The sequence below is a fragment of the Sorex fumeus genome, unplaced genomic scaffold (genome assembly GCF_029834395.1).
Source record: "Sorex fumeus unplaced genomic scaffold, SorFum_2.1 ptg000026l, whole genome shotgun sequence".
Lineage (NCBI taxonomy): Eukaryota > Metazoa > Chordata > Mammalia > Eulipotyphla > Soricidae > Sorex > Sorex fumeus.
In genome coordinates this window covers 4,477,558-4,765,915 of record NW_026606083.1, presented here as the reverse complement: position 1 = coordinate 4,765,915, position 288,358 = coordinate 4,477,558, and the positions used below count along the sequence as shown (strand labels likewise).

Below are 288,358 nucleotides of genomic sequence, written 5' to 3'. Positions count from 1 at the left end.
GACACAGATCCAAAAAAACAAAGATCCCCAAATCACTTGAGAATTTCCTAGGGATTTTGAAACTTGTGCCAGGCAACACACCGTGACCAGATACGGTCTTACTGATATCACAAGAAGAGGCAGGGCAACTGGGTAGGGTATCATAAGAATTTGAAGTTAAAAACCAAAAGGGAGGTGGCCCTGTTTTAGAGGGGAGTCAGCAGAAAAGAAGGTATGGCTGAAATAGGAGTAAAAAACATCAAAAGCCAGAAACAGTTCCAACTAAAAAGGAAAGCAGGATAAATAAGCGCCACTTTCAGGAAAGCAAGGATTACAATGAACTCTGACATGAGCCTGGGAAAGAAACTCCAAAAAAATAAATTAATAAATAAACAGGTGGGTCTGTATCTTGTCTTAGGTAACTCCATGGTTGTTTTCATCTATTTTTATTTAAATGATATTCATTTTAAAAGTTGTGAAGAGACTACTGTTGGTACTGAATAGTCTTCACAAGGAAGGAAATTTATTTCACTCTTCAGAAATAACAGGAACTGACTCTTTTAGACCTTGTGCTACAACTTACTTTTTTAAAATTTTTAAAAAGTTTTTTATTAGTGAAACACCATGAGGTACAGTTAAAGACTTAGAAATTTTTGTGCTTGGGTTTCAGTTATACAATGATCAAGAACCCATCCCTCCACCAGTGCCCATCCTCCACCACCACAGGTCCCAGCATTCCTCCCACCCCAACCCCCCCTCCCACCCTGCCTCTGTGGCAGGGCATTCCCCCTTGTTCTCCCTCTCTTTTTTGGGGTACTGTGTTTTGCAAGAGAGGCATTGAGTGGCAATCATGTTTGGTCTATAGACTACTTTTAGCATGTCTCTCCCACCCTGGGAGGGTCTTCACAACACCCTTTATTTGGTGCTCTCTTCTCTATCTGAGCTTCCTTTTCACCTAGCATATGTGGCTGGCCTTCAAGTCATGGAGCAAAATTCCTGGTACTAATCTCAGCCATTCCTGGGTGTTGTCTCCCTTTTAACAGTCTAGAGAACATTCCTTTCAGTCCTTCAGGAAAGTTACACTGTTAACTCACAATTCCAAGGGCAAATTCCACTTATTAGTTCAATATTCTCAAAAAAAATGCTTAGTGTCTAAAAATTACTTTTTTAAGAGCACAAAGATAAGATATAAACAAGGTGGTTTAATTAATTATTCCTAAATTGAAAGAGCACAGGATTCAGGCTAAACAGTGCCACAGCCATTAGGAATTACGCAAGCCTCTGGTTTATGTAACCGCAGAGCCTGGGAGGAGGCGGAAGCTCATTAGGAAACCACCCAAGTACGAAGTTCTAAACAATGCAGAACTTCGGAGCCAGTAGGTCTGTAGCTAACTTTCCCCTTAATTACCTGCTTTCACAGGGCCATGCCCAGGAAAGGTTTGTGATTTGAGTTTTTGCTTTGTCTGTAGATTAGGAAAGAGCTTTGTGCTGAGAGGTTGTGTTTTACCTGGAACAGGAATAGAATCTGATTTTTGACACTAAAGGCCCTAAAAAATGGAAAATTTGAAATTTAACGGAACAGAACGCATGACTGTCGACTACATTGAGGGAATTCTTCAACCCACACCTACCTGTGACACCTGGGATCAAATTTGGAACTTCCAAGCCAAGCCTGATGATCTACTTATTTCTACTTACCCTAAAGCAGGTATGTGGAGGGAGACAGTGGGAAGTGAAGGAGATGGGAGTGTGGGGAATATGCACTAATAATGAAACAACCAATATGAATTTGAGTGGAAATTTTTTACTAGGAAGATAGATTTGTAACAAACCACTTATAGAAACTAAAACTACAAGAAAGTTTAAATGATGCACAAATTTTGAGGATTTAGTTCTTCCTTTGTTGTAGAGCATACTTCTGTAAAAGTAAGTCACTAAAGAATAAAAGGGGTACTCAATCATTGTATAACTGAAACCCAAGCACAAAAAATTGTAAGTCTACAACTGTACCACATGGTGTTTCACTAATAAAAATAAATATAAATAAATAAATAAAATGATTCTCTTTAAAAAATAATAAAGCTAGCCCAGAAGAATCTCTGCCACCTCCCTCCAATTGTTGCTTTTGGCTTTATTTTTAACAAGAGGGAAATAACAAAAAAAATTGCCTCGAAAAAAAAAGAATTAAAAAAATAATAAAAGGGCTGACCCCACTGATTTATTTGATCCCAACTGAAGATCTTGAAGAAAAAGCTATTTGTTTGTGTGAAGTAGAAAGGTGATACAAAGGCTGACCTGAGAAGAACTGGAAGAGTTTGATTTCTATATGACTGATTTCACTAGGGAAGCTCTTGGAAGTCCCCAAATGTCTTCCAGCTCAGTGTCTTGTTGGGGAATAGTTTTCCCCATAACGATGCCCAGACATGTTGTGCACTGGGTCCGGGCAGATGTAGGGCGAAGGATAATGGGCACTAGGAGAAACACCCTCTGGGAGTAGTTGATGGCTGTTCACTTTATTGTCAAATACACACATATTTTATAGGGGGTCTCAGCTTTAAAGGATGGTCCAATCACAGAAAGCTTAACATTATTGGCCTGTCACCTGTCCAACTCTGCTTTGCCCTGGTCGAATCCCAATCAAGGTTAGGTGCTGCAGTTAGGATGGCTTGCTAAGCAAACGTAACAGTTTCTGTGTCTTGGGTTCATGTGACTAGGAGGTCAAGTGAGGCTCAAGGCAGAGCACCCGGTGCTGGCTGACACCCTGTTCTTGCCAACTTTGCCCAGATACTCCCTCTTGCGAGGTTTTGTTTCTGGGCTGCTTTGCAAGGTCAGGTCTTGTCTGCACCAGTGTCTGTAACCATGCTCCACAGTGTCTGAGAACTGCTCTTCTGATTTCTACCTTTGCACAATTGTATGATGTGAATATACATGCTTGTTTTAATAATTGTCTTATAAATAAGACTAACTTGAGTCCAAATACTAGATCATAAAAAATTGGGATGGTCAAAATAAATATGAATTTCTTTTTGAAATATGGAATTACATGAATTCTGGACCTATAGACCTTACAATTGCTTATATATGTTCTTTGAAAAATCAAGTACTAGATATACTTTTTGTTGTTAAGCCTGAAGACCACAAGATGTTAAACTGAGACAGGCAGGATACTCAAGATGACCATAATTTTTAGCATTTACTAGGTCATTTATCAGGTCTGGCCCACACAATATTTCATTTACCCTTATTCTCAGGGTAAAAAAAAACCCTTGCATCGGCCTATTTACCCTGTCTCCAATTATTCCTATCGCATCGTCATTGGTAAGGATCAGATACCACTGCTTGTATACCACCCTCATCTCTCAGTATGTCTAATGTTTTTGTTTTCTACCTGCAATAAATGAACATTAAAATTTAGTTCATTGGTCAAAAAAAAAATAGTTCAAACATGTGTCTAGCCTGAGGGAGCTTTCAGTTAGTTCCAGCATTACAGAGTCCCTGTACACAGAAGTAACCCCCTAGACCACTTGGTGTGCCCCTCTTAGCCTCCAAAAAATTATTTGATTAATTTACACTTTTCCTAGTTCTAGGGTTAATGGAGCTTCAGTAATTAAAAAGCGTACTCAAAATACTTGTCACTAACTAATATTTAGCCATCATCAAAACCTTATACATTGGGGCTGGAAAGATAGCACAGCGGGTAGGGCATTTGCCTTGCATGCGGCTGACCCGGGTTCAATTCCCAGCATCCCATATGGTCCCCTAAGCACCGCCAGGATTAACTCCTGAGTGCATAGCCAGGAGTAACCCCTGTGCATCGCCGGGTGAGACCCAAAAAAGCAAAAAAAAAAAAAAAACCTTATACATTAGGATCACTGTATTTTACTAGATGCAAACAGGAATGAGAACACCAGAACCTGACTGCTGATCCAACATTCCTACGCTAGGCTGGTTTACTCCGGGCAGGTTTGGGCGCTGCTGGAATTGGCACCAAGCAAGAAAAGGGCCTCATCTATTGCAGTCTCATTCATGACTCTGAATGAACAAAGAAAAAATCATCACAAAATCACTGACTCCTCTAGCGGTCATTCTACTCATCTTCCACCTTCTGGCGATGCTTCAATAAACACCAGTATTAGAACAAGGCTTTAAATTCAGAATAAACATCTAAAATGAGCACAAATAGCGCTACCATTATTTGGACGGAAAGCTAAAAAATATTTTTAATGAGTTTGTTCCAGAAAATGTAAACTAATCTAGGCTACAGATGCAGTCTTGGCACGGGGACTTCTGAGGGCCAGTCCCTGGCCGGGCAAGGTTCTTGCCACTCCTTGGTCCCTTCTATAAATAACTATTTATTTGCAAACAAGTAAAATAATTTTTTAATGAAAAATGCAATCTTTTCATTAAATCGCTGGAGCGATAGCACAGCGGGTAGGGCGTTCGCCTTACAAGCGGCCAACATGGCCGACCCGAGTTCGATTCCTCCGCCCCTCTCGGAGAGCCCGGCAAGCTACCGAGAGTATTCGATATGCCAGACACAGTAACAACAAAGTCTCCAATGGAGACGTTACTGGGCCCGCTCGAGCAAATCTTTTACTAAAGAAGGTAAATTATTGCATTGGTCGAATAATAAAAAAGATAAAACAAAATTTGATTTTGAAAATCACTTAATCACTTAATCACTTAACTTCCCGTTAGTCGTCGATTTGCTCGACTGGGCACCAGTAACGTCTCCATTTGTCCCTATCGCGTGCTAGTGTAGCCCAATGGCATCTGTTCGCTCTGGGAACATGAAGAGCCTCAAACCGATCGTTCATGATCTTGACGAAGAAGTCTGACCATCTGGTAGGTGGGCGGCCATGCGGTCTTTTGACATCCTGTGGAATCCAGTCAGTAATAGCTCTAGTCCAGCGGTCGTCTTTAAATTTCATTACGTGACCAGCCCATCTCTTGAACATTCGCACTTGTACCATCAGGTCCTCAATGGATGCATCTGATGCTAGCATACGTGCATTGAAAGTACAGACGATCATTTTTGTCTTTCTTTGTTGTGTAGCCTAGTTCGGCCTTGAGATTTTGTCGGCCTCTCCTTTCTCATCCTTCTCAGTGCTGCCATGTCGGTGAAGCCTTCAGGGTCAGGTGAATGAGAACAGTTGTAGTTACTGGTTTTGGCATATCGAATACACAACGGATAGCTTGCCAGGCTCTTCCGTGCGGGCGAAATACTCTCGGTAGCTTGCCAGTCTTTCCGAGAGGGATAGAGGCTTTTGGGGCAACCTCTAATCACCCTTGTAGGTGTTACCATATTTGAACCCTATCAAATATGGTATGACAATTTTGAAAATAAAAATAAAATATTTTTGATAGCTTTCTAATATATGCCCCCCCATAGTTGTAAAAACACTGACTTGAGAGTATAAAAAAAGGGAGTCTATAATGAAAAGTTATGTCAGAGAATGTAGATCAGCCAGATTTGGGATTTAGAAAAACATTCTTCAATTACTAAACATCCTTCCAACATGGATTGTATCACAATGTCTGATGCCAAAGGTCTTTATCAAGAGATAAAAGTCAATAACTATCAACAAGGATCAGCAGTATACAGAAACCACAGAAGCTGGGAGATAGTGACACAATAAGGATTCAATTTCTTGGTTTCAAACGACAAATAGGGGATACCTCTATAATATTTTATCTGTTGGGTTCACCAGCAGCTGCCATTATTTAGGAAGGATGAATTATACCTCTCTTCTGCCTTCCAAATATCATGTCAATGCATTTTATTGGCAAAATCTGAATGGTGTTCAGAATCTTGGTGCAAATGAGTTTAAGGAATACACTTTTTACCGACTGAACCCTGAGAAGGGTAAAATAGAGAAAGATGTAAATGTGGAAACTAAGTGCTAAGATTACTATCAAGTCCAGTCTCCAACTATTTACTCACTCTGTCAACTCAGTATATTTAGTGTCTTCCATTCAGGCAGCATGCTTGGGAAACAGAGGGATCCAGAAACTTACTGCAGATCAAAATCTGATGAGAAAGGTCCTTTAAAGAACAGTGTAACTCTGTCACTGTCACTGTCCTCCCATTGTTCATTGATTTGCTCGAGTGGGCCCAGTAACGTCTTCATTGGAGACTTTGTTGTTACTGTGTTTGGCATATTGAATGCATCACGGGTAGCTTGCCAGGCTCTGCCGTGCGGGCAAAATACTCTCGGTAGCTTGCTGGGCTCTCCGAGAGGGGCGGAGGAATCGAACTCGGGTCGGTCATGTTTGCTGTGTGCAAGGCAAATGCCCTACCGCTGTGCTATCGCTCCAGCCCAAGAATAGTGTAACTAAATCAATAAAATAATATGAATTCTAGATTCTGGCTATTGTAAAGAGTGCTGCAATAAACAGACAATTGCAGATGTCACTTCAGCTATACTTTTTTGCCTCTCTGGGATATATTCCCAGGAGTGGTACTGCTGGGTCAAATGGGAGCTCAATTTCTAATTTTTTTTTTGAGAATCATCCATACTGTTTTCCAAAAGGGCTGAACCAGTCGGCATTCCCACCAACAGTGAAGGAGTGTCCCTTTCTCACCACATCCGCGCCAGCACCGGTTGCTTTTGTTCTTGTGGATATGGGCCAGTCTCTGCCACAGCACTTAAAAGGAGAGAGAGGGAAATGCCCTGCCACAGAGGCAGGGTGGGATGGGGGCTGGGGGGTGGGAGGGATACTGGGATCCGTGGTGGTGGGAAATGCGCACTGGTGGAGGGATGGGTGTTTGATCATTGTATAATTGAAACCCAAGCACAAAAATGTGTAAGTCTGCAACTGTACCTCATGATGTCTCACTATTAAAAATAAATAAATAAATAAATAAAAACCTTTAAAAATATGAATTAATGGTCACAACAGAAAAAAGTTCATTATCAACCCAATATTCCCTTCAAACAGCAGTCTCTGTATAACAATTCTTATAATAAAATATAAATCAATAACAATGGTGCTTTCTGAACTGCATTATAAACCTAGCTCTAAAATTTATATAGATCTTTTTCTAACACCTATCATATCTTAAGAACTACAGTTTAATAAATCTCTATGCATCTTCATCTTACATGTGAAATAAGGAACAACATGGACTCAAGAGATAGTGGACTTAATACAAAACGGAGGTGATGTTGACCAGAGCCAACGAGCTCCTACTCACAAACGATTTCCTTTCATCGAGTGGATAGTCCCATCCTTAGGCTCTGGTGAGTATAAATAGCCACAATTGACTGTAGTATTAAATAAACACTTAAGATTTTACATAAAATTAGTTCTCACATTCATGTTATCTAAAAAATGTCACAGAGTTTCAATGGTACAGAGCCCGAGTTACAGACCTTAGGCCACTGATACGCATTAGGTGGGCTTTGACCTAAAGCCCCTTCCCATCTGCTGAGTACAATCCTGGAAACACTGTAATTTGTGATCACCAGTACACAAAAACAAATGGCATCTCAGCACACCAAAACCAGGCATGTATGAACACTGCAATAAAAAATTGAGCACCACAACTAAGTGTGAAACCTTCAGCAAGCACCACACTCAAGTGTGTGAGTGGAACAGTCAAGCATTTGGTAATTTATAGTCATCACAGCAAAGGAAAGTGAAGAGAAAATTTTTTTTAATATCAAAAAGCAAAGAATACCCCACTTTGAAAAAATTCTTTTTAACTCTAGGCAAATAACTATTGATGGATTTTGTAACTTTTATTTTTTTAATTATACCTGGTCATCACTCTATTCTGAACATTTTCTAATGGGATTTCTATTTTTTTTTTTTGCAGTTTGATTCTACATTTAGAACTTAATTTTCTCCATATGGTTGAGCTTAAAAAAGATGATCTTAGTGCAAATATCTGAATTTTAAAATTCTTGTTCATTTAATTATAAACAATAGATTCATTTATTGTTTTACAATTTAGTAATGTTCTTGCCCAAACTTTCATTCACAGACATATTAAGATCTATAGACCATTACAGTGCTCTTACAGTTGACTTGAAATATTCCTTAGTGGTAATAATGGAAGCAGCAATATTATTAATAGATAAAAATTGCGGGAAATGATCAAAAATCAATTTTACAGGTTTGGAACAGGCTAATAAAATGCCCTCACCACGGACCCTGAAAACACATCTTCCTATTCACTTGCTGCCACCATCCATTCTGGAGAAAAATTGTAAGGTAAAGGACAAAAGTTATCCATTAGAATGATTCTGTGTTATTAAGTCAATATCCTCTGAACACACCTCATTGTTATTAAAGAAAGGAAGGGTTCCCATCTTCACAATAGTGAATATGCACATTGACATGATTTCTTTCTAACTCCCACAAAAAGCCAAGATCAAAGGATAAATACAAGATAATCTCACTTACTGTAGTATATTATTCTATAATGGGACAAGAGAATGCAAGATATCAAACAGAGGATACCTAGATTACCCTTAACTCTAGAGTACAGAAATTAAAATAGGAAAGGAAAGGAACTGAGAGAAGTAAGAAGAGGTGAAAATAAGGTAATAGGGGCAAGGGCAGAGGCACCTAGGTGGTGCAGAGGTGAGGTATCTATATAAACCATGACGACAACAATACTGCAAGCATGATCCCCAAACTCACAAAAACCAAAAATTAAAATATACCTGTAAAGGAGTCAGTCCAGAGGGTGGGAAAGAAAGATGCCCTTCCTGAGGGCATCGGTGGATGGAATCACACCCATGGTGGGATTGGTATGGAACATTGTATGCCTCAAACACCACTATCAACAAACTTTGTAAATCACAGTGACTTTTTAAAATAGTTTACATTTAAACTTAAAAATGTAAAGCCAAGATCAAAAGAAAGCAGCTATGGAATAAATGCGTATGTAATGCATAGCCATACATAGGTCTAATACTGTTTTTGTCTCTCCATTCTTCTCATTCCAACCCCACCTAAACCCTATCAGATAATCTATGTAGCTAGAAATCCCAAGGACAATATGGTGTCTTATTACCATTTCCAAAGGATGAATAGAGCACTTCCTGATCCAGGAACCTGGGAAGAGTATTTTGAGAGCTTTCTGACTGGAAAAGGTAAGAGAATTCAGTATTGTTTTCTTTCTTTCTTAGAATCCTCAAATGCTCTATGATGAATAATTTATTTATAGAAGCAAGGGTTCTACCTTCTTAAATATGACAGAAACATCAGTATAACAGTCTCCCCCTCTTCAGGAATTCTGCTTTCAGTGAATATTTGCTGGTGGACTTCTATGACTTGTTGACTTTTCGTCTAATTTTGCAGTGTGCTGGGGTTCTTGGCATGACCATGTGAAAGGATGGTGGAAAGCCAAAGATGCACACCGCATTCTCTACCTCTTCTATGAAGATATGAAGAAGGTAGTATATTGATAGTATATCTCACATGTTTGTATTTCACCATACAGCATTTAAGTCATAATTATGGACTCCAGTGGGGACTCATACATTAAAATAAGGAACAGTAAACTGTTGTATTTAATTTTATATTATTTGTCCACGCATCATTGTATAAAGGTGATACATTACATTCTTATTCTACAACTTCCTGTAACCTGGAGTACAACAATGCATAATTTTCTTTTTTTTTTTTTTTTTTTTTTGCTTTTTGGGTCACACGTGGCAATGCACAGGGGTTACTCCTGGCTCTGCACTCAGGAGTTACTCCTGGCGGTGCTCAGGGGACCATATGGGATGCTGGGAATTGAACCCGGGTCGGCCTCGTGCAAGGCAAACGCCCTACCCGCTATGCTATCTCTCCAGCCCCAATGCATAATTTTCTGATAGGCAAATATAGCAAAATAAGTTTTTTTTTTCCTTAAAAACATTTTTTCTTAATTCTGTGTAGGAGGAAATATTTTTTATAATTTTAAATGTAAAAATTTTTTAGGGTACACTGTTTTTTCATCAGTAATTATTATATAGTACTCCTATAATGAACACCATAGTTTTAACAAAACAGCTTAATAAATTATGTTGTAATGGAAGGTACTAGTAAACCAAGACTCACAAATATTAAAGTATTATTTTTATTAATGGCGATTATTCATGATGAAGAGACTTCTTAGAGACTTACTAGACTTACATAAGTAAAGAGATAGTAATATATATTACCCTAGGAACTTATCTGGATAACTACTAGTTATCATTAGTTATAATTTCTGTAGATAGTAAATGACAACTATTCATTGACCTGATATGACTCTACTAAAGACAGAAATACATAAAGAATTATGGTTTCTGCTTCTGAATTTATCATTGAAAACCTTGGGGTCCCAAAGATGCTTCTCAGGCTAGGACTATCTCATAGTCCACACCAGATCTGCTAAATCAGTGTGCTTTAGTGAGATTCCCAAAAGGCTTGGATAGATGCATAGATGTATTACTGAAGATTCAGTCACTGATGGCAGTTATTAATGACTTGTGAATTCTCAGCTATTTTTATAAAGCACAGCACTGTCCTCCCATTGTTCATCGATTTACTCCAGTGGGCCCAGTAACGTCTCCATTTTGAGACTTGTTGTTACTGAGTTTGGCATATTGAATTCGTCACGGGTAGCTTGCCAGACTTTGCCATGCGGGCGAGATACTCTTGGTAGCTTGCCGGGCACTCCCAGAGGGGCGGAGGAATCGAACCAGGCTCAGCCGGGCTAGCTGCACACAAGGAAAATGCCCTACCGCTGTGCTAAACTGATTTTTATAAAATAGAGTAAAAATCATTTTTCTAGTTTTTATTGAGATGTAATAGACATATACTGTGTTTTAGTTTCAAATGTACCACATAATTATTTGACATTAGTATATATTATTAAATGCTCCCACAACTGATCGACCAAACAATCATAATTACAAAATTCTACTTATGATGAGAACTTTATTTTATTTTTATTTTTTCTTATTTAGCATGATTTTTAAAAAAATTATATTGAATCACTATGAGATAGACACTTACAAAGCTGCTCATGATTAGGTTTCAGTCATAAACATCCATCCTATCCCTCCACCAGCGTACTTTTCCCAGCATTAGTGTCCCCAGTTTCTCTCCTGCCACCCCCTATATCCCATCCCCTAGCCTGCCTCTGTGTAGGTGCTTTTCTTCTCTCTCTCTCTCTCTCTCTCTCTCTCTCTCTCTCTCTTTCTCATGAGAACTTTTAAAACAAACTCTCTTACCAACTTTCAAATATGTAATTTGGTGTCACTGATGATCTTAACCATGCTGCACACTGCCTTTCCGTGACTTGTTTAATTCATGAGTTTTTTGGTCATCTTTGCCAATTTTCCCTTCCCTCCCCCATTCCCATATCTGACAGCCACCATTCTGATATCATTATGAGATAGCACAGTGGATAGGGCATTTGCCTTGCACCCGGCTAACCCAGGTTCGATTCCCAGAATCCCATATGATCCCCTGAGCACCGCCAGGAGTGACTCCTGAGTGCAGAGCCAGGAATAACCCTTGTGCATCTCCTGGTGTGACCCAAAAAAGCAAAAAAAAAATGTCATTATGAAATTTCCTTCTTCTGTATTTGATCCAAAAATGTTAAGAGACTCTAAATGATGGAAAAGTGTACAAAAGGAGACTCTGTGGCCAGAGATGCCGTGCAGTAACCACTTGCACACTCTTAACCAGGGATCAATTCTCAGATCAACCCCCGAGCACCACCAGAAGTAATTCCTGAGTTTAGAGCCAAGAGTAACCCCTGAAACATTTCCAGGTATGACTCAAAAACTATCTTTTTTAAAGGATAATTTAATTATTCATACCATGAAGAATACCCTTCAGATATATGTACTATTTTAGTTGAGAGAGTAATCAAATCACAGGATTAGCTAATCACAGAAAGTTAGTTAATGACAGAATCCCAGATATAGACATTTCATTAAGAAATATTATGGCAGAGAGTTGTATAAAGGAATAGTTTGCTCTTTATGCATAGATATGGCAAACTAGGTAAAGGTAAAGGCCCTCCCGTTGATCGTCGATTTGCTCGAGCGGGCCCAGTAACGTCTCCATTGGAGACTTTGTTGTTACTGTGTCTGGCATATCGAATACTAAGGAGACAGTATAAGAAAGTATGTTTTCAAACTCGGAGTAGCAAAACTTTATGTAAGTGATGTTCAGCTACAATAACTATCAGAGCAATACTCAGAGGATATGGCCTTAGAAATGGTGTTCCCATGTCTGACTTGCAAGATATTAGGAAACAACTCTTGTCTCAGTCAACTACGTATTATTATGTGTTAAATGTTTCACCAACACTACTCTGTTGATGCATTAATGTTGTCACTGTCACTGTCCTCCTGTTGTTCATCGATTTGCTCGAGCGGGCCCAGTAACGTCTCCATTGGAGACTTTGTTGTTACTGTGTTTGGCATGTCGAATACATCACGGGTAGCTTGCCAGGCTCTGCCGTGTGGGCGAGATACTCTCGGTAGCTTGCCAGGCTCTCAGAGAGGGGCGGAGGAATCGAACTTGGGTCGGCCATGTTGGCTGTGTGCAAGGCAAATGCCCTACCACTGTGCTATTGCTCCAGCCCTCCCATTTAGTAATAAATATATATGAGTTATTATACTAAAATGAATCATTTCTGAAAAGTTGATCACATGTAAGATTTTAAAATTGTTTAACTCATATTATGCCACTGATTACTATCAGTTGATTTCATTTTTTTCACATATATTTTTGGTCTTATTTTGAGGCATCATGGTTTACAAGATTGTGAATTGATAGGGCTTCATGCATACAACATCAACACCACATCCTCCACCAGAGTGTTTGCTTCCCTTTCTCATTTTCTCAGTTTCATGCCCATCCCCTCCCTCCTCCTTCACCACCAGTAAACTCAGTTTTATAGACCACCTTTAATGTTCTGTTGTCTTTGGGTACTTGTTATTTTTAACTGATTAATTTACATTCATATTTGATTTTTTCTTAATCTGATTATAGAACCCAAAGCATGAAATTCAGAAGCTGGCAAAATTTATTGGAAAGGACTTGGATGATAAAACTATAGATAAAATTGTCCATCACACTGCATTTGACGTTATGAAGCTGAATCCAATGGCAAACTACTCATCAATTCCTACTGAGATCATGAATCACCGTATTTCTCCCTTCATGAGAAAAGGTTTTTACATTTTCTTTTGGCTGTGATTATCTTTGTCTGGTATTGGGGTCTAAGAGATAAGATAGAACTTAAGGTATACAACCAACTCCAGAGCAATCCTTCGCACCTCAAGCACCACCCATCATAGAGAGAAGAGCCAGAAATAATCTCCGAGCATAGGCAGGTGTGGGAGAAAGATAGGAAGGGAAGGGAAGAATAAGGGAAGGAAAAAAGAGTTGAGAAGGAAAGAAGGAAAGGAAAAAACAAAATTTAAAAAGAAAAAATGGTAAAATGAAAAGATTCAATATTTTGAATTTTGTGAATATTTAGCTTATATAGTTAAGAAAAATAACACCTAAAGATAATGGAAGAAATACTTAAGTAAACATAGATAACTGTTTTAGTTACAAATGTATTATGAATTTGGTGTCTTTACTCCTTCAGTTCATCCCCATATTCCATCCAAAATTCTGGCAAATAAGGTGAAAACACATAGAATAAAGTCAGATGGAATAAAGAACTCATTTGCTGAATCCCTATTAGTTAGATTTATTCACTCAGAAATGCTTATTGATTGGGTACTATGTAACAGGTACAAAGGTGATTTTCAGAGAAGTGAATAAGAATCACAGAAATTCTATCCATTAGGAAAATTCTATTCTAGGCATAAATAATAATTAATACACAAAATAAAAGCAAGCAATTTGAAGTAAAAGAAATCTGGAAAAATAATGGGATTATAACAGGAGAATATAGACATTTCCTTTTTTTCTCCTTAAAAGCGTACCTGAGTCCTCCTTAAGAGGAGATGGATTCTCCCTGGATGAGAGATGCATGCTGACAGTAGACTATAGCCCGAACATGATTGCCACCCAATGCCTCTTTTGCAAACCACAGCACCCAAAAGGAGAGAGAAAACAAAAGGGAATGTCCTGCCACAGGGGTGGGGTGGGATGGGGGGGATTGAGTGGAGGGATATTGGGAGCATTGGAGGTTGGAGAATGGGCACTGGTGGACGGATGGGTGCTCAATCATTGTATAACTGAAACCCAAACACAAAAATTTGTAAGTCTACAACAGTACCTTATAGTGTTTCACTAATACAATTTTTTTTAAAAAAACGAGATTTTCTTTTGTCTGTCTACAGCTTGGAAGATACTGGCATAGAAACTATCATGATTTTTGATGTGTGAGAAGTCAAGGGAAAGATGGAAAAAAAACTTCAGGATAGATATTTTCATGTTATTTTCTCATTTTCCCCATTAAGATGGCTCAAGCTGTCCACGATTCACAATTAGAACTAAGAAATTCTTTCCTTCAGGATGAGAAAATGGTTGGATAATGAGGGTAATAATTTTTGTTCTGCCAGTAGCTTTTCCTGGAAGGTGGAATAGAAACGAAGAAACCGGAGATTAGAAAAGCACAAAATTTTCCAATGATTACTCACCCTCCTATATGACTATTTCAGGGGCAGTTGGAGACTGGAAGAATCATTTCACTGTGGCTCAGAATGAGGTATTTGATGAGGACTACAAGAAGAAAATGGCTGACACAAGGCTAACTTTCCAGTTCCAACTCAAGTAAGAAGAAGAATGAAATTTTTTTCGTTCATTATTCAATATATAGGGTAATAAAGAATCAGAATCAGAACGCATATTGTATTCAGGTAGAGGGAGTTTCAATAAATTAGTAGATATAATCAACATATCATTGTTATCTTCCTTTTACTTGGTATTCAATAGATCAATAATAACTTGTCAGAATATTAAAAATAGATATGTATATATGACATATATATCATCTTTGGGGCCGTATCTGATAGTGCTTAAGGATTACTCCTGGCTCTACACTCAGAAATCACTCCTGGTGGTGCTCAGGGGACCATATGGGGTGCTGAGATCAAACCCAGTCAACCACATATAAGTGCCCTAACCTACTGTACTAACACTCCATTATTGAATGGGCACTATGAGTACTAAAATATTTAAAAGTGTCTAGTTTTTTTTCTGGTTAGACAAGAACTTTTATTGAAACATATTTGGAAAGATGTGAGGAGAAAGAGAGAGGTAGGAGTGCTTGTTGGAAAGAGCACAGGCTTTTCCAGAGTGGAAACAAGCAAAGAAATGTAAAGGTAAGCAAGTGAGACACTTGTTCAAGAGAGAAGAGGAGCTTCAGAGAAAGCCTCTTACAGCAATTTCTTGGTATCAAAATAACCATAGAGTAACTTAAAAATGGATGGACATGGAGAGTATCATGCTGAGCAAAATGAGTCAGAAGGAGAGGGAGGGACAGACATGAAATGACAGCACTCATTTGTGGGACCTAAAAAATATATAGGATGAGGCTAACACTCAAGGACAGTAAAACCGGGACCAAGAAGACTAGCCCACGATTAGAAGCTTGTCACAGTGTGCATGTGGAGGGAAGGGTATGAGGGGTGGGGGAGGATGGCTAGGATAGAGAAGGGACTACTATGACAATAATAGTTAGAAATGGTCACTGGATAAGAACTGAATCCTGAAAGGAGGGAAAGGGATATACATGGTAACTTATCAGTACCTGTATTGCAAATCATAATACCCAAAATGAGAGAGAGATAGCAAACTAGAGAAAGAGTGAGAGAGAGAGAGAGAAAGAGAGAGAGAGAGAGAGAGAGAGAGAGAGAGAGAGAAGACAAGTGCCTGCCGCAGAGGCAGGCTTCAGGGGGGTTGTGGGGGTGAAGGAAACTGGGAAATGTACACTGGTGAAGGGACGGGTGTTGGAACATTGTATGACTGAAACCCAATCATGAACAACTTTGTAACTGCACATCTCATGGTGAGTCAATTAAAATAACAAAATGAATAAAACAATTAAATGTTTTTAAATATAAAATTTTAAAAAGAGAAAAAAATCCAGGGTTCTCAGAGGGAAAGTGGTGTAAAAGGAGCCCTCAAACACCGTTGTTGGGACTGTAGCCTGGCTCTGCTTCTATTGAACAGGATGGAATGATATTTAAAGCAGGAACAGAGCTTCCATTTGATCTAGCAGCTTCACTTACTGGCTTCTAGCCCCCGAATGTCAACGCATTGATTTAAACAGATATGCACACTCCTCTGTTTACTGTAGTGCTTACTACAAGAGGCATGGTATGGAAACACTTCAAATGTCCAGTGACAAATAAACAAAGAAGTTTTGGAATATATGCACAATAGGATACTTCACAACTGTAAGAAGAGATGGAATCTTGCAGTTTGATGAAAGTTGGTTAGAACTGGAGGGCATCATATTACGTGAAATAAGTCTGAGGGAGAAGAACAAACACAGGATAATCTCACTCATTTGTGTCATACAAAACAAAACAAGGGAACAAACAGTATTGAACAACATTCCCTTTCTTGGCCTTAAATTATAAAACTGAGATTGCCTACAAGTGGAGGAACTGGGGGAGGGGTAAATAAAGAAATGATCTAGAAATAAGATAAGGTGGAGGTTGTCGGTCACTTTGGTGGTGGTGGGGAAGTGTAATAAATACACAAATACCATAAATGTTAATGATATTGCAATCATATTATCGAACTAAAAGAGAATTCTGTTCTCTCATTAAACAATAAATAAAAATCAAAAACCTGGAAACGAAAGTTTTTTGGAACTACAAGTCAAATGAGCAGATTCGATACTCAACCCCTCAATGTTGAGGAAATCTGTCTCCTTTCCCATGAAAGCGGAGGCCAGAGCCTGCTGGCTTTTTAATAACAGGGATTATACATTAGTATGTTAGTTGTTTATATTGGCTAGGCCATAAATTCATATCATTTGAGTGTGATGCAAAAAAAATGACTTCACTGATAACTATTATGTAAGTTCTAACATTCTTGCAACTTTGGAATAACATTCTTGCTTGCTGGTCTGACTACTTTGCTACATGTGACTTTGAGACAAAGTCTCAACTGTCCAGTTATTATATTAAGGAGTTTCTTCCAGATGGTGGGGGTGGGCACTCTCCTCCAGAAATACTTCTGAGCATTTGGACTCAGTACCTCCATATCAAGGTTACAAAGCATACCTGTTCTGCAAAGCTCTTATAAGCTTGTCAGAGAACTACTATCAAATTGAAAGACTGGGATGTTGAGATATAATTCAAGTGGTAACGCATGTACCTAGCATGTAGAAAGCCTTAGTTCAATCCTTTTCAAGATATGGTCTCCTCAGCACCACCAAGTTTGTCCCTGATACCCCACCCCAGCACTTCCTGTGTGCCCCTGAGTATCACTGAAGTACCCACAACCAGGTCCAGGCACCTGCAAAGCCTGCATTTCAGGGCAGAGAACCTCAAGAAGCACAGATACCCCCACCCCATTGCCCTGGATATGACCTGTCTATAAAACTCAATTGTTGGGGGCTGGAGAGAACGTTATATAGCAAACAGTGAATTCGTCTTGCAAATGGAAGACCTAGGTTTCATCCCTGGCAATGCATATGCTCTCCTGAGCATTGCCAGAAGTGACCCCTGACACAAAGACAAGAATAACCCTGAGCATAGCTGGATATAACCCCAAAACAAACAAAATATTGATTGATTCCTGTAAGTCTTGTGAATCTCTGGTTTGATTGGTATTCTCATTTTAGGGTGACTCAACTGAAATTTTCTGACATTAAAAAAAGGCAGCTATCTCACTGGAAAAGTTTTTGCTCCCCATTACATTCTGATACCATTTTACTGGCTCGTTAGTATCCTTAATTGATTGACTCCTCTGAGTTCTGAACTAGTTTGACAAAACTAAGTCTCTTGGTTTCTGTTGGACTGCAGCACCTTCTCAGTACCTAATCTGCGCCACTGAAAATGGAAATGGATCTGCCCAAAGGCTGGGACTCAAGCTCTTTTACGAGCTCTGGCCAGTACCTATTGGGGAACAGTTTTTTCCCAACATGCCCAGATAAATTGCACACCAGATTCTGGCAGATGTGGGGCGAACTTCTGTTGGGTTCTGGGCAGGAGCCAGGCGAGTTCATATGAACTGTAGAGAGTAAACTGGGGCAAATAGCAGTTAAAATAAAAAACAGGCTTTTACCGAGAAGGGTGGCACAGTGTCATGTAGAGGAGAGTCACACCAGTAAAAGAGACTTTCCAAGGGGGTTTCACTTATGACAACTGGAATCAGGTCTGTCACACTCCCCCAGAGAGGAATGCCTTGTACTGGACTATGTTTCCTATTCTGTAATAAGGCCATATTCTGGAATCAGGTCTTATTGGCAGGGTAACCTCCTTACAGGCAGTGCCACAAATAGTGGCCAAGAGAGGGAGGCACATACGAAACAATCTCTGTCATCTGTAGAATTTATGTCCCTCAGGAGATCAAGTACATATTGTAGATACTGGGGCCAGGAGGGAGCTAGGTGGTCCCTCTTGACGGCTTCTTTCAGGGAATACTCAGACACCAGGATAGTCTGTGGCACTAGAGCAGACGCCAGGACAGGGACCAGTGTTTGGAGATCTGCAGCCTGTGTGCTGGTTTACTTGCCCAACTGAAGATATACAGAAACCCGTATCTCCCACCTGCCAGCATTGGTGCCAGGGATTCTGTACCTGTAACCCAGTTTTCTTTTGTTTGCTTTTTGTATGAGAGATAGACTCTATTACAGAGAGGAAAGATTTTCTATCTCGATTTATGCAAATCATCATAGTGCCATGAAGCATCAAAAACATAAAGAAGGTACAAAGAAGAGAAAAGCAAACACTCCACTTTACTCACAATGAGATGCAACATACCTGTTTGTTATGGGTCCTAGTCAAAAGAAGCATTAATTTCTATAGAAACAGAACATACAATTTAACAACATAATGTCTAATTCATTAGTTCCATGTTGAAAACCTTGATTTCCAATTGTTTAAGAGCACTGTAAGAGGAATCTGGACACTAGAACAATTCTACAGATATTATTTAAAGAGTTTCTTATAACAAAATAGTTTGATCACAAACAATATAGTTTTTTCCCTTAAAGAACAATCCCAAACATACATGTTTCTTTACATTCTCAAGTCTTCTACACATTCCTTTACAATGCTCACAATTAAAGATATTATAGGATACTAAATTCTAGGCAAATATGGATAAAAGAGAGTTAAAATACTCACAGAATTCATATAGGATGGGAACAAAATTTTAGATTGTCTATGAATGCCTTAGTATGAAGGTCAACTATTCCTTCTAGTTTTCTGTTTATCTCCTTTTTTCCTTTCATTTTTATTGAGATAAAAACTCTTCTGCCAGAATGTTTTAAACTTTAAATCCCCTTTTACCACAAGCACATATTTTGTTTTCTGGATATTCTCTATTCAAAAGACATTCAAAACTTTTGACATTTAGGTGTCAACTTCTTAACTTCAAAATTGGAATCAGCGTAAGGCTGTGATTTATCACCATTCTCAGCTCTCACTTGCCTCGCTGAGAAGGGAAAAGGGGTGGGGGCAGCTGCCTCTGTTCAGTTGCAAGACCACTAAAGAAAAAGTGGTGGTTTTTAACCACAAAGATTTTAAAGTGACTCACTTTTTTCCTTCAGCAAAAGGGCCTGAAGCTGGTCTGAAATTTCAGCCAAAAAGCCTGATATCTTTAAACTCTGATGGGACAAAAGTTTTGCAACCAATTTTATAACTCTAGAAAGCAGACAAATTTTTCTTTAAAATTGGCTGAGGCTTGTAAGATAAAGCCTTGCATTTTCTGAGCTCTTATTACACTTCAGTTTCAGACTCTAATTCTGCAGCTGTTTCTAGATTGTACAGATTCTGAAGCTCGAAAGAATTTCAGCTTTAATAACCATTAATGTTTTCCCAATATGAAATTTAGATTAAGAATTTAAATTTCTCTGTTCAAAAATACCCGAACCTTTTAAATTGCTGGGTTGCATATCACTCGAACCTCTTGTGATAATATTGCTTGCCCAGGTCTAAGAATATCTACTTCTGATTTCAACCTGGCTCTAACATTCATGTGTTCCACACAGACAGACAGACAGACAGACAGACAATGAACTGACTACAAAACCACAAGCCCATGCACATAATTACAGTTGATCGTTTGATCTGACCCTTCAAGAATGGCACGGAGAAAACTGTCAGACTAATAAGGAAGGGGTAGTCCCCCACCAGCTTGGAAGTCTCCACTGTGAGACTTGTTACTGTTTTTGGCATATCGAATATGCTTGCCAGGCTCTCCCATGTGGGTGTGATACTCTCAGTAGCTTGCCGGGCTTTCCGAGAGGGACGGAGAAATTGAATCCAGGTCAGCCGCATGCAAGGCAAACGCCCTACCTGCTATGCTATCACTCCAGCCCTCTCATGTCCCCAGAAAGCGTCACCGTAAGATCCACTGAGTTTCATGCCCTGAGAGTGTAAGATCTCTCACAGCTTGTTTAGAATAAGAGAGTCCATGAGATGGTAGTGTTAGTCCTGGGAAGGGAGTTTCATTTGTACAATGACTAGACCAGACGTGAGGATGCAAAAGCAAGGCACTCTCTATTGCTAGCTTGAGCTAGGGTCCGAGTCTCTTCATATGCAGTGGATCTCGACAAGGACCCCTACCCAAGTTCCAAGGAACATTATATGGCATATTGTTAGATGTTGGCAGTTGTCCCAATAATTTTAAGGAAGCAGTCACAAGTCTGTGAGCTAATTAGTCATGCTCCCCTGCTGTGCCCAGAGATATCCTACTTATCATAGGACTGACTGGCTAGAGGCATCTAGGAGATTTCCAGCTTTGGCCAAGGACAGCCCCAGGGAATTCTTTGGGAAGGGGGAAACAGAAACCTAGGCCTACGCTTGTTTCAGCCTTAAAGTGAAGCCTGTTATATAGTCTCACTCTGACTTCACAGTAGCTCCCATGGTTGCAGGGAGGAAAATGAACAAGAAAGCTTGTTGAGGGGCTGCAGAAGCCCAGTATTCCCCCAGATTAGGTCAGGGGAAGTCAGCCGTCCAAAATGTCACTAATTACCTTCATAGGTGCCCCACATTTGGGTGCCAGATATTGGGGAACAGTTTTTCCCAAGGTGCCCAGCCACGTTACGCACTGGGTCCGGGCAGATGTGGGATAAAGGATGATGGGCGTGCAGAGAAACACCCTCCAGGAGCAGCCGATGGCTGTTCACGTTATTGCCAAATACATACATATTTTATAGAGGGTCTCAGCTTTACAGCAAGTCCAATCACATAAAGTTAAGCATGACTGGCCTATCACCTTTCCAACTCTGCTTTGCCCGGTCCAATCCCAATCAAGGCTAGATGCTGCAGTTAGGATGACTTGCTAAGCATACGTGACAGTTTCTGTGTCTTGGGCTCATGTGACGAGGAGGTAGAGTGAGTCTCAGGGTCGGACACCTGATGGTGACATCCTGTTCTTGCCAATTTTGCCCAGATACTCCCTTCTGTGGAGCCTTCCTTCTGGGCCGCTTTGCAAGGTCGGGTCTAATTTGCCCCAGTGCCATTAACTACACTCCACAAATACCTACCTCGAACCTTTGCTCCATTTGGGCTTTTGTCAGTGGTCTAACTATCTGTTCAGCCATCTTGAAAACTGTAGATTAGCACATTTAAAGTAGCCCTTGTGAGGCTAAAGAGACAGATAGTACAGGGATATACCAGGGCATACTGCTTTGCATGTAGCAGACTCTAGTTTAATCTCCAGTACCCAACATAGCATCCCTGGGTACGTGCTGTAGCTCTGGAGGTCCTTGAGCTCTGCTAGGGTTGTACAGATGATCCCTGGAACTACAAGGCCCTCACAGTACTTCATCTTTCAGTCTTTGAATTGAACCACCAGCTGGTTGGTCAAAAATCGTGAGGAGGAGCTACCAAGCCTCTGAGCACTGCAGACAAAACACCCCTGTTTGGGTCCAGAGAGGTCGCTCAAAGTGGGAGAGCACTTTGACTTTTCCCTGACATGTGTGAGGCCCTGAGTTTGAGCCTCAAAACTGCCTGTCACACCCAAGTACCTCCGGGTGTAACCCCAAGCACCAGTAGAAGCATTAAGAATGAAATGAAAAAGAATCCTTAACAATTAACTTGGGCTCTAAGTTTTTTAATGAGACAGACTCAAATCAAGCTCCCAGGAAGGGAGTGCCTTGCCTACCTGTGCAGAACCATCATCACAGCATCCCGAGCAATGTCCCCCACCAGGGAACAGGCACATCCAGCTTAGGAGGTTCTTGAAGTTAATTATATAGAATCTAACAAATTATCCCAGAAATAAAAAACTGACAGTCACACAAACCTGTAGTCTTAAACCAGCTGTATGCATTATTACCCCAAACTGGAAGCAAACTGAAATGTCCTGCAACTCGTAAATGAATTAAAAATAAATGATGGTACAGCCATATAGTATTACTTAGGAACATGAGAACAACTTATGTAATTCAGATGACTCCCAAAGGCATTTTCCTGAGGCAAAGAAGTCACTCTCTAGATTAAAGAGATAGCTCAGTAGATTGGAGAGAGAGAGAGAGAGAGAGAGAGAGAGAGAGAGAGAGAGAGGCCAGAACTTGATCCTGAGCCTGCATGGTCCCCCAAACACCTTCAGGAGTGACCTCTGAGCACCAAGTCATTAGTAGTTCACAGCACCACAAAGTGTGGCCCCCAATTTTAAAAAATTATGAAAGAAAAGAAACATGTCTCAAAAGATTGACATAATGTGTTTCTGCTTATATGATAGTCATAAAAAATGATGACCTATCCTGGAAAAAGAATAGATGATGGTTGCCAGCAATTGTGATTGGGTAGGAGCATATGACTACAAGAGGAGAATTTTGAGGGATAATAAATTAGTCTGTAGTCTATCCTAGTGGTTGCAAACCAGAGAATTTAACAACAATGAAAAAACAAATTTTACTGAATGCTGTAGCACTGCACTGTAGCATTGTCCTCCCATTGTTCATCGATTTTTCATCGAGTGGGCCCAGTAACGTCTCCATTATGAGACTTGTTACTGGGTTTGGCATATCGAATACATCACGGTAGCTTGCCAGGCTTTGTCATGCAGGCGAGATACTTTCACCGAGAGGGGCGGAGGAATCGAACCCCGGTTGGCCGGGTCAGCTGCTGCAAGGCAAATGCCCTACCCGCTGTGCTATCGCTCCAGCCCCGAATGCTAATTTTAAAAATTTAGTAAAACTTGGGGATTGTAGTCTTCCAAATTTGTAATTTTTAAATAAAAATATAATTGCTATATCACTGTATCACTGTCATTCCGTTGTTCGTGGTGGGGCAGCAGGGACGGGCTCAGGGTCGGGTAACGCTCTGGGGGGGCGGGGACGGGCTCAGGGTAGGGTCACGCTCTCTGCAGCGAGGGTCGGGGACGGGATCGGCATCGGGCCACGCTCTCGCTGCAGCCGGAGGGGGGGCAGGTAAGGGGTCAGGGTCGGGTCACGCTCTCTCAGCAGCGCGGGCAGCCGGGCCCACACGCAGAGGAAGCGGCGCGGGCGTGGGAGGCGCCGTCCGCGGGCCGGCCCTTCCGGGGCTTCAGGACCACCTCAAGCGCACTCTTCGGGTGGGGCCCGAGCCGGCCGGACGCGGACGTGCGGCACAGACGCGCGAGTGACGCGAAGGCACGCGCTTCCGGCCGCCGAAGCGGAAGCGGAACCTCGCGGAGCTGTAGCTAGGGATACGCTGTGGGCGGGCGCCGTGACCTTTGACCTCGGCCAGCCGGCGCCGCGCAGGCGGAAGTGCCGGGTCCGGTCCGCGTAGCGCCGGACAGCAGGCTCCCGGTCATCGAGCTCCGGATCGGCGGGCCCCGAGTCGGCGCGGTCAGCGGACTCCCGGTCAGCGCGGCGGCCATGGAGGTAAACGGCAGGGGAAGCGGGGGTCGCGGTGGGACAGAAGGGAGCCCCCGTTTCCCTCGGGCCGCGCCGGCAGAGCCTGACCGGCCTCTGTGTTGCAGGAGCCTCCGGACGGGGCCGCCGCGCCCGCCGCCCCCGGGACCGCGAGATCCAAGGTAGGGCCGGGGCCCGCGTCCCCCCGTTGGTCACTCCCGCGTCCCGCCGTCGGTCGCCGGCTGGGCCGCGGCGCCGAGGGGGTGGCCGGGGCGTCGGTGTGGGTAGCCGCGGCAGCGGGACACTTGCGCCCGCCCCACTGCCCGGCGGGGCGGGCTGTTCCCGGGTGTGCGTGCCTCTCTCTGTGCTGGAGAATCGCGAGCTAGTGAGCCCCATCCTCGCATCTTTCAGCTGGACACTCTGCCCAAGGAAGAGCTTATCAAGTTTGCCAAGAAGCAGATGCTGCTGCTACAGAAAACTAAATCAAGATGTACAGGTAGCGGGTTGAAAATACTCATCTTCTCTAGCCTCATCATGATTTAAAACCTGTGTCTTTTTGTTTGTCTCATTTAGAATTGATACGCCTCTAAACATTCTGATGATTTCCCTATGTTAATTTGTATTATTAAACTTAAGTAAGGGGATTTTCCCTGTTGTGGACAGGGCAGGGCACGGCTCGGGCACATCCCTTAGGCAGTGTTTCTGGCTCCCCTTGATCTCCTGATCATGACTGTGCAGCCTCGGAACCCAGCAGAGCCGGGGTGGCAGGTAACCTGCAGCACCAGTCTCTTCTCAGCCTTCACACTTGCCTGTTGGACCACTGCCTGGTTTACCAGGAACTGCTACAGGCCCAGCTCTTCCCCCACCTTCCCCACCCCTCCAAATCTTACCAAGTATTTTCCCCCTTTGGTTCTTCTCATTATAGTGGAGGTTTTTTCCCCCTTGAGTAAGTAGAAATGTTAGCAATACAAGGTCATTAGCCTAAAGAAATGAAGAGGCCTAAAATAAAACATTTCTACACTTGGGGCCTGAGCAGGTAGGGTTTTTACCTTGCACGCAGCCGACCTGTCATCCCATATGGTCCCCCAAGCACCATCAGGAATAATTCCTGAGTGCAGAGCCAGGAGTAACCCCTGAGCATCGCTGGTTGTGACCCAAAGAGCCAAAAAAAAAAAAAGAAAGAAAATTTTTTTTTCTACTCTTGGAATTTTAAGTATATTTATTTGCTAAAGTTGATTTTGTTATTCAGCTTTAAGTTTATTTATCTTAAACACAAAGATTTAAGTATGCTTCTCTTGTGTATATGGATGATCTTTTTATTTCCAATGACTTAACTTGGTATTGTTATTGTTAGTTATTAACTAACTAGCCTACAGATCAAGACTTACTTTTTACCAGAAAAGTATCATAATTGTGTTTTGGGAGTTTGGATCATTCTGTAATAATTTGTTTAGAGTTCTAAGATCTAGATTTAGACATAAATTGGACACAAAGATTGGCACTTATCTTTACTGTGAGTTAGGTTGTTGCTTTATAAAGTAAAAAGTTACTTATAACTGAAACTGTAGTGTTTGAGGTTTATTTAAAAAATAAAAAACAGCATCGGCAAGAAAAGGAGGAGGAAGTTAATATTTAAGTTTGGTGGTTCAGGCAGAGCCTGACAAGCTCCCCATGGCATATTTGATATGCCAAATACAGTAACAACAGTAGGTCTCATTCCCCTGACCTTGAAAGAGCCTCCAATCATTGGGAAAAGACATGTAAGAAGAGGCTGCTAAAATCTCAGGGCTGGGAGGAATAGAGACATTACTGGCGCCCGGTCGAGTAATTCGACGATCAATGGGATGACAGTGATACAGTGATGGTTCAACATTAGCTATAATAGTAGTTGCTATGATGAGTAGATATACTCATACTGTTCTCTCTACGTTTTATTTATTGATGTTTTCCATAGTAAAAGAGAAATTAAAAAGTAATAATGCCGGGTACAGGAGATAGTGTAGTGGTTAGGAGAAGTACTTGGGGTACTGTTAGGATCTCTGAATATTTCCAGCATGGCAGGGCTGAGCTGCTTTGCATCCTTGGCCTGGTTACTGAACCCCTGGCCCATTTGGCTAAAAGTCACTGATGAGGTCCCTGTTCGGGAGACCCTCCCAAAATTAATAAGTAAACAACAGGTAATTCTGGGTAAAACTACTTTCTCAAGCACTGGAGTGATAGTTCAACTGGTTAAAGCACATGATTCATTTGCAAGAGTTCCAGATTTGGTCCTCTGAGGAAATAGTCTTAATGCACTACCTGATGTAGTACAAAAACAAAAGTAATAACCTTTCTCAGAATATGTGCTTATTAAGTATATTTTATAATGAGAATTTTTTTAAAAAGAGGATTATCATTTAGAAATTTCTTCTTTTCTGAACTGATTTGTGTGTGTGTGTTTTAGAATTAGAGAAAGAAATTGAAGAATTCAAGTCAAAGCCTGTTGTTGGAGGTACTGATGATATTATTAAGGTAACGGAACAATTGTTATTACTGCTTTTTAATTTTTATGTGCTTAATGGAAAAATCTAATGATAAGCCACATTTCCTGAGTGCTGTCACCCTGCCAGAGTACCATAAGTCTTTCTTTCCCTATTTACCCATTTCTTCCTGCCCTTGGTTAAAAATTTTTACCTTCTGTTTAACATAAAAAGAGGGTTAAACAACAGTAGACTTGGTAATGGCATGGGTATTCTCTTCTTTTCATCGCACATACTGGATCATTACAGTTTTTCCCTCATTTTGTTTCCTCTTCTTAGAAAACCCAGTTAGTACTCTGGACTTAGATAATTAACAGGTTACCTTTTGATATATAGCCCTGGGCATTAGTACTGACCAAATCTCATAGATGTCAGGGGAGGCAGAAGGACTCTTCATACAGTTCTCTCCCTCTGTTCATACCCAACACGACCAAATCTTCTGTAGACTTCACTGGTAGTGCTAATTTTTAGGATTTTGGATTTTTGAGACACCTCAACTCTAGTTTCATGCATCCTACTATACTCTCCTGTTTCCATAATTTTTATGTTGAATGCCTCATATTTCACGCCGTAACTGGATTCTCATTAACACTGTATGCTACTCCCAGATAATAGAACAATCGTTGTAATGTTTCCTTTTTAAGAACCTGAGTTGCTTATTTCTTATATGCCCTTATTGCTAACAGTACTTTTTCCTTTCTCACTCGGCCCGACTCTCTTTTCCTTTTTATTTTGTTTCTTTGGTTGGAGGAGGGCCTCCAAAGTGGTGCTAGGTGCCACTCCAGGCAGTTCTCCAAGGACCCATGAATGTGGCACTGCCTGGACCAATCAGGGCCAGAGATTAGCAGTGCTTGATCATCTCCAGGACCACATCCAGCAATGCTAGGGGTAGAGTGGAGTGTAGGAACCATCTACTAGGGATCAGATCTAGTCAGCTGCAGCAAAGAATACCAAATTGCTCAACTCTCCAGCCTTGGTCGGACCTTGAAGCTTTCCTTTGTTTCTCAAAGCTGTGCAGTCATGTTTTTCTTTTCCGTATTTATAATTTAAATCTTACCATATATTCTTCGATTATATTATTTCTCTATCTCCTTAAGTGGTTCAGTGTGTGAATTGTTGTACTATTAGGGAGTACGACAAAGTGTTTTTGACTCCTTTGCATATAATGACACTACCACTTCATGTTTCAGCTAAAACAGTGTTCAAGGAGGGAAGAGGACAGACCTGCCTGTGCTCAGGGATCACTCATGGCGGTACTCAGGGGACTCTGTATGTGACAGGGATCAATCCTCGGTTGGCTGGGTACAGGACAAACACCTTACCTGTTGTTCTATCTCTCCAGGCCAAACAGTATATATTTTATATCAAAACATGAAAGGTCTGCCCAAATACTTTTGGATTCAAAATAAACTGATTCATTTAAGTATTACTGAATATATAGTGATTTTCTTTTTGTTTTCTTGGCTAATGTATGTTTATTTAATTAGTGACAGTCAAAGTATATGGTAGTTAACAGTACTGAGTCTGGAGTCAGGCCGTCATATACAAATCTACATAGTCTTATTCAGTCACTCACTAGCATGTAATGGCCATAATGTGTTACTTAAGTTTATTGATTTTGGGCAACACCTAGTCATGCTCAGGACTTACTCCTGGGTCTGTGCTCCTAACTGGCTCAGGGAACCATATGGCATGCTAGGAATTGGACGCAGGTCAGCTGCATGCAAGACAAATGCTCTGACCACTTTTCTGGCCCACTGTTTCTTAACATTTTTCTTCATCTGTTGACTTGAGTTTCTTTATCTGATAACAGAGATAATATGCTTATCAGGGTAATTGTGATTATCATTTTGGTTGAGGGGGTAGTTATGAGTCAAAGTGTTACATTATAGGTTAATAAATTGTATAGCACTTAGTACTGGACCTGTCACATAAGTGCTCAGTCTTTATTATTAGTAGCACCATATGCTGTAGGAGGTATTTTATGTGTGTAACCACACTAAATGGAAGTTTTATGTTTAAAAAAAAATTTATTAGGGCTGGAGTGATAGTACAGCTGGGAGGGTGCTTGCCTCACATGCAGCCCACCCGGGTTCGATCCCAAGCATCTTATATTGTCCCCCAAGCATTGCCAGGAGTAATTTCTGAGTGGAGAGCCAGGAGTAAGCCCTGAGCATTGCCAGTGTGACTCAAAAAGCCATAAATAAATAAATAAATAAATAAATAGTAAGTAAAGTAAAGTAAAGGCCCTCCCGTTGATCATCGATTTGCTCGAGCGGGCCCAGTAACGTCTCCATTGGAGACTTTGTTGTTACTGTGTTTGGCATATCGAATACGTCACGGGGAGCTTGCCAGGCTCTGCCGTGCGGGTGAGATACTCTCGGTAGCTTGCCGGGCTCTCCGAGAGGGGCGGAGGAATCGAACTCGGGTCGACCATGTTGGCTGCGTGCAAAGCAAACGCCCTACCGCTGTGCTATCGAAACAAAGGTAAATAAATAAATAAATAGGAATTCTCTTTTTAAAAAGGTATTTAGACGATTTATAGTATTATTTAGAATTTTAGACAGACAGTATTTTAACACTGAAGTTCCCCCCACCAATAGTGTTAGCATTCCTCTTCAGTGACCCAAAATTTCCACCTATATACCCACTCTCCCACTCCTCCTTTTTTTTTTTTTTTTTTTTTTTTTTTTGAGTCACACCCAGCAATGCACAGGGGTTAACTCCTGGCTCTGCACTCAGGAATCACTCCTGGAGGTGCTCAGGAGACCATATGGGATGCTGGGAATCGAACCCAGGTTGGCCGCGTGCAAGGCAAACGCCCTACCCGCTGTGCTATCACTCCAGCCCCTCCTTATATACCTTTCTAAAAATTATTATCATTAAGACACATGTAGATAATAGCTTTGTTTTTATGATTTAGATCATCATATTTACCACCGAATCTATGCTACCAAAGTGCCTGATACAGACATGTCTTCTCTTTCTCCCTTCTCCCTCTTTCTCCCCTTTTTAGATATTTTCATCTTGTAAATCTAGGAACAAGAGTTTGTCCACACTGATACGTTCCATTCTCTTGTCCTGCTATTCTCTACACCACATATAAGTGAAAACATCTCACATGTCCGTTTCCTGATTTACTTCACTTAATATGTTAAACTCCAGTTCCATCCAAGTTGCAGCAAACCACATGATTTCATCTTTCCTTTTAAATGCCTAGTATTTCATTTTGTATACAGCTGCTGTATTGATTCATCTGTCAGACATTTGAGTTATTTTTTGTGTCCTGGCTGTTGTGCTAGTTGCTGTAATGAACATTGATGTGCCTATATCTTCTTGATCCATTTTGACTTAACTTTCGTGTATCCTAGGAGATATGGATTTAATTTTTTTCTTTTTGTTTTTTTTTTTTGTTTTGCATTTGTTTAACCTGTTTCCCCAGGACTGTTGAATAGCTCCTTTGTTAATCAATACATTAACACAGTTCCTTTCTTAATCATAGATTGCCAAGTTTTCCTCTGGGTTCTCAGTTCTAATACACTGGTCTATCTGTAGTCTATCCTAAGCCTGGTTATTGCCCATAGTTCAGACAGCCCATCCTTAATGGAGCCCATGCTGTTTTGATTAATATAGCTTTAAATTATAGCCTCAAGCCAGGAAATGGGATTCACCACAAATTCTTTGCTCTTAGAATGGTTTTGACTATTTGGGGTATTTTGTGATTCCATACAAATTTTATTAGTGATTGTTGTAAGTCCTTAAATAATGTTATTTGAATTTTGATAGGGATTGTATTGGATCTATATACTGTTCTCAGTAGGATGGTCATTTTGACAGTGTGGATTCTTCTTATCCAAGAACATCAATATTTTTCCATTCCAAATGATCTTTTTTTCTATCTTTCATGATTTATAGCTTCATCTTCTGTTAATACCAAGGTACTTGATGTGTTTGAAGACCTACATGTTGATGGTGTCACTGGCATGTACTGCGAGTAGCTTACACTTGGATGTGGCTTAACACAAATTTCATTGGCAACATCAGTACATTTGAAGGAGTGGTCTTTTTCTCTTTCTCTTCTAGCCCATTGTTTACACATAGGAATGTAGTCACGATTTTTGTATATTGATTTTATAGTGTGCAACTTTGTTTTACTGGTTTAATGTTTCTTGGAGTTTGTTTTTAAATAAACTAGGATCTATGTGTATTATCATGCCTTCTGCAAATAGTAATAATTTAACTTTTCCTATTTGGATATGTTTAGTTCCTTTTTCTTGCCTAATTGCTGTGGTTACAACTGCCAGTACTATATTGATTCTTAGTGAAAACAGTGGACAACCTTACTTTGCATGCTTTGTGGTTTTTACCATTGAGAATAACATTGGTTGTGAGTTTGTTTTAGAGAACTGTTAGTAGCTTCAGGAAGGTTTCTTCTATAGCATCTTCTAAAAGTCATGAGTGATGAATCTGTCAAAACCATTCTCTGTGTCTATCAATGTTATGAAATAATTTTTATCTTTTTGTGTGTTGATATGCTGTATTTAATTGACTTGAGCACATTGAATCGTCCTTGCATTTATGAAATGAATTTAAGTTGATTGTGGTGCATGATTCTTTGGATGCACTTTTTTTTACTTTCTTTTTTTTTTTTTTTTTTTGCTTTTTGGGTCACACCCAGCAATGCTCAAGGTTACTCCTGGCTCTGTGCTCAGGAATTACTCCAAGCGGTGCCTGGGGGATCATAAGGGATGCCGGGGATCAAACCGAGGTTGGCCACTTGCAAGGCAAATCCCTACCTACTATACTTTAGCTCTGACCCTTGATATGTTTTTAAACTCTGTTCACCCGGATTTTGTCTAGGATTTTTTGTTTGTTTATTGTTTTTGGTGAGTGGTACTTGGGCCACACCTGGCAGTGCTTCTGGCTTACTTCTAACTCTGCATTCAGGCATCATTCTTGGTGATAGTTGGGGGAATCATATGCAGTACCAAAGATCAAACAAAGAGTCAGCTGCCTGCAAAGAAAACACTGTATCACCTATACTCTCTCTAAAGCCCCTGTTGAGAATTTTTGCATTGCTGTTCAGACCAAGGATATTGATCTGAAATATTCTTTTTATCTCTGTCTTCTCTTGTAAGTAGTGTGATGTTGGCTTCATTGAAGCTGTTAGGAAGGATTCATACAGAATTCATGCCAAGTATCCTCTCAGACCAGAACACTGAGAGGTAAAAATTTTAAAGGTAAAATTAACCATAAAAGAGATAAGGAAAAGTTCCGGCAGTTGGAATCTGAACAAAATGCTTCAAAATGCTTCAAGTTAATGACTGGATCAAATGAAATAATAATGAGAAATTATCAGAACCTATGGAATACAGCAGAAAGTAATACGAAGATGGAAACTCACAGTAGTACAGGCCTACTCAGGAAAGGAAAAACTCAAATCAATAAATACATCTTCAAGATAAAGACAAGTAATAACAAATTATGTATGTTTCAATTACGCCCTAGTATGTGGTCTGTCCTGGAGAACATTCCTTGTACATGAGAGAAGAATCTGTGACAGTTCACATACTTTGGGAAGATCAAATCTCTATATGTGTCAAATAATTTGAGTTCTACTAACTCATTTAGGGCTTCTGTGTTTTTTTTTCTTTTTTTAAAAAAAGTAAATTTTTCTAAGGCTTTTTTTTTGGGGGGGGAGTGTTTTGGGGGCACACCTGATGATACTCAGGGGTTACTCCCAGCTCTGCACTCAGGAATCATTCCTGGCTATACTGGTGCAGTGGGGGGAGACTGTATGGGATTCTGGGGATCATATCTAGGTTGTCCATATCCAAGGAAAGTGCTCTGCCCACTGTACTATCTCTCTGGCCCCAAGGGCTTTTGTATATTTACTGATACTCTGTTCAGTTGATTCTGTCTAATGACAGAGGTAGTGGGAGAAGCTTCCCTCATTCTCTGTCTATCTCAGTTACATGGGGAAGTGTCTGGGGAAGTTTTGAAATGACAGTTTGCTATGAGCACCTCCACAATACAAACCTTATATCTTAACAGCTCCATCCAGCAGCCATCAAAATGCACCTGTATCACACTCTTTCTGCATGGTGTGGGGAATTATCCTTGCTCGGAGAGCTGTGAAACTCAGGGTAGAGTGAGGAACTGTTCTTTATAGGAAAGGAAGGTTAGTCCTAAATCCTGCCCAGGCTTTCCAGGTCCATTTCCTTCCCTCGCAGAAAAGAATTTCAGTAGGAGACAAACAGTGAGTAAGGTTAAGTTTATTTGGGAAATGAGAGGAGGGTGAGAAATGCATGTTCAAGAGAGAATGCAGGCTTTTCCAGAGTGGAAAAAAAAAGTATGCATTCAAGCTGTGCTATGCCTCAGATCTTAGTTCCAGGTTTGGAGCCTCTCCTAAGATGTGCAGTCGGGCTCTGTGCCTGGATACAACAAAAAGCAGTACTCAGGAAGAACTTTATAGTAGTGCAGGCCTACTCTAGGAAAGGAGAAACTCGGGAGCAGGCAGTTTGCGTCTCAGTGCCTTTTGGGGGATTGGAGGAGGAGTCTTGTATCTCAGAGGCTTTTATGCGTTTGGACTTGTTTAGGTTCCAGATAGTTTTTCCCCAGGGCTCCTTTTTCTCTCTACCTGCAGCAATATATAAGGTAAAGGTAAAGGCCCTCCCGTTGATCCTCGATTTGCTCGAGCGGGCCCAGTAACATCTCCATTGGAGACTTTGTTGTTACTGTGTTTGGCATATCGAATACTCTCGGTAGTTTGCCGGGCTGCAATATATAATATATAAAAAAGGGATTTTTTTAAATCAAGTTACTCATATTAGCCAAAGTATTAGGTATATCTAATGGTAGAAGGTATGGTGGTGGAAAATTGTATGTATGAAGCCCTGTCATTAATAGTCCATCAAGGGAATTAAAATTAAAAGAAACTGTTGGTGGGAGGTGGGCAAGAAAAGAACAAAGGCCCAGTTTTCCTATAAAAAAACCTACAAAATTAGCCATGCATGTTTACTCTTATACTAGTAGTTTTCCTTTCCCTTTTGCATTCCAATAAACCTTTCTATTTCCCCACCCAAAAAAGAAACTAGTTTCACTTACGTAAGAATCTCAGGGTAAGGGTTAAAGCACTATTTTAATTCAAAGCAGTAGCTTTGTCTTGAGAACCCAACCTTTTTTTGGTTATACTTGGCAGTGCTCAGTAATCACTCCTGGTGTGGTGCTGGGGATTGAGTGCAGGTTGGCAGTGTGCGAGGCAGGTGCTCTGCCGACTGTACTATCTCTCCAGTGTCAAAGAACCCAACTTCTATGAAAATGAAGAGAGAACTGCCATAGGGACTAAAACTGGGCTAGAGATTAGTGTTACCCTGTCCTTGCCCCAGAGACTAAAGGTAGTCTTGGCTTTGCTTTCCCTCCCCTGACTTTCAGCTTGGGTTTGTGAGCAGATGGGAGTAGTGCACTCTGAGAACCAGCCCAGGAGGGGATTTTATTTTCCATCTGTTGTGTCCTTATCTGTAGTTCACTCTTTTTTCCCTGTTCTTTCCCTGTAACAAATCCTTGCAGACAAGATGGCTATTTTTAGGACATGAGTTTGCCATCTTCCAACTTCCAGTGTATTACCAATGAAGCTCTTTCTGAGCCAGCTTTAAAAAAAAAAGTACTAGGGGCCAGAGAGAGAGTACAATGGGTAGGGTACTTGGCCTTGCACACAGCCTACCCAGATGCCATCCTCCCCATTCTATACAGACTCTCAGGCACCGCCAAGAATAATTTGAGTGCAGAGCCAGGAGTAACCCCTAAGCATAATCAGGTGATGCCCAAAAACTTTAAAAAAAGTACCAAATAGTTTATGAAAATATTAAATAACATGGAAATTACTCCTGCATTTCTGTATAATGTGCTTATTTCTCTATTATTAGATTTATTTTAGACATTTAGCTCTTAAATTCCTGTTACAGTAAATGAAAGTTTAGCCATCTTTCACAATGAGCCCTACTTTTAAAAACTGAAATAATCTTGTATATTTTCCCCTGAACACTTGTACTTAGTCTAATTGTTTTTGAGAGCGACAGTTTTCAAGGAATTGGTCTTTTGCTTTGATCCTGTGAATGTCTATGCTTCCTGTATAGACAGGATTTCCTGTATTAGCCCCTGTATGTCATTTACTCTTCTTAATTATTCTAACTTTGGGAGAGCTTTCTTAGCTCAATATCTTCCAAAGCTCATATCCTTCTGTAGTTTCCTAGGAATGAATAATATTTCAGGAAATTTTTCATTGTGTTGTCTTTAAAAACATAGTTTTTGAAAATGTTATAGGACTCTAAAAGCTATGTGTTTAATCTGTATGTGTAACAAACAACTTTAAAACTGTAGTTTGACTTTTAAATAGTTTTAAATTTTTTCTTGAATTATTGAAACTTTTTCTGTTGAAATCCATTGCATTAATTTTTATATGTTGTCAAATAAAACATTTTCTGTAATTTATGACATAGTAGATGCTTATTTGTGCAGTCTAGCTAATGTTTATTTGTTTGTTACCTTTTTTATTTCTGAAAACATACTCTGAGTTTGTTCTTATACCATCTTAATAATTTCCTTACTTATTTAATTTCTTCAGAGTAAACTTGTCTTTCAAGGAACAGGGGCATGACTGACTTCTTGTGTACTCTAACCAGTTCTTCAGTCTTTCTTCAGATAGTCCATTAATCAATCTCCAATTTTTGAACCCCGACACATTAAGGGTGCTAATCCCAGACATATTGTAGCCTCCAGTTCCAGAGCATTTATTTCCTATAGTTTCTAATCTTTTGGTTTTACTTTAGCATGGTTTGAAACAAATGAGATAATTATGCCTATAGTCATTCCATAATTAACTCATGCAAACAAATACTCAATACACCAAAACAGGCCCTGACTGAACGTCTGGATGCTATTCTTCTGGAAAAAGCAGAGACTGAGCAGCAATGTCTTTCTCTGAGGAAGGAAAATACTATAATGAAGAAAGAGGCTGAGGTGAGACCATACTTTCCTTAATTTTTTATTAACTTAGTAGTGTGAATTTTGGCAAACACCAAAAATTTTGATTTTTACATTTTATAAATAAGAGCCGGCAGAGCCTGGCAAGCTACCCATGGCATATTTGATATGCCAAAACCATTAACAATAATGGGTCTCATTCCCCTGATCCTGAAAGAGCCTCTAGTACGGCAGCATTAGGAAAGACGAGTAAGGAGAGGCTGCTAAAAATCTCAGCACTGGGACGAATGGAGACATTACTGGAGCCTGCTCGAGTAAATCGATGAACAATGGTATGACAGTGATACAGTGATAAATAAGAGCATATTCAAAAAGAAAAATAACCAATTATACTTGTAAAATTAATACTTTATTATTTTATCTTCTATAAACTAATGTATCACTGTAGCACTGTCCTCTCGTTGTTTATCGATTTGCTCGAGTGGGCCCAGTAACATCTCCATTGTAGACTTGTTGTTACTGTGTTTGGCATATCAAATGCTCCACGGGTCGTTTGCCAGGCTTTGCCGTGCAGGCGAGATACACTTGGTAGCTTGCCAAGCTCTCTGAGAGGAACGGAGGAACCGAACGCGGCTCGGACAGGCCGGCCATGTGCAAGGCAAATGCCCTACCACTGTGCTATCACTCCAGCCTCTATAAACTAATGTAATTCTTTATAACTGAAAGGAATACTTATTTTATAGAAAAGCATTTACATAAGTTGGTTCTAACCCATTCTCTGAATGCCATTATCTGTTCAGGTCTACTATATTCAGTTGCCTGTTGGTTAGGGGCTGAATTTTTCCAAAAACTCTTATTTAGACTGTGTTGGAGTTATCCATAACAGTTTTATGACAACACAGCTTACATGATTTATTACAAAAGAAAGTAAAATTCAGAGATTTCTTAAGCTTTTAGTTATTACTTTGAATAATGTTTTTATTTCTTCTATTTTTACTGTCTTACAGAAACCAGAGCTTAAAAAATTCTTGGAATATCAATATTATATATTATTTCTCTATGTTAATTTCTGTTTATTTCCTTTTCTGTTCAGTGAGCCTAAGGCAAACATTTTTCCTAAGGAGTGAAGTTTCTTTTGTTTAAAATTTCTGTATGTGTGTGTGTTTTTTTTTTAAATAGGATTCTGTAATTAAGATGGAAGATTTGCACAAGGAATTTGAACAGTCAAAAAAATACTATGTGAAAGAAGTGGAGAATCTGAAAAATGAATTAATGGTGGAATACACTAGATACGGTGAAGATAAAGCTAGCTTGCAAAAGGAACTGGAAGAAGCAACAAAGAAACAACTAGAGCTTTCAGAACAACTAAAATTTCAGAATGACTCTGAAGATAATGTTAAAAGACTACAAGAAGAGATTGAGAAAATTAGACCAATGTTTGAGGAGCAAATTTTAAATCTGCAAAAGCAATTAGAAGCTGCCACAGATGAAAAGGACCAAGAAATTACTCATCTCCAAGAAGTCATTGAAGCTAATTCTCAGCATTACCAAAAAGATATTAATATTTTGCAAGAAGAACTTTTACAGTTACAGGCTACACACCAAGAAGAACTGAAAAAATTGATGTTCCAGAACAAAGTATCTGCTAAAGAACACAAAGCAGAAGTAGATAATGTAGACCACATGGTCAAACAACATGAGGAAAGTGAGAAGAACATTCAGTGTCAAAATGAATGTGAATTAGAAAACTTAAGGAAAGCTTCAAATGCAGACCAAGAAAATCAAGCGTGTTACTTACTCTTACAGGATGATGAACAAGACGTAAATAAAAAGATCAAACTCTTAGAAGACACTTTACGAGAACTGGAGTCTCAACATAGTATCTTAAAAGATGAGTTAACTTACATGAATAATCTTAAATTAAAATTTGAAATTGATGCCCAACAAATAAAGGATGAATTTTTTCATGAACGGGAAGATTTAGAATTTAAAATTAATGAATTATTACTAGCCAAAGAAGAATATGGCTGCGTAATTGAACGGTTAAAATCTCAGCTGGAAGATTCAAATAAGCAACTTTGCCATATTGTAGAGCAACATAACAAAGAAGTACAGCATCTTAAGGAAGAACATAAAAAAGAAATGTCAGAACTAAATGAGACATTTGTATCTGATTCAGAAAAAGAAAAGTTAGCATTAATGTTTGAAATACGAGGTCTTAAGGAACAAAATGAAAATCTACAGCAAGAGAAGCAAGAAGCAATTTTAAATTATGAGAGTTTGCGAGAGATTATGGAAATTTTACAAACAGAACTGGGGGAATCTGCTGGAAAAATAAGTCAAGAGTTTGAATCCATGAAGCAGCAGCAAGCATCTGATGTTAGTGAACTTCAACAAAAACTCAGAACTGCTTTTAATGAGAAAGATGCTCTTCTTGAAACTGTGAACCGTCTCCAGAGAGAAAATGAAAAGTTATCACAGCAGGAAGTTGTGCCAGAATTTGAAAGTATCATAAAGAACCTTCAGGAAAAGAATGAAGTATATTTAGTTAGTCTCAGTCAAAGAGATGCCATATTAAAAGAATTTGAAGCAAAGATAAGTTCTCTTGCTGAGGAAAAAGATGATTTCATAAGTAAAATGGAAAGTTCTCTTGAAGAAATAGATGACCTCCATAAAAAATGTGAAAGGGAAGAAAGATTGAATATAGAACTTAGGGAAAAGATGGAACAAAGTACTAAATACAACAGTGAACTAGAAAAAAAAGTAAATGAGTTAATGGAAAGGCAAGAAGAAACTTCAAAAGATAAGGATCAAAGTGACAAAAAAGTAGAAGAGCTTATGATTCAGTTAAAAATTCTCTCTGAAGACCAGGCAGCGCTGTCATCTGAAATGAAATCTCTTTATGAGGAAAATAGTAGATTGACTTTAGAAAAAAAACAACTGAGTAAGGATTTGGAAGCCCTCCTCTCTCAAAAAGAAGGTGATACTATGCTTAAGGAACAAATTTCTGAATTAGAAAAGAAACTTATGTTAACAATTGAAGAACGAGATAATTTAAATAAATGTTTTGAAAATGAGCAAGTTCAGAAGTTATTTATCAAAACCCAGTTGGATGAATTTTTAAAACAAATGGAATTAAAGGTTTCAGAAGACAAGGAGCAAGATGTTGCAAGTGTCCTGAAAGCTATAGGTGAATCCTTCACTAAAATAAGTGAGGAAAAACATAATTTGGCTTCTCGATATGATGAAAGAATAATAGAATTAGAGAAAAAGATTAAGTGTCTTCAAGAAGAAAACAGAGTTCAGTGTGAGGAACTTAGGTCTTCATTGAGAGACTCTGAGCAAGAGAATGTACTCTTAAGAAAAGAATCGAAAGAAACCCTGTCAGAAAAAGAGGTCCTACAGTTTAATCTGTTAGAAATGAAGAACGCTCATGAAAAAACAAGGCTTGAAAATCAAGATCTTTTACTTCAAATTGAAGATGCATCTCAAAAATTTTATAGGACAAATGAAGTTAATGAAAAAGAAAAATCTTTAATGAAGGAATTTGAAAACCTAAAGCCATTACTAGAACAGAAAGAGAATGAATTGCAGGATGTGAGAGCAGAGTTGAAACTATTACAGGTACTATTTATTTGAAATTTATTGGTTTAAGTGAATTCTTCGTTCCACTCATAGACTTGAAAATAAACACGTTAACATTTTTACACTTTGAAGTCGTTGGTAAGTTCTTGACATTTAAGATCAAATGCCAAGTTTCTGAGAAAGGCATTATATATTTTCGTAATCACTGAGCTTTAGAAAATATAAGTTTTGATTAACTGGGGCTAAATTTTGGTTAAAGTTATAAAACTACTAGAAAAACTAGATAAACATGAAAAGTTTATATTCTGTTGTGTAATATATGTATTACATTATTTAATGTTGAGCAAAAATGGAGGCTATTGACGGTATTTACATTTAGCCAAAATTTTAGGGTTTTCTATAAAATTTAGCAAAGGATGACAAATTATAGTCATTTATTCTTACATGTTTGATGTGTCAGGTTGTTCATCTTGATCTTGAATACTTCTAATCTTTGTAGTAAATAATATATATTTATATATATTAAAAATAAGTATTACCTTGACCAAGTAAGAAAAAGACCACCAAATTACTTTTTGTATGCTCTCTGATAATTTTTTTCATGTTTCATATAATGACAAGTACATCGTGGGAGTGAAGTGATGTTTTGTTTTTCCTGTAAAATCTAGGATTCCATACAGAAATCACCTGTAGAAAATGATCAGCCTTCTTCACTAAAAGAACTGGAAGAAAGAATAGGTAATCAATGGTTTTTGTGTACATTGTTAGAATAAGATACACAAATGTACACAGATGTACCCTAATGCAAATTGGTAGGAAGCCTGGAGAGGTAGATCAACAGCAAGAAGCACACATTCAGTCCCTCATATCACAGGCACCCTGAGCACCACTGGATATGACAAAAATACATACATTTTGTTTGGAAAATAGAGTAATGAAGTAATGACTTGTTTAAAACATAGTAGCTGTCTCTTCTTGCATTTCCACCATCTATTTTCTTTTCCTTTTAGAACTCACTTTCTGGTCACCCCGAGGGATAGTACATGGAATAAGGTTCTTGCCTTTGTGACTCATCTTGTTTTGATATCTGCACGACATGTAGTCCCAACAAGTACCTTTAAAAGTGATCCATAAAGAAAGTGAACACAAAACCAAGGATAAGTCCTACTGGGTGTGTCAACAAAGAAAAAGACAGCAGAGACCCATAAACCACTGTTTAGTGCCACCCCTCCCAAATATCATTTCGTTTCTGAATGGTGCGGACTGCGGGTTTTTCATTGATTTAGCAGGTTTTCAATGCTTATATATTTCGGCATTTATAATAGGTGAATAAAATACTGCATCTCTTAAAGATGATGCCACAGGAGCTGTTGGAACTTTACTGGTTTTGAGATATGGAGGCAGTGTAAAAAAGCATGAATTGCTTGTTTTAAATTAGGGTACGCATGAAATATGCTATCTATTCTCTTGTGTCTTTAAGAATGATAATTTTGTCACATGTAGAAAATGGTATTTTAACAAGATCGAACAGCAGGTACTTAGGTTGACATGTAAATCAAGGAGAATGCTATACAGTTCTGGGGAGGCAAGGACGTAATATTAGGCACTTAATTCCTCAGACAGATTGGTGATACTGAGGGAAAGGTAAAAGAATTTAGAACAACTCCCACTTTTCTGCAGTAGACTGAGAAATAAGGAGGCCAGTGCTGGAGCAACATCACAGCAGGTATGGTGCTTGCCTTGAGCACAGCCAATCTGGATTCATTCCTGAGAACCCTGTAAGATCCCCCAAGCCCTGCTAGGAGTGATTCCTGAGGGCAGAGCAAGGAGTAAGCCGTGGTCACACTGGGTGTGGCCAAAAAATAATAAATAAAAAAATAAAGCGATAGCAGAGCGGTAGGGCGTTTGCCTTGCACGCAACCAACATGGCCGACCCGAGTTCGATTCCTCCGCCCCTCTCGGAGAGCCCGGCAAGCTACCGAGAGTATTCGATATGCCAGACACAGTAACAACAAAGTCTCCAGTGGAGACGTTACTGGGCCCGCTCGGGCCAAAAAATAAATAAGAAAAAAGAAATGAGGTCAGGTACTCAATTTTATTCTTTAAAATGTTTAAGGTTTGCAAAGCTGTTCATAATAAGAGTTTCAGTATACAATATGACACCACCAATCTTATCACCAGTATCAACTTCCGCCAACATCCCCAGGTTCTTTGACAGGCGTTTTTTAATTTGGTTATTGTAATTGGAGTCTCATGCTTAGAGTTTCATTGGCTAGTTATGTTCATATTCCGCAGCTCTACACTGCCAAAGCACCTGTTGCTGTTGGCTCCGGCCCCTATACCTTCTTACTACTACTTGATTTCTTTCCTTCCCTATCCTCATTTCTGTAATCTAGGGTGAGGGATGATTTTAGTGCCCCCACATTTGAGACTTTGCATTCCTACTGTTCTATTTTTTTTTTTTTTTTTTTGGCTTTTTAGGTCACACCTGACAATGCACAGGGGTTACTCCTGGCTCTGCACTCAGGAATCACCCCTGGCGGTGCTCAGGGAATCATATGGGATGCTGGAAATTGAACCCAGGTTGCCCGAGTGCAAGGCAAACGCCCTACCCACTGTGCTATTGCTCCAGCCCCGCCTACTGTTTTTTATACTACAAATTAGAGACCATCCATTGTTTTTCCTTCTTTTGACTTAATACCTTCCAGTTTAATACACGTTGCAGCAAAGAGCAGGATTTCATAATTCCTTATAAATGCATAGTATTCCATTGTGTGTATGTGCCAACCTTCATTATTCACTCATTTGTCTTTGGATATCTAAGTTAATTCCATAGTCTAGCTATTGTACTAAGTGCTACAATGAGTTTGGATAAGTGTTTTTGTATTTAGGTGGTAGATACCAAGAAATGGAATCTCTGAGTCATATGGCAGCTTTATTTTCTGAGAAATGTCCATACAGTTTTCCATAGGGATAGAACCAGACAACATCCCAGTAGCAGTGAACAAGAGTTCCTGTTTACTACACCCCTGTCAATAGTTTGTTCCCAGTTTGTGTGTGTGTGTGTATGCGCGTATGCGCACGCGTGTGTATGCATGTGTGTGCACGCACACTCATATGCCATTCACACTTGTGTGAGACATTTCATTGTCATTTTTGAGTTTCCCTAACAAGAGACAATAGCACTTTTTCATGTATCTATTGGCCATTTGTCTATCTTCAGAGAAGTCTATTTCCTATTTCCAGTTTTCGATAATGTCTTTATTTTGTTGTTTTTGATCATTGTGAGTGCTCTCTGTATCTTCACTATTAACCTTTTATTTGGTGTTAAAGGCAATTATGTTTTCCCATTCTATTTGGTGTGTTTTACTTTTAGTCTGTGTTTCTTTTCCTATACAGAAAAAAATTTCCCCACTTTATTTAACACCATGGTTTGCAAAGTTAGTCGTAATTTGTTACAGGCATTTAATATTCCAACACCAATGCCACCACCACTGTCACCTTCCCTCCATCATTGTCTCTTTATTCCCTACCACCCCTCAAGCCTGTCTCTATAGCAGGCCCAAATAATTCCATATTGCTTGTTACCAATAAATGGCTAATGTAATGATCAAAAATATTTCCATAGACGATTGATTCTGTAGAAAATAATTGTATCTCAGTATGGGGACATTAATCCTTATCTGAGAGTTTAGTAATCTGTTGTTGCAAGTTAAGCCTTCAGTGTTAATTTTTTGGATAGCCAAGATTGGTTGACTTCCACGTTATATCCGATCCCATCTGGTATGCTACTACTGGGATGGCAGTGTTTTGTACAGTTTGGAGATGTCATGGCCATGCGCTCCAGAAAACAGAGAATATTTAACTGGGCAGAATTTAACGGGAATGGTAGTGTTTTTTATGGCTGCCAGGGCTTCTAGAAGAATGAGGAGGTACGATGAGGCTGCCCCTCCAAACCCTGAGAAGGCCTGGAATTTTCTGCCAAAATCCCCCACATTTCTGAAGTTTTGACAGGTTAGGTTCTCTGTGGGGCTCAGTTCTGAGGCAGTGGAGTCTGTCGAGAGCATCAGTGGATTTGGGCTTTGGTGCAGCTGTCTGGGCTTTGGTTGGATGAGAGCTGCCCCCACCAAGATTGTCCCAGAGGTCTCCGCCAGGAATGGGTGTCTGAGAAATTTTTACCATGCAGAAACTTTTATATTGATGCAGTCCCATTTAGGAACTCAATTTCAGACAACTAGATATCAGTTTAAGTAGACATGACAAGTAGACAAACATGCAAGTCTGGAATTAAAGGGAGAAAGCTAGGGATAGAGTTCATAATTTGGGGCTGAGGAAATGGGAGTTTGGGCACCTGCCTTGCAGGTGGCCAACCTCAGTTCAATTCCTGGTATCCTGTAGTTCCCTGTGCACTGCCAGGTGTGTCCCAGAAAGCAAAATAAAATAAAAACTATAATAAATATTATAGTTGATATTAAAAGCTGTGAGATTGAGAACCAGAGAAATAATTCTGAGGGTTGGACCCTGGAACACATGCTTTGCATGTGGGAGGCCTGAGTTTAGTCCCTGCAGATGCTTCCAGGAGCCCTGAATCAGGAGGAGCCTTCAGGCAGCAAAACCATTTTTTTAAAAATAAAAACCATAACATTGAGGCCACCAAGAAAATAAAGGCCCTCCCGTTGATCATCGATTTGCTCAAGCGGGCCCAGTAACGTCTCCACTGGAGACTTTGTTGTTACTGTGTTTGGCATATCGAATACGTCATGGGGAGCTTGCCAGGCTCTGCCATGTGGGCGAGATACTCTCAGTAGCTTGCTGGGCTCTCCGAGAGGGGCGGAGGAATCGAACTCGGGTCGACCATGTTGGCTGCGTGCAAGGCAAACGCCCTACCGCTGTGCTATCGCTCCAGCCCTACCAAGAAAATGTGTAGAAAAAAAAAAAGATGATGGGGCCAGAGAGATCGCTTAAAGGGCAGAGCACATGCTCAAGGCACGGGTTTGGTCCTTGGTACCTCATGGATCCAAGGACCTTCTAGGAGTGGATGCCAAGTTGGGAGTAGCTCCTGAATGCCACTGGGTTTGCCCCCAAACTAAAATGACAATTAATGATATTAATTAGGGGAGGCACGTTTAGTAGTTCTCAGTGCCTACTCCAGGATTACTTTCCAGGGAGTATTTAAAGAGCTATCTGGTGCAGAAGATAGTCAGGGCCTTTCGCATGAGCTTCGTCCCTTTGAGCCAGCTCCCCAGCCCCTACAAAGAAATATAGGATTGTTTTGCTGCATGTTTTCTTTTAATTTCAAATTGCAGGTTTTGTGTTCCAGATAAAGAATCAGTTTCTGTTACTAAAATAATTTGATTTTTTTCCTTCTGAATTCATATTTAATCATGTGTAATTCTTTTATGCTTTCAGGATGTCTAGAAAAAGAAGCCAGAGAGAAAGAGGAGAAAATAAGTAAGATTAAACTGGTAGCTGTGAAGGCAAAGAAAGAACTAGATTCTAGCAGAAAAGAGGTAAAGTTAATTTTTAAATACAAGATTCAAGGTCCTTATAGTTTAGAAAATCAAATTATTTTCTGTTTATTAATTCTTTATTGTATTATATTGTATTTTTATAGGCCCAGGTGCTACGGGAAGAGCTTGAATCTGTTAGATCAGAAAAGGATCAGTTGTCTTCATCCATGAGAGAACTCATTCAAGGAGCAGAAAGCTATAAGGTAAAAAAACCTTATTTTCAACTTCTGTAATACTGTATCACGGTCATCCCGTTGTTCGTAGAATTACTCAAGCGGATGCCAGTAACGTCTATTCATTCCAGCCCTGAGATTTTAGCCGCCTCTCCTTACTTGTCTTTCCCAGCGATTGGAGGCTCTTTCAGGGTCAGGGGAGTGAGACCTGTTATAGTTACTGATTTTGGCATATCGAATACGCCATGGGGAGCTTGCCAGGCTCTGCCCATGTGGGCAGGATACTCTGTCTCTCAGTAGCTTGCCGGGTTCTCCAAGATATATATATATATTTGTATGATTTCTGTCTATTATTCTATATATTTCTCTCTATGATTTATGCCTACTGTTTGAACTCCATCAAACATGATGTGGTAATTATGGAAAATGGGTAAGAAGTGTCTTATGGTGTGCATAGTCTGGAAAGCAGCCTGGAGCGTGTTAGTGGTTGGGTAGTGCAGGTCAGCTGCTAGGGCTGGGTCTCTTGGGGCCCCCTCCAGGCGCTCCGAATGAAAACAGCCTGGCACGGAGTCCAGTGGCATGGTTATGGAGTCCTCATTTTATACTCCCGTCTGGGAGGAGCAGCCATGAGTTCTGGAGGGTGGTCAGTGAGGAGAGTATCTGGTGCCGGCAGGGTGTTGCTTATGGGTATGACCCATGGGTCGCTGGAGACTGAGGGAAGCAGGCAGAGGATCTCTGCTCCCGGTCCATTGAGTCCAGAGTCCAGGGTCACAAAGTTCCGCATTACATGGGTTCCGTGGGACTTCACTCCTTCATGAGGCTTGGCTCGAGTGTCCGGAAGCAGCCTGGAGTGTGGCAGTGGTTGGGTAGTGGAGGTCAGCTTCATCTCAGAAAATATTTTAATAGACAGTACTGGAGAGATGGTGTTCAACCCAGCTGACTAAGTTCTTACCTTCTTAGGACTTTAAGAAGTGGCATAATAGGATGGCTAAAATATTGGGAGTACTTAGTTGGTTTACAGCTTGAAAGTAGATTCACTAAAATTCTAAAATTTTGTCTTTTTTGGCTGGGAAAGTGTGACAGTTCCAAGTTTCAAATGGAAAATAAACTAGGAAGAATGTTATTTTAGGGGCCAGAGTGATAGTACAGCAGGTAGGGCATTTGCCTTGTGGATGACTCAGGTTCAATACCCTCCATCCCATATGGTCCCCTGAGCACCGCCAGGAATAATTCCTGAGTGCAGAGCCAGGAGTAACCCCTCAGCATCGCCAGGTGTGAGCCAGAAAAGACCAAAAATAAATAAAATTAATAGACTATTTATAAAAAATCCATTTAAAAAATAAATATTTTATAGTGTGGTGTGCATGTGTGAGGCCCTGTGTTCAGTTCCTGGTACTATTCCGGAAAAGAGATAGGGAGAGAAAGAAATAGAAAAGGAACATCTTGGTCTAGTAGGCATTAAAATGTATTATATAAATACAATAATAAGGTATAGTTTTAATGCAAAAATAAAACTTCATTTGACTACACATATATAAATGCTTCTATGTAATAGCACTCAGTCACAGGCCAGGCTGTCTTAACACTTACTTCACTTAATTTTCAAAATAATCCCAAGAAATACATTGTCACCATTATCAACGTACTGATAAATTTGAGGAAAAGTAGGTGAAGCGACTTGGGGCAGGCATGGGGCATGCCTGGCAGTGTACAGGCTCCTTCCTGAGAAGCCACACAGTGCAGGCATCAAGCTCAGGCCTCAGGCATGCGAATCATATGCTCAGCCAAGGGATCTCTTTAGTACCAAGGGCTAGTCTTTACCAACCAAGCTGTACAATTCCAATAAAACAATGGAGATGGAATGGAAAAACTATTTCAGAAAAATCTAGTTAGATTTTGCGTTTGAGGGTCATTCCTGGTAGTCCCAGGTGCCCCTCCTGTGCTCACTGGTTCTGTGTTAAGGGGTTACTTGGGGACCATGTGCCAGAGATTGAACCCATAGCTCCCTTATGCAAAACGTGCTCAGCTAGTTTAGCAATCTTTCCATCCCTTTAGTAGATTATCACTTCATTCACAAACCAAAATAAATTCTTGATAGATTGAAGTTTTGTTAAGACTGAAAGTTTTTTTAATCCTAGAATGAAATATTTGGACATAAAAAAAAACTTTTCTAAATTTAAAAGTTTAAGAAAGAAAAGGGCCAAGGAGAGATAGAACAGGGGTTAAGGCACTTGCCACTTGCCTTGCACACTGACCCCAGTTCAGATCCCTAATACCAAATAGGGTCTCCTGAGTAACTTCAAGTACAATCCCAAACAAAATTAAAAAGGAAAAGAGAAGTTGACATATATACACATATATATAATAAACATGGAGATATGACTAAGGATTCATACATATCCTTTTTGTAAAGATTTAAATCTTTTTTTTTTAATCCTGGGAATGTATCCCAGAGAAGCAAAAAAGTGTAGTCAAAATGACATCTGCACTTGTATGTTCATTGCTGCACTGTTCACAATGGCCAAAATCTGGAAAAAACCCAAGTGCCCGAGAACAGATGACTGGTTAAAGAAACTTTGGTTCGTCTACACAGTGGAATACTATGCAGCAGTTAGAAAGGATGAAGTCATGAAATTTGCAAACAAGTGGTTTTAAATGGAAAGTATCATGTGAAGTGAAATGAGTCAGAAAGAGAGGGACAGACATAGAAAGACTGCGCTCATCTGGGGAATATAAAGTAACAGAATGGGAGACAAACACCCAAGAATAGTTGAAATAAGTACCAGGAGGTCAGCTTCATGGCTTGGAAGCGGCAGCACATGCTGGGGGAAAATGTAGCTCAGATAGAGAAGGGAACACCGAGTAAGGGGTGTTTGGAGGACTCGCTCGGGATGCGAGACGCATGCTGAAAGTAGACTATAGATCAAATACGATGATCACTAAAACCTCTGTTGCAAACCACAACACCCTAAAAGAAAGAGAGCAAAAGGGAATGCCCTGCCATAGATGTGTATGTGGGGGAGGGGGGGGAAGCTACTGGGTTCACTGGTGGTGGAGAATGGGCACTGGTGGAGGGATGGATCCTTGATCATTGTATAACTGAAACCCAAACACAAAAATATGTATGTCTACAGCTGCACCTCGTGGTATTTCACTAATAATAAATAAATAAATCTCTCAAAAAATTTTTTTTAATTTTAATGAATCACTGTGAGATACAGTTACAGATATACAATTTTTTTTATTTAAAGCTTTTTATTTTATTGAATCACCATGAGATATTACAAGCTTTCATGTTTGGGTAGCAATCACACAGTTATCAAACACCCATCCCTCTACCAGTGCACATTCCCCAGCACCAATATCCCTGTATACTCCCCATTCCCTGCTCTCTCCCTGCCTCCTTGGCAGACAATGTTCCCTATACTCTGTCTCTACTTTTGAGCATTATGGTTTGCACTACAGACCCTGAGAGGTTATCATGTTTGGTCCTTTATCTACTTTCTGCACACATCTCCCATCCCAACCGATTCCTCCAGCTATCATTTTCTTAGTGATCCCTTCTCTATTCCAGCTGCCTTCTTCCCTTTGCTCATGAGGCAGGCTTCCAGCTATGGAGCAATCTACCTGTCCCATATATCCACTATCCTTAGGTGTCAGCCTCGTGTTATGTTGTTTTATACTCCACAAATGAGTGCAGTCCTTCTATGTCTGTCCCTCTCTTTCTGACTCAGTTCACTTAGCATGATACTTCCCATCAGACTTACAAACTTTCATGATTACATTTCAGTCATACATGAAGGATTATACCCTATCATGCTAAAGCAATTAAAAATGGTTTTGGTGAGGTCAGAGAGATAGTTTGATTCACCAGAATCACATCTATCCCCTGAGTGCTGCCAGGAGTGACCCCAAGCATAGAGCTGTAAGTAACCCTCAAGTTCTGCAAGTATTCCCCTCATCACGCCACCCCACCCTACCCCTCCAAAACACTCAAGACTGGTGAAAGAGAAGGTAAAAATATCAGTGCATCAAAATAGACTGGAAACCCATCCACATTTAGCCAACTGATCACTGATAATGGGTCAAAGTATTATTTAACAGTTGGTGGTGCTGGAACAATTAGACAATCTCTTACAGATAAGTGAGTCCTAGACACAACTCATCTTTCACAAAAATTAGCCTTAAAAGGTTCATTTTTTTTTAATTTTATTGAATCACCATGATATAGTTTTAAGCTTTCGTGTTTGGGTTACAACCACACAATGCTCAAACACCCATCCCTCCACCAGTGCACATTCCTGACCACCAATATCCCCGGTATACCCCCCCCCCCTTCCCTCTCACCCTCTGCCTCCATGGCAGACAATATTCCCCATACTCTCTCTCTACTTTTGGGCATTATGGTTTGCAATACAGACACTGAGAGGTTATCATGTTTGGTCCTTTATCTAAAAATGTTGATATTCTTAAATGTTTTACATTTAAAACTGAAATTCCTGAAAGACATAAGGAGAAAACATCAAAGATGTCCTTGATTTGGTAGTAACATTTTGGTGGATAGGGGTTAGGCTACCACTAGCACTTCGCAGAGGCTAATCCCGGCTTGATGCTTCAGGGTCACTCCTGGGGATGCTGAACCCCAGGTCTATTACATGCACAGCATGTGCTTTAGCTCTTGGAGTTATCTCCCCAGCCCAGCAATAATTTGTTTATATCAACACCAAAAAATGTTATGGTCTATGAAAAAAAGTGATCTATACTTACGAAAATGAAGATTTTTTTTCCTGAAAGATGTCAAGATATGACTAGAAAATATTTTGGAAGAACCATTATCCCAAGACATACAAAGTATTAACACTAAAAACAAGTAAATCAAAACAGAACCTAGTTTTAAAAAGGGCCAAAGACCTGTCAAAGAAAGTAAACATATGAAAAGATATTCCATATATTGGGCTGGAGTGATAGCACAGCTGGTAGGATGTTTGCCTTGCATGCAGCCGACCCAGGTTCGATTCTTCCGCCCCTCTCAGAGAGCCCAGCAAGCTACCAAGAGTATCTCATCCACACGACAAAGCCTGGCAAGCTACCCGTGACGTATTCGTTATGCCAAAAACAGTAACAAGTCTCACAATTTGTTGTGAGACGGTACTGGTGTCCGCTTGAGCAAATCGATGAACAACAGGAAGACAGTGCTACTCCATATGTTATCAGGGAAATGAAAACTAAGGTGACAGTGAGAATAGCACTGTATACCTCTTGGTTTCTCCAAAAAAAAAAAAAATGCTGTTTTCCAAATGGCACAGCCACTGAGAGAAATTTGGCAGTTTCTTTAAAAAAACTAAACAATACTTACCATATGGTCCAACAGCTATGCTCCTGTTATTTATGCAGTGAAGTTCAAAACTTTATATTAGCACAAAAACCTGTACATAGATGTTTACAAGCAACTTTATTTGTAGGTGCCAAAACTTGGAAGCAACCAAGTGGTCTTCAGTAGTAAAATAAAGTGTTGTGGATCTAGACAATAAAATACTGTTTGGCACTTAAAAAAAGAAATTAGCTAACAGATAAACGATATGGAAAATCTTAGGTAAAAGCTACTATTAAGTAAAATAAGTAAATCTGAAAAGTCTACCATGACACTCTGGAAAACACGTAACTGAATACTCTTTATGTAAAAGCCAGTGGTTCCTGTGACTATGAGAAGAAAAAGGTTACAAGGTAGAAGTACAGGGATTTTTAGGACCTATGGGATAAATTATTTATTCAAATGCATGAACTGTACAATACTAAGTTACCCTTGAACAGGAAAAATTGCACACATGTCAAGGCATGGCCTCACACATGCCGTCTCTGGTGCAGTCCCCAGCACTGCATGTGTTTATCCAGGAATGATCCCTGAGCACAACCATGTATGGCCTAAAAACAGAAAAGGGGGAAAAAGTGACCCCTAATGTAAACTATGAACTTCCTGGCAAATATATATCAGTGTAACATGCAGCTACTCTTGTGAGGATGGATGTTCTAATGCACAGTATGCGTGAAATTACGGAGAGGGGAGTAATGAGAAATTTCTTAACTTCTTGCCTATACTAAAAGTCCCCAGAGTTACTTAAATTATATTACATAATGTCAGGTATTCTATCAAATGTTAACTTGAGCAAATATTATATATAACTCAAGATAGATATCAAGGGTTGACAGAGCGATAGTACAGAGGGGAGGGTGTTTTGCCTTGCACATGGCCGACCTGGGTTCAATCCCCATCATCCCATATGGTCCCCCAAGCACCGCCAGGAGTAATTCCTGAGTGCAGAGCCAGGAGTAACCTCTGAGCATCACTGGGCATGACCTAAGAAGGAAAAAAAAAATGTAGATTTATGGTGGCTTGATAGTACAATCTGACTTGTTAGCATATAATAATATAGAGTTAAATCTTTTTGTTTTCTTTTGAAGAATCTCCTATTAGAATATGACAAACAATCTGAACAGTTGGATGTGGAAAAAGAACGCGCTAATAATTTTGAATGCCATATAGGAGACCTTACTCGACAGTTAAAGAATTTGACTTTTCAGGTAACTTTCACTTTAATATAGGGGCCATGATAGCACAGTGATTAGGGTGCAGATCCAACATGCTGCCATGCAGCCTGGTGTGCTCAAGCCCTTGCTCTCAACAGGTCTGTTGGCACATGAGAGCCTCCCCTCTTCCCTCCCCCAAAGGAAAGAAAGCTAACAAGTTCTTTCAGCTTTGTTTTTTGGCATGATAATTGGCGCAGGGGTCATAGCACAGCTGGTAGGGTGTTTGCCTTGAATGCGACCAACCTGGGTTCTATCCCCAGCGTCCCATATGGTCCCCAGGTACTACCAGGAGTAATTTCTGAGTGCAAAGCCAGGAGTAACCCTGAGCATTGCCTTGTGTGGTCCCAAAACCAAAAATTAAAAAAAAAAAAAAGTAATATCAAACTAAACTTTTTTCTGCTACTATTGCTAACAACTAGAAACTCTCCTATTTTATTTTAGATTAATTTCCCCCTGAGGAATTTGGCTTTTGTTTTGCAGTGTCAGGGTTCTAACCCAGGGCCTTGTACACATATTACTCTACCATAAATCCCTGGCCTGAGTTTTGTTTTTTCATTTCTGTCTCTTCCTCTGCCAGTGTTTCTGTCATACATTGTTTTTTAAATTAAAATCCACAGTAATAATGCTGTTAACTTACTCTTTATTTATTTTGGGGCTGGGAGCCACACCTTTTGTTACCCAAGAGCTATTTCTGATTTCTGTTGAGGCAGTTACTCCGTGTTGTACTCAGGGGCCATGTTAAGTGCCACCAGGGCTCTAACTAGGGTCAGCCCCCAGCAAGGTATGCGCCTTATCCCAGTATTCTCTCTCCAGCCCTACTGACTTTACGTTGATATTCTGTGGAATAAATTTTTGTTGGGGTGGAAAGAAAGATTGAGTAACCCAGTAGTGCTCAGGGGATACTTCTGACTTAGTGCCCACCTCTCTCTCCAGTGGTTCTCTAGACCGTGCAGTACTAGGGATTAAACCTAGGACTGTGTGAGCTGTCTTCCCAGACCCTGGGATCAATTTTTCAATCTCTTTTCTTTTAATTGTTGAAATGTATTCTGGTAATGTACATTTAAAAGACATTGCTCATATTTTCTTTTTTTGTTAATTTTTGATTTAGTGATAAGCACAATTACAAAATTGTTTATTATTGGATCTCAGTCCTATAATGTTCCAATATGTATGATCCAACACCCACTACCAGTGGTCCCAGTTTCCCTCCCATCCTCTGCCTCCCCCAGTCCCCCCTCACCCCCCCCGCCACTGTGGCAGGCAGTCCCCCCACTTCTCTCTGTCTCCTCTCCCCCATCCCCCTTTGGGTTTTATGGTTTACAGTACAGAAAATGAAAGGTTATCAGGTATATCCCTTTATCTACTTTCAACACTCAGTTCCTATCCAAAATGATCGTTTCCAACTCTGTCTTTTCATACTATGAACCTTTTATACTTATTCTCCTGCATATATTTTCCGCCTATTCAGTAATTAAATATTTGTCATTCTAGTGTGAAAAATTAAATTCTGATAATGAAGATCTCCTAGCTCGTATTGAGACTTTACAGTCTAATTCCAAGTTACTAGAAGTACAGATTTTAGAAGTTCAAAGAGCCAAAGCAATGGTGGACAAAGAGTTAGAAGCTGAAAAACTTCAGAAAGAGCAGAAAATAAAGGTAAAAACAGTCCCCTGGAATTAATTCATGTTGTATAGTGTTATTTTTTTCCCACATATTATTTAAATGAAAAGACTAACAAGTAGCATTAATTAGTAAATTGGTGTTGAATTATTGAATCTGTGTCATCTATAATTTGAGAATGTAAGGTATGATTTGAGAGTATATATGTAAATTATGTAGATTTTGGAAATTATTTATATTTTAGTATTTCAATGTTTTTCAACCATTTACACCTGTCCTGCATGCTGGTTCCAGACTATAATTGCGTAGATCAGTGGTTTTTCAACCTTCCTGCCTATGGACTGAGGTTGAAAAATGCTGATTGATTTTATAGTAATGTTCATTGGTTGTGGGGGGTTATTTTTAATTTTAGGAGCATGCCATTTCTGTAAGTGAACTTGGAGAACTTCAGCTCCAGCTTCAAAATGAAAAGAAACAGTTTCAGAAAACCATGCAAGAATTAGAGCTTGTTAGAAAGGTGAGAGAGAAGTATTTCAAAATGATTATTTGTGAAAACATAATATTAATAAATCAATTGTTCAGGCTGGTGAGATAGTACAGCAGGCAGAACACTGGCTTTGTATGAGGCCAACCAGCTTCAATCCCCGGCATCCCATATGGTTCCCTGAGTACCACCAGGAGTTTCTGAGTGCAGAGGTGCAGAGTCAGGAGTAACCCCTGAGGTGTGCTCCAAACCCCCACACAACCCCCCAGTTTTTTAAATTGCTTTCCTCAAAATTGAAGGCCCTCCCGTTGATCGTCGATTTGCTCGAGCGGGCCCAGTAACGTCTCCATTGGAGACTTTGTTGTTACTGTGTCTGGCATATCGAATACTCTCGGTAGCTTGCCGGGCTCTCCGAGAGGGGCGGAGGAATCGAACTCGGGTCGGCCATGTTGGCCGCTTGTAAGGCGAACGCCCTACCTCCTCAAAATTGAAATTTTAAATTATTTCTCTGAGTTCTTTCTCCAGAAGATTCTAGGTTCAGAAATTATAAAATTTTGATAACAATCATATCAATCCTTATTTAAGGTATATATGATATGTGCAGGGCAAGTGCCCTACCCACTGTGCTATCTCTCCAAACCTTAAATAAGGGTTGATATATAATAACAATAAGGTTTGATACATGACTTATTCCTGGCAGTACTTGGAGGACTGTATATAGTTCAACTATTGAGAAATACTTTATTTTTGAAGACTAACTCCTGGTAGTATTCAGAGGACTATGTGTGGTTCAACTATTGTGAAATATGTTATCTTACAAAATTATATTTTTTATATATATATATATGTGCATTTTGGGTCACACCCAGCAATGCTCAGGGGTTACTCTTGGTTTTGCATTCAGGAATTACTCCTGAAGGGATCGAACCCAGGTTGGCCACATGCAAGGCAAACGCCCTACCCACTGTGCTATTGCTCTGACCCCCTCTTACAAAATTATAACTAAAAAGCATCAACTTCTAATTTCTTCTTTTCTTTTTGGGTCACACCCGGCGATGCACAGGGAATACTCCTGGCTCTGTACTCAAGAATCAGAAATTACTCCTGGCGATGCTCGGAGGAATCATGTGGGATGTCTGGTTGGCCGCATATGCAAGGCAAATGCCCTAACTGCTATGCTATCGATCCAGCCCCTAATTTTTTCTTTAACACATGAAGTTTCTATTACTAAAAAGATTAAAAATCACATTTAAAAAGCAAAGTGAAAGCTTTACTCCTGTGGCATCATTTTTGATCTTTTACCAAAGAAATTTTACTGGGTCTGGCTAGATCATCCATGGCCTTTATGCAAATGACCCATGTTCCACAGGAATCCCCCTGGGTATGTCCACTCCACACCCCCACACCCCCACACCCCCCTCACCCCAAGCACTTCTAGTACGGCTCAACCCAGCCTCAGTGTGTTCCTGTTGACCCAGAATTACAGGGAGGGCCCTCCAGGCCCTCTGAGTACTGCTCAGAGTTCCCTCGATTCTTGCCTCAAGCCCTCCTCTTCCTCCCCTCCATCCCCCCCCGCCCCCCCAAAAAAAGACTGATCTGGTATTTTGTGAATTTTTGTTTGTTTGGTTTTGATTTTTTACGCTCCTTACAGTGTTCAGAGTTACTTCAGTTCAGTGTTTGGGAACACCAGAATACGTGTGCACTGGCTCTTTGAGCGCCTCCTCAGCTTGTATGTAGATTTTTATCTATTACATGTGCAGGATGCCCAGCAAACTACGTTGATGAACATGGAAATAGCTGATTATGAACGTTTGGTGAAAGAACTAAATCAAAAGCTAATTAATAAAAACAGCAAGATAGAAGATTTGGAACAAGAAATAAAAATTCAAAAACAAAAACAAGAAACCCTGCAAGAAGAAATGAGTAAGTAAAATAATTCCCTTTAATTTACAATAATTCCAGAATATAAGGAAGAAGCATTGGTTGCTTGTTTTACCAGTTTTTGCCAATTAAATCTCTGAGGAAGTGCTAAACATTGCTAAGGAGCAGAGGGGTGTAGAATCATTGGTTATTTGGAATCTTTATGGTCCAAGTTTGTACTTAATGCATTCATTCACTGAAGCATTATTTTTTCAGAGACTGATTTTAAAATTTATTAAGAAGGTGGTAACAACTGCAGACACACAGATAAAGCGAAACTGAAATTCCAAAATTTACAAAATTGTAAATCAATAATAGGTTGATTAAAACTACATTTTTTAAAAACTATCTTTATGGATATGTAAATTTTATAAAATTAGTAAGATGGCTAGTTTGCTATGCTGATGAATTTTAAAATGTATATGAAATAGGTTAACCCTCTCTATATATACAATTTAATAAGAGTAAGAAGAGAATAAATCTTAAGGAAATACCTAAATAGGCCTATAAACGTGTTTTATTCTTTAAAAGGACATTGGTTTAGGATGGGAGATGCATGCTGAACATGATTGCCACTCAATGCCTCTTTTGCAAACCACAACACCCAAAAGGAGAGAGAGAACAAAAGGGAATGCCCTGCCACAGAAGCGGGTGGGATGCGAGGGGTTGGGGGGTGGGAGGGATACTGGGATCATTGGTGGTGGAGAATGGGCATTGGTGGAGGGATGGTACTGTATAACTGAAACCCAAGCACAAAAATTTGTAAGTGTACAGTTGTACCTCATGGTGTTTCGCTAATAAAAAAGGTAAAAGGTAAGTAAATAAAAAAATTAAAAATAAATAAATAACATTGGTTTAATGTTAGAAAATACTATAGATAAAGCTTAGGTATCCACATTAGTAAATAAAAGTTCTTCATAAACTTCCCTGTAAGATGTGAAAAAGTCACCTGGATAGAGCATGCAGTGTAAATGAAACATCAATTCATTTGAAAAGTATAAATCCTTCAGCAAGCTAGGAATAAACAGATCTTTCTTAATCTAGTAGAGGGCAACCATAAATGCCATGAGTAAATGCAGTACTCAGTGGTCAAGTCACATAAGCATTTAAAAAAATTACTTCACCAGAGTGTATTTTCTGCTGCCAGAGTACCCAGTTTCCCTCACACACCCCCACCACAAATTGCTACTATGACTGACATATTTATTCTCACTCTTTTATATTTCTATTATATTTCTTTATATTCCACAGATGACATTCTATGTCAGTCCTTCTTCCTCTGATTCATTTCATGCAGCATGGTACTCTCCATGTCCATCTATTTATAAGCAAATTTCATGACTTCATTTTTCCTAATGACTGTGTAGAACTCCATTGTGTAGATGTGCCATAGTTTCTTTATCCAGTCATCTGTTCTCAGACATTGGGTTGTTTCCAGATTCTGGCTACCATGAAGAGTGCTGCAGGCAGCTTTACTATAAGGTGATAATAATTTAAACAGTGTAGTATTGGAATAAAGATAAATCCTCAGATTAATGGAGTAGAGTTGAGTATCCTGAGACAGAAATTGTGAAAAGCAGTGCAGACAGCTTTCCCTTACTGTATTTTTGGGCTCCTGGGGTGTATTCCCAGGAGTGGTATTGCTTAGTCACATGGGAGCTCAATTTCTACTTTTTTGAGAAATGTTCATATTTTCCAAATGTTGGACCAGTCTGTGTTCCAACATCTACAGTGAATGAGAGTCTCTTTCTTCCCACGTCCACCCAGCCTAGTTGTTCTTGTTCTTTTGATGTTTGCCAGTCTCTTTGCTGTGAGATGATATTACATTATTGTTTTGATTTGCATCCCTGTGATGATCAGTGATATAGAGCATTTGTTTCATGTGCCTTTGGCCATTTGTATTTCTTTGAGGCAGGGGTTACTCCTGGCGGTGCTCAGGGAACCATATGGGATGCTGGTAATTGAACCCAGGTCAGCCACGTGCAAGGCAAACACCCAACCCGCTGTGCTATCTCTCCAGATCCAGCCCCAAGGTGCAGAAGATTCTTAGTTTAATACATTCCTATTTCTTTATCTATGCTTCCACTTGCATGGTCAGTGGTGCCTAATCGACGAAGATGCCTTTCAATGTTAGGGGGATTTCTGCCTACGTTTTCCTCTGTATACCTTATGGATTCATTTTGATTTGAGTCTTCTGAATGGCTTAGAAAGAGGTCTGAGTTTTTTTGCATGTAGCTGACCAATTTTCCCAGCACCACTTGTTGAAGTGGCTTTCTTTGCTCCTCATTTCAAATATTTTGCTCTTTTACCAAACATTAACTGATTATATACCTGAGTGTCTGTCTCAGGATATTCAACTCTATTCCATTAATTTGAGGGTTCATCTTTATTCCAATACCACACTGTTTAAATTACTAATCACTATATAAAGTAAAGTTTGAAGTTGGGGAAAGTGATTCTTCAGTTATTCAGGGGGTATTGTTCCATATGAACTTCAGGGATGTTTGATTTATTTCTTTGAAAAATGTCAAGGGTATCTTTATTGAGACTGCATTAATCTGTACAGTGCTTTGGGGGGTGTTGTCATTCATTTTCATGTTGTTAATACTCCCAATCCATGCACAAGGCCCGTGTTTCTTCTTTATGTCCTTTTTCTTTCTTTTTTTTGGGGGGGTGGGTGGTCATACCCGGTGATACACAGGGGTTACTTCCTGGCTTTGCACTCAGGAATTACTCCTGGTGGTGCTCAGGGGACCATATGGGATGCTGGGAATCGAACCCGGGTCAGCCATGTGCAAGGCAAATGCCCTACCTGAAGTACTATCGCTCCAGCCCCTGTTCTCTTTTATTTCTTGAAGTGTTTGTACTTCTCTTTGTATAGGTCTTTCACCAATTTAAGCTGATTCCAAGGCCCTTAATTTTCTGAAGCACAATTATGAATGGGATTGTTTAGTATCTCTTTCTTCTCTTTCATTATTTGTGTATAGGAAAGCATGGACTTTTACACATTTCTTAAAATTTTTTAAATAATTGTTTTTAAATTTTTATTAGTGAGACACCATGAGGTACAGTTGTACACTTGCAAATTTTGTGCTTGGGTTTCAATTATACAATGATCAAATACCCATCCCTCCACTAGTGCCCATTTCCCACCACCACGGATCCCAGCATCTCTCCCACCCCTCATCCCCCACCCCCATCCCACCCTGCCTCTGTGGCAGGGCATTCCCCTTTGTTCTCGCTCTCCTTTTGGGTGTTGTGGTTTGTAGCCTGCCACTTTACTATACAAATCTATTGTTTCTAAGGAGGTATTTTGTAGTCTTTAGGATTTTTAGGTATAGTATCATATTGTACACAAATAATAAGAGCTTGACTTCTTCCTTTCCTACATGGATGCCCCTCATATCTTTTTCTTGCCTAATTGCCATGGCAAATACTTCCAGTACCACATTGAATAGAAGTGGCAAAAGTGGGTAATCTTGTCTTGTGCCTGATCTTAGGCGGAATATTTTCAATTTTTCCTCATTGAGTATAAAGTTTGCTGTGCTCTTTAGGTAAATGGCTTTGAATACATTAAGGGAAGCTCCTTCAATTCCCATTTTGTTGGACAGTTTTTATCATGAATGCGTGCTGATACACATTCTTCTTTGTATCACTGCTTTTGCTGTTTTCAAAACATTGTCGAATGTTTTTTCTGCATCTCTTGATATGGTCATATAATTTTTTTCTTTCATTTATCTGGTGAATATGTTGATTGACTTGTGTATATGTAAAACCATCCTTGTATTCCTAAGATGAATCCTACTTGGTCATGGTGTATGATCTTTTTTGATGAGTCGTTGGATTCATTCTTGCCAGTATTTTGTTGAGGATCTTTGTATCTGTACTCCTCAGCCTGTAGTTTTTTCTTTTTCTATTATTGTTTTGTATTTCTATTATTGTTTTGTAGCATAAAGATTTTCAAAGTAATCTCTGATGGTTTTTTGAATTTCTGTGTTACCTGTTGTGATATCCCCCTTTCATATCTGACTTGGTTTATTAGAGTTCTCTTCCTCCCGCCACCCTCCGTCCCCCTAACTCCCCTCTTTCTCTCCCTACTCCCCTCTCTCTCTCCATGAATCTTGCTAGTGGCTTATCAGTATTGTTTATTTTTTCAGAGAACCAGCTCTTGGTTCCATTGATCTTCTGAATTGTGTTTTGGGATTCCAGTTCATTCATTTCTGCTCTAAATTTTATGATTTCGTTGCTCTTATTTTGATTGGGCTTCTTTTGTTGGTCATTTTTTAATTTCTTAAGCTGTGTCAGGTTATTTTTGTGGAACCTTCTTTTTATCACTGCTTTTGCTGTTTTCTAAGTTCTAGTAACTCATGTCCTCTTTCTCATTTGTTTCAAGGGTCTTTTGAGTTACTCTTTGATTTTCTCTGGCCCACTGGTTATTCAGTAGTAAGCTGTTTATTTTTCGGGCGTTTTATTTAATTTTCTGTTTCTGTTTGTGATTAACTTCTATTTTCAGTGCATCATGATCTGAGAAGATAGTTGACACAATTTCTATCCTCTTGATTTTATGGAGGTATGTTTTGTGGCCCAACATTTGGCTTATCTTAGAGAATGTCCCATCTTAGAGAATGTCCCATGTGCATTGGAGAAGAATATATATTTGGCTTTTGGGGGGAGAAAAAAACTATATATCTACTAACTGCATGTCTTCTGTTTCTTCTTTCCAAAGCCAGTATTTCCTTGCTGTGCTTTAATCTGGTTGATCTATCAAGAGGTGACAGAGGAGTGTTGAATCTCCAAGTACTCTTACATTGCTGTCAGTGTCTTTCTCTATCTGTTAGCAGTTGTCTTCAAGCCCAAATAGTCTCATTTGATAGGTCTTCTGTAAATCTTAGGGACGCTCCTTTGTATATAATTTCCTTCTTTGGTCCTGCTGCTTTCAGTACTGTATCTCTGGTTTTCATCATTCTAGTTAGGATATATCTTAGAGTCTTTATTTGGGTCTCCTTTTGCTGGTACCCTTGGACTTCATGGATCTGGATGCCTGCTCTCTCTAGCTCTGCAACTTTTCATCAGTGATGGATTTGGCTTCTACTTCTTCATTGCCTTCCCGTCCCTCTGGAACTTCAATATTTTTCTGTTGTTTCTCCTTTATTCTGTAGCACTGTCCTGTTGTTCATCGATTTGCTCAAACAGGCCCAGTAACATCTCCACCGTGAGACTTGTTGTTACTGTGTTTGGCATATTGAATATGTCACGGGTAGCTTGCCAGGCTTTGCCGTGAGGGCGAGATACTCTCCATAGGTTGCCGGGCTCTCCCAGAGGGGCGGAGGAATCGAACTCTGGTCAGCCACATGGGCCACATGCAAGGCAGATGCCCTACCCGCTGTGCTATCAGTCCTCTTCTCTATTTATTTATTTTGAGGTGTTCTTTTTTCAGTCTTCTCCTATTGCCTGGAGGTTTTCTGCATTTAATCTTGGAGCTCACTGATTTTGTCTTTAGCTGCTGTTACTCTACTATTGTGACCTTCCATTAAGTTTTTCATCTCACCTCCCAAAATTTTCAATTCTCATATTTCTGTTTATAGCTTTCTCATTTCTGCTCTTGTATCTTCCTGCATTTTGTTGGCTGTCTGTTCCATTGTTTCTTTAAGCTTATTGAAATTCCTCAGTTTTCCTTGATGAGTTCTTTTTCAGAGAGATTACATAGGCGGACGTTCCTGGTTGAGACTTAAGGGCTGTTATCTTCACTTCCATGGTGGGGTTCTGTACTGATTCCCCACAATGCATTTGGTAATCTGGGGGTGATTCTTTCCAGTACATTATCTACCAGGGAGAAATTCCAGGGTAATTTGATGGGTGGTGGTCTCTTCTTTCCCTGTCAAAGACAGTCCCTTCCAATTTGGTGTTCCTGTGTAATGGTGTGGTGTCTCTTGTGATTCCGGCGACTCAAGGAATGCATTCTTTGGCCTGACCTTACTGCTACTCTGTGATTAGGGCTCTGCTGTTTCTTGCTCCCACCACTACTTTGGGGGGTTTTCGAGGCAATGTTGATTGGAATAAAGGCTAATACACTATTGGCCTCAGTATGCTTGAGGTAGGCAGACTGCCCCGGTGAAAGTTCGAAAGTCCAACATGTGGACCTGGGGGAGGAGCCAAGACCTTTAGTTAGGGTCTGGCTGGGTCACTTTCAGCTTTAGGGGTCTCTCCAGGTCCCACTGTGTTGCTTGCAAAGTATTTGGGGCCTGCCAATAGTGCCAGCTACTTGTCTATTTTAAGCTGATTTTTATTAACTCCATCAAAAATGGGGATAGAGCTTCCTTGAAGAAGATATAAAAATATTTTAAATCATATTTTAGCTGTATTTTTAATTTTTAAAAACAATAATTTGAATTTTTAAAAATTTTAACTCTAATTTTTTTAATTTCCTTTGTATTTTTTTTATGTTCTTTGTATTTGTATTCAGAATCCACAGGTTATTTTGAGTTGCGGTGTTTCATTTCTAAGTAAAGGAAATTTTAGATTTCTTTCATTTAGTTTCTAACTTACTTCCTTTATATTTAAAGAGCATACTCTGTACGAATTAAGTCCTTTTACATTTATATTTGTTTTATGGCTCATAAAATGATTCTTTTGGTAAATATTCTTATGCAGATGAGAAAAGTGTTAATTTTATATTAGTTGATGGGTAGTGTTTTATGTAATGTCAGTTAGATCATGTCATTTGACAGAGTTTGCTTTAAACTTAGAAGAGATAGTACAGGAAGGAAGACGCTTACCTTACTAGTGGTGGCAATGGTGCTTAGAATCTCTGGCAGCACATCTGGTTCCCCATCGCAGAACATACCCCCCAACACACAACTAGTAACAGCCCTTGAGCATTGAGCACCACGGCTGTGTCTCAAAAAAAAAAAAAAGACAAAAAAGACTGCCTTGGTTATGTCAGAAATCAAAATCAAAACACAGTAACAAGTCTCAAATGGAGACGTTACTGGGCTTGCTTGAGCAAATCAATGAACAACGGGAGGACAGTGACAGTGATCTTAGATCATTTAAAAGAAGATTTAAGTTTATTTTATTTTTATCAGAGGTATTTATAAGAAGTGGTCCAAGTTAATTTGTTTTGAAGACTCAAAGTAATTAAATTTTGTTGATGTGATGAATTGTTTACTCAAGGAATTTTCAAGATCAATCTCCAGTTTTTAAATGTATTTATATAATTTTAACAGGGATCATTAATAATTTGGACTGATAGTCTTAGTAGAATATCCGGAATATAAAATAGCAAATCTGCCATGACTGTTTCATAATGCATACTTATTATCAGGCTTTTACCATATCACAGCTTAATAAAGTTTACCCTGTTAATGTACAAAGCAATAAATTATTATTTTTTTTAATTTCTTTTTGTTTATTTTTTGGACCATACTTATTTTTTGGCAATGCTCAGGGCTTGCTCCTAACTCCACACTCAGGAATTCCTCCTGGAAGTGCTCAAGGACCAGATGGGTTGCAGGGGATTGAACTTGGGTTAGCTGCATGCTAGGCAAGTGCCCTACCCACTATACAATCGCCCTGGCCCACCAAAAGCAATAAATCTTTAATAATCAGTTGTATTTTGTAGTTCCCAGACAATTTATTATGCCTTTACTATTCACCATACATTCACTATCACAGATCACAGATCATCCTGTTATTCGTCGATTGCCTCGAGCAGGCCCCAGTAACGTCTCCTTCATCCTAGCCCTGAGATTATATTCAAGCCTCTTTAGGAGAATGAGACCCATCATTGTTACTGGTATTTGGCATATTGGGTACGACACAGGGAGTTTGCCAGACTCTGCCGTGTGGGCAGGTTACATTCGGGAGCCTGCCAGTTTGTCAAAGTAGGAATGAGATGTCATAATAAAATGTTGCGCGGCCGCAAATGCGCATTTGCGGCCACACGGTTCCGGGATCTGGTTTTTATAGTCTCTGAGTCTTGGCCGCTGATGGGATTACACGGCGCCAGGGGACCAGTTGGTGGGTGTGACCCCCGCCTACTGGAATTTGGAGGATCTGGGTGGAGGATGCTCGACTCCAATCCGGGTAGGCTTGGAGATCTCGGCCCCGGAACCCACGTGGCTTTGTCCCTCTGCCGGTACCTTCAAGTATGCGGAGAGTGGTCTCAGCATGGTGGTGTCTGGTCCTGGAGGTCGTCGGCTGCCAGAGACCTGGTCGGGGCGGGGAGGAAAGCTCAACCCGCTCCCTCCAAGGGGCCACGGCGAGGAACAGCCAGGCGCGGGGGCAGGAGACTGCACTGTTCTCCCTCCGGGATCTGGTTTTTATAGTCTCTGAGTATTGGCCGCTGATGGGGTTACACGGCGCCAGGGGGCCAGTTGGTGGGTGTGACCCCCGCCTACTGGAATTTGGAGGAGCTGGGTGGAGGATGCTCGACTCCAATCCGAGTAGGCTTGGAGATCTCGGCCCCGGAACCCATGTGGCTTTGTCCCTCTGCTGGTACCTTCAGGTGTGCGGAGAGTGGTCTCAGCATGGTGGTGTTGGTCCTGGAGGTCGTCGGCTGCCGGAGACCTGGTCGGGGCGGGGAGGAAAGCTCAACCCGCTCCCTCCAAGGGGCCACGGCGAGGAACAGCCAGGCGCGGGGACAGGAGACTGCACTGTTCTCTTAGTGAGCTAAAAACAGAAGGGAATCTTTCTCCATTGCAAATCTATGCAACTAATATCAAACATTCACTATATTTCCACCTAAATTCCTGATACAAATTAAATAGCAAAGATCTAGGTTATATTCTTACAGTGCTTTCTTACAAAAGTATCTTTGCTTTTATTAATTGTATTTTTTTTTATCATCTATCTGAAAGAAGGCTTGATACCTTGGAAAAATTGGAAGAGGTTCTCACTCAAGAATGCCACTCACTTATTACTGACAAATAATTAACAGAAATAGTGCTAAGGAGTTCAAAAGACAGATTACGTTACACAAATTATTAGTAATTGTGACTTGAAGAAGCTCAAAAGGGTGGAGTGCGTATCTTGCATCATCAAGGGCCTAAATTAGATCTCTAGTATTTTATGGCTCACCAGCACCATGGGCGTCACTCTGGAGGCCCCTTAGCACCATTGGGGTGGCCTCCACTGATCTCTAGGACCTAACATGGAACTGTCCAGCTTTGCTGGCCAAGTATCACTTGAAGTGACCTCCGGGCTGCCTCTAACACTCCATGAGCTTTATTTGGAGGCCCCCATGCCCTCTCCCCCCGAAAAAATAAAATTGTGACTGCAGTTGAGCCCAATTTAAATTTAAGTTGGGCATACGTGGTGAACTGGTGGAGTCCCAAAATCTCTGTGAGAGATTCTGGCACAAAGATGCTCCTAGGAGTACACGCCCAATACACATTAAAACAAAACAAAAAACCCTCTTTTTAAAGATATGATAAGTATGTATCTTCATGTTAGAGATATATACTAAGACTATTCACAGACAACCAGGTTTCCTTTAAAAATTCTGATGAAGAACTATATGGTTAGAAAGATAAGCCAGAGAACCAAAGCACATGCTTTGCATGCAGTGGTCCCCGATCCAGTACCTGTGCAGGCGTCATGTGATTCCCTGAGCACTGCCAGCATCAACCCCTGGAACCCTGAGCATTGCTGGGGATGACCCCCACAAAAGCTGTATATTACATACTACAGTGGGCAAAAGGAATAGGTAACGGGTGGGATTTTCTTCTATAAAAGACCAGACAGTGAAACTAGATTTTTTTGAATCATAAATTTTTCTGTCACATTAGTCACGCTTACTTTTACTTTTGTACAAAAACAGCTATATATAATTTGTCAGTAGATGCGCCTGTTTTATAATAAAACTACTTATAAAACACAGCAGTTAGATTTGACCTGTGACTCTTAACTCCTGGGTGAAATAAAATTGGCCATGTATGTGTTGGTTATTAAAGACTGATACAGTGAAAGTGAGGCTTATTGTGTTGTTGTTACTACTCTCAAAAATGTTTGAAATGTTCTGTAACAAAAAAGAAAAAACAAAAAAATTACTTTTAAAAAGTTTAGTACAATTAAAACACTCATTTGTTTATTTAAGTTCATTCTTAAACACTTTTATCTTCTAAATTATTTCTTAAACTAGCTTCACTACAGTCTTCCATGCAACAATCTGAAGAAAAAAATGCAAAAATCAAGCAGTTGCTTGTGAAAATCAAAAAAGAACTGGCAGATTCAAAGCAAGCTGTATGTACATTTCTCAGTTTCACATTTTAATAATTACTTACAGTGCATACTAACAGCTTCTAAAATTTAAGACCGTTATTCTTTAGGAAACTGATCACTTGATACTTCAAGCATCTCTAAAGAGTGAACTGGAGGCAAGCCAGCAGCAAGTAGAAGTCTATAAAGTAAGATTCCATTTAAGACTTAAAAAATAACTTTGCATATACAAGTACAGTTAATATATTTATGTGTGTATAAACAAATGCTTTCCCTTTAACATCCTTTATAGTTTTGAAGAAATAAAAGGAGAAAGCCAACTATGGTATATAACTGGCATTTATCATTTAGCTCAAGTTAGATTCTTTTTGGGTATAAAAAAATTAATAATACCCTAACGGGCTGGAGCTATAGTACAGCAGGTAGGTCGTTTGCCTTGCACGTGGCCAACCCAGGTTCGATTCCTCTGCCCCTCTCAGAGAGCCCAGCAAGCTACCCATGAAGTATTCAATATCCCAAAAACAGTAACAAATCTCACAATGGAGTCAGTACTGGTGCCCATTCGAGCAAATCGATGAACAATGGGAGGACAGTGCTGCAGTGCTACAATATACTAACATAGTGTAACACAAAGTAATTGGGGCAAAAATATAAATCTGTTTTGAAAATGGTAGTGCAGCCATAGAAGTTATCTTACAAAATAATTTTTATATTTGTGTTATTTGTATATATTTACATTATTACACTTTGATGTCTGCTATGCTTTCATGTATTATTTTGAGATAATCATTGAATTTTATAAGACAACAGTATGGAATTTTCTCATGATTGATTTTTTAAAATTGATTTTTATTTAAGGAAATTCTGTTTAGGTTTATGTTTTAAGTAAAGTCTATTTGGCCAGTGATTATTTGATTTACTAGAAGTTAACTGAAAGATTCTGCCACCAGATTCAACTGGCTGAAATAACATCAGAGAAACATAAAATTCACGAGCATCTCAAGACTTCTGCAGATCAGCACCAACGGACACTGAGTACATACCAGCAGAAAGTGACAAGTCTTCAGGAAGAGTGCCGTGCAGCCAAGGTATGTCCTCCACTGGGAAGGTGCATACCACTGGTGTTGTTATAAAGTAGTTCGAAGCTTACATTTAGTGTTTCTTGTTCTTTAAGAGTATTCAATAGATGATGACTTGGTTCTGCTCATCTGACTCTTAACCCAAATCTATCCCAGTCCTGTCATTTGAAAAACTTTTCCCGCTAAAAGGAAAAACATTAGTACATATTTCAACTTTGTTTTGTAATTCCTGTGTGTAAGAAAGAAAATACTTTAGCAAACTCTAAGAGAGGACCAGGGAGGTACCCGAGGGCTGGATGACACCTGCTGAGCACAGGGCCCGGGCCCAGCTCTGACACTGCCTGCTGGTCCCTCCCTGGCACCTCCTGTAGAGCCCAGGTGTCCCCCAGCACCACAAACTAAAGCATTTGAGTGTTACATTTCTTTGTGAGTGCTGAGTGTGAGATGATGTCTAATGGAATTACTGTGGAGGCCTGTTTTCTTTTCTTCAACATGCAGAAGAAACAAAACAAATACCCTTAAAACAACCCTCTGGTGTAAAGTCTAGCTTCTTAAATTGTGGTTCATGACCCCATAAGGGATAGCAGAACTGAATATGGTGACAATAGTTTAAGATTTCTGAATGTGCAATGACCAACAATCAGTCCAAAATTAAGTGCATCATAAATCTGAGCTGTTTCTGGCAGGACTTGCCTGTGCAGCCTTTCTCAGGGAAAAAGGGGCTCCAGATGGAAACGTTTAAAAAGCCCTCTCTAAAGACCCTAGCATCCTAAGAGTGCGTATGCAAAATAATGAGAAACTCTCAAAGACTCTACTTATGTGTAGTTAGAATACATACTGCTGTAGAATAATTAGAATAATTTCTTTCTAGAGATGCTGCTCTTGTGTAAAGTGATCTTGGCAAAATGGCCTTAGAAGTTGACAGATCATTTCAGGAAAGCAGACCAAGAATTTGAGTTTTCCCTTTCTTGAAAATTACAATTCCAGATACTTGATGTATTTGAATTATTTTTCTGGTTATATTAGGAGGAAATATAAGTAAATCTTTTTAATTTTTAAATTTTATTATTTTTTATGTAATGAATCACCGTGAATTACAAAGTTATTCATGATTGATTTCAGGCAGTGTTCCAACACAAGTCCCTTCAGCAGTATCCACTACCCTCCACCTGTGTCCCCAGTTTCCCTCCTGCCCCCGGCCTTCCTCCATCTATAGCAGTCACTTTTTTTTTTCTTTTTTCTTGTAGGAACCTTGGTTTACAATACCATTACTGAGAGGGTGTCATGTATGTCATTTTACCTCCTTTCAGCATAGTGTCCATCTACAGAGTGACCAGTCACCTCCCCCATTATCTGAAGGGTTCCTTTCCCCGCCTATTCAGCTGTTCTCACCATTTCCCCACCACCCCCCACCCCCAGTGGAAAGCTGCCTACTGAATACCATTTCTCATGCCCTGTTTCTATTGCCTTGGGACATTTGTTATTCTACTACTACGGTATTCCCCCGATATGTCACAGATGAGAGAGCATTCTGTGTCTCCTCTTCTGACTAATTGTTCTCAGCATGATACTCTCCAGATCCGTCCACATATCAACAAATTTCATGACTTATTCTTTTCTTACAGACAGGTAATATTCCGTTGTGTATATGTTCCCTAATTTCATTATCCAGTCATCTGTTTTAGAGCACTTTGGCCGTTGTGAATAGTGCCACAATAAACATAGAAGTGCAAATGAGTTTTGTAAATTTGGGCCGTTGGGATATATTTCATGGGGTGGAATTGCCAGATCATGTGGAAAGTACATACCTAGTCTTTTCTTCCCCCTTACTAAGTATGGTAGTTTTTAATTGAAACTTCCTTAGAAGGATGTGAGAAGAGAGAAAAAGGGAAAAGTATTGAAGAGAGAAAATGGGCAAAAACCCCATAGAGACAAGCAAGTGAAATATGTGTGAAAGGAAGAACAAGAACTTGAAGAACGAGCTAATTCCTAGTCTTTTAAGAAATGTTCATATTATTTTCCAAAACTGTTGAAACAGCCAGCAATCCCGCAGTAGTGAATGGGGTCTTTTTTCCTTCACATCCTTGCCTGCTGGTTGATACTCTTTTAGTGCCTGCCAATCTCTCCTGTGACATCTCATTGTTCTTTTGATTTGCATCTCCCTGATGATTAATGTTGTAGCATTTTTTTCATATGCCTTCTGGCCATTTGTATTTCTTCTTTAAGGAAATTCCTATTCGTTTCTTCTCCCATATTTTGATGGGGTTGGATGTCTTTGGATTTGTCTTTGTTTTTCCTGTGGAGTTCCCCCAGTGCTTTATATATCTTGGATGAGTGCTGGTCAAACAATTTCTCCCAGTCTGTGAGGTGTCTTTGCATCCTGGTCACCATTTCCTGTGAGGTGCAAAGGCTTCTTGATTTAATATAATACCATTTGTTTATCTTTGCTTCAGTTTGCTTGGTCAGTGGCAACTAGCTTCAGTACCATGGTGAGTGCTGCCTGTGTGTTCCTCAGTGTGATGTTGCAGTCTGAATCCATTTTGGGTATTTTTAAAATATGTAAATACCTTCATTTTAATTCATTTTGATTTGGCTTTTGTATATGGTGCTAAATTCTTTTTTTTTTTTTTTTTTTGCACGTGCTGACCAGTTTCCACCACTACTTGTTGAAGGGACTTTTCTTGCTCTACTTCATATTTCTTGTTCCTTTATCAAAGATAGTGATATCTTTGGAGTGATAGCACAGCGGTAGGGCGTTTGCCTTGCACGCAGCCAGCCCGGCCAAGCAGGGTTCGATTCCTCCACCCCTCTCGGAGAGCCTGGCAAGCTACCGAGAGTATTCAATATGCCAAACACAGTAACAAGAAGTCTCACAATGGAGACGTTACTGGGCCCGCTTGAGCAAATCGATGAACAATGGGAAGACAGACAGTGACTTATCAAAGATTAGCTTATCATATACGTGAAGGTCTGTCTCAGGATATTCAACTGTATTCCACTTATCTGAGCATCTGTCATTATTCCAATACCATGCTATTTTAATTACTACCACTTTGTGATACAGTTTGAAGTTTGGGAAAGTGAATGCCTCCCATCCTCTTTTTCCAAGGGTTGCTTTAGCTGTTGGGAGGGGTGGAGCATGGGAGTGTTATTTATATGAATTTCAGTAGTGTTCTATATCTTTGAAAACTGTCATGGTATCTTTATAAGGACTGCATTGAATCTATATAATGCTTCGAGGGATATTTTCTTTCTTTTTTTTTTTTTTTTTTTTTGCTTTTGGGTCACACCCAGCAATGCTCAGGGGTTACCCTGACTCTGCACTCAGGAATTACTGCTGGGAGATCATATGGGATGCCAGGGATCCGCCTGGGTTAGCCACATGTAAGGTAAATGCCCTACCAACTGTACTATCTCTCACCCCCAGAATATTACCATTTTGACAATGTTAATCATCGTAATCTATGAACAGGCAATGTGTACCTATTTTCTTGTATCTTGTTTTCTTTAAGTAATATTTTATAGTTTTCTCTGTGTAGGTTTTCACCTCTTGTTAAGTTGATTCCTAGGTGCTTGATTTTCTGAAGCACAATTATGAATGGGATTATTTTAAATTTCTTTCCCTTTTAATTCATTATTTGCATATAGAAAAGTCATGAATTTTTGCTTGTTGATTTTGTAGCCTGCCACTTTACTATACGGATCTGTTGTTTCTAGGAGCTTCTTTGTGGAGTCTTCAGATTTTCTAAGTATATGCTATGTGATGACAAATAGTGAGACCTTGATTTCTTCTTTTCCCTGTCTGGATGCCCTTTAACACCTGTTTGTTGCCTTATTGCTATGGCAAGTATTTTTAATATTATATTGAATAGAAGTGGTGAGAGTGGGCAACCTTGTCTTGTACCTGATATTAAAGGAAATACTTTCCATTTTTCTTCATTGCATATAATGTTCTCTGTGGGCTTATGATGAATGGCTTTGACTATGTTGAGGAAAGTTCCTTCAGTTCCCATTTATTGAGAATTTTTATCATGAATGGATATTGGATATTGTCCATTGCTTTCTCTGCATCTTTCTCTGATCATACGATTTTTATTTTTTCTCATTTTGGTATGGTGGAGCCAGATGGTCCTGTCTACCCGTCCCTGGAGAAGAAGACTGTCCCCCAGGTTGAGCATGAGGCAGCTGAACATGCAGCTGGGTCGCACAGCAGCAGACTGTGTGTGCTTATCACAGTTTCATAAAAATCTGTCTAAAATCCCAAAGATAGATAGTTTCATTATAAAAATGTGTGGTGGTAAATTAATTTACAATGGGAGAAGCATGCTGAGAACATCTCTTGTCAGACAAAACGATACCATTCAGTCTTTTTTTCAGGATGCTGGAGAAGAAGCCTAGCGTCAGGTGTACTGCATGCACTGAGGTGGGGTTATATTTCAGGTCTGAGCCCTGCACCCCTCCTTCCAGGGAGGGGTGAGCAGGGAAACAGAATGGCTGGTAAAGTGCTCTTTAGCATTGTTTATCTTTTTCATTTTCAGAAACAGGTTTTTATCTTAATTCAGTGAATAATCTGAAATAACTCTAGGATAATGTTCCAATAGGAAAAAAAAATATTTCTTCTCTTTTAAATGTTATAGGCAGAACAAGTTGCTATAACCTCTGAGTTTGAGAGCTACAAAGTCCGAGTTCATAACGTTCTAAAACAACAGAAAATTAAATCTGTGTCTCAGGGTGAGACTGAGGAAGCCAAACAAGAAAGGTAAAGTATTAGAAGAAATCTACAGGACTTTTCCCTTGGGGCAGATTCTCTGTTTAAGTATGCTGAAAATTCTACCTTTATTACATGGACTGTAGATTGTACATGTAATTTACCAACAAAAACAGTTTCTTTTTTTTTTTTTTTTTTTTTTTTTTTTGGCCTTTTTGGGTCACACTCAGAGATCCACAGAGGTTACTCCTGGCTCTGCACTCAGGAATTACTCCTGGTGGTGCTCGGGGGACCGTATGGGATGCCGGGATCAAACCAGAGTTGATCATGTGCAAGGCATATGCCCTCCCCACTGTACTGTCACTCCGGCCTCTAAGAGCAGTTTATTTTAGCTTCACTGTGTCTCCAGATAGCAATAAGAAAGTATCACTCCACGGGCACTACTGTGGAAACTTCATAAAGTTTGAAGTAAGCAGGAGACTTTGACTTACATCTAAATTGTTTCATCTTGTATTAGTACAATAATAATAGAAATTAAAAACATTAAATGTCTCTTAAAAATAAAAGACAAGTTACATTCTGCATTCCAATTGTTTTTTCCAAATTTGAAAATTTGGGAATAGAATAAAGCCTTGATGAGCTTTAATATAGAATTTGCTTAAAAACATTTTACTTGTTTTGTAAAAGTTTTAAATTAATGCTATTTAATTTTGAGCTAAATTTTTTAATTTTATGTTCATCTCTATATTACCTCAGATGCATCCAAAAAATTTTTAAAGTAACTTAATAGCCATCTCAGTTACTCTTTCAGTGACATATTATTTGATGTTTCTTAGCAAAGAGTGTATTGTTTACTGTATAGAATGGAGAGGTAGCTATGCAGGGCGGTGGTGCTTGACCTTACTGCTGCCAACCCCAACTTCTTTAATGAATAGTATATTGTGTAATGTATAGGGCCAAAGAGATAATACATGGTTTAAGTTGTTTTTGCATGCTTAAACCCAGTTTGAGGAAACTAGAGTGATAGCACAGCGGGTAGGGCATTTGCCTTGCATGTGGCCGCCGACCCGGGTTCCATTTCCAGCATTCCATATGGTCCTTCGAACACGGCCAGGAGTAATTCCTGAGTGCATGAACCAGGAGTAACCCCTGTGCATCACTGGGTGTGACCCAAAAAGCAAAAAAAAAAAAAAAGTTTGACCCTGATACTGTATAAGGTTTGCTGAGAACTGCCAAGAGTAAGCCCTGCACACCAAAGGGTGCCCCCCCCCCCCCCAAAAAATAAACGTAAAGGTAAAAGGTAAAGGCCCTCCCGTTGATCGTCGATTTGCTCGAGCGGGCCCAGTAACGTCTCCATTGGAGACTTTGTTGTTACTGTGGGCTGGAGCGATAGCACAGCAGGTAGGGCATTCGCCTTACAAGCAGCCAACATGGCCGACCCGAGTTCGATTCCTCCGCCCCTCTCGGAGAGCCCGGCAAGCTACCGAGAGTATTCGATATGCCAGACACAGTAACAGCAAAGTCTCCAATGGAGACGTTACTGGGCCCACTCGAGCAAAAAAAATAAAAAGTCTGCATAAAACTAGTGTACAGGTCACTTTTGTAAATTATCAAAATTAAACACAGAATAAGAGGTAGAACAATCTACAGCAAAGGTATGATGTTCATATTCTTAAGAGCTTCTCTGTTGAGGGGCTGATTACACAGCAGTTATTACACAGCAGTTAGGGCGTTTGCTTTGCATGTGACCAACCTGAGTTCTATCCCCGGCATCCTGTATGGTCCCCCAAGCACTGCCAAGAGTAATTCCTGAGTGCAGAGCTAGGAGTAACCCCTGTGCATCGCCGAGTAGTACCCAAATTTTTTTTAAAAGGTGGGAGGGGGAGCAAGGAGTCTCTATTTACAGTAATAATACATATGAGTCTTAGTAAATCTTTGAATACCTCTCAATGTTTGTATGTTTGTGTCTGTTACAGCGGGTAGGGCGTTCGCCTTACAAGCGGCCAACATGGCCAACCCGAGTTCGATTCCTCCGCCCCTCTCGGAGAGCCCGGCAAGCTACCGAGAGTATTCGATATGCCAGACACAGTAACAACAAAGTCTCCAATGGAGACGTTACTGGGCCCGCTCGAGCAAATCGACGATCAACGGGAGGGCCTTTACCTTTACCTTTTACTTTAAATATTAAATTTTGTAACTGAAATTTTTTCTTCAAGTTAGATGAAGTTAAATATTGAAAGATTTAAATAAATGTAGGGTTCATATTTTATGCAGAATTTTGATTTTAAACTATTATAGCATATATCTGACATTTCTTTTACTCTTAAACACTAACTGCATTTTAAATGAAACTAATAGTTTATTATATGTGTTATGACAAAATTAACATTTGTAGCTTTGTTTCTTCATGGACTCCTCTCATTACTTGATCTGATGTACCATTCCTTTTAATGGCTAACATCAAACTGTGAGACTTTTTTTAAATTCTAATAACATATTCTGTAATATAAAATATGTTACTTTGATACCATTTGAATATAAAATTTAGAAATTGTGACCTTTATAATTATAAATATATTTATACATATAATAGCCTGGCAAGCTTCCCGTGGCACATTGGATATGCCAAAAACAGGAACAACAAATCTCACAGTGGAGACATTGCTGGTGCCCACTTGAGCAAATTGATGAGCAACAGGAGGACAGTGCTACAGTGCGGTACTACGTATGATAGGCAGTATATGAAATTATATATAATTACAGTTCATAGTTATGTCTTTATAATTGTAGAATGCTTAAAATCAAGTGTGCATATAATTTTTGTGTATTTAATCTTAGACTCTGAATTCTTATGTTATTTCCTTAATACATCAATAGTAATAGCAAGGGAATAGCATTGAAAGATTGAATGATGAAGTAAAGTGTATTTGGAATCACAAATAACCTCTTTCAAATTATATTTCTGTTTTAGAGAACACTTGGAAATGATGATTGACCAACTAAAAATCAAATTACAAGACACCCAAAATAACTTACAGGTTAGCTTATCTGAACTTCAAACTTTACAGTCGGAACATGATACTCTGCTTGAAAGACATAACAAGATGCTACAAGAAACTGTGTCCAAAGAGGCAGAACTTCGGGAAAAGTAAGAGCAGATCTGACAATATGCTATTTCTTTAGAATATTGTGTTGCTCCTTGAAAATAAGGAAGAGATATTTCTGAAGGTTTTGTGAATTTTTTTTTTTTTTTTTTTTTTTGGTTTTTTGGGTCACACCTGGTGAAACTTGGGCTGGAGCAATAACACAGCAGTTAGGGCATTTCCCTTGAACACAGCCAACTTGGGTTCGATTCCTCCGCCACTCTGGGAGAGCCCAGCAAGCTACCAAGAGTATCCCGCCAGCATGGCAAAGCCTGGCAAGCTACCCATGACGTATTCAATATGCCAAAAACAGTAATGACGAGTCTCATAATGGAGACATTACTGGTGCCCGCTTGAGCAAATCGATGAACAACGGGAGAAGAGCACTGCAGTGCTACTTGGCAATGCTCAGGGGTTACGCCTGAGTTTGCACCCAGGAATTACACCTGGCAGTGCTTGGGGAACCATTTGGGATGCTGGGAATCAACCCCGGGTTGGCCGCATGCAAGGCAAACACCCTACCCGCTATGCTATCCCTCCAGCCCATGAATTCACCTTTTCTACCCTAAAGCTCTCCCCTTTTGATCTTGTTCTTAGTAGGTTTTGTTTGTTTTGTTTTCTTTTTCCTTTTGGGTCACACCCAGCTACGCACAGAGGTTACTCCTGGCTCTGCAGTTAGGAAACACCCCTGGCGGTGATCAGGGAACCATACAGGATGCTGGGAATCGAACCCTGGTTGGCCACATGCAAGACAAATGCCCTACCCGCTGTTTATTGCTCCAGCCCCAAGGATTTTTTTTTTTTCAGTAACAATTATCTGCTCATGAATATATGCCTCTCTTACAGCCTTTTAATTTATTTTTTATTCTAGAAGTTATTACAGACCATATTGCTTAAATAATGCAAGGTTTACCTTCAAAGTAATTCAGTTTTTCAGAAATACATTTGAAAAACTTAGAGTGTGCCAGTATTCTAAGTGCTAAAAACTATTGATAGCATTTTGAAATATCTTTCAGGGTCTTTTAACTCATCTAGAAATACAAAGACCATGGTTATCAGTGCCCCAATATTTTTCTTTAAATACTTCCTTTTTAAAGTATTTTAAAAAACCAAAAAAAAATTATATTCATAATTTTTCTATTAAATTGTAAAAGTGACTTCACAAAAATAATTACTCTAGCTCCTTTTTTTAAAAAAAAAGTAGAAGTACTGCTATTTATTCAGCCACTGATTAGCTAATTGAATTGGGCACGAACTCCACCTTACTTTTTCTTATTACATTTTTATTATTAAATCACCGTGAGACAGTTACAAAGCTTTTGGGTTTAAGTCTCTGTCATACAGTGAAACTCCCATACCTTCAACAGTGCCCATTCTCCACCACCAAAAACCCCAGTTCATTTGAAGAAAATCTCTCATACCCTTCAGGTTGTGTTCAATACAGTCAGAGAATATGGTTTTGAAGTCTGATCATGCACAGATTGTGAGCCAGCTGACGTCCCAAAATGAGGTCCTTCGCAGCAACTTCCGAGAGCAAGTACGACGATTGCAGGAAGAACACAGGAAGACAATGGAAACTTTACAGCAGCAACTCACCAAGGTGGAAGCTCAGCTTTTCCAGTTGAAGAGTGAGCCAAGTATTAGAAGTATGTTTGTATGTATGGAAGTGTTAAATGCTTGTGGTTTTGTGTTTTATTTCCCTTCATTTAATTACATTCTTCACAATTTTTAAGAAAAGAGAAGGTAAAGGTAAAGGCCCTCCCGTTGATCATCGATTTGCTCGAGCAGGCCCAGTAACGTCTCCATTGGAGACTTTGTTGTTACTGTGTCTGGCATATCGAATACTCTCGGTAGCTTGCTGGGCTCTCCGAGAGGGGCGGAGGAATCGAACTCGAGTCGGCCATGTTGGCCGCTTGTAAGGCGAACGCCCTGCCCGCTGTATTTTGAGAAATTCTCTCAAAGAGCTGGAAGGATAGCTCAACTGGCTGAGCTCATGTTTTGCATGCTGGAGACAAAGCACAGCTGGAGTGATCCCAACCACAGAATTAGGAGCAAGTTTCAAGCACCACCAGGAGTAGCCCAAAAGCAAATATAGAAATTTCACTTGGTGACAACCAGTATAAATTCTGTGGTTAATGAATTTGGGATTTATTTACTAAGAAGATGTTTGAACCCTTTTGATTATACTTGATTATAACCTCTTGGGATTACCGTTTTTCATGTATCAGTTAGTCTTTATATAATGTAGAGTATTTCCTTTTCTCTAATTCAGACTTACTCAGCCATTTTCATCTCCAAATTCCAGTTTTCACTGGATCTTCATTCATTATTGTTCTCCCATTGCAAGTTGCCAAATAGATTTCTTCTTGATTAGTTTCTCGGCAAGAGGATTAAAAACACTAATGTAGCAATTAACTTGGAAGATTGGCCAATACAACTTCTTCCCTTAAAAATTTCTAATTAGTTGGAGTTTTAGTTCAGTGACACCCATTATCTTCTGTTCTACTTCTACAAGAGATAGAAACATGTCAGCAAAGATAAGGCTCCATTTCATGTTAAATGTAACTTTGTACTTAATGGTGTTCCTTATGAAATGTCACCAGGGAGGTTGTAGTTATGGGCCACTCCTCAGGGCCAGAAATCAACTTCATGAAAACCTAATATATGCCAAGAGTCAACAAGAAGTAGCCAGCAAACGCTGTACAAGAATTTTTAAGCTAGGAATTAACATTAAAATAATAGAACATCTTGTTCTTAACTTTTGAACACAAAGTGAAGGGTTAGAGGGACTTACTTCATATGAGATCTTTGATCTTTAGATGCTCTCTCAGACCTTTTCGACTGGGTTTTGCAGGAAAATCTGCCCTGAGACATCTGCTGAATATATGTGTAAACTTCTCTGTATGCATCTCCGCTCGTGTTAATTATGTTATAATCCAGGGAGAAAAGGCACTTGCTGTTAACTAATTCAAATGTTTTTTGTATTCAATAATTCAGATGAAGAATATTAGATGAAAATTATATTTATGATTCAAATGAGAAATGTCCTTCACACTTTATATAAAATGCCACTATAGAGCATTAAGTAATTTTACATTTTAAGTAAAATAGTATATATTTTTATATTAGCTCATTTCTTTGGATTATCTTATGCGGTATCTCATAAATTACCATGTCAGTAAAAACAGAGGGCTAATGTTTAACAGAAAAGGAGAGGCAATTTAATGGAAAATAAAATTTGAACTTCAAAGATGATTCAGGTTAGCTGAGACTGGAAACAGTAGAATTGGTCATCAAAGGGAAGGTGGAGGAGGTCAGTTGCTTGCTAGTAGGTGGGAATTAGACATTGTTTATGGTCGATCCAGTTAGGAATATAAAGTTTTTGAAGTGTGATGCTAAGTATTTAAGATGCACAGTGTTAAATCAGTATACCTAAATTTTATTTTTATTACCTGGCATAAAGTTCTGTTCCCTAACCCAACCCTGGGACCCTGAAATAAGTCATTCTGATTTCTGTTTAATTTAGGTTTCTTAGATTTAATAAAGTGATATAGTTAGCTGTCTGACTTTATAGCTTTTTGAAATTTTTTTTATCAACAAACTGGAAACTTGACAAACCTGGATAATTGGCTGGTAACTTGTCCTGAATTCTACCTCATCATTAAAGATGTCAGAAGGCCTGATGGGGAGCCAGCAGACCTGTGAACAATAGCAGTCAATAAGAATGCCTTCTGAGCACTTCAGCAACTATGTTATATGAGGAAATAGATAGTACCAGAAGTACCTAATCAGAAATTCTCAAAACAATCCTCAAAAAAAAAACACTATTGTGTTTTTTTAGCTTTAGAAGTTATACCAGTTTTTCAGCAACAAGAGAACTCTATTACCGTGAACTTTGTGTTATCTAATATTTTATCTTACAGCTTCTCTCAAATAAAATTTTAGGAACTTTTCAAAAATCATTTTTATATTTATTTATATCTTATAGTTATTTAATTTCCTTCCATGTCATGTGTTCATTTTAATTTAATTTCTGCTATATTTTTATGATGAATTCTGTTAATGCTGAACCATCAGTTTAAGACAGTCTCACATCTTAAAAAACTTTAATAGGCCCAGCTTCTTCTCACCAACCTTTGAAGAATCTTCGGGAAAGGAGGAACACAGACCTTCCCCTTCTGGACGTGCACACCCTTACCCGGGAAGAGGGGGAAGGAATGGAGACAACGGACAATGAGTCTATGTCTTCCACTGGCACTCACACACAGTCACTGGAGCAGCTGCTTCACTCTCCAGAAATGAAACTCGGTATATATCTCTCTTTTACATTCATTTTTATTTAATTCTGCTGTCATGTCAAATTAATATTCTCACAGTTTAAATGCAATAGAATATTTCTTCATTGTTTGTTCATTTCAGATTAATTTCTTTCAGATCAAAAATGATCCTGCATGATGAAATTAATTGTGTGTGTGGTATGTTTATTTTTTCTTAAAGTGCAGACCCCATGGTTCCCTTCATCCCCGGGAAGCTCCACTCCAGAGTTCCCTAGAGCCTGCAGTCCTGCCCTCGTTTCTGTTAGGTGGCCATCAGAGCTGAGATTCCCAGGCATACCATGCAGGACAAGGCGAGGGTCTTGAGTTGGGGTCGCCTGTTGAGCCCAGGCATGAGCAAAACCAGAAACCTAGAGCAGGAAGCACCAGGCCAGATGTGGGCCTGGGGGGAGGTGAAGCCTGACACTCACTGAGGAAGCACCGTGCACTAAATTGGCCAGTTGCATGTGCCAAACGCCTTAACCTTACCCAGTCAGGGTCTGTGAGCTCACACCAGCATGAGGGGCTCTGATACTTGCCATGTATGCAGCCAACCCTGGTTCTGTCTCCTGACTGCGGGCTCCCCTGAGCACTGCCAAGAGTTAGCCTCAAGGTACTGTCTCCTTCTTCCCGCATGCCCCCTGAAAGAAACAAAGCTCCAAGCTTCTTTGTTGTTGTTCCTGTGAAATTTATTTTAATTCTTTTTTAAATTTAATCACCATGAGCTACCCTTACAAAGCTTTTATGTTTGAGTTTCGAACACCCATCTCTCCACCAGTGCACATTCTCCACCACCAATGTCCCCCGGTGTCCCTCCTGCCATCCCCATCCCAACCCTTCCCCTGCCTCTGTGGCAGACAATTTCCCCCATACTCTCTACTTTGGGGCATTATGGTTTCCAATACAGACACCAAGAGGCCATTGTGCTTGGTCCTTATCTACTTTCAGCACATATCTCCCATCCCGAGCAATCCCTCCATCGCTGACTTAATGAACCCTTCTCTGTCCCAGCTGCCTTTTCCCCCTGCTCATAAAGCTGGCTTCCAACTGTGGGCAAAGCTCCAAGCTTAAACCAGAAATGGAGAGTTGGAAATTCCTTTTCTCCCCTTTCCCTGAGAGTTGAAACTTCTATAGTATTAGAAATCAGAATAAACTATTTTTTCACCCTTCTAAGAAATGTACAGTTTTGTGAATTAGTAGTGCTATATTTGCCTTAAGTCAGTTTGGGAGCTTTTATTATTATTAATGTAATTAACATTAATGTTTATACTTCAGAAAGAAACCCTTTTCATCTTTCTGGAGTGAGGACTATTTCTCCACAGATGTTGATTGTGACATGGGTGGAAATTAGAGTCATGTGTCCTTGGGCCTTTAATACTGGTGAGGTGGAGGCAGCAGCAGTAGGTCCCAGGACCAGGATTGGCCTTGGAATTATGCTGACTTAAAGTTGTTCTCTCATCTACAAGATTTGATATTCTATCTTACAAAATTCTTCAGAGTCGCTGATAGTAAAGCAATACATGTTAATACATATTGAGCTAGAAATGCAGCTCAGTGGAAGTGTGCTATCCATCACATGAATTAGATCCTAAGTTTGGTCTCTGGCATCACCAAAAAAAAATTCATATTAACTCATTTATAAGTAAAATGACATGTATTCTTAAAACTAGTAAAATTGTATCACAAGCCTAACATTTCGGAATTGAGCACTTAAGAGTATGTATTCCGTTTTATTGTGACCTTTACAACAGAGACTCTGTGTTAGCTTTCAGCATGTAACAATTCTTAATATGTTGAAGAATGGGAGAGAGCAGATCTGTGTAATATTGTAGGTAAAACATCTATACTTAGGGACTGGAGCAATAGCACAGCAGGTAGGGCGTTTGCCTTGCACGCGGCTGACCCAGGTTCGATACCCAGCATCCCATGTGGTCCCCTGAGCACCGCCAGGGGTAACTCCTGAGTGTAGAGTCAGGAGTAAACCCTGTGCATTGCCAGGTGTGACTCAAAAAACAAAACAAAAAAAAATCTATACTTATTTAGCAGTTCAGTAATAGATGATTTTGAAACTGAATATTTGGAACAATATTTTGCAGAGCCTCCTTTATGGCATGCTGAATTTACCAAAGAAGAGTTGGCTCAAAAGCTTAGTTCCACCACAAAAAGTGCTGATCACTTAAACAGCCTGCTTCGGGAAACGGAAGCTACCAATGCAATCCTCATGGAGCAGATTAAGGTAAAATCAAAAGACTACCCTCAAGAAAATACTTGGCACCAACTCAGTTTGATTAACCCTTGACAAATACACACTTTAAACTTTCAAGTTTTCTGTATCAGACATATCTGTAATGCCCTCTTCATGCTACTCCATTCTGAAGGTGAGAGGTGCTCACTATTGGCAGGTTGGCGCTAGGCCCCACTCGGCAGTACTCAGACTATTCCTGGCTCTTCGGGAACGGCCCCTGCTGCTGCCTGAGGGACGATGTCTGCTGCGGGGGACTTGTACTGGGCACAGTGCCAGAAAGGCAACCCTTCAGCCCATATCAATCGTTTTTTAAAAAAATATTTAGAAACTAAACATTCTTTTTTTTTTTTTTTTTTTTTTTTTTTTGCTTTTTGGGTCACACCCAGCAATGCACAAGGGTTACTCCTGGCTCTGCGCTCAGGAATTACCCCTGGCAGTGCTCAGGGGACCATATGGGATGTTGGGAATTGAACCTGGGTTGGCTGTGTGCAAGGCAAACACCCTACCCACTGTGCTATTGCTCCAGCCCCGAAACTAAACATTCTTAAGTTAATTATTCCATACTTGCTGGATTGGGCTGGAGCGATAGCACAGCAGTAGGTCATTTGCCTTGCATGCAGCCAACATGGCCGACCCGAGTTCGATTCCTCCGCCCCTCTCGGAGAGCCCAGTGAGCTACCGAGAGTATCTCGCCCACACGGCAAAGCCTGGCAAGCTACCTGTGACGTATTCGATATGCCAAACACAGTAACAATTATCACAATGGAGACGTTACTGAGCCCGCTCGAGCAAATCGATGAATAACGGGAGGACCAGGACCGTGATTTGCTGGATTGATAGCACAGCAGGTAGGGTGTTTGCCTTGCACACAGCCGACCTGGCCAACCCGAGTTTGACTCCTCCGCCTCTCTCAGAGAGCCAGGCTACCAAAAGTATCTCGCCTGCATGGCAAGCCTGGCAAGCTACCCATGACATATTCGATATGCCAAACACAGTAGCAACAAGTCTCGCAATGGAGATGAGGCACATGTTTGCCTCAGCCTCAGCTATCCCAGATGCCAGAGCATTACTTTCTATAGGAAGCAGAAACAGGGAACCCTAAGATGGCTTCAGTCCTTGTTTTCCAGCCCCAATTGCCATGATACATTATACTTCTTTTTTTTTTTTTTTTTTTTGGAAAAATACTTTTGTTGGAGCGATAGCACAGCGGTAGGGCATTTGCCTTTACAAGCGGCCAACATGGCCGACACGAGTTCGATTCCTCCGCCCCTCTTGAAGAGCCTGGCAAGCTACCGAGAGGATCTCGCCCACACGGCAGAGCCTGGCAAGCCACCCGTGATGTATTCGATATGCCAAACACAGTAACAACAAAGTCTCATGATGGAGACGTTACTGGGCCCGCTCGAGCAAAATCAGTGAACAACGGGAGGACCGTGACCGTGACTTTTATTTCACTTCTTTTTTTTTTTTTCAATTTTTTTTAATTTTTAAATTTTTAACTTTAATTTTTTTTTAATGAATCACAGTGAGATAGTTACAGATTTACAAACTTTCATGATTATGTTTCAGTCATACAATGATCGAGTACCCATCCCTCTACCAGTGCCCATTCTCTAAACACCAGTGTTCCCAATATTCCTCCCACCACCTTCCCTCTCACTCTTCCCCCCACCTATGTGGCAGGCACATTCCCTGTGCCTGTGCCTGTTACGGCACCTTTTGCTCAAGTGATGCTATGAGTGAGTACACATTAAAGGATGTTTGCGGGCTCTCTGGGTGGCTCTCGCCACCCGCATTTCGGTGCTCTTGAACCGCTTCCCCACTCGGGACAGACGTTGCCTTAGGTGGACAAAGGAGGAACAAGGCCCAAGCTGGTTGGTGATCAGTTGCCATTTATTCCATCTCTGGACTCTCCCGAACTCTCTCCCGAACTCTCTCCCCAGCTCTCCCGCAGCTCTAACTCTCCGCAGCAACTCTCTCTCGCTCTCACTCTCCTTCTCACTCTCCTTCTCACTCTCCCCAACCCTCTGCCGTGTAATTCTTGCAACTGTCTCTCTCTGCCTCTCTCTATTCCTGCTTTAACTACCTCTTCTCTCCTCTTCTCTCACCACACCTCCCAAACACACCCCCTCCAATCGCAATCAACTTGTTTTTCAATCCTTACTTATCACCTGCAGCCCAGGAGGGCAAAACAACAGTTAAGGGGTGTGTTTCTCCTCTCCTTAGACCAGTAACTTAATTAACATCTTAAGTCTACTTCTAATATTTGCCATTCTGTATGGACACAGCAATAGACACATTTAGGCTTATAGGGCAGTTACTGAGGACATATTGCCACAGACTCAGACTACAGTGCTCCAGCTGGATTAATCATTCCTAACACCAGCAGGGTCAGAATGTAGTTATTACTTTTTGGATCATTACAGAATTTGTCCAGACCATGCTCTTACAGTTAAGCATTTTGGCACTTGGGCCAGGCCCATCTCTGTGCCAGGGTAGCTCACCGCTTGACCTGGGTCTATCCAGCCCCTCATCAGGACCCTGCTTTTGGGGATCTAGGAAGTAAGGGCACCTGAGACTTAAGTCAAGAGAGTAGATGTCTAGGGGGTGGTATTATCTGGAGTCAATTAATTTCCAAGTTACAAGCTTGTCTTTTTAACTGTCTTCCTGCATCCATACAAAAAGCAGTTGCTCTGAAATAACCATGCAAAAGACAGTGAGGAGGAGAGAAAGACAGTATTTACAAGTCAAGGAGTCTGATTAGGAGACAAGGTATTTGACAAGTTAGGGGAGCAATCAACAAACCCAAGCTCCCTGCGACCAGGCAGGAAGGGCAAACCAATGTTACTCTTTAGTTGCAGTAGATACTTAGTGGCCATCATGTTCTGTCCATAGTCTACTTTCAGCACACATCTCCCATCCTGAGCAAGCCCTCCAAGCATCATTAACTTGGTGATACATTGTATTCTTAAGGGAGCATCTTCCACATATTTCTGTGAGGACCAACTTAACCCCCATTTAATCTGCTATGCACTTCTAGTACTATATAGAACTTTCTCGTATACTTTTTTCTCTCTGTCTCCAACGACCCTCCCACCCACCCTCCCTCCCTCCCTCCCTTTTCTTCTCTCTCTCTCTCTCTCTCTCTCTCTCTCTCTCTCTCTCTCTCTTTTAAGGGCATTTCTAATACATAATTGAATTTATGTAATCTGCCATGTATAGCCAGAAACACCTAAAACCCACTTTTAATCATTTCCCTAACATCAGCTTCTCAAAAGTGAAATAAGAAGATTGGAAAGAAATCAAGAACGTGAGAAGTCTGTAGCTAATCTGGAATACTTGAAGAATGTCTTACTGCAGTTTATTTTCCTAAAACCTGGGAGTGAAAGAGAGAGGCTTCTTCCTGTTATAGATACAATGTTGCAGCTCAGCCCAGAAGAAAAGGGAAAACTTGTTGCAATAGCTCAAGGTAGGCCAAGGAAACTTTTGTGTTTGTTTTCTTAATTTAAACATATTGATAAATGTATTCACTTTATAAAAGTCCAGCTCCCAAAAAAAAATTAATTTGTTCATACAAATTGCACAAGCCTCATTTTAAAAAAAATCATTGAATTAAATCTTGAAAGGGGTGAGTCGTCCACCTTTAATTATATCTCAATAAAATGTTTTAGACTAAAACCCTGTGCATTAGGGAAAGCTCCTCTCTAGCCCACCTGCTTTGGAGCTTAGTGTTTGCTCTCTACCTCTGCCCCCATGGTTTTGGGCATTCCTGTAGCGCTGCCGCTGCTGGACTGAGGCCACACACTGGCTCCCCATCACTAGTAACCAAAGGTAGAAAAGGATAAAATTAAATAATAATTTTTTTGATTCTGTGTTTTTAAAAAACCTGTACACAGACATTTATGTAACCTTATTTAAAATAAAGAGTATATCCTTGATTGGTAAATAAAAAAATGGTGTAGCTTCACATTGGAATTTTAGTCAGCAATAAAAAGCATTGAACTACTGAAAACCACAGCAACAAGGATAATTCGCATATGCACTGGGCTAACTGAAAGAAATCAACTCAAAAAGCTATATACTATGATTTCAGAGAAGACATTGAAGGTTTCACTGACTGCACAGGAGTTGGAGAGAAGTTAACTTAGAAGAACTTGAAGTGATAGAAATGCACTATACCTCAGTTAGATTGTGGTATACCTGTGTGTTTTTCCTCAAAAGGATGAATTTCACTAAAATCATAATTTTAATAAACTTTATTTTAAATAATTTTTTAAAGTTGTTATTGGTTTAGTTTTGAGATTTACCATAAATCCATTAGCTTTAGATTCTAAACTAAGTTGTATTATCCTACATAAAGGATATATATATGTCCTTTTGTGCCTCAGATTTTATTTTAAATTATTTAATAGTGATGAACAAGAAATTCTGAAAGCTTGAGAAAAAGATTTGAACATCAAAGTTCAAATGAGATTAAAAATTAAAAATTTTTTTGTTTAATTTTCCAAAGGAGAAGAAGAAAATGCTTCTCGTTCCTCTGGATGGACATCCTATTTGCATAGCTGGTCTGGACTTCGATAGATTTATGGAAAAAACATTATTCATTAAACCAAACCCAGTTGGCGAAAAGAAGGTGGTTCATATCTATGGCTGTAACTCTTTTCAAAAAGTATATATACTCATGTCTGTACACACATACATATATATGTACATACATGTATTTGAACAAACATGTGTCAGGTATATTGAAAGTTTCCAGTTAAAGTAAGAGTTAGCCGGAAATGTTGGTCCTGTCCTTTTATCTCATCTTCCAAGTATGCTGCTAGAAGTGAAAAATATCAAGAACTAATTCACTCCCTCCCCTGGAATCTCAAGACCCACCTCTGTGAAACATAAATTTTAAATTTTAAGTTAAATTTTTGGCACTACACCAACTGAAAAAATCAGACTTTAAAAATAACATCACATTACTATTGTAAGGCAGACATGCAGTTACATTTTTATAAATTGTCAATATTTTGTTAGAATATGAAGGAAAATTACTGGTATAGTTGATGTTTTATTAAGGGACTGTAAGAATGCTGCAGTTATTTGAAACTAAGTTAAAGTATAACTTTGTTAGGATTTCAGACTACACCTGGCAGGTGCTTGAGGTTATTCCATGCTTTGTGCTCAGGGATCACTCTAAGCTACTTCCAGTGTGTGTGTGTGTGTGTGTGTGTGTGTGTGTGTGTGTGGAGGGGCAGGGAGCCAAGGTCGGCCACATGCAAGGCAAGTGTCCTACCCACTATGATCTCTCTGGCCCCAGAACTTAGTTTACTTTTCAATAAGCTCTTAGAGTATTTCAAAACTCAGTTTTAGAAGATTTGCTGTTAATTATCTTGTGAACTGATGGGACTATTTGATTGCCTGGGGTAATTTCATGAGTTCTCTTTAGACTCTTGTTAGGGATAAATGCTTGTGTGTGTAGTGCGAAGATGACATGCAGGACCTCACACATGTGAAGCACTCGCTAGCCACTGGTCTTCGTCTCTCGTCCAGCTTGGCTACTTCTGAGCCTGAGTCTGTTTTGAGAATTCTCTCATCTCCTAATAAAAATCTACAGACTGTCTTACTCGGCATTGTATCTCAATAGGAACCTGGTGCTTCCCATCAGAAGAAATTCTAGAATAACACCTTTAGATATCAGTGCTGTATGTTAACAGTTCTTAGCTCAAGATGGTGGTATAATAACCTATAATTTAACTGACTAGTTAAAAATTGTGTACTTTAAATCATAAATTTGATGACTGTTTTTAACTTTTGTTTAAAATTCACATACAGTCTATGTATGTGAGGTTCTCTTTCAATTCTTCCAATTTAGTTCTAGTTTTCAGACTCAGCTGGTGAACCAATACTAGTATATTAATCAGAACATCAGTTTCTAGTTTAGTTTTATTTAATTTGCTGCTGATGTATTTTGTTGTAGCTCCTACATCGTTCCTCCTGTTTTGAAAGATGAGACGTAACTTGTGAATGTATTAATGAATATTGGGTCTGTTAGAGATCTATTTTGTTTAGCATTTTTTGTTTAGCTTTTTTACTACATAAACTGTGAATATAAATGTATCTGTAAAATAAATTGTAAGTAATAGTATTTTAAAAATCATTTTTCTCATTATGCCATTTTAGTGTATATAAACTTGTTTTGAAAAAAATCTTTTCTAATGGATATAATAATGAAAACACTTTGGCATGTTAAATTATCATGATATGAATATTATTTCTTGGTTCCAGAAATGAGGGAATATAATTATTTTAATATTTTGATTAAATTATTAAGTGTACATTACATTTTCATGCCTACTCTTTCTGTTAGACATTCTTTGGCGTTGAAATTGGTTTATGTTTAAATTTCACATTTTCAGGAGTATGGTGCCACCAACAGGTCAACCTATACTTGCAATGGGAGTGCATCACATTCTGATGGTGTCTTCAGGCTTCCTGATACCCCAAAATTACCGCTGTGCCTTTGGCCAGACCCCCAACAACTTGGGAGCAAGTTTACCAAAAAATTAAACAGCCAGAAGCTAGGTATGTGGGAGCCACATCCAAAAAACCACCCCTGGCTCAGCTGTGCAAGCTCGTTTATTTGCCTTATTTCGGAAACCCATAGATAAATCTCAAAAGAGATCAAAAGCCATAATTAAGCTCAGACCAGTGCATGGCTGAATGGTCACGGTAACAGTCACGGTCCTCCCGTTGTTCCTCGATTTGCTCGAGCAGGCCCAGTAACGTCTCCATCATGAGACTTGTTGTTACTGTGTTTGGCGTATCGAATACATCACAGGTAGCTTGCCAGGCTCTGCCGTGCGGGCGAGATACTCTCGGTAGCTTTCCGGGCTCTCCGAGAGGGGCAGAGGAATCAAACTCGGGTCGGCCATGTTGACAGCTTGTAAGGCAAACGCCCTACCGCTGTGCTATCACTCCAGCGCTACATGGCTGAACAGACTGGGGTAAATCAGAAGGGGGCAGGTTGACCTAGTTGCCCACCCAAGCAGAGCTCTAGCACAATCCAAAATCGCCACCATACCCTTAGCCTAACTCCACCATTTCAGAACAGGCCTCACCAAGATAAAATCCACTGAAAATTCTGGTATGAGGGTTTTGTGACTGAAAAAACCAGGCTTTCTCAGAGTTCGGGGGGCTACCTTCTCCCGTTTACCAATACACCTGGAAGCACTGGCAGTCACCCCCCATGAACCAACCCCACTGCTGTTCTGTAAAATCTACTACTGGTCTTGCTTCAGAGACCCCTAAATAAATCTCGAAAGAGATCAAAAGCCGCAGTTAAGCTTGGACCCATGCATGGCTGAACAGATCTGGGTAATTTGGAGGGGGATGGGTTGGCCTGTGCCCACCCAAGCAGGGCCCCCGGCAGCCAGTTGCTTCCACAATCCAAAATCACGGCCATAACCCAAGTCTGACTCCACCATCTCAGGATGGACCTCACCAAGATACAATCTGCTGAAAATTTTGCAATGTGGATCTTAGTGCACCAACAGCCCTGGCCCAGAGACACAGCAGCAAGTCCCTAAAGACACCACAGCAGCAGAGATCTCTCCAGGCCCCATACTGAGCCAGTTTCACTGGGGCAACCCTGATGGAGCAGGTGCAGTCTCCCCACCTACTCTAGGTGGATTCCCATTGACCAAGAGCTTCCACAAGCAAGGCCCAGGTATGCTTGTGGAAGACCCAGATTTAGTCTTGGAACTAAATCTCCAGTTCACATGGTGGCAGAGAACCCAGGCTGTCCCTACCCAGGTCCTTGTTCTCCTAGCAGACTGACTGTCACACCCACAATTTGCCTCCAGGCGCCATCTTAGCGACCAACAGCCCTGGCCCAGAGACACAGCATCAAGTCCCGGAAGACACCACAGCACCGGAAATCTCTCCGGGCCCCATACTGAGCCAGTAGCACTGGGGTACCCCAGATGAAGCAGGTGCACTCTCCCTGCCTACTTAAGATGAAATGCCAGTGACCGGGAGCTTCCAGAAGCAAGACCCCACCTCATCCCGGTATGTGGATTCCAGGAGTAAATCTCCAGGCCGCATGGCGGCAGAGAACCTGGGCTGTCCCTCCCTGGGCCCCTGCCTTTTCAGTAGACTGGCTGTCATGCCCACAATTTGCCTTCGGGTGCCATCTTAGTGCACCAACAGCCCTGGCCCAGAGACTCCCAATTGAATTCCAAAATGGATTAGTGCCAAATAGAGATGTCTGTAACCCAATCATTTACAGTCTAGTAATTTACATTTACAGTAGCAGCTGTGCAAGCTCTCATGATATTTAAAATGAACAATGGAAAATAAATTAGCATCTGCCCCTGGCAGGTAGGCTTGAATGGTGGTGGAAAAATTCAAGCAAAACACAGCACTGTAGCACTGTCCTCCTGCTGTTCATCGATTTGCTCAAGTGGGCACCAGTAATGTCTCCGTTGTGAGACTTGTTACTGTTTTTGGCATATCGAATATTTCATGGGTATCTTGCCAGGCTTTGCTGTGTGGGTGGAATACGCTCGGTAGCTTGCTGGGCTCTCCAAGAGGGTCAGAGGAATCGGACCCAGGTTGGCTGCATGCAAGGCATATGCCTTACCCGCTATGCTATCACTCCGGCCCCAAATTAGAAAGTATTGGGGAAATTGCCGTAGAGGCAGGGTGAGGACTAGGATAGGACAGGGGAAGGGATACTGGGGACATTGGTGGTGGAAAAATGTGCGCTAGTGGAGGGATGGATGTTCCATCATTATATGGCCAAATCTCAAACATGAAAGCTTTGTAACTATCTCATGGTAATACAATTTAAAAAAGGGGGGGGGGGAAAGTAATGTGGAATTAATGCCCAATTCAATCAACTTAATCAATGACTGATCAAATAGCAGTACTCCTACATTATTAAAAAATAATAAAATTTCACTTTTTTTTTTTGCTATCACTGTCAACCTGTTGTTCATCGATTTGCTCAAGCGGGCGCCAGTAATGTCTCTATTCGTCCCTGTCACGTGCTAGTGTAGCCCGATGGCATATTGGGGGCTCTTTCAGGGTCAGGGGAATGAGGACCATCATTGTTACCATTTTTGGCATATTGAATATGCCAGGGGTAGCTTCCAGGCTCTGCCATGCAAGCAAGATACTCTCAGTAGCTTGCCAGGCTCTATATATCTATATATATATATATATATATATATTCTATCCTATATAATTTAGTGGCATCTAGAATATCAGTGCTTGAAAAAACATAGACTCGCCTTTTGGTATATGATGTCTTTTGTTTTTTTGTTTTTCTTTTTGGGTCACACCTAGCAATGCTTAGGGGTTACTCCTGGCTCTGCACTCAGGAATTACTCCCAGTGGTGTTTGGGGGACCATATTGATACCAGGGATTGAACTGGGTTGGCCACATGTTAGGCAAACACCATACCCACTGTACTTTCATTCCGGCCTGGTATATGATGTCTAGAACATGACACCAACCTTGTCTGACATCTGTCATTCAGCTAAAACAGCTTTTGGACACCTCTCAAGTTCCAGCCTCATGACATAAGGCATATCACTGTACACAGTGAGCTCACGCTGTAATGAAGACCTAAGAATTTAAACAAGGCAATACTGTAACAAAAGACTTAAAGTATTGTTTTGTATTATTTTAATCACTTGTCATCAGATATTGAAAATGTATAATATAAATCTGTATTGAGTAATGTGCAGTTTCCAATGAAGACACAACTTTGATGTCTAGTGAATGGCATAGCACATGAACCTGCACTCAATCTTATGTTTTAATTTTGTTACAATCTTATGTTTTAATTTTGAAAGTGATTTAAGATGCCCTGTTTGGAACAGCTCAGGAACTTCATAGACTTAAAACCATGGTTACAAGAACAACTAAATGGGCTACTGTAAGGCTAGACAGGCCCCTCAAATACACCAAATTTCAACAGAAGAATGGGACAAAACCCTGTAACAATAATCTCTCTCAATGTCAATGGGCTAAACACACCAATTAAAAGACACAGAGTGGCAGAATGGATTAGAAAATTGAACCCAACATTCTGCTGCCTGCAAGAAACACATCTCAATAGTCAAAGCAAACACAGACTCAGAGTCAAAGGCTGGAAAACTCAGAGCAGAGATTAATGAGATGGAAACCCAAAAAACAATCTGAAAGATCAATGAAACCAAGAGCTGGTTCTTCAAGAAAATTAACAAGATCATTAAGCCTGTAGCAAAACTCACAAAGAAAGGGAGAGAGAAAACCTTAATAAACCGAATCAGAAATGAAAAGGGGGTCATTACAACAGAAACTACAGAAATTCAAAGGATCCTCAGGGAGTACTTTGAGAAGCTTTATGCCATGGAACATCAAAACCTCGAGGAAATGGATAAATTTCTAGACTCCTAAGGACTCCCAAGGCTGAACCAAGAAGACCTGGAATACCTGAACAGACCTATCACCATCAAGGAAATTGAAATGGTAATAAAAAGTCTCCCCAAGCACAAAAGTCCTGGCCCGGATGGATTCACTAGTGAATTCTTCCAAATCTTTAAAGAGGACTTACTCCCAATCCTCTTTAAGCTTTTTCACGAAATCGAAATATCAAAAACACTTCCGAAGAGTTTCTACAAAGCAAATATTACCCTGATACCAAAAGCAGACAGATACCACAAAGAGAATTACAGACCGATATCCCTGATGAACACAGATGCAAAGATCCTCAACAAACTACTAGCAAACAGAATCCAACTACTCATCAAAAAGATCATACACCATGACTAAGTAGGATTCATCCCAGGGATGCAAGGATGGTTTAATGTTCGGAAATCAATCAACATAATCCATCATATCAACAAAAGATAAAAACCATATGATCATATCAATAGATGCAGAGAAAGCATTTAACAAAATCCAGCACCCCTTTATGATGAAAACCCTAGCCAAAATGGATATAGAGGGGAATTTCCTCAACATAATTAAAGCCATCTACCACAAGCCTACAGCAAGCATCGTACTCAATGGGGAAAAACAGAGACTTCCCTCTAAGATCAGGGACGAGGCAAGGATGCCCACTCTCTCCACTGCTGTTCAATATAGTACTGGAAGTACTTGCAGTAGCAATTAAGCAAGAAAAAGACATTAAGGGCATTCAGGTAGGAAAGGAAGAAATCAAGCTCTCACTATTCGCAGATGATATGATACTAAGAGAACCCTATAACCTCCACCAAGAAACTCCTAGAAACAATAGACTTGTATAGAAAGTTGCAAGCTATAAAATCAATACCCAAAAGTCCATGGCTTTCCTATATGCAAACAGTGAGAGAAAAGAAAATGTCATGAAAAAAACAATCCCGTTCACAATTGTTCCCCAGAAAATCAAGTACCTACGAATCAGCTTAACTAAGGAAGTAAAGGACATGTACAAAGAAAACTACAAAACGCTACTTCAGGAAATAAAAGAGGACATGAGAATATGGAAAGATATCCCCTGCTCATGGGTCGGGAGACTTAACATTGTCAAAATGGCAATACTTCCCAAAGCATTGTACAAATTCAATGCAATCCCTATAAGGATACCCATGACATTCTTCAAAGAAATGGAGCAAACACTCCTGAAATTCATATGGAACAATAAGCCCCCACGAATAACTAAAGCAATTCTTGGGAAAAAGTAAATGCGAGGAATCAACCTCCTTAACTTCAAACTCTACTACAAAGCAGTAACAATTAAAACAGCATGGTACTGGAACAAAGGCAGAGCTGCAGACCAATGGAACAGGGTTAGATACACTGACATCTCCCCTCCATCATATGATCATCTAATCTTTGATAAATGTGCAAGAAATGTGAAGTGGAGTAAGGAAAGCCTCTTTAACGAATTGTGCTGGCAAAACTGGATGGCTACATGCAAAAAAAAGTGCTCAGAACTCTGCCTAACTCCATGTACAAAAGTAAGATCAAAATGGATTAAAGACCTCAACATCAGATCGGAAACCATAATGTACATTGAAGACAAAGTTGGCAAAACCCTCCATGACGTTGAAGCTAAAGGTATCTTCAAAGATGTCACACCACTGGCCAAGCAAGTGAAAACAGAGATAGATAAATGGGACTATCTTAAACTAAGAAGCTTCTGCACCTCCAAAGAAACAGTGACTAAATTCAAAGGCAGTCTACAGAATGGGAAAGGATATTCGCCGAATACACATCTGACAAGGGGTCGATATCAAGGATATATAAAGTACTGGTTGAACTCCACAAGAAGAAAACATCCAACCCCATCAAAAAATGGGGCAATGAAATGAACAGAAACTTTCTCAAAGAAGAAATCCAAATGGCAATAAAGCACATGAGAAAATGCGAAAAGCACATGATTGCCACTCAATGCCTTTTGCAGACCACAACACCCAAAAGAAGAGAGAGAACAAAAGGGAATGCCCTGCCACAGAGGCAGGGTGGGATGGGGGGATGGGTGTGGGAGAGATACTGGGATCCATGGTGGTGGAAAATGGGCACTGGTGGAGGGATGGGTACTTGATCATTGTATAATCGAAACCCAAGCACAAAAATTTGTAAATATACAACTGTACCTCATGGTGTTTCACTAATAAAAACTATATATAAAAAAAAAAGATGCCCTGTTTGGGGTCAGAGATAGTACAGTGGGTAAGGTGTTTGCCTTGCACATGGCTGACCCAGATTGGATCCCTGGAACCCCAGCCAACACCAGGAGCAATACATAGTCAGGAATAAACATTGAGCACTAGAGTTGGAGCAGTAATATAGCAGGTGGAGCTTGTCTTGCACGCAGCCTGTGAGTTTGATCCCTAGCACCACACAGGTTCTCCTGAGCACTGACAGGAGTAATTTCTGGCGCAGAACCAGGAATAACACCTGAGCACCACCAGGTGTGGCAAAAAAAAGGCATATCTCTATACAAACAACCAGAAAAAGACTATTCTGTTTCGATTTAGTAACTGAAAATTAACACCTCAAAATAAATCATACCTTTATGTTACCCAGATGAATGCAATCTTTCTATGTCTGTCCCTCTCTTTCTGACTCATTTCGCTTAGCATAATATTTTCCATGTAGCACCACTTGTATGTAAATTTCATGACTTCATTTTTTTTCTAACTGCTACATAGTACTCCATTGTGTAGATGTGCCAAAGTTTCTTTAACCAGTCATCTGTTCTCGGGCACTCAGGTTTTTTCCTTATTCTAGCTATTGTAAACAGAGCTGCAATGAACAAACAAGTGCAGATGTCACTTCGACTATACTTTTTGGCCTCTCCGGGGTATATTGCCAGGAGTGGTATTGCTGGGTCAAATGGGAGCTCAATTTCTAATTTTTTGAGAGTCGTCCATACAGTTTTCCAAAAGGGTTGAACCAGTCAGCATTCCCACCAGCCGTGAAGGAGGGTCCCTTTCTCGCTACCCGAGGGCAGCTGTGATAAATACCAGGTTGTTCACTCCATGGCTTAGAGGCCAGCCACACACTCCAGGGGTAAAGGCAGCTCAGATAGAAAAGGGAGCACCAAATAAAGGCTGCTGGGAAGATCTGCCCAGGATGGGAGATGCCTGCTGAAAGTAATCTATGGACCGAACATGATTGTCTCCCAATGTCTCTTCTGTAGACCACAGTACCCAAAAGGAGAGAGAGAACAAAAGGGAGTGCCCTGACACAGAGGCAGGGTGGGATGGGGTTTGGGGGGGTGGGGGGATACTGGGATTGGTGGGCACTGGTGGTGGGATGGGTACTCGATCATTGCATAACTGAAACCCAAGCACAACAACTTGTAAGTCTACAACTGTACCTCATGGTGTTTCGCTAATAAAAAATAAATAAATAAATAAATAAATAAATAAATCATACCAGGACGGGAGCTAACACACATAACTTGCACATGCTTTGCAAGCTGGAGGCCCAGGTTTCATCCCTAGCACCGCATAGTTCCGCAAACACTGAGTTGGAAGCAGACCCTGAAAACCACTGGGTGTGACAGTAAGGAAATAAGTCACAACACTGCTCCTTTGCTATACTGGCTTATTGTTTTTAGAAGCTTTGTAATAGACTCTTGAAGAGTCTTTTATTATTATGTCATCTACAAATACTGAGAATTTTACTTCTCCCTTTTCCAGCTTGAATTCCTTTTACTTGTCTGATTGCAATTGGTAGGACTTACAAAATTGAGCAATAGTGGAGATTGTGGACATTTGGCCTTGTGTCTGGTCTCAGAGGGAATACTCTCAGTTTGTGGTGTTTTCATATCCTGCAAATGAGTCTCTCAGATTCCCAGGTCTCTCTTAATCCAGTCTTTCTGCAGGTCCACTTGGATTTCTGTGATTGCCTGATCCCTAAGAGTTGTCGTGGCTCACTGAATACAGTCTATCTTCAACACATAAGAACAAACATCTTTTTATTGAGATGTTTGAAATCTTAAACGCTTTGTTACTGTTGCCTTGTGGTAGGAGTTGTGGGTTTGAGAATCTCACCCTCAAAGTCATGAATGCATTACTTCTCAACATACTTTTCAACATAATGTGAAGCTGTACCAGAGATCCAATTCATGATCTCAAGCGTGCAGAGCATGCTCTCTACCACTGAGTCCCATCACTAGGCATCCTTGATATATTTTGTTTGTATTTTTGTCCATTTTTGTGTGTTTTATTTATAAAACAACATCACTATCACTGTATCACTGTCATCCCGTTGTTCATCGATTTACTCGAGCAGGCACCAGTAATGTCTCCATTTGTCCCAGCCCTGAGATTTTGGCAGCCTCTCCTTACTCGTCTTTCCTAATGCTGCCATATTGGAGGTTCTTTCAGGGTCAGAGGAATGAGATCCGTTATTGTTACTGTTTTTGGCATATCAGATACGCCATGGTTAGCTTGCCAGGCTCTGCTGTGTGGGCGGGATACTCTCAGTAGCTTGCCGGGCTCTCTGAAGGATAGATATATTATATATATATTATGTTAAATATATATTAAATATATCTATATATTATATTAAATATATATATTTCCCTCAATGATTTGTTGCCTACTGTCTGAACCCCATCAAATATGGTGTGATAATTATGGAAAATAGGTAGGGAGTGTCTTATAATGTGTTCAGGAATATGTTCACTCATATGTGACACTCAGCCCGAGCATATGGAAAGCGGCCTGGAGAGTGGCGGCAGTTGGGTAGTGGAGGTCGGCTGTCAGGGCTGGGTCCCTTGGGGCGGAGAGGGTTCTCACCCGCTCCCCTCTGGGGCGCCCCAAGTGAAAACAGCCTGGCGCAGAGTCCGGTGGCATGGTTATGGGGGCCTCATTTTATGCTCCTCTCCGGGAGAAGCATAAAATTCACCCAATCTCGTCTAATAAAACAACATACTCTTGTCAAACAAAAACTTTCAAGTATGTGGAAGATTGAATTGCAAATTTGTCCTAAAGACACGTATCCAATTGTTAGAATTTTTTTCAATAAATGAAGACTATACTTTTGGAAATTTTACCCAAAAATCCTAAACTATAAAAAAAATCAGAAAACATTAAAGAATAAACATAATTCAAAACTAAATCTCTAACGGCCCCCCATTTCACAATCAGTCAATCACTGTCCTCCCATTGTTCTCAATTTGCTCGAGCGGGTCCAGTAACGTTTCCATTGAAGACTTTGTTGTTATTGTGTTGGCATATCGAATACATCACAGGTAGCTTGCTAGGCTCTGCCGTGCGGGCAAGATACTCTCGGTAGCTTGCCCGGCTCTCCGAGAGGGGCAGAGGAATCGAACTCGGGTCGGCCATCTTGGCTGCGTGCAAGGCAAACGCCCTACCACTGTGCTATCGCGCCCACATTTAAGTTAAATATAATAGAAAAAGGAAAATATAAACAAAATTCTTATCTGTGTGAAATTTAAAAATATGGTACTGGACAACTTATAAACAAGAGAAATTATTTTAGGGGAACAGGGATAGCTCAGTAGTAAAGTGTCTATTTTATATGCCGCAAGTTCAATACTCAACACCTTGCAATCCCAGAAGCTGTGTCCTTTAGGATATCTTTCGCCACAAGAAAAAAGGTACAACCTTAAGTGGATCACAACCAAGTATGTGCAAGTATGACAACTAAGGATGTAACCCCAGGGAGTACTACACTAAATTTGTGAGCATAATAGCCAAGTTTCCAAGCTCAGTTCATTGCAGTTAACTAAATTTGGGAATTTATTTTTATTCATTTTTATTCTATTACAAGCAAAACTCTTATTTTACTGGAAAAGGAAAAAATTTTCACATTTCAAAACTTTGGAATAGCAATAGAGGTACCTCTAAAAATTTATAGCCTCAAATATTTCTATTAAAAAAGTTAAAAAAAAAAAAACCTCACATGACTCATTGATTTCCAACGTGGCCGACCCGAGTTCAATTCCTCCACCCTTTTCAGAGAGTCCAGCAAGCTACCGAGAGTATCTCGCCCGCACGGAAAAGCCTGGCAAGCTACCCGTGACGCATTCGATATGCCAAACACAGTAACAAGTGTCACAATGGAGATGTTACTGGGCCCACTTGAGCAAATCAATGAACAACAGGAGGATAGTGACAGTGACAGTGAAATTTAAAGGATCATCAGAATAGAAAAACTTAAGATTTAAGACTAATAATAAATATAATATAAAATGAACAAATGAATGTCTTGATTCAGAAAAATAATAACAAGTCAAAAGTCTGAAAGTATTTATCCAAGGGAAGTAGGGATAACACAAATAGATAACACAAACTTATAACTAATAATTTTGAAGCTTGAGAGATGAGTCTGATTTATTCATTTTTTATATACTTTTACCTTTCGTGCAACACTTCCTTTTACTGACGTTTTGGAGAGAGTTACCAGCAGTTTCCATCACTCTTGCTGAACGAGCGAGCGTGTGGCACCTCTCTGCTGAGTTTGTTCTTGGCCCCCAGGAAGCCTGCCCTGTGCTTCTTGCCTAGCCTAGCAGCACTTAGAAGTCCAGTGCCTAGATACGAATGCTTAGTTCATATTTGATTCCAAAATCAATGTGTGGGCTGGAGCGATAACACAGCAGGTAGGGCGTTTGCCTTCCATGCGGCTGACCCGGGTTCGATTCCCAGCATCCCGTATGGTCCCCTGAGCACTGCCAGGAGTGATTCCTGAGTGCAGAGCCAGGAGTAACCCCTGAGCATTGCTGGGTCTGACCCAAAAACCAAAATCAATGTGTTCCTGCATCTCAAAACCAAAGTTTCCAGCATATGCAGTTACTCATACTCTTGGCCCTTCAGACCCTTCTCCAGGGTTTCCTCTTCGCTAATTGGTGGACACTGCAATGACCACCAGTACTTTTATTTTTCCTGTTGCCAGAGGACCTGACGGTGTCTCTAGCCTTGAAGAAGGGGATGTCTGAGAGCCAAGTCCTAGCACCAGGACCATCTGCCTCTAATCTCCCCCACAAAGATGTTGCAGCAGAGTATGCAGATACGTTACCTCGTGGGGTTTTCCTTTTTACACTGATCTTGCGCCATGACAGAGAACAACATTAGCCCAATTTATTTAAAATTTAAGTGTGCCTGATAATGTACATTTGCAGTGATTGTGTAAAACATAAAAGTTTGACTAATTCACTGAAAAACAAAGTATTTCCACTAAGATCATGCACAAGGCAAGGATGTCCACTGTTCTCCACTCTTATTCAACATTGTATTTTATCTTAAATGGGTGTTGAACCTTGACAAAATCTTTATTTGTATCATATTTGATATGATCATATGATTTTTATCTTTCTTTTTGTTGATGGCGTGTATTATGTTAATTGAATCACATGTATTGAACCAACCTTGCATCTCTGAGATAAAATCCACTTGAACATGGTGTGTGTTTTTTTTGATGTGCTGTTGAATTTGGCTTACTAAAATTTTGGTTGAGGATTTTTACGTCAATGTTTATCAAGGAAATTGATCTGAAATTTTCTTTTATAATACTTTTTTATTTTCTTCTTTTCTTTTTTCTTTTTTTATAATATCTCTATTAGAGTAATATTAGCTTCATAGAGGGTGTTAGAAAGTATTCCTGTTCTGTGACGTTTTGGAAAAGCTTAAGGATCAACTGAAATAAGTCTTCTCTGAAGCTTTGATAAAAGTCACCCTTAAGCCCATTTGGGTCAGGACTTTTACTCTTGAGGAAGGTCTTAATTACTGTTTCAGTTCCCTTGCTTGTGACTGGCCTCTTCAGGCTGTCCTCTTCCTCATTCACTTTTGGGTAATTACATGTTTCTAGAAATCTGTCCATTTCTTCCAGATGGTCCAGCTTAGCAGTGTACAGTTATTCGTAGTAAATTCTCATAATGTCTTGGATTTCTGGTGTTTCTGTTCTAATTTCTCCCTCTTCATTTCTGATCCTATTTATTTGAGCACTTTCTTTTTGTTTCCTCATGAGTCTAGCCTGCATATAGATCTATAAAGTACATTGAGGAAAACATAGGCAATAAATGCTCCAGGACTTAGACCTCAAAAGAGTTTTCAACAATATAATGGCACTGGCAAAAGCTAAATAAATGGGACTACATCAAACTTAAGTTTCTGTGTGGCAAAATAAACATGAGCTAAAACTAAACAATAGCTGACCGGGAGAAAATGTTCATACTCAACACATCAAATTAAAGGGTTGATGTTCAGGATCTATAAAATACAAGGATCAACAACAAATCTAAAAACCCCATCAAAAAATCATGAGAAGGGGCTGGAGCGATAGCACAGCGGGTAGGGTGTTTGCTTTGCACGCTACCGACCCGGGTTCAATTCCCAGCATCCCATATGGTCCCCCAAGCACCACCAGGAGTAATTCCTGAGTGCAGAGCCAGGAGTAACCCCTCAGCATCACTGGGTGTGACCCAGTAACAAACCATCAGCAACAACTTTGTAAACTACAGTGTTGAAATAAAGTGCGGGGAAATAATAACCCATATAGAACTGTCTAGCACTGTCCTAGCACTGTCCTCCCATTGTTCATCGATTTGCTTGAGCGGGCCCAGTAACGTCTCCATTGTGAGACTTGTTACTGTGTTTGGCATATCGAATATGTCACGGGTAGTTTGCCAGGCTTTGCCATGCGGGTGAGATACCCTCGGTAGCTTGCAGGCTCATCAAGAGGGGCGGAGGAATTGATCTCGGATCGGCCGGGTCAGCCTCATGCAAGGCAAACGCCCTACTGCTCTGTGTGTGTGTGTGTGTGTGTGTGTGTGTGTGTGTGTGTGTGTATAAGAAACAATGTCCCTTGATGGTGATGTGGTTCAAAAAAGGAACTCTAATCCACTATTGATGGGAATGATGTTGTCTGGTCCAATCCCTATAGAAAACAGCATGGCGGGTACTCAGTAACTCAGAATTGAGTTCCCATATGATCCAGCAGTTCCACTTTTGTGTATCTATCCCCAGGACAGTAAACCATTTATTCAAAAGAACATATGCACGGGACCAGAACAATAGTACAGTGGATAGGGCATTTACCTGGATTCAACCCCTGGCATTCCATATGGTCCCCTGAGCACTGCCAGTAGTAATTCCTGAGTGCAAAGCCAAGAATAATCCCTGAGTATCGCTTGGTGTACCCCCCAAAAGGAACAGATGCACATCATTATTCATTGCAGCACTCATTGTAATATCTAAGATTTCAAATCAACCTAGATGTCCAACACAGATAAGTGGATCATGAAGATGTGGTACATATACACAATGGAATACTACACAGCTATAAGGAATGACAAAATCATTCGGTTTGCAACAACATGGATGGAACTGGAAGATAATCATGTTAAATGAAGCCAGAAGAAGCAGGATAAACACAGGATGATATCACTCATGTGTGGTATTTAGAATAATAGTATGAGGGTATGTAATATTGTAAAGGGGGGAGTTCCCTGACCAACCTTGGTTTCAGAGTATAGGGAGGAGAAGGAAAGAAAGAATGGAGGGGATGGAGAGTAAAGACAGATGAGAAGCATCAGGGGGCCAGGTCAGAGGAGTCAGGTACCAAGGTGGTGTTAAGGAATGATAGAGCCAAATACCCAAACCACAGAGTCAACACCATTGAAATCAGGAGACCCAAAGTTTAACAACCAAGACTAGAAAGGGACCCGTCAAGAGGGCAGGCTGGGAAAGGGCAGGAGGAATATGGTAAGAAACTGGGGACATTGTGGAGTAATGCTAACACTGGTGGTGGGATCAGTGCTGCAATATTTTATGTCTAAAACTCAACTATGAGCAATTTTGTAAATCACAGTGCTTTAGTTTTCAATGTGTGGGAAAATAAGAAGGGATGTGTATAAACGCTGGAACACATAGCTATCCCAGCGCCCACTTTCTGTAGTGCTGTTGTCCCCACTGCCAGCTGTCACCCTGGTAGCCTCTGAGTATGATCAGGAACAATTTCTATGTTTAAAAAAATTTTTGTTGTTTATTGCATGTTTAGGGCTTACTCCTGGTACTTCATTTAGGGATCACTCTTGGCAGGACTCATGGACCATTTGGGATCTCTACAGTCCCATAAAAATGTTTTAATGAAAATAAAATTATGTTTAAACCATTTCCAGCAAAAACACAAAATTCAACTGTATTTTCAGATTTGTTCTACCAAACAAACATTCAACAGCAGTCAAATGATATGCTAATTTGATAAGGGGAAAGTAATTATTGACTTTGATATTGAGAAAGTCATTATTAATTATAGTATAAAGTGAAAGTTGGTATGAAATACTGTATATGATATAGTCTTTAGGGAAAAAAAACAAAAATAGTATGATGCTTTTTTTTCTTGGTTTGGTTTTTTTTGAGGTAGTGCTTGGACTTACTCATACGTCTGTGTTCAGGAATCAATCCTGCTGGGCTCAGTAGACCATCTGGGGTGGCAAAGACAGAACCTGGGACAGCCTCATGTCCAGGTTAATTATTAAGCACCTTACCCTGTAATATTGCTCCCAGCCCTTGGTATGGATTTCTCAGTTACACAAAAACAGGATCCCTAATATGTGATTACTTTAAAAAGTTTTCTGTACACATAAATACATACATACACACACACACACACACACACACACACACACACACACACACACAGGACAGGTTCTAGAATAGTTTCAAATCAAGGCTGGGGATGTGGCTCAATTGTAGAGTGCATTCATTGCATGTGTGAGGCGCAACACTTGATTGCAAATATATCAGTTGTATAAAACAGAGTCTAGTATTACAAAGGGGACTTTAACCATAAGGTCAGCGAGATAGTACAGTGAATAGACATTTGCTTTGCATACAGTGGATAGTGATTGAATTCCTGTAGTGTGGCAGATCATCAGGGTGGCCACACCTATGATGCTTTGGACCTCCATAATAGGCTAAACCCATTAATGTTCAGGAGGCCTTGTGGTACTAGGGACTGAACCCAGGTCATTTGCATGCAAGGCATACATCCTAACTCTTACACTCATGTATCTCACATGTATTTCACTGTCTCGTAAAGGTAAAGGCCCTCCCGTTGATCGTCGATTTGCTCGAGCGGGCCCAGTAACGTCTCCATTGGAGACTTTGTTGTTACTGTGTCTGGCATATCGAATACTCTCGGTAGCTTGCCGGGCTCTCCGAGAGGGGCGGAGGAATCGAACTCGGGTCGGCCATGTTGGCTGCTTGTAAGGCGAACGCCCTACCCGCTGTGCTATCGCTCCAGCCCCCTGTCTCGTATTTTAAATTTTTAAAATTTTTATTTTTCTTATGAGCTCTACCCCTAGCAGTAAGCATTCTATGCTGGTGATCACACCCACTGCTGGGTCTGGAGAGATACTACAGCAGGTAAGGTGCTTGCTTTGCACATAGCCAATTCAGGTTTGACCCCTAGCACTTCATATGGTTCCCTGAGCCCTAACAGGAGACAGGAGGGAGTTTTTTTTTAAATAGAGATACCATCTTGTGTTGCTGAGATGTGGAGAAGGTGGGAGGAGTATTGATGTGCTAGTGCCATTTCCTTTAACCCCTTTGTGTTCCAGGGCCATGATTAGATGGTATGGATCAAATCCAGGATCTTACACTGCTGGGCTATGCTTGGCATCATTTGTGTTGTATCTCCCTAGTCCTCATAGGAGTAGATTTCTGTATATTTTTGGTTTGTTTTTTTCATGAGCAAGCTATTCACCCAGCTGAAACACCAGTATCCACTAAAAAAATGTGGCTTCTTAGTCTCTAGTGTAATGTGCTTGTATCTACATTGTATTTTATGAAAATATATTTATTGTAGAAATTTTGGAAAATAATCCTGATTTGTAACATCAAAAAGTAATGATAGTGTTTTACTTGCCATATACTCCCTACTTCCTCAGGGGTTTGAACTGGTGTTTCACACATGCAAGGCAAACGACTGTCATGCTGAGCTACACCGTTGATCCCTAAGACTTTTAATAAGGAAAAAAGATTGATATTTTTGTCTTTTTATTTGTTTTGGAGGCTATTCCCAGTGATACTCATGGCTTACTCCTGGGCTATGTTCAGAGATCACTCCTGCCTGGACTTAGAGGACCTTATGGAGTGCAAGGGATCAAATTCAGATCGGTTACTTGCATGGCAAGTACCCTATCTTTTGCACTATCGCTTTGATTCCTCTGTCCTTGTTTTTATGTAAATTAAAATCTATCTAGGGGCCAGAGCAAGAATATAGTGGGTAGGGTACCTCCCTTGCTATTGACTTACCCAAGTGTACTCCTCAGCACCATATGTGGCCCCTAAGCATTCTGACCCTGCGTTCAGAGTAAGGAGTAAGCCCTGAACATCACTAGGTTTGTTCCTAACACAAAATAAAAAAGCAAAAAATAAAAGACAATGAAATAATGATAAACAACTTTAAGATTTGTTTGAAATTTTAATTTTCTTTTTGAAATTTCTCATTTTGTCTTTCTTCCTTGTGATAAACTATGCTTGGAGCAATAGCACAGTGGGTAGGGCGTCTGCCTTGCATGTGGCCGACCTGGGTTTGATTCCCCCATCCATCTCAAAGAGCCCAACAAGCTACCAAGAGTATCCCACCTGCACGGCAGAGCGTGGCAAGCTTCCCATGGCATATTTGATATGCCAAAAACAGTAACAAGTCTCACAATGAAGACATTACTGGTTCCTGCTTGAGCAAATCAATAAACGGAAGGACATACAAGAGAAAGTAAACATACTACAATTTATTTTTATAAGGCCAGCAGGTGCATGTGCTCCCTGGTTCCAAGGAAGCCTTGACAGGGGGTTACCCAAGCTATCCTCCGTGGGGCTTCTACCCAGAGTCTCTTGCTAGTGCTGCTGCCAAGGGGAGAGTGGGAGCAGTTGATGGTCTTCTTTGATATTCCTTTCCTGGCCTTTGCTCCAGCTGGAGCTACTCTAGGAGCAGGATTCAGCCTTTTCTGGCAGGCAGTGGAGCCAGGTAATCCTAATAGGCATTAGTCTCTGTGTCCACAGACATCCTGGTAGTCTCAGGGCTGTTGGTTTTATTACTCCCAAAGAACTTATTGCCGTGGGGAGCCCTTTCCCTATTGCCTCCCTGCCTGTTTCACTAGGAAATATTATATAATGCTTAACTATCTGTGTTAATGAAGAAAGAATTATAATTGAAAATAGACATAGAACACTAAATATAAATGAAACATTAATTTAATACTGAAAATGGTATAAAAACCCTTAGCAAGCTAGGAATAAACAGACGTTTCGTAATCTAATAGAGGACAAACATAAGCCCCATGAGTGGATGTGATACTCGGTGGCAAAGAGCTAAGGAATTTAGCTTATCCTTTAAAAGAAGCTCCTTTAACATTTCTTGCAAAACTGGTTCCAAGGCCATGAATTCCCTAAATTGTTTGCCTCCATAAAGCTGTGTCAGTCCTTTGAATCTGAATGTAATCTAGCCAGTCAGAGTATTCTTGTTCTAAATATTCTGTCTCTTCCTTTGACTTTTGTCATCCTGAGCACAGTGTTTCCTGGGGTTTTTCTATTTAGGTCTATCTTCATTGGCACGCTTTGGACCTCCTCAGATCTTGGAAATTTGTGTCTAATTCATATCTATGATTTCTTGGTTCTTCATCAAATTTGCCTTCCTGTTCTTCAGGAAATCCAACGATTCTTATACTGTCCCTCTTGAACTCATTCCATAGTTCTCTTGTGTGCTGTTTATTTCTTTTCAAACTTTTTCTATCTTCTGTTGTGTTTTGTAGAGGTTTCTGAAATCTCTTCTGGGAGCTCTTCAATCTTTTCCTCAACTGCTTTTTTTTTTCCTGTTCAGATATTCTACAGTTTTTTATGGCACTTTCTGGTTTTATTTTTTTCTCTGGTTTTATTTTTTTCTGCTTTCTGCCCTCATATTTTCTTTTGGGGTCATACCTGGTGATGCTTAGGGATTACTCCTGGCTCTGCACTCAGGAATTACTTCTGGCAGTACTCAGAGGGCCAAATGGGATGCTGGGAACCAAACCTGGGTAGGCTGTGTGCAAGGCAAACACCCAAAGCCTCTTCAGGTTTGTAGGTTCTTTATTTAAATGTTGTTTTCCGAACAGTATGGACGATTATCAAAAAATTAGAAATTGAGCTCCCATTTGACTCAGCAATACCACTCCTGGGAATATACCCCAGAGAGGCAAAAAGGTATAGTCAAAGTGACATCTGCAAGTGTTTGTTCATTGCAGCACTGTTTACAATATCTAGAATCTGGAAAAAAACTGAGTGCCCAACAACAGATGACTGGTTAAAGAAACTTTGGTACATCTATAGAATGGAGTACTATGTAGCTGTTAGAATGGATGAAGTCATGAAATTTACATACAAGTAGTACTACATGGAAAGTATCATGCTAAGCAAAATGAGTCAGAAAGAGAGGGACAGACATAGAAAGATTGCATTCATCTGGGGAACGTAAAGTAACAAAATAGGAGACTAACACCCAAGAATAGCTGAGATAAATACCAGGAGGTTTACTCCATGGCTTGGAGGCCAGCCGCACACACTAGGGGTAAAGGCAGCTCAGATAGAGAAGGGAGCACCAAATAAAGGGTGTTGGGAAGATCCACTCAGGATAAGAGATAAATGCTGAAAGTAGACTATAGACTGAACATGATTGCCACTCAATGCCTCTTTTGCAAAGCACAGCACCAAAAAGGAAAGATAGAACAAAAGGGAGTGCCCTGCCACAGAGGCAGGGTGGGATGGGGGGGGGGGGGAATGGGAGGGATACTGGGATTAGTGGTGGTGGAGAATGGGTACTGGTGGAGGAATGGGTGCTCGATCATTGTATAACTGAAACCCAAGCACAAAAATTTGTAAGTCCACAACTGTACCTCATGGTATTTCACTAATAAATTTTTTTAAAAAATAAATAAATGTTGTTTTCCGATCAATGAGCATTATTGTGACTATTAACCTGAAGCCTTAGTCAGGCAAACTACAGAGGTCTAATGGCACTGATGACCCCACTGTGATTGTGTTATCTTCTGTTGGTCTCATGGGGTTCTTACACTTCCCATAGTCTCAGATGCTATGGTCAAGTTTTTAAAAGGTTATACTATATCAGTGATGTTTATTTTTTTTTCTTTCTTTCTTTCTTTTTTGTATTTATTTATTGAATCACTGTGGGAAGAGTTACAAAGCTTTCAGTTTTAAGTCTCGGTCATACAATGATCAGACACCTTTCCCTTCACCAGTACTATTTTTCACCACCAAGAACCCTAATATACCCCCCTCCCACCCCTCCCAGTGCCTGTGAGGCAGATGATTTCTACTTAACTCTCTATATACTTTTTAACTCTCTATCTATTCATCACTTCAACAAAAGATGCGCCATTATTGTTTAGAGTTTCCACCCAACAATCAGAACTGCTGAAAAAGCATAGTGAAATAATTTGTTTTCTATAACTGGTTATGAGGACCCTATGATGTCGCACAGCTGCAATAGTGGCCGCGCGATTTTGGATTTCTGATATTTTACTTATTAAGTCTGTAGGGATTTCTGCCAAGAGCCAGATAATTACAAGATTGGTTTCTGTGGCTCTGGAGCCATGGCTGTGCCAGAGAGCCACTCGTGGGAGTCAACTCGTGACCTCGGTAGGGCATGAAGGACGAGCCGGGAATGCCCCCCTTCCCATGAGGCTGCAATTGCCCCATCAGTTCTTCCCCTTTCCAGAAGGAGATGTGCAGGACCACAGCCCGGGCCCTTCAGGCATCTCAAGGACCAGAGAGGGCTGAGGCCCCACAGGAACTTTTGAAAATTCCCTGCTTCTCGCACCTGCAGTAGCAGGTTGGCATCACAGGCCAATCTGCCACCTCTCTTTGTCCACAGGAACCCTGCCTCCCTGGGAGTGCTAGGGGTCAAATCTCACCCACCTGCAACTATTTGAAAGGAAAGCCCGTGTTTGTGCAAAAAAAAAAAAGCCCTCCAAAACTATAAATAGAAGAATCCTATCTGAAAGTAGTAAAGACCATGTACAACAACCCCACAGCCAGTGGTTTGTGAAAATCTGAAAGTCTTCCCCCTCAGATACAGGCACTACTAGACTAAAGATGTCCACTGTCACTGCTCTTATTACACATAGTTTTAGAAGTCCTTGACACAGCTATCAGACAAGAAAAGGATATCAAAGGAATTCAAATTGGAAACAGATAAGTCAAATTATCACTATTAATAGATGGCATGGTAATATACACTAAAAATCTTGAAGATTGCATAAAAACTCTTAATCTTGAAAATTGCATAAAACTCTTAATAATAATAAATGAATATAGCAAGATAGCAGAATAAAAAATTAATACACAAAAATCAGTGGTACTCCTATACACAAAAAATAAACATGAGGAAAAAGAAATTAATGAGACTACCCCCTTCAAAACAGTGACCAAAACCTTCAAGTATCTAAAAATCAACTTAGCAAGGGATGCCAAAGACTTTTACAGTGAAAACTATAAATTCCTGCTAAGAGAAATAGAAGACATCGGAAATGTAATTATATTTCCTACTCATTGATTGAAAGAATCAACATTGTTAAAGTGACAATCATACCCAAAGTACTACACATACAAATTCAATGCAATACCCATTAATATTCCAATGACTTCTCTCAAAGACATAGAACAAACTCTACTAAAATTTATATGGAATCTTACAACTTCCCCAAATATTCTAATAAATTCTAATTCTAATAAAACAGAATTCTAATAAATTCTAATAAAATAGAAGAAAATCGGAGGTATTGCATTTTCCAATTTTAAACTATACTACAAAGCTATAATAATCAAAACTGCATAGGGTACTTACACAGAATCAAACTTGTGATACTATGGAACAGAATTGAGAACCCTGAGTTAAGCCTTCGGCGTTATAGCCAGCTAATATATGACAAAAACGCTAAATATGTAATATGAAGCAAATAAAATCTCTTTCACAGGAGATTGTTGTTGTGAAAGCTAGATAGTCATGGATGGAAAAGATCCTTAGGTACATGGACAGACAATCTTCAGCAAAGGAGATAAAAATGTGAAGTGGACGGGGCTGGAGTGATAGCACAGTGGGTAGGCCATTTGCCTTGCACTCAGCTGACCCAGGTTCGATTCCCAGCATCCCATATGGTCCCCTGAGCACTGCCAGGAGTGATTTCAGAGTGCAGAGCCTGGAGTAACTCCTGAGCATCGCTGGGTGTGACCCAAAAAGAAAAAAAAGTTAAAAAAATGTAAAGTGGAGCCAGAGAAGCCTCTTCAAAAAGTAATACTGGGAAAACTGGCCAATCACAGTTTGTGAAAAAACAAACAAAAAATGAAATCAGACCAATTTATATCTCCATGAAAAAAAAGTCAAATCAAAATGGGTCAAAGATGTCAACATCAGATTATATTGAAAAAAATATATAGAATACTTCATGACAGTGAATTTAGTGGCATCTTCAGTGGTTCAATGTCACTGACTAAGAAATAGAACCAAAGATAAACAGATGGGACTCCGTCAAACAAAGAAGCTTCTGCACAACTGAGGAAATTATGACCAAAATCAAAAGACACCCCTAAAAACTGGGAGAAAATATTTGCCCATCATACATCTGACAGAGGGTTAACATCCAAGATATATGAAGGTTTTGGTAAAATTTTACAAGAGTAAAACAACCAATTCCCATTAAAAAAATAGGGGGAAGAGATGAATAGAAACTTCCTCAAACAAGACATACCTATGGCCAAAGGACACTACCTACTAGAACTTGTGGACACAGTAAAAGCAGTGTTAAGAGGCAAGTTTATAGCTCTGAAAGCATATCTCAGGAAGGAAGAAAGAAAGGGTCCTCATAAATAACTTGACTTCAGAGGTTAAGATCTTAAAAAATGAACAACAAAAGGAGCCCACACTGGCAGGAGGAAGGAAATAATAATACTTAGAGCAGAAATTAATTAGCTGAAATCCCATAGAACAATATGAAAGATAGATGAAATTTAGAGCTGGTTCTTTGTGAAAACAAACAAACAAACAAGATTGATAAACCACTAACAAGAGTCACAAAGAAATAGAGAGAACCTTAATAAACTGCACCAGAAATGAAAGGGGGGACATGACAATAGAAACCACAGAAATTCAAAGGATCATCAGAGATTACTTTGAGAGTGTTTATATCACAAAACAAGAAGAAAATTATCCTAGAAGAAACTGATAATTTGCTGGATCCTATAACCTCCCAAAGCTCAACCAAAGAGATTTGGAATATCTGAATGGACCTATCACTGTTGAGAAAGCTGAAATGGTAATCAAACGTCTTGTCTAAAACAAAAGCCCAGGCCCAGATGGGTTAACTAATGAATTCATTCAAATTATTAAAGAGTACCTATTGCCAATTCTTTTCAAATTTTCTCAGGAACTTAAAAAAATAAAAACACTCCAAAACAGTTTTTAGAAAGCAAACATCACCCTGATACCAAAAGCAGACAGATACCACGGAGAGAGAGAAATATATATATATCCAATGGAGACGTTACTGGGCCCGCTCGAGCAAATATATATATATATGTATATATGTATACATATATATATAGAGAGAGAGAGACAGACAGACAGACAGACAGAGAGAATTACAGGCTGATATTCCTGATGAACACAGATGTAAAGATACTTAACAAAATACAAGCAAATAAAATCTGACAACTCATCAAAAAGATCATGTGCCATGACCAAGTAGGATTCACTTCAGGAATGCAAGGATGGTTTTAACATTTGCAAGTCAATCAACAATACACCATGTCAATTAAAGAAAAAATAAAAACCATGTGATAATATCAATAGATGCAGAGATAGCAGTTGACAAGATCCTGCACCCATTCATACAAAGACTTAGCAGAACAGGAGTTGAAGGAACCTTTCCTTAATATAGCCAAAGCCATTTCACAAGCCTACAGAAACCATTATTCTCAATGAGGAAAACTGAAAGACTTCCCTCTAAGATCAGCGACAAGACAAGGTTGCACACTCTGGCCACTTCTATTCAATATAGTACTGGAAACACTTGCCATAGTAGTTAGACAAGAAAAGAATATCAAGGGCATCCAGATAGAAAAGGAAGATGTCAAGCTTTCATGATTTGCAGAAGACATGATACTATATTTAGAAAATCCCAGACTCTATGAAAAAGAGCTTCTAGAAACAATAGATTTGTATAGTAAAGTGGCATGCCAAAAAATCAGTGCAACGAATATGGTGCCGCAACAGATATGGTCAATCTGTACCTGTGAGGCGAGTGCGTCAGCAGCCTGATGGCGCCTTTAGACTTCCAGATGCCTCAAAATTGCTGCTGTACCTTTGGCCAAACCCCAAAAACTTGGGGCAAAGTTTACCAAGAAAGTAAACGACCAAAAGTTAGGTATGTGGAGACACACCCACAAACCACCTCTGGCTCAGCTATATAATTGGAGGCATGTCCTCTTCTGGTTCCTGATTGAACTGCTTAATGGCCATGATCCCAGAGACTCAGAAACAAATCTCGAAATCCAGCGGCTTTTGGCAGAAATGTGTCTGGTCCCTGCAGTAGGTTACTGGTGCAGGGCCAACCCAGGTGGGAATAGGTTTTGTGCCTTGGCCTATTCCCCTTGGTAGCCCAGTGGCCACCATCCTCCAGAGGCCACTAGACAGTCAGGTTTGGGCCCACAGTGATGAGACACACAGGGCCTCACAGGATGGAGGTGGAGCCGGCCTTTCCTCCCCACCCCGAGACCCCAAGTCATCGCCCACAAACGGCCTCTCTGGCTCCTGATCAAGCTGCTTAACGGCCATGATCCCAGAGACTCAGAAACAAATCTTGAAACCAAGTGGCTTTTGGCAGAAATGCGTCCAGACCCCACAGTAGGTTACTGTCACCGGGCCACCCCAGGGGCAAAAGGGTGTTGTCGCTCCGCCTGCTCTCCCTAGGCGGCTCAGTGGCCACCATCCTCCAGAGGCCACTGGACAGTCTGGTTTGGGCCCTCAGTGATGAGAAACGTGGGACCTCATGGGATGGGGGTGGAGCCGGCCCTTTCCTCCCTGCCCCTATGAGACCCCGAGTCGCCGCCCATGAATGGCCTTTGTGGCTCCTGATCAAGCTGCTTAACGGCCATGATCCCAGAGACTCAGGTGCAAATCTCAGAACCCAGCAGATTTTGGCAGAAATCCCTCCAGATTTAAGTGTTAAAATTTTGAAATTTCAAAATCGTGTGGCCACTACTGCAGCCACACGACATCATATGTTATTCATAACCAGCAATGGAAAACAAATTGTCTACTGTTGCCTTTTCAGAAGATCTGAGTGTTGGGGTAAAATCTCAAATAATAATGGTGGGTCTGGTGTCAAAATATTGAATGTGATCAAAGTAGAGAGAGAGTAATGAAATCATCTGCCCCACAGGTAGGGGGAGGGTATGGGATGGGAGTATACTAGGGTTGCTGGGGGTGGGGGGTGGAGAATGGGCACTGTTGAGGGTATGGGTGTTTCATTGTATGACCGATACTTAGACCCGAAAGCTTTGTAACTGCTCTCATGGTGATTCAATAAATAAAATTATAAAAAAAATGGAAAAAAAGTAAGGTGGAGTTCATGCCCAATTCAATCAGCTAATCAGTAGCTGAATAAATAGCAGTACTCCTATGTTAAAAAAAATCAATACACATAAGTTCATGACTTTCCTCTATAGAAGTGAAGAGAGAAAAGAAAGAGCTTAAAAAAAATTTACAATTTTGCCTCAGAATTTCAAGTATGTTGGAATCAGTTGAACTAAAGAGGTTAAGGACCTATATAAAGAAAATTACAAAACACTACTTAAAGAAATGAAAGAGAAATGAAAAAATGGAAACACATCCTATGCTCATGGATTGGGAGAATTAACATAACCAAAATGGCAATATTCCCCAAAGCATTATACAGATTCAATGTATATATTGAATATACCCATGACATTTTTGAAAGAAATAGATCAAACACTCCTAAAATTCATATGAAATAACAAATTCTCACCAATAGCTAAAGAAGTTCTTGGGGAAAAGAAGAAGGGAGGCATCCCCTTTCCCTACTTCAAACTGTACTACGAAGCTGGTATACCACTAGTAGGCACTGGCAGAACTTTGTTAGAAAAGGATCAACAACATCAAAAAATGGGGAGAAGTGATGAACAGAAACTTCCTCAAAGAAAAAATACAAATAACCAAAAGGCACATGAAAAAATGATTTACATCACTAATCATTAGGAGATGCAAATCAAAACAACTGAGGTATCTCCAATCACAGGGACTAGCACACTTCAAAAAGATCAAGAACAACCAGTGCTGGCATGAGTGCACATAGAAAAGGACTCTCTTTTGCTGCTGGTGTGAATGTTGATTTGTCCAGCCTTTCTGGAAAACAATTCAGACATTCCTTGAAAAAACAGAAATCAAGCTTCCATGCAATCCAGCAATACCACTCCTGGGAATATATCTTATGGGCCCAAAAATGCAAATGCAGAAAAGGCATCTGTACTCATAGGTCCATTGCAGCACTATCACAAGAGCCAGAATCTGGAAACAACATAAGTGCTTCGGATAAAGGAACTATGGTACATTTACAAACGAATTTACTACAAAGGCATTAGGAAAAATAAAGTAATGAAATTTGCCTATAAATGGATAAGATATGGAAAGTAGATATCATGCTGAGTGTATTGAGTCAATGAGAGTGGGACAGACATGAATGATCATACTCATTTGGTAGATGTTAAAAACATAGTATAAGAATAATACTTAGAGGTCATAGATACAAAGGCCAAGAGGATTGGTTCGGAGTAGTAAGCATGCCACAATGGGGTGGGGGATGGCAGTTAGGACAGATAAGGGACCACTACAGCAATGATAGTTGGAAATGATCACTGGACACAAAATGGGGGCTGAAAGGGAGTAAGGTGATATATCTGATTACACAATAGCCTTTCAGTTACATTATTAAGAAAGAAGGAGAGAGAGAGAGGGAGGGAGGGAAGAGAGAGAGAGAGAGAGAGAGAGGTAACTGCCATAGAGGCAGCAGGGAATAAGGGACAAGTTGGCAGGAGGGAACTTGGTGGTGGGAAATATACAATGGTGAAGGGATGGGTGTTAGGACATTGTATGCCTGAATTTCAATCACAAACAACTTTGTAGTCATATCTTATGGTAATTCAATTAAAAAAAAAGAACAAAGCTCAGGTCAACTGTGTGCAAGACAAATGTCCTAACCACAATACTGTCCCTCTGGCTCTGTTGTTAATCTTAAGGACATTCCTTTGTATGTAATTTCCTTCCTTGACCTTGCTGCTTTCAACATTTCTATCAATATTTTTATCTTTGATTTTCGTCTTTCTGACTAGTCTCAGTCTTGGAGTATTTTTATTTGGGCTTCTTTTAGCTGGAACCCTTTGAGTTACTCGAATCTGAATGCATGTACTCCTCATCTCTGTTAACTTCTCAGGTGTGATTTCTCTTTGACTATTGCTTCATTGAAATTGTTATCCAGGTCTTCCTGGAAAAGTGATTCTTATTTTTTTTTCACTTGAATAGATCCCAAAGTTCTGCTGTTCATTTTTTGGAGGATTTCTCCCATCTTCTACTTTTGTCTGAAAGTTTTCTGCAACTAATCCTGGAGCTCACTGATTTTGTTCTCAAAATCAGTGGAAGGTCTCTCTACTGCTGAGGCCTTCCGCTGATTTTTTTACTTCACTTACAAAATTGTTTTTCTTTTTTTGTATTTTATTGATTTATTTTATATTTAATTTCAAAAATTTATTTATTTTAATGTATACAAAAGGCATAACAGTTGTTATGATTCTAGAATTGAAATTTACTAGATAACAAAACTCCAATATTAAAATCAATAAGTATAAAAATAATTTTTATGTGAAAATTATTGTATCTCATCATAGGGTTATTAAGTCCTTGTCTAAAAATTGACTAAGCTGTTTAAGCTGTTTGATGGTAGTTGAGTCTTCTGTGTTATTGTTTATGTTTGTTGAGTTTCGTTGCCTTCTATGTTATACTCCTATCTAATTTGGTGTGCTACTACTGGAATTACAGTAATGAGGAATTAGGAGGTATTGCATATTCCAGAGATATTAGGATCTATGTTGTGGGCCAATGAGTTGACATGGTGGAGGATTTGGGAGGTGGGCATGGTTGCAGGGACTTTGGGGAGTACAAGGGCTGGGGATAGACTGCCCACCCAACTCCAGGAAGACACCATTCTCAGCTGAGCACCAGGGTACCTGAAATTATTCATCTCTGCAGTTTATATTAGTGAAGACATAGAGTTAAGCCCGTGGGGTGTGGTGCAGCTACGGGGACTTCAGTGGGGCGTGTGTGACGCCTCCAAAGGGAGTCCCAGAGTTTTCAGCAGCAGGAACTGCTGTTTTAATGGATTTCAGCTGCTTGGCTTGCATCTCCTCAGAGATTTATTCGTGAATCAATAGAGTAGGGCCAGCAGATAAGTCAACATGGTGGCAGCTGTGACCTATCAATTCTTTCGTTATGTCATACTGCTTGTAGTTTTCTGATGTCTGTTCTCACACTGTCTTGTGTTTTATTGACTTTCTATACAATTATTTGTATGAGTTCATTATGTTCACCCTCAACATTTCCTTTTTAAAATCCTTATCTGAGAGCTTACATAGGTGGTTAGTAATGGGTGAGTCTTCAAGGTAGCTGTCTTTGCTCAAGAAGCTTGGTGGTGTTCTGCACTTCTTTCCCATTGTGCCCGTGCAGTCCGGAGGTTAGTCTTTCCAAAGCACAGTCCTTAACTCCAAGTAGCAGGGAGCTCTCTGTGGAGACTGCTGAGCTATTCCTCGGCTCAATTTAAGCATTTTTATTGTAAATCACCCACTATATATAAATTGGGGAAAGCTTGGCCCATACCTGGCTGTGTTCAGGGATTATTCCTAATATAGTACTCATCGATCATTCCTAGCAGTGTCAGGGATCATACGATAGTCCCACAGTTAGATACAAGCAAAACCAGAATCTTAACCTTTGCACTATCCTGCCACCTCTAAAAAAATTAAATTTATACCATGCAATCTATCATATTGTATGAATATTTTCTCACATTATTATAGTCTTATTAAAAAGTTTATATAGACCACTCTCCGCACACATGAAGGTACTGGCAGAGGGACAAATCCACGCGGGTTCTGGGGCCGAGATTTCCCAGCCTACTCGGATTGGAGTCGAGCATCCTCCACCCAGATCCTCCAAATTCCAGTAGGCGGGGGTCACACCCACCACCTGCCCCCTGGCGCCATGTAATCCCATCAACGGCCAAGACTCAGAGACTATAAAATCCAGCTCCTGGACGAGAACAGTGCAGTCTTCTGCCCCCGCGCCTGGCTGTTCCTCGCCGGGGCCCATTAGAGGGGAGCGGGTTGAGCTTTCCTCCCCGCCCCGACCAGGGCTCCGGCAGCCGAAGACCTCCAGGACCAGCCACCACCATGCTGAGACCACTCTCCGCACACATGAAGGTACTGGCAGAGGGACAAATCCATGCGGGTTCCGGGGCCAAGATCTCCCAGCCTACTCGGATTGGAGTCGAGCATCCTCCACCCAGATCCTCCAAATTCCAGTAGGCGGGGGTCACACCCACCACTTGGCCCCCTGGTGCCGTGTAATCCCATCAACGGCCAAGACTCAGAGACTATATAATCCAGCTCCTGTAACCACGCGGCCGCATTTGCGGCCGCACGACATCTTATCAGAACATCTTTTTATGACATCTTATTATCTCATTCCTACTTTGGACAAACTTGCAGGCTATCGAATGTAGCCTGCCCACAGGGCAGAGTCTGGCAAACTCCCCGTGGCGTACCAAATATGCCAAATACCAGTAACAATGATGGGTCTCATTCTCCTAAAGAGCCTTGAATATAATCTCAGGGTTAGGATGAAAGAGACGTTACTGGGGCCTTCTCGAGGCAATCGACGAATAACAGGATGATGAAATGAAAATGAAAATGAAATTAAAAAGTTTTAATGAATTTTTAAAATGCCATAAAGGAGATACAGATAATGTGCATGTTTTGTCTTCACTACTAAGTCCATGGTCTCTCAATTTGTTACTAGTTTCTTACATAACTTACATTCACTTATGCGTGTACATATATTCACAATCACAAGTACATATATTCACAATCACGATCATCCTGTTGTTCATCAATTTCTTCGAGCAGGCACCAGTAACGTCTCCTTCGTCCTAGCTCTGAGATTTTAGAAAGTGCCATATTCAAGGCTCTTTCAGGGTCAGGAGAATGAGACCCATCATTGTTACTGGTTTTTGGCATATTGAATACGCCACGGGGAGTTTGCCAGACTGCCATGCGGGCAGGATGCTTTCAATAGCCTGCAGGGTTCTCCAAAGTAAGAACTAGATAATAAGATGTCGCTTCCGGGAGCTGGGTTTTATAGTCTCTGGGTCTTGGCCATTGATGGGATTACCTGGCACCAGGGGCAGTTGGTGGGTGTAATGTCTACCTACTGGAAGATGGGGTTTCTGGATGAAGGAGGCCCAGTCCCAATCCAAGCAGGCTTGAAGATCTCAGCCGCAGGACCTGCGTGCCTGGGTTCCTCTGCCAGTTCTTTCATGCGTGTGGAGAGTGGTCTCAGCATGGCTGTGGCTGGTTCCAGAGGTCTTAATTATGTATATATGTCACATGCCATTCATCACTAAAGAAGCATACAGCACTCAGTCCAGACAAGGTCAGACCCGATCACCTGAAGAATCTGCCATCAGTACTCATCAATACACTGGCTTGGCTCTTCACACACTACCTGTCTGAATGCAAGGTTCCATCCCAATGAAAAACCAGCAGGACTGTTCTGTTGTACAAGAAGGGAGACACCTACAACGTTGGCAACTATTGCCCGATCTGCTTGTTGTCCATCGTCTACAAGTTGTTCACTCGAGTCATCCTGAATAGAATAGGCAGAACACTAGATGAAGGACAACCATGCGAGCAAGCCGGGTTCCAAAAAGGATTCAGCAAGATTGACCATATCCACATGGTGACTAAGTTATTGAGGTTTCTTGGGAGTTCAAGATGCCACTCTATCTAACGTTCATCGATTTAAAGAAGGCCTTTGATTTTGTTAAGACTGAAGCAGTCATTAAAGCCCTAGCCAAACAGGGTGTTCAAACTCAGTACATCAGGATCCTCTGCAATCTGTATTACAGGTTCACCACTAGGATCTCGCCATTCTACAAGGAAGTGATCATCTATGTAAAGAGAGAGGTTCTTCAGGGTGATACAATTTCATCAAAACTCTTCAGTGCCACCCTTGAGAACGTCATGCGATGACTGGAATGGGAAGATATGGGAGTGAAGATAGATGGTCAGCAACTACACCACCACCGCTTCACTGATGACATACATTGTTCTAATAATACCAAACATTAGCCAAGTGGCACAAATACTGGCTGACTTCTACCGTGAGTGTGGAAAGTTCAGACTGCAGCTGAATCTCACCAGTACAATGTTCATGAAAAACAAACTAGTCCCTGACATTCCATTTGCTCTCAATGGAACAAACATTTCCGAATGCAACAGTTATGTGTACCTGGGTTGAGAACTCAACATGAAGACCAACTTGGCACCAGAACTATGCAGGAGGAAGAGAGCAGCATGGAATGCCTTCAAGAGCATCAAAGAAGCTGTTAAGAGGATGAAGAACCTCCGACTCTGGGAACATCTCTTCGACTCCACATTCTTCCTGCACTAAGAAACTCACAGAACATGGGAATTCAAGCTGAAATCCCTGAGGACCCACTCCCCCACTTTGGGAGGGAGGCAGGCCAAAGCATTGGCAGTCAAACCCACACGCTACTGTGCTGTCATATGTGGCCCAGTTTCACTGCTTCATGACTAATCTCAGAAAGGATGCCAAGCTGATGAAAGTTATAGGTACATTGGCTTTCAGGCTTTGAAGACTCTGGGGCCCCCTTGAGAGGGAGGGGAGCCAAAAATTTTCCTGGTTCTACAAATCCTGGACCTCTTGAAGTGTACAAACCGCATATGAGGCCTTACAACACCCCAAGTTTCACAATATTGATAGCCCAGTAGAACACAGTAAATTAGATGGGAAAGGGAAAGTATCATAAAAGCCAACCAACCAAAAACAACACCGAGGGCTCAACTAGCAAGAAACAGCTCAGTAGATCCTTAGACAACAGCTTTAATAGCCTCATTGTGAAATATAACTTTTTCACAAATATTTTTTTACTGAACTATTTTGGTAGTTCCACTTACCATTTTGTTGTTACAAGAAACATAAAATAAATTATTTTGTGCCTGCCAAGGGGGTGGCCTGAGGAGGGCATGGCAAACTGGAGACAATGGTGGAGGGAAGGTCACATTAGTGGAGGAATTGGTGTTGGAACATTAAATATCTGAAACAACTGTTTTTTGAACAACTTTGTAAACTATGGTGTGTAAATAAAGTTTAAAATACCTAGACTTTAAAAAAATGATTACACTTAACACTTCTGAACTGCATACTTAAAGATAATTGAGATATTGAGATAGTTTCATATCTTATGGCTTTTGTCATTATTAAAAAAAAATGAAGGGCTAGAGAGATAGTAAAGGTAAAGGTAAAGGTAAAGGCCCTCCCGTTGATCATCGATTTGCTCGAGCGGGCCCAGTAACGTCTCCATTGGAGACTTTGTTGTTACTGTGTCTGGCATATCAAATACTCTCGGTAGCTTGCCGGGCTCTCCGAGAGGGGCAGAGGAATCGAACTCGGGTCGGCCATGTTGGCCGCTTGTAAGGCGAACGCCCTACCTGCTGTGCTATCGCTTTTGTGTATATAGTATAATCAAATTTATGCAGAATCTTTCATATGGTAAAACTCAAATGCTATATCCATAAATCAATAATTTTAATTTCCCATCCCTCAGCTTCTGGAAATCATTGCAATTCTATTTCTCTCAATTTGACTATTTTAGGTACCTCATAAAGTGGAATCATACAGGGTTTGTCCCTGTGTGATTGATATTTTGCTTAGCATAATGTCTTTCAATTTTAATAATGTATCATGTATCAGAATTTTCTTTCTTTTTATGTCTGAATAATATTTTGTTATCTATATAACCACATAATGCTTATAAATTGATCTTTCAATGAACATTTGGCTTGTAACTATCGTTTGGATATTGTGACTCTTAAGATTATGAACATAGCTTTTCAATATCCTTTGACAACTTGCATATAGTTCATTTGGATATAAACTCAAGGGATTTTTAATAACTGTACTTTTATTTATTTATTTTTTTGCTTTTTGGGTCACACCTGGCAATGCTCAGGGGTTACTCCTGGCTCTGCACTCAGGAGTTACTCCTGGCAATGCTCAGGGGACCATATGGGATGCTGGGACTCAAACCCGGGTTGGCTGCGTGCAAGGCAAACGCCCTACCCACTGTGCTATCTCTCGGGCCCTCTGTACTTTAAATTTTTGATAATTGATAACTATCTTAAAGTTAGAATTGGGGCCACAGCAATCAATGCACAGGGACTATTTCTGGTTCTGTGCTCAGGAGTGAACCCAGTTACTCAGGTTCAGCTGCATGCAAGGTCTTGTCAGCTATATCTCTCTAGCCCCATATTTAAAATTTTTTTTGAGTAACTCCCATACTGTTTTCCACAGTATTTTCACCATACATTCCTATCAACAGAGTTCTAGTTTCTCCACATCCTGGTAGTAATTGTTATAGTAGCATGAGGTGGTATCTCAATTGTTGCTTTTGCTTTTATTCCTTAATGATCTAAGGGCTGGATAAGAGTGCAGTGGGCAGAGTGTTAGCCTTGCAGCTGGCTCACCTGGGCCCATCCCTGGCACTCCATATGGTTCTATTCTATAAGCCCTTCTCGCAAGGACCCCTGAGCACTAGACCATGACAACTCTCAGCAATACTTTGTGAGACCCTCCAAATTAATTATGTATAGCATTAGAAGTAGACCCATAGTTTGTTTAATTAATGTTCTGGCTTCTATCAGATGCTATTGAAGCTAAAGCTGCAGGGTTAGAGCAATAGTACAGCAGGTAATGTGCTTACCTTGTAAGCAATTGACTTAGGTTAGACCCCTAGCATCATGTGTGGTCTCTTGAACCCCACCAGAATTGATCCCTGAGCACAGGTCCAGAAGTAAGCCCTAAGCACAACTTGATGTTGTCCCAAACAAAACAATAATACCTCCCCCCAAAAATAGTAAAACTTGCAAACTGCATGACTATTCTTGTACTTTGTTCTGGGTTCCATTTTAAAACATTTTTCTTATGAAACGTCAGATATACACTAGATAAAGTAGTACAAAGAACTCCATGTGCCAACTCCTTCATATCCACACATCCACATTTTTTTTAAATTTTGGAGAAGCTCCTTGGCCATGATCTGGGCCACAGACAGCAGTGGTAGGGCTGAGCACAGTGTGTCATGTCCTCCAGCATTTTTTTTTCTTTTTGGGTCACACCCGGTGATGTGAGTCCTGGGTCTGCACTCAGAATTACTACTGGTGGTACTTGGAGGACTATAGGGGATGCTGGGGATCGAATCCTGGTTGGCTGCATGTAAGGCAAACATTCTACCCGCTGCGCTATCACTCCAGTCCCTGCCCTCCAGCTCTTGGGAGAAAACTCTAGTCATGGGTTTGGAGATGTGGTAAGGTGGGTAAGGCACTTGCTTTGCACATGGTTGACCTGGGTTGTATCGCTGGTCCTCCCTCTGGGTCCCAGGAGGACTAATTCCTGAGAGTAATCGCTCACCGAAGAGCCAGGAGTTAGCTCTGAGCACAGATAGATGTGGCCCCTAAGCATAAAACTAGAACAACATCAAGAACAACAAAAGGAAAAGGAAAAAAATTGAGTCATTATATCATTAGCTTATAAATAGTTCTAAAGGTATCTTTAAAATTGGTACAAAGTCCTTGTGTACATATAAGAATAACTGTCAGATAAATCCTAAATGAGGATTTCCTGGCTCAAAGTGGAGTTGAATTTTTCATTATAATAATAAATATTTCACACTGTCCTCCACAAAATGGTATTGACCCATTCTTTCATCAACAATAAATAAATCAAAGCAACTGCTTCCTGTGTTTTCAGCATATAGTCAAACTTTAATCTTGCCTTAATGTGAAAAATGCCATTTAATTTTTTATTTATATAGGTTACTTTATAGTACTTAAAATCATATATATGTATGTATTTCTAGTTTTCAGTGGAAACCTGTTTTATACCCATTTTCCTCTTGATTTGTTAATAAACTTTCTGTTGTTGCTGCTGTGTGATATGGAATGAAAATTCAGTTGTGCTGTAGGTCCCACCCTTTGTTGTGGTGACTTAGTCTGGGACAATGTGGGAGTGTGGGCTCCCACTCTAGCAATAAGCTACACTCTTGGGTTTGTGTTGAGCCTTTTCTTCTTTTTGTGGGTCGGGGCACACCCACATGTGCCCAAGGACTACAACTCCTCGATTATTCCTTGTAGACTTGGGGGACATAGGACATACTTACAGGGTATAGGGAATTGAACCCTTGTCTGCTGTATACAAGACAAACCCCCTACCTGCTACATTCTCTTTCTGGGACCTTTGCACATTTTCTTACTGATTCCTTTTATAAGGAAATTAGACTATGGGGGAGGGGGGAATCACAGAGTAAAAAATATTTGTTTGCCATAAGGAATTGTAAAGTTCCTATTTGGGCATATTTATCCATCTTTAATTTTATAGTTTTATTTCTTGTTTGGAAGGTTTTTCTTCACTTAACCTTAATTTGGTTTGGTTTTATTTTTTGGGTCACACCCAGCTGTGCTCAGAGCTGACTCCTGGCAGTGCTCAGAAGACCATATGGGATGCAGGGAACAAGCCCAGGTCTGCTGAGTGCAAGGCAAACAAATGCCCTAAACACTATACTATCGCTCTTGGTCCCTCAATCTTAATTTGTTTTTTCATTTTCCCCTTCTTTCTGTACAATTTTTTAAGGAAAAAAAACACGCAGGTAAAGTAAGTAATTAGCAACATGGGGAAGTTTGGTGGTGTTGAGGTGAGGTGCACCAACATAAATATCACCACCATTATGAACATGTATTTCTTTTACTATCATTTAAAAACAAAACAAATACTGTCCTCCTGTTGTTCATCAATTTGCTTGAGCAGGCTCAGTAACGTCTCCATTTTGAGACTTGTTGTTACTGTGTTTGGCATATTGAATACGTCATGGGTAGCTTGCCAGGCTTTGCCGTGTGGACGAGATACTCTTGGTAGATTGCCGGGCTCTCTGAGAGGGGCGGAGGAATCGCACCCGTCTTGGTTCAGGCTGGCTGCGCGCAAGGCAAATGCCCTACCCCTGTTCTATCGCTCCAGCCCTATCATTTAAAAACATGCAAATAATTTCTATTTAGAAATTTTTTTTTATGTAGGAGTACTGCTATTTATTCAGCCACTGATTAGCTGATTGAATTGGGCATGAACTCCACTTTACTTTTTTTAAAATTTTTTTATAATTTTATTATTGAATCACCGTGAGAGCAGTTACAAAGCTTTCAGGTCTGAGTCTCGGTCATACGATGAAACACCCATACCTTCAACAGTGCCCATTCTCCACCACCAACAACCCCAGTATACCCCCATCCTACACCCTCCCCCTACCTGTGGGGCAGATGATTTCCACATTACTATCTCTCTACTTTGATCACATTCAATATTTTGACACCAGACCCACCATTATTATTTGAGATTTTATCTCAACACTCAGATCTTCTGAAAAGGCAACAGTAGACAATTTGTTTTCTATTGCTAGTTATGAATAACATATGCTGTCACATGGCTGCAGTACTGGCCGCACAATTTTGAAATTTTGAAATTTTAACACTTAAATCTGAAGGAATTTCTGCCCAAACCTGCTGGGTTCTGAGATTTGTTCCTGAGTCTCTGGGATCATGGCCATTAAGCAGCTTGATCAGAAGCCAGAAAGGCCATTCATAGGCAGTGACTTGGGGTCTCTTTGGGATTGGGAGGAAAAGGCCGGCTCCACCACCATCTCGTGAGGCCCCACGTGTCTTGTCACTGCGGGCCCAAACCTGACTGTCCAGTGGCCTCTGGAGGATGGAGGCCACCAAGCAGCCAAGGTGGAGCAAGGCAGAGGAACAACACCCTTTCCGCTCTGGGGTGGCTTAGCAATAGTAACCTATTGTGGGGTCTGGACGCATTTCTGCCAAAAGCCACTGGGTTTCAAGATTTGTTTGAGTCTTTGGGATCATGGCCGTTAAGCAGCTTGATCAGGAGCCATAGGGGCTGTTTGTCGGAGGCGACTCAGGGTCTCTTTGGGGTGGGGAGGAAAGGGCCGGCTCCACCCCCATCCCATGAGGCCCCGCGTGCCTCGACACTGTGGGCCCAGACTGTCCAGTGGCTTCTGGAAGATGGCCGCCAGGGGGAACAGGCCAAGGCACGAAACCTATTCCCACCTGGGTTGGCCCAGCGCTGGTAACCCATTTCAGGGACCGGATGCATTTCTGCCAAAAGCTGCTGGGTTCCAAGATTTGTTTCTGAGTCTCTAGGATCATGGCCATTAAGCAGCTTGATCAGGAACCAGAATGGCTATTCATGGGCTGCAACTCAGGGTCTCGTTGGGACGTGGAGGAAAGGGCAGGCTCACCCCCATTTCGTGAGGCCCCACATGTCTTGTCACTGTGGGCCCAAACCTGACTGTCTAATGGCCTCTGGCAGATGGCAGTCACCGAGCCTCCAAGGGGGAGCAGGCGGAGGGACAGCACCCTTTCTTCCTTGGGGTGACCTGGAGACAGTAACCAACTGCGGGGTCCAGACGTATTTCCGCCAAAAGCTACTAGGTTTCGAGATTTGTTTCTGAGTCTCTGGGATCATGACCATTAAGCAGCTTGATCAGGAGCCAGAAAGGTCATTTATGGGCGGTGACTCAGGGTCTTGTTGGCATGGGGAGGAAAGGGCTGGCTCCACTCCATCCTGTGAGGCCCCACGTGTCTCATCACTGCAGGCCCAAACCTGAATGTCCAGTGGCCTCTGGAGGATGGTGGCCACTAGGCCGCCAGGGGTAACAGGCCAAGGCACAAATTTTATTCTCACCTGGGTTGGCCCTGCACCAGTAACCTACTGCAGGGACCACATGCATTTCTGCCAAAAGCTGCTTGGTTTCGAGATTTGTTTCTGAGTCTCTGGGATTATGGCCATTAAGCAGTTCAATCACGGACCAGAGAGGCCATGCTTCCAATTACATAGTTGAGCCGGAGGTGGTTTGTGGGTGTGTCTTCCACATAACTAACTTCTGTTCACATAACTAACTTTCTTTGTAAACTTTGCCCCAAGCTTTTGGAGTCTGGCCAAAGGCACAGCAGCAATTTTGAGGTATCTGGAAGTCTGAAGGTGCCATAAGGCTGCTGATGCACCTGCCTCACAGTTACAGATTGATCTACTGGCACCACCATACCCTCTTAGAAATTGTTTTTTATATAAGGATGTAAACAGTGTCCATCCCTAACCTCAGTTCTTAAACAGAGGTTTTCAGTTTTCATTCTATTATTAAAAGTAGTATTTTACAAAATTACGTATATATAGTTTTTACATAGTACATTGAATTTTATTTTTTACTTGGGCTGGAGCAATAGCACAGCAGTAGGGTGTTTGCCTTGCAAGTGGCCGGCCCGGCTGAGCTGGGTTTGATTGCTCCGCCCCTCTGGCAGAGCCTGGAAAGCTACTGAGAGTGTGTCGCCTGCACAGCAAAGCCTGGCAAGCTACCTGTGACATATTCGATATGTCAAACACAATAACAACAGATCTCACAATGGAGACGTTACTGGGCCCACTTGAGCAAATCGATGAACAATGGGAGGACAGTGCTACAGTGCTATATATATATATATATATATATATATATATATATATATATATACATACACACACACATATATATATAAGGGCTGGAGCGATAGCACAGCGGTAGGGCGTTGGCCTTTCACGTAGCCAACATGGCCGACTAGAGTTCGATTCCTCCACCCCTCTCGGAGAGCCCGGAGAGCTACCGAGAGAGTATCTCGCCCGCACAGCAGAGCCTGGCAAGCTACCCGTGACGTACTTGATATGCCAAACACAGTAACAACAAGTCTCATGATGGAGACGTTACTGGGCCTGCTCGAGCAAATCCATGAACAACGGGAGGACCGTGACCATGATATATATATATATATATATATATATATATATATATATATCACTTAAATCACTTAACTTCTCGTTAGTTGTCGATTTGCTTGAGCGGGCGCCAGTAACGTCTCCATTTGTCCCTGTCGCGTGCTAGTGTAGCCCAGTGGCATCTGTTCGCTCCGGGAACATGAAGGGCCTCAAACCGATCGTTCATGATCTTGACGAAGAAGTCTGACCATCTGGTAGGTGGGTGGCCACTCGGTCTATTGACATCCGGTGGAATCCAGTCGGTAACAGCTCTAGTCCAGCGGTCATCTTTAAATCTCATTACGTGACCAGCCCATCTGAGTTTCGACACCTTGGCAAATGAGACAGCGTCCCTGACTCTTGATCGTCGACAGATGTCAGAACTCCGGATTCTTCCTCTCATTTGAGTGAAACGTGATATTCCAAGCATAGCTCTTTCTATTCTTCTTTGGGAGACCTGAATAGCGTTCTCATCTTGTTTGCGTAGGGCCCAGGTCTCTGAGGCATATGTTAATGCAGGAAGAACAGTGGAATCAAAGAGATGTGCCCGGAGCCAGAGGTTCTTTGTCCTCTTAGCTATTTCTTCGATGTTCTTGAAGGCGTTCCAAGCCTCTCTCTTCCTCCTGCGCAGCTCGGGTGCCAGGTCATTTGTCATGTTGACCTCTCGACCTAGGTACACATAGCTGTTGCATTCGGAGATGGTCGTTCCGTTGAGAGCGAATGGGGCATCAGGAACGAGGCTGTTTCTCATAAACATTGTCTTTGTAAGATTCAGCTGTAGTCCTACCTTTCCACACTCACGGTCAAAGTCGGCCAGCATTTGTGCCGCTTGGCTGATGTTTGGTGTTATTAAAACAATGTCATCAGCAAAGCGGAGGTGGTGTAGTTGCCGACCATCTATCTTCACTCCCATTCCTTCCTATTCCAGTCATCGCATGATGTTCTCGAGGGTGGCACTGAAGAGTTTCGGTGAAATGGTATATATATATATATATATATATATATATATATATATATATATACATATATATACATATATATACATATATATATATAAAATGGCAGATCCTGGCAGGCTACCCCTGGCATATTTGATATGCCAAAAATAGTAACAATAAGAGGTCTCATTCACCTGACCCTGAAGGCTTCACCGACATGGCAGCACTGAGAAGGATGAGAAAGGAGAGGCCGACAAAATCTCAAGGCCGAACTAGGCTGCCACAACGAAGAAAGACAAAAATGATCGTCTGTACTTTCAATGCACTTACGCTAGCATCAGATGCATCCATCGAGGACCTGATGGTACAAGTTCACATGATCAAGTACGACATTATTGGTCTGACTGAGACAAGAAGGCACGAATCTCACCATGCCGTTTTCGACACTGGAGAAGAATTGTTCCTCGGAACATGCGATAAAAGAGGTGTCGGAGGCGTCGGTGTCCTTGTCAACACAAACTCGGCCAAGAGCATTGATTCATTCGAATGCCTAACAACCCGAATCGGATGTTTACATTTGAATAGATATGGCTCACTGCCTGCAGTTTCTATCTTCGTTGTCTACGCACCAACATCTCATTATGATGAAAGAGAAATCGAGAAGTTCTACATGGAGCTAGAGAAGTTCTATAAAGAAGACCACACCTTCTACAAGATCATTGTGGGTGATTTTAATGCCAAGATAGGACCGAGAAGATCTGCTGAAGAACTTCACATCTGGACCCATGGCCTAGAATGGAACGAACAGGGTGAGAGACTTCTGAGTTCATCATGTCGACCAAGACCATCCATGGTAACTCACAGTTCCAGAAGGCAGAATCTAAACGATGGAGATGGGAGTCTCCCGGTGGACGATTCCACAACGAAATAGACCACATCATATTCAATCGACGGTTTTGCCTGACTGATGTCGCTGTTGTCCCAAAATTTCAAACGGCATCAGACCACCGTCTCCTTCGTGCAAAATTCTACTTCACAGAGCGGGGAGAAAGGGCTGCAAAGTTCAAAAAGAGAACTCCCAGAACGACCACCAACTGGGAGCTCTTTGGCACTATTGCGGCAACATGGGAAGATGCCATTGTTGACAACATTGACGAGGAATACGATCGACTGGTTCAGCACCTCCATGAATGTGCGAGGAATGCCAAGAGAGAGATAGCCACAAAAAATCGCCTATCTTCGAAAACTCTTGAGCTAATTCGCCAGCATGGTTTGGCGCATGCCTCAGGCAACCGCAAGCTAATGTCCGAGCTCACAAAGCAGTGCAGAGATGCGATCAAGGAAGACCTCAAAGAGAGAAGAGCAGAAGTACTGGTAGATGCGGCAGAAGCCGGGAAAAGTATTCGTAACGCCCGCCTGTCCTTCGCCAACTACAAGACCAAGATGATTGCCCTCCGACGTCCTGATGGATCCATCACATCCTCCAGAATGGCAATGGAGAAGATTATCCATGACTTCTACTCAAATCTCTTCGATAGCCATGTCCACTTGCTGACATACCAAATTCCACAGGATGGATATGTAGTTCCCAACGTTCTCCCTTCCGAAATCCGACACGCCATTTCGTCGGTAAAGAAACAAACAGCACCCGGCCCAGACATGGTCAGACCTGAACACCTGAAGAACCTGCCGTCAGTACTCATCAATACACTGGCTCGGCTCTTCACTCGCTACCTGTCTGAATGCAAGGTTCCGTCCCAATGGAAAACCAGCAGGACCGTACTACTGTTCAAGAAGGAAGACATCCATGACATTGGCAACTATCGCCCGATCTGCCTATTGTCTGTCATCTACAAGTTGTTCACTGGAGTCATCCTAAATAGGATTGACAGAACACTAGATGAAGGACAATCATGTGAACAAGCCGGGTTCCGCAAAGGATTCAGCACCATTGACCATATCCACACGCTAACCAAGCTCATTGAGGTTTCTCGGGAGTTCAAGATGCCGCTCTGTTTAACGTTCATTGATTTAAAGAAGGTCTTTGATTCTGTTGAGACGGAAGCGGTCATTGAAGCCCTAGCCAAACAGGGCATTCAAGCTCAATACATCAGGATCCTCCGTGAGCTGTATTGCAGGTTCACTACCAGGATCTCACCATTCTACAAAGAAGTGATTGTTGATGTCAAGAGAGGGGTGCGGCAGGGTGGTACCATTTCACCGAAACTCTTCAGTGCCACCCTCGAGAACATCATGCGACGACTGGGATGGGAAGGAATGGGAGTGAAGATAGATGGTCGGCAACTACACCACCTCCGCTTTGCTGATGACATTGTTTTAATAACACCAAACATCAGCCAAGCGGCACAAATGCTGGCCGACTTTGACCGTGAGTGTGGAAAGGTAGGATTACAGCTGAATCTTACGAAGACAATGTTTATGAGAAACAGCCTCGTTCCTGATGCCCCATTCGCTCTCAACGGAACGACCATCTCCGAATGCAACAGCTATGTGTACCTAGGTCGAGAGGTCAATATGACAAATGACCTGGCACCCGAGCTGCGCAGGAGGAAGAGAGAGGCTTGGAACGCCTTCAAGAACGTCGAAGAAATAGCTAAGAGGACAAAGAACCTCCTGCTCTGGGCACGTGTCTTTGATTCCACTGTTCTTCCTGCATTAACATATGCCTCAGAGACCTGGGCCCTACGCAAACAGGATGAGAATGCTATTCAGGTCTCCCAAAGAAGAATAGAAAGAGCTATGCCCGGAATATCACGTTTCACTCAAATGAGAGAAAGAATCCGGAGTTCTGACATCTGTCGACGATCAAGAATCAGGGACGCTGTCTCATTTGCCAAGGTGTCAAAAATCAGATGCGCTGGTCACGTAATGAGATTTAAAGACGACCGCTGGACTAGAGCTGTTACCGACTGGATTCCACAGGATGTCAAAAGACCGCGTGGCCGCCCACCTACCAGATGGTCAGACTTTTTCGTCAAGATCATGAACGATCGGTTTGAGGCTCTTCATGTTCCCAGAGCGAACGGATGCCATTGGGCTACATTAGCACGCGACAGGGACAAATGCAGCCGTTACTGGCACCCGCTCGAGCAAATCGATGACTAACGGGAAATTAAGTGATTAACTGATTTAAGTGAATGGCAGATCCTGGCAGGCTGCCCCTGGCGTATTTGATATGCCAAAAATAGTAACAATAAGCGGTCTCATGCCCCTGACCCTGAAAGAGCCTTCAATATGGTAGCTGTGGGAAAGATGAGTAAGGATAGGCAGCTAAAATCTCAGGGCTGGGATGAATGGAGAGTTACTGCTGCCCACTCAAGAAAATCAATGAACAGGATAACAGTGATACAATGATACAGTGATAGTATACTGCAAGATACTATTTATGTTCAAGGATAACCTATCTTAGAGGTTATTTGAAGATTTCAGGTTTTGGTAGAGGGAACCCAAAAGGACAAAGGAGAAAATAATGTCTAAATTAAATCTGGGTAACTTTGAAAAAGTTTTTGACACGACTTCCACTACCCAGCCGTCGCCACACTCCAGGACGCTTTCCGGACCCGCGCGGCAGCTCCGGCCGAGACCCACGCACAACTGAAGACCCACAGAACAAGATAAGCAGAACTCTCTGAGACCTTGGACTCCAGGCTCGGTGGACCCAGGGACAGAGCTTCTCTGCTTGCTCCCACCACCACAGGTGACAAAGGGATTCTAATCAGGAGCCCCACCCTACCCTGCCCTGTCTGCTTCCATCAACCACCCAGGAATCGAATTGTGCACAGGAGACCCACCCTACCCAGATAAATACCCCACTGGCAGACTTCCACTCTCGACACGACTTCCACTACCCAGCCGTCGCCACACTCCAGGATGCTTTCCGGACCCGCGCGGCCGCTTGCGGCCGCGCGACACATCATAAGGCACTAAATACCCATCTTCTGGAATTGTCGTACTATATTTGATAGGGTTCAAATATGGTAACACCTAGAAGAGTGATTAGAGGTCACCCCAAAAGCCTCTATCCCTCTCGGAAAGACTGGCAAGCTACCGAGAGTATTCCGCCCGCACGGAAGAGCCTGGCAAGCTATCTGCTGTGTGTTCGATATGCCAAAACCAGTAACTACAACTGGTCTCATTCACCTGACCCTGAAGGCTTCACCGACATGGCAGCACTGAGAAGGATGAGAAAGGAGAGGCCGACAAAATCTCAAGGCTGACCTAGGCTGCCACAACAAAGGAAGACAAAAATGATCGTCTGTACTTTCAATGCACTTACGCTAGCATCAGATGCATCCATCGAGGACCTGATGGTACAAGCGCGAATGATCAAGTACGACATCATTGGTCTGACCGAGACAAGAAGGCACGAATCTCACCATGCCGTTTTCGACACTGGAGAAGAATTGTTCCTCGGAACATGCGATAAAAGAGGTGTTGGAGGCGTCGGTGTCCTTGTCAACACAAACTCGGCCAAGAACATTGATTCATTCGAATGCCTAACAACCCGAATCGGACGTTTACATTTGAATAGATATGGCTCACTGCCTGCAGTTTCTATCTTCGTTGTCTACGCACCAACATCTCATTATGATGAAAGAGAAATCGAGAAGTTCTACATGGAGCTAGAGAAGTTCTATAAAGAAGACCACACCTTCTACAAGATCATTGTGGGTGATTTTAATGCCAAGATAGGACCGAGAAGATCAGCTGAAGAACTTCACATCGGGACCCATGGCCTAGAATGGAACGAACAGGGTGAGAGACTGTCAGAGTTCATCATGTCGACCAAGACCATCCATGGTAACTCACAGTTCCAGAAGGCAGAATCTAAACGATGGACATGGGAGTCTCCGGGTGGACGATTCCACAACGAAATAGACCACATCATATTCAATCGACGGTTTTGCCTGACTGATGTCGCTGTTGTCCCAAAATTTTGAACGGGATCGGACCACCGTCTCCTTCGTGCAAAATTCTACTTCACAGAGCGGGAGAAAGGGCTGCAAAGTTCAAAAAGAGAACTCCCAGAATGACCAGCAACTGGGAACTCTTTGGTACTATTGCGGCAACATGGGAAGATGCCATTGTTGACAACATTGACGAGGAATACGATCGACTGGTTCAGCATCTCCATGAATGTGCGAGGAACGCCAAGAGAGAGATAGCCACAAAAAGTCGCCTATCTTCGAAAACTCTTGAGCTAATTCGCCAGCGTGGTTTGGCGCATGCCTCAGGCAACCGCAAGCTAATGTCCGAGCTCGCAAAGCAGTGCAGAGATGCGATCAAGGAAGACCTCAAAGAGAGAAGAGCAGAAGTACTGGTAGATGCGGCAGAAGCCGGGAAAAGTATTCGTAACGCCCGCCTGTCCTTCGCCAACTATAAGACCAAGATGACTGCCCTCCGACGTCCTGATGGATCCATCACATCCTCCAGAACGGCAATGGAGAAGATTATCCATGACTTCTACTCAAATCTCTTCGATAGCCATGTCCACTTGCCAACATACCAAATTCCACAGGATGGGTATGTTGTTCCCAACGTTCTCCCCTCCGAAATCCGACACGCCATTTCGTCGGTAAAGAAACAAACAGCACCCGGCCCAGACAAGGTCAGACCTGAACACCTGAAGAACCTGCTGTCAGTACTCATCAATACACTGGCTCAGCTCTTCACTCGCTACCTGTCTGAAAGCAAGGTTCCGTCCCAATGGAAAACCAGCAGGACCGTACTACTGTTCAAGAAGGGAGACATCCATGACATTGGCAACTATCGCCCGATCTGCCTATTGTCTGTCATCTACAAGTTGTTCACTCGAGTCATCCTGAATAGGATTGGCAGAACATTAGATGAAGGACTACCATGTGAGCAAGCAGGGTTCCGCAAAGGATTCAGCACCATCGACCATATTCACACGCTAACCAAGCTCATTGAGGTTTCTTGGGAGTTCAAGATGCCGCTCTGCTTAACGTTCATTGATTTAAAGAAGGCCTTTGATTCTGTTGAGACGGAAGCTGTCATTGTAGCCCTAGCCAATCAGGGCATTCAAGCCCAATACATCAGGATCCTCCGTGAGCTGTATTGCGGATTCACCACCAGGATCTCACCATTCTACAAAGAAGTGATCGTTGATGTCAAGAGAGGGGTGCGGCAGGGTGATACCATTTCACCGAAACTCTTCAGTGCCACCTCGAGAACATCATGCGACGACTGGAATGGGAAGGAATGGGAGTGAAGATAGATGGTCGGCAATTACACCACCTCCGCTTTACTGATGACATTGTTTTAATAACACCAAACATCAGCTAAGCGGCACAAATGCTGGCCGACTTTGACCGTGAGTGTGGAAAGGTAGGACTACAGCTGAATCTCACGAAGACAATGTTTATGAGAAACAGCCTTGTTCCTGACGCCCCATTCGCTGTCAATGGAACGACCATCTCCGAATGCAACAGCTATGTCTACCTAGGTCGAGAGGTCAACATGACAAATGACCTGGCACCCGAGCTGCGCAGGAGGAAGAGAGAGGCTTGGAACGCCTTCAAGAACGTCGAAGAAATAGCTAAGAGGATGAAGAACCTCCGGCTCCGGGCACATCTCTTTGATTCCACTGTTCTTCCTGCATTAACATATGCCTCAGAGACCTGGGCCCTACGCAAACAAGATGAGAACGCCATTCAGGTCTCCCAAAGAAGAATAGAAAGAGCTATGCTTGGAATATCACGTTTCACTCAAATGAGGGAACGAATCCGGAGTTCTGACATCCGTCAACGATCAAGGATCAGGGACGCTGTCTCATTTGCCAAGGTGTCGAAAATCAGATGGGCTGGTCACGTAATGAGATTTAAAGACGACCGTTGGACTAGAGCTGTTACTGACTGGATTCCACGGGATGTCAAGAGACCGCGTGGCCGCCCACCTACCAGATGGTCAGACTTCTTCGTCAAGATCATGAAAGATCGGTTTGAGGCCCTTCATGTTCCCGGAGCGAACAGATGCCATTGGGCTACACTAGCACGCGACAGGGACAAATGGAGACGTTACTGGCGCCCGCTCGAGCAAATCGACGACTAACGGGAAGTTAAGTGATTAAGTGAACTTTGAAAAAAAAACCATAAAAACATTCCTTTTCTTAACTGACAGTTTGTAAGCCCAGTGAAAACCCTTGAGAGGCACTCCTAAAGCACAGTCCTGCACAGGGTGTTCTATGGATCCGCATGCAAGCAAGGACACCCTCAAGAAAGGGACAAGCCAACACCGGAACAGAACAGGCCTAATGAAGCCAACGCCCTGGACCAACAGCTCGGTCTGTGAGCCGAGTAGTCAGAGCATCTGGGCAGGGGAAGGGGAGGCTGCCGAGCTCCTTTCACTCCGCCACGCGGCACTATTGCAAAGACTGCGGTGACCAGTGCGGGCGCGGGAAGCCTGCCCCCGAGTCCCCGCCCAGACCGAGCCACAAGCCTGAGGGGGGAGGGGAAGGGGCTGACAGGGTGGGCGGGGACGGGGCTGAGCGGCGGGCCTGGCATTTTGCCGGGCCGGTGGGCGGGGCCGGTACTGAGCGTTGTGTCTGAACGGCGGGCGGGACCGCACTGAGATCGGCGTGTCCCCATTGGCTGAGGCCTCTGGCAGACCGGAAGCAGTGGGCGCTGCAGGCCGGCGAGAGCAGGGCTGGTGTCGGGGCTGGAGCGAAGCCGGCGCTGGTGCCCCGAGCGGAGCGAGGTTGGCGGACACGTGTCCGGGGCGGGGTCCCCTCCAGCTTCCGGGCGCAGCGCCGCCCCCTCGCCCGCCTCCCTTTCCTGCTGGATCCCGCCCGCCCACGGCCGGACGCGCTGGCCAGGGAGGAGGCCGCGGCTGGTTCGGCGGGGCTCGGGGCTGCGGGACGAGCGGCAGGCTGTGGAGAGATGTTGGGCGTGGCCGCAGGGATGACCAACAGGTAAATGCGGCGCCCGCGGAGCCGCCTCCCGGGGCTGGGCTGCCGGCGCGACCGTCGCGTGATGGGCCCGCAGAGCTGCTGCTCTCGCGCGGCCGCGGGCTGAGGGGACGAGCCCCGAGCACTGACTGAGGTGTGGGAGTCCTGGCGGGCCGCCGCTCTCGCGCGGCCGCGGGCTGAGGAGACGAGCCCCGGGCACTGACTGAGGGTGTGGGAGCCCCGAGCACTGACTGAGGGTGTGGGAGCCCCGGGCACTGACCGAGGGTGTGGGAGCCCCGGGCACTGACTGAGGGTGTGGGAGCCCCGGCGCGCCCGAGTCTGTGAGGGAGAGCTGCTTATAGTGGTCATGCCTATTTCTACCTTATCAAGAAGTCCAGTACAGTTAAATATTTGCCGATTTAGTGAATCCGTGTTAACGAGCATAACGCTTTAATGGAAGTAGTATTTTCGCTAAGTAAATCTTTTAACGCCCTGAACGGTACTACAGACATAGTGGATAACTGGGTTTTCCTATCCGTTGCATTCAGTTGACGGTGTTTTAGAACCGTTGTAGAGGGAAAAAAAATCTGGTCAGACACTCTATAGGTCTGAGGGAGAATCCAGAAGTTAAAGCCGAGCGGCTCTAGTAGTACCGCAAGTGTCGCTGTGAGCCCCACAGCAGGGTGTGGCCAGGAACAAAAGTAAGTTACTAAACACAGAGATGGAGTTAAAGGAGGAATATTTTCACAGCGTTTAAAAGGAGAGATGTTTTCATAGCATTTATAAGGTCATCAATTTGCTCGAGTGGGCACCAGTAACGTCTCCATTGTGAGACTTGTTACTGTTTTTGGCATATCGAATATGCCACGGGTGCTTGCCAGGCTCTGTCGTGCGGGTGGGATACTGTTGGTAGCTTGCCAGGCTCTCCGAGTGGGACAGAGGAATCGAACACGGGTCGGCTGCATGCCCTACCCACTGTGCTATTGCTCTATTAGTATATAATCCAAACTTTATACTAGTATAATACTTTCAAAATTCTCATTTAGAATTACATTCTTATGTTTAGTGTCTAGAACAGAAATGATGAACAATGGGAGGACAGTGCTAAAGTGCTATAGAGGATAAATTAAAATACTAATTTCACTCTATCACTGTACAGTTAATATTTAAGCACAGAATAACTGGGAAAATGAAAAGTGCTTTTCAAAATAGAAAAGGCTGTTGTGGGGCCAGAGATACAGTACAGGAGTCAAGGCATATGACTTGCACATAGCCCCAGTTCAGTTTGATCCCTAGTAACCTAGTAACAGAAATGGTCTTCCTCAAATGCTATCAGGAGTGATCTCTGAGCATTGAGCCAGGAGAAGGTCCTGAACATCACCATCTGGTGAATCTGACATGAAAGGCAAGTGCCGTACCACTGAGCTATATTCCTGACCCCTCAAAATCACTATCTTAAAGTTATAATTTATAGTTTATTAAGTTAGTCCCTTTTAAGATTTATGTAGTTATGTAGCAGTGTGCAGGACCTGGGGTGTAGATCTGCAAGCCTGCTTGGATTGGGACTGGGGCCTCCTCCACCCAGATCCCCCATCTTCCAGTATGTAGGCGTACACCCACCAACTGCCCCTGGCGCCGTGTAATCCCATCGATGGCCAGTACCCAGAGACTATAAAACCCTGCTCCTGGAAGCGTGGCCGCAACATCTTATCACATAGTTCTTACTCTGGAGAACCTGGCAGGCTACCAAAAGTATTCTTCCCACACGGCAGAGTCTGGCAAACTCCTCGTGGCACATTCAGTATGCCAAAAACCAGTAACAATGATGGGTCTCATTCTCCTGACCCTGATAGAGCCTCGAATGTGGCACTTTTTAAAATCTCAGGGCTAGGACGAAGGAGATGTTACTGGGGCCTGCTCGCGGCAGTCGTTGAACAACAGGAAGACAGTGATACAGCATTTATAAGTAATTATGGATATTTTCACTTTCCACAGACTAGATGAAGTGATAATTTCTTAAAGATTAGTTTGGGGGGGGTGGAGCCATAGCACAGCGGGTCGGGCGTTTGCCTTGCACTTGGTCGTCCCTGGTTCGAACTCTGGCATCCCATATGGTCCCCTGCATCTCATATGGTCCCCTGAGCACCGCCAGGAGTAATTCCTGAGAGCAGAGCCAGGAGTAACCCTTGTGCATAGCCAGGTATGACCCAAAAAAGCAAAACAAAAAAAAAAAAGAGGGATTGGGTGTTCAATACATTTTTTAAAAGATTGTATGAGTGTGTAATGAATCAATAATGGACTTATCACGTTTATTACAATAAAATTCATTAGTCAGGGCGAGAGTTGTAGCTCAGTAGTAGTAAAGCACTTTGTCCTTCAGATGTGAAGCTCCGGGTTTGATCTCTGACGTTGCCTCCCTCCTTTTAAAAAATACCCCAGTCTTTCCATTTGAATGGACTCCCCCCCCCCATTGTGTTATTTGGAAACCACAGATTTACTGAGTCCAGTTTTCCAAATGTTAACATATTTCACAGTTCAGTATCACTAAATAGTATTTGTTTGTGTCCCCATTTCAAGGAGAAGGGAAGGGATTGGGTCAGGCCCTACAATGCTCAAGGCTTACTCGTGGATCTGTGCTCAGAGATCACTCTTGGCAGTCCTCAGGGGGCCCTGTGTATTGCTGGGATAGAACTGGGATCCCTCATATACAAGGCAAATGCTACCCTATGCTACCTCTTCTGGTCCTTTATTACTAATCTTTAACTATTAAAAAGCTGTCAGATTTAAGGTGGTTAAACATTTTCCAGCATTCAGATTTTTACTTGAAAGCTTAGCTTTAAAAACTGGTAGGAGGGTATTATCTATTGTTTGGCTTAAAGTGACAATTCAGTTTGAAGGAATGTCTGCCAGAGTCTTAAAAAACGGTAGGTTGGGCCAGATAGAGATACTATAGGAAGGCACTTGCCTGACTATGCGACTGAAGATTTGAATCCCCACTACTGCATATGGTACTCTGAGCAGTCAAAAACCTGAGGACCTCCAGGTTTGCCCCCACACAAAACGAACCATACTTTATCCTTGTCTTTTTTTTTTTTTTTGGTTGTTGGGTCACATCTTGATATTTGAAAAGGAATGAAAGAAATAACATGACAGTGGGAACAAGTGGGGAATAAAATGGTGCTGAAGGGTTACTCTTGGTTATGCACTCAGGGATTATTCCTGGAGGGCACAGGAGACCATCTGGCGCATCCAGGTTTGAACTCGGGTTTGCTACAGGCAAGGCAAGTGCCCTTTCTGCTGTACTATTGCTCTGCCCTACCAAACTTTTCTAGTTGCTCTTTCCACTAAATATCTTCAGGAAGCATGCTCACTTTTTCCTCCTTTGATCTTTTGTGTGCATCTTTGGTATGCAGGAGCCGCTATAATACTTAACATCCTTATTCATCACAAATAACAAAGGGTTAAAGATTTAGTAATAGTAATTTGAACTGCTTTATCAAAAATGTTTTTGTTAAAAAAGTTTTTAGTGATAATAGTATTGTAAATCCCAGAATCTCATTCAAAAATTCTTGAAAAAGCTTTTGGTTATTGGTGATCTGACTGAGGTGGTTGAGTATGTTCCATGTGCATGGGAAGCCTGGGTTCGATCTCTAACACTCATGGAAGAACCACTGTATAGCAATGGGGTCCCTCAAGCATAGTCAAATGAACAACCAGAATCACTATTTGTTGAATTTTAAGTTAGCACAAAATTTAAAATAGATGTCAACTATAAAGAATAGTAATACATCATAGGTACAGAGTGTAATAAAAAGTGTTTCTTTTTAGGACCCTGATCTAGTGTCCCTCTTTTACCAACTCTTCCCCTTCCCATCCTGAATTTTCTATTAGCAACTTCTTTCTTTATTTGGCTGGTAAGTACACATTGATATTGTTGTATGTGGCCATCACCATCCATCTATCCATCCACTCAAAGAACTCACCATGTAGAATAGAAACTATATACAATAAACAAAATCCGTTCTGGGGCTGGAGACATAGTTCAGGGGTTAAGCCTGTTTGTTTGCATGCAGCCAACCTTAGTTCAGTCCCCTGCATCTACGTGTGGTCTCCTGAGACTGTGAACTGTGATCCTGGAACACAGAACCAGAAGCACTGCCGAGTGTTTTCTCTTGTCCCCAAATAGCTCTTTACCTCCACCAATACTTAATATACCTCTGTTTTACTTTATATCTGAATTTTACTATTTTAAGCCACTTTACTTTAAAATTTTTTTTATTTCTTTGCTTTTTGGATCACATGGTGGGCTTCATGCCCTACCCACTGTACTATTGCTCCAGTCCATTTTAAGCCACTTTATATAGTGGAATGGTACAATTTTTTGGTGACTTTTCAATTATTTTAATCTCCTTAAAAGTTCATCTTTGTTGTAGCTTATGAAACTTATAGGTAGCATATAAAATTTGTAGGTCTTTATAGGCCTGAACAGTATCCCGTTTTTTCTATAAACCCATTTGATTTTGTTTTTCCAACCAGCTTTTCATGGACACTTGAGTTATGTTCCTGTTGAATATTGTCATGAAGATGGTTTTTTAGGGGCCATATCCAGTGGTGCTTAGGAGCTTGGGTTTTGGAGTTTCAGTTCTACCCTCCCAGTGATGCTTGGCTGCTGACCTCTGGTTTGTTACTTGGGCCTGATAGTACTGGAGGGAGACCTGAGAGTCTTGATACTGAGGGGAGTGAGGGAAAAGTATACTGCTAGTACTGGCATGTACTTTACCCATTGAGCTGTTGCCCTGCCTGCTGTGCATTTTAAAATTAATAGGTTCACATGCAATTGTAAGAAATAAAACAGTGTATCCCATTGTATCCTTTGCCCATTTCCCTCAGTGGTAACCTTTTGCAATACAGTATGGTATAGGTAGTAATCTTATTAGGGTTTTCTTAGTTTTACTTATAATTTTGTGTATATTTAGTTGTGTATATATCACAAGGGTTGGTGCTTCACCACTATAGTCAAAATATAAAAACAGTTTCCATTACCACAGAGATTCTCTAATGTGACATTTTATGCCCATACTAATGTTTTTCTCCTTAAATCCTCATATGCTCAATGTTTTTAATACTCATTTTAAAAATACTATATAAATGAAACCATAAAGCTCCAAAAACCTTAGGAATTTTCTTATTTAGTTTTATTTCGTGGAGGTGTGTATCCTGTTATTTTTAAAATCCATGTTATGTAGGTGACAGTTTGACTGTTGATTTATTGAAGGATGTTTGAGCCATTTCCAGCGCTGTCATTTTAATTTCAACACAGTGCAAAGGACTATAGCAAATTCCTAGCATTATTACAAAAATAGTTTTGATCTCCCAGATCTCTGCTTTACCTGATCCCCCCATTTTCTCAACCACACTGTAGACAGTGCTTCTCAACCCTTTTCTAACCATCACCCCTTTCTGACCTTGTTTCCTTCCTTTGTCCCCCATGATATACCAGGTATCTCCCTGCTAGTCTTGTACCATGTCCCTCATTTATGCATTTTTCCATGTGTAGCTAGCTAACTTGGAATAACCTTGACAAACCAGTCTTTCGGACCCTGGTAGAAAAATGCTGTTTTAGACTGTAGCACTGTAGCACTATCCTCCTGTTGTTCATCAATTTGCTCGAGCAGGCACTAGTAACGTCTCCATTGTGAGACTTGTTACTGTTTTTTGGCATATCGAATATGTCACGGGTAGCTTGCCAGGCTTTGCCATGTGGGCGTGATACTCTTGGTAGCTTGCTGGGCTCTCTGAGAGGAGCAGAGGAATCAAACCCAGGTCCCCGAGTTGGCCGCGTGCAAGGCAAACACCCTACCCGCTCTGCTATTGCACCCTTAATGAAATAATTCTAAATGATGAAGGACATTTAGGTATTTGGGTTATGAATGAAATTCTTACAAAGGTTTCTCTTACAATTTTGTATTGAGTGCCCCCTAAAAAAATAGCCCTCACAAAACAGAAATAATAAAACCACTTCAGGGCTGAAGAGATAGTGTAGTGGGTAGGTTACTTGCCTTGCTTGCTTGGGTTCAGTCCCCAGCATCCCATATTGTCCCCCAAGCATCCCAGGAATAATTCCTGAGCACTGAGCCAGGAGTAACCCCTAAGCATCATCGGGTGTGATCCAAAAACAAATAAAAACAAACAAACAAACAAACAAACAAAAAAATGAGCCTCTCCCCCAAACTGAACACTCAAGTTCAAATGTCTGTGGTGTTTTTTTTTCTAATTTTTTTTTATTTATTGAATCACCGTGGTGAGAACAGTTACAAAGCTTTCCAGTTTAAGTCTCAGTCATACAATGATCAAACATCCATCCCTTCACCAGTGCACACCTTTCACCGCCAAGAACCCCAGTATGCCCCCCATCTTTCCCCCCACCCCGCCTGTGTAGCAGAAGGTCTCCACTCTACTCTCTCTCCACTTTGATCACATTCAACATTACGACAAAAGACCCACCTAAATTATTATTTGGAATTTCTCCCAACAATCAGACCTGCCAAAAAAGGCATCATTAGACAATCTGTTTTCTATTATTGATCATGAAGAGCTTATGATGTCGCACGGCTGCAATAGTGGTCACGCGATTTTGGATTTCTGATATTTTAGTAATTTTAGTAATAAGTCTGGAGGGATTCCTGCCGAAAGCCACTGAGTTTCAAGATTGTTTTGTGTGTGCCTCTGAGATCATGGCCGTTCAGGAGCCCGTCCCACGAGGCCTCACGTTCCTTGTCACTGCAGTCTCGTACCTGGCTCTGAAAGATGGTAGCCACCATGCTGCCACCGAGGAGTAAAGGCGGAGGGACAAACACCCTTCCCCTCCCAGGGCAAAATGGCATCGTAGTTTAATGCACAGTCCAGAGGCATTTCTGCCAAAAGCCGTGGGGTCCAAGATGAATGTCTGTTTTATAGTGAGGAAATTAACTCATTTGGGGGAAGGGAATATGGGTCCCACACATGGGATTATACGGTGCCAAGGATAGAACTTGGGGAGTTCCTTCATGCAAAGCATGTGCTCAAGCCCTTTGAGTCATCTTGCTCACCCTGAGCCCTCTTAATTTTTTTTTTCCATCCGGGTGTCTGAATCAGCTTCACAAATGCAAGAAAAGTGCTTTGCCATTAAGCTATATCCCCAGCTTCCAGTCTTCTCACTTCTTTTTTTTGATTTTGGGGCCATACCCAGACATTCTCGGGTTACTCCTGGCTTTGATTTCAAGAATTACTTCTGGTGACACTCAGGGGACCGTTACGGAATGCTGGGGATCAAACCCGGGTTGGCCACATGTGAGGCAAGCAACCTATTTGCTCCAGGCTCTGAGCTCTTCATTTTTAAGATAACTAAGGAAAATTTGGAGATGTTGTTTTTGAGATGTTGTTAGTTCTGTTCTGTGTTTTTTCAAGCTTAGATAAAACTATTCTTATTGTGTTGTCTTTGTTTTTGTGAAAAATATCCTTATTATTTTAATGTGAAAAATATTCAGGTCAGAGCAATAATACAGAAGATAGAGCCCTTGTATATCACCGGTATGGCTCAAAAGCAGAACAAAACTACCCGCCTTGCCCCCTCCCCCCCTTCAAAAAAAAAAGAGGCTTCAATAAAAAATCATCCTTATACATTTCCTTAAAAACAAATCCCCAGAACTATCTGTTGAACAACTCTTTTTCTGTTATTAACGTGTGTGGGCACAGTGTGTGAGCTGTCCTTTTCTGTGAGAGAGGGCATTTGGGGGTAGGGGAGAGCCACATCCAGTGTGGCTCAGGGATCACTCCTGGTGGGCTCAGAGGTGCAGGGGATCAGACCTTTGCAGCATGCAAGGCAAACACCATTGCTCTCTCTTTCTGGCACTGAGAGAGAGAGAACACCATTGCTCCATCTTTTTGGCACACAGAAAGAGAGAAAACACCATTGCTTCATCTTTCGGGCATAGAGAGAGAGAGAGAGAGAGGGCCTTTCTACCCCTCTACTGGGTCAGAGAAACTAACATGAGTTCAGAGCATTGAGAACAGAGTTTTATGTTCACTAGTGTTTGTTCTTTCTTGTTGGAAGTAGTAGTTATTTTGCTTTGTTTTTGTGTATTTCACATTTAGAATCTGTCTTACAGGAAACGATAGCTCATGCTATTAGATGGACAGAATTAGATTTCTGTTATAACAGTTTTTTCTTCTCAGTCACTAGATTTAACCAATTTTTTTTTTTTATTTTGAAGGGGTTTGTTTTTTGGGCCATACTTGGTTGTGCTCAGGGGCAGCTTCGGGCTCCAAAGTCAGGGAATCACAACTCGTGGTACCCTGGGAATCATATGTGGAACCAGAGGATTAAACCAGAGTTATAACCAAAGCAACCACACGCTGGGCAGCTGCTTTACCTCTTGCACTATCTCTCCAGCCCAACAGATATTTTTATGTGTGAACCATAGAACAGGCGTAGCTGAGGAGATTCGAATAAAATATGATCTCTGTCCTTGAGAGTCTTTCCATTTAAACTGTTATGTCATTCATGTTGGTTCCAGATTTTCCTATAGCATAACTTTGGTCATACTGCTTTTTTCAAAATAATAACTTTTTATCATTTGTGAAAAATATTTTCCTTATCAGGTTAAAGCAATAGTACAGAGGGTAGGGCCTGTGCATCACTGGGCGTGGCTTAAAAACAGAAGAAAACAATCTACTCCCCCACCCCAGTGGGTTTTTTGTTGTTGTTGGGGTGGAAGAGGACAATTTTTGGGACCACATCTGGCAGTCCTTAGGGATCACTCCTAGGGTGATTGGGGAATCATATGTATTGCTGGGGATTGAACTGGGATTGGTCACATCTAAGGCAAGTGACTTTACTCCTTTATTACCTCTCTGGCCCCCTAAAATGACTTCTTACAAACTCCAGAGCTTAGGATTTGAGACTGAGCCAGCCGCTATCCCTCTGTTTTGCCTGAACCTCTGTTCCCTTGGTCTTTTGTCTTCTCAGCAGTTAAAACAAAGTTGTCACTTTTCCCATGAAATAATGACTTCCTGGAACATTTAGTAATTCCCTTTGGGTGCTAAGAAATCAGGTGTTCAAAGCTTATGTTTTCCAAAGGAATTTAGACTTATTTTTTTTTTTTTAGTTTATCATTTGTTGTGTTACAGATATTTGTATATATGTCTAGTCTAGTCTTTTCTGCCAAATTATCATGTGTGGAAATGAAGGAATGTTGTAGTTGTGTTAATTGTCTACAAAAACATAAGCTGGATTTCAGTGATCTATATTTCTCTTAATACTTCATTTTTTAGTGAACAGAAAAAGTTCAGAGCTGTCTGTGTGTGGTGCCTGTGATATATTTTGACTAACTGGATAAAACTTAGGATGAGAGAGATAGCTTAGGGGGTTTGATTCCTGGAACCACAGGGTCCCTTGAGCATGGGGATAGCTGGGAGTAGCCCCTGAGCAGCAGGATGTGGGCCCCCAAATTTTAAAAAAAATTACAAAGTTAAAAAATTAACTCACAAAAATACCCAAAATAGCCTTTATGTTTGATTTAATTCATCTCTGGTGTATTCTCTATTTTACTGACAGAGCCAACATTAGCCAACATTTGAAAAAGTTAAGTGTTGAGTTATCTGTTTAGATTGTTTAGATTGTTTAATTTTTCTTTTCAGAACACTCCTGAAAACTTTATTTAAAAGTTTTTTTCTAAAAATTTTAGTCACTGTGACTTAAATTATTGTCAGTGATAGGGTTTCATGCTTACAGTGTCAAACACTGTGCACCAGCACCCCACCAGTCTCTTTCCCGCCAACATTGTTTCAGGACCCCTGCCCCCCCCAGCCACTCCCCCCATCTTCATCACTTCACCATAGTAACTCAGTTCTGTAGACCAGTTCACAAATTCTGTTGCTTTAGGCTATTTGTTATTTCCCTTCTACACTTCTTAATATCCTACATATATCAGAGATCATGAGGCCACAAGTTGAATCTCTGACCCAAGTGTAGTGATTCTGGTTGGTCTTCTGTCTGGGATCCCTGCTGCTGCAACTGGGTGTACACTATTTTCCATACCAGGATCAGATGTCTGTGAGCACCATGAGGCTGTTTAACCCATGGTGAGCATTGAATGGAAATGTGTGAACATTACAGGTAGACAGTTTTCAGTGAGCAGATGTGTAAGCATCACAACGTGAGAATGAGACACCTAGTGAGAGCATGTGTAAGTGCCACAACCAAGTGTGTGTCTCCCAGTTATTGCAACAATAGCAAAAGCGGATTTTAGGGCCTGTGGATGTGACTCAGTGGTATAGTTTTTAAAAACATGATATCTGTATATACATATATATGTATGCACACACATATTTTGGTTTTTGCTCCATATTCATTCCCGTGTGCTCAGAGTTTATGCTTACGGGTTTTGTGGGGGAGGGGAAAGGAGGGTGATGACAATACCGTATGTGGTCGTGGGGATCAAACCTGGATACTCTTCATGTAAGGGAAGCTCTTGACATGCTGTACAATCTCTCCTGCTCCTGATACATATGTAATATATAAATAGATAATATAAAAGATAAGAAAAATAGAGAAAGAGTATTATAAGAAAAATACTAAGGATAAGGTTCAAAGTAGAGGAGCTTATGTTTAAGAACAGAATTTGATCCCTGGCTCACAGCACCACAGCCCTGGTGGCTCTCTGTCTCTCCATTATCAGAGCATCATGGCAGCAGCTTCCCTGGGTGAGGCTCTATTAAGGCCTATTTTCTACTAAATAAAAAATAGCACTAAAAAATAAAAAATAAAAAATAGCAACTGTGAGAATGACTATTTTAAAGATGAAATTAAAATTTCATTTTTAATTTCCAGTTTGGGAGATGATGACAGATTTGAGAAAAAGCTTGAGAAAACACTTTCTGATTACACTGATCCTTCATCATCTTCATTTGTCAGAAATCAACCTTTGCACCTGGCTGAACCCACTTAGTCCCTGGCACCACAGAATGTCCCCCACACACCTCCAGAAATTAACCCTGAGCACAGAGCCAGGATTAAGCCATGAGAACTGCTGGGTTTGGGCCAGCTGCCCCAGCCCTTTCCCAAAAGAAAAGTCCTGCTGTAAAATGCCATGCCTGGATTATTTGGCACTCTCAGTGAGGTCTTAACACAGTATCTACTTCACCTCAAGAGAAAAAGAATGTGCCTGCTGTAAATGTAAATATCGGAGCCCTCCCTGTCGCTGCCCTTTCTGACTATGCTTTTCTCAAAATGGCAGAGACTTCACACTCAATAGCAAGTTTTTGATACAGATAGTTTTTTTCATAAAACTTCGTTTTCCACATCCAGTGATTATCAGGTTTAACTCCTGGTTATGCATTCAGAAATTACTGCTACAGGTGCTTGGAGACCATGTAAGGCAAGCATCCTATCCACTACTATCTCTCCAGCCCTTTTCCATATACCATTTTTGAACCAGCAGTACTATTTTGTTATTTTTGGCTTACACCAGAAATGTTTGGGGGTAGCTCCTAGTGGGGCTTGATGAACCATTCAATACTGGGAATCAAAACTGGGTTCCTGCATCCAGAGCAAGCATTCTTGCCTTTTGGGTTATCTCCCCAGTCCTGAATCAGAAAGTTCAGATTTTTACATTCTATTAGAAGTCTTAAAGCAAGTACTTGTAAAGCCTCATTTTTCATAAGCCCCGGTTCTTGCACAGATTTACAGTTGGCAAGTTAACTTACAAACTAAATTGCATTGTTGTGTTAAGACACTAAGTATTTTAATAAGCACTCCTGGCTGTACAGGCCAGATGGTTCAATGCTTGGGCCCACTGTTGCTAGGCGCCTTCAGGGCCACACCAGGCATGCACTCTTAAGTCCTGAGTTATCTCCCGGAGCAAAACCACTGAATACTAAACTACTTCAAAACCTTCCTCACTTCTGAAATTAGGAAACATATGTTTAAACAAGTTTTATCCATAAAAGTAGGAAAACTTCCTCTTAAAAAAATTCCATTTAGCATATTAATAATTTATCAGTACATGTTCAGTAATATTGTAAAGAACTGAGTATAATAACTCTTTGGATCAGTTCTTTGGATTTCATAGTGAAAAATTTAGCATTTGTTGGGTCTGATTTTTTTGTTTGTTTGTATTTTTTCTCTTTTAAGGGGGTGATGGGCTAGGGATGCTTGGGCCATATCCAGCTATAGTTATGGATCTGTGTTCTGCTCTCAGAGTTCATGACTGGTGGGACTTGAAAGACCATATAGGATACCCGGGATCAGACTGGGCTCATGTACAAGACAAGTGTCTTAATCCTTGAAATACCTCTCCAGTACAGCAAGGCTTCTTAAACTTTTTTAAACTCACAACCTCTCACTGCAAAAGGATTTTTTATTTGATACTTGGTGTACAGGTATATATGCAACAAACCATATACCGATAATACGCCATAATTTTATTTTAAAAACATTTCCAAAAAGTTTTGGGACCTCAGTATTCAGTTTCATGACTCAGTATAGAGTTATAACCCACAGTTTTTAAGAAGCTGTGTTTTGCATTACCTATCTGAGCTATGACTTAAACCCTATGTGTAGGTGATGGACTTCATGTCTTTATTACTCCTAAGATCAAATTTGGGCTGGAGCGATAGCCCAGCGGGTAGAGCATTTGCCTTGCATGCAGCCGAGCCTGGTTTGATTCCTCTGTCCCTCTCTGAGAGCCTGGCAAGCTACCAAAAGTATCCCGCCAGTATGGCAGGGCTTGGCAAGATCCCTATGGCATATTCAATATGTCAAACACAGTAACAAGTCTCACGATGGAGATGTTACTGGTGCCCGTTCAAGCAAATTGGTGAACAACGGGAGATCAGTGCTATAGTGCTAAGATCAAATTTAGTTTTTTGTCAGAATTTTTTCCAGTATTGCATACACTGTGGATACCTCTTAGGGTTAAACATCTTCCAGTGATGTAGGACTTAGGAAGAAAAGCATGTTAAGAGTCTCTCTGTTTCAGCAAAGGAGATGGCAGGTCTCCAGCAAATAATGCTGGGGAAAGTGTGTATCAACATTCAAAACAATGTGCTCTAATTCCTATTTCACACCTGGCCCAGAAGTTAACTCAAAATGGAAAGATTTAGATGTTAGACCTAAATCCATAAAGTATGTTGAAGAACATGTGGGTGAAACAATCCGTGACACTGGTTTCAGCTATGTGTTGAGTGATTTGATTCCATTGTAGGGAAAACAATGACAAAAATAAATAGAATTGCACCAAGGTAAAAAGTTCCTGCACTGCAAAAAATGCTATAACTACAAGCCATCTTGTGAGCGGGAAAAATATTTTTGTGCAGTACATCTAATAAAGGGTTATATATAAATCACTTGATCACTTGACATCCTATTACTCATTGATTTGCTCCAGCGGGCACCAGTAACGTCTCCATTTGTCTCTGTCAGGTGCTAATGTAGCCTATATATAAATACAATGTATAATATGAAACATTTTTTAAAGTACATCAAAAAAACCCTCAACACCAAAACAACCTTATCAAAAAATGTGAAGAGCTGGATAGTGCTTCTTCAAAGAAGTAACACATGATTAGAAGGCACAGGGAAACAATGCTCTTAGCTGCTAATTATTAAGGAAATGCAAATCAAAAGAGCAGTGAGATAATAGCTCACACCGGTTTAGAATGGTCTGTATAAAAAACCTCCAGAAACAAAGGCCAGGAAAATGAAGAAAAAGAAATCCTTCTTCACTGTTGGTGGGAGTGTAAATTGGTTCAGTCTCTAGAAAACAATAGGAAGAATTCTCAGAAAATTAAAAACTGAGATGTCATATAATTCAGCAGTTCCATTCCTAGGCATCCATTTTGTGTAATAACTAAATAAATAAGTGAGGTGGCAGTATAGTCTCCTGCCATGTGTGTTAGGTGGCCATGAGCCACTTTCCCACCGTGGCCTCCCTCTGCTGCCAACAGACACATGAAGGAGAGAACAGGGCTGCCAGGCTGGTTGGTGATTAGTTGCAGTTTATTCCAATCTTGTCTCTCTCTGCCTCCTTCTAGTCTCACCCACTCCTGTGTTCCTCCTGTCCCCCATACTTGTCTCTCCTCTCCCAGCGCTCTGTCTCGCCGCCCTAGTCTAGACCCCAATCTCCAAGCACTGGGGTAGCAACTACATCTGTGTCAGATAGCACAATCAACATCAATATGTTAAGCCCTTCCCTTCCTTCTGGGCAAGCTCTTCTAAAACAAAGATCCCTTGCTAGGGGATCCGCTGAAGGGCAGAATTTCATTTAGGGGCATGTTTCTCCTTTCCTTAGTCCAACAATCATTTAAACATTCATCTTAATTCTACTTCTTAATAACATTAGTCATTTTGTATGGGCACAGTAAGATAGGGTGGCTTATAGAGTGGCTTTCCTTGGAGACATCTTGCTATAGATCCCAGACTACAGTGTTCAGGCCAGATGGACCCTTCCTAACCTTAAGCAGGGTCCTTGTCCAGTTGCTTCTCTTTGGTTCATGACAGAATTTTTCTATGACCATGCTCTTAAAGTTAAGTATTAAGGCGCTTGGCCTGGCCCATTTTGATGCTAGGGTAGACACAGCTTGTCCTGGGTCCATCCAGTTGCTTCGTCAGGACTCTGCTTTTGGGGCACTAGGAACCAAGGACAACTGAGGCTTAAGTCGAGAAAATATGAGAGATGCCCAGGAGTAAATATCATTCGGAGTCAGTTAACTCCCAAGTTACAAAAGCATAGCATTAACTGTCTTCCTGTGTCTATACAAAAAGGACATTGCTCTAAAGTAAATTATGTAAAGCACATAAGGAAAAGAGAAAAGCAGTATTTCACTTACAAATACAAATCCAGAGATTTCTGAAGAATTTGACTTTACAAGTCACGGGTACTGCTTTGGGGATAAAGATGATTGGCAATGTCTGGTTGGGGAAGCAGAGCACAGAAAAGAGGTTAAAGGTAAACACAGAGGAATGGGGTTGCCTCGGGAGCACTGTGATGGGTGTAACCCAATAAACCTAAGCTCCCTGCGGCCAGGGAGAAAGGACTAACCAATGTGTATCCTAGCCTACACATTTCAAGAATACAAAGCCACTAATTCAAAAAAAGGTATATAGATGTGTGTTTATATATATACACACATATAGTATATATATAATAATATATAATTTATAATAGTGAAGTTCTGGAAACAACTTTAGAATATGTGGTGCGCGCGCGTGTGTGTGTGTATACACGTGCATGTGTATTGTCCTCAGTTCAAAAAAGCCTGAACTATTACTTTTTGGATGGAACTGGAGAAGTGAGTCAAGGAGAACGACAAGTATCTCACATATATGTAATATGTTTTTTGAAATTGTGTTCAATGAAAACAAACTCTTGCTCTCCAATCACAGAATTGGGGTTCTAAGTGGAAGGGAGTGGCTGAAAGGATCCAGTGGATTGTGCAAGGGATATTGAAACTTTGGTTCTGAGTGTGTTGTACTGTATGCCTAAAATATAAGCTTTTTCACTCCCTTAAAGTCTGTGATGTCTGTTAAAAATATAGACATTGCCAAGACATCTAGGGTTGGTAGGCTAAACAAGGAACATAATGTCATCATTTTCTTATCCCAGTTTATCTCATAAATTCAGGTTCATCAGTTTTAATCTACTAAAATGTAGAGTTGCTGTTAAAGTGGGATTTTTTAGACAGCAGAGGTGCAGACACAAGTGCTGGAATGGGTGGAGTGGCAGCAACTCTCAGAACTCTGAACTGCGGGGTGTGACAGCACAGAAATTCTCCACATTGTTACAAGAATGAATGTAAGTGTCAGTTCTTAAAAGGACATTTTTCAAGGCCAGCCTGGCACCTGGAACTGCTGTGGCACCCCAGGTTTCTGCCATGAGTGACTGGCTGGGCACTCAGCAGCCCCAGAAACTTGCGGGTGGCCCAGTGCCTGCTCTGGGCCCAGAAGCCTCACTAAGACTTCCATCGCTACCCACGTGGCTCAGGGCATGGAATGCTGAGCTATGGCGGGACCTCAAGTACCCCCCATGAACTGCCAGCTTGGGTAGCTGAGTGGCCCAGAAACTTGTAGCCAGCTGCCAGCTCTGGGCCCAGAATCTGCGCCAAAACTAAAAACTGCTGCTATTCCTGTGGCTTGCTCTGCTGCCTTTCTTTCCCGGACCAGCCCATGCTGCTCACAGCATATAATGGAGGAAAACCTCCCTGAGCACTATCTGGAGACCCAGGATGGGGCCCTGTGCCCTCTGGTTAGGCTCTGCGGAGTTGGTAGCTACAGCCTGCCCAGAGTGCCCAGGTTTCAAATGGTAGCACCTCTGGTCGCTGCTGGGGCTGCTGCTGCTGTTGCCAGTGGGGCCCAAGGGCCATGGTGCTGCTAGCAGATCAACCTGGACCTTCTGGGCAAGTGAATCAGCAGCCTGTTGCTGCCTTCAGACTTCCTGAGACTCCAAAATTGCTGAGGTGCCTTTGGCTAGATTCCAACAACTCAGGACCAAGTTTCCTGAGAAAAACCAAAAGTTAGGTATGTGGGAGCCATATCCACAAACCACCTCCAGCTCAGCTATATAAGCTCATTTATCGACCTTGCTTCAGCGGTCCATAAATAGATCTTGAAAGTGATCAAAGGCTGCAGTTAATCGGACCTGTGCAAGACTGAACAGACCAGGGTAGATTGGATGGAGACTGGGGGTGGGGGGTGCAGCCTGGTGCCTGCCCAAACTGGCAGCTGCTTTGCTCCCACAAATCCAGAATTGCTGCCATGATTCTGGCTGGACTTTTCCATCTCCGGATGATTCACCAAGATATTGACCAGCTGAAAATTCAGAATGCGGGTTTTGTGAACTGAAATCTCCAGGCTTTCTCAGGGTCAAGGTGGGCTACCTCCTCACACTTTCCTATATTCCTGGAAACACCAGCAGTCACCCCCACGAACCAATTCCAGCACCACATCCTAAAGCCACCACCCAGTTAAAAAAGCTGCTCCAGCTGTTCCTTCCTGATAAAAGTACTGAATCTCTTGAACAAACATCTTTTAGTACCTGTTGCAAAGCATAATGCACAAAAGGGGGGAGGGAGGGAGGGAGGGAGAGAGAGAGAGAGAGAGAGAGAGAGAGAGAGAGAGAGAATGCACAAAAGGAGAGAGAGAAAGAGAGAATGCACAAAAAGAGAGAGAGAGAAAGAGAGAGAGAATGCACAAAAGGAGAGAGAGAGAGAAAGAGAGAGAGAGAGAGAGAGAGAGAGAACAGGTGCCTGCCAATAGAGGCTGGTGGGGAGGGTGGTTGATATGATAGAGGGGTGGTGGGAAGGAAACTGGAGATATTGGTGGTGGGGAGTTACATTGGTAGTGGTGGAGGAATGGGTGTTGGAACATTGTATGACTGAAACCCAATCATGAATAGCCTTGTGATGGTGACTCAATAAAAAATAAATAAAAGGTATTTTTTAAAAAAAGGAAACAGTACAGATGGGAATTTTTGATGTCTCCCAGACCTTACTGTCATTAAATTTATGTGACAGGAAATTAGAATGTCTGATTTAGAATTCTAATTTTATTAAATAAGAATAATGATGACTCCACTAGTCAGAGTTGTGTTTTTGCCTTCAATCTTTAGATTACAAAGTAGAAATTAGACTTTAACTTTAACATAAGACCAGTATACTTTCACAATTAATGGTAGTATGGTTGCCTTTACTTTTCTGGAAAATCATCTGTCATATTCCAGTGTGGCAAGGGACCCAAATGGGACTTATTTGGAAATTGTCAGCATTCCACAGTTACCATCAAAGAAATGTATTGTGGAGGGGTGAGTTTTGATAAGATTGAGGATGTCTGTCTTTTTCCAGTCCTCAGAACCTGATTATAAGAAAATTTCCACGTAGGTTAGCTTGCTGACTGCCAATTCGATCTTAGTTCTCTTAGCCCTAGGCTCCCAGAGACAGATGCAAAAATAGCCAGATAAAATGCAGAAGAGAATTTTGACGTTTTAACTTAGGCTTCCTATCTTGCTTAGGTTTATTATTTGCATGCTCTAGAAACTGAAAAAGTATGAATATGGGTTAAAGTTTAGCCTGATTGCTGAGACTCAAGTTGAATATATTCTATATTGTAATGAAAAATTTTAGAATATAACAGGCTATTTTGCTACACAGATTTTCTCACTCTGAGAGTGTGTGGGAAAACATGCCCAAAATATCACAGTAATTGGCCACATTCGAATAGTCAATTTACATGGTTTTAGTGGGTTGCTGTAGAGTGAATCTTTCTTTGGAATACAGTGTAGATTCTGTCACAGTGAAGTATGTTTTTTTTTTTTTTTTGCTTTTTTGGGTCACACCTGGCGATGCACAGGGGTTACTCCTGGCTCTGCACTCAGGAGTTACTCCTGGCGGTGCTCAGGCGATCATATGGGATGCTGGGAATCGAACCTGGGTCAGCCGCGTGCAAGGCAAACGCCCTACCCGCTGTGCTATCTCTCCAGCCCCTGAAGTATGTTTTAAGACAGTGTTTCTGAACCAGTGAGCATATATCCTCATCTGGGTCCCCAGGATAATTCAAGGGGGCCACAGGTGAAAATAGTGTAAATGGGGGAACATAGGAAACGGAACTATGTTTGGAAAAGGTGAAGAAACATTCAGTGAATCTGGGAAAGTCTTTATTAGAATCTTGAGATGAAGTAATTCATCAAAAGAGCGGACTTTTAGGAATGTGGAGAGCAATATTTTAAAAATAACCACAAACCATTTGTAAACTTGGCTAGAGACTAGTCTGTTCCTCCCTCCCTCCCTCCTTCCCCTCCCCTCCCTTCCCCTCCCCTCCTCTTCCCTTCCTTCCTTCCTTCCTTCCTTCCTTCCTTCCTTCTTCCTTCCTTCCTTTTTTATGTCTTTCTGCCATTTGCCTAGTTTGTAGATATTTAATCTACAGGTTTCTGTTTAATATAATCTCTTTATTCTTTATAATAGAATGGTTAACTATGAAGGGTACTTTATTTTTATTACTATAAGCCTGTATTTTCCAGTTTTTGTTCTTTTAGGAATGTTAGTGATGATAACAAAAAAGAGTTGGTGAAATGTAGAAAGTGATACTTACATTTAATATACAGCTTTATTGAATTTAACAGAAGAAGTTTCAGCAATTCCCAAAAGTTCTTTAAGCTTTAGCCCTTCTGATGCTTTAAATAAACACACATATCTCTGTATGTTTGCTCATTTAGAAGTGTTTCTCAACTTTTTACCAGCCATGGCCTCCTTCTGACCTTGTTTCCTTCCTGTGTCTACCCCCCTTCCCCTAGTTTTATGCTATGGCCTCCCACTGATGCTGTTTTTATCTGTGGCCCCTTGAAATAATCTGGAGGCCCACAGGGGACCATATGACCCCTTGTTGAGAAAAACTGATTTAGTAAAGGAAGTTGTGATAATAGGTTCTGGAATGTTAAGGCTGTAGTGCGTAAGAGTGATTAAGATGGGAAGGGGAACTCTGAGCAAAAGAAAACTTCCTTTCTTAAGGTTTCAAAGTCCACAAACAGAACCAGTCAAGTTTTCCTAGGGGGAATCTTTGCGATGAAAGTCAAAATATGATAGGAGAATTTTTAGACATATTTGGACTTAAGAATTTGGATATAAGGTTATTTTTGTATTCCATGATTTTAATGCATAGCACATAATACGCACCCCATATATACTTGTCAAGTGAATAAATAACACTGTTTGGTATAGTACATTTTTGTTTGGTGAAGTATATTTAAGTATTGCTATAAAATAACATGAATAAGTGCTACTAAGGTATATTTTCATTGGAAAAAATTCGTATTAAAGGGCTTTTTCCACCTATGAGTAAATGTGAAAATGCTGTAAAAAATAAAGTATTTCTGGGTTAGATAGTTCGAAGTATAGCACATGTTTTTGCATGTGGGAGGCCTGGGTTCAGTTCACAGTATCCCTTGATTTTAAGCTGGGAGTAGTCCCCTAAATGTCACTGGGGTATGGACCAAATACCCCAGTTAAAATATGCAAAACTTATTTTCCTTAGCAGTCAGCATAGGAGAAAATTGACATGAGAGGAATATACTGTATTCTGGATCACTCAAGTTTTCAAGATTAACCTTGACATATGTTTGGTACAGGGAGAGAACTGAGAGATGGAGCACTTGTCTAGCACACACGTGGTCTAGGGTTTCATCCCTGAGCACAGCTTTGGGGGCTTCCAGCATTATTGGGAAGATTCAGGAACAAAGCAAACAAGAACACTTTTTGTGTAAACTTTTTTTTTATATGACTTTATTTTATTTATTTATTTTTTATGTAGTAGTATTGCTATTTACTCAGCCATTGTTTAGGCTGATTGGGCATGAACTCCACCTTACTTTTTTTTTTCCTTTTTTGTAAATTTATTTATTGTATCACCGTGAGAGCAGTTACAAAGCTTTCGAATTTTGTCTTGGTCATAAAAAAAGAATCACTCAGCGCCCCCAGAAATCTGCCTTCTTTAAGTGTACTAACAGAGACATCCCCCACACACACTGCCCAACACCCACTGAGAAACACTGATTAATAGATTTATATCAAAAGGAATTTCAGAGGAGTGATAATAATTAAAAAATCAAGTCAACACTAAAAGAAAAAAGGAAAGCGTTCATATGAGTATGTCATTATATTGATACAAGTACATGTCTGTGGGAAAAATTAGAAAAAGAGAAAAGTGAAACAAAGGGAGCCAGAACTTAGTACAGGAAGTAGGGCACTTGACTTGCATACAGCCAATCAGTTTCAATCCCTGACTTCCCATATGGTTCCCTGAGCACACTACCAGGAGTAATTCCTGAGTGCAGAGCCAGGAGTAATCCCTGAGCTTCACCAGGTGTAGCCCCCAAACAAAAACAAAACAAAAAAGAAGCGAAGACAAATATTTGTTTGTATGTTAGTGCCTAAGCTTTAAAAATACTTAACGGGGACAGACAGATAGTACAGGTGTTAAGGTGCTTACTTTTTTTTTATATGGCGTACTCAAGTTTTGTCCAAGCACCACATAAGGCCCCAAGCCCTGTCAGGTGTGTAGAACCAGGATTAAGCCCTGTACTGCAGATACAGTCCCAAAACCAAAATAATACTAACAATAAAGTGGATATTGTCAGTTACCTATGGTATTAGCAGATCTTGATAAAGTTATAATCATACTGCTGTGGGTACAACTCAGTAGCAGAGCACATGAGGCTCTGGGTTTATTCAGCAGAATAGAAAAGAAACAAAAAAATAATTATCTTGCTTTGCTATTTAATAGTAAATGATAACATTTGCTAGTAAAATAATTAGGAAGTATATGTTAAGTCTGAATTAATTCAAAATTTATGATAATTTCTGTTCTAGACACTAAACATAAGAATGTAATTCTAAATGAGAATTTTGAAAGTATTATACTAGTATAAATTTCGGGATTATATACTAATAGAGCAATAGCACAGCGGGTAGGGCAGGCAGTCGACCCGGGTTCGATTCCTCTGTCCCTCTCGGAGAGCCCGGCAAGCTACTGAGAGTATCCCACCCGCACGACAGAGCCTGGCAAGCACCCGTGGCATATTCAATATGCCAAAAACAGTAACAAGTCTCACAATGAAGACGTTACTGGTGCCCACTCGAGCAAATTGATTAACAATGGGAGGACAGTGCTATAGTGCTATAGAGGATAAATTAAAATACTAATTTCACTCTGTCACTGTACAGTTAATATTTAAGCACAGAATAACTGGGAAAATGAAAAGTGCTTTTCAAAATAGAAAAGGCTGTTGTGGGGCCAGAGATACAGTGCAGGAGTCAAGGCATATGACTTGCACATAGCCCCAGTTCAGTTTGATCCCTAGTAACCTAGTAACAGAAATGGTCTTCCTCAAATGCTATCAGGAGTGATCTCTGAGCATTGAGCCAGGAGAAGGTCCTGAACATCACCATCTGGTGAATCTGACATGAAAGACAAGTGCCGTACCACTGAGCTATATTCCTGACCCCTCAAAATCACTATCTTAAAGTTATAATTTATAGTTTATTAAGTTAGTCCCTTTTAAGATTTATGTAGTTATGTAGCAGTGTGCGGGACCTGGGGTGTAGATCTACAAGCCTGCTTGGATTGGGACTGGGGCCTCCTCCACCCAGATCCCCCATCTTCCAGTATGTAGGCGTACACTCACCAACAGCCCCCGGCGCCGTGTAATCCCATCGATGGCCAGTACCCAGAGACTATAAAACCCTGCTCCTGGAAGCGTGGCCGCAACATCTTATCATTTAGTTCTTACTCTGGAGAACCTGGCAGGCTACCAAAAGTATCCTTCCCACATGGCAGAGTCTGGCAAACTCACCGTGGCACATTCAATATGCCAAAAACCAGTAACAATGATGGGTCTCATTCTCCTGACCCTGATAGAGCCTCGAACGTGGAACTTTTTAAAATCTCAGGGCTAGGACGAAGGAGACATTACTGGGGTCTGCTCGAGGCAGTTGTTGAACAACAGGAAGACAGTGATACAGCAGTTATGTAATTATCACAATAGTCCTATTTGAGAATATTTTTCTCACTCCAAAACATCTCACTGAGGTGGGGATGTAACTTGGTGGTAGAACATTTCCCTTGTTCGTGAGACTCTGGATGCCATCCCTGGCTTCACCCCCATCTCAAATATAAGCTACCGAGAGTATTCGATATGCCAGACACAGTAACAACAAAGTCTCCAATGGAGACGTTACTGGGCCCGCTCGAGCAAATCGACGATCAACGGGAGGGCCTTTACCTTTACCTTTATATATATATATATATATATAAATCCATCATTAATCCTCTGACTCCCAACTCTAAGCAAACAGTGGTTTGCTTTTTTTTTTTTTGGCTTTTTTGGGGGTCAAACCTGGCAATGCACAGTGGTTACTCCTTGCTCTGCACTCAGGAATTACACCTGGCAGTGCTGGGGGGACTATATGGGATGCCAGGGGTAGAACCCTGGTCGCCCGCATGCAAGGCAAATGACCTACCTGCTGTACTATCACTCCAGCCCAACTTTTGTCTGCTTTTTCTGGACATTATTTAAAAATGGAATTTTACATTATGTAGTCATGGGCATTTGGGCTTTTTTTGCTTACTGCATCTTGAGGTTTGAGTACTACTAAAGTCTTCCTCTTTGTTCTTATGTGATTCCTACATTAAAAATATTTTTGATGCCAGATATATGGGGTGTTTCCCCCCCCAACTTCCCACACACATCAAGCTGGATCCCTTTCAGCTTAATTCTGATACTCTGTACCCAGAGATGGTGTCAGATCCTAAGATTAAGAGCTTACTACCTCAAAACTGCCTCCTACTTCTCAGGTTACCCACAACTTCTGTCTCAGTCTGATATCAGAGGGGCCTCTAATCCTCACTTGGATTTAATTGATTTCAGAAAAGCTTATACAGCTCAGGAACCCTTTATTCATCTAGATAAAAGAATAGATGAATAAATAGCAAGATGAAGATATAGGAAGATGAGGCCTGCGAGGACCCAGACAACACAACATTTTGTCCTCAGTGGATTTGTCACCTTCCCTGATGATGTGTTCACTAACATGGAAGTTCTCTGAACCTTGTCCTTTGGGATTATGAGGGGGGAAGGCATCACATAGATATGATATATTTTTCAATTTTCAGTTCCTCTTCATTCCTTGGAGAGTAGAAGGTGAGGCTGAAAATGCCTAGCTTCTAATAATGACTCAGTCTTTTCATTGACCAGCTACCATCCATGACCATATCTCAGACCACACTCAAATAGGGTATCTTTTGTTCTAATGAGGACACAGCTATCACCCAGGAAATTCCAAGGAAGTTTGGAACTCTCATATTAGACATCTAGGTCAAAAAACATTATTAGAGCAAAGGATATTACTCTATGGAGTAATACTCTATGCTCTATGGAGTTACAAGGGTTTTAGGGTACCTATATCAGAAATAGGAGGGGAGGTGCATATACAAACAGACAAATTTCTTATTACCAAACTTCTACTAAGAGGTCGCAGTTATCATTTTAAAATATTTTTCAGTGCTCTATTGAGTGGGTGTCCTCATCAACTTGAAATTTATTGGGGTTTTGTTATAGTTATTGTTGGTGTGAAGTAGTTTATCTCCTTGTGTGGGATTTTTTTACCCCCATTTTTAATAGATGCCACTGCATTGCAGTACTGGACCTGGAGATAACAGGTCTGATGGTTTGTTGCGGGGTTTGATGCTGTAGTATTCAGGTCTAGTGGGGATGGGAACCACGATGGCCATATCCAGTAATATTCTGGAAGCTATGCAGTTCTGGGGATGGAACTTGGGGCCTCTAATGTACCAGAAATATGCTCTACTCTTTTAAACAATATCTATACCCCTCCATTAAAATTTTTTTTTAAAAATCTGCATTTAGATACTGTGATTTAAAAGCACTATTAATGATGGTTTCAAGCATGCATCATTTCAACATCAAACTTATCACTGGAGTATTTCTGAAGATCCCTCCGACACACATAAACTCAGTTTTGTGGACCAACTCTCTCATTCTTTTACCTTTGACCTTTTATTGCTACTTTTTTGTGTAACTTTAAATCCCACATATGAGATAGATCTGTATCTATCCCTTACATTGATTGACTTCATGCAACATTGTAATTTCTAATTCCATCTGTGTTGTAGAAAATTGCATGATTTCATTCCTTCTTAGAGCTATACAGTATTCCATTGTGTATATATAATACAACTTCTACTTATTTTTATTTTTTTAATTTAATTTTTTTAAACTTATTTACAGTAATTTTTTTCTTTTTCTTTTTTTGGGTCACACCCAGCAATGCTCAGAGGTTACTCCTGGCTCTGCACTTAGGAATTACTCCTGGCAGTGCTCAAGGGACCATATGGGATGCTGGGAATTGAACCCAGGTCAGCCTCATGCAAGGCAAATTCCCTACCTGCTATGCTATTGCTCCAGCCCCTAAATTTGTTTAGAGTAATTTATTCATTCAGTATTCCAACACCAATCCCACCACCATTACACCTTTCCACCAACAGTAACACAACTTCTAGATCCATTCATCTGTAATTGGGCATTTGGGTTATTTCCATATTTTGACTATCATATTAAGTGCTGCAATGAGCATGGGTGTGCATTTTATTTTATTTTATTTTATTTTTCAGGATTTTTTTATTGTAAACTTTAACTACAGTGAATATCTTTCAATAAATTCCCTTTTTTGCTTTGATAATTAGAAGAGGTATGGATTTTGACTTTTTTAAAAAAATTTTTAATAGTGCGACATCATGAGGTACAGTTGCAGACTTACACATTTTTGTGCTTGGGTTTCAATTATACAATGATCAAATACCCTTCCCTCACCAGTGCTCATTTCCCACCACCACGGATCCCAGTATCCCTCCCACCCCCTATTCCCCCCATCCCACTCTGCCTCTGTGGCAGGGCATTCCCTTTTGTTCTCTCTTATCGGGTGTTGTGGTTTGCAAAAGAGGCAATGGGTGACAATCATGTTTAGTCTATAGTCTACTTTCCGCATGCTTCTCCCATCCTGGGAGGATCCTCCCAACACCTTTATTTGGTGTTCCCTTCTTTATCTGAGCTCCCTTTTCCCCTAGCCTCCAAGCCATGGAGTAAAATTCCTGGTACTAATCTCTGCCATTCTTGGTTGTTAGTCTCCTATTTTGTTACTTTATGTTCCCCAGATGAATGCAATCTTTCAATTTCTATCCCTTTGATGCCAAGAAGTAGTATATAGGTACTCTAGTCCTCCTTATTTTGGGAGGTCTCCATGTTCCTTAATCTGGAGGTTAAACCAAATGGCATTCCTACCAACAGTGAATTAGGGTTCTTTAGGGTTCTTTTCTCACTACAAACTCACCAAGACTGGCTGTTTTCATACTTTTTGATATATGCCATTTTCACTGGCATATATGACTAGTTATTTTGATTTGCCTTTCCCTAGTCATAATTTTGGTTTTAGGGCCACACATGGTGGTGCTCAGAGCTTACTGCAGGCTCTGTGCTCAGAGATTTTTCCTGGTGGTGCTTTGGGGACCATAATAGTGCTAGAAGGTAAGTGGAGGGACGGCACCTGCCCCTGTCTGGAGTGGCCCTGCAAAAGTGGCCTATTGCAAAGTCCAGAGCCATCTCTGCAGCAAGTTGCTCAGGACTGAGATTTGTTTGTGTGTCTCTGGATCATGGTCATGTGGGAGCTTAAGTAGAGCTGTATGTGGGCGTCATCTCAGTCTCACCGGGGGGGGGGGGGGGGCGAGGGGGGGAGGAAATGGGCCTACTCCTCCCCTGTCCTGTGAGGCAGCATTTGCTGCCACTACCACCCCGTACCTGGAAGCTTTTGTTGAGTTCTAGAAGATGGCGGCTGCCGGGATTCCTTGGGGGCAGGCAGAGGGACGGCACCTGCCTCCCTCTGGAGTGGCCTGGCGAAAGGTGCCTATTGCAAAGTTCAGAGCCATCTCTGCAGCAAGTTGCTTGGGTCCGAGATTCGTTTGTGTGTCTTGTGTTTTATTATTGAATTTTATTTCTGCTAAATTAGTTACTAAAACACTAGGGATTTTTCAGAGATGACCAAATAATCTCCTTTGGTCATAAAGTCCATAAAACTTTACCACTCTTTCCTGACTTCTGTAAACCTCATTCTGTTTCTAGCTTTTTTTGTTGGTGGTGATGCTTTGTTTGGGGGCACACCTGGTGGTGTTCAGGACTTGCTTCTGGCTGTGCTCTCAGGACACTCCTGGTGGAGATCAGGGGACCATTTGGAGTACTGGGAATTGAATCCAGGTTGGTAACTGCAAGACAAGTTACTACCTTGTCAACTTGCCCTACCCATTGTGTTAATGCTCTGACCTGCCTTAAGCAGAGCTCTTAATGACTCGTTTTCTATACCTTTCTAATTCTCACTAGTTTTCCTGTTTTATTTTATTTGTTTGGGGGCCATACTGGTGCTGCTACAGGATTACTCCTGGCTCTGCATTCAGAAATTATTCCTGGCGATGCTTGGGGGATTATATAGGAGGCTGGGGAGCAAACCTAGGTTATCCTCATGCAAGGCAAGCACCCTACCCGCTGTAATGTCTCTCTAGCCCTAAGTCTAAATATTAAGGGGGAAAAGTGCTTTTCCATCTTTCTCCCCTTACACCACCTTTCCCTCCATTGTTCTGATACTGGGGGTGATCACATACTGCTTGCACACATTGCATGCTGTAGGTTGTGCTCTTATTTATAGTGTGCATGATTGCTGGTAGCACTGTCTGTAGCACTGTCATCCCGTTGTTTTATTTGCTAGATTAGGCACCTGTAACGTCTCTGTTCTGAGACTTGTTACTGTTTTTGGCATATCGAATACGTCATGGGTGGCTTGCCAGGCTCTGCCGTATGGGCGGGATACTCTCGGTAGCTTGCTGAGCTCTCCAAGAGGGACGGAGGAATCGAACCCGCGTTGGCCATGTGCAAGGCAAATGCCCTACCCGCTGTGCTATCACTCCAGCCCATGATTGCTGGTACTACTCCTTTTCAGTGTGCACATTCTGTGGAGGTGCTTCCTGACCACAGTACTTGTACATCTTGTTGAAGCTGTGGTGTTTGCACCTCCTTGCTGTGATGTAGCCAGGTCCCAGGGATCATTGATAGCAGAATGACCAGGCCAAACAGAAGAGCTATCAGGACATTGTTTCGAGCACGTAGCGACATTGGGGGTTGAACTTACAGCCTTAAACTTAAAAGACAGGTGCTCTTAGTGACCGGAGAGGTAGTATAGCAAGTATGGCATTTGCATTGCAAGTGGCTGGCCTGGGTTTGACTCTTGGCACCTCATATTGTCCCCCTGAGCATCACTGAATATGGCCCCATAAAACAAAAACAAAAAGTTTCCCTGAGCCAACTCTCCACCAGGATTCCATCAAGGACATTAAGACCTTGACATTCAACCAAGCTATTTTTCCTGTTACTTTTGTGCTAATTTCTATATTCTCTTTCTGCAGATGCCATGGTTTTAGCTCCTCCTTACCTTGAAAAGCCCTTCACAAACCCCAGAAATTTCTTTAAGTTGCTGCGTTGTCTTAGTTCCTTATCCTTACAATTTTTTATTGTATTAAGACCCAACTCAGAATTCTCTTCCTTGGTGATAACTATCCTTTCCTCAGTAAAAATTTAATAGTTATTTTCTTCGTACTTCAGTGGTACTTTATTTGCATTAGTGGTCATGAAGTTGTCACGTTTTATTTTATCTTTTTCATATGTATAGCTGTTGTCATAGACTGAGCTACTAAGTTTTTTTTTTATTCTAAATCCATAATGTAATTTCTTCTACACAAAATGTCCATTCAGAAATGTTTGATGTATTAGACTTTCAGAGTCCAGAGTGGGCTGGAGCGATAGCACAGCGAGTAGGGCTTGCACGCGGCCAACCAGGTCGACTCAAGTTCGATTCCTCCACTCCTCTCAGAGAGACCAGCAAGCTACTGAGAGTAACTCACCCGCATGGCAAAGCCTGATAAGCTACCCGTGACTTATTCAATATGCCAAACATAGTAACAACAAGTCTCACAATGTTACTGGGCCCGCTTGAGCAAATCGATGAAGAATGAGAGGACAGTGACAGTGACAGTGACTAGACTTTCTAGCAATACTTAATTGTCAACAACTAGGTTTTCTTCTGGACCAAAAGTATTGGCATCCAGCCATTCGTCATTCTTTTCACATATACTAGTTAGATCCACATATCTGTCTTTACTCCACCATACTGTGTTGATTATGTAGGTGTATAGAAATTTTGAAATTGGGAAGTAAGCAGACTTTCAATTTACAAATCTTTTCCAAGATTTTTATCACATAAAACTATAGGTTCTCTCTCTCTGTGTGTGTGTATGTGTGTGTGTGCGCGCACACACACATGCATGTGTCTATATCATGTATGTGTGTGCTGTCTTTAGGATTTTCTATATACAAGATTATGTTTTGCAAGGTATAGTTGTCACTCCTTCCTTTTCATTCTGAATTCTTCTTCTTTTTTTTTTGCTTAAATGCACTGGCCAGATCTATTCTATCAGTGAAACTTAGTTGTTTTATACTGCTCTGTTTCTGATTTTTCAGAAAAGGCATTTAGGTTTGTCTGTCTGTCTTTCTTTCTTTCTTTCTTTCTTTCTTTCTTTCTTTCTTTCTTTCTTGTTTTGATCTTGGGTCATAACCTGGAGAACCATGAAGTTATGGGGATAACCTGGGCCTCCTTCAAGCAAAGCATATGATCCTAACCATTTGAGCCATCTCCCAAGTCTTTGGGTTTATGTTTCTCCATTGTTATTCTTAACCACTAAGTAAATTTCTTTTTTCCTAGACTATTGAGTTATTTTATAAGGAAAGAATGCTGGATTTTGTCAAATGTTTTATCCACATACATTGAGAGAGTCAAAGTTTTTCCTTTTAGTATTTATTAAATTGTACTTTGAACATAAAGGTAAACTAGGGTTTGGAGGATAAATCCCACTTGATCAGGGTTTAAATCTTCTTAAAATTTTTATTTTTTTATAGCAGGATGATTGAATACATAATCAGTATATTCTGTAGTTTTTGCATTTGTGTCTATTTTTTTGGCACTCAGGTATACTGAGTTGGAAAGTATTCTAGAGCTTCTGTTTTCTTTTTTTTTCTTTTTTTTTTTTTTTACTTTTTATTTATTTATTTATTTTACAGTTGTAGATTTACAATTTTTTTTGTGCTTGGGTTTCAATTATACAATGATCAGATACCCATCCCTCCACCAGTGCCCGTTTTTCACCACCATGGATAATATCCCTCCCACCCCCATCCCCCCATCCCCCCCTGCCTCTGTGGCAGGGCAATCCCCTGTGTTCTCTCTCTCCGTTTGGGTGTTGTGGTCTGCAAAAGAGGCATTGAGTGGCAAACATGTTCAGTCCATAGTCTACTTTCCACATGCATCTCCCCTCCTGGGAGGATCCTCCAAACATCCTTTATTTGGTGCTCCCTTCTCTATCTGAACTGCCCTTTCCTCTAGGATACCCGGCTGGCCTCTAAGTTATGGAGTAATCCTCCTGGTGCTGATCTCAGCTATTCTTGGGTATTAATCTCATACTTTGTTACTTTATATCCCCCAGATGAATGCAATCTTTCTATGTCTATCCCTCTCTTTCTGACTCATTTCGCTTAGCATGATACTTTCCATATTGTACCACTTGTATGTAAATTTCATGACTTCATCTTTTCTAACAGCTACATAGTACTCCATTGTGTAGATGTACCAAAGTTTCTTTAACCAGTCATCTGTTCTTGGGCATTCAGGTTTCTTCCAGTTTCTGGCTATTGTAAAGAGTGCTACAATGAACAAACAAGTGCAGATGTCACTTCGACTATACATTTTTGCCTCTCTGGGATTTATTCCCAGGAGTGGTATTGCTGGGTCAAATGGGAGCTCAATTTCTAATTTTTGGAGAAGCGTCCATACTGTTGTCCAGAAGGGCTGAACCAGTGGACATTCCCACCAACAGTGAAGGAGTGTCCCTTTCTCGCCACGTCCGCGCCAGCATTGGTTGGTTTTGTTCTTTTGAATGTGGGCCAGTCTCTGAGGTGTGAGATGGTATCTCATTGTGGTTTTGATCTGCATCTCTCTGATGATTAATGATGTAGAGCATTTTCTCATGTGCTTTTTTGCCATTCGGATTTCTTCTTTGAGAAAGTTTCTGTTCATTTCATTGCCCCATTTTTGGATGGGGTTGGATGTTTTCTTCTTGTGGAGTTTAACCAGTATTTTGTATATCCTGGATATCAACCCCTTGTCAGATGTGTATTCGGCGAATATCCTTTCCCATTCTGTAGCCTGTCTTTGTATTTTGGTCACTGTTTCTTTGGAGGTGCAGAAGCTTCTTAGTTTAAGATAGTCCCATTTATCTATCTCTGTTTTCACTTGCTCGGCCAGTGGCGTGGCATCTTTGAAGATACCATTAGCTTCAATGTCATGGAGGGTTTTGCCAACTTTATCTTCAATGTACCTTATGGTTTCTGGTCTGATGTTGAGGTCTTTAATCCATTTTGATCTTACTTTTGTACATGGTGTTAGGCAGAGTTCTGAGCCTATTTTTTTTGCATGTAGCCGTCCAATGATGCCAACATAATTTATTAAAGAGGCTTTCCTTACTCCACTTCACATTACTTGCACCTTTATCAAAGATTAGATGATCATATGATTGAGGGGAGATGTCAGTTATTCAACCCTGTTCCATTGGTCTGCAGTTCTGCCTTTGTTCCAGTACCATGCTGTTTTAATTATTACTGCTTTGTAGTACAGTTTGAAGTTAGGGAGGTTGATTCCTCCCATTTTCTTTTTCCCAAGAATTGCTTTAGCTATTCGTGGGGGCTTATTGTTCCATATAAATTTCAGGAGTGTTTGCTCCATTTCTTTGAAGAATGTCATGGGTATCCTTATAGGCATTGCATTGAATTTATACAATGCTTTCGGTAGTATTGCCATTTTGACAATGTTAAGTCTCCCGACCCATGAGCAGGGGATATCTTTCCATTTCCTCATGTCCTCTTTTATTTCCTGAAGTAGCGTTTTGTAGTTTTCTTTGTACAGGTCCTTTACTTCCTTAGTTAAGCTGATTCCTAGGTACTTGATTTTCTGGGGCACAATTGTGAACGGGATTGTTTTTTTCATGTTGCTTTCTTCTCTCTCACTGTTTGTGTATAGGAAAGCCATGGACTTTTGGGTATTGATTTTATAACCTGCAACTTTACTATACGAGTCTATTGTTTCTAGGAGTTTTTTGGTGGAGGTTATTGGGTTCTCTAAGTAGAGTATCATATCATCTGCGAATAGTGAGAGCTTGATTTCTTCCTTTCCTACCTGAATGCCCTTAATATCTTTTTCTTGCCTAATCGCTATTGCAAGTACTTCCAGTACTATATTGAACAGAAGTGGAGAGAGTGGGCATCCCTGTCTCGTCCCTGATCTTAGAGGGAAGGCTCTCAGTTTTTCCCCATTGAGGATGATGCTTGCTGTAGGCTTGTGGTAGATGGCTTTAATTATGTTGAGGAAGGTCCCCTCTATACCCATTTTGGCTAGGGTTTTCATCATAAAGGGGTGCTGGATCTTGTCAAATGCTTTCTCTGCATCTATTGATATAATCATATGCTTTTTATCTTTTCTTTTGTTGATATGATGGATTATGTTGATTGATTTTCGAATGTTAAACCATCCTTGCATCCCTGGGATGAATCCTACTTGGTCATGGTGTATGATCTTTTTGATGAGTAGTTGGATTCTATTTGCTAGTAGTTTGTTGAGGATCTTTGCATCTGTGTTCATCAGGGATATCGGCCTGTAATTCTCTTTCTTTGTGGTATCTCTGTCTGCTTTTGGTATCAGTGTGATATTTGCTTCGTAGAAACTGTTCGGAAGTGTTTTTGATATTTCAATTTCGTGGAAAAGCTTAAAGAGCATTGGGAGTAAGTCCTCTTTAAAGATTTGGAAGAATTCACTAGTGAATCCATCTGGGTCAGTACTTTTGTGCTTGGGGAGACTTTTTATTACCAGTTCAATTTCCTTGATGGTGATAGGTCTGTTCAGGTATTCCAGGTCTTCTTGGTTCAGCCTTGGGAGTCTGTAGGAGTCTAGGAATTTATCCATTTCCTCGAGGTTTTGATGTTCCGTGGCATAAAGCTTCTCAAAGTACTCCCTGAGGATCCTCTGAATTTCTGTGGTTTCTGTTGTAATGACCCCCTTTTCATTTCTGATTCGGTTTATTAGGGTTTTCTCTCTCCCTTTCTTTGTGAGTTTTGCTAGCGGCTTATCAATCTTGTTAATTTTCTCAAAGAACCAGCTTTTGGTTTCATTGATCTTTCGGATTGTTTTTTGGGTTTCCATCTCATTAATCTCTGCTCTGAGTTTTATTATTTCCTTTTTCCTGTTCGGGTTGTGCTCCTTTTTTTGGTCCTTCTCCAAGCTCTTAAGCTGTGAGGTTAGGTTACTTATGTGTGTTCGCTGCTCCTTCCTGAGGAATGCTTGTAGAGCTATAAACTTTCCTCTTAACACAGCTTTTGCTGTGTCCCATAAGTTTTGGTAACTCGTGTTCTCATTTTCATTCGTTTCTAGGAATCTTTTGATTTCCTCTTTGATTTCCTGTCTAATCCACTCGTTGTTCAATAGTGCACTGTTTAATTTCCAGGTGTTTGATTTAGTTTTCTGTTTTTGTGTGTGATTTACTTCTAATTTCAGCGCATTATGGTCTGAGAAGATTGTTGATACAATCTCTATCTTCTTAATTTTATGGAGGCATGTTTTGTGGCTCAGCATGTGGTCTATCTTGGAGAATGTTCCATGGACACTTGAGAAGAATGTGTATTCAGCTTTTTGTGGATGAAGTGTCCTATATATATCTACTAAGTCCCGTTCTTCCATTGTTTCCCTCAAATGAAGTATGTCCTTGCTAAGCTTGAGTCTGGTTGATCTATCAAGAGGTGACAAAGCAGTGTTGAAGTCTCCCACTAGTATTGTGTTGCTATTGATGTCTTTTTCCAAATCTATGAGTAGTTGTTTTAAGTACTTTGCTGGTCTCTCATTAGGTGCATATACATTTATTATTGTAAGTTCTTCCTGTTGTACAGATCCTTTGATCACTAAGAAATGGCCTTCACTGTCTCTTATGACCTTCCTCACTCTGAAATCGATGTGGTCTGATATAAGGATGGCTACCCCAGCTTTTTTATGGGAGCTGTTTGCCTGTAGGATTGTTTTCCAGCCTTTGACTCTGAGTCTGTGTTTGCTTTGACTATTGAGATGCGTTTCTTGCAGGCAGCAGAATGTTGGGTTCAATTTTCTAATCCATCCTGCCACTCTATGTCTTTTAATTGGTGCGTTTAGCCCATTGACATTGAGAGAGATTATTGTTATGGGATTTTGTCCCATTGTTCTGTTAAAATTTGTTGTATTTGAGGGGCCTTTCTTGCCTTAAAGTAGCCCATTTAGTTGTTCTTGTAACCATGGTTTTGAGTCTATGAAGTTCCTGAGCTGTTGTTTGTCTGTGAAACTGTGTGTTGTTCCTTCTATTATGAATGAGAGTCTCGCTGGGTAAAGTATTTTTGGAGAGGCATTTATTTCATTGAGTTTTTTCACTATGTCCCACCACTGTTTTCGGGCCATGAGGGTTTCATCAGAAAAATCAGCTGTGAATTTTAAGGATGCTCCTTTGTAAGAGATTTCTTTCTTCGATCTTGCTGCTTTCAGAATTTTGTCTCTGTCTAAGGTTTTGGTCATTTTGATCAGAATGTGTCTTGGGGTATTTTTATTCGGATTTCTTCTAGCTGGTACCCTTCGGACCTCCTGAATATGGTCACAAGTTTTCTTCAGCTCTGGAAATGTTGTAGCAATGATGTCTTTGACAGTTTCTTCTTCATCAAGGTTTTCTTCCTGTACCTCTGGGACTCCAATAATTCTTATGTTACCCCTCTTGGCTTCATCCCGATCTTCTCTTGCCATCTGTTCACGAATTGTGAGTCTCTTTTCCATTTTCTGCTCTTTTCTGGAGAGTCTCTGAACTTCATCTTCGAGTTCACTGATTCTGTTCTCAGCAGCTGTTACTCTGCTGCTGAGGCCTTCCACTGAGCTTTTCAATTCGCCTACGAGATTTTTCAGGTCTGACATTTCTGATTGCATTTTCCTCATTTCTGCCTTCAGATCCTCTTGTCTTCTATTGGCATTGCTTTCCATTGTTTCTTTTAATTCCCTAAGCATCCTAAGTAGCTCCCTCCTGAATTCCTTGTCAGAGAGGTTGTCTAACACTACAGTACTGTTGGTGTCATCTGGGCTAGACTCTTCAATATGAAAGTTTGGTGGGCTTTTGCGTTGCTTTACCATTGTGAGAGGTGTGGTTTAGTCCTTCACGTTCACTGTTACTATTCTGCTTGATATGCAGTGTGAGTTAAGATAGGCTTATGAGTTATTGGCTACTGTGTTTCTAGTGACTGAGCTAAAATAGAGAAGTTTCCATCTAAGAAGGTAGCTTATGGTTCCTATGGCATACGTAGTGGGAAAATATTTCGCGGCCGCATATGCGGCCACGGCTCCGGAAAGAGTCCCTGGCACTGGCGAGGAGTTGGCAACGTCTCCTGTTTGGAATTGGAGCCGTTCAGCTTTGTTGCCCAGAGCTGGGCCTCCGTGCCCGTCCCGCGCAGCTCAGGGGTTGAAAACCGGCCGTCTAGGGGCTGGATCTAGGTTGCGCATGCCCAGAAAGGGTCCCAGGCCCTTGGAGGCGGGCTGTACCTGGTTGGAATAGGAGCCGTTCGCTTGGTTGCCCAGAGCTGGGCCTCCGTGCCCGTCCCGCGCAGCTCAGGGTTTGAAAACCCGAGCTTCTGTTTTTTGATTTGGAGTTACTAATAGAATTAGGGGGCTCCTCCTAGTTTGATGCTCCTAGAAGTGCTGGAGGATTGTGATGCAATGACCAGGATTGAATAGTGGATCCCAACATGAAAAGCAGGAGCTGGAGCAAGCAATGATACTGCTTGTGCACTTGCTTTGCATGCAGCTGACACAAGTTTGATCCCCAGCATCCCATATGGTTAGTCCCCCAAGGCCTGGCAGGAATGATTCTTGAGTGCAGGGCCAACAGTAACTGCTGAGCATAACCATGTCTGTCTCAAAAACAGCAACAACAACAAAACCTCAACATGGCAAAGTATGTGTTTCAGTCCCTAGAGCTGTCTCCCAGGTTCTGTCACCCCCCCCCCCCCAGCTTTATTTTTTGTGTGTTTGGTTGGTTGGTTGGTTGGTCACACCCAGCAATGCACAGGGGTTACTCCTGGCTCTGTACTCAGGAATTACTCCTGGTGGTGCTCAGAGGACCATGTGGGATGCTGGAAATCAAACCCATTTGGGCCACATGCAAGGCAAACACCCTACTCTCTGTGCTATCACTCCAGCCCCCCCCCCTTTTTTTAATCCCTATGAATTCAGTAGCTAGAGATTTTAGTGTCTGTTTTATTACCTGTTCTTGTGAGTTTACATCTTTGAACAGGCTGGAGTTTAGTTAAACATAAGAACACAAGTTTCTATATGTATAGTTTGCTCCTATTTTTTCTGATCCATTTTTCTTGGCACCTTTTAAAGAAGGGTTATTTTGTATTTAAATTTTATGTTTATTATCGGGCAAGAATCTTGTTTGCTTGCAGCAATGTGCAGTTGGTGAAAGCATACTGTAAACCCTCTGAGTATTGCTATAACGCAGCCAATTCTGTGAGCATGTTTCCCCCGCCCAAACAGTTTCTTCAGTGCTTATCTCTGGAACACTTGGTCACTATATACATGCCCTGAAAGATTAATTCTTGTTTGTATATATTGGTGTATAGGTTTATATTGAGGAAAAATGGAAGATATTTATGTACAACCTCTACTCATTTTTATATTTAATTAAAATATAAATATAAACCCAGGTTTAATCAGGTGGGCCTCTCTCCTATCTTAGCAATGACAGGGGGATTAAACCCAGAACCTCACACATGAAAGGTGAGTGCTTTACCATATAACCTCTGCTTCAGGATAAATGTTTGAACTTTTGTTCTTTAAACTTTTATCTGTGTGTGTGTGTGTGTGTGTGTGTGTGTGTGTGTGTGTGTGTGTATAATAGCCACAGCTATTCTTTCTCATCTATGTCACTTGCTTGAAATAATCTTAGTTCTCCCCCCACCCCAACTCTTCAGTTGAATCCTGGGGCATCCTAAGAAATCTTTATATTCTGTTTGACAGAATGGAAGTGCCCCATATTTTCTAATCTTTAGGTGAAACATTTTTTTAAAACAGAAGTCCCAACTTGCCAGTTGCCAGGACTCCCTCCCCCTCCCCTTCCTCTCCCTTCATCGTCCTTTCCCTCTTCTTCCCTTTCCCATCATTTTCGTCCGTGAAAACACTAAAAATGTGAGAATTAGATATACATCTCAGTGACTCGCCAGTTATCCATTATGTTGACCATAAAATTGCTGGTTTGGATATATGGAATTATTGTAATTAAATATAGAAAGTAGAGTATTAATTAGAGGAGTGTTTGGGGTAGAGCCAACCTTTTGCAACTTGTGTTTAACCTTTTTAAATTTCAGTTCAAGTGAGTGGCACTTTTTAAGTGTCGTATAAAATTGGCACTGCTAGTAGCTATTTTACAGAAGAGAAAATAGGTTTAGAGGACCGAATGATATAGGAGTTAAGGCTTTTGCTTTGCACATGCAGATTTTGTTTGATCCCTGAGCACCACAGGAGTAAACCCCTGACCACAGAGCCAAGTGTAAGCCCAGAGCACAGCCCAGAGCACAACAAAAAGATTGGCGAGAACAGGTTTAGGGAAGTTAAGCAACTTGGTTAAAACCACAGGGTCAGTTAATATTATTAGATTTTCTACAGAAGAAGAACTGTGTGGAATTAAGCACAATAGGATCTGTGTATATGTGGAGAGAATTAGGATGAGGTGAAGGAGAGAAGGAGTGAATGAGTGAGCTTGATTGATTTCTTTGCGGATGGGTTGGCAGAGTGTTCCACATGGTACTGAATGGGTCCCTGCGAGTTCTTGGGAGCCATGAACTCAGACTGAAGAGAGGATTGATTGCTCTTTTCAGGAAAGGAATCGTCTCTTTTCATAGGCATTCCTGTGAAGTCAAAGCATCTAAGAAGTAGCTGAGAATCTGCACTTAGAACTTGCCAGCTTGTCCCAAGGTCAGGACTCCTGAAAAGCACGTGATTACTAATGCAGCTGCTTGTTACTTCACTGTTTTATATCTCACAGAGAGCAGAAGCTGACATTCTATCTCTAGTCACCTGTCCACACAACGACACATAAGTAATACCTCCAGACTTCTAAAGTCACCATGGGAAAGCAATGCAGAACCTCACCACTCTTAGTGAATGAAGATGGTAGCCCTGTAGATTCAACTACTTACAACCAGCTACATAACCTCTGTGAGAGGAAGTGTTGAGAATGTTTAAGGAACTCAAAGGAACAATGGAATGGACAACCATTAAAGCACAAGAGGATTTGATAGCTGAATGAGAAAACTATAAGCAGAAATGTCATAATGTCAAAACTAAAGAATTTGGTAAGTGAAATGAAAAACTCACTGGGAGGCCTCAGCAGCAGAGTAATACTAGCTGAGAACAGAATCAGTGAACTCCCAAGATGAGATGCAGAAAACCACAAAACAGCAGAAGTTGGAAAAAAGGCTCAAAATAAATGTATGGCAAACAAGAGAACTGTGGGATGAATTCAAGAGGAACAACATAAGAATCACCAGGGTTGGGGCTGGAGCGATAGCACAGTGGGTAGGGCATTTGTCTTGCATGAGGCCAACCTGGGTTCTCATCATCACATACGGTCCCCTGAGCACCTCCAGGAGTAATTCCTAAGTGCAGAGCCAGGAGTAACCCCTGAGCATTGCTGGGTGTGATCCAAAAAGGAAAAAAAAAAAAGAGAATCACCAGGGTCCCAGAGGGCCAGGAATAAAACCCCAGTGAGAAGCAAGAGATATCATTGTGGAGAATTTCTCAGAGCTAAAGAGCATAAGCACCCAGATCCAGGAGGCACAAAGGGTTCCAGGTAAAAGAGATCCAAGTGAAAATACTCCCAAGACATATCCTAATTAGAATGACAAAAACCATTGATAGAATACTGAAAACAGCAAGATCAAAGAAGAAAAATATGTACAAACAAGCATTGGTAAGATTGACAAAAGATCTACCAAATCTGTCTTCCAGCTGGAAAACAGTGATGGATAGAGTTAAAAAAAAATTAAGTGAGCATCTCACTAAGAATACTGTACCCAACATTGAAGACAAAGTTGGCAAAACCCTCCATGACATTGAAGCTAATGGTATCTTCAAAGATGCCACGCCACTGGCCGAGCAAGTGAAAACAGAGATAGATAAATGGGACTATCTTAAACTAAGAAGCTTCTGCACCTCCAAAGAAACAGTGACTAAAATACAAAGACAGTCTACAGAATGGGAAAGGATATTCGCCGAATACACATCTGACAAGGGGTTGATATCCAGGATATACAAAATACTGGTTAAACTCCACAAGAAGAAAACATCCAACCCCATCCAAAAATGGGGCAATGAAATGAACAGAAACTTTCTCAAAGAAGAAATCCGAATGGCAAAAAAGCACATGAGAAAATGCTCAACATCATTAATCATCAGGGAGATGCAGATCAAAACCACAATGAGATACCATCTCACACCTCAGAGACTGGCCCACATTCAAAAGAACAAAAGCAACTGATGCTGGCGCGGATGTGGCGAGAAAGGGACACTCCTTCACTGTTGGTGGGAATGTCGACTGGTTCAGCCCTTCTGGACAACAGTATGGACGCTTCTCCAAAAATTAGAAATTGAGCTCCCATTTGACCCAGCAATACCACTCCTGGGAATATATCCCAGAGAGGCAAAAATGTATAGTCGAAGTGACATCTGCACTTGTTTGTTCATTGCAGCACTCTTTACAATAGCCAGAAACTGGAAGAAACCTGAATGCCCAAGAACAGATGACTGGTTAAAGAAACTTTGGTACATCTACACAATGGAGTACTATGTAGCTGTTAGAAAAGATGAAGTCATGAAATTTACATACAAGTGGTACAACATGGAAAGTATCATGCTAAGCGAAATGAGTCAGAAAGAGAGGGATAGACATAGAAAGATTGCATTCATCTGGGGGATATAAAGTAACAAAATATGAGATTAATACCCAAGAATAGCTGAGATCAGCACCAGGAGGATTACTCCATAGATTAGTAGCCAGCCGGCCATTCTAGAGGAAAGGGCAGCTCAGATAGAGAAGGGAGCACCAAATAAAGGGTGTTTGGAGGATCCTCCCAGGACAGGAGATGCATGTCGAAAGTAGACTATGGACTGAACATGTTTGCCACTCAATGCCTCTTTTGCAGACCACAACACCCAAAAGGAGAGAGAGAACACAGGGGATTGCCCTGCCACAGAGGCAGGGGGGGATAGGGGATGCGGGTGGGGGGGATATTATCCATGGTGGTGGAAAATGGGCACTGGTGGAGGGATGGGTATCTAATCATTGTATAATCAAAACCCAAGCACAAAAAATTGTAAATCTACAACTGTACCTCATGGTGTTTCACTAATAAAAAAAAAAATGTTGGGGGAAAAAAAAAAGAATACTGTACCCAGCCAGACTCATTCAGATTTGAAGGAAGAATAGACAACTTCATGGATAAAAAGCAGCTCTGAAATTTAATCAACTCAAAAATCAACTTTACAATAACTAAAGGGGCTACATTAAGGCAAGAAAAATCTTATGAACACAGCAAACTTCTACAGAAAGATGGCATAAAATTCCATAATAATACTCTCAACATCAAAGGCCTAAATGTATTAATTAAGAGACACAGAGTGATTGGATACATTAGAAAATTGAATCCAATCCTCTGCTACCTATAAGAAACACATTTGAATTGTAAGGACAAACACATACTCAAAGCTCAAGGTTGGAAGACGATATTTCAAGCAAACAACCCCCACCAAAAGGCTGGTGTGGCCATATACTGCTGCTTTCAGATAATGACCTCAGGATTTAAAAAGTTATAAAAAAAATTTATAGGAGATAGAGAGGGTCATTTCTTAATTATCAAGGGATATGTGGATGTAATGATCAGGAAGAACTCACACTCCTAAACATATACACCTAGTGAGGGAACAGAAAAATATTTAAAACAATTTTCTAATAGACTTGAAGGAAGACATTGATAGTAACTCAATAACAGTTGGAAATTTCAGAACCACTCTTTCACCATTTGATAGATCAACTAGATGAAAACTCAGCAAGGGAACACTATATTTGAAGGAAGAAATGGAAGAGAGGTCTTACTATACATATGGCTTTTAATGCCCCCAAACTGAACACACATTTTTCTCCAGTGCACATTGATATTCATCATGATAGACCACATGCTGTCCTACAAAACATAGCTCTTTAAAGTTAAGAGGGAGAACTGATATCAACTATTTTCTTAGACAATGATGCACTGAAAATAGAAGTTAACCACAAACTTAAATGGAAGAGAACTCAAACATCTGAAAATTAAATGGCTCACTACTGGGATCAGAGAGGAAATCTGAGAGAACAATAGATTTCTGGAAAAAAATAACAAGAATGGGCATGCAAGCTACCAGAAAAAAATGAAAACAAAACATGAACAACGCTACCCATTAGAGGTATTTCTTGATTGTTTCTCCCCAACTTCTCTCAACCCTATGCAGTCAGCTGATTCCCTTTCTGTCTGAATTTGCAAATACTGTATTTCATATATGAATATAATCATGTAATATATGTGGAGTGGCTGACTTCTTTCATCTAGCATATTTTCAGGATTCATTCATGTTGGAGTGTTGTTCTAAGTCACTGCCCTGTGGTGACCAGGGGTTCCCTGGAGCTTTTGGGGCAGATGACTGTCCCCCTAGCCAACGGATGAAGAAATAGTGGCCATAGACTAGTCACTGCAGTTGGTAATCAGTGGCTGTTTATTCAAATCCCTCTTCACTAATTATAGAGAAATTGTGAAAGTTTGGGAGATAGCAATTACAGAGAGGTGTGGTTGAACATTAACATAAACAATGAACAGATATAAAGCCTTACCTTCCAGGGAAGATGTAGGAGATATACCCAAGGACAGAATCTCATCCAAGGATCTATTGCTTTCTTTCTTTGCTGGTAATCTATTTAAACAATATACTTAATTTAATTCTTAATAATATTTCTAATAATTTTATATGAATACTATAAGAGAAATCACTTGTATAACTTGTCACTTATCATCCCGTTGATCTTCGATTTGCTAGAGCGGGCACCAGTAACATCTCCATTCGTCCCTGTCGCGTGCTAGTATAGCCCAATGGTATCTGCTTGCTCCAGGAACACAAAGAGCCTCAAACCATTTGTTCAGGGTTTTGACGAAGAAGTCTGACCATCTCGTAGGTGAGAGGCCACACATCCTTTTGATGTCCCATGAAACCCAGTTAGTAACAGCTCTAGTCCATCGGTCGTCTCCAAATCTCATTATGTATCCAATCCATCTGATAGTTGACACCTTGGCAAACGAGACAGTATCCCTGATTCTTGATCATCGACAGAGGTTGGAGCTCCGGATTCTTTCTCTCATTTGAGTGAAGTGTGATACTCCAAGCATAACTTTCGATTCCTCTTTGGGAGACCCGAATAGCGTTCTCATCCTGTTTTCGTAGGACCTGGGTCTCTGAGGCGTATATTAATACAGGAGGAACAGTGGAATCAAAGAGATGTGCCTGGAGCCGGAGGTTCTTCATCCTCTTAACAACTTTTTTTTTTCATTTATTGAATCACCGTGAGAACAGTCACAAAGCCTTTTAGTTCAAGTCTCAGTTGGTCATACAATGATCAAATACCCGCCCCTTCACCAGTGCACATTTTTCACCACTAAGAACCTCAGTATCCCCCCCTCCCACCCATCCTCCGCCTCTTAATTTTTTCGATGCTCTTGAAGGTGTTCCACACCACTCTCTCCTGTGCAGTTCTGACGCCAAGTTTTTCACGTTGAGTTCTCGACCCAGGTACACATACATAGCTGCTGCATTCGGAGATGTTCATTCCGTTGAGAGCAAATAAAATGTCAGGGACTAGTTTGTTTTTCATGAGATAGTGAGATTGGTGAGATTCAGCTGCAGTCTGACCTTTCCACACTCACTGTTCCACACTCAAAGTCGGCCAGCATTTGTGGTTCTTCCTGGGGATATCTCATCATTCCAGACTACAGTCCTAAGGCCAGGTTTGTCTTCCCTAATCCCATCAGGGTCCTTATTCAGCCACCTCCTTTTTGTGTAATGTCAGTTTGTTCCATAACCAGGCTCTTAACTTATTATACTTTTTAAGGGCACTTTGCCTGTGCCTTTTCAATGTCAGGGTAGCTTACAGCTTGCCCTGGCATCCTTGTTCCTGGCCAGGAGCCCCTTTTAGGGTATTAGGAACTAAGGGCAACTGAGACTTAAATAAATTTGACGAATTCCCAGGAATAAATGTTATTTGGAGCCAGTTAACTCCCAAGTTACAAAAGCATAGCATTAACTGTCTTCCTGTGTCTATACAAAAGGATATTGCTCTAGCATAAACTATGCAAAGGACCTAAGGGAAAGAGATAAGCAATACTTCACTTACATATACAAAATCCAGAGTCCTTAGAAGAATTTGACTTTACAAGTCACAAGTTCTGGTTTGGGGATATATGTGATTAACAGATGAGGGAAGAAGAGCACGAAGGAGAGGTTAAAGATAAGCATAAAGAATTAGGAGTGCCTGATGGAATTGGGTGTGCCTGGGGAGCACTGTGGTGGGAGTAACTCAATAAACATAATAAACTCAATAAACTGCGGGGTTGAGAAAGGACAAACCAATATTAACTCTACAATGCTTGGAACTATAATAAAATAAAATTAATGTTCAGAATAAAATTTTTAAAAAGTAATGTGGAGCTCATGCCCAATTTAGTCAGCTTAAATCAATGGCTGAATAAATAGCAGTACTCTGACATTATTAATAAATAAATAAAATGCTTGGAACTGTAATCCAACACTAAACCTTTTCTGAAGGAAAAGCCAAAAAGTCCCTTTTTTCCCTCTCTCTCTGAAATGTTTAGAAAGTTGGTTGAAGTGTATACGTAAGGTTGATGCAAAGATGTCATCATGTTAAGGTTAGTCAGGGTTATCAAATTTCTGGGGTTGGAGAGAGCTAGTTCAGGCATAGCATACTTGTCACCTGACTTGCATGCCCCTGACCCTGATACTACATCATATGATCCCTTGAGTATCATCAGGAGTGATTTCTGAGCATCACGCCAAGAGGAAGCCATGAGCACTGCCAGGTATGGCCAGATACAATCAGAAATGATCCCTGAACAATACTAGGAAAGGCCACTTTTCCAAATAAAGAGACAGTGAGATTAGAGAATCTTTTAAGCTAGTATTTGTATATATATTGGAAATGTAAAATAATTTTTCTTAATCCTGTCTGATCATTAAATTGACTTTGGGACAACAGTCTCTTGTTGGTTTTGTACTTTAGGTCCCCTTTTCTTTTATGTTGTCTGTTTTATTTTCTATATTGCTAGCTGTGTCTTATCTTTGAAGTAAAATGAAATGTTTCAGTGTTTATTGGACCTGTGACTTACTTTAGATCTTGGATAATAGACCACTTCTCTATTTTACTTTTATTGTAAGCCTGCTTCCCTTTCTGTGAAGATTAAATGTGGATTCTAGGTGAATTACCCAGAGTAGTTCAAGACTGTTTAAGATTTTGATTGATGTTTACTACTTTGATGATGATAATACTACCTCTGAGGTAGAATTAAGAACATTTTTGAGTGTTTTTTTCTCCTAAGTTGTTGACATCTATTTTTAGATAAAGTTTTAAAAGTAGGATTTAATCTCCAGCACCCCTGAGAACAACCAGGAATGATCTCAGAACACAGAGCCAGAAGTAAGCCCTGAACACCACTGGGTGTGGCCCAAAACAAAACAAACAAATAAAACGAACAAACATATCACCTAACAATCTCACACCTGGTGTCTATGTATGTCAGGAAGCCAAAAACTTTTAACATTTTGTCAAATTCAAAATATGCATGCCTGTGTTTAAAGCTAATGGAGAGAGATCAGTGGATAAATGAATTGTGGTTTAGGGCTAGAGAGTAAAGGTATATCACCTGCCTCAGATGCAGCTAACCCTGATTTGAGCCATGGTAATACATGTACCCTGACCATTTCTGCATATTGCCTAGAGTTCCCCTGCTGGGTGACAGGAGGGAACCTTAACACCTAAGGGGCTTAAGCAGCATTGCATGCTCCAGCCTGTGCTCTGAATTGCTGGCCCAGCTGACTGTGAAGCACTAGGAGAGGCCCCAGGTCTCCTACCCCACACCCTGCTGAAAGATGAGGTGGTACATACTATTCACCAGTAAAAGATGAGATTTGACCATTTGCTCCAATGTGGATGTAGTTAGAGTGTGTCATTTTAAGCAAAAACAGAGGGAGGGGAAAAAATACTGGATCTCATATGTGATAGGTATCTGAAGAAACATATCAAGGGGATTGTTTGGTGTTGAATGATAACAAACTTGAACTTTGACTGTAGAACTGGACTTACCAAATGGGTAGTGGTGCTGGGACTGTGGGGTGGGGAGAGGGAGAAGAGTTGAACTTGATGTGACGTAAGGACAATGGCAAAGGTGAAATTATCCCAAAGTGTGTAATGCAATGATGTTGAAAAAGTTTTAAAACAAATCTATTTTCATTTAGAGAGTAATTGTGTAAAACACTTATCCTGAGTCTTTCAATATCTGTGTGTGGCTTTATCAAGGGCAACATAGAAGCCCAACCATAGGTGGTGAAAATGGTTCTTCCATAGCACAGCAGTAGGGTGTTTGCCTTGCACACGGCCGGCTTGGCTGACCTGGGTTCAATTCCTCCGCCCCTCTCGAAGAGCCCGGCAAGCTACCGAGAGTATCTCGCCCACACGGCAAAGCCTGGCAAGCTACCCGTGACGTATTCAATGTGCCAAACACAGTAACAACAAGTCTCACAATGGAGACGTTACTGGGCCTGCTCGAGCAAATCGATGAACAATGGGAGGACAGTGATACTAGGGCTCCCAAGCCCTAGATGATACAGAATTATAGCTCCATCTGCTGGAGAGCAACAAATCCGTTCCTGCTTTCCAGGAATGGAGAGTGACTCTGTGCCAGGTAGTACTTTGTACCTTAGGATATCAGTCAAAACTTAAACACATTCTTTGTACCACCAAACTTAGCTCTGAAAGACTTTTTGCTTTTGAGAAAAGAATTCTAATTGAGCAAGTATGCTTTTGTATTCTAAGTTCCCTTTTTAGATTTCTCTTTAAAAAGTCATATAATCTCCACATCATTTTGCTATTAAATAATAATGACAAAGGTAAATCAGGTTTATGGTTCAAGTGGCCTAGCAGAGGTAAGTCTCTGAGTTCCTGAGTTTGATCCCTGACACTAAATACCCTCAGGCCCCTTGCATATTCAGATGTAACCCTGGTGACCCCTGAGTAGCAAGGCTCTGTTCCTCCCAACCCACCCACATCCCTGCCCAGCACTGTCGCTGGTTGTGAGTATTCCCCTTCTACCCATCACTGGGTAAGGTCTCTATATTTGTTTTAATTTTTTTTTTTAAAAAAAGAATGGCAGTGCCTTCTCTCCGAACTTCATTAAATGCCTAGTGTAGATGGTAGGCATAGGCACAAAAAGCATCAGTTCAGTAGAAGCCTAGTTCCTGCACTGAAGGAGGTATAAGAAAGAAGATCTGGAAACATGAGTGAAAGTCTTCGGGAATTCTGAAGAAGATTGCCAGATTCAGATAGAAAAGTAAAATAGAGAAGAATAAGAATGAGGTTTTTGAAAATCCAATGCTGTACTTCAGTTGAACAAGATTGTTCAAGTTAGAAGATGAGGCAAGGCCTTCTAGCTAGAGTATGACAGGTTGATATGCTGCAAGGCTGAAACAGACATGTGTGGTGTGGGTGTTTTACTGCTGAGTTGCATACAGTGAATGACAGGTTTCCAGAGCTGAGGATTTGGGGATTTATTTGGGCCAGTTATAGAGGGTGGTATGCTTAGGGGGGTTTTTATGATCAGCAGGAAGAGCTATCAATAAAGTTCTCTAGAGAGAGATATTAGGTACTGAGAGAACAGTTTTCTTGTGTTTGATTAGAGGGAACCACAGTCAGGGAACTTAGGAGGCTGCTCCAGCAGATCAAGGGAGTCATCATGGAGAGACCAGAACCGTGGCAAGGGTGAAAACAGTAGAAGTGGAGTGGGACAGTGGAATAAATTTGAAAAGTACTCAGGATGACAGGCAGTTTTCTACTTTGGGTGACTGAATGTATATAATACTGTCCTACCTAATATCTTGATTGTTAGTTTGCTGTGGAAACAGCCAATAGATAGTTTGATGTTACGTCTGTGAAGTTTTTAAGAACAAAATCTGGTTAGTGTCACTAACATAGAGGAATAGTGGAACCATGAGAGATGAAGTCATCAGATGGGAACAGAGAGCCAGGGTGAGAAACTGGGGATGTCATATCTCAAAGGCAGTAAGAGGAAGAGAATTTCTGTAGAGGACACAATGATTAAAGAGAATGATTACAGAGACACTACTGTGATGGTATGAAAACTGAAGGATCAGTAGATAATTTCCAGGAAAACATTATTTGTAAATGTCAAATACAAAATAAGGATTTAAAAAATGTCTTCTAAGGTTAAGAGATAATTATGACCTTAGGACTGGAGCAGTAGCACAGTGGGTAGGGCGTTTACCTTGCACATGGCCAACCCAGATTTGATTCCTCCATCCCTCTCGGAGAGCCCAGCAAGCTACCGAGAATATCCTGCCCACATAGCAGAGCCTGGCAAGCCCCCATGGTGTATTTGATATGCCAAAAACAGTAACACGTCTCACAATGGAGACATTACTGGTGCCCGCTCGAGCAAATGAATGAACAAGGGAGGACCATGCTACAGATTATGACCTTAAGAGGTTTTTTTTTTTCCCCATGTAGTCTTGAGTCCTAAAGAGTAAAATGGGAAATGAGTTTGTATTTAAAAAAATCTGAAGAGAGGATGGGGTGATGAGAGAAGAACTCAGGGATTGAGGCTAGATGACTCTTGATCACCTCTCTAATGACAAATTGTAATATTAGAGAATTTCAGATGTTCCCTCTTTTTTAAAATTAATTTTTATTAAAAACACATGATTTACAGTTGTTTCAAGCATTTAGTGTTCCAAGACCACCAATGTGACTTCCCTCCACCAACATTCCCAGTTTCCTTCCCAGTCCCAAACTGCTCCCTTAGGCACATAACAAATTTACTTTATACTCCTTATTCCATCAAAATTTTTAAGAACCAGCACATAGAATGATTAGAAAATAAATCAGTAAGAGCCAGTTGTTCACTACTATATGATTTTGACTTACGTAAATAAGAAAATTAAAACAATTTAATACAGTATAGTAAAATACCTATTCTCATTTACATATGTTTTCAACTCTGGAATATAAAGTATATTACATTAAATTTTATACTTGGATCTCATTATGGTAATAATCTTATCTCACCTGTCATTAATAAAGCTTCTAAAGCAATTCTGTATTAATATATTTTGGAGTTTACATGGAATAGGTAAGGCATACGTAAGTAAAATTTCCCCTTAAACTTTGTAAAAACAGTGTGGTCTCTCTCTTCCAGATTTTAATTTCAACAACATAAGTTACTGTCTGGACGTGAGATGACTTCTGTTGTGTTTTCTTCTTCCAAGAAAGCTCATGGCTGTTTTCCAGGGCTTTCAGTCAGTCTCTAAGATTGACTCTGGGAAAGGGATGGAATTTCTCACCCACAGAGGACCTTTGCACTTTAAACTTCCTCCCAAATTCTAGTTCCCAGAAGAAATTAAATCAAACCCAGAAAATTATTAGGACTGGATAGCAAAGCGGGTAGGGTGTTTGCCTTGCACGCGACCGACCCAGGTTCGATTCCTCCACCCCTCTCAGAGAGCCCGGCAAGCTACCCATGACGTATTTGATATGCCAAACACAGTAAACAACAAGTCTCATGATGGAGATAGATGTTACTGGGCCCGCTCAGGCAAATTGATGAACAATGGGAGGACAGTGACAGTGTCTGAGAAGTTGAAAACCAGCTTTCAGATTTTCAGAATGAAACATGAGTAAGACAAAATGTGTAAGGTATGCATCCCAGGAGTGCTTGACTTTTGCATGAACTGTGCCTTTATCTGGTCTTATTTTTTGCTTCTTGGTACTAAACGTCTTCCCTGTGAAATGGTAGGCCTTTTATCACTGTTCTTTAATGCTAGTACCCAGTCTGTAGTGTTGATAAATCAAGCTAAGATGATGGATTCTCTTATTTTTAAGGGTTTAACTCAGACACTAAAAATGCTTTTATTCTTAAATCAAGAGCCTAAAAACAAAGTTTTTAGATTATTGTTCTGTTATAAACATATATTAAGTTTTTTGCTTTCTCAGTGAATCGGGAAGAAGAAGACTGTATTTGTTCCTCTTGAATTTTTCTTTATTTTAACTAAATATGTCTGTATTATTCTTTCACTGGAAGCTTGTCAGTAGGAATTCCTTTAATGTGACAAATTTGGACCAATGAAGCCTCAGCAGTATCTGCCTTACTCCTCTTGTTTGGGGCATCTGACTAGGCAGTAAGCTTGAATTGCCTGTCTCTAAGCTGTCTGTGACCCCAAAAGATAAAATACAGAAGTGGTAAAGCATTCAGAAGAGACTTGAAAGAAGTGCCATTGCTTTAGACATGGATATTTTCAAATCTAAAAGGGTTATGTTTTTATGAGAGTTTACCTCTCTAAGCTGATCTTTTTTTTTGCTATATTTCTGTGTATTACATATACTTTCAGTAAATGTGTAGGTTAATTTCTTAAATTTTAGGCATATACTCAACAGGATATGAGTTATGACATTTTGAGGTTATTGCTTCAGAACTGTGGAGTTATCCTGTAATACTATGTCACATGATCTAACTTGAGTGGATGAAAAAAGCCTCAATTTGGTTTAGTTGGTTTAAATATAGCTTAGAGCAACAGATACAAAGCTAAGATGAGGAAGCACTATGCAGTATAGGAAGCCTGAGCTTCAAAAGATAATACATTGTAATGTTAAAACTGGCTTCCCAAGTCCTGGGTAAAGAGTTAAAGGAAGAGTAAAACTATTGAAAAGGAGAGTTTTTATTCTTCTGTTAAGAGAAAGGAACCCAGAAACACCAGGTAAAGTATTTGTTATGTTCATTTGCTTTTGCAGAGGTGCAATTGTGTTTAAAATGATTAAGACCCTTTTATTTTCTTTATGACCTATCTTGTTTCTCCTGGCTCTGTACTCTGGGGACAATATGTAATGCCAGGAATCAAACTGGAGTCTGGTGCATGTAAGTGTCTTAACCCATGCACTATCTCTCTGGCTCTTAGCACTGTAGCACTGCCCTCCTGTTGTTCATCGATTTGCTCGAGTGAGCACCAGTAACGTCTCCATTGTGAGATTTGTTGTTACTGTTTTTGGCATATCAAATACGTCACGGGTAGCTTGCCAGGCTTTGCTGTGGGGGCGGGATACTCTCATAGCTTGCCGGGCTCTCTGAGAGGAACGGAGGAATCAAACCCGGGTCAATCATGTGCAAGGCAAACGCCCTACCTGCTGTGCTATCGCTCCTTCTTAGTTATTTAAAAGTAAAACTAAGAAAAGTGTTTGTGTAAGTGGAGCGATAGCACAGCGGGTAGGGCGTTCGCCTTACACGCGGCCAACATGACCGACCCGAGTTCGATTCCTCTGCCCCTCTCAGAGAGCCCGGCAAGCTACCGAGAGTATTCGATATGCCAGACACAGTAACAAAGTCTCCAATGGAGATGTTACTGGACCCGCTCGAGCAAATCGACGATCAACGGGAGGGCCTTTACTAACTTACTTACTTATATATATACATATATATACTGTAAAAGAAAAAGACTAGGTAATTCGTAGCACTGGTTAGAAAATTTTTTGGACTAAGTTTGTAGTTTTAGCAGGAGAGTGCCATTTCTTGGATAGCCTTAGGCCCAAATATGGCAACACAAAACCAAACCAAACAAACTTTCCAGGCTCTAGGCCTGGGGAGATAGCCAACAGGGCCTGATATCTGGGGGCTCCAGGGCTGATTCCTGGCATTGTACTGTTCCTGTGCTGGGCCCTAATTACACTCAGGTGACCCTTCTTAAGTACTTCTTGGGAGAAACTCCCCACTCCCAATTTCATCTTCTTGCTTTTACAAAGGATTATTATTGTGGTTTTCCTGTTGGTGTATGTTTAGTTATTGAGAACATGTTTTATAAGTTTCAGAAAAAGTGGGTAAGAAAGGAGCCTGGTTTTATCCTGAATTTTGGAAAGGAGGCTGGTTGTTAAGTTCACAAGTTTGATGCCATATGATTTATGGTCCTGTAGAAACTTACACCCTTAGTAAGTCTTTTTGGGGGCATTTTCTTAATAAAATGCTTTTCTTAATAAAATAAAAGTCCAAATTCTGTCTAGAGTATTTAAACAAGTGGGTGGCACTGTAACACTGTCATCCTGTTGTTCATTGAATTGCTCGAGCAGGCACCAGTAACCTCTCCATTGAGATTTGTTACTGTTACTGTTTTTGGCATATCGAATACACCACCGGGAGCTTGCCAGGCTCTGCCTTGTGGGTGGGATACTCTCGGTAGCTTGCCAGGCTCTCCGAGAGGGATGGAGGAATCGAACCCAGGTCGGCCATGTGCAAGGCAAACGCCCTACCCGCTGTGCTGTTGCTCAGTTACCTGACTTCAGTGGGGAAAAGCAGCTGTCACCAGTTATTATTTTCTAGCTTTGTATAACACTGAAAACATCAGGAAAATTTATTTTAATGAGGGTCAATACACCAAATCTACACTAAAAGAATCTTAGTTTCTTACACGTGGTGTTTCTTATGCAGTTAACTTTCGTTTTATTTTTCAATGTGGGATTGTTGATCTTGGTCCAGCAGGGAGCAAGCTAGCAGCAATTTCTACAGGTCCACATTTTTATCATTTTCTTTCTTTCTTTCTTTCTTTCTTTCTTTCTTTATCTTTCTTTGTCTCTTAAAATATTTATTTTTGTCAAAAGAGCTGAAATTTTTCTGTTAAATCTTCTGGTTCATTATAACAATAAGCATTTCTCCCCTTGGAAAAGTCCACTAAGTAAAAGTCTTGAGGTAAAGAATTTTAACCAAAAATTCATACCCATTTTTTAAAAGAAAAACCTCTAAAATTACTTGATAAGTAGACAAAATCTCTTCTGGTCCTACTCTGGAGAACAAAAATGTACTGTCGATTACAAAGTAACCATCACGCAAGTGTGTAAACACACAAAAAATAAAACGGCCGGCGGTCTTGCCGTTTCCCCACTCCAGGGAGGTCGAAGGCGATGGTCAGGTGAAGGAAGGAAACGAGGCCAAGCTAGTTGGTCTTTGTAGCTGTTTATTACATGGAAGAGATGTATGTCATGGAGGCCTCAGGAATCCTCGAGCACGTGCGCCTTTGTTCTCTCCGCTTCTGTCCTCAGCCCCATCTTCCCAGGTTCTCTGATGCACGTGTCCCCCCGTTCTCTGGTGCACGTGTCCCCCCAGAGAGCCCTGAAATCTCCCTTATATAGATCATAGTACCTCTAAAGGGCGCAATATAATGATGTCATCAGAAGGAGTTACAGAAAGAACATTGAGGCGGCAAACCATACATTGTTTCCTTACATCCGCAGGCCAGTAATCCTGGCCTCACCTTTTCACAAGCTACAAGTACTTAGATTAGCACAACAAAGACCAGTCTGCTAGAGCTTGGAATCTACATCTCCAAAAAAGCAGTCTCATCCAAGTTAGTCAGGACACACAGAAAACTGCTTCTAGGACGTGTTTCTCCTCTCCTTATCCAACCAACATATAAGCATACATAATATTAATCATTTTGTATGGACACAGTAAGAAATACTTTGGGCTTATAGAATTGCTCTCCTAGGGCCATCTCGATCTCAGACTGCAGTGCTCAGGCCAGATATCTTTCCTATTCCTAGCAGCAGGGCCCTAGTCTCGTCGTTACTTTTGGATCATGACATCATTTGCCTATGATCAAACTCTTAACTTATAGTTAAGAATCGTGGCACCTTGGCCTGGCCCATCGCGATGCCAGGGTAGCACATAACTTACCGGCTTGCCCTGGTTCCATCCAGTCCCACGTCGGGACCCTGCCCTTGGAGTGCTAGGAAGTGAGGGCAACTGAGGCTTAAGTTGAGAAGGCAGATGCCCAGGAGTGAATAATATTCAAAGCCAATCAATTCCTAAGTTACGGAGCATATTAATTAATTGCCTTCCTGTATCTATACAAAAGGACATTGCATTAAAGTAAACTGCTCAAAAGACATAAGGAGAGGAGAAAGACAATATTAACTTACAGTACAGCTTCAGTGTCTAAGAAGGATGAGATCTTTACAAATTGGTTGGGGAAGAGAGCATAGAAGAGGTTACAGGCAGACAAAGTAATGGGAGTGACTCGGGAGCACTGTGATGAGTGCGATTCCGATAAACCTAAGCTCCGTGTACTCCAACAGCAAGGGTAACCAGCACTTCGTGTAAACTAAAAGTAGGAAAAATAAACAGTGCATTTTCAGGTTCCACTCAAACACAGTCAGTCAATCCCACCACACTCTCATAGAATACTTTTCTTTTTAAAAATAAAAATTGCCAATACTATTCTGGCAAAGCCAAGTATTGGAAAGGCAAAAGCAACAAAAATTTTAGATCTCCAAGCTCTGGCAGGGAATCAATCAGATTTCATCATCAAGATAGTCCACCGCATTGCTTAAAGTTCGAACTGCATTTGCTCCCTGCTGCTTCTTCCACAGATGCACAGGCAGCGTTAGTAGCCATGTCCAGTCCCAGCTGCTTCTCACTGTTTCTTAAGCCTGTTCTAGCACCTTCCAGAAGCAACTGGACAGTATCCGTGGACCCCTTCAGGCATTGCTGCATGCAAAGCTGTATCTCCCAACTTACTCTGCTGGTTCAGTTCAATGTTTGGTTGAATCCAGAGGATTTCCACTATATCTTTGTGACCCCTGTGACTAGCCCAGGTCAGGTCAGTGCTCCCAGCTTGCCATTGACCCCAGCTCGATTGTTCACTCTCTCAACTAGTTCAAATTACCTCTTTTTGCAGCTTCATGCAGTGTGTTGTCTCTGTCTGCTTAGCCACATAGTTCTTTGGGATTGATCCAGTCCTGCCTTTAAAGGTATCTTTCCACCACTTGATATCACTCATGTTAATAATGTAGATAACAACACTTTCTTCAAAGTATAATTCATCTGGATTTCTGAGTTCAAATATATATAGAGCTATGAACACGTTAACTTTTCCTCGTTTGACCGGTCTGGGCGGTGACTTTGATATCTCACTTCCCTAAACTCTGAGTGGGCTTGCCTGCGTGGCTGGCTCACCACTGCTGCTCCCCAAGGGCCCTGCGCCCACCCCTGCACTGCAGGAACCGTATCACTGCTGCCAGGTCCAGGTCCACAGTTCTCCATATCCAAATCTTACATTTCCAAAGACAGGGAACCAATACACATTTTGGTTTTGTACCCCCATTTTGTACTCCCTTCATAGGAAGGTACACAGCTAACTTTCCCTCTGAGAGCCTGGCAAGCTACCAAGAATATCCCACCCACACAGCAGAGCCTGGCAAGCTATCCATGCTGTATTCGATATGCCAAAAACAATAAATACAGTGGCTCTCATTCCCCTGACCCTGAAAGAGCCACCAATACAGCAGCGTTAAGAATGATGAGCAAGGAGAGGCTGATAAAATCTCAAGGCCAAACTAGGCTGCCAAAACGAAGAAGGACTAAAATTACTGTCTGTACTTTCAATGCACATACGCTGGATTAAAAACATCCACCGAGGACCTGATGGTGCAAGCACGAAAGATCAAGTACGACATCAATTGGTCTGACCAAGAGGAGAAGACATTAACCCCATCACGCCATTTTCAACACTGGAGAACTGTTCCTCGGAAGGGCGATTAGAGGCCGTCCTAAAGAGGTGCGACAAAAGAGGTGGAGGTGGTGTCAGTGTTCTTGTCAACACGAATTTGGCCATGAGAATTGATTCATTTGAATGCCTAACAACCCAAATCGGACGATTACACTTGAATAGATGTGGCTCACTACTGACAGTTTCTGTCTTCGTTGTCTGTGCACCAACATCCAGTTATGATGAAGAAATTGAGAAGTTCTACATGGAGCTGGAGAAGTTCTATAAAGAAGACCACACCTTCTACAAGATCATTGTCGGTGATTTTAATGCCAAGATAGGATGAAGAAGATCAGCTGAAGAACTCCACATCAGGACCCATGGCCTAGAATGGAACAAACAGGGTGAGAGACTGTCTGAGTTCATCATGTCGACCAAGACCATCCATGGTAACTCACAGTTCCAGAAGGCTGAATCTAAATGTTGGACATGGGAGTCTCCCAGTGGACAGTTCCACAATGAAATTGATCACATCATGTTCAATCGACAGTCTTGCCTGACCGGTGTTGCTGTTGTCCCAAAATTCCAAACAGGATCGGACCACCATCTCCTTCATGCAAAATTCTACTTCACAGAGTTGGGAAGAAAGGGCTGCAAAATTTAAGAAGAGAACTCCCAGAATGACCACCAACTGGGAGCTCTTTGGCACTATTATGACAACATGGGAAGATGCCATCATTGACAACATTGACGAAGAATACAATTGACTGGTTCAGCAACTCCATGATTGTGCGAGGAATGCCAAGAGAGAAATAACCACCAAAAGACTCCGTCTTCGGGTAATGTTTAGTCATTAAGTATTGAAACCACAGCCTTTGGTGTATATGTCATTGCCAAAAAAATTTCCTGTCAAATACTTAATGTCCTTTTTAGAATGGAAGTTGTACTGTATGCATCAGGGAATAACAATGAAATTAGTTTTTCCTTTATGGTAATTTCCACTGACCTGAACTCTACCTTTAGTAGATAAATAATAGTTTTATTCTTCTGTTCCAGCAAAAAAAAATTATTAAAATTCTTGGAATTTTCCCATCATTTTTTGTTCTTCTGTAGTTTCGCTTTCTTTTTTTGTCTTTGTCCCACTTAATTTCTTACAGCTTTTTTTCCCCGTGGCACTTTGGTTTTAAATAAGAAGCTGGGGAAATGGCTGAAAGGGATGGAGCACTCACTTTGCCTGAAAGAGCCCCTGCTGTGAACCCTGGAACGTCATGGTCTCCAAGCACTCATATGGAAGTAGTCACTGAGCACCACCAAAAAGAAACTTACCATCTTAAATATATTTTAGCATATAATTTAGTGGTATTAAATACATTGATATTATGCTACCATCTGCAGAACTTACAGTACTGAAACTTCTTGCCCATTAAACAAAAACTTAACCATTTCCTGAATGCCTCCAGCCCAAGGCAACCACCATTTTACCTTATGTCTGTATGAATTTTTATTTTTGTAAAAAACTAGCTTATTTCCCTCTTGGTTGTTTGGTGTTGGAGCGATGCCTGGCAGAGATCAGGGGTTATTCCTAGCTTTGTGCTCAGGGACAGATTTCTTAGAGGGACTTAAGATATCATATGTGGTGACTTGAATCAAACCCAGGTCTGCTGAGTGCAAGGCAAGTAGTACCTTGCCTCCGTACTATCTCTCTGGTTCCTACTCTTCCCTCTTTTTTAAAGGTTGAATAATTTCCCACTCTATATGCAATTCACAATGTGTTTATTCATTGAAAAATACATAGGGGTTTCTACCTTTTAGCGATCCTCAGCAGTGCTCTCATGAGCGGTGGTGTACAAATATCTGAAGCATCTGTTTTTAATTTTACATATACAAAATTAAAAATGCTAGGTCATTCTGACTCACTGTTTTTGAGTAATGCCAAACTTGTTATCTATAGTGATTGCACCCCTTTAATATTTCCCACCAGCAGTACACAAGGGCTTCAGTATTTCAATTTCCCCAACTCATTTTGTTTTCCCCCCCAAGTCTTTCCTGATGGGTGTTTTAATTTGGATTTCTCCATGATTACTGAGATTTTCATGTATGTTTATTGTCCATTTGTGCATCTTTTTTGAGAGAAAACTCTTCAAGTCCTTTGCCATTTTTTAATATGGTTGATGTTTTTCTTGTAGAATTTTTAAAAATAAGATTCTGGATATTGATTTACCATGTTTAATTTGAAAATGTTTTCTTTCATTCCATGCTTCTTTTTCCCCTACGGTTTTGTTTGGGGGCTGCACCCAGTGATTCTCAGGGTCAGTGTTCCTGTGAGTCTCTTTGTGGAGGTGCTCAGTGAACCTTGTGGTTCTGGCAATCATCCTGGGCCTTCTGCAAGCAAGGCATGTACTCCAGCCCTTTGAACTATCTGTCTAGACCTACACATAACTTTTAATGTTGATGTGTTTCCATTTGTCTGTTTTCTTATTTTCATTGCCTTTGTTTTTGTGTTGTATTCATTATATTTATTGACATTTTAAATGTCATTAAACTTTACACCTATTATTTCTTCTAATATCTTTTTTGTTTCACGATCACGACCATCCTGTTATTCGTTGATTGCCTCGAGCAGGCCCCAGTAACGTCTCCTTCGTCCTAGCCCTGAGATTTTTAAAAAAGTGCCATATTCAAGGCTCTTTCAGAGTTAGGAGAATGAGACCCATCATTGTTACTGGTATTTGGCATATTGGGTAGGCCACGGGGAGTTTGCTAGACTCTGCCGTGTGGGCAGATTACATTCAGTAGCCTGCCAGGTTGTCCAAAGTAGGAATGAGATAGTAAGCTTCCGGGAGCTGGGTTTTATAGTCTCTGAGTCTTGGCCGTTGATGGGATTACACTGCCCCAGGGGGCCAGTTGGTGGGTGTGACCCCGGCCTACTGGAATTTGGAGGATCTGGGTGGAGGATGCTCAGCCCCGATCTGAGTAGGCTTGGAGATCTCAGCCCTGGGACCCGCGTGCCTTTGTTCCTCTGCCGGTACCTTCATGTATGCGGAGAGTGGTTTGTTTCATTTGGAATTAATTTCTATGATCTAGGAAAGAGTCCAACTCCATTCTTTTTTGTTTAGTTTGGTGTTTTTTGCGGGGTGGGGGGCATACCCAACAGTGCTCAGGGCTTATTCCTGGCTCTGCACTGAGCTGTCACTCCTGGTAGGGATTAAGGACCATGTAGTGCGGGGGTTCAAAACTGTGTTCACTGCATGTAAGGCCAGTGTCCTATTCATTTACTTTTGCTCCAGCCTTCTAGCTCCATCTTTTGCATGGAAAAAATTTTTTTCAATATATTTGATCATTGAATGGTCTTAGCACCCATGTTATTTAAAAAAAAAAAACTTTTTGTTTGTTATTTTTTTGGCCGCACCCAGCTATGCCCAGGGGTTACTCCTGGTAGTGCTGGGGAGACCATGTGGTATGCTGTGGACTGAACTTGGCCCGACTTGTGTGCAAGGAAATGCCCTTTGCGCTGTATTATTGTTCAGGCCCGTAACACCAAACACACTCTCGGGCCCAGAACCTCTTTATTTTGTCATTGTTTTGGGTTTAGGGATATTACTCATTTCCCAATGCTCAGGAGTTGTTCCTGGTGCTGCCCTGGGAACCATAAGGTGCTGGGGATTTGAAAATATGCTCTCCAGCTTGTTGAACTATCTCCCCAATCTCTAGTTTCTGACAGAGTGCTTAAGGCAGTTAAAAGACAACCAAAAAATAATAATAATAATTGCAAGGAATACATAGATAAGAGATGCAAAATCACACCAGAAACAGTTTGACTGGGGGAGAAAAGTAGAGTTTTAGAAGATGAAGAAACATAAGTTGCTAACATACTTTTCTATGCATATATAAAGTTTTATGAAAAGGATTTATTAGTATCAATGAAGATGTATTTTAGCTCTTTATATTGGGATACATAAATGGGGGAGTATTTAAAAATGAATACTTTTCTGTAGCCTTTTTTCTCTTCATAAAATGCCTTTGGGGGGGGTCACACTCAGTGATGCTCCAGAGTTACTCCTGGTTCTGTGCTCAGGAATTATTCCTGGCGGTGCTAGGGGGACCATATGGGATGTCAGGGATCAAACCCGGGTTGACCACATGCAAGGCAAACGCCCTACCTGCTGTACTATCGCTCCTACCCCATAAAATGCTTTAAACAGTATGGTGCTATTAAGTAATTATGATTATACATCATTAAGCATCTTCTCTAGCTAGGTTTAAAAATATTTTTTTCCTAGGCTGAAGGTACAGTTCAGTGATAGAACCACTAGCTTTGCATTTGTGAGGCTTGGAGTTCAAACACTGGCAGGGCAAATTAAAAAATAAAATAATTGTTAGCAAAACTCAGAGGTGGCCAGAGCATATCTCTTTGGTTTCATTTTAATTCCCTGATGATAAGTGGTATTTGGTCTTCTGTAAGCCTCTTTGGAAAACTATCTGTTCAGATTCTCTGCTTTTTTGTGTGTTGAGGGTGGGGAGGGCGGGGGATGCTGCTCCCAGCAGTCTTTTCTGTCATTCCTGTCCATGCTCAGAGACTACATGTGTCTGTGTTGGCTGCATGCAAGTCAAGTACCGTAACGTCTGCACTATTATCTGTCACCTCTGCCCATTTTCAGATCAGACTGTTTTTCCCTCTTGAGTTGTTTGGGCCCCTTATGTAATTTGGATATTAACTCCTTGTAAGATAGATGGTTTAGAAATGTTCACTCCAATTTAGTATGTAGTCTTTTCTTTATGGTGTTTTTTTATAGTAAAATTATTTCATTTAGAGAAATTTGACTGACGAGAGACAGACAGACATGTTCAAAAGGAACATAGGTCACAATAGCCAAAATCTGGAAAAAAACCCGAGTGCCCGAGAACAGATAACTGGTTAAAGAAACGTTGATACATCTACACAATGGAGTACTATGCAGCTGTTAGAAAAGAAGAAGTTCTGAAATTTACATACAAGTGGTACTACATGGAAAGTATCATGCGAAGTGAAATGAGTCAGAAAGAGAGGGACAGACATAGAAAGATTGCATTCATCTGTGGGATATAAAGTAACGAAATAGGAGAATAACACCCAAGAATAGTCGAGATAAGTACCAGGAAGTTCACTCCATGGCTTGAAGGCCAGCCGCACATGCTAGGGGGAAAGGCAGCTCAGATAGAGAAGGGAGCACCAAGTAAAGGTTGTTGGGAGGATCCAGGATGGGAGATGCATGCTGAAAGTAGACTATAGACTGAACATGATTGATACTCAGTGCCTCTTTTGCAAACAATGGCACCCAAAAGGAGAAAGAGAACAAAAAGGAATGCCCTGCCACAGAGGTGGTGGGGGGGAATTGGGGGGAGTGATACTGGAATTGGTGGTGGAGAATGGCACTGGTGGAGGAATGGGTACTCGATCATTGTATAACTGAAACCCAGGCACAAAAATTTGTAAGTCTACAACTGTACCTCATGGTGTTTCACTAATAAAAATTTTTTAAAAAATGTAAAATCCAAAAAAGAAAAAAAAGGAACATAGGTTTCTCTAGCGGGGAAACTCTTTGTTCTTTATCTTTTAGACAGTGTTGGGAATTGAATGTAGGGCCTTATGTTGCAAGACAATTTCTGTATCACTGAATCACATCCCCAACCCTGTATGTTCCTTTTCATTTTCTTGACTGCATTTTTTGTTGATTGTATATGATTATGGTTTCTTGTGATTAAGTGATTTAAGTGATTAAGTGATATTCCCTCAGGTTGAGTTTTGTTTTTATTGCTTGTACTTTTGGGATTATATCCCAAAGATCATCGTGAATATTAGTATCAAGTTGATTTTCCCCTGTATTTTCACATAAGAGTTCTGTAGTGGGTTTTTTTGTTTGTTTTGTTTTGTTTTGTTTTGTTTTGTTATTAGTGAAACACCATGTGGTACAGTTATAGACTTACAAATTTTTGTGCTTGGGTTTCAGTTATACAATGATCAAGTACCCATCCTTCCACCAGAGCCCATTCTCCACCACCACGGTTCCCAGCATCCCTCCACCCCCCATCCCACCCTGCCTCTGTGGCAGGGCATTCCCTTTTGTTCTCTCTCTCTCCTTTTGGATCCTGTGGTTTGCAAGAGAGGCATTGAGTGGCAATCATGTGTGGTCTATAGCATGCTTCTCCCACCCTGGGAGGATCCTCCCAACACCCTTTATTTGGTGCTCTCTTCTCTATCTGCGCTCCCTTTTCCCCTAGCACATGTGGCTGGCCTCCAAGTCATGGAGCAAAATTCCTGGTACTAATCTCGGCCAAGAGTTCTGTAGTTTTAAATATTAAATAATAACTTAATATTAAATTAAAACTACAAATAAAGTTCTTAATCCACTTTGAGTTAAGTTTTGTGATTGGTGTAAGATAAATATTTGATATAATTTCTTTGCTTCTAGAATTATGGAGTTTTTTGATCCAATTTTAGAAATCTAAGATAGTTTTCTGGTTTTTCATTTTGAAAATTATTATAGCTTAATATGGTAACAGCATTGTTAACATTTATGGTTTTGATATACAGTTACTGTACCTCACTACTACCAAAGTAGCCCAGACTGTTTTCCACCACTGTCTTTATGTCCTGTTTTGGTTTATTTTTACTTTGGAGACCTTACCCAGGAGTGTTCAGGGTTTGTTGCTAGTTCTGTGCTCAGAGGTTACTCCTGGCAGGCTCGGGACCATATAGGGTGCTGGGGATCAAACCTGGTCATCCATGTCCACAGTAAGTACCCTACCTGTTCCAGTCCCTCTTCTTATGTTCTGAAAATTTTTGTTTGTTTTTTATTACTGCTTAGTTGTTGGTGGTGGTTACTCATGCTCTCACCCCCATTGCACAATGAGTTACATTTGTGAGGTAGGGTGCCTAAAGTCCCTGGTGCCTTCCTTTAAACTGGGATTGCTGAAGCAGGTGCCTGTAATGTTTTCAGGAGCCACGTGAGGGCAGAAACAGTGCTTTGGAACTTTAAGACTTAAAAGAACAACATAGCTATTTTCTTTGTTTTGTTTTGGGACCACACCTGGCTCTGCACTCAGGAATCACTCCTCACAGGCTCTAGGAACAATATGGGATGCCCCAGATCAAATCTGGGTCAGCTGCATGCAAGGCAAGCATCCTACCCACTGTACTATTGCTCCAGCCTAATCAAAGCAGCATCTTACCTTTATCTTAAGGTAAAGGACTTTTTTTTTTAGTGAATTTTGTTTATAGTGCTTCCAAATATGTATCATCTACTTAAGAAATAAAACAGTAATTCCTAATACAGTTTAAATCTCTTGATATATTTTCCTATTCCAATTAATTTCTATTGTCTTGCTCTTCCTTCATGAGGAAATAACTTTCATAAATTTTCTATGTGCCACTTTTATGCATGTTTTTTATTTATTATATACTTATGTGTTCTTTACAGTGTTATTACATCTAAAAATCGATAATTTGACATTATTTAATTTTTAGTCCATAATAAAAAATTCTTTCTTGTCTTAAGACTATCTTTTTACAGTTGATCTTTTTGATATAGGATCTAAACAAAGTCTGCCCGCATTTTTTTTTAATTAAATCGCTGTGAGATAAACTGTTACAAAGTTGTCCGTGATTAGGTTTTAGTCATATAATGTTCCAACACCCTTCCCTTCACCACAGTACATTTCCCAGTGAGTTCACAAAGCGTGCGGGGTGCTGTGACACAGGGTTAAGTGGCCAAGTCCTCCCCCAGGCCTCGCCAAGCAGAGAGACAAAAAGACGGGGGACTCCAGGCTGGTGGTGAAAATGGCCTGTTTAATGCAGTGCTGCTAGCATACTTATAGAACATCTGAAGAGGTCTGAGGTATAGGACTGCATGTCCATGTGATTTACAGAGGTAAAACATTCAGGCAGAGGCAATTTTCTGGAGATTAGCTCGAGGAGACGCTCAGTCTCCCAAAGACTAATATATTACTTTTCTCTTTACCGCTATTCGTAGCACTGTCGTCCCAGTGTTCATTGATTTGCTCGAGTGGGCACCAGTAATGTCTCCATTGTGAGACTTGTTGTTACTGTTTTTGGCAATATCGAATACGCCACGGGGAGCTTGCCAGGCTCTGCTGTGCAGGCAAGATACTCTCGGTAGCTCGCCGGGCTCTCCGAGAGAGATGGAAGAATCAAACCTGGGTTGGCCGCGTGCAAGGCAAACACCCTACCTTCTGTGCTATGCGTCAGCCTGCCCGCTATTCGTATATATATCAAACAATTACGTCAAGCGCACAGCCAGCCCATCTGAGCCGGGTTTGATTTCTCTGCCACTCTCAGAGAGCCCGGCAAGCTACCGAGAGTATCTCGCCCACACGGCAAAGCCTGGCAAGCTACCCGTGATGTATTCGATATGCCAAACACAGTAACAAGTGTCGCAATGGAGACGTTAGTGGGCCCGCTTGAGCAAATCGATGAACAACGGGAGGACAGTGACTGTGACGTCTTATCAATATTTATAGTTGTTTGGGTAGACACAGTAAGAGATAAAGATCCCAAACTTAGTACTCTGAGACCAAGCAAGGCTTTTTCCAAGGCTTTTTCTAAATCCCAGACTAAGTCCTCAGGCCTGTTCAGCTTGTCCTTCCCATGGGGGTCCTGTCTCCTTAAGTCATAACAGCTTGCATCAAGACCATGGATTTATGCTTTCTAGACTGTTCATCCCATTTCGATGACGGGTTAGCTATGTCACTCACCCCAGATCCCAGTCCCACCATTGGACCTTTCTTTTGGGGTAGTAGGAATTAAAGCAGTTAAAGCAACCGAAGGCTGAGTCAAGTAATTATGATGGATGTCCAGGAATAGATACATATCAGAGTCAATCAACTTCCAAATATTAGGAGCATAGCATCAATGGTCTTTCTGTATTTAAGCAAAGAACAGCGTTGCTCTATAGTAAAATATGAAAAGGCTACAGGGGAAATAGAAAAGCAAGTAACTCACTACAAATACAAAGTCCAGGATTACCAGGAAACTTTGGCTTATAACTAATCAAGATTGGCTTGGAAAACTGTGACAATGAGGGGTAAAACACAAAGGAAAGGTTAAAGATAAACTCAGGGGATTAGTACCAGGAATTTTGCTCCATGACTTGGAGGCCAGCCACATGTGCTAGGGGAAAAGGGGGCTCAGATAGAAAGGGAGCACCAAATAAAAGGTGTTGGGAGGATCCTCCCAGGATGGAAGAAGCATGCTGAAAGTAGACTATAGACCGAACATGATTGCCACTCAATGCCTCTCTTGCAAACCATAGAACCCAAAAGGAGAGAGAGAGAACAAAAGGGAATGCCCTGCGACAGAGGCAGGGTGGGATGGGGGGTGGAGGGTAGGAGGGATGCTGGGACCCGTGGTGGTGGAGGATGGGCTCTGGTGGAGGGATGGGTACTTGATCATTGTATAACTGAAACCCAAGCACAAAAATTTCTAAGTCTATAACTGTACCTCATGGTGTTTCACTAATAAAAAAAAAAAAGAAAAAGATAAACTCAGGGGACTAAGGATCCTCGCAAGAGCACTGTAAGCTTTTCTGGGAGGAAAATAAGGGGCAATTCACTCATGAAGCCTAAAATACTTGGGGTTAATATCCAACATTTCCCCGTCTGCCCTCCTTTTGAGAGAGGGGCTCATACCCAATGGTGTTTGAGGGGACTATACAGAGTTGGGTGTTGAAGTTGAGGTTTCCGCCCCTTTGAGCCATCTCCTTGGTTGCTCAAGTCTGGACTTGAGGAATAATACCTTTGGTTTTTACATCTCTTAAGTTTGTTTGGAAGAACGCTCTTCACCTGTGTTTCTCATTACTATTACTTATTGGAGATTTGGAGATGCCAGCTCTATTTTTATGCAGAATTTTAGTTTATGAGTTTTTAAAAATAAACTTTTATTGTGGAGCATTGTTTATCTACAAAAATTGCAGGGATTGAGAATTCAGAGATTCCCCATAGGCACTGACCCAGTTTCCTCTTATATCTTGCATTATACTTATGCCTTCTTTTCTATTCTGTCATCAAACCTGGGATGTAATACTGTGCCTCACTTTATTCAAATTTTGAGATAATTTTTTTTATCGTAAGCTCTCTTCTGTTGCTGAGGAGACTAGTCATTTTTCTGGAATACAAAGGGGAGGTGTGCATGACCCCAATTTGAAACTTGTTCTCCTTAGCACTGCCAGGTGTAGCTCTGTTGACCCACAAGCACTGTCAAGTGTCGCTGTTGTTCCCAGCACCACTGAGCTTTCACACTGAACCATCGGCCCAATGATTTTCACTAGGAGTGGCCCCTGTGCCCCTTGAGTTCTGCTTGGAGGACCCCAATCACAGTCACAGTCACGTTCCTCCCGTTGTTCATCGATTCTGCTCAAGCGGGCCCAGTAACGTCTCCATCATGAGACTTGTTTACTGTGTTTGGCATATCAAATACGTCACGGGTAGCTTGCCGGGCTCTCTGAGAGGGGTGGAGGAATCGTACCTGGGTCGGTCGCGTGCAAGGCAAACACCCTACCCGCTTTGCTATCCAGTCCTGCTTGGAGGACCCCAATCACAGTCACAGTCACAGTCACAGTCACAGTCCTCCCGTTGTTCATCAATTCTGCTCGAGCGGGCCCAGTAACGTCTCCATCAAGAGACTTGTTGTTACTGTGTTTGGCATATCGAATACGTCATGGAGAGCTTGCCAGGCTCTGCGTGCAGGTGAGATACTCTCAGTAGCTTGCTGGGCTCTCCGAGAGGGACGGAGGAATCGAACTCGGGTCGGCCATGTTGGCTGCGTGCAAGGCAAACGCCCTACCGCTGTGCTATCGCGCATGGAGGACCCCAATAGAAGTAAAAAATCAAAAAATCAAAAGATTAAAATAGTATCTAGGGATAGGCAAACGCCCTACCGCTGTTCCAGCCGGAAACCAAAAACAAAGACATTTAATTTCTTGAAACCTACGAAGTTGTTGAGTTCCAAAGAAGAAGCTCAAAGGACTAGAGGTTATAAGTTACATGCAGTTTGGTCCCTCGTCCTGGAACAGGGAATCAGAGGAGCCCCAAGCATGGCTGGATGTTGTCTCTATATCTCAAGTAAAAGCTTTGATGTTGGGAGCCCTGGCACTGCATGGCCCCCTGAGCACTACAGTGAGTCAGCTCCAAAGCACCACTAGATGGTGACCCATCCCCACAAAAAGAAATCTGCATATAGGAATTAGGATGATACGAGAATTATAAAATTGAGGGGCCAGAGCGATAGTACAGCGGGAAGGGGATTTGTCTTGCACGTGGCCTACCCGGGTTGGATTTCCAGCATCCTATATGGTCCCCCAAGCACCGCCAGGAGTAATTCCTGAGTGCATGAGCGAGGAGTAACCTCTGTGCATCACCGGGTGTGACCCAAAAAGCAGAAAAAAAATTATAAAATTGAGATAAAAATTAAATGTGATTGTTCACACATTTGATTGGCTCTCAAACAAACCTGATATCCATTAATAACTAAATAGTCAAGAGACTGATCTTAGTGACTTGATAGTTACTGTGTACTAATCTTTTGTAAATAATCTAAAACCTATTTTATTAGACTCAAATTAGGTTCAAAATACCTTTGTGTGGACAAGATTAAAATAGCATGCTGTGTACTTCAGTAAAACAGTTTTATTACTGTATAAAAGAACGTGGAGGCGGGGTAATAGAGACAGCTCAATGAACCGGAGCGCTCGGTTTTTGCAAGTACTGAAGTTCATAACTCCTGGCTGTGCTCAGGGATTCTCGTAGCTCTGTGCTCAGGGATCATTTTTCAGGGGACAGTGTAGTGCCAAGGATTGAATCTGAGTCTACTGCATGCAAGAGAAATGCCATATCCACTGTATTGTCTCTCTAGCTCTCTCGCTTTTTTTTTTTGAATAGGCATTATATTTAAAATTCAGAAGGTGAACAGATAGTACCGGGTTTGGGTTTAAGACTCTTGCCTTGCAAACAGCTGACCCTAGTTCCGTCCCAGCACTATATCATGGTACTACATATCCCTGAGCCAGAGCCTGGAGTGACCTTTCAGCACCACTTGGTAATAATAAAATAAAATTCAAAAGATACAGAATATGCATAATAGGAAAACTGTTTCTGATACTGTTTTCAAATCCCCCAAATACCTAATGTTTTTTTGTGTGTGTATTCTAACAGAGATATATGTAACCTGAAACTTTCGGCTTCACTGCTAATTAAATCCAGTGTAGTGAAAAAAAAAATTTTTCCCCTATAGTCTTTAAAAGTACACATTGTATTTTGATAGTTGATATATATAGTAGTCATTTTCCCTTGGAGCCATTAGAAAGAGTAGCCCTGAGGCTTTTCTTTCACGTGCCTTGATTTTTATATTTATAATACAGACATTGATTTATTTTGATTTTTTTTGCTATTTATTCTCTGGCCCTATAATACAGATCTTTTTTGAAAGGGGACTATATTAATCCTTGTTTTATTAGGGTGAAATGAGAATTGGACTATACCTGGTGATGCTCAGGGACTGTTCTTGGCTCTGTTCAGGAGTGCCCCTTGGAGATGCTTAGAGGACTATATGTGGAGCCTGGGATCGAATCTAATAGATAAAGAAATTATTGAATGGGAGATAGCACATTTCTTTCAGTTAGGAGTTTTTAGTAATATTTAATGGGGAAAAGATTTCCCTCTTAAGAGAACTTAAGCAAAACTTAGGAGAGAAATTGGGTTGCTTCCTTTTAGAATTCACCTTTTTAAATTTTTTTAAAGGACATTATGCCAAGAGTTCATGATGACCAGGCACTTTTTTTGTATTGACAGCTGCTTGTGTTAATGGGTTTTCTGGCAAATAAAATGGAGCAGGGCTCTCCTGAAGTCATTTCCTTACAGCTTTTAGTGCAAACTTTTTTTGTGCAAAAAATTTTCAGTGCAAATTATTGTTGGAAAGATTTATAAAAGAATTGTGTCATTACTTCCAACAGTTAACTTGTGCTTATTAGTACAATGCGGAGCTCCTGGGTCACTGACTCCCCTCCAGGTCCACAGCCCAGAGATAAGGCAAGCCCAGCCTTGCTGGCAGGTGTGTACCCAGAGAAACCGGAAGCTGTGTGTTTCAGGGCAGCTGCCTGCAGCTTCTGTCTCTGGCTCAGGTGTGCTGAGGCGCCACCGAGAAGGACAGGCTTTCCGAGCCCCAGCCTGAATGCTTCAGTGTCTGTAACTGAGAGTAGAGAAGTATGACTGCATTACAGCTCAAAGAGCTTTCACAGTCTGGACTCTACAGGAGAAGAAGGGATCATCCTGATAGTTTGAGACCAGAGGAAGAGCTAAGGTGAGTGCAGAGTAATGGCGGTCTAAAAGTCAGGACTTACATAGATTGCAGCAAGATTCATGTGCAAGTAGAAACCATAGTGGGGAATATATATTGAGAAAATTACACTAGGAACCTTTCAGCCTGTACTTAAAGACTGAACACGACCCCAAGGTTATGCTCCTCCGAAACTCTGTACAACCGGAACTTTTCCCTATTTCTTTGTAAATCCTGTGGGTTATTAGAGCTCTTCCCCAAATCTGCGATGTTGTTCTGGCTTTAAAAATTACATAGTCATGAGTAGTATTTAAAATTAGAAACAATTGATGTTCATTTTCTCCTTAGTTTCAAGACAGTATATTTGTGAGGATTTTTGGCCTGATTTTTGTTAATGAGAGGAATGACTCCTGTTGTTTTGAGTAGGGTTTAGAGGGTTCTTTTACAGAGGAATGCAGTGAAACTTGAATATAACGAAAAAAGAGGAACAACATAGAGGGACATCAAAAATATGGAGACCTTGGGGGCTGGAGAGATAGCACAGCGGGTAGGGCATTTGCCTTGCACGCGGCCAGCCTGGGTTCGATTCCCAGCATCCCATATGGTCCCCTGAGCACTGCCAGGAGTAATTCCTGAGTGCAGAGCCAGGAAAAACACCTGTGCATCGCCGGGTGTGACCCCCCCCCAAAAAAAATGGAGACAATTTTTATGAAAAAGTTAGGATTTAGGGGGAGCCTGCCTAGTGGTGCACAAAATTCTCACAGGGTTCCTCCGAGTGAATTTTGGCCAGCCAGGGTGGCAGTTCATTGAGAAGTGCTTGGAATTGCTAGGGCTGCGCTTGGCAGTGCTGGGACAGAGTGGGGGATGGAGGAGGATGCGGAGGAGGGGTAGAGAACTGTATGGTTGGTACCCAGGATCATACTAGGGTTGCTCACATATAAGGTGTATGCCCTAACCCCTTAACACTTTCTGACCCAAGCCTAGGGATTTTTATTTGTTTTCAAAGTCAGCTGACTTAAAAAGCACAATTTTAGTTTTAGCTTCTGTTTTACAAACTTTTATTTTCCTGTTTTCCTTTCTGGAATCTTCCACAGGGCCTCCCACGTGCAAAGGATGCTAAACTACATCTCTATTATAGAGTTTTGAAATATTTTTTAGACTTAGATTCTTAAAAAATATTTCAACATTAAACTAAGTTAAAGTACTATTTCCACTGTGAAGGTCTTAAGTTTTGTTTCTGAGATGAAGTATTCCTGTTTAGTGTTGCACTAAAAAGAGACTTCCTTTTCTTTTTATTAAATTTGCAACGTACTGCTTTGTTTAGAGATTCTTCATTTAAGTGTTTTAATATTCCAGTGAGATGGTGGAAGGGATATGTATGCATTATATACAATTGATCCTATTTCCTGTAAACTCCTTTTAGTAATTCATTGATACGAACATTATTAGAATGTATTCCTGTTATGCCAGGTGTGTCTTAGCAAACTTTTTTTTTTTTTTTTTTTTTTTTGCTTTTTGGGTCACAACCTGCGGTGCTCAGGGGTTACTCCTTGCTCTGACTCAGGAATTACTCCTAGTGGTGCTTGGGAGACTATATGGGATTCTGCTGGGGATCGAACCCGGATCGACCACGTGCAAGGCAAATGCCCTACCCGCAGTACTATAGCTCCAGCCCCTTAACAAACTTTTTAAAGCATCAACTTGGATTTAAGTAAATTCAACAAAATTTAAAGCTTTAGAATTTCATTTGTTATATATCTTAAGTATGAGGTTAAGTAAACAGTGTGAACTTTCTCTTACTGTCTTGAGAAACAGAGAAACTGTTAGAAATAACCTTTAAAGTCCTTGTCTAATAGGCTCCAATCTAGTTGATCAAAGAGTGACAAGTTACCAAAATGGTTTCACTTTCAGATTTGGAGACCTAAAGAATTTCCTTTTAAAAGAAAATGAGGGGGCTGGAGCAATAGCTCAGCAGGTAGGGTGTTTGTCTTGCACATGGCCGACCTGGGTTCGATTCCCAGCATCCAATATGGTCCCCTGAGCACCGCCAGGAGTAATTCCTGAGTGCAGAGCCAGGAGTAAACCCTGTGCATTGCCGGGTGTGACCCAAAAAGAAAAAAAAAAAGAAAATGAGGGTTTAGCTATGACTCGCGTGGTAGAGTACATGTTTTAGCATAAATGAGATCCTGAATTTGATCACTATGCCTACCCCCACCAGCACCCCTGGGTATGGCTCTGGTGGCCCCGGAGCAACTGAGTTGGCAGTGTCTTTGTGCCCCAGCACGTCTGGTTAAGACCCCTATAAAAATAATTATGTTTTTAAAAATGTACTTTAGAACAACCATATTTTTGTCCATCTTCTGTTGTTTTCTACGGGTTTCCTCCGTTTCAGTCTTGGAGCTTCTCTCTCTATTCTTCAGCTGCCATTCTGCTGCTCAGAGTTTCTAATGAGTTGTTTTATTTATTTATTTTAATGGGGCTGGAGTGATAGCACAGCGGTAGGGCGTTTGCCTTGCACGCAGCCAACATGGCCGACCCGAGTTCGATTCCTCTGCCCCTCTCGGAGAGCCTGGCAAGCTACTGAGAGTATCTCGCCTGCACGGCAGAGCCTGGCAAGCTCCCCATGACGTATTCGATATGCCAAACACAGTAACAACAAAGTCTCCAATGGAGATGTTACTGGGCCCACTCGAGCAAATCGATGATCAACGGGAGGGTCTTTACTTTTCTTTACTTTACTAATACAAAGTATCTGTGGACTTTATCTTGAGTTCTAAATAGTGTCCTTAATTCGCTCTTAGAATTTCTAAGTTATTTTCACTTATTAAAATAAATATTTGGATAAAGCATGTCTGTCTGTCTGTCCTCCAGTTGTTCATCGATTTACTTGAGCAGGCCCAGTACCGTCTCCATTTTGAGACTTGTTACTGTGTTTGGCATATTGAATATGTCATGGATAGCTTGCCAGGCTTTGCCGCGCGGGCGAGATACTCTCAGTAGCTTGCCGGGCTCTCCAAGAGGGGCAGAGGAATCGAACCCAGCTTGTCCGAGCTGGCTGTGCGCAAGACAAATGCCCAACCGCTGTGCTATCACTCCAGCATATTCATTTATACTCAAAACCCCTTTATATAAAGTCTGTGTATACACATACAGATTTCATATAGCTTTCTTTTTTTCTTTCTGTTTTATAATGCCAGGGATCAAATTCATGGCCTCACACATGAAGCAATTACTACTTTCACACATCTTTGGCACATTAGAACTGGCATTTCAAATTTAAGCCATAAACTTACTAGATTCATTAGAAATAACTCATTCTGTTGTTCTGTTTGCCTAAGAAATTGTTGTTGTACCTTTACAGGTTATTGGCGATTTCGTTCTTAATAATTTTGATGCCCCTAATTATCATTGCTGATTTACTTACGTACAAATACACTTACTCAGCTATTTATTTTGTCGAATATTTTGCTCCCAAACACTGTTTATCTTGAGGAAATCTAAATGGGGGGGAAAAAAAGCCTGAATAATGCATAATTCCCCTCCCCTCTAAAATTCTCAGTCAAGCTTCAGGTAGATTTTACATTTTTCAGGTTGTTGGAAAAAATTAAAATATTTATGACCTATGAAAATTGCATTTAATTTAAATGTCCAGAAATTTGTAACGTTACACACAGTTATGCCTATTAATTTACTATAGTGATTTCTTGCTATTGTGGCATAATTGCATTGTGATAACCCCAGAGCTGGTTTGTGACACAGACCTGTGTCCCCACCAAGCATTTACCATCAAGCCTTAATCTGATGTTAAGATAAAGAACCCTTTGGTATTTTTCTCTTATTTTAAAAATTCTTCCTCATTCTTCACTCTCCAGCCAGATGTATTGTACTTAGATAAAATTAGTTGCTGTGTCAGTCTTTTAAATGAATGTAAACCAAGAAAATATACTTTCAGATGTGTATATGTATGTGAACTTAATCGGGGACAGTAGTGATAAGTGTTTGACTTATTTCTTTGATGCCTGTTTCCTAAAAGAATTGGATAAGCAGATCTGGGAGGAAGTTTCCAAAAACTCTAACCTTACTTTCTGTTTATTGAAGAAACCTTCATATCTTTCTATAGTGTATAATTATTTGTGATTATTGGGAATGTCTTTAACTTTGTGAAAGTAGAATACTCAAGTCATGTGTACACTAGAATAATGTATTATCATGAACTGAACCCTTTTTAGAGATTAGGAACTTGATTTAATTAAATTTATTTAAATAAATTATATATAATTTATATTTAATAACATACATTAAGAATTTACATTTGTCAGTTTTCAAATACTCCTAACCCTGGGTCACAGTGATATTCAAAGAGTTAGTCTGTATTTTGCATACCAGAAGCCTGGAGTTTCAGTCCCCAGCACTGCATGCTCCTCCACCTCCAGTAACCTGCAGCACTGAGCTGGGAGTAGCCCCTGAGTATTGCTGGCTATGACACCAAAGCAAACATAAAACAACTCACAATCCTATGGAAAAGGAAGAAGAACATAAGACTATAAGAGCTGATTGTTATAAAGTTGGTTGGTATCCTTAATTCAAATAAATTAGTGCCCTGAATTCATTTGGGGCTGGTGGAGGTCAACCTGTAAGTGCATTTTCTTACCTGTTTTGAAGTTTGCTGATCATTTTGTCTTTTGACTTTAAAAAAATGCAGTGTTTGCTTGTTAACTTTACAGATACAGTCTATTCAACAGTTAGAGAGATATAAAACTGTACCTTTGCCATTTCTGTCCCATGTTCTCATTATTTACTGGTAGAGTAGAGCTGTTGAACACATTGTACAATTAATAAGTATTTTTTTCCTCTGTGCTATAGAATGTAATCAGTTTTTTAATATTACTTTATAAAAGGTAGTAGTGGCTATGAGGTGATTCACAGTGCTAGTGCTTTAAAGCAAGGAGGGTTTGAGTTCAAGCCCCAGTACCCTGTGCTCACCCATACACCTGCAGGAGAGACCTCTGAGTAGCACGTGGTGAATAAACTGAAGCACCACCAATCATGTCCAGAAAAACAAAAGGTACTAGTGCTTTCTTATGTGTTCAAGAATGTACCAAGCGCGTGCACACAAACACACACACACACACACACAGTGAAATATTATTCACCCAGGAGAAGGGAGATGCTGCCATTTGTGACATTTGATGAACCTTGAAAGCATTATAAAAGGTAAAGGCCCTCCCGTTGATCGTCGATTTGCTCGAGCGGGCCCAGTAACGTCTCCATTGGAGACTTTGTTGTTACTGTGTCTGGCATATCGAATACTCTCGGTAGCTTGCCGGGCTCTCCGAGAGGGGTGGAGGAATCGAACTCGGGCCGGCCATGTTGGCCGCTTGTAAGGCGAATGCCCTACCCGCTGTGCTATCCAAAATGTAATAAGCCAGAGAAAAACACACCATGGAATGCTATTTATATCTAAAAAATCTGAACTTAGGAAAGCAAAGGATAGAATGATGGTTATTTTTTTCTTTTTTTTTTTTATGTAGGAGTACTGCTATTTGTTCAGCCACTGATTAGCTGATTGAATTGTGCATGAACTCCACCTTACTATTTTTTTTTTCATTTTTTCCATTTTATTTATTGAATCACCGTGAGAGCAGTTACAAAGCTTTCGGGTCTAAGTCTCGGTCATACAATGAAACACCAGTACCTTCACCAGTGACCATTCTCCACCTCCAACAACCTCAGTATACCCCCATCCCACACCCTCCCCCTATCTGTGGGGCAGATGATTTCCAGATTACTCTCTCTACTTTGATCACATTCAATATTTTGACACCAGACCCACCATTATTATTTGGGATTTTACCCCAACACTCAGATCTTCTGAAAAGGTAACAGTAGACAATTTGTTTTCTATTGCTGGTTATGAATAACATATAATGTTGCATGGCTGCAGTAGTGGCTGCGCAATTTTGAAATTCTGAAATTTTAACACTTAAATCTGGAGGGATTTCTGCCAAAACCTGCTGGGTTCTGAGATTTACTCCTGAGTCTCTGGGATCATGGCCGTTAAGCAGCTTGATCAGGAGCCAGAAAGTCCGTTCATAGGCAATGACTAGGGGTCTCATTGGTGGGGGTCGGAGGACAGAACCGGCTCTACCCCCATCCCGTGATGCCCAAAATGTCTTGTCACTGCGGGCCCAAGCCTGACTGTCCAATGGCCTCTGGAGGATGGCGGCAACCGAGCCGCCAGGAACAAGCAGGTGGAGGGACAACACCCTTTCCCCCCTGGGGTGGCCTGGCGACAGTAACCTATTGCGTGGTCCGGATGCATTTCTGCTAAAATCCGCTAAGTTTTGAGATTTGTTTCTGAGTCTCTGGGATCATGGCCATTAAGCAGCTTGATCAGGAGCCAGAGAGACCATTCGTGGGCGATGACTTGGGGCCACGTTGGGATGAGGAGGACAGGACCAGCTCCACCCCCATCCCGTGAGGCCTAACAAGTTTCGTCACTGCGGGCCCAAGCCTGACTGTCCAATGGCCTCTGGAGGATGGTGGCCACTGGGCTACGAGGGGGAACAGGCCAAGGCATAAAACCTATTCCCACCTGGCTTGACCCAGCACCAGTAACCTACTGCAGAGACTGGATGCATTTCTGCCAAAAGCCGCTGGGTTCTGAGATTTGTTTCTGAGTCTCTGGGATCATGGCCATTAAGCAGTTCAATCAGGAACCAGAAGAGGCCATGCCTCCAATTATATAGCTGAGCCAGAGGTGGTTTATGGGTGTGTTTCCCACATACCTAACTTTTGGCCATTTACTTTTGTGGTTAACTTTGCCCCAAGTTTTTGGGGTCTGGCCAAAGGCACAGCAGCAATTTTGAGTTTTCTGGAAGTCTGAAGGCACCATCAGGCTGCTGATGCACTCGCCTCACAGGTACAGATTGACCTGCTGGCAGCACCATACCCCCAGAATGATGGTTGTTGAGGGAAGTGGGAGATAGATAAATAAGTTCTAGTGAGCTAATGCAAAACAGAGTGATTATAGCTTATAATATAGCCTGAAGAACTTCAAAGCTGCTAAGACACTATACCTTATTTTTTAATTAAGCACTTTCCACTTGGGAACAGTTAAAATAGCTTGAGTACCTCTTTTAGTCTCTGAAGTAGACAGTAGTTGTAGGGTGGGGTACTTTGGCAGTAAATTTCAGGAAATCCTAAATTTTGGATGTGATCTGAAAAGGAGTTATCTTGCCTTCTCTAGCACTGGCCTCAAAACCAAAGCCAAAAGCCACCTTAAGACTTCTATTTAGGACTAACACACATCTTGAACTTGAAGCCTTAACTCCTTCAGGGTACAATTCAGAAGCAAAGGTCCTGAGTTAAAAGTCATTGAAAAAGATCTCGCAGCATACTCTTTGGGTGGGACAGGGTGGTAGGGGGATACACCCAGTGATGCTGGGAGCTTACTCTTGAATCAGTGCTTGAGGGTCACTTCCAGTGAAGGGGTGAGAATACATGAGGTGTCACTGATGCAACTGGGACTCTTGTCTGAAAAACATGTACTTCAGCCCTTTGAGCTACCTGCCGTCAGTAATGAACTCTTATTTGTGCCTAGAGCCTCGGGTAAAGACAGCTTGGAAAGGGTGTGTGTGTGTGTGTGTGTGTGTGTGTGTGTGTGTGTGTGTGTACATGTATGTATATACATATGTGTGTGTGTGTGAGATATACTCTGTGTGTGTGTGTGTGTGTGTGTGTGTGTGTGTACTATATAATCAGCTTCCCAAGACTCCACTCTGGAATCTCCCAAATCCCAACTCTGAGAATAATCTTTCTTTTTACAGCAGTCAATCATAGGGTTACTGTTTTCCTCTTTTAGGGCATGAATTTCTTTTCTTTCTTTTATTTTTTTTTTTTACATTTTTATTAGTGAAACACCATGAGATACAGTTGTAGATTTACAAATTTTTGTGCTTGGGTTTCAGTTATACAATGTTTGAATACCCATCCCTCCACCAGTGAGGGGGCATGAATTTCTTTATGTTTTAGCTTTTAAAAGAGAGAAATCGAGAAGTTCTACATGGAGCTAGAGAAGTTCTATAAAGAAGACCACACCTTCTACAAGATCATTGTGGGTGATTTTAATGCCAAGATAGGACCGAGAAGATCAGCTGAAGAACTTCACATCGGAACCCATGGCCTAGAATGGAACGAACAGGGTGAGAGACTGTCTGAGTTCATCATGTCGACCAAGACCATTCATGGTAACTCACAGTTCCAGAAGGCAGAATCTAAACGATGGACATGGGAGTCTCCCGGTGGACGATTCCACAATGAAATAGACCACATCATATTCAATCGACGGTTTTGCCTGACTGATGTCGCTGTTGTCCCAAAATTTCGAACGGGATCGGACCACCGTCTCCTTCGTGCAAAATTCTACTTCACAGAGCGGGGAGAAAGGGCTGCAAAGTTCAAAAAGAGAACTCCCAGAACGACCACCAACTGGGAACTCTTTGGTACTATTGCGGCAACATGGGAAGATGCCATTGTTGACAACATTGACGAGGAATACGATCGACTGGTTCAGCACCTCCATGAATGTGCGAGGAACGCCAAGAGAGAGATAGCCACAAAAAGTCGCCTATCTTCGAAAACTCTTGAGCTAATTCGCCAGCGTGGTTTGGCGCATGCCTCAGGCAACCACAAGCTAACGTCCGAGCTCGCAAAGCAGTGCAGAGATGCGATCAAGGAAGACCTCAAAGAGAGAAGAGCAGAAGTACTGGTAGATGCGGCAGAAGCCGGGAAAAGTATTCGTAAGGCCCGCCTGTCCTTCGCCAACTATAAGACCAAGATGACTGCCCTCCGACGTCCTGATGGATCCATCACATCCTCCAGAACGGCAATGGAGAAGATTATCCATGACTTCTACTCAAATCTCTTCGATAGCCATGTCCACTTGCCGACATACCAAATTCCACAGGATGGGTATGTCGTTCCCAACGTTCTCCCTTCTGAAATCCGACATGCCATTTCGTCAGTAAAGAAGCAAACAGCACCCGGTCCAGACAAGGTCAGACCTGAACACCTGAAGAACCTGCCGTCAGTACTCATCAATACACTGGCTCGGCTTTTCACTCGCTACCTGTCTGAATGCAAGGTTCCATCTCAATGGAAAACCAGCAGGACCGTACTACTGTTCAAGAAGGGAGACATCCATGACATTGGCAACTATCGCCCGATCTGCCTATTGTCTGTCATCTACAAGTTGTTCACTCGAGTCATCCTGAATAGGATTGGCAGAACACTAGATGAAGGACAACCATGTGAGCAAGCAGGGTTCCGCAAAGGATTCAGCACCATCGACCATATCCACACGATAACCAAGCTCATTGAGGTTTCTCGGGAGTTCAAGATGCCGCTCTGCTTAACGTTCATTGATTTAAAGAAGGCCTTTGATTCTGTTGAGACGGAAGCGGTCATTGAAGCCCTAGCCAATCAGGGCATTCAAGCCCAATACATCAGGATCCTCCGTGAGCTGTATTGCGGATTCACCACCAGGATCTCACCATTCTACAAAGAAGTGATCGTTGATGTCAAGAGAGGGGTGCGGCAGGGTGATACCATTTCACCGAAACTCTTCAGTGCCACCCTCGAGAACATCATGCGACGACTGGAATGGGAAGGAATGGGAGTGAAGATAGATGGTCGGCAACTACACCACCTCCGCTTTGCTGATGACATTGTTTTAATAACACCAAACATCAGCCAAGCGGCACAAATGCTGGCCGACTTTGACCGTGAGTGTGGAAAGGTAGGACTACAGCTGAATCTTACGAAGACAATGTTTATGAGAAACAGCCTCGTTCCTGATGCCCCATTCGCTCTCAACGGAACGACCATCTCCGAATGCAACAGCTATGTGTACCTAGGTCGAGAGGTCAACATGACAAATGACCTGGCACCCGAGCTGCGCAGGAGGAAGAGAGCGGCTTGGAACGCCTTCAAGAACGTCGAAGAAATAGCTAAGAGGACGAAGAACCTCCGGCTCCGGGCACATCTCTTTGATTCCACTGTTCTTCCTGCATTAACATATGCCTCAGAGACCTGGGCCCTACGCAAACAAGATGAGAACGCCATTCAGGTCTCCCAAAGAAGAATAGAAAGAGCTATGCTTGGAATATCACGTTTCACTCAAATGAGAGAACGAATCCGGAGTTCTGACATCCGTCGACGATCAAGGATCAGGGACGCTGTCTCATTTGCCAAGGTGTCGAAAATCAGATGGGCTGGTCACGTAATGAGATTTAAAGACGACCGTTGGACTAGAGCTGTTACTGACTGGATTCCACGGGATGTCAAGAGACCGCGTGGCCGCCCACCTACCAGATGGTCAGACTTCTTTGTCAAGATCATGAACGATCGGTTTGAGGCCCTCCATGTTCCCGGAGCGAAGAGATGCCATTGGGCTACACTAGCACGCGACAGGGACAAATGGAGACGTTACTGGCGCCCGCTCGAGCAAATCGACGACTAACGGGAAGTTAAGTTAAGTGATTAAGTGATTTAGCTTTTATTAATTTCAGAAGTCCACATTCCCCTTAGAATTAGTATTCTCCCTCGATAAAACTTTTTTTTTAACTGTCATCTGGAGATTTTTTGCACATCATAGAGGTGACACATATAAGGCTTTACCACTGAGCCCCCACATTAGTTGTAGTTTACTACAACTATTCAAGTGGATTACTGGCTGAGGAAAGAAGAAAGTGACATACCCTGGATGGATCCTACCCTTAAATGGAGCTCCTAGCAGAAAAGTGAAAGGACTATGCGTTAATCCAGGCCATCATGTCTGCCCGGAGGGGAAAGGGTGTTGGTCCCTTCCGCCCTCCTCCCTCTGGAAAGAAAGATGGCGGCCACAGGGGAGCCTTGTGGACAGCAGGTATGAGCCGGGGGACTGGGGGCGACTAAAACCTCATGGGAAGGGGGGCGTTTCGGTCCGCCCTTCACGCCCTACCCAGGCCACTAGTTGCCCCTCACTAGCGGCTCTCCAGCACGGCCACGACTCCAGAGCACAGAAACCAATTTCTTAACTATCTGACTTTCAGTAGAAATACTTCCAGGGTCAATAAGTAAAATAGAAGAAATCCAAAACCAACATTTAATTCTTGAACCCAGCTGTAGAAAGCAAATCACTTCACAATGCTTTTTCAGCATGTCTGATTGGGGGGGGGGGGTAAACTCTAAATAATAGTGGTGAATCTTTTATTGAAACAATGAATCTAATCAAAGCAGATAGAGTGTTAACTAGAATTCATCTGCCCCACAGGGACTGGGAGGGGTGGGGGGTGAGGTTTTATTGGGGTTCTTCATGGTAAAAAATAAGTATTGGTAAAGGGAAATGTGTTTGATATTTGCATGACTGAGACCTAAACCTGAAAGCTTTGTAACCTTTCCCACGGTGATTCAATAAATAAATAAATAAATTTTTAAAAAATAAAATAAAATAAATGGAGCTCCTAGTAATCTGGAGTAATCTCCTTAAATGAGATTTTATCCTTGAGTTAATCTCCTGGAGGAGTGGTCTTACCTCTCTGTTGATTTTGTTAATGTTTAACCCACCTTTGTATCACCACCCTGTGTGATTGCTATATTAACTAAGACTGTAAGATCGGAGAAGGGGATTGAGAATCGGGGAGAGTGAGAATCAGGTGAGTGCGAATCAGGGGGTCAGAGTCGGAGGCAGAAAGAGAGATTCAGGGAGTCATCCGAGCAAGAAGCAGGCGAGGGGACACCAGAGAGAGAGGCAGAAGGGGAATCAGAGGAGAATTGTGAGGAGATTGCCGACCAGCCTGGCCCTCGTTCCTTCCTTTGCCTGCATATTGCCAACAGCCATCCGATCCAGTCCATATACAGCAGCTCGAAAGCACCAAATGCGGGCGGAGAGAGAGAGCTGCCTGGAGAGCCTGTGAACACACACACATCATCATACCTTCCACGCGCGCTTACTACTGATGTTTTTTACAGGTCATGACCAAGAAAATCTGTCTTGTACTAGATTCCCGGAAAAGTAGCAGAAATTACCTCACATTTGAGACTGTAAAAAATGAATAACCAAAAAGCTTGTCTCTTAGCATTCTCCTTATACTCTTTCAAAGGATCGTCTACTTACCAAGGTTTCCTTTGTTCTTTCTTTCTGCTTAATGAGGGATAGAGGCTTGTAGCTTTGTTTGCTCTTTCCTAGAACAGTACTAGTCTGAAAATACTATAGGAGCTCAGATTGTTGACCTCCAGACATGCTCCATGTACCAGAAAGTGCTGCCAGGAAAAGCGTGTCTGATCTATACTTGAGGTGTGGGGGGAGGAACAGAATAGACTGACTTGATCCCATCTCGTTGAGCATCATCGAGCAGTTTATTATACTCTTTGTGTTTTATGACTGCTTCTATCCCCAGTCTAGTTTCAAATGCAGAAATGTTGAGTTTTTCTACTTATTTTTTTAGTTATAGTTTCGGTGTTATGGTTACAATAATGTTTAAATTTATATTACTGATGTAGAAATTTCCTGCACACTACAACCAATAAACTGTCCGTGACCAACTGCCCAACACTGTCCTTACGTTACGTCTAATCCAGTCTTCCCCCACACCATTTAATAAGTTCACCAGGCCATTGTTATTATTTGTCATTGTTCAATACTATCTAGTCCGTTGTAAAAAAGAAAAAAAAATTGTTTGTTTGGGAGTCATACCCAGCTGTGCTCAGGTCTCGCTCCTGGCAGTGAGCAGGGAACTATGCAGTTGCCAGGGATTAAACCAAGGCAGCCACGGGCAAGGCAAGCCCCTTAGTAAACCCTGCAGTATTTCTCTAGCTTAACAGGCAGTAATCCACAGTAGCACCTGGTCTACATCCAGGTACACGCTTCAGCTCTCAGAGCTGTCCTCAACTGCATCGTTCCAGTGCTAGATTGAGGGAATGTTTCTTCTGGGGAAGAACTAAAATGTATTTTCGTTTCTAGATCTGTTGAACTGCTTTAAGAAACCCAAATGTCATTCTGTGACAGAGGGTAATACGGGAATGAATAGCCTTCTCTCATATCATTTCCCCATCTTTGTTTCTTGTTGGCTTGTGCGTGCGTGTGTGTGTGTGTGTGTGTGTGTGTGTATGTGTGTGTGTGTGTGTGTTTTAATATTGAAGATTCTGAGCCTTGTTTGTGGTGACCTGATCATGGTTGGGCCCAGCAGTAACGATGTGATCTTTTTGATCAAGCTTAAGGAAAAATCTAGTGCATGATCTCAAATAATTGCTCCTTTTCTTTCTGCACAAAGTTTGAGGTTAAAGAATTTTTTAATGTTGAAACATTTTTTATTCTTCCACTTGCTCCTGATCAGTACCTTCAGATGTTAATTAATCTACATTCTATGTTAAAAAGAAAACTGTCAGTGAAAGATACATGGATTTAAATTCAAAAGGATTGTTTTACTAACTTAAGTACAGTACAATTTTTTTTCTGTCCTTCCTACTGAAATTCTCATGATTTACCTTACTTTATCATTGACGAAAGTAGACCTCACAAAATAAGAACTTCCTCTACCAGTCATGTTCAGTGAGGTATCCCTGACTGAGTCAGAGCTAAAATGAATGAAATTTTTAGAGCCCAAAATGTTTGATGCTGATGGGTACCATAGCCATATAAGGACTTAGATACAAAAGAAGGATGTCCCTATTAAGCTAGTCATCTCTGGAGTCAAGAACACTTAGCTAACAATACCATTGTTCTATATTTGAAATATAAACCATTCTCAAATTTGCCTATTTTGGCAAGGACACAATGACTGCTATTTAAAAATATGTTTAGGGATGAGGGAGCTGGAGCGATAACACAGCAGTAGGGTGTTCGCCTTGCACATGGCCTACCCAGGTTGGATTCCCAGCATCCCATATGGTCCCCCGAGCACCGCAAGGAGTAATTCCTGAGTGCATGAGCCAGGGGTAACCCCCGTGCATCGCCGGGTATGATCCAAAAAGTAAATAAATAATATGTTTAGGGTTGAGAATATGTGTTAGTATATCATAGAATAGGTGTTATATATCATAGTATAAATAACAAGGAGAAATTATTTGAACAACAGAGGATTACTACAGAAATATTTTCCAAAGAAGATGTTTTAAAATTCAGAATAAAGGCTGGGGAAGTAACTCAAAGAGCTAATACACATACTTTGTATGTTGGAGGCCTAGGTTCAACAGCCAGATGATTCCTTGAGTGTACTGCCAAGAGGAAACCCCAAGCACTGTTCTGGGAATAGCCCCTGAGCGCCAGTGGGTATGGCCCCCAGAAAATATTTCAGAGAAAAATGTCATTCTGTGAAAGGGAATTTACCACACCTTCCACTCATTTGGATGAGCATGGGGAAATTTGAAAGAGCTTGTAGATTTCAGTGAGTTTATTGAGGAGAGAAAGGCTGAAATAAAACAAGAGATACCATATGTTTTTGAGGTTCTTGGGAAAGGGACCAGTTTGACTAACTGCATACTGAAAGGATGCTAGATTAAAAAAAAAATTCTGTAAGTTAAGGAGCTTTTTGTTTTTGTTTTATTTTGTTTTGTTTTGTGGCCGTACCCAGCAGTGCTTGGGGGTTACTCCAGGCTCTGTGCTCAGGGGAACCTTATGAGATTCCAGGAATCAAACCTGTGATGGCAAATGCCCTACCTGCTGTCTCTCAGGCACGTTAAGGGACTTTTGAGATATTTGGAATAAAGAGCATCTTTGTGATAATTCTGACTGTGTAGGGCAGGAGAGCGCTTTACCAGTTTGGTACTTAGTTTCCACTCCCAGGGGAGCTTGCATATGAGGGTTCATTCCCATTCTTTCAAAGTGTGTGTGCCAACACTGAGCTATCTCCCAAACACTGGTTAATTCTTCCTAAATCTTCCCCAGTCACAGAACAAAATATCCAATAAGTGTTCTAGACACTTAGCAGATTACTGTTAGCTGGAATTCTCAAGACTTCTTAAAGAAGACCTAAAGTAGGAATTTAAGAGTGGGATGGATTTCAAGTAGACAAGCAGAAGCAGAGGTGGGGTCAAAGTATTCACCACTAAAAAAAATTTGTTTTCATCTAGTACAGGAAATGTGGGAGATAATTCTAAATGGTCACCTATCAACACCCTTGTTTTTATATAAATTATATATGTTTATGTGCATTTTTGAAAGAATAAATATCAAAATGTTGAAGCACTTTTATGTTAGATGGTAAGAATATGAAATATTCTGACTGAAAATAATATACTTATAGTAAGGCAAATGTTTAGGGGCTACTATTTTTTTTACCTAAAGGGTTTTTGATTTTTAAGTCAGTGCTTCCAAGCAATGCTCCAGGCTCTTCTTGACTAGTTGGGTCAGTGGTTTGGTTCGAGGGCCTGGGGATGAGTGACTATCCTTGGGTTACACCGACTCCTCATCCCCAGTGAAAACAGCAGAGATCCAGATGGATTCCCTTCCCATTCTTCCCAAATGGGTGGGGATTTCTGAACTCTTTAAGATTCTAGCCATTTCTGTGAACTCCCATTCCCCTGTGTAAGAAAAGAATTTATGGGGGCCAGAGAGATAGTCCAGTGGGCTCGGTGCTTGCCCTGCATGCCACCAAATCCCCCTGTATGTTTCCCAAGCCAGATCCCTGATTACAGAGCTTCAAGTTCAGAGCATAGCTAGGTGTGGCCAAGAAAAAACAAACCAGGAAAACAAAACAAAAAAAGTGCTTATGAAGTTAACCACAAAACCTTAGCCCAGATAGACTTAGTTCCTGAGGCCCTACCCTAGACAAATGCCCGAACAGGAGGCACCTTGAAGGGACATTTGAGTAACGTTTTCTCATTACTTTGAATGTGGAATGCTGCCTCGCTTGGAGCCTTACTGCCAGTCTTTAGCACTTGCTCATTCTTTGTGCCACACCTAAACCACCATTATTCTGACAACTAACCAACTAGCTTTTTTTTGAAAGAAGTTTCTCTATTTTTTGGGCGTTTCTCTGCACCATCAGGTCTTTCATTTCAACACAAAACCTCATGGACCACTATTTTAATGACACTGATAATATGCAATACCTGATAACATGCAATACCTGATAATGACAATGATAATACGCAATAATATGATAATATGCACAGCAGCTAGGGCGTTTGCCTCGCACGCCGCCAACCCAGGTTCAATTCCTCTGTGCCTCTCAGCGGAGAGCCCGGATAGCTACCGAGAGTATCTCGCCTGCGCGGCAAAGCCTGGCAAGCTACCTGTGACGTATTCGATATGCCAAACACAGTAACAAGTGTCACAATGGAGACGTTATGGGCCCGCTCAAGCAAATCGATGAACAACGGGAGCACAGTGATAGTGACCTTTGGTTATAAAATTACCTCATAATATTAAGAGGACATGTTGAAAAGTGCTATTTAGGGTTACTGTGCTAAGCTCTGACAACTTAAATACGTCATTTCTGGGCTGGAGAAATAGCACAGCAGGAAAGGGCTTTCCTTGCATGTGGCCAGCCTGAGTTCAGTCTCCAGCAGTGTGTATGGTAGCCTGAGCACTGCCAGGAGTAAGCCAGGAATACCACTGGGTGTGCCCTTCACCCCCTCCCCCCCCCCAAATTCTACACTTTGTATTAACTAAAGAACGTAAGTTATTGTCAAGTTTAAGGGATAGCCCTCAGGAGAAAGTCAGAATTTATGAGCTGCTTCCCCATTTAAGCACCCATTTCAGGTTTATCATTTAATTGCTGATGGGAAGGAGGTCTAGGAGCTATTCCCTGTTGAATCACCATATCAACAATATGAATTATGAGCCTAGCTATACATAGCTTACTATGGAAACCAAAGGTGACAATGGGAAACAATAAACTAAAAACTAATTTGTATGAATTCAACAGAATAGATCATCTTATTGGTGACCAGTAATCAAATCATTCCTTTAGTAAGTTCTTTAATTTCTTTAAAAGGACAGTTAAGATGAATGGATTGCACACACACAATCATAAATAAAGAGACTTTACTTTTTATGTACCCATTTCAGTTGTTCACCAAAACCATGTATTTCTTTGCAACTTCTTTTTGCAAGTGTATAGTATGTGTATCTGCATAATACAAACTTATAAAGGCCCTCCCATTGATCGTCGATTTGCTCGAGCGGGCCCAGTAACATCTCCATTGGAGACTTTGTTGTTACTGTGTTTGGCATATCGAATACTCTCGGTAGCTTGCCGGGCTCTCCGAGAGGGGCGGAGGAATCGAACTCGGGTCGGCCATGTTGGCCGCTTGTAAGGGGAACGCCCTACTGCTGTGCTATCGCTTTTGTGTATATATATAAAGTTACTATATATAATAATTAGAATTGTGTATGTATGTACAAATAGTAGAACAACTAAGATTGAAAAATGACAGTAATGAGAGGTGATACAGTGAGTAGGGCACTTGTCTTGCATGTGGTTGACTCAGTCACTGCATGGCATCACATAGGGACCCCCGAGCCCTGCCAGGATTCCTGAGCACACATCCAGGAGTAAGCCCTGAACAGAGTCTAGGGTAGCCCCCAAACCAAACCAAAAAAAAAAAACAAAAAAGTTACGGTAACCAAATGCTGATGAGGATAGAGAGAAATGGAAACTTTTATACATTACTAATGGCAGTGTAGAAGTAGTACAGCTGCTCCAAATATGGAAATTTCTTAAAATTGATAAACATAGTACTAAGCATGACTCAGCAATTTTAGTCTTGGATATTTAGCCCAGAAAATGGGAGCTTATATTTTCAGTTTTATCACAATAGTCCAAAATTTAATGGTTAAATGGCGTCAAAGTATCCCATATCGTGGAATATTCATTTTTCACAATATAAAGGAGCAGACTATTGATAACAAATCAATCTTAACAGGTTTGTGTATTGAAGGAAAAAAGCAAACTGTAGAAGTCCAAGTTTTTTTATTTTTTTATGATTCTTTTTATAAATAACTTTGTGATTCCTTTTATAAAACTATTATTTTCAGCTGCTATAACAAAAATGCCATAGATATGCTTAAATGACAAATACATATTTCTCAAAGTTGGGCCTGGAAAATCTAAACTCAAGGTGCCAGCAGATATAGTAACTAATGAGAGTCTGTTTCTTGGCTTGTAAAGAGCCAGCTTGGAACTGGACCTCACATGACAAGTGTTTCAGTGTGTCTCCCTGAGAACCTACCCTCATGACCTGATCTATCCCTACTCACCTCCTGTAGATTAGCCTCCACATGCCATCACATTGGAGATGTGGGTTTCTACATGGGAATTTTAGGATACAAATTCAGAGTAGTATTCACTAAATGACAGTTACAAAGAGATTTTTTTTTTGAGTCGTGTATCATTTTTTTTTATTATTTTTTTTTTACAGTTGTAGTTTTACAATTTTTTGTGCTTGGGTTTCAATTATACAATGATCAGATACCCATCCCTCCACCAATGCCCGTTTTTCACCACCATGGATAATATCCCTCCCACCACCATCCCCCCATCCCCCCCTGCCTCTGTGGCAGGGCAGTCCCCTGTGTTCTCTCTCTCCGTTTGGGTGTTGTGGTCTGCAAAAGAGGCATTGAGTGGCAAACATGTTCAGTCCATAGTCTACTTTCCACATGCATCTCCCCTCCTGGGAGGATCCTCCAAACATCCTTTATTTGGTGCTCCCTTTTCTATCTGAACTGCCCTTTCCTCTAGGATACCCGGCTGGCCTCTAAGTTATGGAGTAATCATCCTGGTGCTGATCTCAGCTATTCTTGGGTATTAATCTCATACTTTGTTACTTTATATCCCCCAGATGAATGCAATCTTTCTATGTCTATCCCTCTCTTTCTGACTCATTTCGCTTAGCATGATACTTTCCATATTGTACCACTTGTATGTAAATTTCATGACTTCATCTTTTCTAACAGCTACATAGTACTCCATTGTGTAGATGTACCAAAGTTTCTTTAACCAGTCATCTGTTCTTGGGCATTCAGGTTTCTTCCAGTTTCTGGCTATTGTAAAGAGTGCTGCAATGAACAAACAAGTGCAGATGTCACTTCGACTATACATTTTTGCTTCTCTGGGATATATTCCCAGGAGTGGTATTGCTGGGTCAAATGGGAGCTCAATTTCTAATTTTTTGAGAATCATCCATACTGTTGTCCAGAAGGGCTGAACCAGTGGACATTCCCACCAACAGTGAAGGAGTGTCCCTTTCTCGCCACATCCACGCCAGCATTGGTTGCTCTGCCTAACACCATGTACAAAAGTAAGATCAAAATGGATTAAAGACCTCAACATCAGACCAGAAACCATAAGGTACATTGAAGATAAAGTTGGCAAAACCCTCCATGATATTGAAGCTAATGGTATCTTCAAAGATGCCACGCCACTGGCCAAGCAAGTGAAAACAGAGATAGATAAATGGGACTATCTTAAACTAAGAAGCTTCTGCACCTCCAAAGAAACAGTGACCAAAATACAAAGACAGTCTACAGAATGGGAAAGGATATTCACCGAATACACATCTGACAAGGGGTTGATATCCAGGATATACAAAATACTGGTTAAACTCCACAAGAAGAAAACATCCAACCCCATCCAAAAATGGGGCAATGAAATGAACAGAAACTTTCTCAAAGAAGAAATCCGAATGGCAAAAAAGCACATGAGAAAATGCTCTACATCATTAATCATGAGGGAGATGCAGATCAAAACCACAATGAGATTCCATCTCACACCTCAGAGACTGGCCCACATTCAAAAGTTACAAAGAGATTTTTAAAAAATCAGTTATTACTAGGATTAGAGAGAGATAGCATGTATGACCACAGGGATAAGAAACCTTTTTTTCTGCCATGTGCCATTTGGATGTTTGTAGCAGTATTCTCAGGTGATAAAACACAGGCATATGGACCACAGTCAGTAGAATCATACAGATCTATTCTGTGTGGTGGACCTTATTATAGCCCATAGGTTAGACATTTCCCACCTTTGAAATATAGCTTGAGATCTTTTTGATGATGGAATAGTTACGTACCAAGATTGTCAGAGGGGCCAGAGCAATAATGCAGTGGATAGGGCGTTTGCCTTGCATGTGACCTACCCAGGTTCAATACCTGGCGTCCCATATGGTCCCCCAAGCATTGCCAGAAGTAATTCCTGAGTGCAGAGCCAGGAGTAACCCCTGAGTATCGCTGGGAGTGACCCATAACATGAGTCTTCCCATATGATAAAATGACATAGACCTATTCACACACATGCTACCAGTGTCATTCCTGGTTTCCGGACACAGTTCCACAGCCTGTAATTATTGGGAAACTGAAGGTTGCAAAGGACTGCTCTGTGTAACTTCCTGTGATTCTGCTTAATTCAGAACTAAAAAATTTAAAACTTTTTTGAAAATCTTTCAAATTATTTTTAATTATTTGGCAGATTAGAGACTTAATTGTAGCAGAGCTCATGAATCATAAAACTTTTCTTAGTTCTATTTTACTCTTAAAGAAATAAGGCTATAAATGAAATAAGATAGTTTATTTTTAGGTCTACTGACTCAAAGTACTTGACATTCATGGTAGCTAATTTTGCGCTTTCATTGTTTTGATGGTTTGCTAGATTCTGTAGATGTCTTATTTGTGGGGCAAGGGTGGAAAGTGGGAGGGTCACACCTAAAGTGTTTTTGAGTCACTCCCAGCTGTGCTTAGGAGACCATATGGTACAGAGGATTGAACCAGTGTCAGCCACATGCAAGACAAGAACCTTAACCCATGTACTATATCCCCAGCCCTCATTTGAAGTGGGTGGGGGTTGTCGTCCCAGTGGAACTTAAGAGGCTGTCGGATTTCAGACCAGCCCAACAGTGCTCAGTGGGTTTCCAGTATTATACCCAGTGATGCTTGGCGGGAAATGCGATGCCAGGGATCAAACCTGCATCGCATATACCTTAATGTCCTGTACTATCTCTCTAGCCTATACATTTTCTCTTAGACATTTTGGGGGCAGGATAAGGGGGCTTAGGATTTAAGCACCATTCATGGAAGTACAAGTAGATAGATTATTATAACCCCAAGGTATACATTCAGCAGATAATTACTGCATACTGGCTAAGTGGTGAGGCTAAAAAATTAGGTAAGGATGTGTTTTCTATTCTATATACAGTTGTCTCTAAAGGGAGGGACAAGGCTCACAGTACTCACTAAAGTAATCTGCTCTTTACATATGGTTCTCCATAGAGCATGACCTTAGTGTGAGCAGAATATTTTTATCTGATAATTTTTTGTGTCGGAGAGTATACTCCCAGCAGGATACCCCCAATAGTACTTGGAGCCTCTTCCTGGTTCTGTGCTCAAGGGTGGCTCCCAATAGAGTTTGGCCATTTGCAAGGCAAGCACTGAACCCCTAATCTCTCTCCAATCCCTTTGACGATGTTTCTGGCAGGAGCATGAACATGATTTGCAATCAAAATAGTGTTAGAAAAGCAAATAAAACCTGACAGCTTCTTGTCTCATGGACAGATATATCAGTTTCTGGAAATCCACCAACACAGAGTCAATTTTATGAAGAGGTAAATAAAAATATTAAAGGTAAGGTGATTGAATTTAAATTGAGGATCTTCTGTTAACTGTGTGACTGACCAAGTCATGTAAGTGTTCTCTGATTTTACTATTGCATATTTGGCGGGGTGATGTAGGAGAGTCCAAGCACTAGTCAGGAAGCCTGAAGCCAACTCCTGTGACTTCCCACCCGCCCAGCTAGACAGTTGACTGCTAAGACCCGAGGATGCAATGCTGGAAACTGCCAGGGCTACAGTCTGTGGTGGTCAGGAGCCTCAGTGCTACACTCTGCACCTACCCAATGTGCATAAGATCAGACTGAGGTCAGGCATGATCTAGCCCTTGTCCTATCTCTCCAGCCCAGTAATGTATATTCTTATGCATGATACACTAAGTATATCAAAGCTGCTTGTAAATGGCAACTTTGAATGCTTATTGTTGAAAACACAGTAACGGTAGAGTTCCCTTCTTTATTCCTTAACATCAAGTTGTTGTTTAGAGTCTTCTTCTTGGAGAGGGCAAGTTTCATGTTCATGTACTTGGCCGTAGTATAAACCTCACTGAGATAGTGAAATTTAAAGATAATAAAAATAAAAACCAATCTGAATTTTGAAAAAAGGAATACCTTAGGTGGAGTAGAACTTGGTTTTTGGTTTTGAGGCCACATCCAGTGGTGCTAAGGTCTTACTCCTGGCTCTGCGCTCAGGGATGACTCTTGGTGGTGCTCAGAGACCATATTGGATGCTGAGAATCAAACCTGGGTCTCTGGCTTCAACATAGACAACTTAACATTTGTACTGTCTCCAGAGGCTATCTACTCCAGGGGTCAGAGAGATAATACAGCAGGTAGGGTGCTTGCATTTCACATCGCTCACCCAGGTTTTGCCCCTAATATTCCATCTAGTCCAATGAGCACTTCCAGGAATGATCATTGAGTGCAAAGCCAGGCATATGCAGTGAGCATTGCCAGTGTACTCCATGTTCCCCAATAAAAGGGGTGATTGAGTAGCATGTGGCTGCTGTGGCCCCAGTTCAAATCTTGGCATCACATGTCATTTCCTAAACACTGCCAGGCATGGCCCCTGAAAGAAAGAAAAAGAGAGTGAGAATCGGATTAAGAGGGAAGATACATTCTGGGCAAGAAACTTGAATGACTGCCCACTTTCTACTATGCTGATCCTTAAGGCTGTGCACTATTTTGTTTATTGATTTGGTGGTGAAGGGGGTTGAACACAAGACCTCATGTGTGCAAGGCAAATACGTTGAACCTCATTCCTGCCCCCCCCCCCCTTTGTTTCAAACCAGGAGCTTGTTTCTTTCTTGTTAAGGTTTTGGGCCTGGCCAGGATCCAGAACACATAGCCTTTGAATTCCTGATGAGGTAATCAAAAGATCTTCAGGGTACGGAGTGCAAAAACTAGGTCTCATTTTCTGCAGTTAGTCTTATTTCATAATTTCCTACAGAGTAGTTTTATACCTGCATTTCACCATTTGTATACAACATCTCCCAGCCGTGCTGGTAGTACGTTTAAGTACTTGAGAATGCTTGCTGCATTTTCACTAAGTGATGTCAGGGCCCTCCTCAATCTAGAGTTACCCCCTCTATTGGTTGCCTTTTTTTTTTCTCTGTTCTCTAGATCAGTATTTCTCACTGAATGAAGGTCTCCAGTATATGCGAAGGGTACCACAGTGAAAAATTGCATAAGGGGGGGCCATAGTGAGCTTGAGATTAAGCTGGTGTCTATACTGGTAGGACAGGGTCCACAAAAAGGAAATGAAGTTAGGAGGCCACAGTCAGAGGATAATTAACAAACATTTCTAGATTTTCCTTCTCACATGTCCTTTTGTGTCTTGATTTTGGTGGGAAGGTGCATTTGGTGCTGAGAAGATTGGGGCATGAGAAAGATTCTAAATCATTTTATTGCCTGTGGTACTACATCATCTTCTGCACTGCTGGTAATCTTACTCCAGGATGTTAGTAGTGTGGAATACCAAGAACAAGAATGCCACATTTTTTTTTTTATGTAGGAGTACTGCTATTTATTCAGCCACTGATTAGCTGATTGAATTGAGTATGAACTCCACCTTACTTTTTTTTTCATAGTTTTATTTATTTATTTTTCCTTCTTATATTTATTTATTGAATCACTGTGGGAAAAGTTACCAAGCCTTCAGGTTTAAGTCTCAGTCATGCAATGATCAAAAACCTCTCCCTTCACCAGTATTCATTTTTCACCACCAAGAACCCCAATATACCCCCCTCCCACTCCTCCCAATGCCTGTGAGGCAGACGATTTCTACTTAACTCTTCTCTACATTGATTACATTCATTATTTTGACAAAAGATGCACCATTATTGTTTAGAATTCCCCCCCCCCAACAATCAGAATTGCTGAAAAGGCATTGTGAAATATGTTTTCTATAGCTGGTTATGAAAATCATACAATGTCGTGTGGCCGTGATAGCGGCCATGCAATTTTGGATTTCTGCAAAGAGCCAGATAATTATGAGATTGGTTTCTGTGCATCTTGTGTTATGGCTGTGCCGGATTGCCACTCGTGGGTGGCAAGTTGTGACCTCGGTAGGGCGTGAAGGACGAGCTGGTATCACCCCCCCCTTCCCATGAGACTGCAGTTGCCCCATCACCACAGGCTCATACCTGGCTTTCCTATAAGCTCTGAGGTGGCCACCTTGCTGGGCGGGGGGGGTGGGGGAGGTGAAAGGGAGCAACACCCTTTCCCTTCCGGGGAGGCATGAAATGCCACATTTTTTTTTTTTAATTAGTGAAACACCATGAGGTACAGTTGTAGATTTACAAATTTTTGTGCTTGGGTTTCGATTATACAATTATCAAGTACCCATCCCTCCACCAGTGCCCATTTTTCACCACCATGGATCCCAGTATCCCTCCCACACCCATCCCCCCATCCCACCCTGCCTCTGTGGCAGACCATTCCCTTTTGTTCTCTCTCTCCTTTTGGGTGTTGTGGTTTGCAAAAGAGGCATTGAGTGGCAATCATGTTCAGTCCATAGTCTACTTTCAACATGTATCTCCCCTCCTGGGAGGATCCTCCAAACACCCTTTATTTGGTGCTCCCTTCTCTATCTGAGCTGCCCTTTCCCCTAGAGTGCCCGGAAATGCCACATTTTTAAACATTATGAAGACGAAAGAGACATTTACTCACCAAGGTTATAGAATTAGCTGGGACTTGGAGTTCTAAATAAGTTCCAGATTTTTTTCTTTCCTTGAAATAGAAACTAACCCAAGTGGTGTTCAGCCAGCCTGGGTTCAGTCAGTGTTGGTCACATGCAGGCCTGCTGTTGAGGGCATTAGTCCAGGCTGGCGGTGCTCACCAGGGCTACACCTGGACTGGGCTGCAGCGCAAGAGCAAGAGGGTCTGTGGCGACAGGGATTGAACTGAAGGTCTCAAACATGCTCCCATGTTCCGTACCACTGTGTTCCCTGACCCCGAGATCACACATGATTCCAGAGGCTCTCAGGCTCCAGGATGAGGATGGCAAGTTTAGCACAGCTTGGTAAGCACACCCCAGGCATCAGGGTGCTCCAGAGTGCGCCAACATCATGAACCTTAAGGGGGGAATTGTTAGAAATAAAGAATCTGGTGGCTGGAGTGATAGCACAGCAGGTAGGACAATTGCCTTGCATGCAGCCAACCCAGGTTCAATCCCTGGCACCCCATATGGTCCCTTAACACCATCAGCAGTAATTCTTGAGTGCAGAGCCAGGAGTAACCCCTTAGTACCACAAGTGTGGCCTAGAACTAACAAACCAACCCACAGAATTTTGGAGCTGAGGAGGCTCAGCATGGAGGGTGGTTCCACACAGGTGCTTCCCAGACACCACCTGGAGCAATCTACACAAGGTGTGATTCCCCAAACAACCTAAATTTCTGAGAAGCACAGTTTTATTGTAGAAATCCCATTAACCAATTTCCCGGGCATATTATTTCTTTCTGGGCTCTTAAGTAGTGCTCTCTGTTGCTGTCACATGGTTTAGAAGCACTGTCTACTAGGAAGACTGCTTTGTTAAAGATTGTCACTACTTTGGGAAGGTTTTCTGGAGTTTCCAGAATGATCATGCTGCTGGCTGCTTTGCTGCCTGAGCTTGTAACATGAGGGTTAGGAGTGACCCTGGCAGGCCTGTGGCTGACGTATGTGGGAACAGTGGGAGTGACCTTGAAGGGAAGTGGAGGAGGAGTGGATATTGTTTCTCCCTCTCCTGTCCTGCTGCTCTGCCCAGCTTAAGGCTGTCTCACCCACTGATGGCACTCCTGGGCTCTGTGCACTCCAACCTCATTCCAGAGGAAGAAGAAATCCCTGAGAGAGCCCTTTATAGTGTCCACCGAGCTGATGGCAATGAAGACGAGAGGGTTGTGTCCAAGTTGCAGCGCAGGCACAGTGACGTGAAAGTTTACAAGGAATTTTGTGACTTTTATGCAAAATTGTAAGTGTCTCCTCATGAGGTTCCTCTCTTCCAGACCTAGTCTTTTCACTAGCCATTTGTGAATGTATTTGCTTGATTTTCAGCAATGGTTTCCTGGGGCGATGGGTTTTTTACAGGCTGTTGAAATGTGTGATATTCCAATACAGAATTTCCACTGGATGGAATGCAGATGGAAAAGGAAATGCCCTTTCAGTGTTACTAGTCATTGTCTTCGGTAGGATTCCATGGAAGAATTTATAATGGTTTTTCTTCTTCCTGTTTAAATTATTGGCAATTAAGTTTTTAATTACAATGACATTCTAGAAATAAATTACCCTTGCAAAAAAGTAAAGAAAAATTGCTAATAAATAAAACATCCACAGATATGGAACACATTGGAGGAAACTGAGAAATTAGTTTACAAGCTCTTGATAACAATATGATTACTGTTCCTTGCCATTAACCTTAAAAAGTCTACTTCATATTGTTAGATTTTAGCAAATGGTTCTTTATGAAACTTGTAGTGTAGAGGACCTGAGGAGATGGCTTGGAGGGCTGATGTGTGCCTCTTACCCCTATGCTCTGCAGTGCTTTCAACACCCTGGGAGTGACTCCAACACAGAGCCAAGAGTGGCTCCTGCCAGCTATGGCCCAGAAACCAAGCAGCAAACAAAACTTTAGTACTTTGACCAACTCAAGGAAGATGATTGATGCTGTTCCAAGTCATCAGTGTAGTATTCCTGTCAATCCCCAGTTTGTCAGTCAAGAAGACTTGAAATGAGCTGTATTCCCTTATTGCCACTAATCCATTCTCAGTGCTATTGCTTCAGATGTCGTTTATTTGAACAGTTCACAAAACGCTTTATTTAAGAGGAGTTGGAAGACATCAAAAAGCTATATGCTATTAACTAATGACTCTAGTAAAATTTTTAAAGTAATTTGGGGGTTAGAATTACATAGTAACACAATGCTTTGTGTTAAACTTTCCATGTGCTTTTAGAAGTTACACATTTTCCTTTTTTGTTGTTTTTGTTTTTGTTCTGGAGTCAGTGTTGATTCCCATTTCTGTGCTTGGGGTCATTCCTGATAATAAATGGAGAAGTACTTGGTTTTTATACTTTAATAAATGAGATGCTTGTACAGTAGAAAGTTCAATAATACTAAATTCTCTGTGATGTTGATAAGTGGAATTCAGCTAGCCACACACAATTTTGATTGATAGGTTCTGTACTAAAAGTAGTGTGTGTGTGTGTGTGTGTGTGTGTGTGTGTGTGTGTCTGTGTCTGTGTGTGTCTGTGTCTGTGTCAGTGTCTGTGTATAAATTCCCTAATACACCTTCCTGTCACTCAGGACTGCTTCTGACTCTCTGCTTGGGGGTCACTACAGTAGTGCTAGGGATCGACTAGGGGTCCCCCGTGAAAGCTGTATAAAAGGCATATGCTGGGCTGGAGTGATATTACAGTGGGTAGGGCTTGCAGGTAGCTGACCTGGGTTCAATCCCCGACATTCCATATGGTCCCCTGAGCTTTGCCAGAAGTGATCCCATAGTGCAAAACCAGGAGTTAACCCTGAGCACAGCGATGTGACCTCCAAACCAAACACAAACCAAAAAAAAAAAAAGAAAGAAAGAATTAAGGTAAGTTCCTTAAACCACTATACTGTCTTCCAGCGCCCTGTCACTAATACTTTTCATTGAATTTTTCTTTTTCAGAAAACATAGTCAACTCATTGTAACTAACTCAGTGACCATGTAACTCTCATTCATTACCTTTGGGCTGGGCATATCTGGGCACTCAAGCTGCTTCTGGCTCTGTACTTGGGTCCTTCCTCAGATGACAGGCAGTGCTGTGGATCAAAGCCAGGTCAGCCACATAAAGTCATGTTCCTTAACCCCTGTACTATCTCTCTGGTCCCACTCAAACACTAAAAAGTAAATTCTGGGGACTATAGAGATAGTACATAGGTTAAGGCACGAACCTTGCAAGGTTCAATTCTCAGCACCTTCTAAGTTCCCCTAAGAACCACTGGAGTGACACCTCAAAACAGTGTTGAGAGTAGACCCTGAGCAATGCTGGTTATAGTCTAAGCCCTCCAGCCCTTACAAAAAGAATTTCCAGAATAGGAATTTGGCGTGCAGGACTAGAGTCGATGTTTTGTTTGTGGGTACACTGGATTTAAACTCTGGCACTCCACAGTCTCCTAGAATTGTTTTGAGCAACCCCTGAGCATTGAGTAGCCCCTGAGAACTGATAGGTATTACCCAAAACACAAACCGAAATTATTTGTATCACACGTAATATTAAACAATAAAAAACAACTTTGAAAGAAATATATAGGTCATTGTAACTTGGTTAGTTTTTAGATACATCCTTCTTTTATGAAAGATGTTAGTGAAGCTGTGCTTATTACAGGGGAGGGGGACTAGAGGGCTTTGCAGTAAATTTAAAGCTATTCTTTTTTAAAGTCTATTAAAGAATGTGTAGGATTCAGAGAGACAGTAAAGTATTGTAAGATGCTTGCATTGCTTGCAGCCAGCCCTGGTTCAGTCTCCGGCATAGCATGTGATCCTTGAGCACAGAGCCAGAAATAAGCCCTGAGTGCAACCATCTGTGGCCCAAAACTCTTAAAATAATTTTTTTTTAAATTTTAGAGGGTCAAGATTAGAGAAAAGGAAGATGTGAACAGTTCATTAGGTTGATGAAATTGTGGATGTTTCTCCCCCCCCCCCCCCCCCCCCGACCACTCCCATCCCGCGGGTTTTCTCTAACCTCCTGCTTCCTTTCCTGCTTGTTATTTTAAAGGGATACTACAGAATGCTTGTCATTGATACTACTTTATTTTGGAAGAACTATCCGCTTGCATTTTTAATATGTCTGTTTTTTAATTCTATTTCTGTATTTGAAGTTAGATATAAGCAATTCATAGTATATTGAATGCAGGCTTTTCCCCCCTATCTGATAGATAATGTTTCTATTTGATATGATTTGGCAGTTAACTTTGGGATCTGGGAATGCTTAAATTTTTTATCCCATGTTTATTAATGATAGTCACATTCCCAGATCCAGAAAATAACTTACTAAATTAGGCTGGAGAGATAGTACAGCAAGTAAGATATTTGCCTTACATGATCCTGGCTCTTTTCAGTCCCTGGCTTTCTGGGTACCCCGAGTATCCCAGGAGTTACCTTTGAGCATCACTGGGTGTGACCCAAAAACTAAAAAGCAAACAATAACAACACAAAAATCCTACTAAATCAGACCAAATAGAAACAACTTTTGGATATTTGGGGGAAACCTCTATAAACAAGTCTCTGACAAACATTTTGATATTGGAACTCCTTACCATTCTTTTTTCATCACACTTGGTGGTGTTCTGGTGCTCCTTTACACTCTTAAATTCAAAGGTCTAGTGCCAATGCATTACACACAGCTGGGTAAAGTTCTGTTTGTGGTACCATATAGTCCCGTGAACATTGTTTTATGAACACACCTGGCCCCCAAGCAGTATGCCAGGATTAGCTTCTAAACACTGCCTACTGTGGCCCCAAGATAAAAAAAATATTTAATATTGTTTCTGTTTTGGACTATACCTAGTTGTGCAAGGGATCGAACCCAGGCCTCCAGAATACAAAGCATCACACTAACCCTATGAGCTATCTTTTCAGACCTTCTTAAAAATTATTGAGGTACCTAAAGAGCTGTTGTTTGTTAATGTTCAAGAAAAATATAGAAATATTTATTGATTTAAAATAAATTCAGTCCAGGAAGATAATTAAACATGCTAGACCTACATGCACAAGACCAAGGTCTCATTACTCAGCACATGGTCACTTGAGCACCAAAGGAGCAGCACCCAGTGAGCCAGGAGCAGTGCCTGAGCAACACCAGGTTGTGATACAGAAAAATAATGATGTTAATAAAAATAACAAACTCATAACATGTTAATAATGTTAACACTAATTTTCTATGAATATACAAAAACCCTTTCCAAAATGACAAAAGTCTAGTGGGTGAAGGTACCGTGCTGCCAGCAGGTCAACATGTACCCACAGGGCAAGTGTATCAGCAACCTGGTAGCACCTTCAGGATTCTTGATATCCCAGAACTGCTGCTGTGCCTCTAGCCAGACCCCAACACCTGGAACCAAGTTTCCTGAGAAATTAAACAGCCACGAGTTAGGTATGTGGGAGCCATGCCCACAAACCATCTCTGGCTCAGCTGTACAAGCTCATTTATCAGCCTTGCTGGAGAGATTTCTTTTGAAAGAGATCAAAAGCCACAGTTAATCTTGGACCCATGCAAGGCTGAACAGACCAGGATAGATTGGAGGGGGGCAGGTCGGCCTGGTTCTCACCCAAGCAGAGCCACTGGCATCTGCTTGCTCCCACAATCTAAAATCACCACCATGCCCCAGCTAAATTTGACTGTCCCAGGATGGATCTCACTGAGATATAATCTGCTGAAAGTTCAGGTGTGTGGGTTTTGTGACTGAAATCTCCTGGCTTTCTCGGAGTCGGGAACGGCTACCTCCCGCCACCCTGTACTTCTGAAAGCGCCTCCCTGTCCTTCTGGAAGCCTCGTGACTCATGTCCACACTCCAAAGCTTCCCCCTAGTTAAAAAGCTACTCCAATCCTGATAAAAAATATTGAGCGTCCTGAACAAACACAATGACCTTTTGGTACCTGTATTGCAAACCATAGTGCACAAAAGGCGAGAGAGAAGGAAAATGCCTGCCCTAGAGACAGGCTGGGGGTGGGAGTGGGGGGGTGCTAGGGTGTGGCAGTAGGGAAGCAGGACATTGGTGGTGGGAAAAGTACACTGGTAGTGGGATGAGTTTTGGATCATTGTGTGATTGAAACCCAGTCATGAACAGCTCTGTAATGCTCTATCTCATGGTAATTCAATAAAAAATTTAAAAGAAGAAACAAACTCAGGAGATACCTGGCAGCCAGCGTCCAGCAGAGCTTAGCTGGAATGAGTAAGACTGGCATGAATGGACACTGCTGATGACATTCATAAGTCCCTGAAGCCCTGCAATGGCCCTTCCTTCCTTCCTTCCTGGAAATTTGCATTCATGAATTAATAAATTCTTCTTTTGACCTTGCTGTTTAAAAAAAGGTCTAGTGGGGAGAGTGTCATTGTAGTACATGTTTGCAAAATATTATTTATCAAAGTGTCTTTTTTTTTTTTTTTTGCTTTTTGAGTGACACCCAGCGATGCACAGGGGTTATTCCTGGCTCTGTACTCAGGAGTTACTCCTGGCGGTCCTCAGGGCACCATATGGGATGCGGGGGATCGAACCTCAGTTGGCCATTTGCAAGGCAAATGCCCTACCCACTGTATTGTAGCTCCAGCCCCCTCAAAGTGTCTTTTAATAAATGATAGATACTTCTGCATTCACCTTTTTATATGTTGTTTTAGATAATGTGAGGGAATTGTGACTTATCAAGAAAAACAATTGGAAAGTGGATCTTTTAACTAGGAGGGCCACAATGATACTTTGAAAATCACTAATCAGGAAATGATGAATCAGAACATTCTAAAATGTTCCTTTCTATTTTTCTTTGGAATTCTAAAGTCATTAAGGATTTGGTGAATCTATTGAAGGGTTTTTTTGTTGTTGTTTTGTAAATTAATAAATCCACCTTTCTTCAGGTTTTTTAGACTGAGTTAAAACTCCAGAATAATTATTTAGAAATGGTAAGGTTTAAGCTAATAATCAGTGTTTCATATTTGAGTCACATCTTGTTTCCTAAGTAGCTGCATATGTGTGTCTTTTTATCTGGGGAGGGGAATGCTGGGGACACATGACAGTTCTCAAGGGGGATTCCCAGCTTATTGCTTGGGCTTCCTCCTAGCAGTGCTTGGCAACATGCAGTGCCAGATACTGACCATGGCTATCAGACATGTAAAGTGTGCACTCAGCCCATTGAGTTACAGCCCCACAATATTTTTTTTTTGCTTACTTTGTTTTTAAAACAATACTTGAACTGAGGATATGTCTCAGTGGTAGTATATGTGTTGTATGCATAAGACCTGGATTCAGTCCCCAACATCACAAAAAAAAAAAAACCTGAAAATTATTAGGACAGGTGTGAGTTACTATGCTTAATCAAGGAACATTGTGGATTTTGGTAGGAGAAAAGAGCTTTACTGAAATTCATCTAATTGCAAAAACAGATAAAGATGTAAAGAAGGGAATTTTTATGGGGGCCAGAGTGGTAGTAAGGAGTAAGGCACTTGCCTTGCATGCAGCCTACCTGGGTTCAATCCCTGACATCCCATATGGTCCCCTGAGCACCATTAGGAGTTATTTCTTATTGTCACTGAGTATGGTCTGAAAAGAAAAAAGGGGAACGGGGAGCTTTATGATATTTTTCTTTGGAAATTTTGAATTAAGCAAGGCTGACTTTTTTTTTTTCCTTTTAATAGGACACTTAGGCTAGATTTGTCTAACAATGAAATAGTATCCCTTTGCCCTGCATGCAGCCACACAGGTCCACCCCCAGCACCAGCCTTCCTCCCCCAGGAGTTATGCCTGAGCCCAGCACTTGAGTAAGCCCTAAACACAACCAAGTGTTTCCGAAAAACCAGAATAAATAAATCAGTCGTGTTGTTGTTTTGCAGCAGTACCTGATGATGCTAGTTGGGGTGCTACTCCCAGCTCAGTGCTCAGGGCTTGCTCCCTGCATTGCTTGGGGGACTATATGATGCTAAGGGTTGAACCAGGAGCTCCTATATCAAACTAAGAAGATTCTGTAGTGCAAGTGAAACAATGACCAGAATAAAAAAACATTCCATAGACTGGGAGAAAATATTTGCCCACCACTCATCTCCCAAAGGCTTACTGTCCAAACTGTATAAGACGATGGTGGAACTTTATAAGAAAAAACATCCCCATCAAAAATGAGAAGAGATGAGCAGAAATTTCCTCAGAAAAGAAATACAGATGGCCAAAAGGAATACCAAAAAATGCTTGGCATCACTCATCATCAGGAAGATGCAAATCAACACAATGAAATAACACTTCATTGAAGTTGACACATATAAAAAAGATTAAAAACAACCAGTATTTGGGAATATGAAGAAAGGGAACCCGCATTCACTGCTTGTGGGAGTGTCAGCTGGTCCTACCTTTTTAGGAAACAATATGGACTTTTTTAAAAAACAGTCATAGAATGATCGCACACACTTGTGGGATGTAAAAAAAAAAAAACCATAATATGAGACTAATACCCAAGGACAGTAGAAACAAGGGCCAGGAGGACTGGTCCACGGTTGGGAACACTTGCCTCAAGTGCTTGGGAAAAGGTAGTTAGAATAGAGAAGGGACCACTATAACAAAGATATTTGGAAATGATCACTCTGGATAAGAACTGGGAGCTAAAGTAGGTAAAGGAACAAACATGATAACCCCATAATATCTGTGTTACTACATAATTTAGTAACTGTGTTACTACATAATGATCAAAAGAAGAGGAGGAGGGAGGGAGGGGGAGAATTCCCTGCCATAGAGGCAGACTGGGGGTAGGGGATGGCAGTAAGGGAGCTAGGTACATTGGTGGTGCGAAATGTACACAGATAGAGTGATGGGTGTTGGAACATTGTATGACTCAAACCCAATCATGAGCAACATTGCAACTGTGTATCTCACAGTGAACTCAATAAAAAATAAAAATAAATTTAAAAACTAAAAAACTGATTTTCCTCATGATCCAGCAATTCCGCTTGTTGGCATTTACTCCCAAGAACCCAAAAACTCTTCAAAATAGACATATTCACTCCTATGTTTATTCATCAGTCCACAGTACTATTCACACTAACCAAAATCTGGAAACAGTGAGCAGGTCCAAGAACAGAATACTGGCTAAAGAAACTGGTACATGCACACAGTGAAATGCTACTCAGCTATAAGCAGTCATACAGTTTGCAGCTCCCTGGGTAAATCTGTAGAGCATTGTGCTGAGTGAAGTTAGAAGGAGAGAGATAGGTACAGATAATCTCCCTCGTGTGTGGGAAAGAGGAGGAAGAAACAGCAAACACGCAAAGGCAGCAGAAATGGAGAACTGCTTGAACAGGAAGCGTCAGTGTAGGTATGTGGGTAGGATGGAGGGTGCCACTGTCCATGGTGGAGGGAAGGAGATACTCTGGTGCAGGGTGTGGTGTTGAACAGTTTTTGCATAAAACTCTGCTATCATTAGTGTAAATCACAGTGCCTAAAATGTCCAATATAAAATTGGGGGAACATTTTTAATTCTATTTCCAACTTAATAAGGGAAGTTGAATTTTATTAGTATGGGTAGTGAATATTGTACATCTTAGAGTAAATTGTGGCAAGGGATTGCTATTAGGGAAAAGAAGGGAAAGTTGTTTCTATTGAGGAAAGGTGAAGGTAAAACAAAAATGCTAAGAAAACAATAAGACTTAGGCTGAGCCTGGAGTGATAGTACAGCTGGTAGGGCATATGCCTTGTACGTGGCTGACCTGGGTTCGATTCCCAGCATCCCATATGGTCCCCTGAGCACCGCCAGGAGTAATTTCTGAGTTCATGAGCCAGGAGTAACCCTTGCATCGCCAGGTGTGACCCAAAAAGAAAAAAAAAAAGACAGACTTTGATCTCGGACTAAGCAGTTGTCAGTAAAATGGAGACTCTTCATCTTACCTACCTCATAAAACAGTTTTAAAGATTGGGAAGAATGTTCGTGGTAACTTTAGTCAGCAGTTGCACCAGTGGACAGACACATGGAAAGCTTGTGCTTTGAGTAGAAGTCTGAAAATAAACTCGTCAAATTGTGAAGGTCAATGATCATTCTTCATATTGGTCCATCTCCTCTGAGGCCTTTAGACAGTGCAGTTTGTTAAGTTTAGGGAATATTTGAAAATGATTAATTAGCTGATTATCAATCCTGACCTACATGAGGTGTCCAAATCCATTGTCTGTTCTTGCAGAGGGGCTGGAGCGATAGCATAGCCAGTAGGGTGTTTGCCGTGCACGCAGTCAACCCAGGTTTGGTTCCTCCATCCCTCTCAGAGAGCCCAGCAAGCTACTAAGAGTATCACGCCTACATGGCTGTCTGGCAAGCTCCCCGTGGTGTATTCGATATGCCAAAAACAGTAACATCAAGTCTCACAATGGAGACATTACTGGTGCCTACTCGAGCAGATGGATGAACAACTGGAGGACAGTGCTATGGTGCTACTCTTGCAGAGAGTATTTTAGGAGTTTGTACGAGTTGTGTGGTATAAACAGGGATTATGAGGGCTGAGGGATAGTACTGGTATTTGCCTTCCTTGTTGCTAACTCTGGTTCCATCCCCAGTACAGAGCCAGCAGTAATCCCTGAACACAACTCTATATTGCTCAGAATTCAAAACAAAACAAAAAAAATAATAATCAGGCAGGGGAGGGAGAGGGTGGTTCGAGAGATAGAACCAGGCTTCAGGCACTTGCATTGCGTGGGATTAACCCACAGCACCAGAATAATCTCTAAGCACTGCTAGTTGTGGTGGGAGGTGGAGAGGAGGCAGAGAAGGGAGGGAGAGAAAAGAGGGGAGGGAGAAAGAAAAGGGAAGGAAGAAGAGGAAAAGAATAAGAACACAGTCCTCTCTGGAATGGAGTCTAAACTATGTTTTGTATGGATTTTCTCTAACTTTCTTTGGCCTGGAGTTAACCTGTTGACATCAGGGTTAATCAGGATTTTGTTACAGGGAAGTGCTCTGAACCCTAGGTCCTCTTTCACATTCTTACACAGCCTTTGTTGCTGTCTGGGGGTAACCTCTCATTTGTAGGGGGTGTGGGATCCACCTTTCTCCACCTTACTCCATTTCATCTTATCAATTCCAGTTCTGTGTCCACAAAAAACATCTGTCCTTCATACTTTTGGGACTGCTTTAGGACTGGTGACAGTTTAACTTTAAATCACCTCCTGATTTTATTAATTCGTCAGGTGCTCCCTTTCTGCCTGCTTAAAAGGGAACTAACCAGTGAGATAACCTTTCTCTATTCCAGGACATGGCATTCAATTGGACATGATAACCAAACCCATTTTTGAGAGTTCCTGCTTGATGAGTCAAGAGTTAGTATGAAGGGGGGAGGGAGTTCGATTCAAGTGCTAGCTAGCTGAGACAATGGTGTACTTGTCCCTAAAATCCATCTTACTACAGGCTGATGTTAGTGGCTTATCTATAGGGCTGGTTGGAAAAATAAATTAGAAAAACAATATGGGAAGTGCATCATTTGGAAGAAAGGCTTTTATAAACTTCAGGAATCTTTTCAGAGGGTTGGTGTTGGCTCAGCCCACGGCCTTCTTGACCCTGAGAAGCTTCAGGAGAGTTCTCAGAGAGCCTATTGTTTTTTCTTCCTTGGTTCCATCCATATCTAGACCTATTTCAACTTTCACAGAGTGCTGAAGAACGTTTTCTTAAGATTGAGAGGCAGGACAAGAGCCAAAAGGGAATGGGGAGTGATCATTTCCAGTGTTGTCATAGTGGACCCTCCTCTATCTTAACTACACTCCAAGAACTGAGTGTTGAAAGTAGGTAAAGGGATAGACATGATAAACTTCAGCATCTGTATTGCAAAGCATAATGCCTAAAATGAGAGAGAGAGAGAGAGAGAGAGAGAGAGAGATAGCGAGAGAGAGAGAGAGACCAACGGAGAGAGGGAGGGAGAGACGGACGGACGATGGGCAGATGGATGGATGGACTGGGGACATTGGTGCTGGGAAATTATACTGGTGGAGGAATGAGTGTTGGAACATTGTATGACTGAAACCCGGTCATGAACAGCTTTGTAATGCTCTCTCTCATGGTGATTCAATATAATAAAAAAAAAAAAATACTAAAAAAAGGGAATGAGAAACAGACTGAAGTCACTATTGCCTGCTCAGTTATAGACATGCACTGTTGTTTTTGTTGTTTTTAAACTTTTTCCCAATTGTAGTTGAGAGGGTTACAGCAGTTTTCAAGTTCCTGATATTGTATACATACAGATTTACTGCTTGGCCCCCCTCAGTGCAGTACCCATGATTCCTTCCCTGGCCCCTTCCCTTTGTTTGCTCCAGTTCAGCGTTCTCCCACCCCATTCCCATTATGTGTTCATTGACAGTTATGGCTTTGGTACATGCTGTTACCTAAGCACCACCCATGTGCTTCTGACCAGCTCCTTAAGCAGCCTATTATTCCTCTCATGTCCTCCTACCTAACCTGGCACTCTAGGTCTGTTCTTTAGTATTTGAGGCTTATTATCAATTTTTATAGTCCATATCTCTGGTATGTTACTCTATACCACAGACAAGTAGGATCATCCTGTGTTTGTCCTTCTGTCTCTGGCTTACTTTTTTCAGTATGGTACGCTAATTCCAAGTTGCCACCAACTGCCTATATTGTATATGAAACACAGTGTTAAAGAGAACTGCTCATGTGTCAACCCTGGTTTGGTCCTTATCAATACCTGGTCCCCAGACGTTGGCTTTGAAATTGGACTAGTAGATTTGGGGAGACAGTGGGTTGCACCAAGCAGTGCTGGGGCCACTCCTGGGTCTATTCTTAGGAGCGGCACCCAGTGGTGTTCATGGGACCATGTAGCACATGTGAGGCAGCACCTTAACCCCTGTGCTATCTCTCAGCCAAGACTTGGGGTTACTTTAATGAAACAGTTTAGAAAGCTCGAAAGTCTTTGCCATAGCTGGTGGTGCTCGGGGGCCGCTGCCAACTTTGCTCAGAAGTGGCTCCCTGTATTCTGGGGCCCATGCAGTGAAGCATGCATCACAGCCTGACCTTCAGCCCATCAAGTTCTCCAGCCCCTACGGCGCAGCTCAACTTCCTCTCACCCTACTTCCTGGTGGGTAATAGAGTCTTACTCATTGTCTGTTTACTGAGGAGACTATGAGAATGTTCAAAAGAAATGCAAAGCAAGAGGCCCTTTCAGATTGTGAGATACTCGAGCAAAGAAAAACAGTGCTGGAGAGGTGGCTCTAAGGACTGTAGCACACTCACAGGCCAGGTTCAGCTTCTAGCCCCAGCACCTCACAGGCCCCTGAGCGCCACCAGGTGTGTTCCCAAAAGCAAAACATATGTTTGGTTTTGAATCTAAGAAAAAGCAGTCTAACTCACTTTCCTTGTTCAACAGCAACATGGCCAATGCGCTGGCCAATGCCTCCTGTGAGCGCTGTAAAGGGGGCTTTGCGGCTGCTGAGAAGATCGTGAACAGTAACGGGGAGCTGTACCATGAGCAGTGCTTCGTGTGTGCTCAGTGCTTCCAGCAGTTCCCAGAAGGGCTGTTCTATGAGGTGAGTCACCCTGGGGAGAACAGAGGGCTTATTCTTTCTCCTTCTTCATTGCTTTTATTTTCTCCAGGTATCCTTCCTCACTTTAAATTTCAATGTTAAATATTATATTGAAGTACCAGATACAGTAGCAAGAACTTGCTACCTCTCAGTGATGGTCAAAATATGCAGTGCCATGACAGACCTCCTCTGTTTATATTGTTTGTCCTCCTTGTAACAAGAACTATCAGACTGGAGCTCCAAGCTCAGCAGGCAAGATCCTTTCATAAGTAGACTATGGACTGAACATGTTTGCCACTCAATGCCTCTTTTGCAGACCACAACACCCAAACGGAGAGAGAGAACACAGGGGATTGTCCTGCCACAGAGGCAGGGGGGGATGGGGGGATGGGGGTGGGAGGGATATTATCCATGGTGGTGAAAAACGGGCACTGGTGGAGGGATGGGTATCTGAGCATTGTATAATTGAAACCCAAGCACAAAAAAAATTGTAAATCTACAACTGTAAAAAAATAAATAAATAAAAATTTTTAAAAAAAAAAAGATCCTTTCATAAACATCAGCTGTAGCTTTTCTTAGGTCCTACTTGCTTGCCCCTAAAGATTTTCTGATTTTGTTTGTTTTTGTTTTTTAACCACCTGTGGCAATTGTCAGAGCTACTCCAATCTCTTTACTTGAGGATCATTCCTGGCAGGGCTTGGGGGACTCTGGTTCCATCATATTGACCATATGGGGTACTGGGGATTAAACCCAGGTTGGCCATATGCAAGGCAGCAAGGCAAGTACTACCTGCTGTACTACCTGCTGTACCTCTGGCTACTTCCTTCCCTCCCTCCTTCGGTCCCTTCCTTCCGTCCTTCCTTCTTTCCTTCCTTCCTTCCTTCCTTCTTTCCTTCCTTCCTTCCTTCCTTCCTTCCTTCCTTCTTTTTTTTTTTTGGTGAATCAAATGTTTGTTATTGAAACTTATTTAGATATAGATAGTTATTATTGAAACTTTATGAGGGAGAGAAATTGAGAAGTATGTGTTCAAGAGCGAAGATAGGCTTCTCCAGAGTGGAAATAGCCAGCAAAGAAACAGAGACTATCAAGTGAGACCCCTGTTCAGGGGAGAGCATGGGCTTAGAGGATGCCATCCGCCCCCGCCCCCTTTCTGTTCTGGCTTCTTTCCCTTTTCTCAGCACACTGCTGAACATCCTTTCTGAAGGAGAGGAACTCTTACCCACTCCACAGCTCACAGCAGTGTGAGTTACAGCCCCATGCCTTTGTTTTCTCAGGAGGATGTCCTCTAAAATGAGTGGGTTACTTTTTCCATAGTCAACTCTTCATGTGTCTTATATTCTTTCCTAAACACTTTTCTTGATCCTTGGGTCTTATCGTTGCATTTATACTTCACATTATTGAATCCTCTTCTCAGTTAAGTCTACTTGGGAATTGGTCTCGGGAGACTGATGTCCAAGAATGAGGATAAGGGAGATGTATATGTATATCCCAGAAAAATAAAGATATCACTTGGGTAACTTACTTTCCTTGTAGGGGGCAGGATTTGGGTCCCAGCTAGCAGTGCACATGGTGCTGCTCCAAACTCGTTGGTTGCAGGGAACTGTGGGGCCCCAGAAATTGAATTTAGGTCTCCTGTGTACAAACTGTCTCCCTGACTTGCCATCGTTCTCCTTATGTGTTTGTGTTTATATGTCATTCATATATATGTTCCCCAAGCACCGCCAGGAGTAATTCCTGAGTGCAGAGCCAGGAGTAACCCCTGTGCATCGCCAGGTGTGACCCAAAAAGCAAAAAAGAAAAAAAAAAAGATTAACAACCAGTGGGGCGAGGGCATCAGCAGCCTGATGTTGCCTTCAGGCTTCCTAATACCCCAAAATTGCTGCTGTGCCTTTGGCCAGATCCCAACAACTTGGGAACAAGTTTACCAAGAAATTAAACGGCCAGAAGTTAGGTGTGTGGGAGTCACACCTACAAATCACCTCCAGCTCAGCTATACAAGCTCACTCAGAGTTGGGATGGGCTACCTCTCCTGCTTCCCAATACACATGGAAATACTGGCAGTCACCTCCACAAAACAACTCCAGCACCACTCTGTAAGCTCTACTATTGGCTTTGCCTTAGAGACCCCTAAATAAACCTTGAAGAGATCAAAAGCCGCAGTTATGCTTGGACCCATACATGGCTGAACAGACCAGAGTAAATTGGAGGGGACTGGTTGGCCTGTGCCTGCCCAGTCAGTGTCCCCGGCAGCCTCTTGCTTCCACAATCCAAAATTGCTGCCATACCCCATGCCTGACTCCACTGTCTCAGGATGGACCTCACCAAGACATAATCTGCTGAAACTTTTGTAATGTGGATCTTAGCACACCAACTGCCCTGGCCTAGAGACACAGAGGCAAGTGCCAAAAGGTACCACAGCACCAGAGATCTCTCTGGGCCCCATACCAAACCAGTATCACCAGGACACCCCAGATGGAGCAGGTGCAGTCTCCCCACCTACTCCAGATGGAATCCCAGTGACCAAGAGCTTCCACAAGCAAGACCCAGGCATGCGGGTTCAGGACTAAATCTCTAGGCCACATGGTGGTAGAGGACCCGGGCTTTCCCTCCCTGTTCCCCGCCCACCCAGAAGACTGGCTGTCACGCCCAAACTTTGCCTCCAGACGCCATCTTAGCACACCAACAGCCCTGGCCCAGAGACTCCCAATTGAATCCCAAAATGGATTAGTGCCATACCGAGATGTCTCTGGAACCCAACCATTTACAATCTAGAAATTTACATTTATAATCACAGCCGTGCAAGCTCTTGTGATATTCTAAATGAGCTATGGAAAATATATTACCTAGCGTCTGCCCTGGCAGGTAGGCTTGGATGGTGGTGGGAAAATTTGAGCAAAATTAATGCCCAAAATTAGAGGAGAGTATTGGGGAAATTGTCTGCCATAGAGGCAGGGTGAGGACTTCAGTGTATACCTGGGGTGGAGGGGTGGGGGAACCTTATACTTGGGACATTGGTGGTGGAAAATGTGCACTGATGGAGGGATTGGGTGTTCCATCATTGTATGGCTGAATCTCAAACATGAGAGCTTTGTTACTCTATCTCATGGTGATACAATAAAATAAAAAAGTAATGTGGAGTTCATGCCCAATTCAATCAGCTTAATCAATGGCTGAACAAATACAGTAATCCTACATTATTTAAAAAAAAAAAAGATTAACACACAAAGCTCAACCTGTAACAACATGTTAGTTATCTGTTATCTATCACCGTCACTGTTGTTATTCATCGATTTGCCCAAGCAGGCTCAAGTTATCTGTTATACAAGGACTTAATGGCTTCAGGGTGAGATAACGATCTTCACACACTTTCCTCTAAGGAAACTTTTTTGGATCATTTTTAGTGTTATATGTTTTTATACCACAGCAATACAAAATTAATATTTTAAGACCTGCTTTTGGGGCAGACTGGAGCAATAGCACAGCAGGTAGGGCATTTGTCTGGCACGCGGATGACCTGGGTTTGATTCCTCTTTCCCTCTCGGAAAGCCCTGCAAGCTACCGAGAGTATCCCGCCCACACGGCAAAGACTAGCAAGTGACATATTCAATATGCCAAAAGCTAACAAAAAATCTCACAATGGAGATGTTACTGGGCCTGCTCGAGCAAATCAGTGAACAACGAGAGGACAGTGCTACAGTGCTTTTGGGGCAGACTTGTGTGGTGGTGGGAAAATTCAAAATAATGCTGGTGGGAAGGTATAATGGTGGTGGGATTGGTATTGGAATATTGAATATAATAAATATTGTGAAGTCTATAAAAAATAAATGTATTTTTAAAAAAAGAAAAGAAAGTTGCTTGCCACTCCTAATACTACTTTCTTACAAAAATCATACCTGAGAGTGAAATTCCCAGGTTACCCTATAGAAATTCTATCCAGTCCTTGAGTACATAAAATACAAAATTACCATGCATATGCAAAACTCTGGGAAACAGCTTTAGGAGTTTTTGTTAGGCTGATTGGGGAGATACTTCAAGTGGAATAGCTGCCTAGCAGGTGTGAGAACTTGGGTCATTTCCTGGCCCTGTGGTCCCCCAGCACTGCAGGTGAGGCCCTAGTGGTCCCCATGCACCACATATGAAGGTCTAAAATGTCAGACCCTTACACTGGACTGAGCATCAACAGGAGTGACTCAGGCTATTCCTCAGCTTTATTGTGTGTGGCCTCAATTATGAAAAAGAGTTTTGAGGGTTGGGGAAATTTTGATTGGCTGAGCACATCCTGTGTGTACAAGAATCCCACGTTCAACCCTCAGTACCATGTCACTCTGTGAGAACTGCCAAGGATCAAAACCTGGGCACTGAGCCAGGAGTAGCCTTCAAGCACTTCTAGTGTGACCCCCTAAAAAGCAAACAAGAGATTTTGTTTAGGGGACACTTCTTTTGGCATCCATACCCAGTGGTGCTCAGAGCTTACTTCTGGCTCTGCATTCAGGGATCCCGTTCTGGTTAGGCTCAGGGAACCATATGGGATGCCGGGGTTCATACCTGGGTTGACTGCATATTCTTGCCCTGGACACATTTTTTGAGCTCCTACTGTTGCTCAGAAGCACATATTCTGTACAACAATACAGATAGGATAGGAGCAGGTGATAGGAACAGGAATAATTGTTTCAGTTCTTCTTTCCTTGCACAGTAGTAATTTCTGTCAGTTGTAATGACTTTTGGATTGGAATGGCAGTTGACAGTGGGACAGCATTTGAAAAGATGCAGTGTACAAGAGCAGAAGGAAAATGAATAGGGGGAGGGTCCAAGAGCGTGTGATTTTGGCACTAGGGTTACACATTTTTCCTGAGTGAGGAAGGTGGCAGCTAGATTCATGAGGAGAAAAGGGAAATCCTGGGAGCTGAGGCAACAGGAAAAGAAAAGGTTGGACAGTGGTCCTCAGTTTGAAAAGAGGCCTCAGTTTTTCTGTTGTAATGACAACATTGTCAGCCTCCAAGTGAGCACAGTGAAGATGTTCTAGAAAAGACGGTGAGACTCTGAAACACATGTGAGAATCTACCTCCAGAGGAAACTAGTCTTTATCACACTTTGTGAAACTCCTCTTTCCCACTATGTGTGTGTGTGTGTGTGTGTGTGTGTGTGTGTGTGTGCGCGCGCGCGCGTGCACGCACAAAACTAGCAGTGCTTGGGACTATTCCCAGCTCAGTGCTCTGACATCACTGCCAGTGGTACTCAGGACTAGGTGATACCAGGGACAGAGAATGCTTGACATGACTTCCACACATTGAGCTCTCTCTCCAGCGTTTTTCCAGTACTTCATTTTCTTTTGAGTACCAAAAAATTGAAACTTCCTTTATAACAGATTTGAGACAAAAAGATTAGGTGCTAATTTGATCTCATCACTGTATCACTGTCACTGTCATCCCGTTGTTCATCAGTTTGCTCGAGCAGGCACCAGTAATGTCCCATTCGTCCTAGCCCTGAGATTTTAGCAACCTCTCTTTACTCGTCCTTCCCAATGGTGCCATATTGGAGGCTCTTTCAGGGTTAGGGGAATGAGACCCATCATTGTTATTGGGTTTTGGCATATTGAATATGCCACGGGGAGCTAGTCAGACTCTGCCATGCAGGCAGAATACTTCGGTAGCCTGCTGGGTTCTCCAACAGTGAGAACTAGACAATAAGAGGTTGCACGACTACAAATGGGGCCGCACACTTCTGAGAGCTTGGTTTTATAGTCTCTGGATCTTGGCCACTGATGAGATTATACGGCACCAGGGCAGTTGGTGGGTGTAACTACCTAACTACTGGAAATGAGGGATCTGAGTAAAGGCCCACTCCCAATCCGAATAGGCTTGGAGATCTCAGCCCCAGGTCCCGCACACCTGGGTTCCTCTGCTGGTTCCTTCATGCGTGAGGCTCGTCCCAGCATGTGGAGAGTGGTCTTGAGCATGGCTGTGGCTGGGTTCTGGAGGTCTTCAGCTGCTAGGGCTCTGTTCAGGGCCGGAAGGGAAACTCAACCCACCCCCCTCCAAGGGGTCCTAGTGATGACAGCCAGGCGCAGGGGCAGGAGACTCTGTAAAAAATACCTTACAAGCACACGGAAGGGATGCAATGATGTATGTTCTTTGCAGGCTTTTGGGGCCGCTCTCTCTCTCTCTCTCTCTCTCTCTCTCTCTCTCTCTCTCTCTCTCTCTCTCTCTCTGCCTGCATTCAGTGCTTTCGAGCCACCAGTTATGGACCAGATCGGGATGGCTCCTCCTTTGTGCTCTGCTTCTGTGTGTGCCACTGTGCTCTCTTCTGTAGCTCTATTTCTGACTCTGTCTCTGTAGTCTCTCCGCTGGTCTCTTTCGATCTCTCTCTATGGAGCCCTTCTGCTTCTCTCTCTCTCTGGAACCTTTGTGCTTCTCTCTCTGGAGCACTTCTCGCTTTGGATTCTGACTCTGCCCCCATCTTCCATTCTCTGCTTCTTCTTCCCTGGATCCTGACCCTGACTTCTGGAGCCCAATCCTGACTTCTGGAGCCCAAGAGGGGCCCGTGCCTTGGAAAGTGTCACAGTTCCAGCTGTGTCCGGTGAGCTCTCACTGGCTCTTGAAAATCCAGGGAAGAGGGTGTAAATTTGATCTCATATAGTCTAATAATGATGATTCATTCATTGCAGATAACTTTAAAATCTTAAATAATTTATTGAATGCATAATTTTGACAATGGCCTTAGAAGAGATTTTAGTGGATCACTAGATAGAACTCAGAAGAGAAAAGACAAGGGTGGAAAGGGCTGGAGCAATAGTATACCCAGTGGAGAGTTTGCCTTGCACATGGCCGATCCCAGTTGAATCCCCAGTAATTCCTGAGCATTGTTGGGTATGTCCTAAAGAGAGGGAGAGGGAAGGAGGGAGGGAGAAGAAAAGGGAAGGAGAGAGAGAGAGTTATTTGCTCAAACTGTATTGGAGTGGGGGGCTCTCCCAAAAAGTGCTCAGGCAGCCCCTGGAACACCACTGGTTATTCTCCACCAAACAGAGGCAACAACCAGCAGTTCAACATAAGACCTGAATTGGCTTGGTGCAGGGACACCCCAGCCACCCCAGAAATGCTGGGGGGCTCCAGGAATGCACCTAGTGATTTTTGGAACTTGTGAAGCCATGAATCAAACCCTTCAGGCATCTGCTAGGCAGATTTACCTACCCACTATCCCAGCTCCCCAAACATCTTTTTATGTTTTTCATTTGCCTACTACTTTGCAGTTAATAATGTTGTTGAGTACAGTCACTATCTAAGCTTCTGTCACCTTCCAGGCTACTTGTGCATAGTCAGAGGGTAAGCTCTGGAAGAGCTCTGAGCATAATGGAATAAAGTATGACTCATTTGTTCTGCCTGGCTCGTCATTTTTGTTCTGAACTATAAATACCTCCCTGGGTCTGTCTGGTACTCTTCCAGAAAATGTGAACAGTCTTGTTAATTAACTATTACCCAGCACAAGATCCCCTGGGTCCTGAAAAAGATTGTTGTTTTGGCTACATTTACCGTTAAAACTTTTCCAGACTAGAAGTATGTAAACCTATGTGTGGAAAACAAGATCATTCCTTTTGGATGAATGAGACAGGGAAAAAAATCTCTATCCAAGGCTTTCAAGAAATAATATGCATTTTCAGTTATGGAGAGCAGTAAATTGTTTTATTTCCCAATATATACATTTTTGAAAATGAAGCTAAAGGGGCTGGAGCGATAGCACCGCAAATAGGGTGTTTGTCTTTTACACGGCGAACCTAGGTTCGATTCCCAGCATCCCATATGGTCCTCTGCTCACCGCCAGGAGTAATTCCTGAGTTCGTGAGCCAGGAGTAGCCCCTGTGCATCGCCAGATGTGACTCAAAAAGAAAAAAAAAAAACTAAAAAATTTATTTTGCTTTACATTTGAGAAACAACTTATATTCTGTCATAACAATAAAGGAAGGACTAGAGAGAATACAGGGGCTAAGGTACTTGCCTTGTGCACAGCCAACACCATTGATCCCTAACACCGTATATGGCCCCCAGACCACCATCAGGAATGATCCCCGAGCAACACCAGATGTGACTCCAAAACCAAAGAAAATAAAAGCAAATGGATCTTTCTCACCCTGTATCTTTGATGATGGTTTTTTCTTCTGAACACATTACTCCTCCTTAATTCTGCGGTTCCTGCCTTTTCTCTGGAACAATGTTCTTCAGCTTTTTTATACCTGTGCACTGGCACTTATAATTCATGGCTGAAGACCACTGATTCTTTTATGAATGAATCATAAAAGAACTCCAGCAAACATCAGTTTTACAAACCAGATCTCTGGCAAAAAAAAGAGAGTGAGGAGTATTTATAAAAGGTTTCTTTTTCAGACATGTCAAGATCTGATTATATGATTCTCAACAAAAAACTACATGGGGATCACTCCATTTGGATTCACAGAAAAGTAGAAACATGTTTCATGATCTTTAAAAAGTAAACATCTCAACATAGGGGAAAAATGCAACTGTCAAACCATTGAGAAATGTTTCTTTGAAAAAAGAAAGAGGGCTGGAGCAATAGCACAGCGGGTAGGGCATTTGCCTTGCACGCGGCTGACCCAGGTTTGATTCCCAGCATCCCATATGGTTCCCCAAACACCGCCATGAGTGATTCCTGAGTGCATGAGCCAGGAGTAACCCCTGCGTATCACTGGGTGTGACCCAAAAAGCCAAAAAAAAAAAAATTAAAAAAGAGAGGGCTAGAGCACTAGCACTAGGTGTTAGGATGTTTGCCTTGCATGCTGCCAACCTGGGTTCAATTCCCAGCATCCGATATGGTCCCCTGAGCACTGCCAGGAGTGATTCCTGAGTGCAGAGCCAGGAGTAACCCCTGTGCATTGCCGGATATGACCCAGAAAGAAAAAAAGAGGGGGGGGACCAGTGGTGGATAGGGTGCTTACCTTGAGCGTGATGAGCCCATGTTTGATCACCAGCATTCCAAGCACTGCCAGGAGTGATCCCTGAACACTGACACATGTAGCCCCAAAACACGCTTCAAGCCTCTCAGAAAGAGCCCTATGAGAAGATATTTTACTATGAAAGACAAGTATTAGGACCCAAATGGTGCTCTAAGAAATATGGAATCAACAGGAATGACCTACAGTTATTAGAAAGGTTCTTAAGATCAGAGGCTATATTTTATTCACTTCTTGAATCTCCTCTGCTATACCTACCTATGATTTGCATATATAAATTTACGGTGGGCCAGAAGATCTTATAGGAGATGAGACTATTGCTTTGCCTGCTTTGGCTGAGACCCCGGTTCAACCTCAAGTACTGCATATAATCCCCTGAGCCCTGCCAGGAGTAAGCCCTGAGAACAGTGTGGTGGAAGACCCCAAAATCCAAAGCTGAAAGTATGAGAAAACAATGAAAAATTATTTTAAAAAGAGTGAAGGAAGGAAGGAGAGGGAACAGGAGGAAGGAGAGGTTAAATTTATTTTGATGGAGCCGTAGTACAGCAGGTAGGATGATTGCCTTGCACATGGCAAACCCAGGTTTGATCCCATATGGTCCTCCAAGCCCACCAGGAGTGATTCCTAAGTGCAGAGGCAGGAGAAACTGCTGGCACCGCTGAGTGTGGCCAAAAACCAAAAGCAAAGTTTACCCTGAGGGACTGGAGAGAACATGCAACAGGTAGAGACTTGCCTTGCCTGCAATCAACCCGGGTTCAGTTTTGGCACCCCATATGCTTTCCATTTTTCTCACCCGAGCCTGCCAGGAGTGAGCCTGGAGAGCAAAGCCGGGTGTGCTTAAAAATAAACTCAAAAGTTATAGAGAGACCTTAGTTCAGTTTAAAGCATAATTTAATCATGTGCATAATAATCTCTTTAAGTCAATTTAATCTGTTTAAAAATTCTCACTGCCTCCCTTTCTCTTAATTGTTGTGATGACTGTTACCTCACATGTGCATAACCTGACTAAGATAAAATCACTGAAAGTTAAAGATCATAGTAATATTGACTAGATAATAATAGGTGAGATTAAATATACCCAGCAACACATTCTGCCTGCCGAGAAAACAGTCTAAGGGACTGGAGTGAATGAACAGTCAGCGGGAGGGCACTGGCGGTCACCAGCTGATTCGGGCTCCATCCTGTACACCAGATACGGCTCCTAGAGCCTGCCAGCAAGAGTGATCCCTGAGCACCAACAGTAAGAAAAAGGACTTTCTTTTTCTGGGGAGGAAGGAAATGCAGAAAGAAACACTATAAATTGGAATAGAGGACTTGGGTTTGGTCTGGGGGCTCAGGGGCACATCCTGTGCTGGGGCCAGTCCTATCCGGTGTCAGAGGACTGTGTAGTGCCAGGGATCAGGCCCAGGGCTCATGATGTAAGGCATGTGCTCCAGTCCTTTTTCTCCTTGGCTCCTGCCATAAATCTAACTTGCAGATACTTCCAGGGTGAGGAAGATAGCTTAATGGGTTGGAACACACCCCTGGCATGTGGAGGCCTAGGATTCAATTCCTGGCGTCACAGGATTCCTATAAGCACCTTCTTGGTTACCTGGTTTCCCCAGCACTGGCGTGAGCAGCACTCTCTCCTGGAAGGGTCCCAGACTCCTGAGCACTGCTTTAGAACCTCTCCCCACAATGGAAAGTGTTTTTAGAAAGAATTCACAAAAGAAGGCATACTTTCAGACTGGGGAGCAAGAAATAAAACCACTGGTTACAGGGTAATATTTCCAGAAATGCTGCAAAGCATGATGGACTAAACCGAGGACTAGGGATATTGCTGCAGTCTTTCCGACTTGACATAAGACACTTTTAAGAACTGGGTTCTTTGTTGGTATTATAGATTCCTTTCTCTCTCCATATCTCCATAAATTAAATATCCCAATGTGTCCTTTCTTTCCTCTTACCACAAAATATGTAACAGGAAGAACTATTTACAGTAAGTGATTAGTGAAAAAATGTTTTCCCTAGAGATTTCTTCACTCACTTCCTCTTATGATTATTCAGCCAGACTGAAACCTTCTAAGGGAAAGACTAGTTAGAAACTTGGCAAGGATGACCAGAAAGAAATCTCAGTGGCCTGGAGCCCATGTTTGGCATGCAGGAAGCAAGGGTGTGATCGCTGACACTACCAGGAGCAAATCCTGAGCACCTCTGGTGTTTCCTTAAAAAAAAAAGTTTGGGTCACTTCTGAGCATTCCCAGGTAACTGTATTTAGTGCTAGGATCAGCTGCATACAAGGCAGGCACCTTTGCGGGTAGGGAGATGGCACAGGGAAGGGGTTTGGTTTGTTTGGGGCTTGGGGGGAACATCTGGTGGTTTGATACTCTGAAATTACTCCTGTTGGTGCTCAGGAGACCACATGAGGTGCTGTGTATCAGACCTGGTTCTGCAGTGTACAAGGCACACACCCTCCCCTACCTGGTGTACTATCTCTCTGTCCCCTCAAGGCAAGCAAGCAAGCACCTTAACTCCTGTACTCTCTAGCCAAAGAGGTTTGTGTTTAAGAATATTACACTCAAATAAAACTTTGTGGTAAGTAAATCAAATGGTTCACAAAGAGAAATGGAAGATAATTTTTCCAATCCTTTTTTAAAGGCTTATATTTTGAGGGGGTGAGGGCTTGATTTGGGGGCTCGGCGCAGAGGTCACTCCTGTGCAGTGCCAGGGACCGGGCTAGGGTGGGCTGCGTGCAAGACAGCTTCCCACTGGCCGCACGAGCTCTCCAGCCCAAGAGTATTTTTTGTAAATTTGGTTTTGTTTTGTGGTTTTGCCTTTTTGTTTTGCCCTGTTTTAAAATGTCAAACCACTGGGGGGCTGAAGAGATAGTATGGTGGGTACGGTGCTTGCCTTGCACACAGCTGACAGGTTAGATCCCAGCACCCCATTTGGTCTCCTAAGCCAACTAGGAGTGATCCCGGAGCACAGAGCCACAAGTAAGCCCTAACTACAGCTAAGCATAACCCCAAAACAAATTTTTCAAAAATATTTAAGTGTGGAGCCAGTATGATAGCTCCCCCAAAATTGAGGCACATACTTTTCAGTTCAGAAACTTGGGCTCGATCTCTGTCACACCATTATGGTTCCTTGCACACCACCTGGAGTGGCCCAAAAACCAAAAAATAAACTATTTTAAAAATTAAAATGTTTATAGTTAATGATAGAACATTTACCATTTGTAAATATTTAATAGTGAAACATTATAGATAGCAAATGAAAAAATAGCGTGTGTGCCTATTTTCTGAAGAGAAGGATCAGTACTCTTATCAGATCCTAAAGGGTAGGGTTTGAAAACTATAAAATTAAGCAGAGGCTGGAACGACACTACAGCAAATGAGGCATTGTCTTGCATGTGGCTGACCTTAGTCCCCCACACAACATACGGTCCCTGAGCAATGCCAGGTGTAAGGCCTGAGTACAGAGCCGGGAGTAAACCCTGTGTACTGCTTAGTGTGGCCCAAAAACAAACAACAACAAACAGTAAAGCAGAGTTAGAGATGAGCTTGTTAGGGTGGAAGGAGATTTTCCTATGCTGGTGGATTCTTGAGAACTGTACGAAAGACTTGCATACAAGTCTCGGAAGGTTAAGAAGTTAGTTTGTTGTACAGTTAAAGTAGATGCATCCAGGTACTTCCTCGAGTGGCCAGGCCTCTTCTTTGCCCTGTCCTTGATATTGCCTCCTCCCGTCAATGAACTCCCTGTGTCGTTCCACGCAGTCTACTTCCCCCATTGAACAATGGTGACGCCCTGGCTCTGCATCGCCTCTGCCCCGTGTATGTGTGCCTTGGTCTCCAGCCAGGACCGTGTGTGCATGGGGGAGATGCCTGTGTGAGGCTGGGTTGCGAGGCTGTACCCCAACACAGTTCCTGTTGCCCTTGTCCAGCTTTACTAGTCCCCAGCCGTGTGCGTGTGAGTGAGACTCTTGTGCTCAGTGTCTGTCCTTGCCAGTCATCTGAGCCCAGCCTGAACCTGAGCTTTCCCAGGCATCTGAGCCCTGCCTGTATTCTACCCCTGTTTGGGCCTCTGAGGCCTGTCTGGACTTGGTCATGTATCTGGGCAGGCAGCCCTCCCTCTACCTCATCATGCAGTTTGCTGGTGAGTGAGAGACTGATTATGGGGCTGGGGCTTCCTTTTATCTGCTGTCATATCCCACCCCTAGCCACCCCAAATCTGAGTACTTACCTGTTCCATGGGTGAGGGGTGTGTGTGTGTCTGTATGTCTGTGTGTTCGGGTTTTTGGATCACACCCAGCAATGCTCAGGGTTTACTCTAGGCTCTATGCTTAGGAATACTCCTGGCGAGCTCAGGAGACCATCTGGGATGCCAGGGATCAAACCCATGTTGGCTGCATGAAAGGCAAAGGCAAAAACCATATCCACTGTACTATTGTTCCTGCCCTCTTATATCCCCCACCCACCCATATGTGAGATTTAAAGTGACCAACTAAATTTACCTAGAGCTCCATCTTCCCACTCTTGCTCTATTAAGATAACCCAACTCAGAGGCATCCTATTCTAGTCTCAGCTTGTTTTGTGTTTCCTGTCCCCCCTTGTAGATGTACAGAAGGTGCAAAAAGTAGGTCTGCTTTTGGGTCCAGGGAGATAGTTTAACAGACAAGCCTTTTTCTGTTCCAGAACACTTCATACGGTCTCTCAAGTACTGACAGTAGTAGTCCCTGTGCTCATGGCCAGGAGTAAGCCCTAAGAGAAGCCTGGGGTGGCCCCAAAACAAACAAACAAAAGTGTGTCTGTTTTTAAGTATCCCAGTAGATTAACAGTTGTAAATATGTGACTTAAACTATGATTTTTTAAAATTATGATTATTTTTTAAATTCCAATAGTACCAAGTTTTCAAGAAAAGCTCCTATTTTGAAAACATCTTTTTTGTAGTTCTCCATAGAACAATTACATTTTTTTATTATTTCATTATTAACAAGATTATCTTTTTCAGTTTGAAGGAAGAAAGTACTGTGAACATGATTTTCAGATGCTATTTGCTCCTTGCTGTCATCAGTGTGGTAAGTTTTATTTATTTATTTTTTAATGTAGGAATACTGCTGTTTATTCAGCCATTGATTAAGCTGACTAAAGTGAGGATGAACTCCACATTACTTTTTTAAAATGTTTTAAATTGAATATTGCAAAGCTGCGCATAATTGGGTTTCAGTCAAACAGTGATCCAGCACCCATCCCTCCATCAGTGTACGTTTCCCACCACCAATGTCCCCAGTATCCCTACTTTCCCCCAGCCCCAGCCTCCCTCTTTGGGAGGCACTTTCCTTCTTCTCTGTCTCTCTCCTTTTCCTTTTATGCATTAGGGTTTGTAATACAGGTGCTAAGAGGTCATGGTGTTTGTTTAGAGCATTTGTTATTTTTATCGGGATGATAAGGCTGGAGTAGCTTTTCAATTGGATGGCAGTTTTGGGGTGTGGATGTAAGTGCTGAGGCTTCCAGAAGTACAGGGAGGTGGGGGTAGGTAGCCCATCCTGACCCCGAGAAAGCCTGGAGATTTCAGTCACAAAAACCACATACCAGAATTTTCAGCAGATTGTCCCGGTGAGGTCCGTCCTGAGAGTAGAATCAGCCCAGGGGTATAGCAGCGATTTTGGATTGTGGGCTCCCACAAGCTGCCGGGGGCTCTGTTTGGGCGGGCACCAGGCTGATCCATCCCCCTCCAGTTTACTCCTGTCTGTTCAGCCTTGTATGGGTCCAAGATTAACTACAGCTTTTGATCTCTTTTGAGATTTATTTATGGGTTTCTGAAGCAAGACCAGTAGTAGAACGTACGTGGTGGCACAGGAGTTGGTTTGTGGGGATGACTGCCAGTGCTTCCCGGAGTATTGGAAAGTGAGGGGAGGTAGTCCATCCAAAGTGTAGTAAGTTTTAATACTAAATTCAACGTAAGAAAAGTACCTTTCAAAATTGGGTTTTTTTTTAAGCCTCACAAAGTATTACTGGCAAAAATGGTTTGATTTTTATTATAACTAGTATTTCAAAATGCTTTGTTAATACCCTGTTATTTATAATAGCACTGTAGCACTGTCCTCCCATTGTTCATCGATTTCTCGAGCAGGCCCAGTAACGTCTCCATTCTGAGACGTATTACTGTGTTTGTCATATCGAATACATCACGGGTAGTTTTTCAGGCTTTGCCGTGCAGGCGAGATACTCTCAGTAGCTTGCTGGGCTCTCCAAGATGGGTGGAGGAATAGAACCGGCTTGGCCGGGCTGGCTGCACACAAAGCAAATGCCCTACTGCTGTGCTACTGGAAAAATATGAAAATTGAAGAAGAAATTATTTTAAGGACATGCATTATAAATGTATTTGAGGACTATACATGTATTTGGGGACTAAATAAAACTTCTATTAGATGGACTTTTGAAGTACACTTTTCCCATTAATACATCTTTGCCTACTCATTTTGGGATTCCCAGAAAGACAGAGAAGGCATCAAAGAGGTGCCGGTCACATGCGTGCCTGACTTGCTACATTTAGCTAGTTCTGTTAACACAGCTGGACTAGAGTCTAGAGGCTAGAGAGAGTAGAAAGAATGTCTTAAAGGTCGATGGAAAGAGAGATTTAGTGTGGATTATAATGAGATGTGCCATGTACTTAAGCTTTCTATGTTGATGATGATTAGAATAAGCAAAAGGCATTCAGAGGCCAGTGTGGAACTTAGTGATAGAGCAATTGCCTTGCACGTGTGAGGCTCTGGATTTGATCCTTTTACCCAAAAAAAGCATTTAGGAAAGATGAGTTTGTTGTTTGGAAAAGGAAGAAAAGTCAGATTCAGAGATATGATAAGTGAGTCAAAGAATATGGCTACAGGATTAAAAATAAGGATTCAGATGAAGTGAAAATGTTTTCTCTAATGTGATATTCACTGTGGTAGACATGTAGTAAAAGGTTGTAGGGAGATTTCGTTAAGGTGTTCTTCCCTTATTGCTTCAAAAGAGCAACACTAGACATCCTGTGTATTACTTTCCCACAGGGGAGTTCATCATTGGCCGAGTCATCAAAGCCATGAACAACAGCTGGCATCCTGAATGTTTCCGTTGTGACCTTTGCCAGGAAATCCTGGCAGATATTGGCTTTGTCAAGAATGCTGGAAGGTAGGAGTTTTCTTCCTATCTGCGTGTAGATGAAATGACTACTACAGATCTCTGCTTTTTCCTCCTTTCCTGTAAGACAGAGCCCCGGACACTGAGCCAGAGTATACTGACTCCCGGTGCCTTAGAAAGGGCTGAAGAGTCTCTGCATGGCTGCTGCATGGCTTCCCGGGCAGCCAAAACAGGGAATAATGTTTGAAAGACCATCCCTTACCTGGAATGGAATTTTCTATTTAAAAAAAAAAAACTATTTATTTGATTTTGGGGCCACATCCTTGATGTGCTCAGGGTTTACTTCTGGCTCTGCACTCAGGAATCACTCCTGGTGGGCTTGGCACTTCATATGTGCTAGGGATCAAACCTGGTCAGCTGTATGCAAGGCAAATGCTCTGCGTGCTGTACCATCATTCTGGCCCCTGGAATGAAATTTCTTTTATATTTATTTTAAAATTGGTATGTTAAATCTGTTCTTTTGGGACCTAGAAAGATAAAATAGGGTGTAAGTTACTTGTCTTGCATATAGCTTACCAGCTTTGATCCCTGACATCCTGGATGGTCCCCCAAGCACTACCTGGAGTGAGCTCTGAACACCACCAGGCATGGCTCCAGAATAGAACAAACAGTGCCCTGCTCTATCACAGGCAGTGATGGTCAGCATTTATCTGGAAAGCGGGATCTTGGGCTACGGCTAGACCTGGCAGTGCCATGGATTGAAGCTGGGTCACGCGTATGCTGGACAAGTGCCTTAACCTCTTTACTCACTCTCCAGCCCATAGCAGCAATGACTTTTAAAGAAATAATTCTGGGGGAGGTGATGGGACTTCCCACACTGTACTGAGGTCTGGGGGCTCTACTGGCAGGTGTCTGCCAGTTGTGCCACTGGCTCAGTGCAAGCCCCGCAGTGCTGAGGGCTTTCAGAGCTGTGCCTGGTGAGGCTTGGGGGGTCCTGGAGTGCTGTGAACTGAAGCATGTGCCCTCTCCACTGTATCAGGCCCAAGAAATTGTTGCTTTAGAGAGATGGGAGACATGTTTCTGTTTTTTCCTTAACAACTTTCGATTCTGTTCAGACATCTGTGTCGCCCTTGTCATAACCGTGAGAAGGCGAGAGGCCTTGGGAAATACATCTGCCAGAAGTGCCATGCCATCATTGACGAACAGCCTCTGATATTCAAGAATGACCCATACCACCCAGACCATTTCAACTGTGCCAACTGCGGGTATTACAATTTCTTCATTTTTAAAAATACATATACTGGAAATCAAGATGATACTTGATGTCACTCTTACAGGATTGTGTTCTATAGTGCAGGAATCAATCCCAAGAAATTACTTATGCAAGACAAGTGCTTAGCTGCTGAGGCACAACCTCAGTGCAAAGCTAAAAATTCATTCCAACTTTTAAATCAGGAAAGTCTTTAATGTGTAGAAAAGATGACATCACTAGCGTGTCCTTTGTACCATGGTTGCTCTCTGGCATTTTTGTTTGCTTGCTCAGGAGAACTGGCAGTGTGCTCGGCAGCACCCCTGCTGGAGACCTAACCAGACTTCTGCCAGCAAGGCTGACCCAAGGCCCAGAGATGCCCCCATCCCTTCCCTGCCCTTTGCTAAGCAGACATAGCAGTGCTGACTAGCACCTGTGTGTGTGCACACGCACGCATGCATGTATGTTCACACATATGCATATATATGTCTGATGATTTATTTGTATATTTTACCATTATTGTCACAGCAGAGCCTGGCAAGCTCTCCGTGCTGTATTCGATATGCCAAAAACAGTAACAATAAGTCTCACAATAGAGACGTTACTGGTGCCCGCTCAAGCAAATTGATGAACAAAGGGAAGACAGCACTACAGTGCAGTGCTACCATTATTGTATGATATTAGTTCTTTGGTAAAAATCTGAAACCTGTTGAACCTTACTAATTCCTGTTACTCTGATATTAAGGTAGGAGAACAGATGATAGGGATCATTACAGTTACATCTTTAAAAACCATAAAAAGTATGTAAGCCATATTGTTGCCTCTTTCTTGATATAATTCATTTGGTTGGTACTCTTGTGTGTGTGTGTGTGTGTGTGTGTGTGTGTGTGTGTGTGTGTGTGTGTGTGTGTTTTTGGGGGCTTCACACAGCTCTGTGCTCAGGATTGCTCGTGGTGGTTCTCTGGGGAGCAAATCAAGGCCTCCTGTCTGCAGACCATGTGCTGCAGCCCTTTTGCATCCCCCACCTCACTTGATCATCTCTACGGACAGGAAGGAGCTGACGGCTGACGCCCGGGAGCTGAAAGGAGAGCTGTACTGCCTGCCGTGCCATGATAAGATGGGCGTTCCCATCTGCGGTGCCTGTCGCCGGCCCATTGAAGGACGTGTGGTGAATGCCATGGGCAAGCAGTGGCACGTGGAGGTGGGTTTGTGAGCTCGTGAGTCTGCTCGTTATGTGTGCTGGCAAAGTCAGGAGATTCTAAACATGCATTTTAAAAATTGCCCATTGACAACATAAAATACACTGCTTGTGTGCTCTTCTAATGACAGAAGACATGGGCTATTGTTCTGCCCTTGCAGCGGCCCCTCCTTTGTTGATGCTACAAAGACTTCGCCTCTTAGTCTGTGTTGTTTCAAATAAGTTGAATGTTTTAATGTCTTGAAGTAACCTGTCAAAAAACTTGACATGAATTAAGACTGAGATATGAATTAAACAGGATTCCTGATAGAAAAATGAAATAATTGTCTCAAACTTTCATATACCTTCATATATCTTCAACTTTTTAGTTTTACTTTATAGAGTAAATAAAATACAGTAATTCAAAAAATGACCTATCGCAATTTTTTTCAGCATTTCGTTTGTGCCAAGTGTGAAAAGCCATTTCTTGGACATCGCCATTATGAAAGAAAGGGCCTGGCCTATTGTGAGACCCATTATAACCAGGTACTCATTGAATACTTTTAGGAATTTGAGCATACCATTATTTTAACTATAAGGAAATTAGATCTGTAGAGATTTGTGTTTTTGAGTTTTTATTTGGAAGATCATTTTGGATGCAGAAACATTGCAAAATAGAAATATTAAGGATAACTTTTACTAAGCCTCATAACTTGCATGTACTTGCACTATTTCTCCATGAAAATATACTTACATAAATGTAAAATGCTTTTTAATTTGTGCTTTTGATTTTGGTCCATGCCCAGTTATGCTCAGAACTTTTTCCTGACTCTCTGCTCAGGGATTATTCTTGGCAGGGCTTAGGGGACCATGTGTGGTTCAAGGATCAAACGAAGGTTGGCTGCGTGCAAGGCAAGTGCAGTTTCAGTTGTGCACTTAAAATTTCTCCAACCCCACCACTGTATATACAGATATATGTATATACATATATACAAATACATGCATTCCCTTTCTTTTTTATATTGTGGGGAGGGAGGTGGCCATACCTATAGTGTATATGGGGGCTGCAGGTGTGAGGGTGGCCATACCAGTAGTGTTTATGGGGGCTGTGGGAGAGAGGGTGTGGCCATACTCCCTCTCCCGCAGTTTGTGTATATGTAGTGTATATGGGGCTTCTACTGATTCAGTGCTCAGGAGATGCGCCTCGCAGTGCTTGGGGGCATTAAACTGGGGCCTCCACACACCAAATGTGTGCTCAGCTCATCCAGCCAATGTTGCCTGAGTCTTTTGATGAGTTCATCATAGTCCGCTAGATCCTTCAATGTATATATTTTAAACAGTATTTAGAACTCGCTTATGCAATAATATAATTATGTAATGTAATTATGTAATAATATAAAAATAATATGATATATTCACATAACTATAAATAATTATAGCTTCCATGCAGTACTTTCTTTTATGGTTTTTCCACTTGATGCAGTGATGTTCTGATAGTTCACATGTAGCTCACCTACCATGTATATGGCCCTGAATTTGATTTGGTGCCACATGTTCCCCTGAATTCTGTCAGTTTGGCTCTGGTTGGCCCCTGAGCACCAGTGGCCTTGAACTCTGGTAGGCCCAGACTGTTGGACTAAGGATCTCCAGTGCCTCTATGCCCCAACACTTCCCCAGCACTCTGGGATAGCACCCATATAAAAATAATAGTAGACTTACTCTTAATAATAATATCCTTATATAGCATCATCATAATAGGATAATAACAGTATCCTTGTAGGTGTCATAAAGAATTACCATCTTCTGCCTCCTTAACTTTAAAACATTTCCAGAATTTTTGTCTATTTTTGAGAGATGAAAAGTCAATTGTTTAATAAAATCTAGTTTATGGGGTACTTAGGTCCCCAGTTCCATTGTCAGCATTATAGGATCCCCACAGCAGTCATGTCGACCCCAGTACTGCTAGGCCCCAGATGCTGTGTACAGTGGCCAGAGCACTGCACCTCCCCCCTGCCTGCCAGAACAGGGAGACAGAGGGCTGTAGAAAGATAGTAAAGGGATTAAGGTGCAGACTCTCTGCATCCCACCCGACTTGGTCCTAGCACCCCTTTTGGTCCTCAAACCATCCCCTGAGTAGCTCCTGAACACCAGCAAGTGTGCCAAAAAAAAAAAATCAATGAATTATTGCTAATTTTCTCTTGTCATAACCAGCTGTTTGTTTGGGAGTTTGTTTGCTTGTTTGGTGGGGTGGGGGTGTTGTATATATATATATGTTTAAAGTGGTGTGAACTAAAATTATATTAAGTGTTTCTTGTTTCTGAAACTTTAGTTTTTTGAGTTGGGATATGGCTCAGTGGTAGACTTGCCTCGCATGTTGGGATCAATCAACCCTGGATTCAGTTTTGATACTGCCAGAAGGAAAATTTAACACATCTTAAATTTTTACCACTTTTTAAATTTTTTCAGCTATTTGGTGATGTTTGCTTCCATTGCAATCGTGTTATAGAAGGTGATGGTAAGTATCTTTTGCAACTTCCTGTGGCAGCCTGGGTGAGGGCGTGAAGGGCTAGTGCGCATGCGGTGCCTACAGGTGGCCACCGTCAGACCCCCGAGGTACGATGAGGGGCCCCTGAGCACCACTGGGAGTGCTCCCCTCTCACAGAAGCAAGCACATGAAATGTGTATGCAGTATGAGCACTGAAAGAGGATCATTGTTGAAGTTGTACGATCTAGTACTTTCTCCCTTTTTGGTGGAGAAAGCAATGCTGGATGGAGACTGGGCTGTTCCACAGGATACTCTGCCAGCCTAGCTTCCACTTCAGTGCTCTGCACTGGACCTACGGGGCCACCCTGGCATGCTAGCAGAGCTCGGGTCAGACTCGTGTGTGATAAGACGTCAGGCCAGGGCCATAGGGTTGTTGTGGTCATAACTGTGGGACTTGTTCCTTACTGACCTGAGAGGTCTCTGTGTTTGATTTCCTGGTGTTATCTTTATCTAACTTGGAAGCTACAGAGCAGTGTTGACCAGGAACAATTCAGTCTACTGTGGTGGCTAGGAAGAGTCTCCTTGGAACCTGGCAGATGCTAAAACTAGCAGTTATCTGTAAACATAGCTAGGACTTAGGACACTTAGGACACTTGTACTGTAATAATTAGGCAGGGTTACTGACTTGGATAGAAAGGAAGCAGCTGTGTTTATTAATAGTTGCTAGCACAATTCTTCCAGAAACTTCCTGGCACAGTTTAAAACATTTCTGTTTTAGCCATCTTCATGGAAACTCAGGAAGTACTTTTTGAAATTTTGCCCGTCTGCAGTTTACAAAAGAATTGATTCAGGAAAGCAGTCTTCAGTGTCATTGAAAATAAAAGTTTACTCCCTTCTACACAAGACAGTTGCTAGGTAAAAGAAGCCATCCAAGGAAGATTTTGGGATTTGGGGAGTATTTTTGGTGCCACGGATCAAGCCAGAGAGCTACAGGGCAAGTACTTGGCTTTCCATTGAGCTATATCCCTGCCCACCTCTACTGAATGCGTTTGTTTTTTTTTTTCAGCATTGTTGAAGTAAAGAAATTTACATCTGGCTTTTTCTTTTTTTAATTGCTTATCTGGTACATGTTTCTGTGAAGGGCCAGCAGCTATAGGGACAAAAAGGTAATAGAGAATGCTTGTAAGAAAGACAGAAGAGCATGTCAGAAGGGTGTGTTAAGTATACATGGCAGCATTCACAGGAGTGAAAGAAAATACAAGATTTTGTGTAAAAACATCATAATAACTCCTAGGATGTTCAAGGACAGGTGGGAAAATGTAATAAGTAAAGGGTTGAAAGGGCAGTAGTAATCTCCTCCTACCCGTATGGAAGACATAAATGCTCAGATTGTGTACTTTTAATAATGGGTATCAGGATCTTAATACATTCAGTAAATTCAGTAAACATTAATGGCACTGACTTTTGAAAAATAAACTGATTATTTTTCACATTAACCTTTTGACCTCCTCCAAATGTGATAGAAATAACTTTGTTTCTATTTTAGATTTAAAAATGCCTCTGCATTTTCTTTGTGATATAGCATTTTGTCTAATCTGATGTCTTTCCTCTTCCACTAGTGGTCTCTGCTCTTAATAAGGCCTGGTGTGTGAACTGTTTTGCCTGTTCTACCTGTAACACTAAATTGACACTCAAGTAAGTCTACAGTTTTTGTCCACTGTGAATACTAAAATTGAAAACTTTGGGCTACTATTTTTTTTATATTAAGTTAAAAATATTTTAGGAGAGTTTTAAAGGAGAATTAATGTGGGTTCTCATTTCTTTCTTTTCAATTCTTCTAAATAAAAGCTATTTCTTTAATTATTCTCTATTCTTTCTTGTATTCTTTCTTTGTCTTACTCAAAGGGATAAGTTTGTTGAGATTGATCTAAAACCAGTCTGCAAGCACTGTTATGAGAAAATGCCAGAAGAATTTAAAAGGCGACTTGCCAAACGAGAGAGAGAAACAAAGGATAAGGACAAGCAGAAAAAGAAAAAGCCAGTCTGTCTGTAAACTTGTCTGTCCCTCTGTCAGCACTTTCACCACTTTCTTTGGTTAGTCTTTGACAATGTTTCTGTCTTTTGCCTTTTTTCTTCTTAGCATGTATTAGTATCCTAAGTTGAGATATAAGTATTTAACCTGAAAAGCGTTGATCCTTTGACCTAATTGATAAATGTACAGGGGCTGGAGAAATAGTCCGGGAGTTAAGGTGCCTGCTTCTATGCTTCAGACCCCAGCACCACTCACAGGAGCCATTCCAGAGCCACTGCCAAGTGCAGCTCCCCAAATCGAGTCAGAGAACAGGGCTGATAACCCCAAGACAAAGCCCTAGAATCTGTCTCTGACCCCACAGAGTCCCCAGTGGAGCATTGCAAGAAACCATGGAACCTGAGCACTATGCCGAGAGTAGCACCCCAACCCCACACTGGGTGTAGGCACAAATCAACCAGAAAGCTTAAATAAATAAGTTTCATCTTAGTGCTGCTTATACTTTCTTTTCCCTAGTCTGTAACCACTTCACCTTTTCTTGGTTCTGCATCATTTCGAGGGATCGCTCTTCCCGGGTACTGAGAGAACCATGTGCTGCTGGGTCTGGCCCAGGCCTCCTGCACACAGAGTATGCGTATCACGCCCCTTCTCCAGCCTCTGTGTTCCCGTGTTCCTTTCAGGCTGCTTGGTCGGTTGGTTGGTTTGGGACCACACCTGGCAGTACTTGGTGGCCATCCCCAGGTACATGGCATGCTCGGTTCAGTACAGGTGCCAGGCAAAGCCTGGACTTCCACGGACAGAACATGCCCTCGGCCCACTTAGCACTCTCCCAGCATACTTGGAGGCCTTTTCTTTTTAACTTGTTTCAGTTGAAAGAATTTCATCCTCTTGCTAGATACTACAAAAATTTAGAGTATTTTTGTCTAATAATGGCACTTTTAAAATCTTCATTTTAGCTTTTCAAAATTTTTGAGGGGTGGGGGAGGACCACACCAGCTGGTCTCAGGGATTGATCACTTCTGGCAATGCCTGCTGAGCCATATATGCTGCTGAGGATCAAAGCAGGTCCAGCACTGTACCCCTGTACTGCCTCTCTCCTCCCTACTTTTCCTCCCTTGCTCCCTCCCCCTCTCCTTCCCTGGATCCCCTCCTCCTCTCCCTTCCTACTCCCTCCCTCCCTTGCTTTGTCTCTTCCTTTCTCCCTTCCTCCCTTCCTTCCCCCCTCCTTTCTTCCTTTCTCCCTCCCTTCCTTCCTCCCTCCCTCCCTTCGTTCCTTCCTCCCTGCCCCCCACTATTGCCTCATTGCACAGGGAACTTGGGCGTGGGCATCAAGCCAAGTGTTTGATGTTGGTTTGCAACAACATCACACCCTGTGCTGCTCTGTGCTCCAGGGCCACGTCTGACAGCTTTGGGGAACCACGTACAGAACCAGGATTCACACAAGGTCATGGTCTCAGGCAAAGGCTAGGCAGGTGTCTTAACCCTGTACTATCTCTCTGGTCCCTCCCTAAAATATTTTAGGGGAGGACAAGAGAAATAGTGGTTAAGGTGCATGCCTTGCAACACGAGAAGCTGAGTTGGATCCCCAGCACTGCTTCTCTGCCAGGACATTGGAGCACCTGGCCAGATTAGCTGCTGGCATGACTCTGGGCCCCTTAGTGATCATTTGAAGTTCCCTTTCTAAATTCTATGTTTTCAGCATGCTTCGTTTTCTAAGCGAAGACCAGCTAATATATACAATAAGACATCTGGTATCTTTGCTGTATGTAGAGCATGTCGATAGAATGCCTACTTATGTGCTTCTCAGGGTGTGGTTTAAGGATTCCCAAACATATTTCTGTAAACCCAAATAATCCACTGTGATTTAAGATGAATTTCAAGGTAAGTTTTGTTGGGTTTGGGAGGCAAACCATTTTATTCCAGTAAAGCTGAAACATCTTAGCTCCCAAATAGAAAATTCTAAGATCACTTTGCCTTCAAGAAAGAAAGAAAAAAATTCAAATTAGAGAATTACAGTTCTTTCCTTATCACTGAATAAAATAATTTTTCTTTTGTTTTTCTATTTGGTCCCAGAGCCTGCAGGTGCTCAGGGCTTACTCCTGGCTCTGTGCTCAGGGATCATCCCTGGTTCAAGGGACCATATTTGGCAAATCAGCTCTGTGCAAGGCAAAGACCTTACCTGCTATACTATCTCTGACCCACAGTCAAACATAGTTTAAAGTACTATGAGAACACGTTAAAGAACAATTATTTACATAGTGCTTGAGAGTTATTACGTACAGGGTTAAGTCACTTGCCTTGCACAACTAATCTGGGTTCAATTCCTGGCACCCCATATAGTCCCCGGAGCACCAGGTGTGATTCCTGAGCTCTCACAGCCCATAAACAAAATTATTAACTTACCTAAACTGAATTCATTCATTTTTTGATACTAGTGATGGAATTTAGGACTTAATTATGCAAGGCATGTGCTTTGCCCTGAGCTACATCCCTGTACCTCTAAATCATCTATACATTACATTTCCTGTACACTTAGCATTGACTGAAATGTAATAAACATTCTGTATTACAGAGGAAGAAGACCACTTTACAAGGGTAGTTTTTCCATTTTTTGTTTTTTTGGGTTTTTTGTTTTTGTTTTTGTTTTTCAAATAATGTGGACTTTTTACATCTGCCACAAGGGCAAGAATTTTTTTTTTCTTTTTGGGTAACACCCGGCAATGCACAGGGGTTACTCCTGGCTCGAGGGACCATATGGGATGCTGGGAATTGAACCCAGGTTGGCTGTGTGCAAGGCAAATGCCCTCCCCACTGTACTATCGCTCCAGCCCCCAAGGACAAGAATTTAGATTAGGAGTGTAGTATTTTGCTAACATAGTTACTTCCTATCGCATTTACATCTGTGTTGAATACATTTTCACTAATTTCTTCATTGTTTTAGGAATAAATTTGTGGAGTTTGACATGAAGCCAGTCTGTAAGAAGTGCTATGAAAAATTTCCATTGGAGTTGAAGAAAAGACTTAAGAAACTAGCTGAGACCTTAGGAAGAAAATAACTTCATTTTATATATTTTTTTCAATGTAAAGATAAGAGATTCCCAACATTATTTGATTGATCCAACCTTACTAAAGCTTTATCTCAAGTTTGTAATTATTTAAAACATGGTAAACAAGTTCAAATCTTCATGAAATTAAATTTTGCCTTTGTTAGTAACCCCTCTTAACTTGTTGACACTTCATAGAAACAACACATGGCTAAATGCTGTTTTAATTAAGGTTCAAAAATTAAATATAACCTTTGAAATGAATCAGCTTTTATATGACTCAGATAAATTTAACAATATTGAACTTTATAATCAAAAGAATATTTAAACTACTACTGGAGGGAATTTTGGGGGGGAATAACTGAAAAGAAAATATCTTGCAGACTGTTTTTTTTTTTTCAATGAAGTAACATTGTTTTATTTCAAGAAACTTCTTTAGAGCAATATGAGGGACGAAAAAGAGAGGCTGCCCTAGGGTCCGGAGGGAAGAGAGTGGAGACTTCTGCAGAGGGGAGTGCGGGAGGCAGCCTGAGATAGGGAAGGAGCCCGTAGCTACATCTCTTCTTTGTGTTTGACTTGGGGCCACACCCAGTAATATTCAGGGGCTACTTCTGCCTCATGCTCTGAGTTTACTAACAGTGCTGGATATCCAACCAGAATCAGCCTATGCAAAGCAAGTGACTTAGCCCCTTTCAATCTTCCTGGCCCTCTTACAGAATCTTAAGATGTAATATGAACATACATATTACTAAGAAACAAGTATATTCAAAGCTACTTGACCTTTATGGGGTATCTGTTATTAAATGCAATAATTATTATGCTTAGTTTTATATATTATTCTTGTGAACTGCTTTTATACAATTACTTTGCAACAGTTACAGCTAGATAATAGTATGCTTTTTAAAATTTTGTGTAAAAAAGTACTTGCTGGGGCAGAGAGAGATTACAGTGGATAAGATGCTTGCCTTGCTCTTGTCCAACTGGGTTTAATACCCGGCATTCTATATAATCTCCTGAGCACTGCCAGGAGTAACCCCTGAGCACTGCCAGGTATGCCGCCCCCAAAAAAGTACCTATTAGGCATTTGAGAATACAGTATACAATATTGATAAATGAAGTATTTTTTAATATATAACAGCAATTTTGCTTCTAAGCTTGTGATTAAGAAGTAGTCTTAAACTAGAATACAAAATTATATATAAATTGGAATGTATCATTTTAAAAAATGAATGTATATGAATTGGTCATTGCCTTTAAGTCATGCTAATACTTATGATTTATATAAATCAGACTTGCCTTGTCTTGCAAAAACATACTTTAATCAAGAATCCTAGCCATTTCCTATAATAGTTGATAATAAGTGCACTTAGGTTTATAAACTGAAATTCATTTATTACAACTATGGTTATTATTTTTTAAAGCTTGGGGCCAAAAAAGTATCTCAAAGGACTGAACACAGGCTCTCTGGTACTTGACGCTCTGCTAGGAGTGACTCCCAAGCACTGCTGGGTGTTGCCCAAAAACAGTAACAAAAATTTTTTCCCTTTTTGGGAAAACACATAGAAGTGTCTTCCTGTTATCTTAATAGATAAAATTTATCTTGATATATGTTTCAAGTTATTTCCAATCTAGTGAATTTTATTTCCTATAACTGAAAAATATAAAAATACTTTTATATTGGAAGTAGTGTCAATTTTAGTTCAAAGGTCATGAATTATTCTACTTTACAAAGTTTCTGGACCATTCTTTATACATTTGTATGCAAAGCAGATTTGGGGAACATTTTTCAAATTTGCTGCTGTTACATTATCTAAAAGAAAGTTGTTCAGATAGATTTCTAAGGAAAAAATTATTTGTTTTTTAATTGTCTGTAAGTGGTTTTACCATGAAAAAAAATCTCAGGATTCTGCTTACCACTCTGCCGTTAAAATATTTGCAAGTATGTATTTTTTTTAAAGATTATGCATGTGCTTTATAGAATAAATCTGAAATTTGGCTTTCAGATAGCTTCAAACCAACTTTTAGTGTTCTTTTAGAGTTTAAAGAATAATAATGATTGAAAAGTCATCAGATAAAGTTTAAGATTATATGTGCTCCAGTTTGTCTTTGATAGTCGTATCCTTCAGTGTGCCTTTGCTTCTGTATAACTAACAATGCAGACCCTGAAAATGTTCACTAAATATTATATTATGAGCATAGATGAGTAGTGCAGAGTTTGCAATTTAGGAAAGTTTGATACTAAATTATTAAATGTCCTTTTACCAAAATATGGAATAGGAAAGCAGCCATTCACCTGTATTCATGAATGGCCTCACCAGAGCTGTGTGATCCTGGAGCTCACAGAGCCAGGCCTCGTGTAGCCACATGTCCCGCCACTATCTCCAATCACCGTCTTGGAAACTAGGAACCAAAAGCTTAGAAATTCAGCTTGCTAAGCCTCATATATTTCTGGGCATTTTTTTTTCTCTTTGCAGCACTTTCTCCCTTCATAGTAATATCATTAGAGCCCTTATATGTGAGAAAGGAGGAAGAAAAGAAAATGTTGAAGAAAAGAAAATGTTACAAGTAGAATAGAAGACAAACTTGATTTAGTTGGTACTATTTTTCAGGGGCTATCCTGGTATAGAAAAACTCAGGCTTGTTTTGTAGGACTTTGATTAAAGTCTTACATAGAAATTTTGAAAATTCTTCATACTCAACTTCTAAGTGCTCTTTTTCTTACCAAGCCTAATATAATTAAGGGAATATCCTGGTACAAGTTAAACATTCTTCAGGTTGTGTTTAAAGATTTTTTTGACATTGTATCTGAAATGATAGATATTTTTCTCATTTATTTGCCAAAATTTTTAATTTTAAAGACATTTTTAGATAGGCTTACAGTATTCTCAGTGTATTTTATTTTAGATTGTAAGCTCAATGGCAGGGACACTTACTATTGATAAATGTGTTATTGTTTTTTTTTAATATAGCAGCCATCTCAGTATACTTCTGGTGCTTAATAAATAAATGTTGACAGCTATGAAAAATAATCTGCTGTTGTTTAATTTAAGAGTCTTTGATCCAGAACTATGAAAATGTAGGACTGTTTTCCATGAAAAAAAAAAAAAAGGAAAGCAATCACTGAAACTTTGTAATGTGCCTGTCGAGTTGAAAGGGGAGTGGGATGGCTTTGAGGTGGCAGTGAAATATGGGAACACTGGTGGAGGGAAGTTGACAGTGGTGGGATTGGTGTTGAAATATTATATGCAAAACTCAACTATAAATAACTTTGTAAATCACATTTCTTTAATTAGAAAAGAAAAGTTGAACACACAATTAAATATATATATATATATATATGTGCAAGGGCCTTACCGGTGGTGCTTGCGGTTGCTTCCAGCAGTGCTTGAGGGACCATGTGGTGTTGGTGATTAAACTGGGGCCTCCAGTTTGCAAAATATGTGCTCAAACCCTTTGAGCTATCTCCCTGGATCCTACAAAAGTTGTTTTAAACTCTACTATATGTAGTTTTTTTTTTAATATGTTCAGTAGGGCTAGGTATAGATAACAATCTGGAACACTTGTTTTGCATGCAGGCGACCCAGATTTGATAACCAGTATTGCATGATCCCCTAGGCCATCTCTCAAGACCTGGGTAGATAGTGTTAGAATTTGAATTATATTCTCAGACACATGTTCATGGTGAAGATTACCTGTTAGAATAAGCACATCCTCGGTAGAAATTGGTGTAGGAACTCAGTACACCGTTTAATCCTTATGACAATTCCAGTAGAGGAGTTTCATAGTAATTTAAATATGTCCTTTTGAGGTTTTTTTAGCTTCAATGTGTCACATCTGCGATGTGGCAGCTGAAATAACTCAAAAAGTTGTGAGTTCCTTGTATACTGAGGAAGTGAAGAGTCTGATTTGAGTCTTGAAGGTACCAGCCAAGATCAACCGTCCCAATATATTCTCAGATGGTGACATTAATATCATTATGAGAATGTTTTATGTGCTCAAAGAAACAATGGCACAGGTAGTCAAGCCAAGCACAAGAAAGTATGAGTGCTTAAATGAGAAAGTTACAAGCAGAAATAGAGTATGGTGGGTGATATTGAATTAAAAAAAAAAAAACTCAATAGACTGAGGAGCAGATCAGCATCAGTTTAGAAAAAGATCAAGATACTCTTGAGATTGAGAACCCCATTATACAAGAGCAGAAGGTGGGAAATAGTTTGAAAATAAATAAACAACATACCAGAGTACTATGGGATGAGTTCAAAAGGAACAATATCAGAATAATCAGAGTTCCCAAAGAATAAGAAAGCAAATTCAATGAAGAAGCAATAATTGCAGAAATCATAGATAACAATTTCCCAGAGTTGAGGAATACAGGTACCAAGACCCAAGGGACCAGAAGAATAGGAAAACTCCAAGATACATTGTACTCAAAATGACAAAATCCAAAGATAAGATACTAAAAGCAGCAAGAACTAAAAAGCAACTTGACATATAAAGGAAAGCCCATAAGGTTCCCAGCAGATCTATCAAATGAGACTGTAAGAAAAGAATGGAAGGAGGTAGCACAAAAATTCAATGAACAACACCTCACCAAGAATACTCTGTCCAGCTAGATTTTCATTCTGATTTGAAGAAACTACAAAGAGCTTCGGGACAGGCAAATAGTTCAGGGAATTTATTTCCTTGAAACCAGTTTTGCAAGAAACTTTAAAGGAGTTTTTTTTTAAAGAGTCAAAACAAATTCCTCAGTACTGGGTTTTGAGTATGGTAATCAATCATGGTGCTTATTGTTGCCCTCTACTAGATAGGAAAGATTCATTTACCACTATCCTGCAAAGGAATTTTATACATTCACAGTAACAAATTACATTTTATTTGTATTGAATATTACATATCTGATCAGATGTTTTTTACATCCATATATAATTCTATTACAATCGTTATTAATGCTGACACTTGAGCAGTATATATATATTTTCTAAGTCAATATTCCCTTTTTGGGATAATACACACTTGTGGGCTGAAGCCATAGTACAGCGGGTGAGGTGCTTGCCTTACACTCAGCCAACCTGGGTTCAATACCCAACCCCCTAATTGGTCCCCTGAGCCCAGCAGGAGTGATCCCTCTTGGTCCTCAGAAATAAGCTATAAGCACCAACAGGTGTGGCCCAAAAACGAAACCAACAAAAAAACCCACATACTAATACTTTTAGAGGCATATTCCATTTCTCCCCTTAAATTTTTCTTAATTCTTCACTCTTACTAAATTTTGTATTTGTATGATTTATCTATTTCATGTAAATCTTAAAATTTATTAAAAGAATTATAACTTTTTTCACTTATATATGCCTGTAAAGAGTTTCTGGAAAAAAAATCCTTGCTTTATCAATTTATCATTGATTCACAATTTTGTGGAATTCCAGTAATTTAGCTCTATTCACCTATGTGTGTAGGTGTCACCACCTTTATAATTAAAGAAAAAGAAATTCCAAATATGACCAAAAAAATAACAAGGGGTTCAGTGCTGCCACCAGGTCAAGCTGTACCCACAGGGCAAGTGCATCAGCATCCTGATGGTGCCGTCAGGCTTCCTGGTACTCCAAAATTGCCGCTGAGCCTCTGGTCAGACCCAACAACTCAGGACCAAATTTCCCAAAAGAGGTATGTGGGAGCCATGCCCACAAACCATCATTTATCAGTCTTGCTTCAGAGACCCATAAATATCAAAAGAGATCAAAAGCTACAGTTAATCTTGGACCTGCTCAAAGCTGAACAGACTGGTGTAAATTGGAGGGGGGCAGGTTAGCTTGGTGCCCGCCCAAGCAGAGCCCCCAGTAGGCATTTGCTCCCACAATCCAAAATCGCTGCCATACTTCTGACTCCACTGTCTCAGGACAGACCTCGCCAAGATATAATCTGCTGAAATTTTGGGTATGTGTGTTTCGTGACTGAGATCTCCAGGATTTCTCGGAGTGGGGATGGGTTCCCTCCCTGACCTTCCTGTACTTCCAGAAGCCTCAGCAGTCACTTCCACACCCAAAGCTGTCACTGTCACTGTCACTGTCCTCCCGTTGTTCATCGATTTGTTCGAGCGGGCCCAGTAACGTCTCCATTGGAGACTTTGCTGTTACTGTGTCTGGCATATCGAATACGTCACGGGGAGCTTGCCAGGCTTTGCCGTGCGGGCGAGATACTCTCGGTAGCTTGCCATGCTCTCCGAGAGGGGCGGAGGAATCGAACTCGGGTCGGCCATGTTGGCTGCTTGCAAGGCAAACACCCTACTCGCTGTGCTATCACTCCAGCCCCATAGCTACCACCCCGTTAAAAAGCTACTGCAGCCTTATCTTCCTGATGAAAATAATAGCCCTGAACAAACACCATGATCTCTTAGTATCTGCATTGCAAGCCATAATGCACAAAAGAAAAAGGAGAGAAAGAAAGAAAAGTACCTGCCCTGAAGGCAGCCTGGGGGTTGGGGGGGGGCGGTTTGGGAGATGGTGTAAGGGAAACAGGGGACATTGGTGGTGGGAAATGTACACTGGTGGAGGGATGGGTGCTGGATCATTGTGTGACTGAAACCCAATCATGAACAGCTTTGTAATGTCTCACAGATAAAGGTAAAAAGGTAAAGGCCCTCCCGTTGTTCGTCGATTTGCTCGAGCGGGCCCAGTAACGTCTCCATCGGAGACTTTGTTGTTACTGTGTCTGGCATATCGAATACTCTCGGTAGCTTGCCGGGCTCTCCGAGAGGGGCGGAGGAATCGAACTCGGGTCGGCCATGTTGGCTGCATGCAAGGCAAACGCCCACCCTACCGCTGTGCTATCGCTCTAGCCCTGTCTCACAGATACTCAATTTAAAAAAATTAAGTAATGTGGAGTTCATGTCTGCTTCAGTCAGCTTAATCTTACTATTTTTAAAAAAATAGTAAGAGAACAAATCATCAAAGTCATCAAAACTGAAGGTTTTGTCTGTAGATCTGAGCTTACATGGAGGCAGGGAGGGGTCCTTGGGATACTGGGGAGGTGAAGGGGCTCATGTTAGATGTGCTACTGAATAATGTGCCCACGAAAAGTGAGTAACTTGTAAATCATGGTACCTCAATACAAATGTTCTTTAAAATAGAGTGGATGGGCTGACTGGAGAGTACAGGGGTTAAAGTGCTTGCCTGGCATGTGGCCAACCCCACTTTGATGCCCAGCAAATGGTCTCCTGAGCACTACCAGAAATGACGCCTGAACACAGACCCAGGAGTGAGCTTTGAGCACCGCAGGGTGGGATCCCAAGACAGGAAGCATGGAGATCTCCCCAAGCCCTTTGGCTGATTGTAAGCACCCTTACCTGCTATGAGATCCCTAAGTGTGCAAGTGCCACCTAATCAGATTTGGTGCAACTCCCAGTCATCACAAGCAACAACAGGGGAAAGTCGGGGGGTGGGGGGGAGAGAACCTAGAATCTCAGGCAGGGTCCTCAAAAACGTGCAAAGAAAAGCTTTCAGAAGATGGGGGAAATGTAATGAAAATGTTTTTATCATTCTCTCCTTTTGCTTTTGTGATGATGGGAGTGTGGGGGCAGGGAGGGAGGGAGAAGAATCTCACACATACAGGTTTCATGGACCTGGTTCCAGTATTCACACAGAGTCATGGTGCCCACAGAACGTCACACCTGAGTTGCATTGCTTACACTCTGGTGGTAGTGCTGCAGACAGTAGCTTTGGCACTCGTGGTGTATCAGAATTTATAGACTTTCCTGTGACCCCAAACAGCAGTAATGCTAGACAACACTGAGCATGTGAGGCAGTATGCAGGATCAACTTCCAGTCTTACCTTTAAGACAGATGCTTTGGCACTGAGCAGTCCTCAGTGTCATGAGTGCATATTTTTTTACATACATTTTACATAACATGGTGATTATGGATGATTCTTAAATTGAATTTTTATGTTAAAGTGGTATTTAATTAATTGTGCACATTTTAGAATAAAAATAGCAAATCACAACCGTGTCGTGTTTATCCTGGGAGTTCAAGGATGATCTGATATTTTAAAGGAAATCAATGTAATAACTGTATCACTGTATCACTGTCTTCCTGTTGTTCATCGATTGCCTCGAGCAGACCCAACGTCTCCTTCGTCCTAGCCCTGAGATTTTAAAAAGTGCCACATTCGAGGCTCTATCAGGGTCAGGAGAATGAGACCCATCATTGTTACTGGGTTTTGGCATATTGAATGTGCCACGGGGAGTTTGCCAGACTCTGCCCTGTGGGAAGGATACTTTTGGTAGCCTGCCAGGTTCTCCAGAGTAAGAACTAGATAAGATGTTGCGACCACGCTTCTAGGAGCAGGGTTTTATAGTCTCTGGGTCTTGGCCATCGATGGGATTACACGGTGTGAAAGAATCCATATTAGGGCATCAAATTTTTGCGTGCTTCAGCTAACTTGCAACATTGCTTTCTGTAAAACTGCTTGGCTGCTTCGCACCTGGGGGAGAGGGGACTTGGAAAGTGAACAGGGCATAACTTCTTTCTAAACCAAGTGTGACAGGATTCAGGTGTATTTACTGTTCCTGAAATGTATTGTCTCAGTAAAGCACGCTGCAGACTTGGGTAAAGGATAACTCAGGATGCAGTGGTTGGGAGAAATTGCCCTTTCCTGGAGTGTATTGTCTCACTAAAGCACCCTGCAGACTTGGGTAACTCAAAATGTGGATGGTCAAGGGAGATTACCTAAGGCTTAATGATTCCGGCTATAACCTTGCTTGTGCTGACAATCGATGTACATAAATGCTTATCTTTGAATCTATAGGCTAAGGAGTGAGGTACTTTTAAATGGATTGGTTAAGAAAGTATATGTTGTTACAAATCTATTGGCTATGAAATGTGCGGGCCTTGCTGTAACGGCCAGTGAAGGCCTATATAAGATCCCCTTTGAGGAAGTTCGGGGCTCTCAGCCACTGCCCACTCTGGGGTATGCTGTGGAGCCCCAACATGCTGGTCTAAATAAACCCCTTTTTTACTCCTGCAGAAATTGTATCTATCTGGTCTCTCTGCGCCTCCTAGGGCTAGGAAACTCCCGATCCCAACAGGCGCCAGGGGCAGTTCTAAAAGGACAATTACATGATTTTATCAACAGATGCAAAAAATTATATAAATCAGTTTCCACTCATGAAAATTATCAGGAAACTAGAAATAGAAGGAAATTTCTTCAGTCTGATAACGGCAGTTACAAAAACAATCTTCAGCTGACATTGCTCTTCATGGTGAAAGTTTTTGGAGTGGGGCTGGAGCTATAATACAGCAGGTAGGGCGTTTGCCTTGCACGCAGTTGACTGGGTTCGATCCCCAGCATCCCATATGTTCCCCAAGCAGTGCCAGGAGTAATCCTTGAGCAATGCTGGGTGTGACCCAAAAAGAAAAAAAATGTTTTGGGGGTGCAGGGGGGTATGTGGGAGTACTTCCATCAATGGTTGGGTACAGGAGTGTTTGGGAGCTGCCAGGGCTACACTCAGCATGTTGAGGATCAAAGCTGGGCGAGCTTCACACATACTAAGCCTCAGCCTTTCCCCACAGCTGAAAGCTTGAGATCCGAAAGAAGGGGACAGGACAGTGGGGAGGGTGTTTGCCTTGCTCTTGGCCAACTCAAGTTCAACCCCCAAACCCCACCATCCTGTATGGTCCCCCAGCACTGCCAGGAGTAATCCCTGAACATCGCCAGCTGTAGCCAAGAAACAAAAAAATTAAAGAAGATCAGAAAGGGGACTGGAGAGGTGGATGGGAATATACTTTACATGCAGGAGGCCAGTTTGATCTCCAGCACCCCAAGATTGATTTCTAAGCACTGCTCAGCATGGCCTCTCCTAAAAAAAAGAGAAAAGTCAAATGATAGACCCAGAGAAAATAATTGTTTTATTTCTACAAATGTGCAAAAGCAATGTAGTGGAGGGCTGGAGCGATAGCACAGCGGGTAGGGCGTTCGCCTTACAAGCGGCCAAGATGGCCGACCCGAGTTCGATTCCTCCGCCCCTCTCGGAGAGCCCGGCAAACTACCGAGAGTATTCGATATGCCAGACACAGTAACAACAAAGTCTCCAATGGAGATGTTACTGGGCCCGCTCGAGCAAATCGACGATCAACGGGAGGGCCTTTACCTTTTACCTTACCTTTAATGTAGTGGAGAAAGGACAGTTCTGGAATAACTGGATATTCAAATAGGGGGGAAAGCTCTTCAAAATTACTGAAAGAGACTTAGTAAAGGAATTGCATTTGGGCCACTTTAATTCCTGGCCCAAAAAGGAAAAAAAAAAAAAGAAAAAAAAACCCTTTATGCAAACAAGAGCTTAGGCAAGGAGTTCTAATGTGTTTGCATAATAAAAAGAAGTTGGGTGCTTAGCCCTGGTAATGGGAATGGGTGGTGGTATTTCCCTGAAATCAATCATGATCCTTTGAGGAAGGAAGTGAGGGATGGAGGAAGAAAGACAGGCAGGCTGGGCTGGAAATACCGCCCAAAGGGCTGAAACACTGCATGAAGGAGCCCCTGGTTTGAGTCCCAGAGCACTGTTGGGTGTGGCCCAAATAAAACCCTCCCCTCAAAAGAGAAAAAAAAAATGGTAAATTGAACTTTTAAATTTCACAAAATCACTATTTTTTGCTGCATGGGAGACAATATTTAAGAACAAAATAAAAAACTCTAGACCAAGAGAAAAATATTTACCAACATGGTAAAGAACCTGCAATCAAATGAACTCTTTCCAAACTCAAAACAGAAAATAATATAATTAGAAAATGGAAAAGGTAAAGGTAAAGGCCCTCCCGTTGTTCATCGATTTGCTCGAGCGGGCCCAGTAACGTCTCCATTGGAGACTTTGTTGTTACTGTGTCTGGCATATCGAATATGTCATGGGGAGCTTGCCAGGCTCTGCCGTGCGGGCGAGATACTCTCGGTAGCTTGCCGGGCTCTCCGAGAGGGGCGGAGGAATTGAACTTGGGTCGGCCAAGTTGGCCGCTTGTAAGGCAAATGCCCTACCACTGTGCTATTGCTTCGTTCCCAGAAAAATGGAAAACAAAATAGTTTACCAACAAATGCATTAATGACAAATGAGCCTATGAAAAAGTATTCAGCAATGTTATCTCTTAGAGGTTAAATAAAACATAATGAGTTCTGCTATATATTTTTATAATGACTTATTTTAAAATACTGACAATACCACCAAAAAAAGTTTGATAATTTCTTATAAAGTTAAATTTAACATCCACCATAGGACCCAGCAGTTACACTCTTTAGAGTCAGTGTGAACAAAATCTTCCTTAAAGATTGATATAAATATTCCACGTTTATAGAAACTAGGTGTTTCATAAGTACTTATCATAAGTACTTGTAGTGCTGAGCTGGAGCGATAGCATATTGGTAGGGCATTTGCCTTGCACGCAGCCAACCCTGCTGACCCTCGATTTCTCCGCCCCTCAGAGAGCCTGGCAAGCTATCGAGAGTATCTTGCCTGCACAGCAAAGCCTGGCAAGCTATCCGTGATATGTTCAGTATGCCAAAAACACAGTAACAGCAAGTCTCACAATGGTGATTTTACTGGGCCAGCTCAAGCAAATCAATGAAAAACAGGAGGACAGTGACAGTGACTTGTAGTGCTAAATCAAGCCATAACATCAAAACAAATGGAATGGATATATTTTGTTTTACACCGAAATTGTCGTACCATATTTGATAGGGTTCAAATATGGTAACACCTACAAGGGTGATTAGAGGTCACCCCAAAAGCCTCTATCCCTCTTGGAAAGACTGGCAAGCTACCGAGAGTATTCCGCCCGCACGGAAGAGCCTGGCAAGCCATCCGCTGTGTATTCAATATGCCAAAACCAGTAACTACAACTGGTCTCATTCACCTGACCCTGAAGGCTTCACCGACATGGCAGCACTGAGAAGGATGAGAAAGGAGAGGCCGACAAAATCTCAAGGCCGACCTAGGCTGCCACAACGAAGGAAGACAAAAATGATCGTCTGTACTTTCAATGCACGTACGCTAGCATCAGATGCATCCATCGAGGACCTGATGGTACAAGCGCGAATGATCAAGTACGACATCGAGGACCTGATGGTACAAGCGCGAATGATCAAGTACGACATCATTGGTCTGACCAAGACAAGAAGGCACGAATCTCACCATGCCGTTTTCAACACTGGAGAAGAATTGTTCCTCGGAACATGCGATAAAAGAGGTGTTGGAGGCATCGGTGTCCTTGTCAACACAAACTTGGCCAAGAGCATTGATTCATTCGAATGCCTAACAACCCGAATCGGACGTTTACATTTGAATAGATGTGGCTCACTGCCTGCAGTTTCTATCTTCGTTGTCTACGCACCAACATCTCATTATGATGAAAGAGAAATCGAGAAGTTCTACATGGAGCTAGAGAAGTTCTATAAAGAAGACCACACCTTCTACAAGATCATTGTGGGTGATTTCAATGCCAAGATAGGACCGAGAAGATCAGCTGAAGAACTTCACATCGGGACCCATGGCCTAGAATGGAACGAACAGGGTGAGAGACTGTCTGAGTTCATCATGTCGACCAAGACCATTCATGATAACTCACAGTTCCAGAAGGCAGAATCTAAACGATGGACATGGGAGTCTCCCGGTGGACGATTCCACAACGAAATAGACCACATCATATTCAATCGACAGTTTTGCCTGACTGATGTCGCTGTTGTCCCAAAATTTCGAAAGGGATCGGACCACCATCTCCTTCATGCAAAATTCTACTTCACAGAGCGGGGAGAAAGGGCTGCAAAGTTCAAAAAGAGAACTCCCAGAATGACCACCAACTGGGAACTCTTTGGTACTATTGCGGCAACATGGGAAGATGCCATTGTTGACAACATTGACGAGGAATACGATCGACTGGTTCAGCACCTCCATGAATGTGCGAGGAACGCCAAGAGAGAGATAGCCACAAAAAACCGCCTGTCTTCGAAAACTCTTGAGCTAATTCACCAGCGTGGTTTGGCGCATGCCTCAGGCAACCGCAAGCTAACGTCCGAGCTCGCAAAGCAGTGCAGAGATGCGATCAAGGAAGACCTCAAAGAGAGAAGAGCAGAAGTACTGGTAGATGCGGCAGAAGCCGGGAAAAGTATTCGTAAGGCCCGCCTGTCCTTCGCCAACTATAAGACCAAGATGACTGCCCTCCGACGTCCTGATGGATCCATCACATCCTCCAGAACGGCAATGGAGAAGATTATCCATGACTTCTACTCAAATCTCTTCGATAGCCATGTCCACTTGCCGACATACCAAATTCCATAGGATGGATATGTCGTTCCCAACGTTCTCCCTTCCGAAATCTGACACGCCATTTTGTCAGTAAAGAAACAAACAGCACCCGGCCCAGACAAGGTCAGACCTGAACACCTGAAGAACCTGCCGTCAGTACTCATCAATACACTGGCTCGGCTCTTCACTCGCTACCTGTCTGAATGCAAGGTTCCGTCCCAATGGAAAACCAGCAGGACCATACTACTGTTCAAGAAGGGAGACATCCATGACATTGGCAACTATCGCCCGATCTGCCTATTGTCTGTCATCTACAAGTTGTTCACTCGAGTCATCCTAAATAGGATTAGCAGAACACTAGATGAAGGACAACCATGCGAGCAAGCAGGGTTCCGCAAAGGATTCAGCACCATCGACCATATCCACACGATAACCAAGCTCATTGAGGTTTCTCAGGAGTTCAAGATGCCGCTCTGTTTAACGTTCATTGATTTAAAGAAGGCCTTTGATTCTGTTGAGACGGAAGCGGTCATTGAAGCCCTAGCCAATCAGGGCATTCAAGCCCAATACATCAGGATCCTCCGTGAGCTGTATTGCGGATTCACCACCAGGATCTCACCATTCTACAAAGAAGTGATCGTTGATGTCAAGAGAGGGGTGCTGCAGGGTGATACCATTTCACCGAAACTCTTCAGTGCCACCCTCGAGAACATCATGCGATGACTGGAATGGGAAGGAATGGGAGTGAAGATAGATGGTCGGCAACTACACCACCTCCGCTTTGCTTATGACATTGTTTTAATAACACCAAACATCAGCCAAGCGGCACAAATGCTGGCCGACTTTGACCGTGAGTGTGGAAAGGTAGGATTACAGCTGAATCTCACGAAGACAATGTTTATGAGAAACAGCCTTGTTCCTGATGCCCCATTCGCTCTCAATGGAACGACCATCTCCGAATGCAACAGCTATGTGTACCTAGGTTGAGAGGTCAACATGACAAATGACCTGGCACCCGAGCTGCGCAGGAGGAAGAGAGCGGCTTGGAACGCCTTCAAGAACGTCGAAGAAATAGCTAAGAGGATGAAGAACCTCCGGCTCCGGGCACATCTCTTTGATTCCACTGTTCTTCCTGCATTAACATATGCCTCAGAGACCTGGGCCCTACGCAAACAGGATGAGAATGCTATTCAGGTCTCCCAAAGAAGAATAGAAAGAGCTATGCTTGGAATATCACGTTTCACTCAAATGAGAGAACGAATCCGGAGTTCTGACATCCGTCGACGATCAAGGATCAGGGACGCTGTCTCATTTGCCAAGGTGTCAAAAATCAGATGGGCTGGTCACATAATGAGATTTAAAGACGACCGTTGGACTAGAGCTGTTACTGATTGGATTCCATGGGATGTCAAAAGACCGCGTGGCCGCCCACCTACCAGATGGTCAGACTTCTTCGTCAAGATCATGAACGATTGGTTTGAGGCCCTTCATGTTCCTGGAGCGAACAGATGCCACTGGGCTACACTAGCACCCGACAGGGACAAGTGGAGACGTTACTGGCGCCCGCTCGAGCAAATCGACGACTAACGGGAAGTTAAGTGATTAAGTGACACTGAAAAGTTTTGTTTGTAAAAACATAGCTAGCACATTCCAATATTACTTGCCAAAGGACGTTTTTAAGATTATTACCAAAATACTAATTCTCCCTTAATAGGAAGCATTGCTTTGTCCCACCTAATGCTTCTTTGTTTATTGACTTTTTTAAATAAGCAGCTTTTAGAAGGCAAATCTAAAGAGTTTTTCTCAGTTCTAATTTCTGTTCCTTTTGCAGCATTCTATGCTAATGATTATTTCTCAGAATCTTTAGCTGCTGGTGCTGCCATTCATGTGACAAATCTACTAACAAGTGTATGTTCCTCACAGTTCTGCTTCCTGTGTTTCTGTGAGGGCAGGAAGAGAAGGCAGAGAACAGACTAGTCCAGACTAGTCCTCAGCAGCTTCCAGTGGGGTTAACTAAAAACACTCACCCCCAATACACTGGAAAACTAATGGGGGGAAACATGTAGAAGCCCAACACACTCAATGAGTGAAAACAGTCTCACCAAGGAATAAAAACAACACCAGTAAATCCTCAGATAGTATCTAGTTATGATGAGGCTATTCAGTGAATTCATAGAAACAATAGCACAGGTAGTCAAGTAATCAGAAGCCTATGGGAAACTACTACAGTCCGAGATGGGAAACTACTACAGTCTGAAATGGCATAAATGAAGAGCATGGACTTTATTTTAAAGTCAATAAAACCTCTGAATAGGGACAGGAGCGATAGCACAGCGGGTAGGGAGTTTGTCCTGCATGCGGCCGACCCAGGTTTGATCCCGGCATCCCATATGGTCCTCCAAGCACCACCAGGAGTGATTCCTGAGTGCAGAGACAGGAGTAATCCCTGAGCATCACTGGGTGTGACCCAAAAAGGGAGAAAAAAAAAAAAAGAGCCCGGCAAGCTACCGAGAGTATTCGATATGCCAGACACAGTAACAACAAAGTCTCCAATGGAGACGTTACTGGGCCCGCTCGAGCAAATCGACGATCAACGGGAGGGCCTTTACCTTACCTAAATAGAATAAAAGAAGCTGAGTAAAAGATCATGGAACTCTTAGATGAGAAGTAGGAAACAACAGAACATAGGAAATAAATAAGCAGCACACTAGAGAGCTATGGGCTGAATTCAGAAGGAATGCTATAAGAATTGGGGTCGGAATGATACCACAGCGGGAAGAATGTTCACCCTTCACTCAGCCAAACAGCTTGGATCCCCAGAATCCCATATGGTTCTCCAAGCACTGACAAGGAGTAATTCCTGAGTGCAGAGCCAGGAGTAACCCCTGAGTATTGCTAGGTGTAGCCCTAAAATCAAAAAGAATCCAGCATCACTGAAGAACAGAAAGGTAAATGTGATAAAGATCACGATCACGATCATCCTGTTGTTCATCGATTACCTTGAGCAGGCACCAGTAACGTCTCCTTCACCCTAACCCTAAGATTTTAAAAAGTGCCATATTCAAGGATCTTTCAGGGTTAGGAGAATGAGACCCATCATTGTTACTGGTATTTGGCATATTGGGTACACCACAGGGAGTTTAGGAGACTCTGCCGTGTGAGCAGGTTACATTCGGTAGCCTGCCAGGTTGTCCAAAGTGAGAATGAGATAAATAAGATGTCGCTTCTGGGAGCTGGGTTTTATAGTCTCTGGGTTTTGGCCGAGACTATAAAACTTGGCCGAGGGCTGGAGCGATAGCACAGCAGGTAGAGCGTTTGCCTTGCACGCAGCCAACATGGCCGATAAATAAAGATGAAGAAACAAAAGTTAAGAAATCATTGATGGGGGGCGTCACAGAAATAGCACAGTGGGTAAGGTTTATGCTTTGCGTGCGGCCTGCCCAGCTTCAATCCCTGACATCCCAAATAGTCTCCCAAGCACCACTAGAAGTGATTCTTGAGTGCAGAGCCAGAAGTAATGCCTGAGTCCCTGCCAGGTGTGGTCCAAAAACCAGGAAAAGATAGAAAAAATCTTCCATAAGAACTTCCCAGTGTTTGCGGGCTAGAGTGATAGCGCAGCGGGTAGGGCGTTTGCCCTGCACGGCCCACCCAGGTTCGATTCCTAGTATCCCATATGGTCCCTGAGCACCATCAGGAGTAATTCCTGATTGCAAAACCAGGAATAACCCCTGAACATCGCCGGGTGTGACCCAAAAAGAAAAAAAATATCTTCCCAGTGTTAAGGATGACAGGCACAGAGATCCAAGAATCCTGAAGGGCACTACTGAAAATAGACCCATTAGGAAAACTCCAAGACACATTGCACTCAAAATAACAAAATCCACAGATAGAATACTGAAAGCAGCAAAAACAAAAAAGGAATTTACATATATAGGAAAGCCCATAAAAGGTACAGCACATCTATCAAATGAAACAGCCAGAAGAGAATGGAGGAATATAGTACAAAGTGAATACTCATCAAGAATACTCTATCCAGACATAGAAAGGTTGCATTCATCTGGGGAACATAAAGTAACAAAATAGGAGACTAACACCCAAGAATGGCCAAGATTAGTACCAGGAATTTAACTCCATGGCTTGGAGGCCAGCCACACATGCTAGGGGAAAAGGAAGCTCAGATAAAGAAGGGAGCACCAAATAAAGGATGTTGGGAGAATCCTCCCAGGATGGGAGAAGCATGCTGAAAGTAGACTATAGACCAAACATGATTGTCACCCATTGCCTTTTTTGAAAACCACAACACCCAATAAGAGAGAGAGAACAAAAGAAAATGCCCTGCCACAGAGGCAGGGTGGGATGGGGGGTGCTGGGGGCTGGGAGGGATACTGGGATCCGTGGTGGTGGGAAATGGGCACTGGTGGAGGGATGGGTATTTGATCATTGTATAATTGAAACCCAAGCACAAAAATTTGTAAGTCTACAACTGTAACTCATGATGTCTCACTAATAAAAATTTTTAAAAAATTTTAAAAAAAGAATACTCTATCCAACTAGATTATCATTCAGATGTGAAGGAACTATACAGACTGTATAAGGAATTCGTATCCTTGAAGTCAGTTTTGCAAGAAGAGTTAAAAAGGGCTGAAGCGATAGTACAGCAGGTAGGGCATTTGCATTGCATGTGGCCGACCTAGGTTCAATTCCCAACATCCCATATGGTCCTCTGGGTACCGCAAGGAGTAATTCCTGAGTGCTAAACCAGGAGTAACCCCCGTGCATCACCAGGTGTGACCCACAAAGAAAAAAAGAAGTGCTAAAAGCTCCTTTAAGGAGAAACTTCCCATCATATGGCATTGAGCATAGCATTCACTGATGGTACCTATGGTGTCCTCTACTAGATTAAGAAAGCTTGAAACATACAGAAATTAAATCATCAAAAATTGACTTTCATTGATTTATTTTCTGATAATTCTATATGCTATTCTTTTAAGTTTTATGAGTTCAAGTAATATTAAATAAATTTGTTATATGCCTGCCAAGAGGGCAGGCTGAAAAGTGGCAAGGAACCTGGGAACACTTTTGGACTGCAGGGGGTGTTGGTGGTGGGATTGGTGTTGAACCATTGTATACCTGAAAAAACACTGTATACCTGAAACAACTCTATTATGAACAACTTTGAAAATCAGTGTCTTAATTAAAATAAAAATATATTCATTATGTGGGATGTTGAGCGTTTCAAATTTTCCCTTAGTCACATTAGGAGACAGGTAGTTATCTGTTTTCCTACATAACCCATTCCTTTTAAATTTTAATATATGAATAATAAACAATACAACTTATAGATTTGATGCATCTAACATGTGAGACAACACCTGGCAACAGAACACTTGTAGTTACTGCTGCTGATCAACGAATTTGTAAAATTATTTATATTATTATTATTATTTATTTTTGGGTAACACCGGCGATGCACAGGGGTTATTCCTGGCTCTGCACTCAGGAATTACTCCTGGCGGTGCTTGTGGGACTATATGGGATGCTGGGAATCGAACCCGGGTCACCCACGTGCAAGACAAATGCCTACCTGTTGTGCTACCACTCCAGCCGCCCAAAATTTAGTATTCTTAATGCCCAAGAATTTATTATCATTCAGGTAATGTCATCACAATGATGTTGACAGTTATGGTTCTGCTATACACAGTTACCACACCAGCACCACAGTGTCTAAGACTCCTTGCCAGTCCCCAGTGGTAAGAAGTGTTACTTTTAATTCCCATCCCCCCATTTTTTTTATTGCAGTGGCCAAGAGTTGCACACAGGCATGCACATCTTCAGCTGTGTTCTGGTGGGTGCTGCATATTGAGTTGTGAGTGCTCACTCTCAGCCACAATTTTCACCAACAGGATTGGTGGTTGCGACAGTTTATAGTTGTATCATTGCACATGCATCTGCATGAGGCTGTGGCTGGGTTCTTTAGGGCTGTTGTGGAGTCACATGCCATAGGTTGCGCTCGGGCTGAACAGCTCACAATGGGAAGGGATGTGGTTTTCTGTTGGTTCGGGGCCACATCTATTGGTGGTGCTCAGAAGCATACCTGGCTTGGTGCTCAGGAAGAGCTTTCCTAGAAACACTCAGTGGACAATGTGCTGCAGGGGAGACTCGGGGCCTCCCACAGGCAAAGCACAACTTCTGCCATTTGAATGATCTCCCGATCCCTACACATCTTTTCATGTATCTAGTTAATTTTTTGTGATGGTGCAAGCACCTGGGCCCCCTGTACATCTCTCCAGTCCAAATGTTATTTGTTTCTAAACCAACTTATGGCAGTTTCATTGTCGGGGTCCAGAGAGAAACAGCAAGTAGGGCCTATGTCTGGTACGTGGTCTCCTCAGGTGCAGTACAGAGCTTTGCCAGAGTAAACCCCGAGCGAGCACAGAGTCAGGAATAAGCCCTGAGAACTGCTGTGTGCCTCTCCCCAAATGAAACAAAGTTTCATTGTCTGGCCTTGTCAACAACAAGTAAATTCTTCCTTAAGGGCCAAAGTTTCAAAATATGAAAGATAAGTAGCAGGGCTAGAGTGATAGCATAGCCTGTAGGGCGTTTGCCTTGCATGCGCTGATTAGGGTTCAGTTCCCAGCATTCCATATGGTCCCCTAAGCACCCCCAGGAGTAATTCCTGAGTGCATAGCCAGGACCCCTGAGCATCACCAGGTGTGACCCAAAAAGAAAAAAAAAAGTTAAGGTAGTGGCTAGCCTGGGCTGGAGCGATAGCACAGCGGTAGGGCGTTCACCTTACAAGCGGCCAACATGGCCAACCCAAGTTCGATTCCTCCGCCCCTCTCGGAGAGCCCGGCAAGCTACCGAGAATATTCGATATGCCAAACACAGTAACAACAAAGTCTCCAATGGAGACGTTACTGGGCCCGCTTGAGCAAATCGACGATCAACGGGAGGGCCTTTACCTTTACCTTTAGTGGCTAGCCTGGGTTCTATCCCTGACACCCATAATAGTCCCACAATCCTTCCAGGACTCGCCCCTGAGCACAGAGCCAGGAGTAAGCCCTGAGCACCACCGGATGTGGGCCCGAAACAAAAACAAAATTAAAAAAAACTCAATCACATATTCCTGCTGCTGGGGTTGGAGAGATAGTCAAAAGGTCTAGGTGTAGGCCTCGCATGGCAGCCCCAACCCTAGCTCGGATCCTAGCACCACATGAGATCTCTGAGCACTGCTGGGCCCAGCACCTGAGCACAGAGCCAGGTGTGGCCCCAAAATAGAAACAAAAAAAATCAGAAATATGCTGCTGCTGAAAAAATGTCACAAGTCAGATATTTGGGTTTCTTAAATTACCATTTCACTGAATTTGCACAGAATCATACAAACGACGGAGAAGGAATGGAACCAGCTGCAGAGTTCTCTCTGTCCCAGAGCTACAGCACTATAATTAGGTGTGGCATTTGATGGAAAAAAAGATAATGTAAAAACAGATTTGGATGGAATGCTCCATTTTGGCAAAAGATGTGTTTTAGAATGGGCATCATCATGAGAAGAACTTTTTAACTCTTGAGGTAACTTGATGGTGTATTGGAGTAGTTCCAGGGAATCCAACATGAGCTGTCTTATGCGAGTTGTGGTCTCCAGCCCTGCTCCAAACATGTCAATCATGTCTCGAAGGACAGGAGCCGGAGTGAGAGCACAGGAAGTTAAGCCTTGCATGCAGCTGACACCAATTTGATCCCAAACAATTCATATGAGCCCCCAAGTACTATGAGGAATGACCACTGAACACAGAGGTGGGAATCACCGCTAAACCCTGAGGGTTATGGCCCCAAATTCTAAATAAATAAAGTTCATAAGGAAAAATCTATCCTACCAAGTGGTGAAAACTGGATTTGAAACAGAAAAATGAATTGTACTTCATAACAGCCTTTTGAGTTTTTCAAGAAGGTTCTCTTATTCCATTCATTTTCAACTTAAACAGATTGATCACTTGATCACGTGACATCCCGTTACTCATCAATTTGTTAGAGTGGGCACCAATAACGTCTCCATTCGTCCCTGTCGCGTGCTAGTGTAGCCCAATGGCGTCTG

General features: G+C 41.7%; 3 protein-coding genes and 1 pseudogene across 9 annotated transcripts; 3 read left to right on the top strand and 1 right to left on the bottom strand.

Moving 5' to 3' along the window:
• Positions 1-1,287: 1,287 nt before the first annotated feature.
• Positions 1,288-14,854, top strand: SULT1C4 (sulfotransferase family 1C member 4). Of its 3 annotated transcripts, none has more exons than XM_056114661.1 (8): positions 1,288-1,359; positions 1,449-1,687; positions 7,098-7,223; positions 8,102-8,199; positions 8,960-9,086; positions 9,295-9,389; positions 12,976-13,156; positions 14,604-14,853. In XM_056114661.1, the coding sequence occupies exons 2-8, from the start codon at positions 1,534-1,536 to the stop codon at positions 14,717-14,719; spliced, it is 897 nt and encodes a 298-aa protein (XP_055970636.1). In that variant the 5' UTR covers positions 1,288-1,359; positions 1,449-1,533; the 3' UTR covers positions 14,720-14,853. The 3 variants fall into 3 exon arrangements, with proteins under 3 accessions (XP_055970636.1, XP_055970637.1, XP_055970635.1); XM_056114662.1 differs by having other exon boundaries at positions 1,327-1,416; positions 1,496-1,687; positions 14,604-14,854; XM_056114660.1 differs by lacking the exon at positions 1,288-1,359 and having other exon boundaries at positions 1,367-1,687.
• Positions 14,855-23,833: 8,979 nt separating this feature from the next.
• Positions 23,834-87,328, top strand: GCC2 (GRIP and coiled-coil domain containing 2). 3 transcript variants are annotated; one of them, XM_056114594.1, is made up of 23 exons: positions 23,834-23,941; positions 24,040-24,093; positions 24,323-24,407; positions 26,355-26,422; positions 35,344-35,448; positions 36,592-39,036; positions 39,666-39,735; positions 44,407-44,507; positions 44,612-44,710; positions 51,140-51,259; positions 52,757-52,921; positions 53,298-53,402; positions 55,130-55,292; positions 65,431-65,531; positions 65,618-65,695; positions 66,458-66,595; positions 71,224-71,345; positions 74,266-74,442; positions 75,866-76,083; positions 78,551-78,745; positions 80,847-80,986; positions 84,263-84,464; positions 85,506-87,328. In XM_056114594.1, exons 1-23 carry the CDS (start codon positions 23,936-23,938, stop codon positions 85,574-85,576), a joined length of 5,028 nt encoding a protein of 1,675 aa, XP_055970569.1. In that variant the 5' UTR covers positions 23,834-23,935; the 3' UTR covers positions 85,577-87,328. The 3 variants fall into 3 exon arrangements, 2 of the variants coding, with proteins under 2 accessions (XP_055970569.1, XP_055970570.1); XM_056114595.1 differs by lacking the exon at positions 66,458-66,595; XR_008792545.1 differs by lacking the exons at positions 75,866-76,083; positions 84,263-84,464; positions 85,506-87,328 and having other exon boundaries at positions 80,847-80,963.
• A 47,246-nt stretch (positions 87,329-134,574) lies between these two features.
• On the top strand, positions 134,575-267,343 carry LIMS1 (LIM zinc finger domain containing 1). 3 transcript variants are annotated; one of them, XM_056114646.1, is made up of 11 exons: positions 134,575-134,654; positions 240,791-240,950; positions 254,896-254,962; positions 256,937-257,057; positions 258,122-258,271; positions 259,306-259,456; positions 259,886-259,978; positions 261,899-261,947; positions 263,537-263,612; positions 263,823-264,011; positions 266,888-266,981. In XM_056114646.1, the coding sequence occupies exons 1-10, from the start codon at positions 134,623-134,625 to the stop codon at positions 263,968-263,970; spliced, it is 1,047 nt and encodes a 348-aa protein (XP_055970621.1). In that variant the 5' UTR covers positions 134,575-134,622; the 3' UTR covers positions 263,971-264,011; positions 266,888-266,981. The 3 variants fall into 3 exon arrangements, with proteins under 3 accessions (XP_055970621.1, XP_055970619.1, XP_055970620.1); XM_056114644.1 differs by lacking the exon at positions 134,575-134,654 and adding an exon at positions 228,483-228,682; XM_056114645.1 differs by lacking the exons at positions 134,575-134,654; positions 263,823-264,011 and adding an exon at positions 228,484-228,682 and having other exon boundaries at positions 266,888-267,343.
• Positions 188,131-192,361, bottom strand: LOC130023967 (osteoclast-stimulating factor 1-like; annotated as a pseudogene).
• Positions 267,344-288,358: the final 21,015 nt, after the last annotated feature.

Coding starts and splice junctions, on each gene's coding strand:
- SULT1C4 (XM_056114662.1), top strand. CDS start 1,534: ATGGAAAATTTGAAATTTAACGGAACAGAACGCATGACTGTCGACTAC. Junction 8,200..8,959: donor TTCTGGAGAAAAATTGTAAG/GTAAAGGACAAA, acceptor AAACCCTATCAG/ATAATCTATGTAGCTAGAAA. Junction 9,087..9,294: donor GAGCTTTCTGACTGGAAAAG/GTAAGAGAATTC, acceptor CTAATTTTGCAG/TGTGCTGGGGTTCTTGGCAT.
- GCC2 (XM_056114594.1), top strand. Junction 24,408..26,354: donor AACTAAATCAAGATGTACAG/GTAGCGGGTTGA, acceptor TGTGTGTTTTAG/AATTAGAGAAAGAAATTGAA. Junction 65,532..65,617: donor TGGCAGATTCAAAGCAAGCT/GTATGTACATTT, acceptor GTTATTCTTTAG/GAAACTGATCACTTGATACT.
- LIMS1 (XM_056114644.1), top strand. CDS start 228,501: ATGGCACTCCTGGGCTCTGTGCACTCCAACCTCATTCCAGAGGAAGAA. Junction 259,979..261,898: donor GTGAGACCCATTATAACCAG/GTACTCATTGAA, acceptor AAATTTTTTCAG/CTATTTGGTGATGTTTGCTT. Junction 263,613..263,822: donor AACACTAAATTGACACTCAA/GTAAGTCTACAG, acceptor TCTTACTCAAAG/GGATAAGTTTGTTGAGATTG.